Source organism: Panicum virgatum, chromosome 3K (genome assembly GCF_016808335.1).
Source record: "Panicum virgatum strain AP13 chromosome 3K, P.virgatum_v5, whole genome shotgun sequence".
In the NCBI taxonomy this organism is placed as follows: Eukaryota; Viridiplantae; Streptophyta; class Magnoliopsida; order Poales; family Poaceae; genus Panicum; species Panicum virgatum.
Window position 1 is genome coordinate 10,681,798 of NC_053138.1, and position 249,504 is coordinate 10,931,301.

The 249,504-nt window shown below is 45.6% G+C and overlaps 17 protein-coding genes, 2 long non-coding RNA genes, 1 other non-coding gene and 1 pseudogene across 35 annotated transcripts; 8 read left to right on the forward strand and 13 right to left on the reverse strand.

Moving 5' to 3' along the window:
• Positions 1 to 37,963: 37,963 nt before the first annotated feature.
• Positions 37,964 to 45,784, reverse strand: LOC120697491 (scarecrow-like protein 9). Its single transcript, XM_039980744.1, has 2 exons — positions 44,566 to 45,784; positions 37,964 to 44,232 (listed from the first exon to the last, which is right to left on the reverse strand). Exon 2 carries the CDS (start codon positions 40,031 to 40,033, stop codon positions 38,312 to 38,314), a length of 1,722 nt encoding a protein of 573 aa, XP_039836678.1. The 5' UTR covers positions 40,034 to 44,232; positions 44,566 to 45,784; the 3' UTR covers positions 37,964 to 38,311.
• Positions 40,763 to 41,623, forward strand: LOC120700591. The gene has a single exon (XM_039984841.1). It carries the CDS (start codon positions 40,763 to 40,765, stop codon positions 41,621 to 41,623), a length of 861 nt encoding a protein of 286 aa, XP_039840775.1.
• A 1,302-nt stretch (positions 45,785 to 47,086) lies between the features above and the next one.
• LOC120697492 lies at positions 47,087 to 50,677 on the reverse strand. Its single transcript, XR_005684507.1, has 3 exons — positions 49,428 to 50,677; positions 48,191 to 49,318; positions 47,087 to 47,617 (listed from the first exon to the last, which is right to left on the reverse strand). It is a non-coding gene; the product is annotated as an uncharacterized LOC120697492 (long non-coding RNA).
• A 1,445-nt stretch (positions 50,678 to 52,122) lies between these two features.
• On the forward strand, positions 52,123 to 54,960 carry LOC120697494. Its single transcript, XM_039980745.1, has 3 exons — positions 52,123 to 52,315; positions 52,957 to 53,054; positions 54,144 to 54,960. Exons 1-3 carry the CDS (start codon positions 52,181 to 52,183, stop codon positions 54,778 to 54,780), a joined length of 870 nt encoding a protein of 289 aa, XP_039836679.1. The 5' UTR covers positions 52,123 to 52,180; the 3' UTR covers positions 54,781 to 54,960.
• Positions 54,961 to 55,294: 334 nt separating this feature from the next.
• LOC120697495 (protein disulfide isomerase-like 2-1) lies at positions 55,295 to 59,165 on the reverse strand. The gene is made up of 11 exons (XM_039980746.1): positions 58,845 to 59,165; positions 57,881 to 57,965; positions 57,599 to 57,696; positions 57,465 to 57,520; positions 56,915 to 57,032; positions 56,790 to 56,817; positions 56,604 to 56,695; positions 56,228 to 56,384; positions 56,021 to 56,145; positions 55,805 to 55,904; positions 55,295 to 55,716 (listed from the first exon to the last, which is right to left on the reverse strand). Exons 1-11 carry the CDS (start codon positions 59,009 to 59,011, stop codon positions 55,648 to 55,650), a joined length of 1,095 nt encoding a protein of 364 aa, XP_039836680.1. The 5' UTR covers positions 59,012 to 59,165; the 3' UTR covers positions 55,295 to 55,647.
• A 1,734-nt stretch (positions 59,166 to 60,899) lies between these two features.
• On the reverse strand, positions 60,900 to 60,973 carry TRNAN-GUU. Its single transcript has one exon. It is a non-coding gene; the product is annotated as a tRNA-Asn (tRNA).
• Positions 60,974 to 63,368: 2,395 nt separating this feature from the next.
• Positions 63,369 to 67,457, forward strand: LOC120697497 (dnaJ protein ERDJ3B). The gene is made up of 10 exons (XM_039980748.1): positions 63,369 to 63,658; positions 63,925 to 64,073; positions 64,153 to 64,279; positions 64,912 to 65,029; positions 65,236 to 65,352; positions 65,441 to 65,527; positions 66,287 to 66,346; positions 66,444 to 66,521; positions 66,826 to 66,897; positions 66,977 to 67,457. The coding sequence occupies exons 1-10, from the start codon at positions 63,576 to 63,578 to the stop codon at positions 67,133 to 67,135; spliced, it is 1,050 nt and encodes a 349-aa protein (XP_039836682.1). The 5' UTR covers positions 63,369 to 63,575; the 3' UTR covers positions 67,136 to 67,457.
• Positions 67,458 to 68,130: 673 nt separating this feature from the next.
• LOC120697496 (tubulin gamma-2 chain) lies at positions 68,131 to 72,436 on the reverse strand. The gene is made up of 12 exons (XM_039980747.1): positions 72,070 to 72,436; positions 71,251 to 71,451; positions 70,983 to 71,094; positions 70,377 to 70,777; positions 70,092 to 70,145; positions 69,907 to 70,011; positions 69,400 to 69,474; positions 69,280 to 69,324; positions 69,056 to 69,184; positions 68,770 to 68,874; positions 68,631 to 68,692; positions 68,131 to 68,431 (listed from the first exon to the last, which is right to left on the reverse strand). Exons 1-11 carry the CDS (start codon positions 72,196 to 72,198, stop codon positions 68,639 to 68,641), a joined length of 1,410 nt encoding a protein of 469 aa, XP_039836681.1. The 5' UTR covers positions 72,199 to 72,436; the 3' UTR covers positions 68,131 to 68,431; positions 68,631 to 68,638.
• An 822-nt stretch (positions 72,437 to 73,258) lies between these two features.
• Positions 73,259 to 80,257, reverse strand: LOC120697498 (dihydrolipoyl dehydrogenase 1, chloroplastic-like). Of its 2 annotated transcripts, none has more exons than XM_039980749.1 (15): positions 79,800 to 80,257; positions 78,969 to 79,115; positions 78,053 to 78,187; positions 77,409 to 77,526; positions 76,480 to 76,604; positions 75,795 to 75,920; positions 75,614 to 75,694; positions 75,070 to 75,132; positions 74,905 to 74,979; positions 74,731 to 74,809; positions 74,529 to 74,629; positions 74,181 to 74,294; positions 73,982 to 74,095; positions 73,790 to 73,861; positions 73,259 to 73,660 (listed from the first exon to the last, which is right to left on the reverse strand). In XM_039980749.1, exons 1-15 carry the CDS (start codon positions 80,094 to 80,096, stop codon positions 73,544 to 73,546), a joined length of 1,764 nt encoding a protein of 587 aa, XP_039836683.1. In that variant the 5' UTR covers positions 80,097 to 80,257; the 3' UTR covers positions 73,259 to 73,543. The 2 variants fall into 2 exon arrangements, with proteins under 2 accessions (XP_039836683.1, XP_039836684.1); XM_039980750.1 differs by having other exon boundaries at positions 73,285 to 73,697; positions 79,800 to 80,256.
• A 5,669-nt stretch (positions 80,258 to 85,926) lies between these two features.
• LOC120697499 lies at positions 85,927 to 87,647 on the forward strand (annotated as a pseudogene).
• Positions 87,648 to 94,096: 6,449 nt separating this feature from the next.
• LOC120697501 (pyrophosphate-energized vacuolar membrane proton pump 1-like) lies at positions 94,097 to 99,160 on the reverse strand. The gene is made up of 3 exons (XM_039980751.1): positions 98,279 to 99,160; positions 95,521 to 95,900; positions 94,097 to 95,404 (listed from the first exon to the last, which is right to left on the reverse strand). The coding sequence occupies exons 1-3, from the start codon at positions 99,098 to 99,100 to the stop codon at positions 94,309 to 94,311; spliced, it is 2,298 nt and encodes a 765-aa protein (XP_039836685.1). The 5' UTR covers positions 99,101 to 99,160; the 3' UTR covers positions 94,097 to 94,308.
• An 8,876-nt stretch (positions 99,161 to 108,036) lies between these two features.
• LOC120697503 (DNA-directed RNA polymerase V subunit 7-like) lies at positions 108,037 to 110,262 on the forward strand. Of its 3 annotated transcripts, none has more exons than XM_039980755.1 (2): positions 108,037 to 108,208; positions 109,514 to 110,262. In XM_039980755.1, exon 2 carries the CDS (start codon positions 109,524 to 109,526, stop codon positions 110,049 to 110,051), a length of 528 nt encoding a protein of 175 aa, XP_039836689.1. In that variant the 5' UTR covers positions 108,037 to 108,208; positions 109,514 to 109,523; the 3' UTR covers positions 110,052 to 110,262. The 3 variants fall into 3 exon arrangements, with proteins under 3 accessions (XP_039836689.1, XP_039836690.1, XP_039836691.1); XM_039980756.1 differs by having other exon boundaries at positions 108,054 to 108,202; positions 109,514 to 110,254; XM_039980757.1 differs by lacking the exon at positions 108,037 to 108,208 and adding an exon at positions 108,272 to 108,973 and having other exon boundaries at positions 109,514 to 110,254.
• Positions 110,263 to 119,318: 9,056 nt separating this feature from the next.
• LOC120697504 (universal stress protein PHOS34-like) lies at positions 119,319 to 121,449 on the reverse strand. Its single transcript, XM_039980758.1, has 4 exons — positions 121,057 to 121,449; positions 119,953 to 120,062; positions 119,745 to 119,863; positions 119,319 to 119,659 (listed from the first exon to the last, which is right to left on the reverse strand). The coding sequence occupies exons 1-4, from the start codon at positions 121,241 to 121,243 to the stop codon at positions 119,578 to 119,580; spliced, it is 498 nt and encodes a 165-aa protein (XP_039836692.1). The 5' UTR covers positions 121,244 to 121,449; the 3' UTR covers positions 119,319 to 119,577.
• Positions 121,450 to 121,952: 503 nt separating this feature from the next.
• On the reverse strand, positions 121,953 to 126,028 carry LOC120697502. Of its 3 annotated transcripts, none has more exons than XM_039980752.1 (12): positions 125,791 to 126,028; positions 125,434 to 125,482; positions 124,554 to 124,706; positions 124,213 to 124,346; positions 124,056 to 124,125; positions 123,783 to 123,873; positions 123,605 to 123,674; positions 123,379 to 123,474; positions 122,973 to 123,072; positions 122,795 to 122,881; positions 122,598 to 122,674; positions 121,953 to 122,405 (listed from the first exon to the last, which is right to left on the reverse strand). In XM_039980752.1, the coding sequence occupies exons 1-12, from the start codon at positions 125,965 to 125,967 to the stop codon at positions 122,256 to 122,258; spliced, it is 1,254 nt and encodes a 417-aa protein (XP_039836686.1). In that variant the 5' UTR covers positions 125,968 to 126,028; the 3' UTR covers positions 121,953 to 122,255. The 3 variants fall into 3 exon arrangements, 2 of the variants coding, with proteins under 2 accessions (XP_039836686.1, XP_039836687.1); XR_005684508.1 differs by having other exon boundaries at positions 121,975 to 122,405; positions 122,507 to 122,674; positions 125,791 to 126,026; XM_039980753.1 differs by lacking the exon at positions 123,379 to 123,474 and having other exon boundaries at positions 125,791 to 126,010.
• A 3,440-nt stretch (positions 126,029 to 129,468) lies between these two features.
• LOC120697505 (serine carboxypeptidase-like 26) lies at positions 129,469 to 144,525 on the reverse strand. 2 transcript variants are annotated; one of them, XM_039980760.1, is made up of 19 exons: positions 144,138 to 144,525; positions 143,671 to 143,778; positions 143,476 to 143,571; positions 143,206 to 143,298; positions 142,181 to 142,269; positions 141,611 to 141,883; positions 141,371 to 141,513; positions 141,196 to 141,291; positions 140,982 to 141,087; positions 140,761 to 140,881; positions 133,119 to 133,226; positions 132,918 to 133,013; positions 132,622 to 132,714; positions 131,452 to 131,540; positions 130,596 to 130,868; positions 130,368 to 130,510; positions 130,170 to 130,265; positions 129,876 to 129,970; positions 129,469 to 129,778 (listed from the first exon to the last, which is right to left on the reverse strand). In XM_039980760.1, exons 1-19 carry the CDS (start codon positions 144,391 to 144,393, stop codon positions 129,624 to 129,626), a joined length of 2,529 nt encoding a protein of 842 aa, XP_039836694.1. In that variant the 5' UTR covers positions 144,394 to 144,525; the 3' UTR covers positions 129,469 to 129,623. The 2 variants fall into 2 exon arrangements, with proteins under 2 accessions (XP_039836694.1, XP_039836693.1); XM_039980759.1 differs by having other exon boundaries at positions 129,477 to 129,778; positions 141,371 to 141,519; positions 144,138 to 144,521.
• Positions 144,526 to 152,326: 7,801 nt separating this feature from the next.
• Positions 152,327 to 157,130, forward strand: LOC120697506 (gibberellin 2-beta-dioxygenase 1-like). The gene is made up of 3 exons (XM_039980761.1): positions 152,327 to 152,846; positions 155,668 to 156,094; positions 156,595 to 157,130. The coding sequence occupies exons 1-3, from the start codon at positions 152,449 to 152,451 to the stop codon at positions 156,874 to 156,876; spliced, it is 1,107 nt and encodes a 368-aa protein (XP_039836695.1). The 5' UTR covers positions 152,327 to 152,448; the 3' UTR covers positions 156,877 to 157,130.
• Positions 154,709 to 160,223, reverse strand: LOC120697507. 2 transcript variants are annotated; one of them, XR_005684510.1, is made up of 4 exons: positions 160,014 to 160,212; positions 159,533 to 159,913; positions 158,040 to 159,462; positions 154,709 to 156,112 (listed from the first exon to the last, which is right to left on the reverse strand). It is a non-coding gene; the product is annotated as an uncharacterized LOC120697507 (long non-coding RNA). The 2 variants fall into 2 exon arrangements; XR_005684509.1 differs by having other exon boundaries at positions 154,709 to 159,462; positions 160,014 to 160,223.
• Positions 160,224 to 161,008: 785 nt separating this feature from the next.
• On the forward strand, positions 161,009 to 174,534 carry LOC120697509 (E3 ubiquitin-protein ligase UPL6-like). 6 transcript variants are annotated; one of them, XR_005684512.1, is made up of 28 exons: positions 161,009 to 161,166; positions 161,296 to 161,474; positions 162,619 to 162,716; positions 162,795 to 162,922; positions 163,481 to 163,592; positions 163,777 to 163,957; positions 164,398 to 164,580; positions 164,795 to 164,977; positions 165,881 to 165,950; positions 166,864 to 166,976; positions 167,074 to 167,378; positions 167,519 to 167,615; positions 167,822 to 167,959; positions 168,359 to 168,445; positions 168,523 to 168,609; positions 168,989 to 169,126; positions 169,210 to 169,335; positions 169,819 to 169,917; positions 171,021 to 171,088; positions 171,226 to 171,292; positions 171,376 to 171,546; positions 171,623 to 171,712; positions 171,852 to 171,932; positions 172,595 to 172,668; positions 173,376 to 173,447; positions 173,542 to 173,631; positions 173,743 to 174,100; positions 174,187 to 174,534. XR_005684512.1 is itself a non-coding variant. In XM_039980762.1 (27 exons), the coding sequence occupies exons 2-27, from the start codon at positions 161,316 to 161,318 to the stop codon at positions 173,807 to 173,809; spliced, it is 3,084 nt and encodes a 1,027-aa protein (XP_039836696.1). In that variant the 5' UTR covers positions 161,009 to 161,166; positions 161,296 to 161,315; the 3' UTR covers positions 173,810 to 174,523. The 6 variants fall into 6 exon arrangements, 4 of the variants coding, with proteins under 4 accessions (XP_039836696.1, XP_039836697.1, XP_039836698.1 ...); XR_005684511.1 differs by having other exon boundaries at positions 173,743 to 174,120; positions 174,187 to 174,430; XM_039980762.1 differs by having other exon boundaries at positions 173,743 to 174,523.
• A 2,027-nt stretch (positions 174,535 to 176,561) lies between these two features.
• Positions 176,562 to 180,665, forward strand: LOC120697510 (Golgi apparatus membrane protein-like protein ECHIDNA). 4 transcript variants are annotated; one of them, XR_005684513.1, is made up of 8 exons: positions 176,588 to 176,778; positions 177,186 to 177,242; positions 177,336 to 177,539; positions 177,626 to 177,685; positions 178,604 to 178,730; positions 179,242 to 179,363; positions 179,844 to 179,986; positions 180,092 to 180,665. XR_005684513.1 is itself a non-coding variant. In XM_039980768.1 (7 exons), the coding sequence occupies exons 1-6, from the start codon at positions 176,761 to 176,763 to the stop codon at positions 179,328 to 179,330; spliced, it is 555 nt and encodes a 184-aa protein (XP_039836702.1). In that variant the 5' UTR covers positions 176,588 to 176,760; the 3' UTR covers positions 179,331 to 179,363; positions 179,844 to 180,005. The 4 variants fall into 4 exon arrangements, 3 of the variants coding, with proteins under 3 accessions (XP_039836703.1, XP_039836702.1, XP_039836701.1); XM_039980768.1 differs by lacking the exon at positions 180,092 to 180,665 and having other exon boundaries at positions 179,844 to 180,005; XM_039980769.1 differs by lacking the exons at positions 179,844 to 179,986; positions 180,092 to 180,665 and having other exon boundaries at positions 176,562 to 176,775; positions 179,242 to 179,590.
• A 30,945-nt stretch (positions 180,666 to 211,610) lies between these two features.
• On the reverse strand, positions 211,611 to 215,863 carry LOC120697511 (GDSL esterase/lipase At1g09390-like). The gene is made up of 5 exons (XM_039980770.1): positions 215,298 to 215,863; positions 213,002 to 213,187; positions 212,733 to 212,887; positions 212,377 to 212,641; positions 211,611 to 212,224 (listed from the first exon to the last, which is right to left on the reverse strand). The coding sequence occupies exons 1-5, from the start codon at positions 215,743 to 215,745 to the stop codon at positions 211,977 to 211,979; spliced, it is 1,302 nt and encodes a 433-aa protein (XP_039836704.1). The 5' UTR covers positions 215,746 to 215,863; the 3' UTR covers positions 211,611 to 211,976.
• A 2,470-nt stretch (positions 215,864 to 218,333) lies between these two features.
• LOC120697512 (GDSL esterase/lipase At1g09390-like) lies at positions 218,334 to 224,509 on the reverse strand. The gene is made up of 5 exons (XM_039980771.1): positions 223,988 to 224,509; positions 219,818 to 220,003; positions 219,566 to 219,720; positions 219,113 to 219,383; positions 218,334 to 218,870 (listed from the first exon to the last, which is right to left on the reverse strand). Exons 1-5 carry the CDS (start codon positions 224,403 to 224,405, stop codon positions 218,623 to 218,625), a joined length of 1,278 nt encoding a protein of 425 aa, XP_039836705.1. The 5' UTR covers positions 224,406 to 224,509; the 3' UTR covers positions 218,334 to 218,622.
• Between the last annotated feature and the right edge of the window lie 24,995 nt (positions 224,510 to 249,504).

Sequence of the window (249,504 nt, forward strand, 5' to 3'; positions counted from 1 at the left end):
AGTTTCCGAGAATCGAAAAGTGTAATTTAACCTTGACACAAAGACAGAACTAGGAGGAAATCTTTCCTTTGCAATCTTGATGTACATGGCTTGCGCGATGGATGCCAGAGGCCGGGTTTACGAGGTCGGACCTCTACCGCTCTGAGTCGCGCGTTAGCCGCCAGTGCGATGGATGCCAGAGGTCGGGTTTACGAGGGTGGCCCTCAACCGCTCTGGGCCGCTCGCTAACTCTATCTTATTACAAAGGAAAAGTTTATTTCCCTGCTCTGCCTAGGTGTAAAACTTACGCAGATGCTCTATGTTCCATGGGTTGGGCAGCGGCACTCCATCTTCAGAGCATGCAGTCTCTCAACTGCTGCGACGGCAGTGGTGCGGTCGCCCTGCACGGTGAGGACTCCGGCAGGGGATGGCATCTTCAAGACCAAATACCCGTAATGAGCAATGGCCATGAAGCGGTAGAGTGCTGGTCGGCCAATGATGGCGTTGAACGGAAGGTTCACCTCCGCAACATCGAACAGAACGCTCTCTGTGCGGAAGTTCTCCTCGGTTCCGAACGTGACCGGCAATGTGATGCTCCCCAGAGGGAACACCGGGTGTGGGCCCACTCCTGAGAACGGGCGAGAGGGAGTCAGCTTGGACTTCGGAATCTGCAGCTGCTTGAACGCTGCATAGCTGATGATATTGAGGCCAGCCCCACCGTCAATCAGCACATGATAGAGCCTCACGTTGGATATGACAGGAGCGGTGACTAGAGGTAGTACACCAGCTCCAGCCATATTCTCCGGGCAGTCGGATGGCCCGAAAGAGATGGTGGTGTTCATCCACCTCTGGTGCGGCGCCGCCTTCGGGACCCCCGGTTTTACCAAAAGGACTCCCCGGCGAAGGGTCTTCACGTCCCGTCGGGAGACAAGCTCCCAGCTTCCGCCATACATTACGTACAGCTTCTTGCGGCGGTCGCCGTTGTCGGAATCGGAGTCGTCGTCGTGGTAGACGCCCTTTAACTCTCGAGCGGGGGATTGGTACCCCAGCTCCTTCTCTCCGGCTGCAGCCCCGCTGTCGGAGGCCTTCTCCTTGCCGGCCCGCTGGCGAGGAGGGGGTGAACCGTCCTTGGAGGACTGCTCACGCCGCCCACTGACCCGCTTTGCGAGCTTCTCGATCTCACGGCAGTCAGTGGCGCTATGGCGAGCGGTGGGATGCACTGGGCATGAACCTCCGCTCCCACCTTGCGGGCGAGGGCGTTTGCCGTGTGCATTCTGGCCCCCAGCTGCTGCCGCCGCAGCCGGTGTCGCCGCTGGCGCTGCCGCTGCAACGACTGGTCCGCCAGAATGCGGTCCCCCGCGACCCCGGTTCTTGTTCTTCTTCTTCTTGCCACCGCCCTGAGCGGTAGCACTGGAGCCACCAGCCTTGGCGTCTCCGTCTTAGGGGGCTGAGTGCCATGCACGGCCCTCAGCGGCCCTGGCACACTTGTCTGCCAGGGAGAAAAGCGTAGTGACGCTTTCCACCTCGTGCGTCGCCAGCTTCTCGAGCATCTTCTCATCTCGTACCCCCTGGCGGAAAGCAGTGATAATAGATGCATCTGAGATACGAGGAATGGTACCCCGTACCTTGGTGAAGCGCGAGATGAAGGCCCGGAGCGTTTCCCCGGGTTTTTGCCTCACGGCGTGAAGGTGTGCCTCCACACCATGCTGCTGGTATGCACTGGCGAAGTTCGCTGTGAACCTCGCACAGAGCTCTTCCCAGGACTGGATCGTCCCAGGTGTGAGGTTCATGAGCCAGGTCCGGGCTGGCCCAGACAAGGCTACATGAAAGTAGCTTGCCATAACGACGCCGTTACCACCAGCCGCTGTGATGGCGGTAACGTACACCTGCAGGAATTCCGACGGGTTAGTGGTACCGTCGTACTTTTCCGGCAGGTGGGGGCAGAACTTGGGCGGCCATGCCATGGCGCGGAGGTGCTCCGCAAGTGCAGCACAGCCCACCCCAGCCACCGGTGCGCCTGACTGTATCCGGGCGTTCACCGGAGGCCTGGGTGCCAGCGCGTCCAGATCAGCATTGAGGTTGCGACCCTCAATGTTGGGACGGCGCTCTCGCGCCCTCTCGACGGAGACGCGGGCATCCTCTCCTGCGCGCCGGCGGTTGAGCTCCGCCCGCAAGTCTTCTGTTAGTGCACCCCTCACGATAGGGGAGCGCACGGACGCCGACGCCCCGCCTTGACGCTGGCGGTAAGGTACCACCGCGTTGCCGGGCGGAGGTCGTTGCCCAGTCCTTGCAGAACTGGAGGGGGCCTGAGCCAGGTGGAGGAGACGGTCAACGTCGTCCCGCCACTGCTTCAGGGCGTCTGGCGAGACTGCCTCAGCCAGAGGGTTGCGAAGCAACTCCCTAGCCGCTGCCAGCGCTCCGCCGCTCGCAGCCTGCGAGGGGGCCCTTGATGGGCGCCCTGACTCTTGCCGGCGAGCGGCGCGCGCCGCCGCCAGCGGTGGCTGCTCCACAGGCACAATTGCCCCTGGAGCAGGAACGCGAGAGGCATGTGGCGTGAAGGACGCCACACCCTCCGTCATCTCCACGTCGTCCACGCGAACCATGGGGACGAAGAAGAGATGAACTGCGACCAGCTAAAGCTCCCCTACCTGGCGCGCCAAATGTCGTGGTGCTGCAAACCACAGCCGGGTGGCGGAAGGCACCCGCCCTAGCCCAGAGGGTGTGTACTCGGGGGGTTAGCTAGTCTTAGATCGATCTCCCTCGAGAACACGATGAACACCGCCAGATTTAGAGTGGTTCGGGCCGCCGGAGCGCAATACCCTACGTCCACTGTGTGTTGTATTGCCTTCCCACGAGAGTGTGAGAGTTGCGAGAACTTGTGTCTGTTTGGAGATGTCCTGTGCACAGCGAACGCCTCCCTTTTATTTCTCAAGGGGGTGCGTACACAGCTGTTGGGTCCCCGACAGGTGGGTCCAACGATGTAGTATAAAATAACGTACTGTTCATACATTATGGCGTCGCAGGCAAAGGAGATCTCTCTCTGGGCTCCCTTGCCTGGTCCCGGAGCCCTTCGTCCATCATGTCCTGGTGCTGTCTTGTCGGGACGGAACCTGGCGTAGCTAGTGGCGCCGCCTGCCACATAGCTTAAGCGGGCTTCGTAGCTTGCGGCGTAGGCGGCATGATGGAAAAGTGCCGTGCCGTCGTATCCATTTAATGCGGCAGACGGGCTCTGCGCGGGCGTGGCACAGGCGGCTGCACTGTGCACCTTGGTAATACGCGGTGCACAGCGAGGCCTGACAAAAGTTGTCTCGCATACTGCGGCGGCAGAGCACGCCTTGTCCACCTGCATTAAATGCAGTGGGCGCGCGAGTCTTCCAGCGGAGGGCTCGCGCTCGAGCCCGTGCCTTCGGGCCACGTGGCATCCCCGGACCCCTATGCGGGAGAAGGGGGGGTCCGGGCGGGCGCAGGAGATCCCGGACCCCTATGGGGGTCTGAGGTCCCGGCCGTCAGCTCGGGTCTTCCCTTGTTTAGAGGCACGTGGCGTCTCCAGACCCATCCCCAGGCGGCGAGCGGGTCCGGGGCCGTTGGCTTAGTGAGGGAAGAGCCTGGCCTGTGAGGCCTGGCTACTCTGTCCCTTCCACGCAGTTACGGATAACTACGCAGGTCCTACCTTGCTGCAGTAAGAGTAAGTATCCCTGCTACAGGGTACCGACACATTTAATAACACAATTTATTTTCCACTTTGTGCTTGGGACATCAAGGCCATGTCGTTTTCTCCACGGTCCTCCTCGTGACCATATCACGCAACGCCGGCAACTAGCCGGGCCAAGCAACTGGTGAAATGGCATAAATGTCCTCATCGATCGATAATGAGAACTTGTACTGAATGAATTTTTTTATAAAACTCACACTGAGAATAATGATCTAAAAGATTGTGCTAATTAAGAGAGCACAGCACATGTTGCAGCTACATGTATGCTGGTACTCAGGGCACCAAATCGCGTGCTTAGCCACACTGTACCTTCTCATGTTTGAACAACACGTGAAACAGATACCTCCAAAGCGATGAGGCCTAGTTGCGCTGTAAAGCCTAACCGGAGCACGAGATGTAGCCACACTCCCAATTTTTGGCGAGGTGATACACGAGGAGAAATTACCGCATTGGACGTAGTTCCAGATGCCTCTAATTCCTAGCACAGTACTTGTCCGTGCTGTTTCTCGAATTGGTCTTTCTGGCCCATACATCTAGCTACTTGCTTGTATGTATATTTTGTCCTACTTTGCTAGTTTGCAAGAGGATAGCTAGAACTAACGACATATATACAGAGCATCAGGTCACAGGAACAGAGGATGAGTGGACGACCACCCTTCAATCTTTCAATAAAAGGGGTTGGGGGTTATTTAGTTTGTGGGTGAATGCACTACTACACTTTGGTACTGGGTGAATCATTTTTTGTTTTTGAGAAACCGTGTGAGTCGATCGATGGTGAGTTCACAGGTACACAACTACAAGATGGTCTGATTATTGCATAATACTATTGTTGTTCCCATGGCATTCTCTTATATTAGATTTGGATCGTCATTCTTAGTATATAACTAAAAGATAGACTAAGAATGGTGATCCCAATCTTATATAGGATGCCATGAGAACAAGAATAATATTGTTCAATAATCAAACCATCTTGTAGTTAAGCACTGTATTCTGTCTCGCCGATGCCAAATCAAAAGCGCTGAAAACCGCGGTCACGTTGCGTGATATCTCGAAAGTGATATGTAACAACAGCCAACAGGATAATAAAACTTCTCTGAGTACCAATAACGAAGAAGTTTATTAACAAAAGCAATAAACTTCTATCTATCATGGAGAAATTAAGGGAAGACGAATTTTGCATTTTGGATAAAATATTCCTTGTTGCCTCCTAATAACTCTCATATTCGTATATGTCATGGGGGATTCTAATTTATGGGGATCTTCCCACCATCTTTCTTTTTTTGTTTTTAGTATTTTTTGTGGTTTTCTGACAACAATTTTCCAAAGAAAATTTTCAAACAAAATATTTTAGAGAGAGAAGGCGAAACTTTGATGAGAAATTTTTTTAAAAGAGAGTTTCAAGAAAAAATGAGAAAAAAATTGAAAGAGAACTTTTGCATCCAAATCAAAAATAAAAAAAAATTGGGAAAAAGTCACCTCCTCAATGCTTCCCATGGCCTGGTCACCTCCTCCTCAATGGCTTGGGTCTAAAGGAGCTACAACACACAACTCACAGCAGCCATCGAAACCAACACAACACAGAGTCAGTAGTCAGTACAAAAAGAAATCAACGGAGTTGATGAGAACCTACGCACCAGCTGAAAAGGACGGAGCTAGAGCACGAAGAACAAACACGCTGGGAGTAGGAGGCATCAGGGACATCATTTGCACTGTGGCACAGGGAAGAATCAGTAAGGAGCGGGCTGAGCTTGGTTCCAATCTATTAGAAACTCCAGCAGAGATCCTACTTGAGTCACTATTTTTAAAATAGAGACTCAGAGTTCAAAAATCAAAAGAAAAAACAGAATCCTTACTCAGATTTAAAGTGGGGAGGCACCCAAATTTCTCCTCGTAACCCCAACTCCCACGGGCTCGGCCCCTACTTGGGCTCCTGTGCGCCGGTGCCGCCCATGCTCTGATGCTCCTACGCGCCGTCGCGGGCCAGGCCTGCAGCTCCGTCCGGCTCCTTCACGCCGCCGCCGCCGTCTCCACTCCTCCGCGCCACGGACGCCAGCCGGGCTCGCCGCACCACCCTTCTCTGCGCCGCCGCCGGACCCGGGCCGCCCCTGCTCCTCTGTGCTGCCACCGGACCACCGCCGTCGAGTCGAATCCACCCTGCTCCTCCGCGCCGCCGCCGAACCAGCATCGCCCTGCTTCTCCGCGACGCTGCCGGACCAACGCCGTCGAGCCGAATCTGCCCCTGCTCCTCCACGACGCTGCCGGACCAGCGTCACCCCTGCTCCTGAGCGAGCTGCGCGGCCGCGGGAGGAAGGCGCCGCTGGCGCGTCGGGTTCTTGGGCTCGCCGCTGGGTTCTTGGGCTCGTCACTGCTGCTGGCACCCATGCTCGTCATGGCAGAGGACAGGCCCCTGTCCTTCCCTGCGGCAGGTATGCCGGCCATGGACACCGTGCTGGCCGCGGGCCGTCGGGCGGAGCAAGCATATGGGCAGCAGGAGGTGCAAGAGAGGACGCTTAGGAGGGGCAGCAACTTCTGGGCGCAGCTGCAGCAGCAACTCCACCACGGGGCTGGCACAAGAAGGATGGGTGCTCGGTGGTTGCGGGGAAGCATTGCGCCGCCGCCGCGACTGTTCCGGAGAGGATGGGGTGCGGAAAATAAAAATAGAAAAAAAGGGGGGGAAAGTAATGATAGATTGACATGTGGGTCCTAGGAAGTAGGGGCCCAGAAGTAAAGATTATTGCTGGAGTTGTAGGTAAATTTTGGAGCCTCTAAAAGTTGGAAGAGCTCCTACTTAGATAAGTAGGGACTTCAAGTAGAAGTTATTGCTGGAGATGCTATGATATCTTACAAGAGAATCGTCTAGCAAGAGCATGTGGAATTTGGTTAGCGCCGTACTCAGATGTAAGCTGGCTCAACAAGGCCATTTGGTACTTGCAGTGCATGCTCTTGCTAGACGAGTCCTGGCCTGGGTTCAAGTGATTCATGCTCACTGTGTTCGCTTGGAGTCATATAGGCCGTGATCGAAGACACGGTTGTGCTCGACTGTCCCTGATTGGGAGCGCCTGTACAGCAGGTCCGATCCCATGCGTACGTGTTCATGCAAGGGACCCGATCCCTTGCTGTTGCTGGACGCGGGGTCATGCATCTGACCGAACGATCGTCCTAGCGATTATTTTTAGACATGAGTTACGTCGAGTGAAACACTTGAACTATTTTTAGCTCTGTTTAGATCCTAATGAATGGAGCTGCAGCAGAGTAAGTACACATACCACACACAGACGGGTGCTCTTATATATATATATATATATATATATATATATATATATATATATATATATATATATATATATATATATATATATATATATATATATATATATAGTATAGAAGCCTCGAAGAAGATGGAAATATATTACGTGCAAACCAACTTCTCTGTGTAAATCGTGCAAACTTCAATCTTGACCACCGGATCAACATCCAAGGGGCATGAGAAATTAGAGGATTTTATAATTAACCGCTCGTCCTTCGATTGGATAATCACACTTTTATAAATTCCCCATCCTATTCCCCCGCGCCCCTCCTCTTGAATGTTGATTCAATGTCCCATATTAAAGTTTGCATGGTTTACACAGAATATTAGTTTGCACCTTATATGTTTCCTAAAAGATGCCCAGCATTTTCCTAGCATAGGAAAGACACATTGCCTTGCCTCTTGGTACGATAGAATCACTTCTTCCCATGGGGCTATGCCTACTCATCTACCCTATTCTACTCCTTTAAGATAACTTGCAAAATACATATCGAAACCAAGTCAAACAAAAATCATATAGCAATAGAAAGGATCAGCTTTTTTTTTTTGCGAAAGATAGAAAGGATCAATTTTGCGGAGAGGAAATGCCAGTGAGAGAAACTGTTGTGGTTTGGATCCGTTGTAGCTCTTGGTTAACCTTTTGAACCATCATACACACAGTTTGTGAAACAGAGCTACATCACTTCATCCAGCAATGCATATAACCGTGCAGAAGTGAGCAAGCTCTCACTGTTCTGCATTGCTACACGCTTTCAATCATATCATCAGTCACCGCTTGTTAAATTCAGATTTGAGGATTGTAAAATTCTAGACACAAAATCATATCCCTTCGATCATCCAGGGATGCAAGACTGAGCAGAAGTGAGTACTCTTCTTCCGATGAATGAATATATAGTGTCTTTGATATTGTGACTGACCCGCCGAGTTAAAGCGCTTAATTAAGTATAACCGCCATCATTTGAACACATCAGGCGCATTAACTTAATTAAGTGTAACTTGACAGACTGTTTCCAACCCACAGGCCGATCAAAACACACCAGAAGTCTCACACAAAGGCGAGTGCAGAAGGTACCAGCATGATAAAATCTTACAAAAATAGTAATTAAAACTAAGACTTTTACAAAATAGCTTTAAATTTAAAATTTATAAAAGAAATGACAGCACAGAAGAGAATCTAACTTACAGAGCATTTTTACTAGAGAATAAATAAAACAAACTAAATAATTCGAGAACTACCGAGACGTAAAGATAAGGCGCCACATCGAGCCTACCGATATGACACCTAGTTAGCTTCTAAACCTGAAATAGGGTAAACAACAAATCTGAGCAACTAATACTCAGCAAGACTTACCCGACCAGTGGGTATAAATTAGCACACATATCTAGACATGCAAGGCTTTCTGGCTGGTGGTTAATTTTGCAGAAAAAAAGCTTCTAAAATTAGTCCTTTTTCTATTTTTAGCTCTAAATTCTATATGCTAAAATCATCAACTAGTATTTGCACCGGCTAAGCAATCGTAACAAACATAGAGTAATAATTCATGATAATCATTTCCAAACATCACTTAAATTCTATATAGCATGACTACGATGCGGTCCTGCGATCAAGGTGCTCATATCCGAGAGCGACTGACGGCGAATCGATTCGATTTAACTTTGCAAGGTGAACCTAACCAACACGGCACGCGTATGCCCCGTCGGACCCAACGACATATGGTCAGCCGAGCTCAACGTGAGACCACCAAAAGTAAATATATGCATCCCCAATTCTCCGCGACTACTCGACCACCCCAGGAGTTGGGTGCGGGTTCCTGTACTTTCAAAGTAAGGCAGCACTCGGCTTATCGGTTTCGACTACCTCCTACTCCCGGCATGCGGCTAGTACAATTCAAACTCGATCACAGGGCCAGACAACGAACGGTCCTTAACCGACACAGACGGGGCTAGCCTTTCCCCGCCCGGTCTCCAATTTGTTTTCCTTCTCCAACCTATTCCAATATTCCATATACTCGAAATAACGAGATATCCTATATCTCGCGAGTGACCAGAAATCACTCGACTTCTACCGAGATCTTATTAACCATAACACTTCTATCGTCCTATACATACTAGTATAACTCCAGGGAACCTAGGGATCATGCAACTAGAGTTCCAAACAATTTCTAAACCTAATGCACAAGTAATAGAAATATATATATGTGTCATAAATTTGAAATAATAGGGCATGCATCGAGGCTTTCCTGGGGGTAACGCTAAGTTAGTGTTAATTCTACCAAGGCCTTGGGCCCTTCCGACCTTGGGCCGGGTCTTCGGTTGCTTCAGCGGGTCCTTCCATCTTCTGGATATGTCCACCGACACCGTCTTGTGGTTCGGCCTCAACACCGCGTGCTGCACGTCCACACGTTGTATATCTAGCATACATAAATAAGGTGCAATGATGCATATGTATGAATGCAGGGACGATGCAGTAAAAAGTGCAACAACACAAGTATAAGTTCACTATTGCCTAAACATGAACAACTACATAAGCAGAGGTTAAGTAAATCTTGCATGAGTCTAAATAAAGTTAAGCCAAATTGCTTTATATTTTTACCATTTTTCTAGCTCCAATTATGCATTTACAAGCTATTAAAAGTATTTTATCTAGCATAATTAAAACTATATAGTAAAAGTTGTCAAATAATATATTTTATAGTTCTATCCTACGGAGCACGAAAATATGAAGCTAACAAACTTAATTTTACATTTTTCCTATTTTTCTAACATTTCCTATGAAATTTACAAGTTTCAGCTGAAGTTGCGAACCTAACAAAACCGGTGATACCGGATTACAAAACCGGTGGTACCGGTTTCAGGTACCGGTTTCGGCCAGCGGCGCATAGATTGGCGCCCAGCGCTCGGAATGGAAGAAGGAAGGGCTCGAGAAAGTCGAGGGGGATGCCGTGATGCTTACCCGTTCTCAGTTTGTGCGAAGAAGGCCGGAGATGGGAGATCGACGTGTGAGGCAAATCTTCAAGCGGCCACGTCGATGGGGAAGCAATTTCGGCCGTGGAACGACTCAAATGAGCTCGGGGATGGGTGGAGGACGAGGCGAGGCAGGTGTGGGTGGAAGAAATCGACGCCCGGCGGTCAGAGATGGCCGGAGCGGCGGCGACGGCGGCTCAGCTCACTAGGGCACGGGAGGAGAGAGAGAAGGAGGAGGGGAAAGGAACAGGGCGCTAGGAGGGGATAAGTGAGGCGGGGATAAGGTGACATGGCGCATCCTCGGCGCAGCTCGCCGACGGCGACGCGTGGCACGCCAAGATGCGTGCTCTGCCCCTGACCAGCGGAAAAAACCGGTGGCACTGGTTTCCAAAAACCGGTGGCAGCGGTTTTGGTCCGGTCAGATAGAAAAATTCTTAGCTAATGGTTTTGGTCGCGTAAATTTAACTAATGTCCGTGACTAAGTTTAATTATAGGTGATTAACACCAGTGATGTTACAGATATACAACACTAATTACAAAGGTATCTTAAAATATTTTCTTGTATACTAATTAACTTATGAACAAAGGCAGACCGAACTCGGTCGGTGAGACTCCCATGATGGGAGCTCACCCGCCGAACCCGGGGGCGTGCACGCCTATTAAACCTCCTGTGAGGAGGGGAGCAGTCGCGAGCTCAAAAAGAAAACATAAGGAGGATATTTGAAGCATTGGCCACCACTACTATATAAAAGATTTTTAGGGGGGATAAAAACATATTTCTAGAAGCGGGTGCGGTTCCGCCCTCAGTTCTCGCAGCTAAAAATATTATTTTTAGGGATGAGTAACACATCCGCCCCTAAAAATGATTTTTAGGGGCAGCCGGCGTTGCAGCCAAATAGGGCCAGATCCACAATGTACCCTATCGGATCCGGCACCCCCTCCCCGGTTTTCCCTCCTCTGCATCTTGGGCTCGCCGGCAGCCATGGCCTTGATGGCGCGTTGGATCTGTGTGTTCCCTCGCCCCGACAACTGTGAGGGCCACAGAGCGCGGGCGCACGCACCCCAACCATGCGCGGATGTGGCACAGATCTTGCTCGGGCGCAGGGCTGCCATCAGGTTGCGACGTGCGGGGCTAAGGCTTCAAGACGCGGTACGTCCAGCTTGCAGGTGCAAGATGGCCACGTTTTCCATGGCCATCCCCGACTTAGATTGGCCATTGGGACTTTGGTGGCAGTCATATGGGCTTGGTTGCTCGCAATGGTGATGATATTTTCATGCAGGAGTTTAAGGCGAAAGCTCTACCCGACGTTGTGTCGGGCTAACACCGGCGACGCTATCTAGGCATCATTTTTTTTCTTTGAGACGTTGTTGTGATACTTTCTGCAAATGTCAGTAGTTCTCCAAGTGAAAACCTACTCCGACTTGTCGGATGGGTGACAACGGCGTTTACAATGTCGTGTTCTCCTTGGAGGTAAGGATGGCAATGAGTCGGGTGGAGTGTCTGGGCACTCGAAATCTAAACCCAAACTTAAAATCCGAACCCATCCCGAACACCGATTCATGTGAAAATCCATCCCCAAAACCGAACCCGCGGATACCTGAAACCCTATTGGATACCCGAAACCCGATTGGTCCCTCAACTATGAAAATATCTAATTTAGTCCATGAGCTATCCTAACCCGCAACTCCGATTGGTTGTAGACATTCACTTGTGAATGTTCAAGGTCAGAATTTTTGATAACCTAAAAAAATAATAGAACAGAGAAACCATTCATGCGCGCTATGCTGCTTGAACCATCCTCAACCTCTGCCCCTCGTTTATTACCATCTGTCCTCTAGCTAATAAAAGTCCACATCACTGCCTCTTGTTAATATAAGTATCTCTCAGTACATCATCCAAGTGTTGCATCTCTATAGTAATTAATAAGAGGCCGGGTAGTCTCCTTCCCATATGGCCTGGTAAGCACCTCGCGCCTCTATATCTTCAAGTCTAATGAGCTATCAGAACTATGCGCATCCAGCAGCCGCTCTCAAAAATCAAACACAACACACAGTCAGCACAAAGAGAAATCAACGGAGTTTGATGAGAACCTACCAGCTGAAATGGAGCTGGATCGGAGCACGAAGAACAAACACGCTGCTGGGAGTAAGAGGCATCAGGGACATCCTTTGCACTGTTGCGCAGGGAAGAATCAGCAATGAGCGGGCTGAGCTTGGCTCCACCGAGTTGGCATGCAAGGGAATCGTCTTGCAAGAGCAGACAGAATTTGGCTCTCGCTCGACGTGGATTCAGCTGGCTCGATGTGCATGGCCTTTCCGTACATACTGCAAATGTGCTGCATAGTTTTGGCACGGGTTCATGTGTTTCCTGCTCACTGTGTTCGCTGAGAGGCACAGTTTTTTTTTTTTTTTGCGGGTGAGCTGAGAGGCACAGTTGGCTAGTCTATGATCCAAGACATGACCGTGCTCGATTGTACCTGATTGTGGGAGCGCCTGTACAGGGGTCCGATCCCATCGTGTTCATTCAGGGATCCCTTGCTGGCCGCGGCGTACGTCCTGCATCCAGGGTTAACCGAACCGACCGGTCCGGTCAAACCGCCGCCCTCCAGTAGCGGTTTACCGGACCGGTTTGACCGGTAACCGGTGGAAACCGGTTGAATTCAAATTCAAATTCAAATAAATTCAAAAAATCACGTGCAACCGGTTCCGACCGGTTTACCGGCCGGTTTGACCGGTTTATCGGCCGGTTTTACCGGTTTACCGGTCGGTTTGACCGGTTTGAATTCAAATTCAAATTCAATAGCTCCCGTGCAACCGGTTTACCGGCCGGTTTGACCGGTGGGCTTTAATGGGCCGGACCATTTTTTCTTTTTTCTTTTTTGATTTAACTTTAAATCCCCGCAAACTATACTAAATGAATGAATTTTTGAGAAAATTTGACACTATTAGATTCATTGCACCTTGAAGTATTTTTAGGATTTTTTTTGGAATTTTTCATTTTTTGAATTTAAATTTAAATTTTGAATTTTGGCCGGTTGGGTACCGGACCAAACCGGAACCGGGCCGGACCGATTTGACCGGTAACCGGTCAAACCGGACCGGTTCCCACCGGTTTGGTGAACCTTGGCTGAAGTTATACCCATTCCTGAAGAGATTTTGCAAATATACTTTATTTAGCCCGCCATGCGTGCAAGATTCTTTTTCTAGAATAGACTGACTTTCAAACCAAACAGGCCCAGTATCCGCTCGAGTAATCAGCAGCGACGCCATAAGTCAAACAACCAAGGTCCAAATAGAATCAAAATCGACAAAACACATTGGCGGTGACAAAGAAGAAGAACTATCGAGCCCTCCGAAGCAACGCACCGGCAATCGCTATCCTGTGTAGAACAGAGGGGTGATACGAGGGAGATGAAAGAGCAGAGAAGAGTAATCCAGTCCGTCAGTGCCACGTGAAAGAGAACCAATTTTTTAAGATAAGAAAGGAAGACAACTAATGCATGTGCTGTCAACAAACTTTGCAACGTATTAGCACACCCATTACTACTACCAGAAATTAGCTGCTCAGATTCACGTTATGCGTAGTATAAAATCTTTTGTCATGAATTAAAAAAAAAACAGTGCAACAACCATTTCCTGGTTACTACCCCTGAACCTAAGCACGCTGCCATAAAATAGGAAGCCCCTCTGATCAGCAGCAGCAGATGCATTGAACATTAATAAAAAAAATATCCTAGCCTTCGGAAAGTACAAAATTTATACTACTTCTCTAACTATTTGTCTAATATAATCATTTTAGCCATCGAAACTGTCCACATTACTTACAATCTTCATTTCCTCACTACTAATTTTCTTTGGTTGTGTGCAGGGGAAAATATTAGGAAAATACAATAACTAGGACCTACTACCTACTGACCTACAGATATACATAGCCACAAATACATAATATAGTTCAATTTGCAAAATGTAAGTTGTAGTTCGGCTGCATAATTGATTCATCTTCTGCCACAATCAGTTCACCGGAGTTCAAGATCAAGGAAGGGGGCCCTCAGGTGCGGCAATGCCTTATTATTATTATTATTATTATTATTATTATTTGAGAAGAAGAGAGTGCACATGTTTGGTCTGCAGAGCACAGATGGCTCTTCCTTCACAAGGTGGAACAATATTTCTTTCAGAACAGCACATGAGAAGGTACAATATGAAATAAACGATACACAGAAAACTTGTTGGTGGTGTAAGTGTTCTTCACCTCTCATCTACCCTGAACTATTAGGATCGGCTCAATTTGGTCCCCTGAACTATGAAAACGTCCAATTTAGTCATTGAACTATCCTCGATCTAATTTCGTCCTTGAATGTGATATGGCATGCCACATAGGCTACTCCAGTCACCACTCAATCAGCTTGGGTGTGGAATACCCTTTTTCTCTCCATCCATAGAGCAGATTTAACACAGGCAGCTTCCAGCGTTAGTTTCTGGAATTTTATTGGCCTTGATGCAACCCCTTGAAAATGAACAGCTCTGGTTGGAGAATCCCCTTTAGGAATCAAACTCTAGGGTCAAAAGCACCGTTCTTTCATGCATTCTATATATGGAACGTATGGAAAAGAAATACGAAGGTTTTTCGCCATGAAGATGAAACAAATTTAATGATATCTAAACGCTGCAATGAGGATCTGATAGTTTGGTCAAATAGCTGTTCCTCTCCTTCCGATAAGATGAAAGTGGATATTTGGAGTAATTTCTTCCCAACTTAGTTAGATAGCTTTAGTCTTGCTTAGCTTTTCTTTCTCTTTCAGCTAGCTTGCTAGCTCCTTTGTAATCTCTACACACTTGTACATTGTTATTCTCTTTGTGCAATATAAAGTTCAGGCACCCTAAGGGGTGCCATAGTTACTTAAAAAAAATATTCGCATGAAAGTTTTTGTAATAATAAATTTGGCATCACCTATGCTACATGTGCACCAGGTCCGCATGTCATCGACACATCAATTCATATCAAGCTCGAGAATTTTCCCATGGTAAATAAAGAAATACAAAAAAAATTCCCCAAGGAAGGAGGCGGCAGATGGGAGATGAAGGAAGCATCTTTTGGGTTTATGTGCACGTGAAAAGAAAGGAAGAAATTAAGATAATCCTATTCTCACACATATGCCATAATCATCCTAGCTAGTTCAAGCTAAGCACCGTCCCCTCGTTTGAACAACACGTGAAACAAGCACCCCCAGAGCGATGAGGCCTAGCTGATGTTTGAAGCCTAACCGGGGCACGAGGCGTCGCCAAGCTTCGAATGGTTGATGACATGCTACATGAGGAGGCAATGCCGCATTGGATGAAGTTCCAGATGCCTCTAATTCCCAGCGCACTTGTCCGTGCTGTTTCTCGAGTTGGTCCTTCGGGCCCACACATCTAGCTACTTGTGTCTATATATGTATAAATTTTGGCCTACTACTTACTAGTTTGCGAAAGGCCAGATAGCTAGAACTAACGACATATATAGAGAGCGTGAGGTCACATAAACAAGACTGGGAAGATGATGTAATTAAGGACGAGTGGACGACCACCCTTCAACCTTTCAATAAAGAGGATTGGTGGTTATAATTTAGTTTGTGGGTGAATGCGGTACTGCACTCTGAATTCTGAAACCGAGTGAATTAATTCTCTCTTTTTTTTGGAGAAAAATCAAGTGAATCAATTTGATGGTGATGAGCTCACTGGCACACAGCTACAAGATGGCCTGATTATTGCACGATATTATTCTTATTCTAGGGTAACAGGAGTGGTGAAATGAGAGCAGATGGTCCTAAAAAGACCAATCTTTTCATGGAATACAAAAGTTGGCAGACTCATCAGAATCATGGCACGATGGCAAGATACACAAACACATAACGTCCTGTTTAGTTGGTGAAAAATTGTTGGTTTTGGTACTGTACCACATTCTGTTGTTACTTGACAAATAATATCCAATTATAGACTAATTAGGCTTAAAAGATTTATATCGTGCTAATCAGTTAGACTGTGTAATTAGTTATTTTTTCAACTGCATTTAATGCTCTATGCATGTGTCGAACATTTGATGTGACGGTTACTGCAGAAAATTTTTTGGAACTAAACATGGCCTTAGAATGAGTTGCAGATTACTGATATATAATGAGCTACGCGAGGCAGTGCACAAACTCCCACCGGCAGCCAGCTATGAGCTATATATCTCCCTCTGTTCCAAAATATAAGTCTGTTCACTTTCTTCCAAAGTCAATATTTTTAAAATTTGATCATCAAGTTTATAAAAGGGAAAAGTCTATTTTTGGACCTTGAACTCGTCCGGTCATCTGAAATTGAACCCCGAACTACGAAACCGGGTAATCAAGGTCCTCGAACTATCAAAACCGTCAGAAATACAACCAAAAGTACTGTAGCAAGCGGTTTTGTGACGTGGCATCATGGGGCCACATGGCAGTACACGTCATCACACCGTTCCACACTGCTAGGTGGGACCCACTCCCTCCTCCTTTCTGCCTGCCCCTCCGCCCGCTCCCTCCGCCGCCGCCCGCTCCGTCGCACCGCCGCCCGCTCCCTCCTCCGCCGCCGCTGCCGCTCGCTCCTACTGCCACCGCGGGCGGGAGGGAGAGGGCGCGGTCGAGGAACCCAGCTTGCAGAGCACCCGCGCCGCCCGCTCCTTGGCCGCCGCGCTCCCAGCGCCCGCGTCGAGGACGCGGACCACGGGCGCGATTACGCCGCCGACGGAGCGGGCGGCGGCGGCGGCGGAGGAAGCGGGTGGCGGTGGCGGCGGCGGGAGGTGGCTCCTTCCGCGTGGCGGCGCAACGCGCGGGAGGCGCGGCGGAGGGAGCGGGCAGTGGCGGTGGCGGAGGGAGCGGGCGGCGGCGGAGGTAGCGGGCGGCGGTGCGAGCGGGTGGCGGCGCAGCGATGCGATGGAGCGGGCGGCGGCGGAGGGAGCGGGTGGCTGTGCGAGCAGAGGGAGCGGGCGGCAGTGCGACGGAAGGAGCAGGCGTGAGGGAGACGAGGGAGGAGGCGGAGGCGGCGCGCGCGGGTGCCGCCGCTGGTGGAGAGGGAGAGGAGGCGACGGGCCCGCGTCGCTGGGGCGCGAGGTGCCGGGGCGAGGTGGCCGGGTGGGGCGGCGGGGTGAGCTCGGCCTACGCCTCCATGGCTGAGGAAGGGAGGGAGGAGGAGGTGGCAGTGGGACCCACTTGTCATTGAGAGGGAAGAAATGAGGGAGGTGCTGACGTGGACTGACTTGTGGGCCCCGCGTGCCACGTGTGCAAAACCACCTTCAAAACAGCTTGCTACAGTGCTCGAGGGGGTGATTCGGACGGTTTTGACAGTTCGAGGGCCTAGGTTACCCGGTTTCGTAGTATGAGGTCGAAAAACGGACTTCTGGACTAGTTCAAGGTTGTAAAATAGACTTATCCCTTTATAAAATACTGCCTGAGACAATATATGTGATGACATAGCTCTGCATTTGACAATGTTTGTAATGAGTGCTGCCTCCGCGATCTTTGATGAATGTGTTGTAGTACTACTGCCTATGCAAACCATGTGAAACCATATTTGTCCAGTCCAATCTGTTTGATAGAAATATTTTGTTTTCCAGTAGTGGTAGTAATCCTGTTTACCATTGGCTGGTTGACAACCGAGTGTGCAACAATTGTGCCGATGGGTATCAAGGTCCATTCGCCATCCACTTGTACAAATAAATAGCCATTTCTACATACGGGAACCCATAGTCAACTCTGAATCTAGATATAGAAAGGGTAAACCGGTGGTACATTGGTATACATGTTGGTTTTGTGCTCCTGCTATGTATCTATCTCGTTAGTGTTAGCTCCCCTTGTTCAAGCTAGTAGGTAGAGCAAATTAAACACAATAGAGTTTCTGAAAAGAGTACAAATAGTCCAAAACCAACTCAACGCAACGAACGGGAGAGAAGCAGCAAGCAAAGGCAATGGAAAACTACACCCATGGGTGTCATCGGAAGGTGCTTATTACACAACTACACAAGCAGTCAGTGTGCTGGGAATTAGAGTCATCTGGAACTGTGTCCAATGCAGCGGAGCGTGACCCTGTGCATGCCCACACATTGGAACGAAGGAAGCGACGCGTGCTCCGGCCATGCTCCGTAGTGCAGCTCAGGATGCAGCTTTCGGTGGGTCAATCCAATGACCCAATACCCAAATTATAAAGTGTAGCGTAAATTTCAGTAGGTGATGGTCATCGCATCCCTAATGTTCTTATATGGGCCTAGGCTACCCGACCAGCAGCCAGGGGGCAACACTCTGTTTGGTTGATTACTAAACCGCGCCACAGCAGCTTCCACTTCTGGCCAAGCACGGCAAGCCTTGGTTGGCAATGCGACTTAGGCACGCTAGAAGGAAATAGGAGTTGTAATTTAGAAATGGGAGGAACCTGGAACCGCGTCACCTCAAAGGACTACACACGAGCCGCGCTTGGGCAGTAGATTTGTGCGAGATTTAATTTGTGCAATTGGGAGCTGTGTTGGGCAGTAGATTTGTGCGAGAAAGGACGCTGTCGCTGCGATGCCCATGGCGACGTTTTCTTCTCAGCTCCTGCAAAACTCTGCTCTATGCCTTGTAGAACATATTACAGATATGCTCAATGCTCTCACCTCTGTGAACAAGAAAAAAATTCTTTTCTTTTTTGCGTCTCCTGAGCTCTAGTCTTTGCCTATTTGTTCGCTGCTGGATCCTAGAGGTACGGAAATGGGGCCTAGTTGATGACATCGCAATAGTGTGCGAGAGATCTTCAAAATCGTTGTCGTTGGTCACTCAACGAGCTAGCACACTGTTTTGTTAAGTCATTGCATCTATGCAGAACTTTGGTACGGTGTTGCAGATCTTATGATTTGTATAGCAGAGATAAACCGTATGATGTTACAACAGAGAGAAGAGCAGTGGCAGACCCAACCACAAATGTTGATTTCACAGATGCATTTACAAATTGGTTTTCCAGAGTCACCCTTGTTGCTTTCCATTAACAATGTTTCATATAACTGAGATGACCGGGTACAACCAAAGCTTCTCTAGTCTAGTTGGTTAGAGGAGCTGAGGTATGGTCGTCCCCACGAGGTCGCGAGCTCGAATCTCAGTTGGGACAAATTTCTGCCCGTGGGTAAAAAAATCCCCTCGCTGTGCTCGCCATAAGGCTTGGCCCTCACGGGCATGGGCCAGGGTTCGGGGATTTTTCCGCGACCGGGAGAAGCCGTGTTGCTTCCTCTTAATGAAAAACGGTGGGGTCCGTTCACCCCTCTGGCCGCGTTTTTTTTAGATGACCGGGTACAGAAAAAATCCTTGAATGGGACTGTGGAAGGGAGTAATGGAAAATCACATATTTCTGCATAGCTTTCACTTGAGGCTGGAAGAATGATGCTCTCACTGAATGCGTCCACTAGCAATAGGAGGTATCTGGAACTACTTCCCCTCTTGCATTTCACTGTATCCCACAATGATCGCTAACCAATGACGGAAACCGGCCCTGATGGAGTGAAAAGAACTGCCGTAGTCCTCCAATGTGTCGCGTTCACAGTTTCTGAGAAAAGTTGGCAACGCCGCTTAGGACAGAAACGCTATTGCCACTACGTGCAGGAAAGCTTCTGCTGCCTCTGAGTTGTTGACATGAACAGAGCCGAAGAAGGAATAAGTAATTTTACCAGTGTTAAATAAAGGATTTTCTTTTTGTTCATCAGGTAGCTGGAGCCTACAAGGAGTGGTGTGGGGATTTTGGTTAAGGATATCGCGAGATATACACTTGTGCAGGGTTCACAGTACTTGCCATATATGCATCAGCATGGCCGACCGCTGTCACATATATCAATACACGATTATTGTAGAAACCAGTCTATCAACCCATACTCTCGTACGGGCTAGTTAGAAATATTTAATAATTATCTATCTCACACTCTCTTTAACCAATTAAATATTCTAATCTAATAATGCAAAGATACATATTTACCATTATGTAATTGTAATAAATGTGATAGATTTAGTTACTAACAATTTTTTCTCACTTCGCATCACACCTCCATATATGTTTGATATGTGTTTAATTGAACACTCTGTTTGAGCTATGTGAACAACATGAAAATTGGTATTCTTATCTCTTCTCTTATACATGAATATATAGTGACAAACACATTATGGTCAGTATGTTTATATAAATAATAACAAAAATAATATACTAATAATGATAGGAATAGTAATATAGAATTTTATATTGATGTGTTTTAAGATTTTATTATAATAACATAATTTTGATTCAGATTTGGGGTCATTTTAACTTTTTATTATGTTATCATTGGATAATAAATATGAAAAATTAGGGGACTGTTTGATATTATTTTATAATGGCATAAGTGGGTAATTTATATGAAGATTAGGGGGTTACTTTAGATTATTTTTCATAATGGCAGAGGTTGGTAATTTAGATACATGTTTAGGGGTTACTTTAGTCTATTTTCATAATGGCAAAGGTGGGTAATTTATTAAAAAAAAAAGATAACAGATCCAATGGCTATTATGATTAGAATTGCCGAATTGATGGCCGGATGTTTCTGATTTTTGTGAGAATTTGTAGGTTTTCTCTATTTTTTAAAACTGTCCACCTAAGATCCTAGGTGGCTTCACCTGGAGACTTTAAAAGGAGCCTCCAATTAGTAATAGTAAGATTTTGCACTTCCACCTCCAGCCAATGCCAGATATTTAAGTCATTTTTTCTTAAATTTGATCACTGATAGCTAGAAATTATACTGATAGATTGACAATGAAGATAGATATTAATAGATTCATCATGCAACACTATCATAATATATGATTCTGCTTTCCATTTAAAATAATAGTTTGTTTATCTAGATATTGTTTGCCAGAGCGTGCTACGTTGAAACTATGAGTCGGTGGAGCAAGCAGGGCACATGTAGCAAGTGCAGAGGCAGCTACACTGCAGTCTATCTCCACCATTTCTCAAGACTTAAAAGTGATCATATATATATTGACACTACGTGAAAATCCAAAATAGATAACACGACATTGGTAACGGAAGCCTGCTACAAGCCATATCAACAGTAACGGATCTTGGTAACGGATCAACAGTAATGGAAAGCAAAGCAGCAGAGCACTAAGCCACTCACAAACCTCTGCTTGTTGATCGAGGGAGGGCTTAATAAAATGTGCATTGCCTTTTCTTATTTAGTATCTCTCATTCTCACAATGTCATCGATCCACCTGAATATATATGGGCGTAGATACCTAATAGACGAGATCCACCACAAGCACAAGTAGTGCATAACATCCAAGTTGTAGAGAGAACGACATAGCATGATAGCAACGGCAATGAGACTGATCATACCACATGGATGGAAGTTGAAAGCACATCATGCATAGTGCTTTGGGAGTGAGAGACATCCGGAAGACTGGGAATAAATTGTAGGGAAACGGGTAGGCTACGCTAGCATCACTACCGCATATACCCAAGATACTTGCGAGTAGAAGATCATAGATCGTTACCACTAGACGCGCAGCGCAGCGGAAGAAGTCGCGCGTCGATGTAGAGGAAGTAGTCGATCACGTCCCACGAACCGAGCTCCTCGTACTTGATCCCAACAGCCGATCAGCGCAGCAGTCGCAGCAGCGCCTCCACGGAGTCCACACGTACGGGGATGAAACGCCGGGCGTCGGTGTGCTAGCACCGCACGCACGGCATGGGTGGCGGCCGAGAGAGAGGGAGGGGCGGCGGCTCACCGGGGTCTCGCCCCCAGCCCCTCCCTCGTATATATAGAGCGTACTAATGGGCTTCTATCTCATAGGCTCATTAGTAACCCTAATCCCTCTTGGATCAATATCCTCTTGGGCCTTTAAACCGTATTGTGATGATGGGCTCTTGGGCATATCACCAACAATCTCCCACTTGCACTAGAGACAATCATACATGCAAGCTTTTCAACATTCCAAACCCCTTAAGTGTGTGACCCGTTAGGTTCATGTGTAGGTGGTCGTGATCAGAAATCATTTCCGAATCACAAGTCAATAGCGGCACCTAGCAGGGTATAGTGACTCACAAATACACATAAAGATCATATCGGCCGAACCTTAGATATACTCATACACCGATCCCTTTGCCACATGATACCAGTCAAGCTCAAAGCGAGATGCGTGCCACCTTTGTGATAGCTCGACCATTCTCTCGATCTAATAGTGGATTCCATTCATAACTAACCTTTAGTCATCATGATTAACTCTTTAATCACTTTGGCATGGCCATGCACTTTCAAATCCAACTATCTCGAGGGGCCTAGAGATATCTCTCATGTTATCTAGGAGGGGCAAATTCCATTTTGATCCGCTCACATCCCATTCCATGTTTCATGACACACATGTAAGCTACTTTTGTAACTACCCAGTCACGGAGTAGCGTTTAGCAGCCCCAAGATGCACCACTACATACAGTGAGAAACAATGACGATCTCAGGTCTAAGGATCTAGTAGGTATAACACTCAAGAACAACTGATGGCACATACAAAATAACAATCCCAACATTGTCTTGGAGTGGGTCAATCCAACACCATGTTCACCAACATGTGTCCACATCATTAATCCGATATCTCCATATCCATGATCCGTGAAACATGATCATCAATTAATGCATGTGCTAGTCTCAACGTCGTTGTTGTCCCACACAACGACATAAACTAGGGATAATTTAGAATCATATCATTGTCAACAAAGAGTTTCACGAACAAGTCACATACTTGATAATCAATGTAAAAAATAATCATCCATGGAACAAATAACAATTATTTATCATTACATAAACATACTCGTGACACAAAATCTCCCACGCACATTAGAATCACTGATGTAAGTATCTAATACCCATAGATCTCATGTGCGCCTCATGCTTTGGTTGTGGGAGAGGCTTTGTCAACGGATCAGCAACGTTTGAATCCGTGTGCACCTTGCAAACCTTCACATCACCTCTCTCAACAAAGTTACGGATGAGGTGATACTTCCGCAGTATATGTCTGGACTTTTTAGTTGTTCTAGGCTCCTTTGCTAGTGCAACGGCACCACTATTATCACAATAGAGGTCCACTGGACTGGACGCACTAGGAACAACACCCAAGTCAGAAACAAACTTTCTGATCCAAACAGCTTCTTTTGCAGCTTCGGAAGCTGCAATATACTCGGCCTCTGTCGTCGAATCAGCCACCGTATCTTGCTTGAAACTTTTCCAGCTCACTGCCCCACCATTGAGGCAGAAAACAAAACCGGATTGTGATTTGGAGTCATCTTTGTCTGTTTGAAAACTAGCATCGGTGTAACCCTTTACAAGGAGCTCATCTTCGCCTCCAAATATTAGGAACATATCCTTAGTTCTTCTCAAGTACTTAAGGATACTCTTTACAATTGTCCAGTGAGCTTCACCGAAATCTGACTGATACCTGCTCGTAACACTTAGAGCAAAGGAAACATCTGGGCGCGTGCAAAGCATAGCATACATGATCGACCCTATGGCTGAAGCATAAGGAATCGTACTCATCCTCTTTTGCTCATCAGGTGTCGTAGCACACTGACTCTTGCTTAGAGTAATGTCATGTGACATTGGCAAGAAACCTTTCTTGGAATCTTGCATGTTGAACCGATTCAATATCTTGTCAATGTACGTGTCTTGGCTTAATCCAATTAGCCTTTTTGATCTATCTCTATAGATCCTAATACCCAGAATATAAGCCGCCTCTCCTAAATCCTTCATCAAAAAACTCTTTTTTAATGAGGTTTTAACGGCTTCAAGCATTAGAATATTATTTCCGATCAGTAATATGTCATCTACATATAGGACCAGAAACACAAGTGCGCTGCCACTAGCCTTTTTGTAAACACAAGGCTCATCTTCATTCTTGATGAAGCCAAACCCTTTGACTACTTCATCAAAACGAATATTCCAACTCCGAGATGTTTGCTTGAATCCATAGATGGACCTCTGAAGTTTACATATCTTCCCAGCATTTTTAGGATTGACAAAACCTTCAGGCTGTGTCATATACACATCCTCACTTAGATGTCCATTAAGGAAAGCGGTTTTGACATCCATTTGCCATATCTCATAGTCATAATATGCGGCAATTGCTAGGAGAATCCGAACAGACTTTAGCATTGCGACGGGTGAAAAGGTTTCCTCATAGTCAACACCTTGAATTTGTCGGAAACCTTTCGCCACCAATCGTGCCTTATAGATGTGAACATTTCCATCCATGTCTAATTTTTTCTTAAAAATCCACTTACAGTCGACAGGTCTCACACTGTCAATTTGATCGACCAAGTTCCAAACTTGATTATCCTGCATGGATTTTAACTCGGATTCCATGGCTTCAAGCCATTTGTCGGAGTCGGGTCCCATCATTGCTTCTTTGTAGGTCAAGGGCTCATCATTTTCCATCAATAATACGTGGCGCTCCTCCGTAATCAGGAGGTTGAGCTTGTTAGTAGCGCGACGTGCCCTTATAGACCTTCGTGGGGCTGGTGCCTCAACTACGGGTTGTGCAACATCTTGCACATCTCGTGGATCTTCAGTGGGTGCTGAAACAGTTTCGGGTGTTTCCTGAATTTCTTCAAGTTGCACCTTGCTCCCACTAAATCCTTTTGAGAGAAACTCCTTTTCTAAGAAAACACCATTGCGAGCGACAAACATTTTACCTTCCGCCTTATTCTAAAAATAATATCCTTTGGTTTCCCTAGGATACCCCACAAAGAAGCATTTGTCTGACTTTGGAGTGAGCTTATCTGACATCAAACGTTTGACATAAGCCTCACACCCCCAAACTTTGAGAAAAGATAATCCGGGACACTTCCCAGTCCATATCTCATATGGTGTTTTCTCAACAGACTTACTTGGAACCCTATTCAGTGTGAACGCAGCAGTTTCAAGAGCATAACCCCAAAATGACAATAGAAGATCGGCTTGGCTCATCATGGACCTAACCATGTCCAACAAGATTCGGTTCCTCCGTTCGGATACCCCATTCCATTGAGGCGTTCCGGGCGGAGTTAGCTGCGGAATAATTCCACATTACTTCAAATGATCACCAAATTCAAGGCTCAAATATTCTCCTCCACGATCAGATCACAGAAATTTAATTGTCTTGCCTAATTGATTTTGTACTTCATTCTGAAATTCTTTGAACTTTTCAAATGATTCAGACTTGTGCCTCATTAAGTAGATATAGCCATATCTACTAAAGTCACCAGTGAAAGTAATGAAGTACTGAAAACCACCTCTGGCTATTGAGCTCATTGGTCCACATACATCGGTATGTACAAGTCCCAACAAGTCACTCGCCCTCTCACTATGACCAGTGAAAGGCGCTTTGGTCATCTTTGCAAGCAAACAAGACTCACATGTGTCAAATGATTCAAAATCAAATGAGCTTAACAATCCATCTTTATGGAGTTGTTCAATGCGCTTCTCATTTATATGACCTAAGCGACAATGCCAAATAAAAGTGGGATTCAAATCATTTGGTCTAAGCCTCTTAGTATTAATGTTACAGACAGATTTATCATCAAGATCAAGAACATATAATCCATTCACCAATGGACAATGAGCATAAAAAATACCATTGCAAAAAATAGAACAACATTTGTTCTCTATTACAATCTTAAAATCATTAACTTCTTCCAAACATGAAGAAGAAATAATGTTTTTGCTCAAAGCAGGAAGGCAATAACAATTATTTAATTCCAAAACTAATCCGGAGGGTAGAGACAAGTGGTAGGTGCCGACCGCCAACACCGCAACCTTTGCGCCATGGCCGACACGAACGTCCAACTCGCCTCTTGCAAATCTTCTAGTCTCACTTAGACCCTACAACAATTTGCAAGTGTGAATCATCAATCCAGTATCAAATACCCATGATTCACTGGAAGATAATGCAATATTAATTTCTATAACATTTATACCTGAAGTGGAAGTCTCACTTCCCTTCTTCTTCTTCTTTTCTTCCAAGTACTTCTTGCAGTTCCTAGACCAATGTCCCTTTTCATGACAGTGAAAGCATTCATCCTCAGAAGTAGGGCCAGATTTGGCCTTAGGTGCTGGCTTTAGCTTAGAGCCCGAGGACTCACCACTGGAACTATTTTCCTTGCCTTTACCTTTGGGATTAGGAGGCGTCCAATGCTTCCTCCTTTTGTTCCCCTTCTGAATCATCATCACATGATTGGGATTCTTCTTAATGCTCTCCTCTGCTGTCTTTAGCATTCCATGCAACTCACTCAATGTTTTATCCAAGCCATTCATCTGAAAGTTCATGATAAAAGGCTCATAACTCGCCGGGAGCGACTGGAGAATAACATCAGTAGCCAAGTCTTGGTGAAGTTCAAAACCAAGTCTGTCCAAAATCTCAATGTAACCAATCATTTTGATCACATGAGGACTGACTGGGTTACCTTCTGGCAGCTTGCACGCAAACAAAGGACTTTGAGATATTGAACCTCTCAGTCCTGGCTTGGTTCTGAAACATCCCACGCAGCCCCTCGATCATGGTGTGAGCATCCACATGCTCATACTGCTTCTGCAGATCAGGGGACATGGTGGCGAGCATCAGACAGCTGACATCAAGTGAGTCATTGCAGTGCTTCTCATAAGCTCTGCGATCAGCAGCAGTTGCATTGTCAGGGAGATCATTAGGATATGGCTGCTCAAGAACATACTCCTTTTTCTCTTGCCTGAGAACAATTCTCAGGTTGCGGTACCAATCAATAAAGTTTGTTCCATTCAAATTTTCTTTCTCAAGAATAGAACGCAAATTGAAAGCGGAATTGGTACTGGCAGACATGATCTACAACATTAAAGTAAAGCAAGATTTCAGCACTAAGTTTATGTAAAGACTTTCATTAACTGATTTAATAAAAGACAACCTACTATATCAAAGTCATCTTCCCTCTAATGACATATAGTGGTTCAAGATCCATAATCACTAAAATCCTAGTGAGCTTTAGCATCACGGCTAGAAAAGTAGTGATACAGGTAAGCAACAAATTGCTAATCACATCTCTATGCGACTCTTGTTTGTTGGGTGGCATCCAAAGCCCCGGCCCCAACCCTATGCCTTAAAGCCCAAAAATGTTTTAATAGCTTTGCTGAGTAAATCAATACTATGCTTGTGAATGTCCGACATCCACCCTATACAAAAGTGATAGCTGAGGGTACTCTACTTTGGTAAACCTACCACACAACGATCAAAATTTATAGGTGCAGCTATTGGTAAAAGGCATCAAAAACTCAACCTTTTCTGAGGGAAGCTATTCTATCATGATTAAAGCATCCACCATATGTAAAATCATGAAAGAATAGTATGACAGGAAAATAAACATCACAGGCATATAATTATATTATATTGTGAATAGTATGGCCTTTTGCATCACAATGGGCTCCATCGCCATGGCTCCAAGGTGACCTCCATTGCCATCCGTCCTGTCTTGTGGTGATCATCATCGCCATCATGATTGAAATCTCCATGAAAAGATACTAAGCTACTACATCTAATAGCTAGTGAAATAATTACATGAGGATTCAAACATCACAAGTCGACACGCAGGTCGTTATACAATAATGGTGCAACCTCAACCCAGTTGTGTTAACTTGCGACACGCAGGCCGCACAAATCATCACATACATCATCACATGACATTGAGGCCATACCATTCACATCACACCCTGCAAAAACAAGTTAGGCGTACGACGTGTTCTACCAAAGTAGCGCTTAGGAAGCCGCTATAGCGAGAAAGCAACGACGGTCAGCGGGCGGGAGGTCGAGGGGGAGCCGCCCCCCGCGGGTCTCAGGGCAGCGCCCTGAAAACCTCACAGAATTACACAGATCGCATCTATGGAATCCCTATGAAAATCTCATCAGAGTGATCGCATCACCTCAAATCCGAGCCATTCATAATGCCTCAATTTTCACTAGGTCAATCACATTGACCGTCAAACTTTGCACTTGAGAAGACTGCATCTACACATAACCTCGATCTGTTGGTTCAATCTGCTGACTATGTACACAGTTAGTCCCGATGGTGATTCCAGCCGGTAGGGACATGTCGTATGCATAACAGAAAAAGAACACAAACTAATCTTTTGTCACATGCCGCACAATCAACTCGCTCCAGTTTTAACCCCTTATGACCAATTGATCTAATCAAACCGTGCAAAAGTAATAGATCTAATCTACTACAACAACATATCACCTATATGCAAAAGATCCAGACCAAAGACTACGCAAGATGGCTCTGATACCACTGTAGGGAAACGGGTAGGCTACGCTAGCATCACTACCGCATATACCCAAGATACTTGCGAGTAGAAGATCATAGATCGTTACCATTAGACGCGCAGCGCAGCGGAAGAAGTCGCGCGTCGATGTAGAGGAAATAGTCGATCACGTCCCACGAACCGAGCTCCTCGTACTTGATCCCAGCAGCCGATCAGCGCAGCAATCGCAGCAGCGCCTCCACGGAGTCCACACGTACGGGGATGAAACGCCGGGTGTCGGTGTGCTAGCACCGCACGCACGGCATGGGCGGCGGCCGAGAGAGAGGGAGGGGCGGCGGCTAGGAGGTGGCGCGGCTCACCGGGGTCTCGCCCCCTAGCCCCTCCCTCGTATATATAGAGCGTACTAATGGGCTTCTATCTCATAGGCCCATTAGTAACCATAATCCCTCTTGGATCAATATCATTTTGGGCCTTTAAACCGTATTGTGATGATGGGCTCTTGGGCATATCACCAACATAAATGTTCTACAAGTGCTACAGCAAGAACTAGTAGAACAATCATCAAGCTAAGAAATGCGGCCACATTTCACCTCCCTCAAGCGATGGGTTGACATGGAGAAGAATTTGACAATTCGGCTGAAGCTCAGCTACATCGTGTTCCCTAGCTCCTCCCGCTTCTGGCAGCACAACAGAAATGTTAGAAGGATCCACAAGCTGGTGGATCTTGCATTGGTGCGTGCGTGTCTGGACTCTGGAGATGCGTCCTGCGAATATACCTCTGCATGTATGCAACGTGGACTGCATCACCGAGCAAATTGAACAGGTCCGATCCCCTACAAGCACTGGGTTCGACAGTTCTCTATTCTAGTCAATCATGTCAAAGGGATATATACAGTTACAATTCAGTAGACATTGAATACGATCATTTGACAGACATTTTTTCTAATTACTATATAGCCAGTAAGGTTTATTTGTCTGCTCGATCGGTTTATACATTTGGTATTGTACACGTGGCTTGTATATTTTCGAATGAGTTTACTGAAATCTCACGTACAAACATTATGAATTAGTTTATTTTGCCCAATGTTTAAGTTTTCATTTTGCAGCAGTTTAACTTTTGCATGCAGTTGTATTATGCAAATACCATCCCAAACAACCTTGGAGACCCATATATTATTAATCCACTTGCCATGGAAACTGGGGGCTAGCTTATTGAGACCTAACAGCCTGGGTGCAACTCAATCTGTGATCGATGCTGCGCACTGTATGAACCATGAAGCTCCGAGCCTCTGATCGAGGAACTCATGGAACGAATCACACTGTTGATCGAGACAAATATTCATATCATTTGAGGATACGAATACCAAATATCTTTAGCAGTACACATTTTTGCCGGATATAGATGGATCATCAAGGTTCAATTGATGGACTACAGGCACTGCAGCACCCCCAACAACCTCCCCCTTGTTTAAACCACCATGCACTGCATCCCTTCTTCTAAAGAAAACACCGCTTCAATTATTTCCTCCTTTCTTTTCACTTTCACTTTCACATCTCACCATATCATCCATCATTTAATGATTTAAATGCTACTATATGCCATAAGTACAGAGCCCGTGATGACTAGCTTGTTCCCGTGACTTTTCCTCCTATATATCCTCAGTTCCTGGCATGCGAAATGCGATGCGATCAAACTAGCAGCTAGTTACCCAACACCCCGTCAAAACCAAGGCGCACCAAGCCTGTCGGAACAAGGAAAAGAGAATGCAATGGCATGCAACACTAGAAAAGCTATACTGAGAATCTGAGATGAAAGAAGACATGGTACCATTTGGAGTTGGAGGCATCCGGAACGGTCCCAGAACCGGAAGTTATCACCGGCCGAAGAAACACTAAACAGCTAGGCGGAGCTCGACTTGCACTTCCCTATCTGACCAGAGCTGTCGATTAGCAACTGCAATGTGGGTGGCTGCACGGCGACCCGTCCTGCAGGGCACCCATCTGCCAGCAAGCCTATTTTAACAAGTTTATCCCTGTAATTATGTTACCACTGTTAGCAGCTAGATTCATCTCGCTCCCACTGCGGCAAGCAATGTTTCCCTTATTAAATTACAAATAAATAGATGATCGTCCCCTAACTACTGGTCATATCTCATTACTGCTTGATCCATCAGCCAAGTAATGCATGTGCATATATGTAGCCCAACTGAAAGAGAGACCATGCATAAAGCTACCGCATCGAAGCATGATGATGCAATGTTTGCATTTGTTAGGAATAATGTGAGGAATCTGGAACCACGTCCTTTCATGGTGCGAAGATCTCTTGAGTTTGTGGAGGGCAACAAGAACAGGAAGCTTAAGCACGCTGAAGCAGATGGTGATGGCAAGTTCTCTGAAACTGAAGGTCCTGAAACTGATGGATTCAGAATAAAAATCTGACAAGTAAAGCAGCAGCGGGCCTGGATCGGGAGCCCCCAACGCATGCTTTACTATGGGCCGGAATAGGTGAACTAGCTGTAGGCCCAATAGTACCTAACCTGCATACTTAGGGAGCCCCCAACGCATGCTACTATGGACTCAATGCAGTCTAGGGCTGCTTTGAGACTAACGAGAGGAAGAAGACGCCCGGCGTGAGGCCGTGAGCGGCGCTACCGTGAAGCCGCGGCCGATCGAGGACAGGAGATCGGAATCCATTTTTTGCAAATGCACTTCTGGATTGGCTCCTGATTATTTATCGTGATCTGAATATTTTTAAAATGTCCTCCATTTATTTATATATAGCCTCCTAATTTGGGTCGCTATTATTAATCGCGATCCAAATATTTGCAATTTACCCTCTATGTTTTTACAATATATAACCCGACTCTCTTATTTGGATCGCGGTTACTAGTCATGATCCGAATATTTGCAAATTTCTTCATGCATGTTTCATATAGCTCCTAGGTCGTCTTCTCCTTCCGGGCTCCGGCTCCCACCCGCCCAGCGCTGCCTGCAGCCGCCACCACCGCCGTCCTCCGCCCCTGCCGGAAGTGCATCTATAAGAGCATCTTCAAGAGTGTCTAAAAATTGAAGTCCTAAAAAACTAGTTTTTAGACCTTGCCAAAAATTATTGGGATGAAAAAAGACCCTCTCTTCCAACAATTCCCAAAATTTACTTCCAAAATAATTTAGTTGCCGCCACATCATCCACTTATCTCCCACCCCTTCGTTCCTAGCAAGCCTCCAATGCCCCTCTCCTCAAGCTCAGTCGACCCCCCCCCCCCCCCCCCCCTCCCTTTTGTCTCTACCGAAGCACCCACTCGTCAGCTAGCACCCTTCATTCCTCATCCCAATCCGAGCTCCACAGCCATCAAGGTCAAGCATGCCTGCTCCTCCTGCTTGCTCCCCATCGATCTCTGCTCCTCCATGCGCTACTTCCAAACCCAACATTCACTAGTCATTCCTCCACCTGCAAGCTATGGCGGCCTGACTAGAGCTGCACGGCATCACCTATGGAGGTTATCCGTTGCGTATTGTGGGAGGACAGATGAGGCGGAGGAAAACTGGCGTCCAGGGAGAAGAAATCGTGCAGGATCTGCTCAACTTCAGCGATTGGGAGTGCAACCGAGTGGGGCAAAAATGGCTTCGATTTCCGTCAGGATTGGACGTGCGGGAATATTGGACATCAGTTTAAGGAACTGTTGGAGCTGATATTTTCGTGTTTATTTCCAAAACTACTTTTTGGGAGTGTATATTAGGCACTCTTAGAGATACTCTAACCTGCCAACCACCGGTACACAAAACGAACCCTACTCATAGTCTCTCATGGCCATATCCGATCAGACATGCTCCAGGCGGACCGAGACGTGTTCGCAGAGATGCCACACTCGCTCAGCCTCTGGTATCTGCGCCGGCCTAGGGCCCGAGAAGGTAGAGGGCCTATCAGTAAAAAAGCACAAACTTGCCTGACTTCCGCCCGCGTACGCCGCCCAGGGATCGGAACCATCGCACGAAGCTACGAACACGCCTGCCGCCTCCGACACCGTCTGGCCTCCCACACCGGCGGCGCTGCACTCCAGGTCTTCAGCAATCCGGCGTCCGTTGCCTCGGCAGTCGGCACCCTCGCTGGCCCCTGCCGCCTGCCGGTTGCCGCCTCTGCCGGACTGCCGACTTGTTAAGTACTCCGAGTGCCAAGGCCGCGCGGCTGCCATGGCTCCGCAAGACGAAAGATCAACAGATCAAGTGACCAACAGGTAATCTTCTATTCTTCTCTAATCTAGATTCTGGGTGTCTAAATTTCTTTGTAAAAAACTGAAGAAGGACGAGTTTGGTTTTTATTTGAGGTAATCATAATTCATACCATTGTAATATTAGTTTAATTATCCAGTTCTCTTAGGGCGTCCGTAATGGTAACAGCTTTTCTCTCATAGATTCTTGAAATACGTGAAATAGATTAGTCATTTGCCCATCGCTAGTGACTACTCTATCTTCTATTTTTCTATTGTCACATCAGATCTAGCTAGCTAAATAGCTAGTCATTGCGGACGCCCTTAGTTTGTAATATTCACATTATTCTTTATGAAATATGCATATTATTAGAAATTTTTAACTCTTTATAATTACCGTCATAAATTAAAAATAGTTGACCTAAAGAGCTCATAGTCTCTCGTTCGCCCTAGGGCCTCTCAAAACATAGAGCCGGCCAGGCAAGAAGCTTTGTATGCGCAGCAATCCGTACTGCGATGGAGGCGGAGAACTCGGGCACGTCCGCTGGGCGCGGAGAAGAAAAAAAAAAGCATCGAGCGGACGAGCACGGGGCGTCCCTTCCGTCGTTGCCAGTCGCTTCCGGCGAGCGGTCAGCGGCGGCCGGCCGCCCCACTGCCTGGGTTACGAGTGGGCTGAGATAATTGGGCCGTCTCTCAGCCCACCCGTTTCGCACTTGGTTAGCTCCAGTTTAACATAATCTCAAAAAAAAAGCTCCAGTTTAACAACCGTCCATTTTCGATTGGACGTCCAGGATGATCTCGACCCCGGACAGTAAATGGATTACCGTCTACCCCCGAGTAGTTGCACAAACTCTCACCGGCAACCATATATGAGCTATCTCCCTCGGTTCCAAAATACAATTTTGTTTAGTTTAGTCTAAATAAATATTTTAAAAAAACGATCAAGTTTATAGAGAAAATACTGTGTGAGATGATATTTTGTGATGACATAACATTGTATCTGATGATATTATATTTGTGATGAATGTTGCCTCCCATCTGTGATGAATGTGTTGTAGTAATGTCCGCGCAAACCATGTGAAATCATATTTGTCCAGTCTGTTTGACTGTAGTAATACTGTTTGTACCATTTGGCTGGTTGACAACCGAATGTGCAAATGGGTATCAAGGTCTATTTTTCACCTACCATCCACTTGTACAAATAAATAGCCATTTCTACATATACGGAAACCCATGGTCGACTTGGAATCTACATATAGAAAGGGTTCTAAACCGGCGGTACACATTGGTATGCTGGTTCTCTGCTAGTTCTATATATATCTCCTTAGTGTTAGCTATCCACATGAAAACTACTAGGTACACCAAATTAACACATAGAGTTTCTCAAAAGAGTACAAAAAGCCCGAGAGAGAAATAGCAAGCAAAGGCAATGGGAAACTACACCCACGAGTGCCATAGTAAAGGTACTTACACAAGCAGTCAGTGTGCTGGGAATGAGAGTCGTCTGGAACTATGTCGAATGCAGGGGTGCGTGTACATGTACCAGATCATCACATAGTAGAACAAGTAGAACGAGGGGTGTGTCGCGTGGTCCGCCCATGCTTTGTACAACAGCCGAATGCCGTTGTCTCCGTGGTATTGCCTGCACGCGGTGTTCGTCGGAGGGATGACCGTCCTCAGTGCAACCCCATTCTGGACCCGGAGGTAATTTGAACACCGAAGCTGCGGTGCCATTCGGCTGCTCAGAGGGCAAAGCACAGTAAGAACAAGAATGGCTTCCACACCAAAGGAATGTGATTTGAGTTTACAGATCTTAATTTGAGAACCGGACATCAGGTGGAACTTTGCTGCCTTGTAAACAAAGTACACGCACAAAAGATAGCTCCCTAGCTGGTGTTATGCCTTGTTCTAGGAATGTATTCCTGAATATTTTGGAACCCCAAACTCTACAAAATGCTAGGAATGGATACCATTGCTTCATAATCACTATAGGCCTCCAGCCCTCCTGTACCAATGTATTTGCTAAAGAAGACCAAATTCAAACAGACATCCAATTTCTGAAACCAGCATCTTCTGAATGTTGTTCGGCCATTTTGGCTGTTGAACTGAAAAAGCTCAGCATCGTTATCCAAGACCGATAAGGGACAGACACAGAGACCGAGCCTACATTTTCGAGCTCGCTTTCGCCGGCGGCGTCGCAGTCTCGCAGAGCTTGGGCTTCTCCTCCGGCGGCGGCGGCGGCAACCCGGCGGCAACGGCATGTCGGCATCGAACGCGGCCAGCCCCAAGGCAGACGGGTTGCGAGTGGGCTGAGATAATTGGGCCGCCTCTCAGCCCACCCGTTTCGCACTTGGTTAGCTCCGGTCTAACACACACTCAAAAAAAAAACTCTGGTCTAACAGCCGTCCATTTTGGATTGGACGCTCAGGATGATCTCGACCCCGGACGGTAAATGGAATACCGTCCTCCCCCTGGACGGGGAGCGAAGCCCCGGCGCCATGGCCGTCGCGCTCGCGAGTTCTCCGTCCGGCTGGACGCCTGGGAGTTTGCATAAAGAATGCCCGGTCATTCCGCCGCACGGATCGTTCCTCCTCGTCGGCGTACTACCGCGGCTGCTCTCCACCCCGGGCCTCGCCCTGCGGCGCGGAGATGGCGATGGTGGTCTCTCAAGGTTGAGGCCGGGCCGCGTCGCGTCGCGTTACCGGCGCGCACACTCCCTTGGGCCTCCTTCGCGCAACAGCTCCGGTCGTCTTCGTCGGGGATTGGGGCCACGGCCGCCGGGTTTTCTCCCTCCGGTGTGACGCGTGCGAGTCGCCTTTGATAGAATGCCAGGCCATCGCGCCACCACCGCCGTCCTCCGCCCCTGCCGAAAGTGCAAAGGTTCATCTAACCTGCCAACCACCGGTACACAAAACGATCCCTACTCATACTCTCTCGTGCCCATATCCGATCAGACATGCTCCAAGCGGACCGAGACGTGTTCGCGGAGATGCCATGCCACACTCGATCGGCCTCTGGTGTCGCCTGGAGGCAAGAAGCTCTGAAGCTGCTCGGCGAGAGTCATGTATGTGCAGCAATCCGTACTGCGATGGAGGCGGAGAACTCGGGCACATCCGCCGGGCGCGGAGAAGAAGACCTCGCCGAGCGGACGAGCGCGGGGGCATCCCTTCCGTTCCGTCGTTGCCAGTCGCCGCCGGCGAGCGGCGGCCGGCCGCTCGTCCTCTCTCACTGCCTGGGTCACGAGTGGGCTGAGATAATTGGGCCGCCTCTCGGCCCACCTGTTTCGCACTTGGTTATTAGCTCCATTTTGGATTGGATGCCCAGGATCATCTCCACCCCAGACGGTGAATGGAATACCGTCCACACTCCGGACGGTAATGCGAACACCGTCCTCCCCCGGACGGGGAGCGAAGCCCCGGCGCCATGGCCGCCGCGCTTTCTCCCTCCGGCTGGACGCATGGGAGTTTGCATAAAGATGCTTATGGCTGTCCGTTGCGTCGGTCCGCACGGAAGGCTTCTCCTCATCGACCGCGCGCAGCTAGCTTGGACCTCGCCCTCGCACGGTCGCACCGGCCGGTGCTCCCAGGTCGCTCGCCGGACGGCCGACGGCCTGGCCGCGTCGGCGCGGGCACCGCCTCCCGCGCCGCCTTTGTCACACGCTGCCGACGGCGCAGTGGCGCAGGCGGCCCCGGCCCGCCTGACGGTCGAGGGTTCTCTCTTCTGCGATACTGCGTACCATTTTGCGGTAATCCATCCCTCTCATGGTTAGCTGCCGAGCTCACATGGTGGAGAAGCTCTGAAACACAGACACCAATCCCATACTGAAAAACTGGGCAAGGGAACGAACTGACTACTGCACTGCATCTCTGATTCTCTGCTCGGCCAATTGACACGGAGGATTTTCACTTTTTTTTTTGAAGGGAAGGATTGTCACATATTACTGTACCTTAAGTGACTTTCCAAGATACATTCAACTATGTTGCTGTGTATCGAACAAAAATACATGCACAGGAATTGCAGCCGGGAAAAACAATGTACAGTATAGGTTGCTCTTGCTGTGTACTAAAAAAAGGTGACTGACTCAGCAGGATGTTTTCACTCATCATCAAGACCCGGTATGTATAGTAAGTTGACGTCGAATACAATTTATCAGAACTTGGATTTCAAATAAATCAACTTATGATATTCATTGGATCACTCACTCCAATTATTACACCACACTCCTGGACGATGCTATTAATCAAGTAGAGATTTGATGCCTTGTGAAAAGAAATACAGATAAAAGACATCCCTAGCTGAATGTTGGACATCGAATGTCCAAATCTCACCTGTCGAATATCTGCCCATTTGGCACCATAGCAACATGGTTTGCAGCAAACCTACGTGGCAACAAGCGAAATTATCTGTGAGTATGTGGCTAGTGCACGTATGGTACATGGATTATGCATGGCAAAGACCCGTAGGGTTAGCCTGTCCCTTCTCGTGAAGCATATATATTTTGTCAGCATGTATCCGTTCCCGATGATCCCGTCAGACTCTAGCTTGGAGCCTTTGTTAATCTCGTCTAGTCGTCAAAATGATGGGCGGTGTTGGCGCGCTGCACAGCCTGCACTGCGATTCTCTTTGCTGTCTTGTCAGATTCATGTTGATTTGATAATTTGCTTGGGCTACCTTACTACTTCCAGTTATAGGAGCCAGTTTTCCTTTCTTCTTTGGGAAAATTTTTGCAGGTAATCCTCTGCATTTTCCCTGCATCCTGGGAGATCATTCGCCACGGTGGTACTTCTTCACCCGCTGTCCTTGAGTTCCTTAGCGTGAAATCTTTGGTTTTAGTGGCAACTGCTATAGACCTTTCCATTTTGATGTTTGTCTTTGGTCATCTCATCACAATTGTCTTCATGTGAGAGCTAGATGTGTGGTATCTTCCAGTGAGGACTAGAGCCGTATTTTTTTATATATATTGGTATTTTGGCATGAAGCCAGGGGCTCGATGAATCCAACATTAGGCTAGCCAATCAGAATACAGAACACACATCAGAAACAGAAGGGGGAGAAGGAAGGAATTTTGAAGCTTGCCAAATTTTGAGCACAATGTCCTAGTTTTGCAGCTAAAAAAAATGAACTTCAGGAGAATGCTGATTCTATTTTCTTTTTCTCATATCATGTTTGGTATCGTTTAGGCAGCTTGAAAACTGAAAAGCTCGTAATAAGAGAACAGATGTGTGCACTTGCATTTGCAGAGGCGGGAGTTGCCACCATTTTTTAAGGAAGAAAAATCATGTTTGATTCCCTATTTCTACCTTATTTCACACATCCGACAGTTGAATACTGCTAGCAAGCAAACAAGCTGCACTGTGGTGCCATCGGTTTGTGATCAGAAAGATATATAGTGGACAAAGTAGGGGTTCAAATAGACATCTAGCTTCCATTTCTCGGTGACCGCATTATTTTGTTCTCATTTCTAAATGGGAAACTTTGAGGAGAAAACGAAAACAAAGCATATGGAACATGCAGAGCTTCAAGGAACAAATTCATCAACTCTGAATAGTCATGATCATTTTCTTTCTTTTTCAGTGTTCACGACCAGATCTGAACCTCCTAACATGTACACGAGGAATTGGTAGCTAAAACATATGTGATAGTCCACAGGACGAGAGATATTACATCACTAAACAACTCATCTTCCTTCTGAGCTAGACATCGTGTGAATTCATCAAAATCACGACCAATAAGCGACTGATATAACATAGTCTTTTTCATTGGGACCATACCTCCAGCCCTGAGTACTTCTTGAGGGAGCTAAGAATCATGGCCATGGTATGATTCTGTACCAAAGAGCAACAGCTTAATTCCTAAGAGGCGTCTTCAGCTACCCATGCCGACTGGGCACAGAGGATGCGTCCCATCCACCCTTGCAGCAGCCATTGGCCATCTTCACAAAACAAAAAGTCCTTGTGGTGGCACCTCATCGCCTTGTCCTTCAGTACATTAACAATGGCTGGTTTCAGTGGCAGCTGCCTCAGGCCCGCTCTCTGGTTTCTCGCCTGCCACTGTTTATACTTCTCAGGGCGCTCCATCAGGTCCGCGCCCTCACAGGCGATAATATTCAGTGCAAAACGTCCAAAAATATCCTGCTCCAGCACCACTCGCGATTTACTCTCCCGCGGGATGATTGCATCAAATATGTCAAACATTGCCGTGTAATAGGACAATGCCTCCCGAAATCGTGACAAGTAGGAGGAACCATATGAACTATTCAAAATGCTCTGGATGAAGACATCTGGCCTCATCTTCCTGATGTTCTGCAGAACGGTATCCTTGGGGCTTGGGTCATCAAAGAATATGCTTTCGTCCATCAAGGTGTTGAAACTAAAGTGGTCATTCACGATGAGCACATCTTCCACATCTTTGTCCAAGTTCTCAATGCGAACTTCCTCCCACTTCTTTCTAATGGCATGGAAATTGAATGGCACACCAAACTCATGGGCACACTTGCTGAGACGGCGCCCTGTCTCCTCAATCTGCTCTATCGGACATGGCCTCAGATGCGGGTAGCCTATGGCGGTGATCTTCACCTTTGGTGGTCCACCTTCCCTTCTTGCCATCAAGCGGAGCAACTCTGCCCAATGGAACCCGCAATGCATACCATAGTCAACAATATGTAGTCTTCTCTTACCCACCATGGCCTGCAAGATGGTCATTGTGGAAAAAAGGAGCATCACCTTGTTGAAGCTGCAGGCTGCCATGCAGAGGTTGTGTGCCTTGAGGATCTCTACAATTGAGAGGCGCTCTGCCATGCGCAGCTGCCAAACCTTGCTCCCCATGCCTACTAGCCGTGCCTCTAGCCCCTTGGCAAAACATTGAGCGAGCCGCTGTGTGGCATCCCCTGTTTCTGATGCATGTTTCTTGATCTGCTTCAGTAGCTCGCCCGCTCTCATGTGATCGTTTGCTGCCACCGCCTGCGCACAATGGATCAAGATTGTGTGTATGTCCACCACATTCGCTACCACCTTTCTACTATCCTTCCTGCTGTTCTTCTCCACCTTATTGGCCATGGCACTGCGCAGCTGCTCCATGCCTCTGACGATGTATGTCTCATAGCTATTTGACATAATATCATCCCACATCTCATATGCACAAATATCCTTAGGCTCCTTGATCATCATCATAGGTTTGCTGGTCCTTCTTACCTCCTCTAGATGGTCATCGCTGGCATACCTCTTCTTGGCCCTAATATGGCTGTTGCTTTCCCTGACCATTTGATTCACCAGTTCACCCCTTCCGAAACCATTCCCTCTGGGCAGGAGCATATGGGCCTCTTTCACGCCCTCCAAGAACGCCCAAACTGCATGTGTACCCTTCGATAAGGCCTGGTTGAGTGTCCTTTCATCACCACCGCCATCTTGCAACAAATCCTTGCTGGCCTTCCCTGTGTCACCATTATCGGAGCCAAAGCATGAGGAGGAGAGGATTTGAGCAAAGGGCTGCTGCACCTGGAGTAGCGCAGGGTGATCAGAGAGTGTATCGTCAATGTCATCCTCCATGAGCATTTGCGAGATGTAATGGAGCATCATGTCACTAGGGACACAGTGATTGCCCTCAATTCTACCATCGGGCTTTGAAGAAAAACTATTAAGGAAGACAGATAACTGTGGTGACTGCTGTTGGAAATAATCTTGTCATAAGAAATGTGTAGATGCATCTACATGCATCTATGGGCATAAGTTGTCAAAGTCAAAATGAAATTGACAGCTAGTAGTTTCTAGTGTTAGCTAGAGCATAGCTGTATCTAGAGGTAATCAACTTGAGGTTTACTACTGCAAGGATCAAGAACATGCAGTGAATGCATGGAAGCAAAGGAAAGGCAAAGTTGGTTTTGATCATGAGCTGGAAAAAACAGTGAACCAGCTAGTACTTAGCTAGCAATGAGCTGTAGGTTTGTATGACGGTTTATAAGTCCTATAAAAGGACATGTACCCCTCATGTGTTGAGTATGTGTGATATAGAACATGAGATATAGAGCTTGATTGTGAAGATCAAGCTAGAGTGTGGTAGTGCTTGGTTGTGAAGATCAAGCAAGTTGTTCTAGGTTGTGACAATCTAGTGTGTTTCATTGTGTGTAAGCTTGTAGTGTGAGGCTACAAGATTAATATAGTTTTTTTGAGTGATCTCTCATTCTTCTTGTGTGTGTTCAAGATAGTTAAGAGAGTAAGGAAGGAATTGAGTGATTTGATTCTGACAAATTAGCGTGATAGTGCGATTCTGCCCAACATTTGGTATTCAGAGCCAGGTTGATGAAGACGATGTCGCGCGAAGATTCGTCGTCAGGCAAAGCCATCGTGAGCAGTGGCTTGGGCAACTCGATGGCGACGACGACAACGACGGGGAGGCTCCCATTCCCGATGCTGACAAGGACGAACTACGCGGTGTGGGCAATAAGGATGAAGTACATCTTGCGCACCAATGGCGCATGGGGTGCTGTTGATCCTGAGAAGGCATCCGGGGGTGTTGAACAGAGCAAGGACGAGCTGGCCTTGGCGATCATCTCCCAGTCGATCGACGGCGAGACGCTGCTGCGAGTCGCAGAGAAGGGGACCGCCGCTGATGTGTGGGCGGCGCTGCGATCCATGCATGTGGGTGTGGAGCGTCTCCGGGAGGCAAGGATTCAATCCTTGAAGTCAGATTTTGATAACCTTAAGATGAGTGAAGCAGAGTCTGTGGATGAGTTTGCGGAGAAGTTCATGATGATAGTTGGGCGCATTCGTGAGCTCGGAGATGCGATGGATGAAAAGTATGTTGTGAAGAAGCTGATGCGAGCAGTCTCCACCAAATTCATCAATATTGCTTCGTCAATGGTGTTGTTCAACGACATCAACAAGATGACCATGGAAGAGGCCATTGGGTCATTGAAAGCACATGAAGAGCTACTCAAGGGACGGGAGGTCCAAATAGAAGAGCAACTTCTCATGGCAAGAGCACAGAACTCGTCGCGAGGACGAGGGCGTGACCGTGGAGGTGGCGAAGGGCGCAAAGACAAAAGCAAGGTGAAATGCTACAACTGTCAAGATTTTGGACATTATGCTTGGGAATGTCCTAAGAAAGGAAAGGAGGAGAAGGCTTTGATTGCTGAAGGCTATGCCAGCGACGAACCTACTCTTCTCTGATGCTACTAGTAAGTGAGGGTGGTGTGATGCTACCAGAAGACGATGGCGGTGTGATGCTGCTAGCAAGTGAATGTGGTGTGATGCTGCTTAATAGATGACAGCGGTGTGATATCGCTAGGAGGAGATGATAGTGTGAAACTACTAAGAAGATTGTGGTATGAAGCCATGATGGAGTGATAGTGGTGTGAGGCTGCTAGGATGAGATGTGGGTGATCCACATCGAAGAATTGATATGACAAGATTAGGGGGTGAATGTTGGAAATAATCTTGTCATAAGAAATGTGTAGATGCATCTACATGCATCTATGGGCATAAGTTGTCAAAGTCAAAATGAAATTGACAGCTAGTAGTTTCTAGTGTTAGCTAGAGCATAGCTGTATCTAGAGGTAATCAACTTGAGGTTTACTACTGCAAGGATCAAGAACATGCAGTGAATGCATGGAAGCAAAGGAAAGGCAAAGTTGGTTTTGACCATGAGCTGGAAAAAATAGTGAACCAGCTAGTACTTAGCTAGCAATGAACTGTAGGTTTGTATGACGGTTTGTAAGTCCTATAAAAGGACATGTACCCCTCATGTGTTGAGTATGTGTGATATAGAACATGAGATATAGAGCATATAGAGCTTGATTGTGAAGATCAAGCTAGAGTGTGGTAGTGCTTGGTTGTGAAGATCAAGCAAGTTGTTCTAGGTTGTGACAATCTAGTGTGTTTCATTGTGTGTAAGCTTATAGTGTGAGGCTACAAGATTAATATAGTTTTTTTGAGTGATCTCTCATTCTTCTTGTGTGTGTTCAAGATAGTTACGAGAGTAAGGAAGGAATTGAGTGATTTGATTCCGACAAATTAGTGTGACAGTGCGATTCTGTCCAACAACTGCTCCATGACACCCTTCTCAAAGAATTTCTCTGGTGATAGCCGTTTTGATCAATGGTAGTGGTGTGATGCCATAGCTTTTGGTTGATGTATCAATAAAGAGAGCAGACTTTGTTAAGGTGTATTGCGTAATAAAAAAATGTGTATGCAAGTGCCATATGATTCAAAAGGTGATGTCTAACTGTAACTCCAATGCTGCTTGGATAATGGAGACAATGGCTGGCTAGATTTCCAATGTTCCTTGGATAATGGCTGCAAAAGCTAGCTTCTGCACACAGCACACAAACATCCATATGATTCAAGAGGTGATGTCTACCTGTAACTCCAATGCTGCTTGGATAATGGAGACAATGGCTGGCTAGATTTCCAATGTTCCTTGGATAATGGCTGCAAGAGCTAGCTTCTGCACACAACACACAAAGATAATAATTTCTTCTTATCATTTCCAAAGATCATTGATACAAACTCCATTTGCCTATTGAAAATGACAAACAAAGAAGATACTGTTGTGTGATGTGCAATATATTTAAATAGGCCTCTCAGGCTAATATAAAATATTAATGATCAGAAACACAGAGAACAAAGCAAAGTTTCTAAGCAACAAGTAAGCATCTCATTCTTACGCACAGATAGGCATTTAGCTCAATTACTGAAATGTGCGTGCAAACGTGTAAATGAAGCATGTGGAGCCATGCACAGCTTGTGGTCCATGTCATCATCTGGGGGCGAGCTGGCCTCCAGTGTCTATGAGCTCCACGAGGCACTCAAGAAAGAATTCCTCTGGGATGGTATCCATAGTGAAAATTGTGGTCCTATAGTTGTGCAGTAGATTTTGGATAATGGATAATATACAAACATCGGGAGAACTGCCTTTCAGTGTATATATATACAAGTACTAAGCTGATTCCAGCAGCCTATGAGCCTATGATGAGTAAAGGTGTTCGGTGATAACAATGTTATTTGCTCGATAACAGAGACGATGGCTATTTACAATTCCTATGCTGCTTTGGCAATGAAGGCGATGGGTATCTAACTAGGTAATGCACAGATCAAACAAATTTTCCTTTACCTATTGAAAATGACAAGACAAGGACATTCTGTCATGCAATATAAAACATATTTAAGCTTTACAGGATAATATAAAAATACTAGTGGTCAGAAATACTGAAAAAGAAACAGAGTCCCCGGGGGGTGAACTCAGAACTTCTAGTGAGAAGTAAGAACAAAGGGACAGGGCAAATACTAATTATGAGCTCTCCAGAAACTAGAATTATATATTCAGACCATTGACCCAGACACTATGACACCCAAAGTTGCACGCTTTTCAGATATTCAAACTCAATTCTGCATACATGAGCTGTGTTGCAAACGTCCTGTGCCGCTTTCAGTTCCTTCGCACAAGTTTGTTGCTTTCCTTATTATGCAAAAAATAGAACAACGTATGCGAACATTAAGTAAACAACTGCAGTAGGATCATGGGTAACTTGTGTTTAGAAACAAGCTGCATTTCAACAAATCCATACCAACAAACCAAATAAGCAGCAGCACTAAATGTCTCATTGTTTTTTAAGGAAAACTTTGCAACTAGCTCTCAATAAATCTTGCAAACTTCTTGCACTTCTAATCAAACTGAAAGCACACATTACTTATGTTGGAGAAAAGGAGGATTCAGTGTCGCCTCTTCTCTGCCTAGCCATTGTCGGCTTGACGCCTTCCTTCTACTATTTTTCCTACACCTGCTTGAATGAAGAAATAAGCATAGTTCTTCATGTTAACAGTAACTGGCAGTTCTGTGTTCACTGCCCTTATGGTGCAGTTGCTTTTCTAATGCTGCACAATGACTAGGAGATCAAAATCTAACTAGTAGTTGCTAGCTGCTTTGCGAATGAACAATCAGCATATATCACCAATCGGAAACTGAGAGACTACATAACCAATTCTAAGCAGAATCATGGGAAGAACACAATCTGATTGTGAGCATCCAAAACAAGATCAGATTTTGTGGCTGGCAGTGCGCATTTTTTATTGAAACAGCAGCAATATTTATGCAGATAGTTAGGGACATATACCTGCTTCACATCTTCCGGCCAATATACAGGAGGCCTCAATATACAGCCATGAGCAGCCATATCCCATATTGTTGATGTGATCAATGTATATCTCCCAGTCAAAGTTATGGAGATCAACACACTCACACTCTTCATCAGTCCAGTCTGCGAGCCCGTTAGGGGTGGCTACACAAGCTTCTCGCTTTGATCCGTTAGCCTTGTCAGCACTCATTGCAGTCACCTTAAACACCTCATAGCGGCGAGCCTTCTCCTCCTCAGTCCGGTATGACCGACCTTGCTCCACCATCCAGTCCTGAAACCTGGCTTTCATGGTTGCCTACTTGCCTCGTGGACCTCCGCATCTTCCTGCCTCGCAGCTTCCCTGTCACTCATCACCTCCTTAACAGACACCTCTTTGTTGTAAAGGGGCATCCCCTCATAATTTTTTTGAGTTAACTTCGCCATCTGTGCCCACGAACCCTCCCTTGATGGCTGCCCCCCGACTCAGGTAGGCCTCCTTGACGACCTCCCTGTCAGGCACCTCCTTCCTGGCCTCCTTGCCACCTGCACATACAACAACAGGGAGTGGTTCATGGCTAGTGGGTCACATGAAACAGAGCAGAGGATGAGAAAACCTGAAGGGGAGCGATCGAGCGACGGTGCGGAGAGAGTGCGCAGGCGGCAGGACTCCCCGCCGCCGACGATGGGCCCACCTGGGTGACGATCCCCGACGAGGGCGAGGACCCCGCTTGTGACAACCGTCCAATTTGCACTCGGTTTAAGTGAAAATTATTAATTAATCTATTAAGATGAGAGTTAACACGTGTCCGTCTCTCGACATGCCACGTGTTAATCCACATCTTAGAGGCACTTAATCAACACAATTCACCTAAAACGGCACTTAATCAACACAATTCACCTAAAACGACCACAAATCCGGTAGTCCCGGTACGTGTTTACCACATGCCCAGGATTAAGCACATGTACCGTTATACAAACACGTACATTGCCGATGATCCACAAGAGCAGTTTTACATATTTAATATTACAAGTTCGACATAGAAAGGTTCAAACTAATCTCCATTACAAGCTTTGGGATCACGAAAGCCATATTATTCAGAAACTTAAAGATTATTATATTTACATGCTCTCACGCAGTTCGATTACGATAAAAACATACTAAGATAATGATGCCTTACTCAAATATATCATTACAGCCACAACGACCTACTCCTCCCCAGGGTTAACCGAACCGACCGGTCCGGTCAAACCGCCGCCCTCCGGTAGCAGTTTACCGGACCGGTTTGACCGGTAACCGGTGGAAACCGGTTGAATTCAAATCCAAATTCAAATAAATTCAAAAAATCCCGTGCAACCGGTTCCGACCGGTTTACCGGCCGGTTTAACCGGTTTACCGGCCGGTTTTACCGGTTTACCGGCCGGTTTGACCGGTTTGAATTCAAATTCAAATTCAAAAGCTCCCGTGCAACCGGTTAACCGGCCGGTTTTACCGGTTTACCGACCGGTTTGACTGGTTTACCGACCGGTTTGACCGGTTTGACCGGTGGGCTTTAATGGGCCGGCCCATTTTTTCTTTTTTCTTTTTTGATTTAACATTAAATCCCCGCAAACTATACTAAATGAACGAATTTTTGAGAAAATCTGACACTATTAGATTCATTGCACCTTGAAGTATTTTTAGGAATTTTTTGGGAATTTTTCATTTTTTGAATTTAAATTTAAATTTTGAATTTTGGCCGGTTGGGTACCGGACCAAACCGGCACCGGGCCGGACCGGTTTGACCGGTAACCGGTCAAACCGGACCGGTTCCCACCGGTTTGGTGAACCTTGCTCCTCCCCCACATTTGGATCAGCGGGGTAGAAGTGGCCGAACACCACTTCCGGCTCACCTACAACTAGGTTTAGAAGCAACCTGAGTACAAAAGGTACTCCGCAAGACTTACGCGATTAAATAAGCAAGGATCATGCAAAGACTCAAGTAAAGGCTTTAGGGTTAAGCAATTATTGCATAAGCAGGAGCTGTCTAGACTATCACCTAGCAAACTTAATTAATCTTGCCCAACCCCAGAATATTTTAGTTGATTAAGAGAGTAACATACTAAACGTAAGGTCATCATTATGACATGAATCCAAAGCCAACAACACCGAAACTCTCTATGAAGAATTCGACGAACCAAGAGCTTGCTCATATCCGAGAGCGCGGCAATTCGAATTGATTATAATCTTGCAAGGGTGTACTACTTTACCCACACGATGCGAGGATCATGCGACTCACCCAACCGATCACGTCGGGCAAGGGAGTGCTCACGTCAACCATTCCCAACAAGGCTCAACCGTTGAGGGTACGCCCAGCTTGCGTGTGGAGACTTAGTTCCACCGAGGACATCTCTAAATTTCCTACACATAGTTCCACTCGGAGACCCGCTAAGCCTCCCTGCATAGCCCTTGGCCACGTATCTGGGACCGGGCCCCAATGGTTAAGTCAAAGAAGGTAATTGGATCATCCGTACCATTATATTGGATATGTGGTAGCACGGAAAGGTGCTCAAGGCCGATGGCATCCACTCGGTCCTTAATCGATCCAAACAGACTATGCCCATGTGACTTCATTCTCTAGGTCCTACCATTCCGCTCGAATCTCGGTACTACCACTTCACTAACAACCAAACCCAACTAGTGCAATCAAGGGTAACCGGTAAGTGTCATACTCCAAACTATCCTTTTTAGTAAGCGAAAAGATTATTCTAAGCATAGATCAGCATCTAGCCAAGTTAAGTGATTATCTGACTAACATGTGGCAAGGATATGGTTGAACAATTCAAGGAAGAATAGTGCATCAAAGTAGGTACAAGAATGCAATACATACATAATATATATATAACCCAACATTATCCAAGTGAGATAACTAAGCTAGTCAAATTAGATAGGTGCAAGAAATTATGCTTAGCTGCTTGTCTTGATTAGCTTCAGGCTCAACCACGAACTGGACTCCAGGCTCGCGCTCAACGGACTCGGTGGGCTCCACGGGTTCGTTCTCCGACGATTCAGTCACTATAATGCACGAATGCAATGCAAGAATTAACTCGATGCCAAGATTGTGCATTAAATAAAATGTATGAAATGATATGCACGAAATGGTACGCCTGAATGGATATTTTCAGCGGAATTGAACATCGGCAAAGTTGCACAAATAGGCTACACCGGTCAGACCGGTCACTGGCGGTCTGTCCGCTCCAAAGAGCCGGACCGTCCGCAGTTCAGCATGATCAGACACCCGGACCTACTGCACTAAGTTAGATCACTGGCGGACCATCCGCGGAATAGCTGGCGGACCGTCCGCAGTGCAGAAATTCGACACGGCGCGGGCAGGCGGCGTATGGTTCAGCCAGCGGCGGCATGGCCGTGTTCCGGCGGTGGAGCTCGCCGCCCGGCGATGAGAACTAGCCCAACATGATCTATAAGATGACGCGCACAAAGCTACGGGTGATGTGCGCGAAGAAATCAAGCCGAGCATAGCCGGCGGCGTAGAGGTGGCGCCGACCGGCGGCAAGGCGTAAAAACGAGCGTGGAAAGTTAGTGAACGTGATGGAACGTGGAGAGCATCAGCTTAAGGAGGTTGCTTACAGTCGATTTGAGCCGTTGGGTGGTGAAAACGGTGCCCGTACGATGAAGTTCCACGGTGAGGTCGAGTCCGGGCGGAACTTGAACTGGCAGCTGCGAGATCTGCGATTCCCGGCGAGATGGTGGTCGGAGCTCGAGTTTGAGGGGCCGTGGAGGGGGCTAGGGAGGTGGAGAGTCCCTGGGTGTGGTGGATTTGGACACCATGGGGTGGAGCTCATGGATTTTTGGATCGATGGATGGTGTTCTTGCGGTTGGAGGTGGAGCTGAGCGAGAGAGAACGAGAGATAGCGCAGCTCAAGGGATGGAGTCGTGGACAAATTGACGACGTAAGAGAGTTAAGCGGCGCGGCGTGGTGGTGCTTGGCTATTGGCTGCGGCTTCCCCCGGCACGCGCTTATCGAGGATGCCCGGCGCGCGGCGAAGACCTCGCTCGACACGCAGCACGCCAAAACAGGGGAACTGGCAGACTGTCCGGGCAGGAAACCGGACTATCCGGGCAGAGCTAGAATTTTTGGGGTCGTGACACCGCCTGCGCCTGCGCGCGGGGCGAGAACCTCAGGGTGCGAAGGGAACCGAGGGACCGGACGGACACTATCTCGGTCTCTCGCTCCACTCCTCCGCCGCCTCGATTTCCCCATCGACGCTCTCCTCCTCCGTCGCAGCCGGTTTCTGAATTCTGAACGAAGCCGCGGCCGACGTGGGAATCGGACGGCTTGAAACTAGCCAGCTCTTAAGCCGAACCATCGTGAGCTCGCAGCCGAGCTGAGCCGCTATCTCCAACGAGCCGGACCGAGCCAAGCACTGGAGCTGGCTTGCTGCGGCGGCGCTCGGGCTCACGGCTCGAGAAGCTCCGTCTTCTCCTCCTATGGTGTCGCTCGAGAATCTCCCTCTCCCACCACACCGGAACACCGAGCTGCGAAATGGCGGGCGGAAGCGGCGAGGCGGCAATGTCCTGTAGTATGACCGACCGTGCTCCACCATCCAGTCCTGAAACCTGGCCTTCATCTTCCTGCCTCGCAGCTTCCCTGTCACTCATCACCTCCTTAACGGACACCTCTTTTAAAGAGGCACCCACCCAGCACCTCCTTAACGACCTCCCTTTCAGGCACCTCTTTCTTGGCCTCCTTGCCAGCTGCAGATACAACAACAGTTAGGTAGTGGGTCATGGCTAGTGGGTCACACGAAACAGAGCTGAGGATGAGGAAATCTGAAGGGAGCGATCGGTTTCTGCTCATACGTACCCGACTGGCCCACTAATCTGCATCTTTCCTGAAGTACAGAACTCCAACCAATCCAGCCAACGCACCCGCGGCACCAACGGAGATGGGCAAGGGTGCGGAGAGATAGCGCTGGCCTCTCCGATGGCGATGGGCCCAGCTGATGATCCCGGCGAGGCCGAGAACCTCGCCTGCGCCTGCGCGCGGGGCGAGAACCTCCGGGTGAGGAGGGAACCGAGGGAGCGGAGGGACATTACCTCAGTCGCTCGCTTCCACTCCTCCGCCGCCTCAATTTCCCCGTCGACGCTCTCCTCCTCCTCCGCCGCCGCCGCCGGTTTCTGGATTCTGAAGAACGAAGCCGTAGCCGACGTGGGGACCAGTGCTTGTGAATCGGACGGCTTGAAGCTAGCCAGCTCTCGAGCCGAACCACTGTGAGCTCGCAGCCGAGCCGAGCCGCTATCTCTAACGAGCCGAACGGAGCCGAGCACTGGAGCTGGCTCACTGCTGCGCTCGTCAGCGTCACCGGCTCACGGCTCGAGAAGCTCCCTCCTGTGGTGTCGCTTTCCCTTCCACTCGGGTTTTTTACATATTTACCATTATTACGGAGACCACACACTCGTTTAGCACTTTTATAATGACTCATACAAATTTAACATTTCTGTAGCTGCAACTCTTACATTTTTACCACTTTAGCTAACGTGGCACGCCACAATGGCTTGACACAGTGGCACTGAGTCAGCAAGCTCATGCGAAATGTCCTCAATGTCCCTCCTCTCTTCCTCTCTTCTCCCTCTCCGACATCTGGGTCCCGCAGCTTCTCTCGCTGTCAGTTGGGCTCCACTCGTCAGATTCATCTTCCACCTCTGGCGCCCTTGCCCACGAATACGACAGCTCTGCTCCCCCTGGCGCCGCCAGCGGCGGTGGCGGCCACGGCCGCGGCCGACCCGGACGTGCCGCCCCTCGGGGTCTGCCTTCTCCCCGCCGCCGGCCTTGAGCCCCTCGCGGGCGCTACCCCTCACTAGCAGATTGGTGGCTCCTTATGCGCCGCAGCCGTGTGCACCGAGAGCGCGCGCCCGTGCCATCCCCGCGCTGGCGCTGGCCGTGGCGGCCGCGCCCACGACGGCCGCGGAGTCCGCGCTGCGGCTGCTGGCGGAGGCCTCTCGCTGACCTTGGATCTTGGGATAGGGTGGTGGACTTGTGATGGCAGGCCGGAGCAGCGTGAGAGGGGTCATGCGATTTTTCACCCATATTGTTTATTTCTCATCTATCATATCCAAGGTTCACCAAACCGGTGGGAACCGGTTACCGGCCAAACCGGTCCGGCCCGGTTCCGGTTTGGTCCGGTACCCAACCGGCCAAAATTCAAAATTTAAATTTAAATTCAAAAAATGAAAAATTCCTAAAAATACTTCAAGGTGCAATGAATCTAATAGTGTCAAATTTTCTCAAAAATTCGTTCATTTAGTATAGTTTACGGGGATTTAAAGTTAAATCAAAAAAGAAAAAAGAAAAAATGGGCCGGCCCATTAAAGCCCACCGGTCAAACCGGTCGGTAAACAGGTAAAACCGGCCGGTAAACCGGTTGCACGGGAGCTTTTGAATTTGAATTTGAATTCAAACCGGTCAAACCGACCGGTAAACTGGTAAAACCGGCAGGTAAACCGGTCGGAACCGGTTGCACGGGATTTTTTGAATTTATTTGAATTTGGATTTGAATTCAACCGGTTTCCACCGGTTACCAGTCAAACCGGTCCGGTAAACCGCTACTGGAGGGCGGCGGTTTGACCGGACCGATCGGTTCGGTTAACCCTGATCATATCCATTTAGGTTTGGGTTTGGAGACCGGAATTGATACGCAAGTTGTCATGCTGTGCGGGCGCCGGGGAGCGGCAGATGCGGAAGGCCATGGCGTCCGCGCCCGAGGCCGGATGGCAGCAAGCTGCTGCGGGTGGTGCGGCTGGAGCAGGAAGGCAAGGTGGAAGACGAATCTGACGAGTGGAGCCCATCTAAGAGTGAAAGAAGCTGCGGGACCTAGCTGTCGAAGAGGGAGAAGAGAGGAAGAGGTCAGAGATAGCGAGGACATTTCGTATGAGGTCGCTGAATGAGCGCCACCGTGTCAAGTCGTCGTGGTGTGCCACATCAGCTAAAGTGATAAAAATGTAAGAGCTACAGCTACAGAAATACTAAATTTGTAGAAGTCATTATAAGGCTAGCTCCAACGGTGCCCCCATCCCTCCCCCACCCCATATCGGGGGAGCTATAGGGGGAAATCCGATCCAATGGTTCCCCCTATAGCTCCCCCTATATACGGGGGAGTTTCATTGAAACTCCCCCCAACATATAGGGTGAGTTCCAACTCAGGGTGAGTTCCAACTCCTCCTATATCTCTAATCACACCGTTTCTTCGCGATATTAATTCCGTTTGAGCCCCGTAATATGATGATAATGCGTATTATGACAGTACAAATACTGTATGATTTTTTTAAATTCAAAAACGTTAAATAAATAGTTAGTTAATGAGTGATAGTATATAGGGGGAATAGATATGGGGGAAATGGTTGGAGAGAAGGAGTTATAGGGGGATGAATCTTTTGGAGTGAGGTAGTAAAATATAGTAAATAGTATGTTTGGGGGGAGTTGGATGGGGGAATAGTTGGAGATAGTCTAAGAATGCTAAACAACTGAGTGCCCTCTGTAATAATGGTAAATATGTAAAAGACCCCTTCCACCCCCCATCTTCCTCTCTCCACCACACCGGCGGAACACTGCGCTGCGAAATGGCGGGCGGAAGCGGCGAGGCGGCAATGTCGCCGCCGTCCTCCGGCGGGAGCGGCGGCGGGAAGCGCGGCCGGGACCCGGAGGAAGGCGTGTACGTCGACAACCTCCACTCCCACAAGCGGTACCTCAGCGAGGTCGGTCGTCTCGCCGACGCCCTTCTCTCCATCCGGGCCCACATCGCCACCGTGCTCGTCCTTGGTTCGATCCGGGCGGTTCGCGGGTCGGGCACGAACAAGGCGCGCGGGCTCCGGGTGGTACTGTTGGTTAATTACTCAATTCCTCCCTCGGATAGAGCGGGTTCTCGGTCCCAATGTGTTGCGCCGTCTGGGTTAGGGGGTTAATTCCTCGAATTCGGATGGTTCCTGGGTCGGGGTTAGTTGGATCGCGGCATGTCCCATGCAGTGCTTGATTAGTCTTCTGTTTTGTTTCGATTTTTGCTCCTTTGGCCCCCAACCTTGGTCGGCCTTAAAACCTAGCGTTGTCCTCAATTGTGGAATGCCATTTTGTTCTTCAGCGCCTGCTCTGTAAAATCGGTGCTGCTTCTCTCCCCGATTCCTTTGGGACAGTGGGTGGTTTCGTAGCTCCGAGTCTGCACTGTATACTTATTTTGTTCTCCTCGAATCAGGAGGTGTTTGTTGCTCTGTGTCCATCCTTTCTCCTCTCCAAATCAGAATTACTTCAAAAAAAATCAGATTTTTCTAAGGAATTTGTCCCTATGTTTTGATTTATTTATCATTTCCCAGTGGATTGTTCCTTAATCTGCCAATATTTGCAGATAATGGCGTCCAGCCTGAATGGACTGTCTGTTGGGGATTCACTCTCTGACAACATCATGGTGTCCCCTGCAAGGTCGGAGACTGCTTCGAGCTTCAGGTTTGTGTGCTCTCATCTCGTATACATTAATTACAGAACTTTGCTTATGACTGTTTATGTATGCATACTCCATTATGTATTGGCGCAGAGTAAAAAGGGTAGACTTTAAAATGAGAAGATGGGAAGAAATTCTCACAATATTACCCAACAAAATTATGTCTCAAAAAATAAATCTACCAAAATATATGGTTCGCCTTAGTTGTGAGATGAGACAGACAGTGTTAGTGTTTCATTTAACTTTTAAGTTGCTAATCCATCATCCCCTAAAATGCATGATCCTTCATTCGCATCTAATTTCCGTAGCGCGCATTTGTAAATTTTAAGGCCCCAATTCCTCTAATTATTAACTGGGAGAAAGCCTTCGGGAAAGTCTGTTTATTAAATGAAAATTTAGGTAACAAGAAATATTTGTGCAAGTGAGAAAATCTGGCTTTTCTTTTTAATACAATTACCAAACAACAAAGCTTTGTTCTTAGATGAAGGCTTTAGTGCAATTGCTGCTGGATATTGAGCGGCCTCTGTAGCATGGATGCTATTGTGTTGTCAGAATCAATTGCCGTTTCCATCCATTTCTGCCTCAAATTAACCGACACTTATTTTTGCAATGTTGCCCAGCGCACCCCTACAACTTAGAATTCTGTGAGATGAATAGTTTATTCTTCATAATTCTTAGCACTGTGATGAAACATCTATGTACGGTTTGCGCTATGCATGTATACCAGAAAATAGTTTGTTTCTATGCTCTGGAGACAGTATGATCACTTCCACATAATTGATTCAGTGGTTGCAGCCACATCAATTTTGAAGCATAATATGTCTGTCATGTTCCAGAACATGTCAAGTTATCATATGACTATGTTATTACTTGAATGGTGCATGTGACTGAACATGGATGCCTGTGGCAGTGTTGTTAGTTGGTTAACCATGTGGGAACTGTTGTCAGGGAGCACTAAAGATACACTTGGAAGCATCATCTTGTTTTTTGTGGCCTTTATTTGTGCTGAATTGATACTTTTACTTCTCGGCAATTATATCTGACTGCACATGATATGAATTTCATAATCAATGGTCGTACTTGCCTCCATTCAGGGATGAGATATTATCCCAATACTCACCAATGTCGGAAGATTCAGATGACTACCGGTGCTATGACACTCAATTAAACCCTGGTGTGAGTCAACCTGATGTGATGATCAGCCCTTCAACTAGTCCAATGTCATCTCCTCACCATCACCAGAAGCCACAATGTCCTTTGTTACCTTCAAACGTGTACTCTCTCCCGAGCTGCTCCCTCTCATCAGTAGTCTGCTCTCATGCTCGACGTGGCTCCGACAATGAAGGCCGGTTCCCATCCTCGCCGAACGACATGTGCCATGGGGCAGATCTGAGGCGAACAGCACTACTGAGGTCAGTGCAAATGAGGGTGCAAGGACCCCATGCATATGATCTGCCATTCGGCATCAGACAAGAACATGTTCACGACCATGAAGATGGACATGAGCATGAGCATCTAGAGGGTTTGGAAGGGCCGGAAAGATCATCCTCTTGCAGTAAATCAATTGATGATGAAGTTGGGTACCAGAGGCCGGATCATGATTTTGGGAGACCAGAACATGAGATAGATTACATCGGCAACTGCACATCAGTTGACTGCCCGAATGACCCAAAATTTAAGCAAGACAAGAGACATTGTGAATTTGATACCAGTATGGATAAAAATAGATAGCACAGAGAACATACTGTGCCGTGTTCATGTTAACGTTTGGGGATTATAACTCTGCTTAATTTTGTTACAGTTTTGATGTTTCTAAATCTACTATTGTCTGGTTTTGAGCATCAGCATTCCAAATACTGATATGTATTGTAATATTTGAATGAAATTAACCATTGGAGTGTTGCAATGCCATCTTATTATATGTATTTTCACCGTCAAACTTGTTTAAACCGGTACTTAGCCCCTGGCATTGCTCAGGATGTGCAACTCAAGTGCCAAGATTGAGGGCGTGTCTAGAAGGCAGGAATTTTGTTCTTATAGGAACAGTTCAGCTACTGCAGGAACCGGTGAAAGAAAAAAGAATTTAAATGCGGCCTGAAGCTTGCAGTATTGTGATTTTCGAATCAGCACGTTGAGTTTATTACCTATAGTTTGATATCAACCGGCATGATAACAGAGCGGCAATGCATGTCATCCCCATGTTGCCAGCTAACAGAGCGACCAATCAAAATAAGATGCATATAGATTACCTTTCACCAGATTATATTAGACCAAAAGTAACTACCAGAAGCCGAATAACCAACTTATTGGATTAAGCACAAAGTATGGGGTGTCATCTCGGGATGGCTACATAAACCTCTTCCGTCTGAAGTAAACTGTGAGTACTAAGTCAATTCCTGTAACCAGAAAAGGACATGCATTGACGTGCAGCTGGGTACAAGTTCGTAAGAAACAAAAATCCACCTCTGCCACTACTGGACTTTTTACTACCACCTTTCTTAGATATCATCCCATTTCTTCTATTTTCCTTTCCTGACAAGTGGCGGTTGTGCTATTGGTCCTAGCTCACTAGCAGAACAGGGCCGTGGGTCATCAAATTCAAGAAGAGAATGTCAAAAGAATGTTCTTCTTGATGATGAATTCATCGGCTTTGGAAGGACTGATATACTGCAAAGATGAAATATGGAAATTAGCTTCTAAAACTTATTAATAGCATTCACCTATTAAATGAGGGATGAAAACTTTTGTTCCACACCTTCTCCAGCATCCGATGAAGCCTCTCGGTCTCCTTCTTCGTATAGCCTGAGCCCTTGTCCATGATCTTCTTTGCAGCTGTCACGTAGATCTTTCCGTGCCTGGTTTAGAGGCAAATGAGTTACTAATTGTAATTTGACAATGTTATTACCTATATAAAAATGCTAGACCAATCCAGTAGCCTTAAACATAGTGAGGCAAAGGTAGAAGCTAGTACTTGGCAGCAGAACCGCTGAGCTTAGCAACATCCTCTTCAATTTTGGAAAGGACTTCTTTCCGCTTGTCATCTGCAGCACTGATAAACTCCTTCACAAGAGGATTCAAACTTGCCACAAGCCCAGCCTACAGAAGCAATGAACAGAATGCATCAGTTTACATGTTCATCCAACCTAATACCAAAATGCATTTGCTAAGTTTTACAAACCTCTGAAGTAAGTTGTCCCTTTGAATCCCGGCTGGTGCCACACTTCTCGTTCATGAACTTGACAAAGTCATCCAAGTCCCGGCCACCATCATAATCTTCACCAGCTTTGTTTCCCTTAGGGAAGAACTTCAATGTGGGGAAACCAGAAACACCATACCTGAAAAGGTGAGATATATTATTAAAATCCTTCCGTGATCATGGGATAGCCAAACGTATCACGAATGTAAGAATAGTTTGTGCCAGTTCTAGCAGTCTGTAAAACTATGTTCCTCAGGAAAACATGCCATCAGGATGTAAAATGATGCTGAAATAACGCTAAACTAAATAAAGCTAATGTATATGACAACCACTGAAATAGACAATTCATAATCCATACTTTTCAGCCAAGTCAGTGTGTTTGTCAGCATCAAGATTGGCAATCACAACACCCTCATCCTGCTTGAAAACTGAAGCCAGCTTATCATAAACCTAAAACAAGTACAAGTTTGTGTTATATTCCAATAAAAAAATGAAGATCTGCTGCTATAATTTGGAAACTTTCAAGTTAACACTATCTACTAACCGGAGCAAGATGCTTGCAGTGACCACACCTGTAGACAGAAGGGACATCAATGGAATTAAATTCCACTACAATAGTGTGGTGAAAAGGATTTAGGTGGACAGTATAAGTTGAACATGATAACCAACCATGGGGCGTAGAACTCAACAAGGACATCTTTGGTTTCATCAAGCACAATTGAGTCAAAGGTCTCTGGAGTCAGAACCACGACACTTGAAGGAACTGCAGCTATCTTTACATTGGTGCCAGGAAGAGGATACATTAGTTGTTAATTATCGATTCTTCAACAAGTAGCAACTCCATATGACTAATCAAAATAAAGATGCCAATATATGCATAAAATAGCACCACATAATTAACAAGAAGAACTCTTGCATCATAACAACGGGCTTATCCAAGATTGAAGTGATAAACTTCCCAGATCGACAAAACATATAAGAATGTTACCAACAGAATCTATAAGTAACAAAGGGGCCAAAGGATGGCTGTAAATAGCTCACGTTGCTAATTTCAGTTGGTGTTCATTGCTCAAGATTTAGTGCTTCTATAGTGACAGACTCATAAAGTAATACCAGCCCTACTGTGGTAAATGTAATTATATTTTTCATATTCCACTAATTTGGTACTTAAACAAGAAAGCATGGTTGAAAACTATTCTTGGCAACTGGCGAGGTCCACCTGCTTCGCTGTTAACAAATTCTGCGAGGGCTTCCACAGAACGTTGACCCTCATACCTGCACAAGTGTAGATTTAATGTATATCACAGTTAAAAAAAATAGCAAAGTATGAAACAAAAAGTTATGCGGTCTCACTTCTTTGGCTCCAAAGAACCTTTGGGGAACCATTGAATTGTGGGGTATCCAGAAACTCCATACTTGCTGCATATACTCTTGTGCTCGTCACAGTCAACCTAGATAGTGGATATGAAGAACGGAGTCAATTCACAGCCAAGAAATGTAATTAGAGATTTGAAACAAGTCTTGGTAACATAGAAAATCGTGGGATGTAAATGGAAAGAATTGTTGCAAAATCAACATACAAGCAGGAGACTAAACAAGGTGGTAAATGCTAAATTCCACAAGGATGAGATGTACCTTTGCGATCAATACAGATTTAGCCTTCTTGAAACTTGCACCAAGTTTTTCATACTCAGGGGCAAGCTTCTTGCAGTGGCCGCACCTAAAAAAAGAAGAAGATAATTAGAAGGGGGGAAAAAAGAACCAGACAACAAGGTTACTAAAAGACAAATGTTCAGATAAAAGTTTGCAGACATGTGAGCAATCACAAAAGCAGGCAAGATTCGAAGTAATCATTCTACAAATTATGGCATACTGGCATACTCTCCTATATTATATTTCAAACAAACTGAAACACTCAATACGATTCTCAACACTATCACTTGGTGGAAGCTTTTTTCAGCAAATGGAATGCAGACAATAGAGTTCCGAAAGCAATACCCAGGCATAGCAGAATTTAAGTTTATCCTGACTCCTGAGCTCCTAAAAGGAATTTAAATGCCCCATATCACTCAGTACATTTATCAGAATACTTAACAGTTTAAGATCATGATTTATTCATTAATTCAATATTTCAATGAACATCAAAACATACAGTGCTTCATGAACTGCCTGCAAATAAGATCACCAGCACACCAAACAGAAGATTTTGCTCATTTATTTCTACCAGAAAGTAGTTGCTAAGACCATTAACAGTAAAACTTCCCCCGCCTTCATGAGAAACTAGAACAATACAAACCACTAGGCATGCTACAACCAACGAGAAAAACAATCAAACAGCACAAATTTGTTAGCAACGAGGATCAGATCCCACACTTTTTCTTTGTAATATAAGGCTCGCCCATATGTTGTACTAGGGAGACTCTCGGGATCTCATAAGGCAAGAAGGATCCATGACTGCTACAACTCGTAGCCTGCCACGAGAAACACAGACACACGCAGCAGAAGGATCCAGACTGGTTGACTCAATTCCCAACTCGCAACAGACTCATCAGGTCCAGATCCGGCGCGGTAACGAGAAAGGGGTGAGAGAGTGGCGAACCATGGCGCGTAGAACTCGACGAGGGCGCCGCGGTCCTGGCCGACCTCCTTCTCGAAGTCGGCCTCCGTCAGGGCCACCACATCGTCGGCGGCGGCCGGCGAAACGGCAGCGGCGGCCAGGAGAAGCAGGAGGCCGAGGGTTTTGCGGGAGATCTGAGGGGGCGCCATGATGGAATAGAACGCGACTTGGAGCTCGCGTGAGAAATCAGGAGAGGAGTGGAGTGAAGCCAATTGCCGAGGGGGATTAATACTGGTTAAAGGTTAATTTTGAAGCCAACTGTGGGGCCAGGGCACGTGAAACGCATTGCCTGGCGGATGAACGGGAGGGAGCCAGGGAGGAGGAGATGAAGGAAGAAGACAGGGGCAAATTAGTAAAAAGAAATGTTTGAGAAATGCATTTAACGGGTAGGTAATGGAAGATAATACCGCATAATTGCAAAATTATAACGGTACAATTGTGAATTGTTGTGTAGTAATAGCATATCTTCGAAATACTGAAATGGACATGATAGGTATCAAATCAACATCTAATAATTTTGTTTGAAAGAAATTGACGTCTAATAAAGTCTTAGCAAAGTCGAAAACTTGTGAATAGCCTGTTCAAAGTTAAATGAAGGGAAGTAAAAGGTCCAACAAAAAGGGAGGAAATCAAACGAAAATCAGAATAAAGTCTTAGCTTCTATAAAGTCAGTCACCAGTTTCATTTTTTATTTAATTTTTTAAAACACGTTTATGTCGCACGTGTACTCTACTAGTCATACTTTAAAGACAGAGGTAAAAATAAAGTCCTCCGATACAAAACTATCCTAAAACTTATAAAAAAAATCAGAACTTTTAGGTAGGCCGAATGTGTGGCGATGTTGGGAAATACATGAACCTCACTCACTATGTTTGCCATTGCGAAAACATCTTCCATCATAGAGTGGCATGCAGGGTTTTATTTCCCAACCGGTTTCCGGTAACCGCCGGGCTCCGGTTCCGGTTTACCGGACCGGTTTGACCGGTTACCGGTCGGAACCGGTTGAATTCAAATCCAAATTCAAATAAATTCAAAAGCTACCGTTCAACCGGTTTACCGGCCGGTTTGACCGGTTTACCGGCCGGTTTTACCGGTTTACCGGTCGGTTTGACCGGTTTGAATTCAAATCCAAATTCAAAAGCTCCCGTGCGACCGGTTTACCGGTCGGTTTGACCGGTTTACCGACCGGTTTGACCGGTTTACCGGCCGGTTTGATCGGTTTGACTGGTGGGCCTTAATGGGCCGGCCCATTTTTTTCTTTTTCTTTTTTGATTTAACTTTAAATCCCCGCAAACTATACTAAATGAACGAATTTTTGAGAAAATTTGATACCATTAGATTCATCGCAACTTAAAGTATTTTTAGGAATTTTTTTGAGAATTTTTCATTTTTTGAATTTAAATTTAAATTTTGAATTTTGGCCGGTTGGGTACCGGTCGAAACCGGAACCGGTCCGGACCGGTTTGACCGGTTACCGATCAAACCGGACCGGTTCCCACCGGTAAGATTAACCCTGGTGGCATGTCGAACAAAGAGGTCGCCAGTAAATGAAAGAAGAAAATAGGACATGCTTGTTTTGAATCAAAAGGAAAATAACAAAAATATATAGTTCCAATAAAGAAAGGAGATCAAAAGGAAACGGGCAACAAATAATAAATATAACTCGTTTAGATAATTAAAGAAGAAAATAAAATGTACTTGTGAATCTAATCCAAAGGAAATAAGGAATCAAAAAAGAAAATAAAACTCATTTGGAAATCAAAGAAGAGAGTAAAACATACTTGTTGAATCAAATCAAAAGAAAATCAAAATCAAAATCAAAAGAGAAAATATTAAAGAAAGGAAATCAATAGAACTCAGGAATAAAAAAAGAAAATAAAACTCGTTTGGAAATCAAAGAAGAAAATTAATCATGCTTGTTGGATCAAATCAAAAGAAAATAAAAATAAAAAAATCAAAAGAGAAAATATTAAAGAAAGGAAATCAATAGAACTCGTTTACATCCAATCCAAAGGATATAATAAAATTAAAAAAAAACGCTAGAGGGAGGGCTTGAACCTCCGACCTTGTGGTTAACAGCCACACGCTCTAACCAACTGAGCTACTCCAGCTAATGCGGCCATTTTAAACTAGTATGTGATTTAGACTTAATCATGGCTCCTGCAATAAATATTCAAAACTTGAATGGCTAGTTTTTCACGAAAATTATACATGTTCCGCTGCAATGTTTGCTCAACTTTTCCGTCCTACAGCTTTCATCAATGTTTTTTTTTGGCGGGTGAAAGATAGCTTTGTTGATTAGATAGAAGGTTTACAATCGTTCTGGTATGCCAGTTGGACCAGATTGGTGAGTGATATTGTTGTGTACTGATCAAGTTTTCCATAGCAACAGTTTAGCCAGGTGCCCAGGTCTCTCTCCTCGGCTGTGCACTGGTTAAGTAGCAGCAAAAGCCAATCCAGGCCTGTGTATCTGAATTTGGCTTCATCACTCATCAGGCAGCTGCCAATGCTCCCGCATGGACATGCGCAAGCGCAAGCCCAAGCCCAAGGCCCGTGGGCATGTGTTACAGTAGCATGGCAGGCCGATTCTGCCTCCCGGGCTGTGTTTAGATGGAGGGAAAATAGATGCGAAAAATCACATCGGACACCGTAGTACACTATAGCACTTTTCGTTTGTTTGTGGTAAATATTGTCCTACCATGACCTAACTAGGCTCAAAAGATTCGTCTCGCAACGTACATCAAAACTATACAATTAGTTTTTTTATTTACCTACATTTAATACTCCATGCATATGTCATTTGCTATATTTAATGTTTCGATGTGATGGAAATGTGATGGAAAATTTGGATTTTGGGAGGGGGTTGGGACATCTAAACACACCCCCGGTCACAAAGAAAGAGTAGGGCATATATATGTATATATATGTATGTATGTATATATATGTATGTATATATATATATGTATGTATATATATGTATGTATGTATGTATGTATGTATATATATATGTCACTTGGCTCCAACCTGGTAGGTAGGATTTTTTTTAAAAGAAAGCAGGAGCACCGCAAGGTAGAGTACAGTAGCTAGGATATCCCTAGCCAGCTTCAAGGTGAACGCATTGACTTTGGCCGTGTTTGGATCGTGCTAGCCCATTCTAGAGCGTGCTTTTCGAGTTGCAAAATTTCTTTAAAGATGGATGTAACTTTTCGCGACCAATCTAATAACGGTAATTAATTGATGATTGACTATAATGATGCTACAATAATCATTCTCCAATCACGCGATCAAATATCCCATTAGATTCTTCACAGTTCCTTGTGCAGGAGTTCTGTGATTGATTTTGCAAACTGATTTTATTTAATAATTCTAATTAGCGCGAACCAAAGAGGGCCTTTGGAAGGAGTATGCCCCTGCCACATGTGACCACATCGTCGCACCGTCCGGCGGGGAGCTAGCAGCTTGGCTCTCCAAGCCTCGCTTGAGCCTAAGAGTCATTATGTGTGCTCTTTAGGCCAGTCTCGATGGAAATTTTATGTAGAATTTTCTGATATTAAATATTATCAATTTTGCTAACATGCTAAGGAGAGAGAATGATGAAGTTTCATGGAATGTGAGAAGAGTTTCATCACCATAAAACTCATCTGGCACGGTTATTTAGTTCTCAGTCTAGACATCTGTGCCCATAAAACTCCCACTGATACTAGTTTTATAGGTGCCTGTGCTTTTTATTTGGACAATTACATTTTGGTGACACACCTTTTTTTTTTCATGGCCTTTTCTTTTGTACTGGTGTCGTATTCTCACTGCAACTAGGCCTATCACCCTTTTTGAGAGTTGTATAGCTTTTTAGATTTTTTTTAACTTTGCAAAATATAATTATTGGCCTAATTAAGCTTTATTTTTCGTAAAGCAGGAAAGAAAAAAAGAGCATCTTGATCAAACACCCACAGTGTACTATCGGGTCTTAAGCACGCAGCTTTTTCTTTTTTATTGTGCATCCCTTCTTGCACTTTTGCTTGAGGTTGAGATGATGACGACATTCTTATTCCTAGCTTGCTACATGATCTTGCTACATTCTTATTTTCTCATGGATGCTGTCTTCCTGAGCTTGATGAATGATGTAAAATCTTCTGTAATCTATCCATGGCCTGATTAACCCAGGCAGTAATTAGCTTTCTTCCAAGTCACACGAGTTTACTTTTACCACCGTCCGTCCCGTTCCACACACGGCAGCGAAGCCCGCAGCGTGCGATTCGTGGCAAGGCGTTGACCATAAAGCCACGTCAACCCCCGGGCCCCATCGGCCCGCCGCTGACGTGCGCGCTGCCCGGGGGCACCTAGCGATTCGCCCTGACCGCAAAAGCGGGGGCCGAGTCCACGTGGACCCTCCCCATTCGCTCCGGAGCCCAACACCCGGGCTCCCATTGGTCCACGTCACGCGCTCCACGTCCCCCGCCCCCTTCTCCCCCCGATTCCTTCTAGAAAGTTTTAAACCGCGGGGAGCCACTGAGGAGGTGGGCGGAAAGGGGAGGCGACGCCGGCGGCGACGAGGAGGGCGACGAGGCACAGACAACCGCGGCAGGCGCGAGCGCGCGCACGCACGTACGCCTCCTTTACTCTCCCCGCGCGGGAGCTCGCGGCCGCCGGGTGGCCGGAGGAGTGCGTGTGTGAGGAGCAAGGGAGTGCCTCGAGGGGGCGGGAGCGGGATCGGGGATGGCGGCAACGGGAAAGGGAGGGGCGGCGCGGGTCGCCGCCGGCTTCCTCTTCCTCCTGCATCTCGTTGCGGCGATCGCCGGGTAAGGGTTTGTGGCGCAGATCAGCTGTCAATTTTCGCGCCGTTTCTTCGAGATCCCATCGCTTTTATTCCCTGACTGATTAGGCGCATAGAGACACGTTTTCTGCTGGTTTGATCCGGTTTCTTCGAATTCACAGGGTTTTTCATGTTGATTTTGTAAGCATTTTATCTGCTGGTACATCGGGTTGAGATCTGTGTGCTCGACGCCGCTCCCGTTTAATGGAGAATGCTTTCGATTTGACTGAAATTTTGACGGCGGTGGCGCAGGAAGAGCTACTACGACGTGCTGCAAGTGCCCAAGGGCGCGTCGGAGGATCAGATCAAGAGGTCGTACCGCAAGCTTGCCCTCAAGTACCACCCCGACAAGAACCCCGACAATGAAGAGGCCAACAAGCGCTTCGCGGAGATCAACAACGGTAACAGTCGCCTGGTACTGTTTGAACGGAATGGATAGACCAATTGCGCTGGAGGTTTGACAGACGTGTTGCCTTGCAGCGTATGAGGTGCTCACGGACCAGGAGAAGAGGAAGATCTATGACCGGTACGGCGAGGAGGGGCTGAAGCAGTTCCAAGGCCGGGGAGGTGGCGGTGGTGGAATGAACATTCAGGACATCTTTAGCAGGTGAGGCGAATCCTACCAAGCATCTGCTGTTGTCATTCCGATTGTGGCATATCGGTAGATAGTGAGGCTCAGGGCTAACTCATCTAAGCTATCAAAAATTTAATACAAATGATGTTGTGCAGACTTGGAGTGATCTTTGAAAAATAATGAAGTACAGGCTTCAGCGGGTCACTAGAAGTCTTGTGTTGCCCACTTGACCCTAGGTTGGTGTGGCAGTGTATGTGTGTGTCAGCATGGGTTTTGCATTAAATGGTTCTCTAGCATAGAGATGATATATAAAATTGTCAGACTTTAGATGGGCAAAGTTTAGATGCTTTGGATTACAGAAAATTCTCTAGCACGTATCGATGGGCAAAGTTTAGATGGTTGGATTGCAGCAATCCAAGATGACACTTCCTTTTGGATGGTTGGAGTATATAAATCATTTTGAAGCTGTGGCAAGAAATTACTTGGTTGCATGCCTTTTTTTGCATATCAACATAACAACATAGCTCTTGGACTAACATTAGGTAGATGCACCTCAATTGCAAATCCTAATAATTTTTCTATTCTTACTGCTGCCCAAATGGTTGAGCATTCTTTCATTATTTAGTGTGCACTTTGCTGATCTTTTCTTTTACAAATTTCTTTAGCTTTTTTGGTGGTGGTGGTGGAGCGGAAGAGGAGGAAGAACAGATCTTAAAAGGTGATGAAGTGGTTGTTGAACTGGAGGCTTCACTAGAGGATTTGTACATGGGCGGTTCCTTAAAGGTAACAGATTTGTCTAGCTGACAGACAAGTATAGATAAGTTTTCACCTTGCATTTATCATTTTTGCCCTGTCAGAATTCCAGACATGCTTTGAAGAATGCTCCCTCTGGATATTATTCCTAGTATTTTTTAATTAGGCAGTACTGTGTCATGCATAGTTGCATACAGGAAAAGGAGTATTTATCTTTTTATTTTCACATGTGATAGGTTTGGAGAGAGAAAAATGTCATAAAACCAGCACCAGGAAAGAGGAAATGCAACTGTAGGAATGAAGTTTACCATCGCCAAATTGGTCCTGGAATGTATCAACAGATGACTGAGCAGGTGCTTTTCTAGTTACATTATGCATAGTGTATATTTTAATCCATTCATAGTTTCTCTGTACTGAGGACGTTTGCCCTTTTTTTTTAAGGTCTGCGATCAATGTCCAAATGTGAAATTTGTACGAGAAGGTGAATTTTTGACTGTTGATATTGAGAAGGGAATGCAAGATGGACAGGTGTGAATCAGCTGTTCTCTGTCCTCCAATTGCTAAATCTGGCTGTATTTTGCCATATTGACAGATTGTTGTGTGTCCTCCAATTGTTCATCCTATACTATATCAATATTAACTATATCATATTTCCTTTATCACGTACAAACGTAGGTATATGACACAGCTGCTTATCATGTATTTGATTACAAAGCTGCACTAAATGTGTGAAACTACTGCTCTAAGAAAGCCATTTGATTTTGATCATTAGTTGCTTACAATTTTTGAAAACTGGATTATTTGGGCAAACTGACTGGTATGCTTGGTAGTGTCCACCAGTGTTGCTTGTGACCTGGTAGGTTTGGAATTGCTAGCAGTCATTGCGACCTTGGGCTCACATAGAAACATAATAAATATGTCACCACTCCTCCTGTATGTTTGAGTTTCCTTAAAGAGAATCCTGCAGACAAGATGTCATGTTTCTGGTTTGTAACACACTAACACTACAAGGGTAATATCTTTGTCTGATTTCGTGGGGAGCTAATTTGAGGGTTATCATCTGAATGTTTTCCATTTGCCCTCTGAGGCCATTTTTTGTCGTGTTCTGCCTGAACTCTGTTTTGAACATCTGATACATCCAAGGCATCAATTTTTGTGGAATGTTAACAAGCCATAGTCTGCCACTTTGTAAGGAACAATGGGTTGGTCAAGTGAATGTTTTGTTGTTAGGTTCTTTGCACTTCTATATTTCTATGGTAGCTTCATCCGTTTCTTTTTTTTTTTCAGGAGGTTTTATTTTTTGAGGAAGGTGAACCTAAGATTGATGGCGAACCTGGTGATTTGAAGGTTTGGTTTGCCCCTGTCTCCGTTTGATTATAATTTCTTTAGGGGTACCACCACATTTTACTAATTCTGGCCTTCTGTTAAATAACCTTACAAGCAGTTTAGGATCCGAACAGCACCACATGGGCGTTTCAGAAGAGAAGGCAATGATCTGCATGCAACAGTTACAATTTCCCTGGTACTGCCCTTCTCCTGTCCTGTGCATTAGCGCATGTTCTACATATTTATGGAAAAGCATGGTTATCTCAGATGGACCAAAGAAATTTTTTGTTAATGCTGACTGAATGAGTTCAATAAAAGCCACGTTTGTAATTTGGCCACTTACTACTTCATCTTGAACTTGCCCTCTGAAAGAACCAATATAGAACATCTTTGTACTCCTGAATCCAACTTGTGGCAGTCCAACAATTCTCTCTAGTTTTCCCTGCAAGACGTGTTATCAGTTCCTCCCCTCCCCCTCTAATCGCATGTTGTTGTTGCAGCTGCAATCTCTGGTTGGTTTTGAGAAGACTATCAAGCATCTTGACAACCATCTGGTGGAAATCGGCACCAAGGTAAAGACATAGCCACCCAGCAGCAATAATATTGTTGTATGCCACAACAGCTCATTTCAATTTTGTCACGGATTCACAGGGTATCACTAAGCCTAAGGAGATAAGGAAATTCAAAGGCGAAGGCATGCCGCTGTACCAAAGCAACAAGAAAGGCGACCTGTACGTCACATTCGAGGTGTTGTTCCCGAAAACGCTAACGGACGACCAGAAGGCCAAGCTGAAGGACATTCTGGTGTAGACCATTTTTTCGCTCGTATGCTACAGATAGTTCGGGGGCAGTTGCCTCAAGGAAATTTTCCATATAGCTTGCACTGTTGCACAGAAAGGAGCAGCAGCTGCGTTTCTGGGTGTGATTTTGCGTTGCTAATGCTAGTGGCTCAGTTTTCGTTTCTCTTTCCCTTGTTTTGCCATGTCCTTAACAGCTCAGTGTAGTTTTAGAAAGCGCAACAAAAGTGTACCAGAGTATCTGTGCCCTTCTGAATTCAGAATACATTGATTACAGAACTGTACTAGCGTGTAAAAAAATTCCCAAATCCCTATTCTACTTGCAAATCGTCGAAGAATCTACCTTTTGCTCTGTTTATATTACATAGCAGATCCCGTCTTCAGCGGAATAGGGATCGGTTGTGCAAGCCATAGGTGGCAGCCGGAATCGGTTGCTCTGTTCCAGCTGTTCCTCGGCCGGCGTTGACGGCGAGGCGAGCCCGCGGCCCGCGGGGCTCCTCCAGCTCTTCACCGGCCGGCTTAGGCCGAGGATGCGCCGGCGACGAAATTTACCCCAGACGTGGACACGGAAATACACGGGGAGGTGCTCCCTTCGGCCCCGCCGAAGCCGGCCAGGCCGTGGCCTTGGCCGCGTTCGGCGATCACGCACCAAGGAGCAGGAGAGGAGAGACTGCGGTGGCACACAGACGGGTGGGCATTTTTGTCTCTTTCTCTTTTATGTTAGGGGTTTGTATGTCCCCTAAGAGGCTAAGAGGGGCCATGCCCTAGCGCATATAAGCTGGATTACAAGAGGGTGTTTGAACGTGCTAAATCAGGAGTGCTAAAATTCAGCTCTACATGTGCCAATGGAGCTAAACATGAGCTAATAAGAGGGCTAATGGATTCTAATAACTAATTAGCCATCATCTATGTAATTAGATCAACAATTAGCACATATTTACTCCTATTTGACATGTAAATAAGTGGGCTAAAGTTTAGCCCCTTAGATCCAAACACACAGGACGGGCAGGCGCTCCAAACTATATGAACCTAGCTATCAGCGATAGAACAGAATATGCCAATATGGAATGCATCGCCACCAAAGATGGGCAGCTAGAACAAGACCATGGAACAGCACAGATCAGAGGAAGTGGGTTTCGACATGTACATAGCCACACACACACAAGAAAAAAAAGGAAGCGAACTTCAAGATTGCAAAGAAGAGCGTGACCCGCTCTGGTAGCACTCCGATTAGATCTAGATGAGCAGGCAGCATCGAACTGATAACTACCGGACAGCTACAGTTGAATCTTTGGGTAACCAGCAGGACCTGCATGTACGAAGCTCTTTCAGCTGTGTGAATTGCAATAATGGCGCGGTTTCCAGAACAATAATAAAGACCATCACATCATGCAGTATATGATGCATAACTGAAACCAAATTGTATCAAGTATTAACAGCTTTTACATGCTGGTGCACCGTGCATCAAGCTATTTCAGTGTTAACAGTGTTTAATGTGGAGAGATTACCTTGATATTTACACCACTAACTTAGAATCCAGTGCGGCCGCGACATTTGCCTCTCCAGTATCCTGTTATAACATAGATTCGCTCAGCATGTCATATGAAGTTAACTACGTACAAGATTTTGAAATTGCTGCAAACTGACCTCCATTCCCCATTTAATGTAATCTGGTGATTCACAAGCCTTGTACTCATCAACTAGACTCTCTATTATTTCTCGAGATTCATCGAATTCAGAGAGATCATTGTCCTGCATTAAGATGTCACATAGATCAGTTCATTGGGCAAAAGAAAGGAAATGTTGGAGTTGGTGTCAGACACCAGGAGAAGATTATGTAAAAGTGAGAAACATGCATAAACCTCGCACATCAGGTAATTCAGAACAACTTATATGGTAGCAGAATTCAAAAATGGTAGAAATGTGTTCTTACCGCAAACATAGGAAACTTCCGGTAGTTGTCAAGAAAGGCTTGCTTTTTCCTTAGCTTCTCATATTGTCCCAGGCATTTGCTGAATAAGTGACGTATACTAGTATGATTTGCTAACATCAAACCACTAACCTGTAGATACCGATAGTTAGTTGAGCACTACACAATTTTCCTTTTAAGGAAAGAGCAGAGATGGAGTGGATGATAGCGGAGAGATAATCATTTACCCTGTGTGTTGTTTGAACATACGGGGATTTTCTTGACAAGGCAACCTGCCACAGTTGAAATGCTGATGAATAAAATGCAAGAGAAAAGCAAGCTAAAAATTATTCTAGTTGTGTGATAACCTGAATGCTTGCGGGGGCCCAATCTATGAAGTTAACAAGTTTCCTTTCACGTATCCTTTGCAGACTCTCATGGACCTAAACAATTCCACAATACACAGAAGGGTTAGAAATCTAAGCCGAGGAAAAACATCATTCAAATAACAAACATGAGACTCATGCTTGTATATTGTGGAGCGAAAGTCCAAGCTATTTTCAGCCAGTACAGACAACACGAAGGAGTACAGGAAAAAGGTAGGTACAAAGTACACTTGTGCTTATTTTCAACATATTGATAAATGACACATCTGAAACTGTTTCATATGTCTGAAGCAGCTTTGTACATTAAGTTTGACAGAGAATGTCACAAGTGCATGGTGTTTATTGTGATTTTTTTACTCAGAAGTTGACCAACTTACCACACATCTGCACCTCCTGTATCATCATATTTAAGTAGTTGGCAACCTTATGTCCTATTCAATTCACTTAGATAAAACCATAATGCAATAAAAAATTCATTCAAGACTGTACCTGTGTAGGGTCCACCTCTCCTTGAATGATATTAAGTATGGAAATGTATTTAGCCTGGCTGGCTTCCTTTGTTCGAGCATATGATGACACCATTATATTCTTTGTCTGCAATATACCATAGATAAAGCTTAAAACTTCATAAAGAAAAGAGAGTTATGCACCGATCCTAAAGAGATAAGTAATACCTGCAGAAGTCTTCTCATAACATCTAGTACCGTCGTTTTGCGTATCATGTTAACCTGACATTGACAAAGCATAGATCCAATAATTATGAAATGAACACTTTAGCATCGTGACCCCAAAAGGCACAAATGTACTAGTTTCCCTAATTCTTTTGATGAAGTATCCCAAATTGTAGTCAACACTCAACAGTTAAACACAACTAACTAGAGTGCATAAAATGCTACAAAATGTGGAAAAACATGCCAGATGAACCAATGTAACAGCTGAGGAAGAGGTTGTCAAATTACCTGCCGTTCAACGGTCAATGGAGTGTAACCTGTCATCAGAAAATGACACCTTGGTGTGGGGATCAAGGAGGCAAGAAGACCAACCAGGTCATTGTTCATATATCCAGGGTACCTCAAAGTAGTTGTGCTTGCAGACATAACTGTGGAGACCAAAGAGTTTGTCTGTGCAAAAGTAGGATTTGATAGATGAAGACGCTCCACGGCAATCCTATTAAGAGCCGTATTGTCAAGAACAACCACACAGTCGGCATTCAGTGTCAGCCGCTTCAAAGTCAAGAGCGAGTTGTACGGTTGGACGACAACATCACTTGTTTCCATCTGATTTGGGAAGACACTATATGTCTGCACAAGCTTTTTACTGTATCGATCATTCAATGTCTCCAACAGATAAGAACCCATACCTGAATTAACATGGGCAACAGGGATCAAATTACAAAAATGCTAGCAGAATAACTGTTAATGTTTCATGATAATAAGGCAGCATCCAAATGTACAGTGAGTCAAAGAAATACTCCGATTACAACATGCAATCATCAACTGAAAAGAGGCAGGTGAATAGCAAAATACTAAGGAACCTAATCGAATTATGATAGCCATTTAACCAACCTGAACCAGTTCCACCAGCAATAGAGTGACAAAGGACAAAACCCTCAAGGCTATCACTTCCATCTGCTTCTCTATCAACCATGTCCATGATATCATCAACAACTTGTTCACCCTATGAGAATATGAAAGCACAATTAAGTATTTGTTTCTAAAGGGCAAAAGGGTGGAATTGGCCTAGTTACACAACATATATATATCTACAAAGCCTACAATATAAGTTCAACCACTGGAAACCTTAGGTGAAAACAGAAATGCGGCGCAGCTGTACCTGATGATACCCACTGGCCCAGTTGTTCCCAGCACCACCACCGTGCTCAGCGACAAATATGTTCTCATGGTTGTACAGGTTCCTATACTCACTGTTCTGAATTCCATTGATCACTCTTGGCTCCAAGTCAATAAGAAGAGACCTGGGTATGAAGTGCTGATCATCAGCCTGGTAAAAGAAGACATCCTTCCTGTCACCACCCTGCAGGTAAATTTTAGAAATCAGAGCTGGCTCTAGTTTAATCCCACCACCACCATATCCAAGATCAATGGGAACAGCAGATACTACTGATGAAACACAATTTGATTGCAGGTGCACTTTCCAGTATAACGAAGCACATGGAGCATGGGTGTTACATAATACATACATCAAACTGTTTATTCAATTTCTTGTATGCAGTTCTCGTTTATTCCAGCAAATCTAGCACTATACTCCTATATCAAAAGCCACTTAAACACAAATCCCTATTGATTGATAAAGGACACTTCGAACTTAAAGACAAGCTAAATAGCTAACCCCAGTACCGAACCGCCAATATCAATTGAAAGCTCCAACATTCTCTCATGGGCCTTGAGCTGTGGATCATGACCTATCGAAATTCTAGCTCCAACGGAGGTCCAGACTCCAGAGACAAGCCACCAAACCTCGCCTCAGTAAACCCTGAAACCTAAATAAAACCCCGAGCCATGTCCATGAACCGCACAGATCAGGCCACTGGCGGCGCTAATCTCGAGCGGTCCACCCGCAGAAACGTCAACCGCCGGGCACACCGCAGCCAGCGCGTGACGAGAGGAGGGATGGGGCGCGCGACGCACGCACCTGGGTGGCGAAGTCCTCGAGGAGGCCGTCCTTGCCGATGCCGTGCTCGAGGCAGAGCTGCTTCCAGAACTCCATCCCGATCTGGTTCCCGCATTGCCCCACCTGGATCGTGATGATCTCGCGCGGCATTTTGCCCCCCTGCTCCGGCGGCAGCGGCGGGTAGGGTTAGGGTTGCTGCGAGGCTAGGGTAGGCCGGGACGGGACCAGAGGGAGCCCCGCCGGCAGCGGCGGCGGCAGGCTAGGGTTTTGGGTTTGCTTGGTTTGGACGCGAGCGCGTACCAAGCCACCAACTGGGAGTGAGATTTGTGGGGGTGGGCGCGGGAGAGGTGACGAGGCGAGCGAGACGGAGGAATGAAATGGGCGGAATTTTTCGAAACTCCAGGGGTTTTAGGGGGGCACCGCAAGCAAAGTCTTTTTTTTTAGAAGCACCGCAAGCAAAGTCATTTCTGCACTTTCGCGCTTCAGCAATATTCGCGCGTTTTATCTCAGCATAAAAGCCTTCTTTTGAAGAAGACACAAATTTTTATAATTTTTATTTTTAGACGATTCGAAGGGAACCAACATTTGGATGGTTAGTAGGAGGGCTCATCTAGTTAATCTATGGTGAGTTATATCATATATGTTCGGTAGGCCAAGCAGCATTTCCAATCTATTCTCACTCTATTCGGCTTTTTGTGGTTGGTGGCTCGTGCTGATTTGTTGTAAGAGAAAAGTATTGCTGATTGATGCTGATTTGGTATAAGAGAAAAACACTGTTATTGATTGACAGCAGAACAACCCGAGAATATCCTGCTATTTAAGGTGCATTTTTCATCTATTATGCGTACAAGACAATTTTCATGGTCACTATGTTGGTTAATGACATGATTAAACGAAATGGGCATGCAAAATTGCAAATATCTATTTATGAAGCAATAACACAAGAAATCTGTTGTGCTTGTCGATGAAAAAGACTTGCATAGCCAGTCGTTTCTCAGCAGTAAAATCGACGGCTTTCAGGCTTGCAACTCATTCGTTATTATACAGTATACTACTATACTATCAGCCCCGTTCGTTTCAGCTTCTAGTCAAGGATTCTCGATTCTAGAAGTCATCAGACTTTTGCCTTTCTCAAAATCGAGCCTTCAAAATTGGCCATGAGCTGAAACAAACAGGGCTATCATCATAGCAGTAAAAACGCCTCGCCTTAGTCAGGTCAACACGAATCCACCACAATAAATCGACGTTTTGGATCGTGGTACACCCGAGTGGAAATCGATTATTTCAAACAAGCTGATTAGTCTCGGCACTTGCAGCATACAGGACAACCAACAAAGAATGAAGCCAACAAAAAGCCACCCCGCTAGCACGAGACTCTTCACATATATCGGACTACCAAAAATATGCTTATGCATTTCAGACCCTGATGAAGATGGAGTTTCTTTCCTCAAATGTATAGCCAGCAGATGTTAAGGTACAACACTTGTTGAACGAACTACCGTTGTTGATCTCGTTTCGGGGAAGATAGCAGGGCCGTGATGAAGCTGAGGACCTTCAGCAGTGGTTGGGGTGGCTGGCTCGGCTTGCTGTCCGGAACTTCTCTAGGCTGCAACTGGTTCATTTACAGAATGAGAAACACCTGAATTAACCTGTTGGAAAAAGAAGCCAATGCTAGCAGTTGTTCAGATTCAGGGGGAAAGAAATACAAATGTACAAATAAGTGACGCATTGATGTGCATACCTTGGCTGCTTTGAAGAGTTCATCCAGGACCTCGGACAATGTGGGGTGCGCATGAACAGCAAACTTGATGTCCTGCGGGATGGAAACGATTATGAGCTGATACAAGCTAATTGCTGGTAGCTCTATACATGATGTTATCAGACAAAGGAAGATGCTAGGTTATAACAAGAATAAATTGTCAAAAACACTGACTTGGACACGAGTTCCTAGGGCGATGGCATTTGACGCCTCGTGGATGAGATCAGCAGCATGCAAACCCAAAATGTGAACCCCAAGAATTTCGCCCGTGTCAGATCGGTAAATCAACTGCAGAGAGTAGCACATGTTGTCTAATACAAACTATGTGGCACAATTGCAAACTCTCAAGGAATGATGTAGCAAACAGAATTACCTTGGCAATTCCATCACCCTCATTTTCTGCCAAAGCTTTAGTGTTAGCCTTGAAGCTGGTTTTAACCACACTTACCTCAAATCCCTCTTTGTCGGCTTTTTCTCTGGCTTGAGGCTGAGAAAGTTTCAAAAACAGTCTGTTAAGCAAGTTTTAAGATTTCGTTCATTTATATATTGTGAGAAGCAATGCTCAAATATTAACAGCTAAATTAGCATATTTCAACCATTGAGTAAACAATGTCAAAATATTCAGCTGTTGAAATTTGTATGCATTAATTAAAGGGAGTGCATGAAATAGGCAAGATTAATAAATAATAACCGAAATAAGAAGATAAAAAACTTGACTTACCTCTGTCAGTCCAACCATACTGATCTCTGGATGAGTGAAACAAGCAGCTGGGATGCTTAAATGATTTAAGATGTGGTCCCTTCCAGAGATTTGCTCAACAACTACATTCGAATAGGAATTCAACATCAAGGGAGTACACCACTACACCATAAGCTTGCTCCAAGCAACAAAACAAGAAAACGGATTGAAAATTCTCAAGTACCTGAAATTCCTTGTGCACTGGCAGCATGGGCAAGCATGAGCTTGCCATTTGCATCTCCAATGCAGTATAAATTGGGCACCTATATATAATATTATGATATGTTAATTACATAGAAGTCTTGGAGAGTCACTTGTTCTCAAGAAAGAAAGTATCACAACAAATTTTGCAACATACCACATTGCCATCTGCATCCATGACTCGCATCCGTTCATCAACAGGTACAAAACCACGCTGTGTAACAACATTGATCTGAAGAAAAGGTAAATAAGCTTCACCATTCTTACATTAAACTGTACTGTATGATCTGGTAGAAAATAGATTGAAGTTTTGGACACTCACATTTTCCAAGCCAAGCCCTTTGGTGAATGGCGCCCTTCCTGTGGCAATAAGGGCAGCATCCACCTATGCACACGAATTTCAAACCTCCATGATAAGCCATTGTATTTTGCTTACAAAGAATCAAATCGCAACTTTGAAACTAGCAGAAATGTTGTTTATGTGCACTCCAATCAGATTGAGACTCTGCACTGCTTAGCACATTGTTGTTTTGACGACTAAATGTAAGACCATATTTACCAAGTGATTATTGTGAGAACATTAACTAAAGTATCAATATGAGATAAATATTTTTAACTACTTAATTACAAAACTGGTAGTAAGTAACTGTTACAATACTCTGTGCTGAATACATGTGGTGGGTATAGGACCTACAGGAAGCATTCGCTCAGTAAAGCCATGCAGCTCTAGATAATGAGATAATAAAAGAGTGTGTATTTTACTGTTGTACCACAACAAAGGCAGGGCTCAAAAACACAAATTCCAAAACAATACAGGAGAACAAAGAACAAAACAAGGTGTCAAAGATGTTAAAAATGTAACTTACTTCAAGGGTTTCTTTGTGCTCCTTTGTCTTGGCATCAATGAGCTCGATGAGCACAGGTTTTCCATCCTTTGCTGGAGTAATCTAGAGAAAAATCCACAGAACATTTGACGTATATATTATTCAACCAAGTCATAAGAATCTTCAATACTTTGAGAAGGCAATATTAAAAGGTGAAACTAACCTTGCTTGCAAAAACACCAGTGTGATAGTCGATTTTCCGAGGATTAATAAGAACTCTCTGTGCTAATTTTGCAATTTCTGGATCAAATCCTGGCATCAGCTGGTCAAGAGCTTCAACAAAAGTAACCTGCCCAATATTCAATTGAGTAAATTCAGGTGACAAAACAATTGATTACAACCACATCAACAGGAGCTGCAGATTATTCGTCAGGAGCGTTATAGAATCCGTTCAGTTTATTTGAATCCTTGAGCATTTACTCCCTCCGTTCCAAATTAAAGTTCGTTTGACTTTTTTTACCTCAAATTTGACCACTCGTCTTATTCAAAATTTTGTGCAAAATATCACTTCTTTTGTTGTGGCTTGCTTAATCAATACAAGTTCTTCAAAAATGACTTAAATTTGACTATATTTGCACAATTTTTTTGAATAAGACGAGTGGTCAAACTTGGGGTCAAACAGTCAAATGAACTATAATTTGGAATGGAGGGAGTACTTTAGAATGTTAGAGTCATATTTTGCATGACAGTCAAACAATTTGTGCAGACAACATGAAATTCAGAGAGAATGACAGCAGGTATTTAGGGCACCAGTACTCTGGGGCTGGGCACTGTTTGCTATTTATCAACATGATCTAAAAAATAATTTCATGCCCCAAATATATCTAGGGCAACAACTTCTAACATACCTCACTTCCTAGAGCTGTGTATACATCACTGAACTCAAGTCCAATGTAACCACTTCCAACAATAGCTATCCAGTCTGGAACTGACTCAAGCTTAAGGGCGTGATCACTAGTAAATACAGTTTTCCCTGCACAAAATCACCCCAACAGACTTTTGTGAGAACAAAAAAAATATGTAAAGTAAAAAAAAAGGCAGCTAATACACTGCACCTGCAACGGAGAATGCAACAGATTGCTCCATCACTAATGTGGTAATTATTTTCTAGGCTTGTTTGTGATGTGAAAAAGGTAGTATGAGTGACAAACAGCATGGCCACAGATTAGATATCTTACGATAGATACTCTCAAAATCTCTCAGTTCAACAAATGAAAATCTCTACAAACTGGCATATCCATATGGACATTCAAGCCATAACAAATAGCACTTCTTTGCTTTTGTCTCCGGTGATTCCAGATCTCACCTGATACGATTCTCGTGCTGAAGTTGACATGATAGTTTGGTTCTAACAGTGATGTTACACAATGGCTATACTTGAACTAAACTAACAGACAAGGAAAACATGATTACACATAATTCTTAATAACATTTGCATCAACATGAGCTACCTGAAAGTTCTGAAAGCAGAGTAGTGCCTAAAGTCACAAGGTGAATGAAAAATGGTCATCACACTACACCTTATAAGTATATCTTCAGAAGAGTAGTGCCTAAAGTCACACGGTGAATGAAAAATGGTCATCACACTACACCTTATAAGTATATCTAGCATATGAATGTTCCCTGTGAGTATTGAAGTTTAACATAACTGAAAAGTGAAAACAATAAAAGATGCGATATAAATAATCTCCAGCGTGAACTGTTAATTTTCTGAAGCCTTTTAAGCTTTCAAATTTCAACTAGAAGCATGATTCACCCAGAGAAAATGAGTAGTTACCATCAATTTCAATGCCTTTGGGGACAAAAGGAGTTGATCCAGTGGCAATTATGATGTTCCTGGCAGTAATTTCTTTATCAGGGAAACCAACTTTTCCATATCGTACCTTTTGCTTTCCCTGATCAAGGCATCAATGGAAATAGGTATGTTACTACACACTTTATGTGCAAGTACAAAGAGTTCATTTCCATGTCTGAGCATGCCATGCACATTTCCTATCACTGGACATAACTGATGTCATAATATGTATCGAAAATATTATGATTGTTTCATTTCTGGCCAGACCATGCAGTTCAATTTTATAGCCCCATGCCTAACTAATGCTCAATCTGCTCTTAGATATGCAACTTTCCTTAATCCTTAAGAACATGCATATGAGGTGAAATTAACATAATTTAGAAACCAAAATGCAGGGACGAACATTTTCTTAACAAATTTGAAAACCCTTTATTGGATGTTCAGCACAAATAATTTTCCTAGTGTTGACTGATGTCAACAGTACACAGCACAGTTTTAGATAGGGATGCATGCAGCTCAGCTCTGAATTATCAACCTCACTTCCTGCCAAAGGAGTGGGGATATAATTCTCACATACATAACTATTGGTTCCATGCCAATCAAGTAAAGGACTATAGGTGACTTACCACAATAGTACCAACACCTGTCAATATATCCACGCCCAGAGCTTTCATGGAGTTCGTCAAGTTGCTACGGATTTTGGAGGCAAGATTGTTTGCATGATCGGCAACAGCTTGTCTATCATATCCAGTAGAGGAAACCTATAGCCAATATACCCAACAATTCAGCATCAATCAGGATAAAAGAAATAACATGTTCGGATAAAACTGCTAGTACCCAAAGGTAATGGTTGGAACCTTCATGACTCCTAAGAACAAGTGGATTGCTTAAATGAAAAATGTTCAATTTTGGATGGAGGAAAACTCATCTAATGAAGAGAGACATACAATTGATGCTAAACTTACACAGGGTCACAGAAGATTTAGGAGTGTTGTTTTATCTTCGCTCAGGACTTTGTACAGCTTCTCCCTGACTCTTTAGTTTTATTATTTCTCTTATTCTTGCATTTTTTGTGGTTTCTGGCACCTCTTTATATTTAATGTGAATACCAGAGTAGGGGGCTCTACTGTTTTCCCCTCAAAATAGACATAAAGCCCAAAAGCTTTGCACCCATAGCTTTAATGCACACAGCTAATTCAATATTAGTTCTTAAGGTTTTACACTTCTAAATGATAACCAGGGGACACGAACCTTGCACTATATGTTCTTCCCTTGTCTAGTGTAGCATTATTTCGCCAATTCAAAAGGGCTCTTAAAAGCACACAGAAAGATTTGGCTCTCAAGCAAGAAACTAGAATGGACATATCAAGTGACATTGTACTGACTGGGATAAACATGTATACAACTAAGTGTTACAAAAGAGAAAACGACGATTAAAAGCACCTAAACTAAATGCTACTTTTGTCAATCCTGCACTATACAGATGAGCCAGTTTGAAAGAGCAAATCAGGACTCCCCAACTTATCCGAACGATCCTATTACCTGTAGACCCAAAGATTTCATATGATGTTCATCATGAAGCTCCCGCATCCGACCACTGACAGCAAGGAGTGCTTTCGATGGGACGCAACCTCTGTTTACACACGTCCCACCCACAACATCCCCCTCAATTATGGCAGTTTTCAAACCCTGCATAAGTTAGAGCAAGATGAAAAGATCAATATAGCAGCAGTAGCAACTCTAGAAATTTGATATATGGTTAATGTACATGATCATTCTTCTTTTCTGGTCTCTGATAAAGCATGAGCTTAGAAAATTCTGTTGTTTCATGGAATTATCACTGATTAGTAGATCAACTAACAACTAACCAACTACAATGGAAAGCAGGGCACCAACATCCCTAATTGCATCAAGTGATCCGTATCTAGGCCCTGACAGAGCACGAATTTGAAACTGTTTGGGGGAATAGGTATAGGTTGCAAATTGCTTACTCCATGAGCCATCATGGAAATTAGTGAAAATTTCAAGTGTTCAAGCAAGAAAGAGTCTCCTGTTTGAAAATACAGGCACACGTCTGGGACTTCCACCAACCACCACCTAAGTTTCTAAAATCCTCAGCAAATACACAAAATCGACGATCACCACATTCAAGCAAATTTTCCATCTCCAGAACCAAGTTACCAATCAGAGCTCATGTTGTACCATGCCTGGTCAGCACTAAAGCATCTCATAGTCGTCCAACTTCGCAGCTCCATTTTACCCAGGTTACTCGTCAGCTTAAGCTCACTAGTCATTCCACATCCCAACAAACCCGCGAGAACACCGTGCCTATGCTACATCGAGGACTAAACACAGGACGCAGTACGCACAGACCTCCTCGACGGCGTGCAGCGCGGCGCCGTGGCCCCCGACGCCCGCGCCGATGATGACGAGGTCGTAGTCGAACCCGCCGCTCCCCGCCACCGTGCCGTTCGTGGCCGCCGCCGCCGTGGCCCTCGCCACCGCCAGCCTCGCTGGCGCCTGCGAGATCCGCAACGAGGGGCGCGCGAGGGCCTCGCCGCGGAGCCCGCAGACCCGAAGCCCGCCGGGCCGCCGCGCCGCCTCGGATCTGGCGCCGCCGGCGGAGGCGATTGCCGAGGCAGAGACGGACGCGGCCGCGGTGGACTGCATCGCGAGCGGAATGCGACAAGAGGGTGGGGTTTCGCGCGCGGTGGGGCTGCGAGGGAGGCGTATAAGCTGAGGATGGAGGGAGGCCGCGGCGGAGGAGGCGAGGAGGGGTTTATACGACGGGGCGGAGGTTTCGAAGCTAGCAGAGGGAAGGAAGCAGAAGAAGGCGCTGTGTCTGTAGGACCCACACGTCAGTGCACGAGGCTGATGAGTGGGCGTCAGGTCAGCAGTCAGCACAATGCTTCTTCCCGTTCTTCCAGACGGCAAAGTGCGAAGGTTGAGGTTGAGCCGTTGAGGCTTTCGTTTTCAGGGCTCGTTTGGATGGCGCCCTGGCCTGAGCTTGCCTGCCAGGCAATCAGGGGCTGTTTGGATGCTGCTTGCCAGGCAGCTCCGACGCCATGCAGCACTCTTTCGATCCCTTGGGACTGAGATCGAGGGCTCATTTGGATGGCGTTCTAGTCTGAGGTTGCCTGCCAAACAATGGCCTTCTTTGGATGCGCGCTAGAATCCTAGCGCTAGAATTCCGCATGAAGGACTGAATGAAATCTATTTGCAAAATTTTTTTAGGGATGAGTGTAATTTTTCGCGACGAATCTAATGACGGTAATTAATCGATGATTTGCTACAGTGATACTACAATACCATCCTCTAATCGCGCGGTCAAATGCCTCATTAGATTCTTCAGGGTCACTAACGCGAGGTTCTGGAGTTGGTTTTGTAAACTGACTTTATTTGACACTGTAATAATTAGTCAAAGTGTCACTATTCCCTAGCGCACTAAAAAACCAAACGGGGCCAATCAATCTCAGCCCTAGGCGACTGAAATCCGATGACTAGGGTGCTGCCTGGCGTCGGAGCTGCCTGCAGGCAGCATCCAAACAGCCCCTCAGTTTCAAAAGAAAGGGTAGTAGCCGCGAAATAGTCCGTAGTCTACTGGTTATGGTTATAAGAGGTCGCGAAATAGTCCGTAGCCTACTGGTTATAGTTATAAGAGGTTATGAATTCGATTCCTCGTGAAAGCGAATTTGTTAGAATTTAACGGTTTTGTACTTTCAGTGGTAGTCGACGTTCTTGTCGACAGCGAGACGCCTGTGACGCCTGTGGTGATTTCATTAATTTCGAAAATTTGCTCATAAGAGTAGAGGTTTGCGTACGTGCATTCATAGATGTATGAACGATAGCGAGACGTCTGTGGTGACTTCGTCAATTTTGAGAATAATCATAGGAGTAGAGGTTTGCTTACGTCATTCATAGAGATATGAATAGGTATAAGTGTACGTGCGTTGTGAGTGTTTGTTATGTAGCTTTTGGCCTTGTTTAGATGCATAAAGTTTTGGATGTAAATCACTGTATCACTTTCATTTGTATTTAGTAATTATTATTTCGTCATGAATTAACTAGGTTCAAAAAATTCGTCTCGTAAATTATAAACAAACTGTTTAATTAGTTATTTTATTTAGCTACATTTAATACTTCATGTATGTGTTAAAAAATTCAATGTGATAAAAAATCTTGTAAAATTTTAAAATTTTGAAGGAAACTAAACAATACCTCCGCACTCAAACGATTCGATAAGCTATAATTAAAAAAACGATATCGATATGCTGCGAATGCAACGCACGGGGCGCAGCGGGGTCTCCAAACTCTAGTGCGAACTCTTCCGTTCCCGGCGCCAAGCTTCCGGCACGAGCCCTCGTCCACTCCCAAGGCCACTTCCCCGTGTGGTGTGCTTTCCCGCTCATACAGCTGCAGCTACCATCCGCATCCAGAATTATTGAGAATTAGGGAGTGCTTTTTCGATTTAACTAAAAATGTGGTGTGCTTTTTCGATTTAACTAAAAATGTCCCAAACTATACTTATTGAGCGAATTTTTGAGAAAGTTTAAAACCATTAGATTCGTCACACCTTGAAGTATTTTTAGAAATTTTTTGGGAATTTTTCATTTTTTTATTTCAAATTTGAATTTTAAATTTTGGCCGGTTTCATGCCGGTCGGAACCGGACCGGTTCCCACCGGTTCGGGTAACCTTGATCCAGATAGGGGTGGTAAAGAGCTCTAGATTTTGAACTACAAAATCTAAGGGCCAGGCGGGCTAGGCTCTAACCTTATTTAATTTTAAGATAAAAAAATTTAACGGCCATATTAGACTATGAAGAGGCTACTAGAGTCATGACCCATTACCACCCCCTACCTCCAGAGTTGTTGCACCAGCATTAGGGAAAAAGCTAACGCCAGACGCGCACGCCGGCTATTTGCCTAGCATCTCCATGAGACTAGTCAAATTAGATTAGTCAAATCTCATTTAGCCAGCTATTTAGCTAACTATTTAACTTTTCAAAAGGTGAGAGAACCAACAATTTAGTTAAATTTTAGTCTTCTTGTCCAACTCTTCTCTCTCATCTCCTCTCTCATCTCCTCTCTCCAACTCACTTACACGTGGGCCCCACAACGTTATCCACTCCCCTCCTCCTCCCATACATGGCCTCCTACTCTGTCTGATCTTCTCCATCGGAGGAGGCGCAACTTGGCGCGGCGGCACCAGTCAAGAGCCTCTCCGGAACGCGGCCCGGCGGCCATGGTGGGCTCCTGGCGGCCATCGGCGCCGCGCCACTTTCCTCGATTGATGCTGCCAGGTCGCCGTGCACCCGTGCCCCTTCTCCGGTGGATGAGCAGCGCGCCGTCGAGCGGCGCATCCTCTCGGGCTCCTGGCGAGGCTTGTCCCGGTGCGGCGCGCACGGCGCACTAGATGCGCCGCCAGGACTGGAGGCGATCAGGAGCGGCTCGGGCATGGGATTGGCGATTGAGGCACCCCTCGCAGTCACCGAGCTTGGTGGAGGGCAACACGCGCGCTCCGCGGAGTGTCCTACTCATAGTCTCCTATAGCAGCGCGGTCGCCGCGAGATCCATGCGCCGCCTGAGTGCTCCGCCGCGCCGGGGAGCCGCGGCCTGAGGCAGCGCGGGCGCGGAGTTGGAACCCAAGGGTGGACGGTGTTTCAAATACCGTCCACCCCCTGGGTGCCTGCGCACCGTCGGATTGGGATTCGGCGGCCCAGATTAGGCGTATCGTAGAGTTGTCTTCCTCGTCAGGCGCCGCACGCGCGTTCCTCGCTTTTGCCAGCGACAGAGGCCAGGCCAGCCGTGGCGCGAGCGGGACCAGGCGTCTTTGCGGGAGCACCACGCCCTCTCGGGCATCCGGGATCCGCCGAGGCTTTCTCCCAGCGCCGCCTAGATGGATTGATGGCGACGAGCCGGCGAGAAGGTTTCTCGCGAGTGGAATCGGCACGTCAGGAGCAAGGCCGACGAGCCGACGGCCGAACGAATTGGCGCCGGCACTAGCCGAGAGGAATCAACTCAGGCTGGCACCTTTTCTTCCCTTCTTCCCGATGAGAACCCACGAGAGAGTCCTCGTAGATCGACCATGACTCATGACATCGACCTCGCCGCGCTCTGGCCTCCCTCCCTGTGCGTTCACGCCGCCGCCGTCACAGACAGACCGACCCCCCTGGACGACCGCGCCGGCCATCCGGCGTAAGCTGCGCGCTTGCTTGGTGGAGGCAACATGCGGCGTGCTGCGAAACGGAGAAACGGCGAGACTTCCGGCGCCGGAAAGGTAGGAACGGCGGCCTGGGTGCTCTGCCGCTCCGGCGAGCCGCGGCGCGGGCGCGGATTTGGATCCCAAGGGTGGACGGTATTTCAAATACCGTCCACCCCCTGGGTGCCTGCAGACCGTCCGATCTCAAATCAATAGCCCAGATTAGGCGAATCGCAGCGGCTTCTCCCCGTCTTCCTCGTTAGGCGCCGCGCGCGTTCGCTTTTGCCAGCGAGGGAGGCGGCCAGCCGTGGCGCGAGCAGGAGCAGACGTGTATGCGGAAGCGCCGCGCCCGCTTGGCCATCCGGCGCCGGCGTGAAACTGCTCCGCCGCGCCGAGGCTTGTCCCGGCGCCGGCTTGACTGCTCGCCGGTCACCGCTGGCGACCAGAAAGATGCTCGCACGTGGACGTGGGATCGGCGGCAGGCACGCGCTGCACCAACTGCAAGGACCGAACGAACTTGGCGCGGCGGCATCAGTCAACAACCTCTCCGGAACGCGTCCCGGCGGCCATGGTGGGCTGCCGGCCTGCCGCACGCCTCAGAAGAGTACTCTTCTTCCTGCTGCCTAGCCACCAATCTGAGATGGACGCGACCTGTGGGCCCGGTAGTAACAAGGCCGTGGAGACCAGCCGGGGCGAACAACTCGAACCACACCATCCTGCTGAACGAGCAGCCAACGATCAAGTGATCAACGGTTTCTGTTTCCTGATCACAAAGGGCGCAACACGCATGGTCTTGCAGAGGTTGACGATGTCCTCTGCTTGGCTTGTGTTCTATTTGCCGATCTTTCCTCCTCAACTTCATTGGACCTTCCATTTTTCTTTCATTCTGTTTTTTGTGGTGATACAGGGGTCACAACAAACACAAGGAAGAAATAAACTCAAAAAACAAGCGAAGTCGCCGAGTCAATGGAGTGCCAACCACCAATTTACGTACATGAACAGCACCCCAAAGCTAGGTTCCAAAAGGTTCACAAGTATCCAATTTAGGATTCAATAAGGAAAACTACTACTACCAGCTATCTAGCAGAGAATTCAATAAAAGCGAGAGAAAAATCATTAATACAAATACATAGTTGGCATTTTTACCCGTTTCATATGATTTTGTATGGGTATGTTGCAGAATTGGAGAGAGCTTTGCCTGAAAGAGTTGGAAAACTTCGCTGGAGAATTACTGAAGAAGGTGAAGTAACCCATCAGGCAATACAACGCCGGTGCTGCTGCCTGCTACCCTGCATACTTCGGAAGCACACACAAGCGCGATGAGCGCTCAAGATTCAGGAGAGGATGGAAGAAAAATCAATAGTTGGGCATGTGTCAAAGTGTGGTAGCAGGTTCCTCGCAAAAAAAAAAGTGTGGTAGCAGGTCTTAGCATGGTCCATGACCATGAGGCAACTTGGAATTGATGGAACAACTGGGCAGACATTGGGTTACTCTCATGCTACAGATGGACACTGGATGGAGTCCTAAGAGTTGGTATCACTGAGAAGACAAGCATATGCAACCTCCAGAATCAGTCAAGGAGGGGCATGATCCATTAGCTGTGTTTGAGGATTGAGGAATGGTCCAGGGGCAGTAATAATCCAGAATCAGTCAAGGAGGGGCATGATCTCATACTAATTGATTTTCCTCATATTTAAGCTACAACCGCTCCTTTCCACTTGCAGAATGAACCATCTGTTACTTCCGTAGCTCTAAACCTTCAAGTCTGAACTTGAAGGTGCTTTAATGGCTTCCTCATGTGACGGCTTCCGATGACTTTTGCCATCTGAACGAGGACCTGACCTTCAAGCCATTTTCAATCTATCGTGAGGCTTCCATTTTGCTACACCATAGTTAAGACTCAACCACCACCAAATTAGATAGAGATGTAAAACTAGGGGCTTAAACCCAAATAAAGGGTAACAGCCAAGCAAGCAAGCAGTGACTCACAAAACGAACCAAAAAAAAAAAGCACATCGTCAATTACAAACGAGTTGAGAGGCATTGATAGAAAAAAAATTAGTTCATTTTCCACTTGAATGAATGTTCTTCACATGCATTGAGTGAGAACAGTTTTTTTTTCTAGTCGATAGAAATTATGACCTACCAAAACACAAGTCAATACGATGAAAGAAAAACAAGCCCAGAGAAAACTCACCCTATTTTCGGCGAATATTCAGACTTCAGTGCCTGTTTCCACTGTGACAAAAACTGCCCCTCATTTTTCTACTGCAGGCATGCCAGAATTTCTATTCCAGCGCGCTATAAACACCCCTCGTGCGATACACAGTCATGCTGCATTCAGAAAAGCAGCAGCAGGACGAGGAGCTCTGTAGTCTGTAGCCATGACTAAGCGCTGCTGCCTACGCTTGGGCACGCTCCTGGCGGCGCTGCTCTCGGCCACTGCCTGCCTCGACTTGGGCTTCTACGACATGCCCCTCCGCCGAGACCATCGTGCAGCAGACCGTCGCCGCCGCGTTCAGGAACGACTCCGGCGTCGCTCCGGCGATCATCCGCATGCACTTCCACGACTGCTTCGTCAAAGTAACAAGCGCATGCAGCACAACGAAATAGAAGTTTTTTCATTGACAGATCCAGATATATGATATGATTTCCATGCATGTCATAAATCTTACTAAGATAGTTCAAGAATCTGTACATATTCTAGAACGACGTCGACTTCACCGGAGTGACGAACGCTTGAACCTCCGTGCAGGGCTGCGATGGCTCGGTCCTGATCGACTCGACGCCCAACAACACGGCGGAGAAGGACGCCATCGCCAACAATCCCAGCCTCCGGTTCTTCGAGGTGGTCGACCGCGCCAAGGCGGCCCTGGAGGCGCGGTGCCCCGGCGTGGTCTCCTGCGCCGACATCCTCGCCTTCGCGGCCCGGGACAGCGTCGTGCTCGCCGGCGGCGCCGGCTACCGGGTGCCGGCCGGGCGCCGCGACGGCAGGAGATCCCTCGCCAACGAGACGGGCGACCTGCCGTCGCCGTTCTTCAACGCCACGGAGCTGGTGGACAGCTTCGCCAGGAAGAACCTCACCCTGGAGGACATGGTCGTCCTCTCCGGCGCCCACTCCATCGGCGTCTCCCACTGCAGCAGCTTCGCCGGCATCCCCAACAACCCCGCCAACCGGCTCTACAACTTCAGCGGCTCAGCTGACGGTGTAAGCAAAACATACTAGTTTCCTCTCCAGAAACTAGGATGCTGAATATTCTTCTGGATTAATTTTTCACCAAACATACTATCTTGTCAGTGCTTTGAGTACGATTATATTTTACGGTTAATCACCTGCCGTTCTGCACACTACAGATTGATCCGCTGCTGAGCAAGGCCTACGCATTTCTGCTCAAGAGCATCTGCCCGCCCAGCAGCAACCAGACCTTCCCGACGACCACGCCGTTCATGGACCTCATCACGCCGACCAAGCTCGACAACAGGTACTACGTCGGCCTGCAGAACAACCTGGGCCTCTTCACGTCGGACGCGGCGCTGATGACCAACGCGACGACGAAGGCGCTCGTCGACTCCTTCGTGCGCAGCGAGGCGATGTGGAAGGCCAAGTTCGCCAGGTCCATGCTCAAGATGGGGCAGATCGAGGTGCTGACCGGGGCGCAGGGCGAGATCAGGCGCAACTGCAGGGTCATCAACCCCGCTAGGACCGCCGGCGTTCATCCTGTTGTCGCCGGATCGTCAGGATCCATTGGAGTAGCTGCAAGCTAATGGAAGATGGGTGTGCAGTGTGCAAAGTGATTGTCTTGTTTGGATGTGATGCTGCAGTAAGTAATGAGCAGATTATAGCTAGATAACTTGCTTGTTACATGATCAGGGAGAGCACGCGATCTAGAAAACTCTGAAGAAAAGGGGATGAGAAGTGAGCAGAGTCTGTTGTACGTTAACCGATGTTCATTTGTCTATCTGTGGAGTTTGATTGTGAGGATGAAATAAATATTTGAAAAATATTGTTGTTTGCGGCAAACATGTACGGTCATCTGATTAGTGAGGCAAAAAGTTGATTGATCATGTGTTTTGGCCAACGAATTGTACATACAGGCAATGCGAATCATTTGACAAAATCCTGGCAAACTGTCAATAGCAAGCCAGGGACCAGCCCACATAGTCAGATTCATGGGGCCTTCATCAGTTACCATCCAAGATGGCAAGAGCCGAGAAAAAAAAATGCATTTAGGAGCATGTTGGCTGCATGATTGTGCCCAGTTGCAATGCCCTACATGATACTAGTAAGTGAGCCCGTGCTAACGCCATATGGAAAACAAATGGAGCAATGACTAATAGTTTGCTCATATGGCCTTGCAAATTAAATAGCCATTAAGTACTCCTTTATGGTAATCAAGAATAGAATAAGATCGTGTCTAGGTGTAGCTTAGCTTTGTGGCAATATTGCATATAGATCATATCTACATAAGAAAACATAGCATACCTTAAAATTCTCAAGGCAAGACCAAATTACGTTTGTTACAATTCTTGTTTAGGAGCCGTTATAGCTATGACAGAAATGCTGAAGGCTGCAACACATGAGAACATTAGAATCAGAAAAGGAAAAAAATACAGGTTTAATTGTTTTGTTAGGGACACAACACATGATCCCAATCCATGATTGAATCTGAATTAAGAAAAGATATAGTACCTTCACACCTGAAATTTTTCCATAAGGGCCAATTAGATTCCACAAGACCTAAACATTTCCAACATCCCTACAATCTTCCATGCAATTACATGAATTTTATATTATTTTGACTAATTTACTTTACAATCTCACATTGTTCCATAGTCTATATGCAATCATCCAGCTTCAAGTCTTCAGCCGTAATGCTTCAGTAGGATGACACTACAAGAAAGAAAAATAATAAGAGCATGAACAGAACCAAATACCAGCAAGCTAACTTTATCCTTCACATAAGCAAATACCAGTATGCTAAGCAATGTGCGAGTGTACTTGATCAAGGAAGAGAATTAAACTAATGTGCATGCAAAAGTCATGTACGTAATTACTGCAGCAACCACCAGATGAACAAACAGTCATTATTTAATTTAATAAACAAAAAAGACTGAGCAAAGATTACTAATTCGAAATCTGCTAATTACTGTAAGAAGTAGCAAGGGCAAGTATGCAGATCAGATATGAAAGATACTAAATTAAATAGCAGCTGGCTACTACTTAAAACATTAAAAATGAAAGGTTGCCATACTATGGTAAGTCTGGAATAGCACAGTTATAAACTCGATGGCCTGTGAGCAATAATTGATTAATTTAACCATACATCAGATGATCATCAGAATACAAAATAAAGATAGAACACACAATATCAACCATTATTTTTCTAAATAAAAATGTCAAACATATTTATGCGGTCCATTACTTGTGAACTTAAATTGCAATAATTAGTAACATATCTTGTTGGATGCCTTCGCTTGGGTACAGGAAATCCAACTCTACAACCTGACAGTTGCAGAAAGAAAATACTTTGTAAATATTCACGCAACAGTTAATGGAAAGCATATGGAACAAAAAAATGCATATGGCCAAGCAATCGTTATAACAGTAAGAGCGCCCCACCTAGCCAACCCGACCATAAAACTCATGTGTTATAGTGGGAGGGGTGATGACTTTTATCCATAGTCCATCATTCCCCCCTACGGCGTGCGAGCCCGGCGTAGCCCGCAGCAGGTTCTAGTGCCCGGCGTAGCCCGCAGCAGGTCTCAGCATACGAGAGGCGCACGGGAAATCGCACAGTGGAAATGCGTGGCCGGGTGGGTTCAAACCCGGGACCTCGGCTCTGATACCATGTTAGCGCGCCCCACCTAGCCAACCCGACCACACATTTCCGCTGCGAGTTGAAGGATGGGACAGAAACAGAAGAGCCGTCCGTCCTCCACCATAGTGCCTGGGCCTTGGTGATGGTGAGCGGCACCTCCTCCTCGGACTTGGCGAGCAGCGCGATGGGCACGGACTCCCCGTCCCCGGCGTGGATTCCTCGGATCGGCGCGGACCTCCGGCGGGGACGAAGACTCACCGGCGCGGACTCCCAGCGAGGACGAGGACTGCCTGGCCACGATCGGCCGGCGCAGACGACGAGACTGCGGCCAGGACCGGCGCGGACTCCCCGGCAGGAAGTCGACGAGGGCGGAGGAGTCCGCGCAATCGCCGGAGGGGCGAGACCACGCAGGGTAGCGAGTGGATCGCCAAAGGCAAAAATAGCCATACCGAACCGGCCGGATAGCTGAGCGCGGCAGATAGATAGTCTATTGGATGGCATTATTTACTGCATTTTTCTATTTTTACCTAATCAAATACATTTAGCTAGTTGGAGATGCTCATCCGGACTGCCAAGCGTGCGCTGGTGCGGCTCGCACCGGCTGGGCATGGGCCAGCGAAAAAAAATTGCGTGTAGGAGGGCTGGGCATGGTGCAGCCCATGCCTGGATGTGCACCACGTGGATAGCCAGGCAATCCGACGCCTGCTGGTTGCTCGGTTCCCACGCGGAGCGCTCGGCTCCAACTCGCTGCACTCGGATTGCATACGCAGGAAAGACTCAACGAGTATGCATCGGCTCCAGGAGCATTGAATTGACCGACCCCAAGGTGAAGAACCAGGTGCATGCACCGCCCCTCATCAAGCTCTGTAACTGTAAACATAATCCCGTTATAAGCACAGGATTTCTTCGTTCCATTTGCGACATCGCTGTCGTTCCTCTCACCTGACATGAGAACTGAAGTGGCTAGCTTGCATGATTACTGGTGTGTTGATTGCGACATGGATGGAATGGATGCAGGAGAAAGGCGGGATCTTCTTCTTCTACCGGCCCAAGGTGGACAAGGACGAGGCGCGCGGCCCCGACGACGTCCTGCGCATGGCCGCGCCGTCGAGGAGAAGCAGGCACCATACTCTGGCAAGGAGGGCCGCAAGCACCGGCCTTCAGGGAGAGCGGCAACAGTGGGGCCGGTCAGGACGAGGACGACGCGGGCACACGGTGGTGCCTGCGGTGAAGATGGAGGGCCGGCCGCGGCTGAGGAAAGAGCAGCTTGTCTCCTGCATCCGAGCGATCGAGCCGAGCTGCTATTGGAGCGAGCCTTATCTGAGCCGAGCGTCATCAGAATAGCTCGTGTATCCGATTCTTGAAATGTCCACGTGGCACACATCCAGGCAGGGACTGCACGGAGAGCGGTTTTGTAACAGACCCGCCGAGTTAAAACGTTTAATTATGCGTAACCGCCATCGTCTGGCGCATTAACTTAATTAAGTGTAACTCAACAGGCTGTTTCCAACCCACAGGCCGATCGAAACACACCAGAAGTCTCGCACGAATGCGAGCGCAGAAGGTACCAGCACGATAAAATCTTACAAAATAGTAAATAATATTAAGACTTTTACAAAGTAGCTTAAATTTAAAATTTACGAATGAAATGATAGCAGTGGACGAGAATCTAACTTACAGAGTATTTTTACACGAAAATAAATAAAACGAACTAAATAAGCTGAGGACTACCGAGACGGGAGGACGAGGCGCCACATCGAGCCCACCGATGTGAGACCTAGTTAGCTTCTATGCCTGAAACAGGGTAAACAACAAACCCTGAGTATACTAATACTCAGCAAGACTTACCCGACCAGTGGGTATAACTTAGCCCACATACCTAGACATGCAAGGCATTTGGCTGGTGGTTATTTTGTAGAAAAAGCAACTAAAGTAATTCCTTACTTTCATTATTTTAGCTTCAGGTTCTATATAAATTAACTCTCACCTAATATTTGCATAGACCCACTTTAGCAATCATGGTGATGCAAGCAAAATAATTCAATGAGCTCAATATTTTATATAAACATACCTAACTCACATTCTACATTTTTGCTACGGTGTGACAAAGAGACCAAGGCCCTCATAACCGCGAGACACGGCGAATCGATCCGATTTAACCTTGCAAGGTGGACCTAACCAACACGGCATGCAAAGGCCCCGTCGAGCCCCACGCACCAACCTTTCCCCTCCCCGTCTCGAACTACAGAACCGCCCCACCTACATATAGTCAGTCGAGCTCAACGTGAGACCACCAAAAGTAAACATATGCATCCCATTTCTCCGCGACTACTCGACTCGCCCTAAGGGGTGGTAATGAAGTTCTGTACTTTCGAAGCAAAGCAGTACTCGGCTTACCGGTTTCGACTACCTCCTACTCCCGGTATGCGGTTAGTACAATTCAATCCCCGGTCAGCACTGCCACAACCACCGGTCCTTAATCGACACAGACGGGGCTAAGACACCAAGGAACCCTGTCCTGCTGCCAAACCTAATACCAACATCCCCGCCCGGTCTCACATCTCCATAACCATTTCAAACCACTTCAACAATACTGATGTACAAAGATAATAATGCATCTCGCGAGTAACCGGCAATTACTCGGCTTACCAAAGTTTTCCTGTGTCTCGCGAGTGACACTAAGCCACCCGACTTCTACCGGACTTATTTAGCCTAGCACCGCTATCGACCTAGACTTACTAGTAAACTCAAGGAAATCTAGGAATTATGCAGCTAGGGTTCCAATAAATCCCTAATACGTAATGCACAAGTAATAGATAAAACATATACATAGTGAGTCATAATTTAAAATAATAGGACATGCACCGGGGCTTGCCTGAGGGTAACACTAAGTTAGTGTTAAAGCTATCAAGGCCTTGGGCCCTTCCGACCTTGGGCCGGGTCTTCGGTTGCTTCTTACGGCCATTCCTTCTTCTGGAGATATCCGCCAAACACCGTCTTGTGGTTCGACTCCGCACCGCGTGCTTCACGTCCACACGTCGTACATCTAGCGTACCTAAATGAGGTGCAACGATGCATATGTATGAATGCATGAATAATGCAATAAAAGTGGAGCGATACAAGCACAAGGTCGATATTGTCTAACTATAAACAACTACACCGGCGGAGGTTAATTAAACCTTACATGAGTCTACGTGAAGTTAGCCCAACTTGTTTTGTATTTTTAGAATTCTCCTAACTCCACTATGCATTTATAAACTATTAAAACATTTTATCTAGCACCATTAAAAATTACATGTAAAATTTGTCAAATAACACACTTTATAGTTCTATCCTATCGAGCATGAAAATATAAAGCTAATAAACCTAATTTTACATTCACCACCGTTTAGATTCGAGACCAAAAATCCGGAGTATCCGGGCACCTTCTCGGAGTATCCGGACTCCCAAATCCGGAGTTTCCGGGCCTATACCCGGAGTTTCGCCCGGAGTGTTCAAAACCCGGAGTTTCCGGGCTTATACCCGGAGTTTCCCCCGGAGTTTTCAAAACCCGGAGTTTCCGGGCTTATACCCGGAGTCTCCGGGCTTGACAGCATTTTCGCCCCAAAAACTGAAATCTTGATTTTGACAAAACCAACCCACCAAAATCAAAACCCTTTTAGATCCTAGTTGAGAGATGCATATAGAGTTGATTGACCAAAAAAAATCACTTAGAACCTCCTAGAAACATAGATCGGGGCGGCACAAGTTAAATACCTAAGATGAGCTTTTTTTTCTCAAAGAACTTGAAATCCAAGGTTCTCTTGGAAGGGGCTCATGGGGAGTAAGGTTATCCATGCCGATTGAAGCTTCCTCAGCCTTGAAATCAAGTTTAGATGGGGGATTTGCACCTTAGGGCCTCATGGAGGGGGAGAGCTTGTGAGGGAGAGGGAGAGCTCAAGAGGGAGAGGGAGAGAGTGCACGTGAGGGAGAGAGAGGTCACGGGAGAGAGTGAGAGTGAGTGAGAGAGAGTGTGATATATTCTATTTAAATGGTTGTGGGTCCAGATGACTAAATTATGGAAATAAAAACTTCACTCCCGGAGTCTCCGGGCCAATGGCCGGAGTATCCGGGGTGTTACAGGTTTACAGCCCTGCTGCACTGAATTATTTTCCGCCGCATGGCGTCCATGGTCCGAACTCTTCTTCCCCGTAATGTGCACATCCATGAACGCGAGGCAGTTTAATATAGAAGAAAACGGTTCCAAGTTACATTCTGTGTCACTACTTCATGCGTTGGCCCACCTTTTGCTAGATTGCATAATAAGAATCCGGACCAAAAGACACAACACAAAAAACGACTAGTTGCAGGTGCGGCAATGGCGAGTAATCGTCTGCGATTGCGCGACGCTGATGAGCGTGTTCTCCGACCTCGAGTTCTTCAGATTCAGATTTTCTCTAGTTCTTCGGATTCAGATCTCACACCCAGTTTTTATCCGATGAAAATCTGCATACGGACATTCATCGATCTCCTTCAAACTGCCTGTCAAGTGTCAACACGCGCGTGTGCGCATGAGCGTCAATTGCAGCACACCCTTTGTGCAAGGCTCCAGCAGACAAGCATTCGCACATCGCGTCAATACGCAGGAGCAAGAGGGACATACAGACAGATATGATCACATAAACAAGCAGTTTGCAAGTCTGGTAGTCTGGGATTACCGGAACTAGGCACCAACGCCATTAACTTAGCTTGTTACATGCAAGGTTGCAAGCTACACGACGATTCTTTTATTATTGCCATCGACCACCGCAAGGCCAAGCTAGCGGCAGCTTCGCCGTCCAAAGACAGCGGCATTTTCTGAACTGTCTGATCTGACTGGTCAGATCAGAGGTGGTTGAAGATGATGCCGCCGTGCGCGGCGAAGAAGGGCGCGAAGACGAGCGACTCCACGGCCATGAGCTTGATGAGGATGTTGAGGGACGGGCCCGAGGTGTCCTTGAGCGGGTCGCCGATGGTGTCGCCGATCACCGCCGCCTTGTGCGCCTCCGACCCCTTGGGCCCCAGCGACCGAGCCTCCTCCGACACGCCGGCCTCGATGTACTTCTTGGCGTTGTCCCACGCGCCGCCGCTGTTGGAGGCGGAGATGGCCACCTGGACGCCGGAGACGAGCGCGCCGGCGAGGAGCCCCGCGAGCGTCTCCACCCCGAAGAGCGTGCCGGCGACGAGCGGGCTGAGCATGACGAGCGCGCCGGGCGCCATCATCTTGCGGATCGAGGCGTCGGTGGAGATCCTGACGCAGGTGGCGTAGTCCGGCGTCGCGAGGCCCTCGGCGAGGCCCGGGATGGCGTCGAACTGCCGCCGGACCTCCTCCACCATCCGCAGCGCGGCGCTGCCCACGCTCTGCATCGTCATCGCCGAGAACCAGTAGGGGAGCATGGCGCCGGCGAGGAGCCCCACGAACACGCGCGGGCTCAGCACGTCCACCGCCGTGATCCCGGCGCGGCTCACGAACGCGCCGAACAGCGCCAGCGACACCAGCGCGGCGGACCCGATCGCGAACCCCTTGCCGATGGCCGCCGTGGTGTTCCCGGCGGCGTCAAGCGCGTCGGTCCGTTCGCGGACGCTGTGCGGCATGCCGGACATCTCCGCGATGCCGCCGGCGTTGTCGCTGATGGGCCCGTAGGCGTCGATGGCGAGCCCCGTCGCGATGGTGCTCAGCATCCCCAGCGCCGCCAGCGCGATGCCGTACATGGCCGCCAGCCGGAAGCCGGCGTAGATGGCCGCTGCGATCGCCAGGATGGGCACGATCACAGACTTGTACCCCACCGCCAGCCCGAAGATGACGTTCGTCGCCGCGCCCGTCCGGCACGACCGCGCCACCGCCCGCACTGGCCCATAGGCGTTGCTGGTGAAGTACTCGGTCACGTAGCCGATGACAAGGCCAGCCCACAGGCCGGTCGACACGCAGATGAACAGGTGCCTGCATCCATTATTTGCAAATTCGATTAGCATTTGCATTGAATTTACAAAACATCTTCAAATTTCCGAGTCAAAGCCGCCAATACTTTGTACAGCGTGAGTTCGATCGACACGTACCAGTTCTTGACGTGCTTGTCGTTGCCGAAGTCGAAGAGGGTGAACCGGGCCGGCAGGGCGAGGAAGGTCACGGCCGCGACGCCGCCGGTCATGAGCACGGTGGAGATGAGGATCTGCTGCTTGAGCGTCGGCCCGATCTCGTTGGTGCACTCAATCGTGGTGGCATCGGTGGCGACGAGCGTGGTGACCGCGCACACCAGCAGGCCCACGGCGCTGATGAGCAGCGGGTACATCATCGCCGCGAAGTTGTGCTCGGTGCCGAACGACGAGATGGACGCCACGAACAGCGCCGCGCACGACGACTCCGCGTACGACCCGAACAGGTCCGACCCCATGCCGGCGATGTCGCCGACGTTGTCTCCCACGTTGTCGGCGATCACCTGCATCACACATATGACATGGTCAGCACGGGTGGAAGAACACATGAACACCATGGAGAGTAGTTGCTTATCAATTTTAATTTGATCTCTCATCTATAACAAAGCTCTTGTCATTCTTTCAAGAAAAACGTAGTCATTACTTCCATTTTATTAGATTCTATCATGAGTTCATGACCGACCTCGCAATTCTAACTATTTTATGTAGTTCTAGTGTTCGACACACTCTCGATTTGAATCTTACATGCGGAGTGGTGTTCACATTGTGAACGACCACGTTCACATGTAGTATGTCGTATCGTATGTGTAAAGCCATGGACAAACACCGACTGCCAGTTACTAGAAAAGGTTATAGATTTATCGGAGCTACCGCGATTTTATGAGTACATTTCGTTTCTGTTTGGATTTTAAGTAGCTATTCAATAGTGTGCACTCCGTTGTGTATGGTATGGTGTGTATGTGCTATACACTACTACAGAATAACATATCGATTATGTGCATTTGTCTCGGCTACATTTGGACCCGGGACTAATGCCTAATCCCGGGACTAATGCCTAGGGGTGGGAGAGATCTTCCTTAGTCCTGGAGGCATCTTTAGTCCCATTGGAGTATTCAACGGGAACTAAAAGTCACTGCTGATCCGAACTAAAGAGTTACAATTTAGATCCGGTTGGTGTTATCAACTAGGACTAAATGGTCCTCCATATGTTACTTTAAAAGAAAAATATCAAATGTAGAGTCACGTAGGTAGGATGTAAGAAAATTGTGTTGTGCTTTGTAATAAAATCAATAAGGTCGAAAGGAAACCATCCCACGTGTGCTTATGCCAATTATACTTGCCCTGCAGACTCTTTTCATTTAGGAGAGAAGGTGAGGCACCCGCTCCGCCCAGCGCTCGAACGCGGGTGGGCTGCCCGAGCCCCAACTGGGGAAAGCCAACTGAGCCCCAACTCGGTTCTCCATGGAAGTACTTTGAGATACGTCAAGTACAAACACCAGATGCCAGCTACTAGTGAGGTCATAGATTTATCGGAGCTCCGTGATTTTACCAGAATGTTTCTACTGGGGCTGTCCATATCACATTCCAGACATTTTAAGTAGCTATTCAATAGTGTGCACTCCGATGTGTATAGTATAGTGTGTATGCGCTATACACTACTACAAAATACCATATCGATTATGTGCATTTGGCTCAGATACATTTGGACCCCGAGACTAATGGCTAGTCTCGGGTCCAACGGCTAGGGGCGAGAGAGATCTCCCTTAGTCCTGGAGGCATTTTAGTCCCGGACTCCCAGTTGGAACATTCAACAGAAACTAAAAGTCACCGCCGATCCGAACTAAAAGGTCACCATTTAGTTCTAGTTGGTGTTATCAACCGGTACTAAATGGTCCTCCACTTGTTACTTTAAAAAGAAAAATATTTTATTTAGAGTCACATGCTTTGTAAAATCAATAAGGCCAAAAGGAAAGTATCCTACGTGTGCTTATGCCAATTATACTTTTGCCTTGCAGATTCTTTTCATTTATGAGAGAAGTTGAGGCACCCGCGCCGACCGGCGCTCGAACACGGGTGGGCTACGCGAGATCCATCTAGGGAAAGCCAACTGCGCCCCAACTCGGTTCTCCATGGAAGTGCTTTGAGATACGTGTCGGACATCAACTTGGATCAGGCATGCGGAGAGCGTGACTGTGGCGTGCGTACCCTCGTGGGGTTGCGAGGGTCATCCTCGGGGAATTTGCCAGGAGCACTGACCCATCATTTATGAGAGAAGGTGAGGCACCCGCGCCGACCGAGTGCTCGAACGCGGGTGGGCTACGCCAGACCCATCTGGGGAAAGCCAACTGCGCTCCTGCTCGGTTCTCCATGGAAGTGCTTTGAGATACGGACATCAACTTGGATTTGGCATGCGGAGAGCGTGACCATGATGTGCGTACCCTCTCAGGGTTTGCGAGGGTCATCCTCAGGGATTTCCCCAGGAGCACAGGCCCAACATTTATGAGAGAAGGTGAGGCACCCGCGCCGCCCGGCGCTCGAACACGGGTGGGCTGCCCCAGCCCCAACTGGGCAAGCCAACCGAGCCCCAACTCAATTCTCCATGGAAGTACTTTGAGATATGTCAAGTACAAACACCGAATGCCAGCTACTAGCGAGGTCATAGATTTGTCGGAGCTCCGCGATTTTACGGGTACGTTTCTACTGTGGCTGTCCATATCACACTCCCGGCATTTTAAGTAACTATTCAACAGTGTGCACTTGGGTGTGTAGTATGTGGTGCATGCACTGTATCCTCTTTCCAATCTCTACTGGAAAAACAAGAGACAGTGTGGATAATCAACTTGGATCTCGCATGCAGAGAGCGTGACAGTGACGTGCGTACCGCGGGGTTGCGAGGGTCGTCCTCGGGGATGTTGCGCTCGACCTTGCCAACGAGGTCGGCGCCGACGTCAGCGGCCTTGGTGTAGATGCCGCCGCCCACGCGGCCGAAGAGCGCGACGGAGGAGCCGCCGAGCCCGTAGCCGGTGATGGACTCGTAGAGCCCGCCCCAGTCGTCGCCGTAGTAGAGCCCGAAGAGGTTGACGGCGGCGTAGAGCACGAGCAGCGCGCTGGAGGCGAGGAGGAACCCCATGGCGGCGCCGGACCGGAACGCGACGGCGAAGGCGCGGTCGATGCCGCGGCGGGCCTCCAGCGCCGTGCGCGCGTTGGCGAACGTCGCCACGCGCATGCCGAGGTACCCGGACAGCACGGAGGTGAGCGCCCCCAGCAGGAACGCCACCGCGCTGAACGCCGCGTTCGCCAGCGCCGGCCGGCACGCCCGCGCCGGGTCGTGCGCGCACGGCTCCGGCCGCGCGCTGAACCGCCGCGCCGAGCCCAGGAACAGGAAGATCACCGCCGCGAACGCCACCATGAACACGGCCAGGTACTTGTACTCCGTGAGGAGGAACGACGTGGCGCCGACGGAGATGGCCTGCTGGATCTCGGCGCACCGGGCCTCCACGGCCAGGCGGTCCACGCCGTACTCCTCCTCGTCGTCTTCCTCCAGCACGTCGCTTCCCCTGCCCTTGCCTCCGGCGCCCCCGCCGGCGTCAGAAATCACGGCCACCCTGGCAACCACATACCACTGGACCACCGCGAACGCGATGCCAATCAACGCCGCCACCGGGATGAACACCTCGACAGCCACGGTGCCGAGGACAGCCATGGCTGCACGCCCTCAAGCTCACAAGCTTTTTCTCTTCCTTTGAGCTCCGATGGATGGAGTTCTTCTTGGGAAGATTTGTTGTGTAGAGCAGCGACGGGCAAAGCCGGGTTTAAAACAAGAAGAAGGTCGGATGCGGTAACAACTTGTGCCTGCACCCCTTGATTCAAAGTTTATCACAAATCGGTCCTCTGATAAGGCACCCGGAAGGTGTATGTGATAATATCCCACATATCCAATGGTTTCAGTGAGAAAAGAAGTCACGTTTAGCGTGACCAGTGACCACCGGGTACCGGCAGTCGCCAGCCACGCCGGCCGTTTGTTGGAGACGCAGTAACAGCTGGTTTTCCAGGACACTGTGCTCTCAGTTTTGTTGCTTATGCAACTTATTTTGTCACCACCGCATGCTTTCTGGGGAAAAAAAGTAGCCTAAAGTGCTTGCGAAATACACTGGCCTAGAATTCTCTACTGTAAGTTCAGACAGTGTGCATGAATGTGAGATCGATGTAAGGGACGATGTCACCAGGAGTTCAAAGCTTTTTAGACACTGAAACCTCCCTACTCATGTGATTTGCAACCTTTTTTTCACCATTCTTGCGTGGTTGTGGTATGGAAATGTATCCTATCTTTTTCACCGAAAAGGTGAGGGAAAATGAACTGCCAAGTAACATTGTCTAGATTTATGCACCAATTTAAATTTCTCTATATAGCCTGGAGTTGTCGTCTCCCAAAGTGGGACCTCGGCGTTAGCAATATTTGGTGTAGTGCTTTCTCTTCGGCAATGTAAAACTTAAAATGCTGTAAAACTTTACATCTGGCCGTTAGGGGCCACTCTGATGAATGAACCAGGTGGGGATCCTCTCCCCCCCGTTGAACCTTCAAAAAAAAAAAAAAATGTACTTGGTACGTGAACAAAAAGTGTGGCACGCATAATATTTGAGCGGTGTGGGATGCAGTCACGAGGAAAAAAGACGCAGGCGTCCGGAGAAAAGCATTGGATGCGACAGAAATTCCACCTACTTTTCTTTTAACGCTCATCTTTTTATTATACAGCTCATTGTAGCCATCCTTACATATGCGTTTCGCATTTTTTCGGGGTCAGATGTGTTCCGTGGACTACTTTCCTTCTCCGCGCTCTGTTCGGAGTACTCAAGAGTTTCTCGTGAGTTACAGTCTAGTTAACAAAACAATATAATTGTTCTTGAATTTTTTATCACCATTTTAAGCATATAATAATGTTTCTATTCATCATATGACTCCTAAAGTCGGAGGAGTTTATCTGTACCTTGGAGGCCTGCGGAACACCTCTGATTAGCCTCATTATATCTCTGTCCTTGGCGCTTTAGTGTCCAGCAAGATGTAATCTACTCGTAATCTCCTAAAGTAGGGAGCAACCGAAGCAAACAAAAATTGTTTCACTTGAATACAGAACCATCGTACTAGAAGTTGTTGTTGGCACATATTGTCTTATGATCCAAGTGTTAAAACTATTGGATCGACTAAGGCGTAGATCGAGATGTTACTTTCTTTATCTAGAGCCACCACAGGTTCGTCGGTGAAGTTCCGCGCAGGGGCGGCGGCGGTTGGGGCAGTGGAGTGGCGATGCTGTGGTGACGGCGCTCCGGCGATGGCATGGTGGCGCTTCCCGCCGCTGCAGCCTCCCTCTCTGATCGGGTTAGGGTTTTGAGGTGGGGAATTGCGGCAACAGGCGAACCTCCTGTCTAGAGCCGTCAGTCCCCAACTCCTCTTTATAGGCTGCGCGACGGGGGCCCACCAGCCTCGTCTTGGGCTGGGCCCCCGATCAGGGCGCAAGGTCAAGGGGCCAGTTGGCCGTTGGGCCAACTGGTGGAGATCAATTCCAACATTCTCCCCCTTGATCTCCTCTTATACTTTCACCTTCATATCTTTTACTTCTTTTTATATTTCATCACAGATTAATGCATAGAGCAGTTTCATCGTCACAGTCGGTTGCCGATAGATTCAACAGCTACAATACATGTCTCTGTTCTGAAATAGATACTTTAACTTTGGGGCCCTTTATTGTCCGGAAAATATAGGCTACACCATAAACCCATGTCGACTGTGTGTTCTTTGTACACACTGGGCGGCAAGCCTTTAATAAGTGGATCCACAAACACATGTCTGTCATTCTTTTACTCAATGCATTTCAACATAATTCCAGACTTTCTCCTTTACAACGTATAACTTTGTGTCAATGTGTTTGGCACCACACTTGACTCGTTGTCATAGGAGCAAACTACTTAAATGGTTATCGCTATTGTCAACCATTATCAAAACTCCGGGTACATGTTCCTTTAACCATTTTTTGCCTGTCCCTCGGCCTCGTATCATGCTATACCATGTCTTTGCATCACATTGATGTTAATTGATTAATTTTGGAGATTTTCCACACAAAAACTCCAAGTGTGAAAGTTAGCGACAATTGTGGATTTCGCTATATATTTCACAAGCTCTACTTTTGTACTCACAACCCTTTGAGAGCACTAGTTATTTCTTTCTTAGCATGAGGCCGATATTCTCAATTTCATTCCAGTGATCTATATCTGGATTGAGCTTTTGCCAAAATAACCCGGATACATGAACTATGTCAGGGTAAATTCTTTACTTGCGCGCTCATAAAACTTCCAACAGCTAAAGCTTATGGAACCATTTCCGTCTCTCATTGGTTCCTAGAACACTAACATTTCCAAAACTATTACCCTTGACGATAGGAACAGGCGTAGGTTTACTCATATGCATACTTCATCTCTTTAGAATCTTTTCTAAGTATGCATTTGTTGTAACCACAATACCCCTTTCTTTTTATCTCAATGAGTTTCAATTCTTAGAACGAAAACCAACCACCGAGATCAAAACTTGAGGACAAGAATTCTTTATCTGAAATAGCATATTAACACCATTACTATTGGGTAGGGTGTTATCTTTAAGTTGTGGAAATAAAATTTCCCATTCTTTAACTTTCTTTAAAATTTTCCTTAAAACTATTGTCCTCCTCAATCTCTTTAAACCCAAATTTTCTTACTATTTCTATGAACTTTAGACACCACCATCTCAAGGCTTTAAATGGGTTTCTTATTGTGGTATCTCATATATTCTTTCTTTCCATGACAAAACGTCAAGTAGTGTCATGTAAACATTTCTTCTCTTTGTGTGAAACTTTTGTCACAAGCCTTACGTTATATCTTTCACCATTCCCTCTAGAGTCACATTTCTCTTTGTAGGTCCATTACAACCAACTGTGATGACTCTTTTAGGAATCATTTTCCTTTTCCATGGACTTAGCCCATAGAATTCTCGTGACTTCTTCAAATGAGGTGGAATCAACCTCCATTTCTTTTCTTGGCACATTGTTTTATGTATAGGGCTGTTGTTGCTCTTTGCCAAAAAGCAATGGACTCTATAGGCTCTTGCATAACAAGACCCTTCTTTACTTTATTCATTTTCTTTAAAAAAACTAACAACATGTGTTATATACAACATCAACAAGTATGAGAAACTTATTGCTCCTGAATCATCGAAGTGGACACACATTCCTACTTCTCTTCAAGGCTTAGGTCTCTACATACCATGCTCCCCCAGACTATTTCATCTTCTGTAAAGATGGCATATCAGTAAATCTCTTGTTTGGGTTCCATCTGTTAAAGACTTTATATATGCTCTGAAGCACCGTCTTACTATCTTTGAGGGTTATCCAGTATGAATACTAAAATTTAGCTTTTTCTTTATATAGGGGTATCAGTATAGTGACCGTTGCACTCCCCCTGACGGTCACATTCATTCTTTAATAGATCATCTCTTCCTTTCAATGCACATTACAGGGGAGTATCTGTATTAACTGACTCATATTTCTCCCCCTCGAAATGTGGCTTGAACTTTTCTGCCACAATTTCGAAAACTATTTACAACTTTTGTGAATGAGTAAATTTCAATTACTTACTTCATTCACATGATTACGTCATGTAGAACAAAGTAATTCTTAGTTCGTATGGGAGTACTTTTAACTCATTTCACTTTAAGAACTCAACATAGTCCTTTATTTCATATGACAGTTCTTTTTCCTCGTTTCACTTTAAGACCTTTTGCAAGTCACGCTCGCATATCACTCTTATCTTGAGGTTCGTATGTAACTTTTCATTCTTTTTAAACTCATTGAGTGCTTAATCACTGTGACACAATGGAAGTGCCCAATCAATTCTAGAATAGCAAAGCTACTCCTAACTTTTCTTCCAGTATGAAATAAACCAGCACATGAGTCATCACAACTTTCTCCTGCCATACAGGATTGGCACTATGCCAACTTTACCCCGTCATGCGGGTATTATTTCATACTTTTTCCAGACATAAATGTCAGAATTGGCTCATATCAAATTCAGAAATAAATCTGAATATTCCATAACACACATACTTAATCCGACGTTGGTCAAATTAAACATGTATGAGTTATCACAACTTTGAATAAACTCAAAATAAATCCTACTTGATAGAGAGTACATAAGAGATATTTCTCAATACGATCTCTTATTGCTCTATCTTCTTTTCTTGGATCAACATGTATAATTACTTTTCTTTTCAAGTCATTCTTTAAAAAGAATACACTTTCTCATGCGATGGCCTTCTTTCTTTTTGAGTCAAAGGTAATCAGTTCATGTTCTTTTATCCCTTCAAGAAGGACTACACGCAAAACTTTGACTGAAAAGACAATAATTAAAACTTTAAGTTCTATTCTATATCACCGTTGGGCAGAAATAGAATAAAACATCTTTCTTTTACATTAATTCCATATCACCGTTGGGCAGAAACAGAATTAATGAATGGAAAACTTAATAAACTTTAAAATCATATATCTGCACCTCAAAATTAAATTCTCCCATTGGTTCGAATTTAATTAGAAGATAATCAACTTTATTGCAGCAAAAACTTGGAGAATATGTTTCTCTAGTTTAAGAGCAGTTCTTTGTCTATTCTCTGAAAAATAGTCACTTTGATGAAACATCTACTAGAGACTTTAAACTTTTAAACTTTAGGCTATAACTCATGAAATTATAATATTGTTATCATCAACGTTGGTCAGAAAATAACAATACCATAATTAAATTTAATTTGTTCTTCTTTGAGAATTATCTTCGAGACATCAAATGGCATTAAAATGCCAAAACTCAGCTTTGACTTTAAACAGCGGAAAGATTTCTATCTTTTACCCACAGAAAAAAACTTATTTAAGACTATTCTTCCAATTAAATCTTCTCGTTGGTTCCGACTTAATTGAAAGATAGCAACAGTATAACACCGGAAATCTTTTTCTTTCTTTATGGCAGCGGGAAACTTTTATTTCTTTTCAGAAATAGTACTTTGTACTCATTTTCTCCCTAAACAATTTATCTCGTTGGTTCAAAATTGAATAGAGATAAAACTGTACAAAACTTACTCAAAGTAAGCTCTTTAATCATGCTCTTAAAATTTAATTGTCCCGTTGGTTCTAATTAAATTAAAGAGCAACAATATAAACTTTGCAGCGGAAACATGAAGGAATTTCTATTTTCAGAAGCAATACTGTGAACTTTTATCTCTAAACAATATACACGTTGGTGCAAAATTGAATAGGGATCAAATTATAAACAAAATTCTATAAAGAAATGCTTCTGAAAAGGATAAAAACTGAGTTCCTTTCTTTACTGTCTTTGTGGTCCAAACGAGGAAATAGCCCATGGTCCAAAACTCAGCATTCGGCCCAGCAGTGCTACAGCGTGCCAAAATCGTGTTGGCTCGGCCTGTTCGCTCCTGCGCAGCTCGGGCTCGGCTCTCCTCTTTCTTCTGCGCGCACGCAGCCCAGGCCACGCTCGCGGTCCACTCGGCTTGCTCACGCGTGCGTGCCCTGCAGCGGTGCGCAGCCCAGAAAACTAGCTCGGCTCGGCGCGGCGCCCCTGCCTGCTGGGCTGATTTCGGCCCAAACGGCGCCCGCGGTGGCCCGACGGTGGCCGGCGGCCCGTTTTTCTCTGCGGCGTGATCTGTGCCGTCTGTTCGCATCCAACGGCTGGCCGTGCTTTTCGGTGGGATAAAACTCCCGGCCGGTTCGGGCTCCCCAAAACCCTAGGACCATTTACTCTTCCCTTTCTCTTTCTTCAAGCCACCGAGCGGCGGCGCCGCCGCCGGCAGCTCACGCCGGCGTCGAGAGCTCCAGTCGCCGGCCCCATATCCCGCAATTCCGAGCTTCCTTTCTTTACTTTCTTTCATCCTCCTTCCCCTTTCTTTTCTTTGTTTCACAGCGCACCGAGTGGTGCCCGTCCTTTGGGGACTCGTCCGAGGAAGATGAGGGCCGCCATGGCGTCCAGGGATGAAGATGGAGGTGCCGCCGCCGGTCCCCTTGCCGGCGCGCGTGCTCGCCCTCGGCTGAGTACGCCTCCGTCAAGCGGACTGGGCGACGGTGCCCTGAGCCCCGAGACCACGGATGCGACTGAATCCCGGTGAGCGGCGGTCCGAGCTGGCTTTTCCGCGCGGCGTCGTTGGACAGCCGGCGGTGGTGCGAGCGGGTGAGTTCCGTCACTCTGTGCATCGCCTCTAGGGTTATACTGTTGTTCTCCCGATTCGAATCGAATCGAAATCTTTTGTTTTTGTGCTCTTTGATTCGAGATCGAATCCGCTCTTTTGGTCTCTATTTCTTTCGATTCATGTCCGAATCCAAACCATCTCAATCTACACACTAGATCGAGGCTCTGATACCAATGTTAAAACTATTGGATCGACTAAGGCGTAGATCGAGAGGTTACTTTCTTTATCTAGAGCCACCACAGGTTCGTCGGTGAAGTTCCGCGCAGGGGCGGCGGCGGTTGGGGCAGTGGAGTGGCGATGCTGTGGTGACGGCGCTCCGGCGATGGCATGGTGGCGCTTCCCGCCGCTGCAGCCTCCCTCTCTGATCGGGTTAGGGTTTTGAGGTGGGGAATTGCGGCAACAGGCGAACCTCCTGTCTAGAGCCGTCAGTCCCCAACTCCTCTTTATAGGCTGCGCGACGGGGGCCCACCAGCCTCGTCTTGGGCTGGGCCCCCGATCAGGGCGCAAGGTCAAGGGGGCCAGTTGGCCGTTGGGCCAACTGGTGGAGATCAATTCCAACACCAAGTGCTTCTCAGTTACCAACATGATTTAAAAGGTACACCAACACCACAATGGGATAAGCACAAGCTTGCTAAGCCACCAAGTGTGGAAAAAGGATACTGTCACGAGTCATAACAAAATTTCACTTATCACTACTGATATGGGACTCGCAATATTCCATTTTTATGTTACTAAAAAAACTCGACCGGAGCGTTATGACAGCCCCGCTGTATTTCATTAAGAGGAAGCGATTTTGGCTTCTCAGAGGGGAATTTTTTTAATCTGAACCTGAAACTCGCTCCCACCGGAAGTCGAATCGAACCCAGGACCCACCAGAAGTGTGGGATGCAGTTATGAGGAAAAAGACAGCATCCAAAGAAAAGCATTGGATGCGACAGAAATACCACCTACTTTTCTTTTAACGCTCATCTTTTTATTATACAGCTCATTGTAGCAATCCTTACGTATGCGTTTCGCATTTTTTCGAGGTCAGAGGTGTTCCGTGGACTACTTTCCTTCTTGGCGCTATGTTCGGAGTACTCGGAGAGTTTCTCGTGAGTTATAGTCTAGTTAACAAATCAATATAATTGTTCTTGGAATTTTTCTATCATCATTAAGCATATAATAATGTTTCTATTCATCAGATGACTCGTAATCTCCCAAAGTAGGGAGCAACCGAAGCAAACAAAAATTGTTTCACTTGAATACAGAACCACCAGAAGTTGTTGTAGGCACATACTGTCTCCAACAGAATTGGCATAGCAAGATCCATACCCAAAAATGGGTGACGCACACTGTAAAACAACCTCCAATAGGGTAGGCAAACACAGCACCCATTTTGCATTGGAGGCGATGCCGAACCCAAAAATGCATCGTCCCTGTAGCACGAGACCCACCAACCACGAGGAAAGGGGATAACCGAAGCTGGCAACGCGGCGGCCGTGCGGCTGCTCCCAGCCAACATCGAGGGGGGGGGGGGGGGGGAGGGCTCCGCCTCGCCACCCTAGATCCGTGCCGCGACCCCACCGCCGCCCTGGATCTCCGCCTGTTGATGCTTGGCCCCCGCCTCAGCTTGAGCAGACGCCGGGGATGGGGAGGGAGCCGCCGTAATAAAGGACGCCATCGGAGATGGGGTGGCGAGCTCGGTCGTCGGAGGAGGCCTGCCCGCGGCGAGCTAGGTCCGCGGTGGGGCCAAGCGGCTCCGCGACACCTTCACGTGCATCACATGCAGATTCAACGACATCCTCGATAACATTAGTCACTGATATGTGGGACCTACGCCTTCCGGGTCCCACATATCAGTGACTCCATGTCACCGCATGGGCGCGGCAGCATAGGGCCGGAGGAGGACGCGGACTTCGACGGGGCGAGAAGGGGATTTGCATTCTCCTGATTCCCTTCATTGTTGAAGGGTAAATTTTGGGTGAGAACACTTTCACTCTGCATGACCCTAAAGTGTTGGATTTGCGTCCTTATTGTCGGAGACAGTCTTATGATCCAAGTGCTTCTTAGTTACCAACATGATTTAAAAGGCACACCAACACCACAAAGGGATAAACACAACCTTGCTAAGCCACCAAGTGTGGAGAAAAGGATACTATCATGAGTCATAACCAACATTCACTTATCACTACTGACACGGGATTCGTAATGTTTCATTTTGTGCTACAACAAAGTTTTGGGTTTCCTTGCACATAAATTATCTTCTATTGGATGGATGTTATGTTAGTCTAGTTGCTGCTGTTTTGGTCTAGAGGGGACAACCACTTCGGTCAAACACAGAAAAACGTAGTTACACTATAAAACCAGGAAGGTCCTCCCGCTCCCGGTGCGTTTGTGGGCTTCTTGGGCCTCCTGACGCGCCGCACGGAAGTCCTCTCTCTCCCTCTCTGTCTCTCGGCTGCCTTCTTTCCAAGAGGCGGAGACAGCCAGACAGGGAGGGAGTGCCGCAGCCCTTGCCTTGCCAGGTCTTCGTCGGGCGCTTCGCCGGCCGACAGGGTAAGGGTATGTCCGCCCTTTCCCTTCCCTTCCTCTCCTGCTGTGCGAAATCGAACACCCAAACCCCCTAACGTGTGCGAAATCGAACACCCATGTCCTATACTGGGTCCGTCGCAATGTTGAGTACGCGTACGGCGTACGCCCCTGGTCCACTGAATGACGATGCGGTGTTGGGTTGGGGTCATGGAGGCAGGGTTCAGGAAGCAATGCATTGCCGGGAAACTAAGACTAGCATTCGGATCTTTACTGAATCCGGTTTGCTGTTACTTTGATTGGTTTTTTAGTGATCCCCCCTCCCCCTCCGCTTACAGAAGCAAACAGACATTGTGCAACTACAATTGAATCTCAAAATGATAACATACTCATGCCGCTGAATTTTTCCATATTGATTTTTTCAGTTGTTTTATTAGAATGTGGTTGTTTGTACTCCAGGTATTGTTGTAGAGGTCATGTTGGTAGAACTGGTTGATGGGATGTTCGAAAATCCTTGGGTAGCAGTTGGGGTCTTGGACTTCAGAGTAACCATCCCTTACCCCTAGTCCTTCCCTGCTGCTGCCACATATTAGTTATGCACTACTGCAATAGATAGATGCTTAAAATTCTGCAGCACTATGTTTTTTTAATTTTTATTGATATACGGGAAGTGTGAAATAAGAACCTCACTTACTATAACTCCATCCCACATAATTTAACTGTCAATACCTTTCTTTATTTTGAACTTATTTTTTTCACGAGAACTTCTCAAGGACACAGTGCAGGGTGGGCTGTGAGGTAAAATCATTTTTGTTAGTTATTTACATGCTTGTTTAGATTCTATAATGCCCAGGTTCCACCATCATTCTTTTGATTCCAGTAGTTAGTTTCACTATAACGTCCAGGTTCCATCATTGTTTTGATTCCGGTAGTTAGTTATTTACATGCATGTTTAGATTCTATAATGTCCAGGTTCCATCATTCTTTTGATTCCAGTAGTTAGTTTCACTAAGCTGTTATTCAGATAAGTCCTCTACATAACCTTAAGGAGGAGAATTGTATTAGATAATACGCTATGAAGTAGTAGAAAACCTTCCTATCTCGTACCTCAAATTCTTGCCATGATGATATGGGAACCAGAATCATGCTCATAAGACCATAACGATGTCTTGACATTCAAATTTGAGTTAATGTTATCTGTAACATAGTTTTGTTTTATATTCTTTTAACCTGTTGTGTGATGATACTGCAAGCACAATTGCATGTCTTCCATGAATCAATGGGTCACTCTATTTTACCCAGAAATATGGTAACCGAGCATGTCCTATATTTTGGCAGGTACTCAGCCATGGTTTTTCTTGAGGCAGAGATGTCATGGAATGTGTTGATCTCACCTAGGGAGCTGGACCGCAAGGGCCTCCTGCTCCGCAAGGCTATAATTGCGCGTCTTCTGGAGGATGTTACCAACAGGAGGGCTTCCAAGGAGCATGGGTACTACATTGCCGTCAATCAGCTGAAGGCAATATCTGAAGGGAAAGTGCGTGAGCTCACTGGAGATGTTCTGTTCCCAGTCACATTCACCTGCGTCGCGCACAAGCCTATGAAGGGTGAAGTCATGGTTGGATACGTGGATAGGATCCTCAAGCACGGGGTGTTTCTCAAATCTGGACCCATCGAGAGCATCTTCATGGCTGAGAAGTCGATGAATGACTACAAGTACATTGGCGGGGAGAACCCAATGTTCATGAACGACCACTCAAAGCTGGAGAAGGACACCACAGTGCGTTTCAAGGTCATGGGGTTCCGCTGGATGGAAGCTGACCGCCAGTTCCAGCTCCTTGCCACGATCGCTGGAGACTTTCTTGGGCCTCTGTGAACTGGTTCCACAGATTAGACGTGGCTCTGATGTACATTTCTCGTTAGACGGTTGATGGATGGGCGGGCGGTTGTGATGTGCTAGATTTAACTTTGCAGTCAGTAGTTTGCTCTGTAGCGCCAGGACATGGCCGATGTATGCTTACGGCTGATGCCGGGCCATTTGGCACCGTGGTTTAACATGTACTATGATGGTGTCGCCAATTGGTGTTTGTCGGTACCTCAGGACTAGGATACCCCTCTTGCTATGTCAAGACTTGCGTAGTTATCTGTAACTACACCCTAAGGGGCTGAGCAGCCAGACCCCTGGGGTCCGGCTCCATCTCACCATACCAACGGTCCCGGACCTGCTTCCTGCTCGGGGACGGGTCCGGTGTCACCACGTGTTCTAGAGGTGTTGCAATCTCTAGGCAAGAGTCTCGTAGTTATCCTTGACTACGCGCTGACGGCCTAAGCAGCCAGGCCCTCGCGGTTCGAGGCCCTTCTCACCTGGTCAGCCTTCTCACCTGGTCAGCGGCCCCAGACCCGTCCCTTGTCAGGGAAGGGTTCGGTGACGCCACGTGTCCCGGAGAAGCGAGCGCTCAGCCAAAACAGCCGGGGGCCCGAACCCCTTGCGGGGTCCCGGACCCCCATATACTATCCGGACCCCTCAGCGGGGAGGGAACAGACACCCCGCCTGGGGGGTCCGGAGCCGCCACGTATTTGTAGGCGCAGGCACGCGCGCGGCTGCGAGGCTTCCTCGGGAAGACTCACCCATCTACCGCATTCAATGCGGAAGGCGTTAAGTGCTGTAACACCTCCGGTGTTTAACACTATATAAAACAGGCAATTCACATGCGATGACACGTTAAACCCTCCCCCAACTTCTCAATTACTGCAAAGCCGAAATTCAGGTTAAACACGCCAAAAAGTCAACCCTCACACTTTTGCTCAAATGAACTCTTGCCCAAAACGAAAGTCGTAGAGTTGGACAAAACAAACAACTTTCGTGTTCAAAGTTTTTCAAGTTCTAGCATGAAAATTTGAATTAACCCCGAAAAACAAGCGGGACCATTAAACTTGAATTCAAATTTTGAACTTCCAAACCATCGCTCAAATGAAGTTTTGCCTGAAAGGAAAGTTGTAGGAAATTTAATTTTGAACAACTTTCGTGTTCAAAATTTTTCGAGTTTCAATTGAAAATTTCGAGTTTTTGCTAAGTCAAACAGTGGACTTTCTTTTTTTTTCTCTCTCCACTCTCTTTCTCTCTCTCCCCTCTCTCTTCCCCGCTGACTCCCCTCTCTGCTCTGCGCGCGCGCAGGCACTTGAGCGCGCGTGCGCTTGCTGCCTCGCTGCGCCGCTGCCGCGAAGCCGCTGCCCCGCACTGCCTCGCCGCGCCGCTGACCCCCGCCCCACTCGAGTGCGCACGCTCCCGGACGCCGCCCGCTGCCGCGCCCTGCCGTTGACGCGCGCGCCGCGCCAAGCGCTCGGCGACGCGCCGCCATCGTCGCCAAGGTGCCCAAACAGGCCGGCCGTGCCCTGCCGAGCCGCGGACCACGGCCAGCCTTCATTGCCGCTCGCTACCCACGCCACCGGCCCGCTTGCTGCGCCCTGACCCGCCTTGAAGGCCGCCTGGCGAGCACGCCACCGCCAGGCCGCGCGCACCGCCGCCGCTGCCCTCTTCTGCGCCCAGCCCCTCCTCACGCCCTCACTCCCCCTTTTAGCTCGCGCCGCGTGTGTGCCCGCTCGCCCGCACCCCATTCCCCACGCCCACGTCCCACCCCTTCGCCCAGAACGGCCAGCGCCGCCGTGCCACTGCGCAGCGCCGCCGCGCCCCCATTCCCGCCCGCCGAGCCACGGCTCCCGTGGAGGGCCCAGCTCAGCGCCCCTCCACCCCCACCGAGCACGCAGCGAGCTCTATTTCACCCCCAGGCAGCTCCCAGGCCCGCCCAATTTCCCCCGGAGCCTCCCAGCGCCGCGGAACACCGCCGCCGCCGTCGTGAACACCGCCGGCCGCCCGCCCGCCGCGGACCTCCCTACTCCGCCCCTCCCCGCCTCCAGTCGAGCCCCGAGCTAGCTTCCTCAGGGCGAAGTGAAGCTCCCCGGCCTGCTCTTGCCCCTCCTCCCGCATCGGAGCGCCGCCGCTCGCTGCAGCCGCCGCCGCCGCTCCCTGGACGCCGCCGCCGACCCTGCTCCGGCCGTTCCCGTCGACCACATCACCCACCCCTAGGTAGATCTCGGCGAGCTCTTGCCCTAGGACCCCCTCCCCGTCGCCGGCAAGCCCCTCCTCGCCGGGAAACGGGCCGCCGCCGCATCCCCTGTCTCCTACCTCCGGCCAGGGACCCCAGCACAATTTGTTTTAGGTTTCCAGGGGGTTAAGTGAAAGATCCAGGGGCCCCTTTGCAATCTGTGTTTTTGTATTTTCTAGATTTTCCAGTGAACTTGTAAATTCGTTTAAAAATCGTAGAAAAATCGGAAAAATGCAAACTCAACTGTTATGGAATCCTAGAAAAGATATCTACAACTTTTGTTACATGCACTTTTTCATTTGCTCAATAGTTTTTATTTCATTTAAAATGCAAAGGAAATGTGGTTTATATTAGATCCCAAGTTACAAGCATGTGTTGTTAGCCATTTTTGGTCAGTGGGGTACATGTTAGATGTATAACATTGTGTAAAAGTTTCATAAACTTTTGACATGCCTAGCTATCGGTTTAATTAAATCTTGCCTTATGCCTTGTTTAAATTAGTTTGTTTGTACATACTGTTTAACTTGGTTTAATGAGCTCAAACTTTTACAATGACTTTATATTGATATTTAGTTACTGTACAAAAATTTTGAGAAATTTTAGGTAGATGGAACCAGTCCAACTAATTAATAGTATAGATATTTACACTAAATCAAGAAAAATAGTTTCTGTACATGAAAAATTCTAATAATTTTTCTAGGGGTTAACCTTGAGTTTATCACCATACTGATAAGATATGAGGCTCTGGAACTTAGTATAACAGCCTATGGAATTTAATTTCGATCCATGCAGCATTACTTTGTGCTATTTTTTCATGCCCTGTAAAATGCTTATTTAATTGTGAAAAATTTATGGCAGGCTTATCTTTAGGTATAAAACCTTCAGTTAAAATTTCATTACCAGTACTTGCATAGTTTGACCTGTAAAATTCATTTTTGTTTCCAGCAGTAGCTGTTTGTTTTATTTTTCGTGGTAAATAGGCTGCATAAAATGGGCTGAAAATTTCACAGTAGGCAAGTTATTTAGATATGTATCATACATAAAAATTTCAAACCCAGAATCTCTGTTTAACATTATTTATGATAAGGACATGCTTAACCTAGCATTAAATAAGAAAAATCTTTCTTTTGCTGCATAGGGATAAAAGAGACAACCCATCCGAGTTACTTTGTGGAGTCAGTATAATGGTTATTACTCTATAAATGGTTGCCCAAACAATATAACAGAATATTTTATAAATCATCTTGAGTTGCGTTGAATTACAACTCTATAGTAAGGAATTGATTAATTCGTATTACTAATATAACTCACGCATATGCATTTCATATAGATTCGACTACTCTCCCTGACGGTACGTACGAGTTGGTGCCGGAGTCCGAGAGTGAGCAGCGTGAAGCTCAAGTGAATCTAACTGAAGCCACTGAAGACCTGAACCAGAGTTCAGAAGAGCCCAAGGCTAGCTCCGCTCAGGAAGGCAAGCCCCGGATCATGTTCTACCTATTTGAAATTATGCAACTATGTATATTCCTGTTTATCTGTGCATTTAAGTTGCAGGAATTGTTTGGAACCTTAGTTGCATGATCCTAGGCACCTATGCTTGAACACTAGTATGTGTAGGTCGCTAGTTGGCTATGCTAATGGTTCGGTAGAAGTCGAGTGATTGCCTGTCACTCGCGAGCTCATAGGAGTTGAATGCTTACTACACACTGCAATATAAGGTTTACGGGCGGGGTTGTTGTACTTGTGATACCCCGTCTGTTTAGTCAAAATGGATAAGGCCGCGGTGTGTGGTAGTGGTGGTTAAGCGTTTGAACGTACTACCCACATGCCGAGAATATGGTAATCGGTAAGCTTAAGTACCTGATGGAACCGGCCGTGGAACATACTCCCCACTGTCTGGTCTATGGTCACGCACGGGTGCAGGGCACCCTAGGACGGTGGGCCTGTTTCATGCCCGGGGAAAAAGGGGAAAAGTCGCGTGGGTGATTGCATTCCCCATGCGTGTGTTTAGGTCTGCCTGGCCAGGTGAACAAATTCGATTCGAATCGTCCGTCTCTCACGGATATTGAGACTGCTTAACCCTTTTGCCACATAGAGTAAGAAGTGGAACAATGATGATGAGAAATTTGGTTGATTGATGAAAAATAATTGCTTTCCACCATGTATGCTTTAGGATAGATGCTAATGTAGAATGGTTAATCATAATAGAACTTGAAAGCTAAAATCGGAAAATAAGGACTCCCTGCTATTCGGCAAAGACAAACCCCTCAAGCCAAAAGCCTTGCATGTCTAGTTAGAGGGTTAGTTATATCCTAGTCGGGTAAGCCTTGCGGAGTATTAGTATACTCAGCCTTGCTTGTGGCTCAATTTTTGTTTCAGGTAATACTTTTGAGGACATGATTGCTAGCTTGACTTGGCCGTGTACCTTACCCCCTGGTTGGTCGGTGGAGTGGGATACGACTCCGGCCAACGATGGCAATGCCGAGTGATGTCATGTACGGGCTTCATCATGACATCATGTATCGTCGTTTAGAACTCGTTTTATTTCCGCTGCAATGAACTCTGAACTACTTTCATTTCGAATTTCAAGTACCTTTCAAAGACTTCGAACTTGGTTTGTAATGATTAAGTTAAGACCCTGTAATGTAATATATTTGTGAAATGTTGTACTCTCTGGACCCACCTTCGTGTGGGTTACATGTAAGCTTTGGGTTCGATCGACGCTTAGGTGGATTCTTCGGGACTTTACCCGACAGCACTGCCGAATTACTCCGTTTGAAGTGCGTGTTAGCCGGGATTGTCTTTAAGATGATGGTTAGCGCACTTGAGCCGGATTAATTAGGGCGGTACTGCCACAAGTGCGCTCTGCCACAGCAGAGCCCGAGGGGACTTTTGCCAGGTTGTACTGTTGATCGCGCGTTACCGAGGCGCACAGTGCAGCTGCTGGCGCCACCCACGCCACACGCGTCAGTCTGCAACGCCAGTTAGACACAACAACTCGGCGACGGAGTATCATAATGCCTACGCGGTAGACCCAACAGTCTATGCCGCAACCTACACCGCCTCAACGGGCACCTCGCCGATGGGACAGGTGAAGACCCCCCTCGGTTAGAGAGTCTACAGGGCGATGAAGCGTATCCGGCAAGAGATTCACAAAGCACTGTTAATGTCTTTTTCGTGGTATACTATACATCCTCATTGGGCCCACCTGTCGGGGTCCAACATCTGTGTACGCGCCTCCCTTGCGCTATAAAAGGGAGACGCCCGTTAGAGAAGGACTCAAGTCCAAAAAAAGACTTGGAGGCAGAGGATAGACTCATCCACAGACACGAGAGCAATACAACTCTCAGTGGACGTAGGGTATTACGCTCCGGCGGCCCGAACCACTCAAAATCCTCGAGTGTTCTTCTGTTCTTGCTTCATGAGAAGATCTGAGTAATCACTTGCACTTCCCCGAGTAACCATCCTCTGGGATTAGGCGGGTGCACTACGCCACCCGGCTGTGGCCCTCTTTCTAGAACCACGACATCTGGCGCCGTCCGTGGGGAACGCGTAAGCGTTGGCCAGATCTTCGCTCACCTCCTGGCTTCTGAGGTTGAGCTCATCCTCTGCGACGACGACGAGAAGATGAAGAGTGGCACGGCGTCACCTACGCCGCATGCCCTGGCACCGAGGCAGCAGTGTCCTCGGTGCGGTGGCGCACGGAAGCGGCGCCTGCTGTGCGTCGCCACGGCGACACCTCAGAGCCGGCACGGTGGCGCGCAGGGGCGACGCCTGCTGCGCATCACCCTGTGACACCTTAGCGTCGGCTCAAGGTTTTCTCTCAAGCAACCACCGGGGGTCCCCTGCGGCGGCACGGCGTCGGCTCAAGGTTTCCTCTCAAGATGGAGCCTGGAGCCGACGGCTGTGGCTCGGGAAGGATGTCTGTCGCCTTCTCCCTCGCCTGGCTCAAGCTTCCTTTGGAGCTGCTGCAGACAGGCGTCGCCCTCCACCGCAAGGCGCGGGGGCCCTGTGCCAGCACCAAGGTGGAGCCGGCGAACGACCGCCCTTCTCCACACTCCGTGCTCGTCCAAACAAGCACCCGTCCATCCGCTGCGCCAGGGTGTCAAGCTGGCTTCAGCTCACTATGAGCGGCCATCGGGCTGGCTTCCGACGGCAGCTGGCAACGGCAGGGCCACTCCCATTCAAAGCCAAAGAATATGTTCACATGCTGTCTGAGCGTGGGACAATTCTTGAGCTGGGAAGAGCCCTGCAAGCTCCCGAGGTGATGCTGGATGATGCTGTATAGGCACGTCCAGGGCGCCTTCGCCCCCAACGACTGAGAAGAACCTCCAAGGTGGCAGTTCCACTCTGGCCAGGAACGTGCATGCCTTACGAGGCGACGGCTGTAGGTTACCTCTAGACAGGATTGAGTGTGTTTCTCCTTTGTAATGATGTGGTGCCTACGTGTGGTCTAGAGCGGTAAAGGTTCGCCCTTGTAAACCCGACCTCTGACTTCATCGCACAAACAGGCAACACCAGCAAGTGGTCTAGAGCGGTAGAGGTCCGCATTCGTAATTCCGACCTCTGATGTACACCACGAATCAAGTAATAAAGGAGATTTGCTTTCTCAGTCTTATCTTTACATTAACTTAATTACACTTGTCCATTCAGCTTGCATGTTTTCCTTCTTCCGTACAGAGTCTTTTTTTTGTCGCTAACAATCCAAGTTGAGTTGCTGGCTTATGTACAGGTTGGGACACCCCTTCTAGCTGGGAGGCGGTCCAAACTCCTAGGGACCTACACCGGAGAAGTAGTGCTTGTACCCTGGGGTGGAGAAGTTCTGCGTAGCCGCTTAGCCTGGTAATGTACCCTAAGCCTACGCACTTCACTACCCTGTTACGAGTGCCCTAATATCCGAGGCTGCTGTACCTAGGGGGTTCGGACTCCTTTCTAGTATAAGGCATGGTTTACTATGCCTTGCCACGAGGCCCGGTGACGTATCTCGTTGATCATTGGCGACAACTCAAGTCCACTCCGGTGGCCCGCTCCGGCGGAAACCGCTCGCCACGGTCGCCCAAGTCCACTCCGGTGGCCCGCTCCGGCGGAGACCGCTCGCCACGGTCGCCCAAGTCCACTCCGGTGGCCCGCTCCGGCGGAGACCGCTCGCCACGGTCGCCCAAGTCCACTCCGGTGGCCCGCTCCGGCGGAGACCACTCGCCACGGTCGCCTGGGGCCGGGTTCGGGGAAGTGGTGCTCGCTCCCTGGGCGGATCGAGGTTCGTGCAGCCGCTTAGCCTGGTTCCGTATTCTAAACCTGCACCTTCGCCGCCCTGCGGAGAGCGCTCTAGTACCTGAACCTGGCAACAAGTGCTACGGCCTTGAGGAGGTCCGGAGCACACACTCTCAACATGAGCACGACAACGCAATCAGGATTGCGTCACGATAATGGCCCCACCTGCGGGTTCGTACCTCCCCCATGGTGGGTCCGGGGGCCACTGTCGGTACCTCTGGACTAGGGTAGTTATCTGTAACTACGCCGTAAGGGGCTGAGCAGCCAGACCCCTGGGGTCCGGCTCCATCTCACCAGACCAACGGTCCCGGATCCGCTTCCCGCTCGGGGACGGATCCGATGTCACCACGTGTCCTAGAGGTGTTGCAATCTCTAGGCAAGAGTCTCGTAGTTATCCTTGACTAAGCGCTGACGGCCTAAGCAGCCAGGCCCTCGCGGTCCGAGGCCCTTCTCACCTGGTCAGCGGCCCCAGACCTGTCCCTTGCTAGGGAAGGGTCCGGTGACGCCACGTGTCCCGGAGAAACGAGCGCTCAGCCAAAACAGCCGGGGGCCCGAACCCCCCGCGGGGTCCCGGACCCCCATATACTATCCGGACCCCTCAGCGGGGAGGGAACAGACACCCCACCTGGGGGGTCCGGAGCCGCCACGTATTCGTAGGCGCAGGCACGCGCGCGGCTGCGAGGCTTCCTCGGGAAGACTCACCCACCTACCGCATTCAATGCGGGAGGCGTTAAGTGCGCTCTGCCACAGCAGAGCCCGATGGGACTTTTGCCAGGTTGAACTATTGATCGCGCGTCACCGAGGCGCACAGTGCAGCCGCTGGCGCCACCCACGCCACGCGCGTCAGTCTGCAACGCCAGTTAGACACGACAACTCGGCGACGGAGTATCATAACGCCTACGCTGTAGACCCAACAGTCTACGCCGCAACCTACACCGCCTCAACGGGCACCTCGCCGATGGGACAGGTGAAGACCCCCCTCGGTTAGAGAGTCTACAGGGCGATGAAGCGTATCCGACAAGAGATTCACAAAGCACTGTTAATGTCTTTTTCGTGGTATACTATACATCCTCGTTGGGCCCACCTATCGGGGTCCAACACCTGTGTACGTGCCTCCCTTGCGCTATAAAAGGGAGACGCCCGTTAGAGAAGGACTCAAGTCCAAAAAAAGACTTGGAGGCAGAGGATAGACTCATCCACAGACACGAGAGCAATACAACTCTCAGTGAGCGTAGGGTATTACGCTCCGGCGGCCCGAACCACTCAAAATCCTCGAGTGTTCTTGTGTTCTTGCTTCATGAGAAGATCTGAGTAATCGCTTGCACTTCCCCGAGTAACCATCCTCTGGGATTAGGCGGGTGCACTACGCCACCCGGTCGTGGCCCTCCTTCTAGAACCACGACAGTGTTCCTTCCTATGCTTGCTTGCAAGTATATGTTACATAGGAGTAAAACCACCTTTGGATGTTGAAGGTAAAAAGTACCTCCTTTTACCCCTTTGACCCCTCCATCCAAACAGGCCCGTGGTGTTTCCTGATCTGATCAGTTGTTGAATTTGCATTTATATGGCTTTATGATTTGCATGGCATGTTGATACATTCATAGTGGCATTTACCCAAACACCTGTCATATATGTTACTCAGCTGAGAAGCTTCTGTCTTGTATGTTCCTCAATCTTATTTGAAGTACACGGTACTTAGACTTTCTGAACCAAAATATAATATGTATGATGTTCAAGCATAGACATCGCATAGCACAGCAGAAACACAGTAGGATAATGACCCAATTTTTCAAACCTTCGAAGCTATAAACATCACTCATACAGAAACAAGTGCATGGTTCAGGCGTTCAGTTAATCAGGAAAACAGAACTATTACTTGTCCATGTCCTTCAAAAGGTCATTTGCCTATTATTACAATAAAACTGCCTGGTTCAACATGTTTCAGCTAGCTGGAAACTAGTGCATGTTCTTCAACAGGCCAATCATCCCCTTATTACAGCAGCACATTCTGTCATTTTGGTGATAAGATCAGCCGTCATTGGGCTTGACGACCGTGACAGGGCAGGTCGCGTTGTTCACAATGTAGTCACTGACGCTTCCCAGGAGCACCCTGAAGCAAGATATCAGAAGATTAGCACTGGTATGAGGAAGATAACATGCTCATTAAGAACATTCTAGAGGCAGCTTGGTGCAACCTCTTAAGCTTTCCCAAGCCTCTGCTTCCTATGACCAAGCAGCTCAAGGGCATGTCATTGATAGCCTGGGATAGCTTCTCCCGGGGATCTCCCCAGAGGACTTTGACAACCACCATAACCTGTTTGCCAAAAGGAACTTGAAACCTCAGTAAACCAAACATTGGTAAGTGGATGATAAGAGAAAACAAGCAAAGATTTGAGTGATCACCTCCTTCTCCCTGGCAACGGTGTTGAGGAGATCCAAGGTTTCAGCATCGGGCTTTGCCCCATATTTCTTGGCAGTAATAGGATTAGAGAACTCCGAGAGGGGAATCAACGCTACAACAATTAACAAACCAAAGCAATGAGAATATTGAGCAGCCAGCCGACCACACTATAACATGATGTTCAGAGTGAAAAAGTAATGCATTCATGCCACACAACATCAACAGTATACTACACATGAAAGCATGGGCGGTCCCAGGGCCTGGCGACCCTGGGCACCGGCCCAGGCTCCGGCGTCGATGTTACAATGGGAGCTAGGCATTCGAACATGATCTCGTGCACACGTAATGCACTCTTGTGCCGGAGATAGGAAGAGATTGCCCGGGCTCTAATCTATCCCTAGGTCCGCCACTGCATGAAAGTGAACCCTCCATGTTGCTGTAACGGATCATGATGTTCAGAGTAAAGAATCTGAATTTCAATTTCTGTAATCAGGAAGAATCTGAAAAGTTGACAGGTAATAGACTATGTGGCATCATCTTTATTAAAATGAAGTAGTGGCATAGTGCTGTCCTATGCCACCCTAACCCCTAACGAACATTGGCCTGAATGGTCCACCAGTAGTAGTTGCAACGTTTATTGGCGAATAATTCAGCCGAGCATAGGTTAGTGATGAATTTCGCTTTGGTTCAGAAAACAATCGATCAATTTGGCTGCACAAACGGCGAACAATTAAACTGATGACGGAATCGCCGCAACTTGTAGTATATGACCTGTCCTAGACACACCCGCTTTCCCTTGTATCTTTGGGCCTTTCCCTGTTTCGCCCCGATTCCAGCTCCCCGAAGAACACGAGCTCCCAAATCCATAGTTGAGAGAGCAGAGTAATTGGCAGGACGGTCGATCCGTCTTATTCTATACGCGCAGCGCGGGGTATGGACCATCGAAACCCGTGAAAGATCCGACCTTTGCTCGGCTAAAAATTCCCAATTTCGCGCGGCAAGCAACAAAAGACCAAGAACAGCTAGCTCGCTGGCAGGCAAAGCAAGGGCGGGTCGGAGGAGGAGATGGGGTCATGGGGGGGGGGGGGGGGGTGGAGGAAGCGTACGGGATCCGGTGGATTCCCAGAGGATGGCCTCGCTCTGCTCGTAGTCGGCCTCCTTGATGACGTGCAGCAGCACCAGCTGGTCGCCGGCGCGCAGCAGGTTGTCCGCCGCCCACCGCAGCGCGGCGCGGCTCCCCTCGGAGAAGTCCGTCGCCAGCCCCACCCACCTCTCGCCCCCGGCGTCGGCCATCTCCTCAACTCCTCCTTCTCCTCCTCCCTCTCCTACAGCTTCCCGGCTCGTTGTGCGGTGGTGCTCTGCTGGAGGACTGTGTGAGGGGGGCAGGGGGCGGTGGCTAGGTGGAGGACGCTGTTTGGACTGCGAAAGGCGGCGGCGGGCTGTCGGTCAGGACAGGACTCGAGGCCAATTTGACGGATGCCGAAGGACACTTGTTGCATCCACATGTGCATGTGTCATCGTCAGTGATGCATTTGCAGCTTTGTTTGTTTGTGTGGTTTGGTCTAATGGTCTGTCTATTCCATTTCAGTTTTTATTAGAGCATATAGCTTTAATATCCAATAAATACATGTGACTATAAAAGTATTTTTAGAGACAAATTCATGGTGAAGATTTTTATGGCTTGAAACTAAATATTCAGAAGTTATTGGCAGTCAAGTTTCAAAAGTATGACTAGACTTTGATGAAAATGGAAAAGTATTTGTGACGATGATGAGTTAGAGCAGTAACAATGGAGGTATTTTGATATACCGTGTGACGATGGTATTGGTTGGCTGGTTACCAACTTGCTATATTTGCTGAGCTGTTACGATACTTTTCAAATGAAAAGCATTTCCATTGGCAATTAGACAGCAATATCTGCCGCCCTACCTGAAAATGACGGAGCGGCCGAGCGGCTGCTGCTACAGTTTGTCAACTGCGGTTCAATTTTGCAGACCGTGTCTGGAAAACTAAAACGCTGGTCAGCTGGTCAACTCGTACTATTTTTTCTATATTTATTTACAAGGGCAAAAGGAGATGTCCGCAGCACCACGGCACCAAAGATTCAACGGCAGCACCAAGGGACCATCCGCCACCACATGGATTCCTCGTCCAATTATCAGCATGTTGACATCATACAGGTATCCAGATGGTGCTGAAACACGCAGCATTTCATCTTCTTCACCTTCTAGATGGCGGCAATCTACACTCTAAACCGGGTTCAAAGGTATAGCTATCTACTTCCTATTGTCAGTCTACTCCTCTTTCATGATAGGCTTGAAAGGGCTGGATAACCCTTCACAGGACCTACTAATGACAGGGCTTCTTGTAATGCCTCCAGTAGATGTTCTGGATGATCCTCGATTCGTACACAGCCAAACTGTGCCGGTACTTTCCGTAGAGTTCTTCCAATGATCTGTAACACAGAAGAAAATATGAGGAAAACATATCTACAAGCACATGAGAGAACCATGGGTTCAGTAGTAACTAGATCAATCTTAAAAGCCATGTCCCTACTTCTGTTTGAGTAAGGATCGAGCTTAAAAGCCATGTCACCAGTTCCGTTTCAGTAAGGATCAAGCTTAAAAGCCATGCCACTAGTTCAAACCTTGCGAGCATAGCCGCCATAAGCAATCCCTCCGATTAAAGTTTGCTGAGAACCGATCATTTCAGAAGTTGCTGTCCCTGAATTCAATTAGATAAAGAGGATTCTCAGACGGACATTTTCTTCCCCTCAAAAGATAAATTCAGTAAGCAAGTGGAGCTACATATTGGACAAGAAAAGGCATGTAAGGAACAAATTACCAGGAAAAGTCGTAGACCGGAAAAGACCAGCTTTCTTTAAGCAATCGACAGTGTATGAGTTGGTGCCACCGGCCAGCTGATAGAAGCCTTTGAAACCATAGCAACAGCAAATACTTAACAACTGTAGGGATAAGAAAGCCACATAAGGCAGAAAATATTCCGGGGTTAGCCTGTTTACCAGGTGGTCTTTCTGACACTGAAGCCATATGAACAGCAAAAGAAACTGTTTCCCTTGTTGCACCACGACCAATGTCACCACTCATGGGTCGGCCATCCAACTGATCACAAAAGAAAGTATTTTTCAAAGAAAATCCTGGAAGAAACTACAATATGTTTGACCAAAAGTAGTACCATAAATCACATGCATACACAGGTTCCTACCACATCAAGAGGATTAGCAAAGTGATGCTAGCATTTACAGAAAATCTTATTAAAAGCATAAAAATTGTTTACAGTTTCGTGTATTGTAAAGAAGTACAAAACTGTTAATAAAGTCATGAACAATGCTATATTTGACAGTATACCCCCCCCCCCCATATTACAAAGTTGCAATTGAATAGTCCATCATTTTCTTGTGAACTAACCTGCCAAAGATTGTACCCTTGTATATGAGGCTCCATTATTGCGTATAGCGCATTCATGAAATCAACAGTTGATTCACCAATATCAGGCATGCTAACCTAAAACATGAAAATTTTCGCATCAATCATGGCGGAAGAATGAAGGAATTTATTTTTGTAAATGTTAAGGAACATGGTGACATTTTCAGCATCAGAACTAGTGCATCAGAAAATTAAGAGCGCAACTTACTGCTACCAGCTTCACATTACTGATTGACTCCCTCAAGCTGTTCCAGAGGGTATTGAATGTATCAGTTCCCCTACAGTGATGGAATATATCAGATCAAATACCCTCTAAGTAATGCCAATAGTGAAAAGGTAAACGTCAGTTAATCTTAATCCATGTTCTCAAAGAAAGGGAAACATACTTTCCAGTGGTATGTATCTCTATTGCATCAACATCATTCCTTTTCAACAGTTCAGAAGTGGTGGTTGGATCTCGAACATAGGACACGGCTCCTGAAATGGTTTCAAGCAAAGCTTCCATCATTTATAAGATACACAAGGGTGCAGGAGGGAACAGATTTAAGAATACTGTGAAGTTCGACATATGCATGTTATGAAGGCAATTTGCACAAAAGTATAACTAACTTATTCTGATGATGATAAAATAACTTGGATGGAATATAAACAGTGCTCACTTATTCTGTCATAGGGACAAACTGGCAAGCATCGTCCGCATCCATAGCACCGCTCTGTAAGAACACCACCCTGCACAAGGCAGAACTCATGTAAAAAAACTGAAGCTCGTGAAGAGAATAAAAAGACACAGAAGAAAATAATCAAACCAATTGATACCTTAAATTTACCATGTAAGGGATCAGATTGTGTGTGTTCTCCAACCATGACACTCTCAAGTGATATTGCATCAGCAGGACAAACTTTCTCACATGGCTTTGAGCAATCCGGTGGGCAATCCTCAGGATCAAATTCTGGAGAGTAGACAAGTTTTATTCAGATGCGCAAAAGTTTCAGTAGATATCAGGCGTATCCTAATTAGTAAGTATGAGGAAAATACTTGTGAAAGCGGGAAACTAATTGCAATTCTCAAAAGATAACAACCAAAACAAGGCAAAAAAAAAATTGAAGTGGCATGAATGGTATCTCAATAGATAATTTTCATTGCAGCATGTCATTACCAGCTTTACGGAAATGAAGGTCTCTGCAATCATCATTAACACTAACCATCACCCATGGCCTTTGAACAGCTGGTATGATTGAGGCTGCTACATCAATACCCTCATTGACTGCACCCACCACAGATGCATCTGCTGCACAATCAATGCAATCCACTGCATCCACAAAACTGCGCATTATTCGCAAGTGTATACAATGAGGTTTTGTTTGTTAAAACGGTGAAATCACTGGAGTGCACATTTTCTTTTAAGAAAAGCATTTACCTAGAAGAAATACGCTTCCAACACAACAATTTGTTGGTTATCTAACCACTCTATCAAATCAGCCTTTCTTAGCATATTCATATAAAATTTGTGTGAATCATCCGGCTGATTAACCATTAACTTTACTTCCACAAAGCCTTGAAGTCATGGATTTACAGAAGCTCCTCCAATCAAAATTTCATCACAAGATAAAGACTAAGAGCTACACATTTTTTTTTCCAATCTCAATAGGTTTAGCTTTTGTGTAGTACTTCTTTTCCTTTTGGTGTTAACATGCACTGTATCTCTATTAACCCAGCTTTACATAATAAGGAGAAAAAGAATAAATGTGAAGATTGATAACAGTCATCTTGGATCAAATATCCTTTTTGATCCATAACAAATAAGCTTGCCCTTGTGTGCCCTGATGGCAGATTTTTCTTTCCTTTTTTTTTCATTTTGTTTCTGCTTGTTCAATAAAAGGTCAAACTACAACACAAGTAATTCAAATCTCAATTCTTGACAGTCTGAAAGTAAAAGAAAAACCCTGAGTTACTATGAGTACTGTCATGGCGTCATGAAATGCTACTTGTTACATATAAACTCCAAATGAATATTTCAGTTGAATCAACATGGATACCTCCAGCAAGCGTGTAGACAAGGGAGAGGTTCCTGACATCAGCAGCATCCTGCATAAGCAATGCACATCTAAGCAACATGAGAATCATACTGCCGTCCGTCAGCAATTCTTCTCTCTATTTACATATACATTATGGCCACTGCTGATCTCATTGTGCTAGCGCCTCTCTAGGCTAACACCAAAAGTCCAGCACAAGCGCATGACCCTTCCCGTCAGCCTTTCACCACCAGTTGGAGATGGAGCACTCGCTGCTCTTCCAGTCCATTCCACCCTACTGTGCATACGCTCTCTAGTCCCTGGAGCCCAATCTAGGTAGGGGTGAACCAGCGAGGACGCGAGGTGGAAAGCGCACGGTACCTCGAAGCTGGCGCCGCAGATGAGCTTGACCCAGTCGCCGCGCAGGAGTGCCGCGACCTGCGGCGGTTGGTCGCCAGCGCGGCGGGCGCGGCGGGAGCGGCATACGGCTGATGCCGCGGCGCGGACGGCCGCGTGGGAGGCGAGGAGAGGCGGCGGCGGGAGCGGGACGGCGGCCATGGCTTCTCCCTCGGCCACTTCCCCACTGTCGAAGTGGGAACGGGAAATTGGAAATATCTGGTTCCACAAGCCCGTTCCGTTCCGTTCCCGGGGATGAAGAAACAATCCACGTCCGTCGATCCCTTGATCAACGGTGGCCACCGGGTTTAGCAGTGATTCTGAGGATTCTGAGACCGTTCGAGTCATCCGGGCGGCTTCGCGCCGTTGTCACTTGTCAAGCATCTCGAATTCTGGATGTAGCACAGAAATATCCAACTTAAAAATCATTTTCTCAAAAAAAAAAACATTCTGCGCGTACGGTACCGAGGAAACGACACAGCCAGATCAAATCAAAGACTTAGACGCAAATTCAGCAAGTCAATTTCACTCCTACCTAATTCAACAAATGCCTCCTGGCTGATCGAGACGACCTTTGTTCAAGCAGGGTAGCTAGGCTTAATCCGTTATCTGCTACTGGCAGACGGTCCAATCAGTTACTAAACCTAATTAGTCTCTAACCACATGTCTAGCTCACTAACAAACCAACACCTGGCTGCTCGTCAACTGCCGTCGCTCGCACATGAGCGCATCCACAAACATGATCAGATCAACTAACTGAATACACAAGGGTTTGTGTCCCTCCGGGGATCTTCACGGAAATTGCCCGATTTGCGCGTGCCAACCACTAATCTTACACCGCCGATCACGGCGCAGGCTGATGATCGACGGCCGCCGCATTGGACAAGCCGGCACATCCGCGGCGGCCGAGGATAAGGATGCTCCCGTTGACATATGTCACGAACAGGGAGAGAGGGGGAACATGGGGCTGCAAATCAAGGAACCCTAAAATCATGGAGATTTACATGTGCAGCGCATCCCATTAGTCTATCTATTATTTGGTGAAGCGTTCTAGTTGAGTTGCGCCTATCATCATGACCAGCTGTCCAGCTCCCCGCCGGGGAACATGCATGCTGGCGCATTACAGCCTAATCTGCACCGTCTATCCTAATGCGTCCTTGTATAACACTCCTAATTAGTCCTAACCAACATACCAGTGGGAACAGTGAGCACATGCTGCTGCAGGAGACTTTTTTTTCCTCACACATGCATGAGCATGAGCAATTGAGCATGAGCTGAGGCCAGGCGACTTTTCACTCCTCGCTGCACTTTTGCTGAGGTGGCAGCCTGGCAGCTAGAGGAGTGGGCCCGGGGTGAGCGTGCGGGGCCCACGGCACGCCATGGTACATGGGAATCGCGCATGGCATGGGGGCGTAGTAGAGGCGGCGATGCTGACAGGCACATTACAGGGTGTTCTGACGAAGAGGAGGATTGAAAGGGGAGTAGTGATCGATCAAGAGATTCAGAGTGCACAGCTGAAAGGGGTAGTGCATGGTTGGTGGTTCGTGCGAGCTGAGAGGTGTCTGCGTGCGCTTGGATGGGAATTGGGATGGGGATGGTGGTGATGAGGCCGTTGGGTGTTTAAGGAATCATGTGGCGGCATGTGGCCTCGAGTTAGGAAGAACATGCTGCATGCCCTCGCCTTCAAGCAAGGCAATACGGCAATGCGATGCGCCCCAACATGCCTGCATGCACTGTCCCAATGCGTGTACCATATCGAATCCACATGCGCATATGATCTAGCTAGCTATGCTGCATATGCAAAGCTTTTTTGTTTGTTTGATTTTTTTTTATTTGATCACTGGAAAAGTTTGTTATTGTTCTTAATAACCCGGCTTTAGTTTGTCATGCCAATGCATGACACCTAGGCACCTAGCTAATCCACACACCCATCTCCTCTTCCAGCCTGGCTTCCGGCCATCTCTCTCTATATAAACACCTCTTGCCCCTTCTCTCCCTCTTGCATATACTTAGCTGCAGCCTGCAGGGCATCACCATTTCATCTCTTGTTGGATAGATACGCTATACATTTCTCGATCCCCCTCATTGTGTTTCTCTATAGATAGCCACTGCGATTTGCAGCAAAGATTGGCCATGGGTGCTCACACCGGCAGCCGTCGATGCGACTCTTCAGCAACACCGACGGCGAGGTGGATGAGGACGAGGCCGCCGGCGTCCTCGTCTGCCGCCGCCGTGGCTCCCAGGACGCCTTCGCCGCCGCCGACGAACAACGACGCCGCGTGCGCGGGCAAGGCGAGGAAGGCCACCAGGCGACGCGATGCGGAGGTGAGGAGGAAGATGGAGGCGCTGAGGCGCCTCGTGCCGAGCGGCGGCGGCGACGAGGCCGACGAGCTCCTCCTCCGCGCCGCCGGGTACATCGCGCGGCTGCAGGCGCAGGTGACGGTGATGCAGCTCATGGTCGACGTGCTGGAGCACACCAAGGATTGATCGTCCCGGCCGTCACTAGCTTTGTCGATCAGTCTTGCTTTTGATGCATGATTAGGCTCTTGAGAGCCGAGACACATACATGATACATACATGTACACAGAACACGCCAACAATCATATATACAATCAATGATGCATTTTTTTTTTGGTAACGGACCGGCGCGGACTTCCGTTCATGTGCTTCTTGGTGTCTTTCGTTTGATGATGAGATTTGCATTAGGTGAACACTGGCTGTGCCTTTATCTTGTTTGAGTAACCATGGGCGTCCATGGCTATAGCGCCGAAAATGGTACATGATGTGGTGCGTTCCATACAGGTCTGATCAGCTTTTGCATGGGAACTGTGACATCCAGCTGTTGAACTGTAACATGCTATTGGAATGGTCATGCTTCCAAATCCAGCTTACACACTCGAACTATCACAAAAGTTCAATTTTCAACTTTCAACTACAAAATTAGATAACAGAGGTTATCCAACTTTCAAAACCGAGCAGGTTTGGCATTTAGGGTGGTTACGAAGGTGATTTTCATTAAAAACATTCGAATTTAAAGTAAAAAATTCATAAGTAATTTGTTTAAAATTAGAAAAATATGAAACTAGTAACATTTTTTTTCTAAAATGTAACCTATTTATTCACACTCTATTTCTCAGTTATTTAGATCCAACTTTTTTGTATTCCTAATATTATTTGCTTATAATTATACCTATTATTTTTTTAAAAAAATAAGATTTAATCAAATCGATAATGGATAGGTTTAAGTTTTAGAAAAAATGGTAGTTCATATTGTCTTATTTAAAATGAGTTAGTTATTATTTTTTATATCTAAATTAGAATTTTTATCTTTTTCAAAAAAAAAATACAAAACCACCTTCAAAACTATTAAAGGCTAAACTTGTCCAATTCAACGGCTGGATGGCTCCCGTTATCCAATTTCTTGGAAAGGTTGAAAATTAGACTTTTGTGATAGTTTGAGAGTTTAAAGTGGACTTCTCCCTAAAAACATGGGCACTATAAGGAACTGATGATCTACTACAATAGCTGCTTTTAGTACTTTCTTTCCATATATTTGACATAGCACGGTTCAGGAACGCATTAGATTTTTCTCTTCATTTTTGTGTGCGTGTGATGCTGGTTTGGAATAGCAGAGGCGTTCAGGAAGTTTCTGGAATTGCCACACCATCTGTGGGCTATGGCACGACCTATTATTCCAAAAAAATATCAAACTTTGTACACCAAGTATCGGCCAACAATGATAAACAAGTCCCAAATTCAAACTTCTAGCAGATACGCTAACTTGTTGAGCCAATGCAAGAGTCCAAGTTGCAAGTCCATCAACGGTGTGTTGGAAGCTGTTCACCACGGAGGAACGCGTTGATCAGCGTCAGCGCTTCAGCAGGCTTGTTGAGGGGCACCAGGTGGCCTGCGCCCCGGACCGTCACCATGCTCAAGCCATGGTACTCCACAAACCTCCCAGGCTCCCAGCAACCTGCATTCCATGTTTTTCCCCTCATTTCGGCATCGATAGCTACTGAATACTGATATGTTCAATGCACGAGATGTTCAGATAAGCTGCTGGTTCAGACCTGTTTGTCGAGGTACCAGGGTTGCCACTGGGTCTTGATCGGCAGGCCAAGTGCTTCTACGCAGTACCGGGAGCCGATCACTGGGACCCAACCATCTGCATCACCGATGCATTGACAAAGAAAAAAAAAACAGAGGCATTTTAGACAGAGTGATTCGTGGGTTTTAAGAATTTTCTTGAGCACGCACTTGTCATCAGGTCTCAGAGAAGGTACACATGGAAAGGTAACAAGTGACGCCTAACATGCATAGATGCAGAATTTGTATGACTTCTCAGTGTGGTCGAAGAACCAGACCTGTAGAGCCACACTCTCAGTCCTGCTTTGATGAGCTTAGAGTATATGGGTAGGACCGAGAATACCGAAAAGTTGTAGGAGTTCTGGATGAGATCACTGCAAAAGAGATGGATGAGTTCATGTTCTTTTTGTTCCAGAAGAATTCAATGGCTGGTACTTGAATATATCCAAGTGAACGGTTATGTGGCGCCGATCCACCTGCAGGCATGCCATTTCCCCGGAAGCAATCCACTGAAATTCGCATGAAATGCTTTCTGCACTTCCTGCTTGTTGAAGTAGACCTCAGGATAGGATGAGTAACAGGGATCATAGCCAGAGAGCATCCGTATCCTTCCCCTGAACTGCTCACGGCGTCCCGAATATAAGCATAATTTTGAGAAAGACCTCTGGCCTGGAACTGTCTGCATTGATGCAAGGGTACTTTACCTGATCATTCACGAAGAATGCACGGTTTGCAGATGATGCTGAACTCTGATTTAGAAGGCATTTGGGGGCATATATGTTGTACATGTCGATCTCTTGGTACTGACCATACACAATGTCCATGGCGGCGTTGCAATCATCAGACCAATTAGAAATTTTAAAGTCACAGTGCTTCTTAATGCGGCTGTATACTTCATCCGACACAACTGCGTGGCTCCAGGCATACTCAGCTAGACCTTTCGAATCATAGTAATCGTCAGTGACAGGATTGCCAACCTGCAATAAGTCCATTGCGAATTTGTTACGTTCCTGTAAGAATTAATTTCTTACACGCCAAACATGAATATAACTCTTGTTTCCATTCTTTCACAGTTCATGTGCCCAATGTAAATTTATCAAAAGTCTACCAAAAACTTCAGAAGTATCCCAAAAGGCTTTTCTTATGTGCAGTGGCGGAGCTGGGATTTAAATTGAGGGGGGGCTCATTTTCCTTTCTTCTTCCTCCCTCCTTCCTTTTTTTTCTTCTTCCTCCTCCTTTCTTCTTCCTCTTCTTCACTCATGCTTGAAAAATGTTGGGGGGGCTCCATGGGTTCCATGGGAGTAGGGGGCTGGAGCACCCCCTGGCTCCGCCACTGCTTATGTGTGTTCTTCTGTTTTCTGAATTTTGTCTTGATTTATATTTCATTTGTTATTGAGAAGACTTGTAACCAGAAATGTATTTTTTTAAAAAAAATATTATCATGCAATATAAATATTCAGATAACAAGACATCTTGTTCGCATGTCATATCTTCTTAGCCATGAAACAATTTATTTAAAAGGACAATTCCAGCACCATGAAATCAAATTCGGATCCTTACAATGAACCCCTTGATGTTGATATATGTTTTGCCCTTCTTCTCCTTGTTCCTCTCAGAAACAAGATCAACAAGTTGTGGCACATAATGACCTGTGGCACAGGGAAGTTTATATCTCTTTTCTTTTCTCAAATATACAGAATTTATGCTTATCGTTCCATTAAGAAGAAGAAAGTATTGAAATAAAACACAACCATACACAAGCCACCCAAATTGTTTCTAGGAGAGCCCTAGACTACTAAGGAAAGCATGATTTTCCCTAAGCTTCTGAAATCTCACGCTAGGAAAAGATATCTTCCCTATGGTACTCCAAATTTTCCTAGGAAAACAGAAAACCCATAGGAAAACATTCTTTTCAGGGAGGTGTATTTAACTATTTGGAGACCCAATAAACCATTAAAAAGTAACCCGATTAATTCAGCTCGGTTTCAATGCGTACGCAGAAATGAATTTCTGTACTAGGTTTCAAGCAAAGTAGGCCAATTAATTCAGATTAGATAGCATTCGTGTTCTCAAATTCATAAATCCAAGAAAAAAGGAACATTTTCAACTCAAATTTTCTTCTCTGTTCTGAAGAATTGGATGACAGCCAGCATATTGTGCACTGTGAAAACGAAGGCTGAAAATGATGCCATTATTCTTTTAAAGTGCTGCTTTCTGAACCCACATTTTCCAGTTTGCGTGATATAATCTATTAGTTGCTCAGGAGAGGGTGAACTATGGGTTGTCACAATCGCAGACCCTGTCGAAAGAGTAGCTGTCACCCTATTCTAGAAAGTAACAGGTGATTTTTTCTGAATTCCAGATGAGATGGTGACGTTATTTTGTCAGGCATACTTGGTATATTGAGACATCCAAGCAAGAACAGGAATACTTGGCATGATGAGCAATCCAGGAAAGAATAGAAGGTTGGTGAAAATCTGTGTTACTACTTCCATTTGTAGCGTTCAAGATTCCTTCAAGCACATTGTCTATCTCAAAAGAAATCCAAGCAAGAATAGAATGTGGAAAGGAAGCATATAAAGCTTCATTCGCATGCTTCATGCCAGATTTTGTGTGTTCTAGATACCTTGTAGCACATTGTCTACGTTTCTCAACAGAAGTAAAGAATTCTAAACCATGCCCACAAGTCCAAACCAAGGCTAGACCTTTGGTGTTACCAGTCAAAATTACCTGCATAGCTCTCTCCTGCAATGTAGAACTCTCTGTCCTTGTACTCCGGAAATCGCTGTAGCCAGTTCACTATGAAGCTATAAGCGTCTTCAGCTAAAAACAGAAAAAAAGGAGAAAAATATTACACAAAATCTCATTTGTTAATATTTAGAGTTCCAACCCATTAAATCAATAACCACATAACAATCGAAATCCAACAGCAATGCAAAATTTAATATTTAGAAGAAATTGAGTTTTGGGGCCATTTTTTTAAGTGATAGAGAGTCAAGCAAAACTTTGTTTTATGATCAATTTACCTACAAAGTCATCATTCAGTTTGTCAAGGTCAGAGGATGTGTTGGTGTAGGAGAAGCCAGCCCCAACAGGAGACTCCAAGAATAGTAGGTTAGCCTCTGGCATGCACAAAAAACAAGTAGCATTGTTCTTCAATCAAATGTAACTAACTTACCAGAAAACTCAGGAAGCATGCACGTAAATATGTAATGTAAGCAGAGCACCTTTGTTCCAGGCGTATTCATTGAACTTCAGGGCTGCTCCTTGTCTGGTAATTCTGAGAGGCCCCAGCTCAGATGCAGCTCCATAGCCAATCGAGAAGCAACCGGGTCCTGAAGTGGTAATCAATAGTTAAAACTTTTGAAAACAAAAGCGCAAAAAGAAGCAACAGAACGAAGTGCTACCATGATCACAAATACCAAGAACTGAGACTATATTTTCATAACTTTTAAGTTAAACATACAAAACTCATAATTAAATTAGAAAAACTTTTGCCTCACATATCTAAAACTTTCGACATCCAAAATTTTAATTCATATATTAAAAACTTTATAACCAAATGCCAGAAACTTTCAATTCATGAAATCTAAAACTTTCAGCATCCAAACTTTTAATTCACATATTAAAAACTTCATAACCGAATTTCAGAAACTTTCAATTCATCAAATCTGGAGGAAACGATGGACGGAGAGGTTGGCAAGCCACTCGTTCCCCTTCTCACCTTGGTGTCGAAGATGATGAATTGATAGTCAGCAAGCGCCTCGGTCGATTGATTCGACTCCGCCCTTACTAGAAATCAGACATCGAGGATTGCTGACGAGTGCAACGAAATTGGTGTCAAACCAGGAAATGGGAACGAGATGAATGGAATCAAATGGGGAAAGCCTCCGCCTCCACATGCTCGCGCACTACCCTTGCGCCATGTGTCCGATCGCCGCTATATGAGTGGGACGCTCGCGCGTCAAATAAGAATTTTAACATTGAAGACAATATGCTTGAAATTTTTCTAACTTTGCACTGATGCAACCCGGCCCAAGACTTTGTATTTGTAGCTCAAAAACTTCACTTTACACCACCTTGTATTTGATTATAAACAACTTTATAATAAAATAGCAAAAACTTATGACTCCTTTATAGATTCCTAAAGTCTTAATCTTTGAACGTACTTCATATTAGTGCTTTTGAAAACTTATGAACCTCATCCACAAATCTTTATTTTTTTAGTTCAAAATATTATAAGTACATGACTAAAATTTATATGTCCTTCAATTTCAATTTCTATACATATATACACATGACTTTATAATAGGATTAAAAAACTTCTTAACCATACATGCAAAACTTTGTAGAATGCCCGATTTGAATGTTTAGATTCAAAAACTTCATATTTGTGTTCACAAGAACTTATGAACTATACATATAAAAAGTTTATGTTCATAGTTCAAAATTTTCGAAAATGCATGATTAAAAAATATATAAACTTGATTTTTATATTCTTTACATAACACTTTCTAATAGGATATGAAACACTTTTTGAGTGCTACATACAAAACTTTATCGACTCTCTAACTTTGAAGTACATATCTTCATAGTATTTTGAAAAAAATTACAAATTATGTCTATTAAACTTTATATATATAGTTTGAAAAATTCCAACTGCATGATTAAAATGATTTTTGTCCTTGAGTTTTAAATTATGTACACATGTCTTTATATAAGAATGTGAAAAACTCTTGATTAATATATGAAAAACTTTGTAGAATTCATAACATCAAATATTTTGAAAATCTTCGTATTTTTGCAAAAGCTTATGAATCACATGTGCAAAAGCTTACTATTTATAGTTCACAAAATTTAACTGCATGGTTACAAAATCTATATATACACTCCACTTTCAAGTTCTATACACAACCCATTATAATAGAATACAAGAAACTTTTTACTACTATATTCAAAACTTTACGGGAAATTTATCCTTTTGTGACATTGCAAAAATCAGATTTTGTGTACTAGAACACATCATCATAGTCAATTTTATCTTCATCACACCAGGAAAGCATGACTTTTATCTACAACATTCAAAATTGAGTAAAACTAATCATTTGTGGCTGACAGGTTAGGTAAAACTACCATTTTGCTCATTGGGGAGCCTACTTGTTACCATCTTCTTCATCTCTACCCCCTTCCATCTTCTCTCTCTCCACAGTGGAATTCTAGGTGTGGATGGTCAGCTCTGGCGGCCGAAGTTGCAGGCAGCTCGTACATGAGCTGGCGACGCATCTCCTGCAGCAATGAGAACGGAGCTCGTGCGGGTGGCGTCAGCGTAGCTCATGGCGAGGCATGGGCAAGCAGCGGTGCGCGGGAAGCTCAAGAGGTGCAACTCGCGGTGGCCGGTGGCGGGGAGTTTGGGCGGCACGGCTCGCGATCGACGGTTGTGGCGGGAAGCACCAGCGTCGTGGCCATGTGAAGGAGCTGCGTAGGGAGCATAGCTTTTCATGAAGTCGGAAAGAGAGGGGTGAAGGAGAAATGGAGAAGAAAGATGAGGATAGAAATAAAGCACCGCTTATCGGCCTAATAAATATTTTAACAACATCTTTAACGCAATACGGAGGTGAGGCATAAGACGGAGGCGCTGTGCGGAGCTGCTGTGGCGGCGAACATTATTTGTATTATTTTTATAATGGTATAGGTGAGTAATTTATACGAAGATAAATGGGTCACTTTAGATTTTTTTTATAATGGCATAGGTGAGTAATTTAGATACATGTTTATGTGGTTACTTTAGTCTATTTTCATAATGGTGAGTAATTTAGATACATGTTTAGGTGGTTACTTTAGTCTATTTTTATAATTGCAGAGGTGGGTAATTTATTAGAAAATATAACAGATCCAACGACTATTATGATTAGAGTTGTTGGATTGATGGCCGAATGTTTCTAATTTCTGTGAGAATTTCTCTATTTTTCAGAGAATCCACCTAGGATCCTAGGTGGCTTCATGTGGAGGCTTTAAAGGAGTCTCCAATTAGTAATAGTAAAATATCATTATTAAAAGTTAAAGTAATTCCTAAATTTGAATCTAAATTATATAATTATAACAAAATATTAAAGTACACCAATATAAAATTCTAAACTATTATTGCTATCATTAATAATATATTATTTGTGTTATTTTTTATATAAAAATACTACCATGTCCATGTGTCACCATATATTCATGATGTATGATGGAAGAGATAAGAGTACCAATTGACTAATAAATGGCTCAATTAAATATATATACCAAACAGACATGGAGGCCAGTGTAATGCAAAATGAAATCTATTACAACCGGATAATGATAAATATGTATTTTAGAGTATGGATTAGAATATTTAATACATGAAATAGGATGGAAGATAAATAATTATAATTATTAGTTCTAAGCCTTATTTTTATATTAATTCTAATTAATCCGTGCGGGAGCATAGGCTGATAGGCTAGTGACAATTAACCCCGATGCAATTTTCGGCACCTCGATGTTCATTGTTCAGAGCACAGGAATGTTTCAGTTACTGCTTTGGCTGTCTGGAATTCCTACGGAGCAAACGGCATGAAGGAAGAGTGCAAGTTCCAGCGGATCCAGGATCCCTGTGAAAGATCTTTCAAAAAAGGATCCCTGTGAAAAATCGTATAAGAACCGAAGAAGCCTTAGCAGAGACGCTTCCTGATTTCAAAACACGCGGAATGGAATCTCAGGTTCTGCACACATTTGGGGAAGACGATTTTCTTGATTTGTTCGTTGAAAAAACAGTACAGGGTAGACACCACGTGAATACATGAACACGCATAACACCATGTTTTTGGATTTTCCTAGTGTCTTCCGCCGGGATACCTATTAGACTCTGACTGACTGACTGACTGTGATATCATGACGCGCGCAGGCACGCAGCGCAAATACAGGGGAAAGATACATTGCAGGGTGCCTCCTGCCGTAGAGAGCTCTGTATCTTCAGTTAGCCTTCCTCTTGGCCTTCATCCTTCTCCACATGTCCTTGCAAAAGTGCGTGGTCATGCGGAGAAGATGGGCGAGGTGGAACCCGGCGTGAACAGTGTGCTGGTGATTCCTTGCCTGCTGCGCCACCGAGTTCATCTTCTGTACAAGGGACGGTATCTTCAGGAGATGATGAACCGCCATCTCGCCAGACACCCCTAGTGGAGAACTGCCGCCCAAATGACCAGCCAACACTCAAAACTAGTTCCTACAGACAGGTATACAGTGTGTGTGTGGGTGGCTGGGTGTGTGCAAGCAGCAAGCGCACTGCAGCAGGGCTAATTTTATAGGCCTTCATCATTTACAGATTGAGGACGCCCCAGTCGTCATTGCTCAGTACTGGCCGGGGAGTGTGGACGGGTTCCCAATTCAATCCGACCTGTTGTGAGGTGACCTAGAAGGCTCCAGAGATTTCGAGAAAGAAAACAAGGGCTGAAGTTTCCTCTGCTATATTGGTAGCGACACAAGCACCGTATCTTCCTCAGTTCGCGGTCCGTTTGCGTGGTGCCTGCCAGTGCCCGTGGTCGGCAAGAGGGCGACGGCGATGACGGCATGCCACTAGACTTTGACTGCAGGAAACATCCGGGCAGCTCTGGCTGTACAAGGATGGACGACGACCTGGCGTAGCTCGGTCGTCCCCGTCGACCTCCGTATGGAGGACCTGCGGGACGCGGCGGGGTCAATATACACGTCAGGGCGGGTCGGGCAGGGCAGAACGTTCTATCGTATCCGTCGATCGTCGTCGGAAGAATAGGAGTATTACTAGAAAGATTGGCGCGGCACCTGTAGCCTAGCGATCGGTAGGAAGGCTTGAAATGTTTTTCACATAATTTTAGGCTACAGATTAATTTATAGAAACTTTAGTATACTATTATTTAGTTAGAATGTAGGGGCCGTGGCTTGATCGTCATGAATCTGATGGGCCTTTTCTGCAAAGTTTCGGGCTGTGGGTACATTTTGAGGAAGTTTAGAGTTTTTTTTCATAAAAGTTTGTGGAGCGTGTGTTAATTGTTGTAGAGATTGGGTTTGTAAAAAATGCATGGATCACGGGTTGGTTGTCGTAAAATTACCTGAGAGGTGGCTGAATCGAAAGGGTTGTCGTAAAATTGTTGGAGAGGTGGCTTGAATAAATGGTATTTATGAAAAACTCGGGAGGGGGGAGGGTTTCAGTAAATTGTCGGATGAGTGGTTGGACTATAGTTTAATTTCAATAAAGTTTGGGGGAATTTTATAAAATTGGCAGCCTTGCTGGCATTCGTTCAAAATTAGCGGTGGTTTTCATAAAACTGCCTGAGAGTTGACTGGATTAAAATTGTATTTATATGAAGCTCGAGGGGGGTTGCCGTAAAACTGTTTGAGAGGTGGCTTGAGCAAATACTATTTCAGTGCAGCTCAAGGGGGTTACTTATAAAATTAACTGAGTGTGGGCTGGACTACATATTAATTTTAATTAAGTTCAAGGGGTTTTTTATAAAATTGGCGAGCCTCATGGATAATCCTAGCCATCCATGTGCGATCCGACGGCCGAGAAATTCCGAATGACGTGGCTCAAATTGTATTTCTATAAAGCTCGAGGGGGTTGCTGTAAAACTATTTGCGAGGTGGCTCGAGCAAATGCTATTTCTGCAAAGTTCAAGGGGTTTCTATAAAACTGAGTGTGGGCTGGACTATATATTATTTTTAATAAAGTTTGAGGGGTTTTTTATAAAATTGCCGAGCCTTCCAAATAATCTGAGCCATCCACACGTGATCCGACGGCCGAGATATTCCGGATGACGTGCCTCAATAGGGGGCAACCCCCTCCCCGTTTTATGTCTTTTAAAGATTCCTCCGCCACCAATTCAAACACCCAGTACTAACAAACATGCCGACTTGCTAGTCTTACTATTACTAATTGTAGGCTCCTTTTGAAGCCTCCAAGTGAAGCCACCTAGGATCCTAGGTAGATAGCAAAAAAAAAAGAGAAATCCTATAAATTCTCATAAAAATCAGAAATATCCGGACATCAATTCGGCAACTCTATTCATAATAGCCATTGGATCTATTATATTTTTTAATAAATTACCCATATTTGCCATTATGAAAATAGGCTAAAGTAACCCCCTAAACATGTATCTAAATTACCCACCTCTGCTATTATAAAAATAATTTAAAGTAACACCTTAATCTTCATGTAAATTACCCACTTATGTCATTTTATAAATTTTCATATATGTTATCCAATGATAACATAATAAAAAGTTATAATGAACCCCAAATCTAAATCAAAATTCTGTTATTATAATAAAATCTTAAAGTGCATTAATATAAAATTCTAAATTACTATTTCTATCATTATTAATATATTATTTATGCTATTATTTGTATAAAGATACTAACCATAATGTGTTTGTCATCATATATTAATGTATAAGAGAAGAGATAAGAATACCAATTTTCATGTTGTTCACATAGGTTAAACAAAGTGTTCAATTAAACATATATCAAATATATATGGAGGTGTGATGCGAAGTGAGAAAAAATTATTAGTAACTAAATCTATCACATTTATTACAATTACATAATAATAAATATGTATCTTTGCAGTATTGGATTAGAATATTTAATTGATTAAATAGAGTGTGAGATAGATAATTATTAGATATCACTAACTAGCCCGTGCGGGAGCACGGGTTGGTAGACTAGTTGCTACTAATTGATACGCAGAGGAGCAATTGGCCTTGTTTAGTTCGCGGAAATTTTTGAGTTTTGGTACTGTAGCACTTTCGTTGTTATTTGGCAATTAATGTCTAACTATTACTGATTGGAGGCTCCTTTTGAAGCTTCCAGGTGAAGCCACCTAGGATCATAGGTGGACAGTATAACAAAATAGAGAAATTCTACAAATTCTCACAAAAATCAAAAACATCCAGCCATCAATTCAGCAACTCTAATCATAATAATCATTGAATTTGTTATCTTTTTCTAATAAATTACCCATCTTTGCCATTATAAAAATAGACTAAACTAACCCCTAAATATGTATCTAAATTACCCACCTCTGTCATTATAAAAAATAATCTAAAATAACCCCTAATCTTCATATAAATTATCCAATTATGCCATTGTAAAATAATATCAAATAACCCCTTAAATTTTCATATATATTATCAAATGATATCATAACAAAAAGTTAAAATAAACCCCAAATCTAAATCTAAATTATATTTTTACAATAAATCTTAAAGTGCATCAATATAAAATTCTAAATTACTATTATTATAATTATTAATATATTATTTATATTATTACTTATATAAAAATAATAACCATAATGTGTGTATCACCAACTCAGTATATATTCATGTATAAGAGATAAGAATATCAATTTTCATGTTGTTCATATAGCTCAAACAAAGTGTTCAATTAAATACATATGAAACATATATGGAGGTGTGATGCAAAGTGAAAAAAAATTGTTAGTAACTAAATTTATCACATTTATTATAATCACATAATGATAAATATGTATATTTATAGTACTAGATTAGAATACTTAATTGGTTAAAGAGAGCTAGATAATTATTAGATATCTCTAACTAGCCCGTGCGGCAGCACGAGTTGATAGGCTAGTTATAGACTAATTAGGTTTAAAAAATTCGTCTCGTTAAACTGTGTAATTAGTTATTTTTTAACTGCATTTAATGTTCTATATATATGTTCGAAGATTCGATGTGATGGGTACTGTAGAAAAGAATTTTAGGAACTAAACAAAATATTTATCGCAGCTATTCCCCCAAAATCTTGCAGTATCCAGCTGAACCATCCATCACCGGTGTGCCGGAAGCTGCTCACCGCGAAGGAATGCGTTGATCAGCGTCAGCCCTTCGGCAGGCTTGTTGAGGGGCACCAGGTGGCCTGCACCCCTGACCGTCACCATGCTCATGCCGTGGTACTCCACGAACCTCCCGGCAACCTGCATTCCATGATTCGCTCCTCATTTCAGGCTCTTCAGCTATCACTGACGACGACTGCACATACGTTCCGGTTCAGTGAACAAGAAGTTCAGTTCAGACCTGTTTATCAAGGTACCAGGGTTGCCACTGGGTCTTGATCGGCAGGTCGAGTGCTTCCACACAGTACCGGGAGCCAATGACAGGAACCCTAACATCTGCGTCACCACTGCAAGATAAAAACAAATAAAATTTAGACTTTGGATATGGAGAGTGATGCATGGATGTTAAGCACGTACGAAAATTTGCCTCCTAAGAGTTCAAAAATGATCTGCACCTGTAGAGCCAAACTCTGTGCCCTGCTTTGATGAGCTTCGAATATATTGGTAGGACCGAAAATACCGAGAAATTGTAGGAATTCAGGATAGGGTCACTGCATACGAAATGAGCTCTCAGATTTTTTTTCCCGAGTCGAAGAATCGTGAACAGCTTCAATGCAATCTAGAATCTACCTGCAGACTTGCCATTTCCCTGAAAGCAACCCACTGACATTTGCATGGAATGCTCTCTGCACTTCCCCCTTGTTGAAGTAATTCTCGGCGTAGGATGAATAGCATGGATCATAGCCAGAGAACATTCGTATCCTTCTCCTGAACTGGTCCTGGCATTCCACAGATTAGCATCATTTTCAGAAGGATCTCTGACCTCGAACTGTCTAAAACTCTGAATTAATTAATGTCTAAGCTGCTTACATGATCATTCTCGAAGAATGCTCGAGTTGTGGAAGATGCAGAAGTCTGATTTAGAAGGCACTTGGGGGCATAGATGTTGTATTTGTCGATCTCTCGGTACTGGCTATAGATGACGTCCATGGCGGTACTGCAATCATCAGACCAATTGGAGTTCTTGAAGTCACAGTACTTTTTTATGCGGCTGTATACTTCATCTGGTACAACTGCGTGGCTCCAGGCATACTCAGCGAGCCCTTTCGAGTCATGGTAATCATTAGTGATAGGGTTGCCGACCTGCATTAGGACCATTCTGAATTTTATGTTCCTGCAAGAATTGACTTTTAAGCCCAAAACCTTAATCTAACTCCTATTTCCGTTCTTTCATGGATCGTTACCGTTTTTGAATTCTACCAAAAAGTAATTTAAGGTGTGTCTGTGCATGCGCGCTTCTTGTTCACTGAATATTTTAGTTGCATAGTATTTCCTTTTTTGCATGGTCGAGAAAACTTCTAATAAAAAAACAATTTTTTTCAAATATTATACACTATAAAAGGAAAATTGTGCATCGTAAAATCTAATTCAAATCCTTACAATGAACCCCTTGAGGTTGATGTATGATTTTTCCTTCTTGTCCTTGTTCCTTTCATAAACAAGTTCAGCAAGTTGTGGCACATAATGACCTGCAGCATATGTAAGTTCAAGTTTCTTCTTCAGTGATGTGCAGATGACGAAGTTCTGCAGGCATTTCTCCACACATGTTGCTGTCTACTAAGCCAATATGAGTATGTGACCCTGACCCATGCACCTACCACGCTAGTTCTTTGACCATTCTTTTTAGGGATTAATCCCTGGAGATCCAATGAACCACTAAAAAAATCTAAACTGTATGCACATACACATACATTAATTTTTGCACTTGGTTTCAAGAAAAGTAGGAAGATTAATTCAGTATGGGTACCATTTATGCTCTCAAATTATTTAGAAATCCAAGCAAAAAAAATTTTAAGCCAGATTTTCTTCTCTGTTCTAAAGAATTGGATGATAGTCAGCATACTGTGCATCATCGAAGGGAAGGCTGAAAATGATGCCTGGGTACTTTTTCAAAAAGAGAGAGAGAAAGTGATGCCTAGATTCCTTCAAAATGCTTCTTTCTGATAAGACTTTTCTCCAATTTGTATGATCTATTATTCTCTAAGGGATGGTGAACAGTGGGCTGTAATAATCGCCAACCCAGTGGAAAACCAAGCTGTCAACCTATTCTAGAAAATAGCCTGCGATTTTTCAGTGGAAATTCTAGTTTCCGATAAGATGGTGACATTACTCTGTAAGTCATACTTTGCATATTGAGAAATCCAAGCAAGAACAGAAACACTTGTCATATTGAGAAATCCAAGCAAGAGTAGAAGGTTGGTGAAAGTCTGACTTGCTGCCTTCCATTTGGAATGTGGAAAAGGAGGCATAAAAAGCTACACACATGCTTCACACCAGATTTTGTTTTCTGGATTCCTTCTAGCACACTGTCTATATTTCTCAACAAACGTCCAGAATTCTGAACCATGTCCAAAACTGCAAGCCTCAAGGCTGAAAACCTTTCATGGTTTCAAGTCAAAAAATACCTGCATAGCTCTCCCCAGCGATGTAGAACTCTCTGTCCTTGTACTCCGGAAATTGCTGTAGCCAGTTCACTAGGAAGCTATAAGAATCTTCAGCTAAAAAAACAGAAAAGAGAACAGGATTAGAAAAAGTATCACATTTGCTAATCAGAAACCACACAATAACCAAAAATCAACAGCAAAGCAAAATTTGATCTTTAGAAGAAATGGGGTTTTTAGGGCCTCTTTCTGAAGTAGTAGAGGGTCAGGCAAAGCGTTTTTAGATCGCTTTACCTACAAAGACATCATTAAGATTGTCAAGGTCAGAGGATTTGTTGGTGTAGGAGAAGCCAACCCCGACAGGAGACTCCAAGAACAGCAGGTTAGCCTCTGGCAAGCACAAAAAAAGACTTAGCATCGTTCTTCAAACAAATGTAACTAACCTTGAGCATGAAAAAAACCACAAATTCAGGAAGCATGCATGCACACCTTTATTCCATCCATATTCATTGAACTTCAGCTCTGCTCCTTGACTGTCAACTCTGAGAGGCCCCAGCTCCGATGCAGCTCCATAGCCAATTGACGAGCAGCCAGGTCCTGAAGTGGTGAACTGGTGATCAAAAGTTAATCTTCTCGAAAACAAAAGCTCGAAAAGAAGCTAGAGCACAAGTGCTAACATACGAAAAGGAAACATCACAGAAATTATCATTAATAAATATAAGTACAATTTATTACAAATACCAAGAAGATGAATCGACACAGAGAAGGACAGAGCAAGAACAAATGTACTAGTAGTAACCAATTTTGCAAGCCATCACTGCTCAACAACTAAAGAAGCCAAGAACAGATGGTAGCAGCAGTACAGTACATTCAGGATCCCAAGGAGTAAAGCTCACTAATTTCCAGTGAAAATCAACACTTAAATTTTTAACTGCTAAAGGTAGTAGTAAAGCGACCTCCGTTGAGCCAGAGGAGGAGCGGCTTCTCCTCCGGCGTCGTCTGCGCCTCGAAGAACCAGTAGAAGAGCGCCCTCCCGTGCCGCTCGTTCACCGTGACGTAGCCGGCAAACTGCGACACGCTCGGGCTCTCCGGCTGGCCGGGGAGGCGCGCCACCCTGTCGGCGTCCCGCTGGTTGCTAGCCAGCGACAACGAGCACGAAGAGAAGGCTAGAGCGGAGACGAGGCAGAGGCAGAGCAGACCTGCAGCTGCCATCGTCACGGCCTCACGCTCACGGGTGACGCCCTGTTGGGTGGTGGGAGGAGAGGAGATGGTTTGGGCGCCTCAGCGCCTGGGAATGCGCAACTGTAGCTGGGTAGTAGAGTTGAGGCCTTCATGTTCAGGGGGTGGGCCTCTTGATCTTCCTCTGTCCCCACACAACAACAATCTGTACACGGCCTGTTAAATGGCACATTGGCTAGAGAGTTTAAGGGTGAATTGTTGGCGAATTAAGGATGCCTAATTATAAAACTAATTGCAGAATCCTGGTGCTAAACTACGAGACGAATCTAATGAGGTATACTAATTTATAATTAGTTGATGGTTATTGTAACATCACTATAGTAAATTATAGATTAATTAGGCTCATTAGATTCATCTCCCGAATTAGCACTCATCTTTCAAAAAAAATTATAAATAGATTTTATTTGATACTTTTAAATAGTAAGATTTTTTTAATGTGACAAGGGCTAAAAAAAAGTTTTAGGAAACAAACAGCCCCTAAAGCTCAGGTAAGAAGGGGACTGCTCGGGATCTCCCGCGTGACCCCGAGCATCGCAGAAGCTGCGGGGCTGCTGCTGGGCCAAAAATCTTCTTGGACCGCCGGCCCACAACTCCTCCTGACTGAAAAAAATATTTCACTGACACAAATTATTAACTTTTCGTTAAAAAATTCAAATAAAAAATAAAATTTGTTCAATTGGATCCAAATCTTACCTTTAAAAACAAAAAATGTTCCACTACAACAAAAAAAAGTTTCGTTAGAACTTCAAAGGAAAAAAAGGCAAACTGGGCCGTGCGGACCACCAGTGGGTCTTAAGACTGAACTCACCAGCATACATATCCCACCTCCCATCCCGCCTCCTATTTCAAACTCCACACTGCAAACAGTACATTCTACAATGCAAAACAGTGAAAAGAACGTCCACGTCAGCATCCCTCCACACTCCCTCCGTATGCTGGTGAGTTCAGTCTTAGAAAAACCACCAGTAGGCGGGCGGACGAGGCTTCTGCGACGGTTCGGCAGCCCCCCCCCCCCGGTATTCGCGGGTAAGAACGAGTCCTTGAACATTGATAATTTAGTGCAAAATACAATATCTAGTGCGAGGTAATAAGCCGTGTTGCTACTTGAAGGTCAAAATGCTCTAGCCTTATATGAAAGCCTGTCTCGAACTGATGAAATTAAAATTCACCATAACAAAATAAAATTTCCTTAACAACATCTAAGATTTTTTTTTTGATTCGGATGTACTTCCTCCGTTCCAAATTATAAGACATCTCAAAAATCTTAGAGAGTCAAAACAATTTCAAGTTTGATCAAAATTATAGAGAGAAATATAAAAATATATGATATCAAATTGATGTACTATGAAAATATAACTAATAAAGAATCTAATGATACTTAATTTATATAATAAATATCATTATTTTATTATATAAATTTGGTTAAATATAAAACATTTTGACTCTTCAAAATTATTAAAATATTTTATAATTTGAAACGGATGGAGTATCTAAAAATATTGTGGGCCTCGATCGCGAGAGAGAGGCAATTATGAACTGACCATGGAACTGACATACATGTCGCCGGTGACTGTCTATTATATCTGACGACCACATTATGCCTCTAGACGACATGCAAACGCAGGCGCCGAACGTGTTTGCGGCCTAATGCATGCATGGAATGCGAATAATCGACCACTCTGACTTTGTTCGCTGCATCTTCGTTGTATCCAGGCAACAGTGTTTCTCTCTCACATAAAACCAGCACCAACCAGCTAATAGTATTTTTCTCTCACAAAAAATCAGCACCAGCCAGCCGAACACAGTCTGTCTTAATCTAAATCCTATCACTCGCCCCGTTAGACGCGCGCCGCGCTGACAACGTCGCTCACGCTCTCACGCTCTCTCTCCCCATCGGCGTTCGCTTTCTAGTGGGGAAAGAAATTCTTTAAAAAGCCGTCTTCTGCGTAGGATAAACGTATTTGGTGGCCATGTTCCGGAAAGGCGACGGGGTAGCTGGTACACGTATGCAGGCCGTGCGTGTTACTTTGTGCCGAGACAAAAGCAGTGTGTATGCATTCTCAGCTCTCTCGACAAGGAAAGAGGAGATAAACAAAATAAAACAAGGACAAAAAAATATTATGTAACACATCTCCTCTTAAATACTCATGTTTACACCTTTGATGAGAGCATCTATCAACACGTCATCAACAAGCCAGCAACACACTTTAAGCAAAGTGTTAGGGGTATTTGAATCCAAGTTCTAATGTCTAAAAGTGCTAAAATTTAGCACTAATCTATTTAAATGGGAGTGCTAATATAATAGGATGAGCTAAACTTTAGTCAAGATTAAAAAAAACAGCAAATGTACAAGTGCTAATACATGCCAAAGTTTATCACTCAACTTTAGCCTACCCAATGAGACACTTAGCTTTTTAACTAATTAAATGCTGCCGCTGGCCGGCCTCTCTTTAATTTGACCTGAAAATGGACTAAAGAGACAGTCAAAACAACATTTTCATATATACTGATTATTTGTCGCATGAAACCGATACTAATATAAATTTCGTCAAATTGCTTTGCTGTCTTCGCAGCAGTTTCACTATTGCCAGCCCAGAAATACTTAGTCACCACACGTATTTCAAATAAGACCGTGTTCTTGATGATTTTCGCATCAAGGCCGCCAGCCGGTAAATTGGATGGATGTAATAAGTGCCACGTTTAGCGATCATGCATCACTTAATTAATAATAAATAGACTAAAATAGAGAGCTCAAGTGCACAAGCTAAGTCATAAGCTATAACAGCTATTTGTTATCTCCAACTAGCTAGGCTGCACCCCAATTATCCCACAAAGGATATATATATTATAGGTTAGATGCATAGATATGCTGCTGTAACCAGAAACCAAGACCACAGTAACCACACGAACACACTAGTCAGAAAAGGCTATAGCATGCCTAGGTTTTTATTTTAGTTTGCCAAATTCGCTATAGATGCTACAAAGATTGGAAGCTAAGGTTAGTTAATAATAACATAGTATATAGCAACGTGTACAGGAATTAAGAGCAGGCTCAGCTTTTATAAAGACAGCGAGACAGGAGACAAAAAGAGGGGCTAAACTATATGATAGCACTGCTCAAATCCTTTTTGTCTAATAAAGTTGGTGCCATCTGACCTTAATCAACTTCTCTCTACACCTCCTCTTCTCCATCCATCCATGCGTACGTACGTGCAGGCATCCGCCTGCCGGGATGTTCTTGTCAGCTGACGACATTTGTTCCGAAGAATCTAACAGATAAATTATGCATCATATATTTTAAACTAACACCTTGATCTTTTATATGTGCCTTTGGATTAAACTAACCCGACCTACTTATTAATCTGTGACATTGTTCAATCATGACGACGGCGCCGAACGGAACTGGGTCCTGTCTGCCAATAATTTGGTGCTCTCTGACGTACTGACGACGAATTGAATTTCATTTGACTGCTGATGAACTAGTAGTTTATAAAAGATCAGGTGAGTGAGCAAGTGATAGCAAACTAGTATTTGCTGAAACATTGCATCTAGCTATCATATCATCCATCCGGCCCGTTTGAGAGGATAAGCCAGCTAGTTTAATGTCAGAGTATGAGATGATTAGGCTGCAGGTCATCAGATGCTCAGAAGCCTGATCAAACTATGTATGTGCTAATACTGATTCATGCACGTAGGTACAATCACACACCACATACATGAAGCAGCAAAAGCATGGATGCATTATTGACGGTTCATGCATGGAGCAGTGCACCTGAACAATGTCTCGCCGCCGGCCGGCCGGCCCCCAATTATATATCTAATTGAGTTTGTTTTGATAGTTAGGGGATTAGCCAGTAGCTAAGGGAGCATAATATGGTGTGTCAGCTAGCTAGTGATGTGCTTGCATTAGAGTACTCGATCACGCTAAATTAAAGACTGTTGGGGAATCTGTTGGTGCATGTGTGTGTGCTTCTCTATATATCTAACACGTAGGGTTAGATGCCTTGCATTGTAGCTCTCTACAACCAAAAAGGCGGAGGCTTGCGGCCTTTTTTATCTGCTCTCTAGTTTTCTTTGAGGAACTTTGTGCTTCTACTTTGAGTAAATTTCTAAGTTTCATATGCTCCATTGGTCAAGGCCTTGCACCAGGCAAGTTATTCGTGAGTTGACATTATGTGCGATCTCAAATTCACAATAGAGAAGCCACATAAGAAACTAACAGGGATGCTCTCTTGCATGTTCTCGAAAAAAATGTAAGGGATGGAGTTCGCCAGTTCGTGTACGGTTCACTTTATGGGTAGGAACAAAGAACCGGATCGGAGATCAGCAGTAAACATGATGTATTGAAAATGTTGGATGTTAGAAAAAACTAAAAAAATATAATTAAACAAAACTACCGGCGAAGACGGTATAATTTTTTCTACCGGCCGGTTACCTCCTTTAGGTAATTAAAACCGAAATGTTGGTCGTCAGTGACATAGCAGTATTTACAAAAGGAATAGCTAAAAACAAATGAACCAAATTATTAGACTTCCATATGCTTTAGTTAAGCCGGCTGGAAAAAAAGAGAACAATTTGCCGACCATGAATTTTCTTGCCCACTGAATCCCGGATCCCCTGCACCATCATATCTGGCTCTATCCCTATGCATCTACTTGTGCTTGTTATTAATCGATCTTATGGGAAAAGTCAAACATGTTATCAACCACTGCCCTCAACTATAATTACCTTGGCATCCATGAAAGAATTTGCTTAGCGGCCAAAATGAAACCGCCAAAGAAAAATGAAGTTTCCTTAGCAATGTTAGTAAATAAGCAAGGAAATGCAAATTTCTTGGTGGATGATGAGACCCCCCAAGAAAATTGCGTATTTCCTTACGTATAATACATTTATGTGGATCAACTATATGTGGCTGATATATGACATGATCTGCTAGCTTATGTATACAGCTGGAAATGAAACAAAATGTCTCTGTATGCATTATTATTGTGTCTCAGAAAATACAAACACTAAATAAATATATACCTACGTACACTCTAGTTTGTTGCCTCTTTGGTTATCACTTATACGTGCGTATTAATGGCTTTAGGCAAGTAGGCACACAACCGGGTGTGCCACGTACGTAACCAAATAATTCTCCATCCATTCAAAAATATATAGGTCACCATTAATATTGTACGTGTCAAATGTGGTAAAACACAGACACAATATTTACCCTTTTAGAATAAATATAAATCTATTTGTTTCAAAAAAGAAAAAAATCTAATAACTGTATAATTTATGTAAGCTAAATATATTCATAATTTGCTAGTGAAAATCTACGTACACAATTTGACATATCCAAAAAAATACATATTGTATTCTTGTAACAGATGAAGTTTTTTTCTTACCATAAGAAATGCATGCTCCATCAGATCATATAAGCAATTTAGGACACTGATGACATGGTCTTATTTGATACTTAACTATACTTTATTAAAAATATAATGTTTCAAATGAGGAGAATTAAAAATAGTGAAAAGTAATTTCATGATAAACTACTACCATAAATAGACATAAATTTACTTAGTTCCCCGCATGTTAGTGGCCAGAACTAAAAATGTTTGCTCAAAAGAATTCTGAAAATGACATACATTTTTTTTTGAGATTACACAGTGCAACTCAGACACTCACAACGCACGCATACTCACCCCTATGAACACTTGTACGCAAATCCTATCCCTAAGAGTATCCTCAAATACCGAGCTAGCAAATCCTTGATATTATTAACGAAGTCACCACAGACGTCTCGCTGTCGAAGGGAACGTCGCCTATCACTGAAAGCACAGTGTCGTTAAATCCTAGAATACATTTTGGATTGTAGGGCATATGATTTTGTTTGATCGAGCCAACTCGTTTGATTTATTTTACCAACTAACTGCCATGAATAACATATCGAGTAATATTCCGTACTTAATTGTTTCGTGTGCACGTCATCCATCAACATTGATATTGTGAATTGACTGTTTGCCAATTGCCATCGACAAAGGACGTTGAATTCTCGTCAAGCCATGACCTGTTGGTTTCATAGGTTGCTCTATCATTCTATTGCACTGGACCCCAAGGGCTGGTGAACGGTGACTGCTATCCGAACGATCTGGGGGTTAGACATTGACAGTGGGGAGTTAATTGGATATTTAGTGGGCGAATAGGTTATTGAGTATGAGTAGGACACTGAAATGATGTAGAGTCAAGCCTTATTAATGTGTTGATGAAATCTGGTTCCCTTCTCCCTCATCCTATTGATCGATGAGCAAGTGTTTTTGCTTGTTTTTGTGCCCTTAAGTACTTGTTTTGATGTAGTATTTTCCAAAAATACAAAATTGATATATTTCTTTAATTTTAACTACCTGCTAATCGGTAAACTTAATGGAGAGCGTTTCACGTCCTCCAGAGAAGGGAAACAAAGCCATATACACAGGATATATAATATCTTTGGTTTATTACTTGTAAGGGCATAATGAGATGCACAAACTCATGAGAGAATGAGTACAGTATAAATATTGGAAACTTAGTTTATTTTCTTATCCTCACCAATTCATTTTGTCCGCTTAATCTCACAAATAAAATTTAGGTTTAATTTATTTCCTTGAACTACTGCAGTTTATCCAATCTACCTCCTAATAAGTTTTTTATTTCTCCAAATGCATGTTAAATTTTAATTTCAAATTTTGCAATGTGACTTTTTGTTATGATGCTCTATATTAAAAAATAGTTAAGAAAAATTTCCATGATTATCTTTAGAATCAATTTCGTATTACATGTTACTAACATATTAAATAACCACAAAATAATTTAATATATTTTTCTATAGAATTTTTACAATGATTGAAAAAATAAGATCTATTAGTCCGACAGAATTGTACGGTGGTCAAGGTAGGAAGTACGTGGAAGCACCTATACTAAATTACCTGGTAGTACAAAAATGTGGGATCAAATACCAAAAAGTAGGACTGAATACTAATTTAATTTAATTTTCTAAATATCTTCCATTGATCAATGGTTAGAAAAAAATTAAGGCAAAAGTATTTGAAAGTAATTATTAGTACTTTACAATCATTGTGACAAAACTCATTTTTCAAACATAAATCTACGGATGGCGGGAGGGGCATATGTGCACACGAGATGGAGAGAGCTTAGAAATGATAGATGGAGAGACAAAAGCTGGTGAAACTTGGAATATACTGAGATCCAACTATCGTCCATTCGAGTTCTTGCCAAATTGACTCTCAACTTCTGTTTTAATTTTCCCAGAAACTGGTGGCAATACATTAGTATGGGTTTAAGATGAACAGACAGTGATAGGCCGGCCGTGATCCTTAATTTTGAGCTAGTGGCCGTACACGATCTTTTTCGAACCCCACAACAATGTACCTTACTTTGAAATCATCTAGAACTTTGAATGCATTAGATCGATGGAGATGTGCAACCAATGCAAGCAGTCCTAAGACTCAAATGTGTGAAAGGTTTGACGAGATTTCTACCTTCAGCTGCACTGGAGTTGTGGTGTGTGTTCCCCTGCAGCAGCAGTCATTTCAATGGCCTCAATTGTTTAAGAGCCGGCCTTGTGCAACTAGAAAGAGATAACAATATGTAGAGCAGAGATGGCGTTGATCTGTCGTCGTTGAGAGATCTCTTAGTGTTAAATTAACTGAACTAGTAGCCTAAACTAAACACGAGGTTATGGTCACACACCAGTTCAAGTCAAAAAGATCAACAGGCCAGGCCCACGGGTCAGCATTTCAATAGGAATCTCTCTCTCTCTCTCTCTCTCTCTCTCTCTCTCTCTCTCTCTCTCTCTCTCTCTCTCTCTCTCTCTCTCCAGAGAGGTCCATATAAGCAGCAGCACCCTCCCCTCGCTCCCACGGCCCCTACACTACGCACATCTCACTCATAGCTAGTGTGCATCCCTCTCTCCTCTCCCCTGTCACATTTCGCACATTGCACCGTCCAAGCTTTGCACGTACGACGCCAACCCCAAGCCGCGCCATGGTGGTTCCTTCGACGACGCCGGCGGTGTGCCAAGGGGCGGCGGCGTCCCACGGCGGCGGCATACCGACGGTGGACATGTCCGCGCCGGGCGGCCGCGGCGCGCTGTCGCGGCAGGTGGCGCGCGCGTGCGCGGAGCACGGCTTCTTCCGGGCCGTGGGCCACGGCGTGCCGCCGGGCCCCGCCGCGCGGCTGGACGCCGCCACCGCGGCGTTCTTCGCGCTGGCGCCGCACGACAAGCAGCGCGCCGGCCCGCCGAGCCCGCTCGGCTACGGCTGCCGCAGCATCGGCTTCAACGGCGACGCCGGGGAGCTCGAGTACCTGCTCCTCCACGCCAGCCCGGCCGCCGTCGCGCACAGAGCCAGGTCCATCGACACCGATGACCCCTCGCGCTTCAGGTATACGATACCCGACCACGTCTACTCCCCTACGCTATGCATGCACATACACGTGGCATTCACATTTGTAAAAAATATTGAGAAATATTATCTAAAGTTTTAGCGACAAACATACTCGTTAAATATTTCCTTATAAATGACAAACCACATTTAGATATTAATTAATAATTATCAAAGGACACAGCATATTTTTGCCACTAGAGATTTATTTATATTAAAGCTTAAGCTCTTAAAAAATAAAAAGGCACACACCAAGGAACAAATAGCTAGGTGGTGTGAGGTGTTAATGTTGATGGCACCTGGAGTGTCATGGTCCTCTGCACTGTCACCGCGGTGCTCCTTAACCAACATGCTATTCTGATGACAGTAGTGTGATGTGTCAGAATGCCACACACATAGATGCTGAGTTTTCAGCAGCTGAGTAGAGTAGTATGGGTAGGTTTATTGCTACGGTTTAATTTTTTATCTTTAATTAATTTTGTGCCTTGAGACGGTCATGCAAGCATTATTTGATATTAATCTTTGATGCATATTATAGTTGTTGGGAGGCATGATGTGCACATGCATGCAGCATATATATATATATAGTATAGGTTTGGTTTGAGCAAAAGGGTGCTATCTGCTCCTTTAAAATATTGGTACTTCGTGTTTAGAAGTCAAGAGAACTTGGGCGTAGCTTTCAAACTGTCCATATGCTTTTTATTTGACAATCTCTAGTAGTATATATATGTATGTACTAATACATGTCAACATAGATTCTTTCAAATGCTAAAAGATATAATAAAAAATGTTTACTTTCCCCTATAAAGCATCATTTAATAATTGATAGGGCAAGCTTTTTCAGAAAAAAATAGTTTCAAAACATGTGTGAAGCACCATATTGATTCGAATATCTCACCAAAGTTCAAGAAAGAAAGACATTTCATTCAAGAAACTGTTACATGTTGTTTTTACCTGTTCTGATTTTTAGTTATATGATTTTATCCATGTGAATGTTAGCATTTACGGGGTGTTCCTATATGGTTCATGGTAGAACTAATATAATATGTTGTCATTGTCAGAAAGGCCCCCATCAAATAAATTGTGCAAACGCATGACAACATAGTTTTCAAAACAATAATTATCACAATAATGGCACAATTGATGCCGCAATAGGCAGAGCAATGATATGTTAGTTCCAACAATTCAAGAGCATTCATAGCTAGTTTCTAAAGCAAAAGAAAAGGCACAAATTGATGGGACACAACAAACTTGACAACTCCACAGAATGGGCTTAAAAGTTTTTCTGATGAAAATTAAGCATAAGTGCCTTGCCAAAAGAACATTCGAAAACAGAAAGGATTACAATCGTGACGCTGAAAAATTGGTTGTACATTTTGCTTGTGATAGGGAGAGCCCTTGCCTATGCTGGGAGAACTTAAACGCCTAACAATTGACTGAACATAACAGATGAGATACCTTTTACTATTTTTGTGCATTCTGAATGAGAAATATCTCTCATCTATACGACACTAGGAGATAGAGAGCACACACCAGTCTCACACACAACACAGGCCAGGTAGTGGCCTAATTCATCAGAGTTGGTTGAGAGCAAATAAGATGAAAGGGACAGGAAAACCCTCTAAGGTAGTTAGAAAACCCCTCAGTGTCAGGTCCCTCTCCAACAAACTATTTGCATTTGCATGTCAATCGGTCCTTACATACATGTAGTGCAGGGAAACAAATCCTCTGCAGTAACCGCAGAGGCACTGTGCCACTGCCATGTGGACCCAATTGCAATCAGGGTCTTCAATTAATGGCAATACCCAACCACCAACTGGTGCAGCTAGCAACAGAATGAGTACTTGAAACACCCATAGCCATTGGATAGCTCAAACAGCTTATTCAGCAAAGCATATAGAAAATGATGTGTTTAGGTGGCCACATGATATACATCGTATATAAATATTGAAATGAATTCCCTTTGTTCTATATCAACTAGGCATGCATCATTAATATATTGTCAATATTCCAAGTTCATGATATGGCAGCTAGAAAGCAGTAGAACATTTTAACTGCCCTGATCACACCAGAATCTAATCTTAGGCGCAGCAGTTGGAAACAATTGTATTTGAATTGATTCCTTAACCACCTGAACTAGTGTAAGAATGCTATCTGCAAGAATAGGATAGATATGGCATCAGAATCTTCGCAGTAACCATATTGCATGGAACACAGGTAATAGCAAGTAGGGCCCCACAGAGAAGTACAGAAACTTGATATGAATAAAAATGATCCCCAGGCCTCCTAAAGAGCATATCCATGCTATCTATATAAAGCCAAGCAAAGGAAAGGAGGCACACATGCAAAGGCTCCTCTTTATGGCAAGACGAACGAGATGTCCCAGGGGGTGTGTAGTGTCAGGGCAGTGATGTGTGATACCAAGCACTGATAGGTCTATCCATGGAGCAGTGGAAAAAAGCATGCCCAATCCTGTCGAAAACCCATTTGCCCATTGGAAAATTGGTCACCCAAAGTTTGTACTTCTGATCCAGAGCTATGCATGCATCACAAGAACCGAATATGTATAGCATCTGACTGGATTCTGGTTCTGCTGCACAGCCCAGATACATCCGTAGCATCAAGCTACCGTCTTTTCAAGGCTGCAGCTTTTGAGTTGCTGCATCTTCACACATCAATCAGTCAAAATCATCTCATCTTTCTTCAGTCTCCTTTTTCTCTGTCATGGCACACACCCAATTGATCTTCGAGATAACTGCATTCTTTTGGTCAAATTAATCCTGTGCACATTTTAGCTCACATGCTGATGATGTCATTGCAGTACTGTGGTGAACGATTATGTGGGAGCAGTGAGGCAGCTTGCATGTGAGATCCTGGACCTGTTAGGAGAGGGGCTAGGGCCCAAGGACCCCAGATCCTTCAGCAAGCTCATCACGGACACTGACAGTGACTCACTCCTGAGGATAAACCACTACCCTCCAGCGTGCACCATTCACAAGCTTGACCATGACGACCAGTGCAAGATGAAGAGCATTGTCAGGACCAAGAATGGCAATGGTCTGAACCCGTCAGCAGGTGCTCGGATTGGGTTCGGTGAGCACTCTGACCCGCAGATCATTAGCTTGCTCCGAGCAAACGACGTCAATGGCCTGCAGGTGCTTCTACCAAACAGCGACGGCAAGGAGGTGTGGGTTCAGGTGCCAGCCGACCCATCAGCATTCTTCGTCAATGTTGGTGACCTCCTCCAGGTAAAGGCACGAATTTACCTTAAAAACAAACAGTATGAGATCAATTAACTTAAAGAAAACTGCTTTTATGAACTATTTCGAAAATTAAATTAGCAGGCACTAAAACAAGCAAAGAGATAAGGCCCTGCTCAGTCAGCACCCAATCATTAGTACTCACATATAAAATTACAATATGCAACTTCTGTTTCAGTGTTTCATAAAAATAGATTCTTTAGTTACTGAAAAGCATGGAAAGGAAATTCATCTTTATTTGATTCAGGTTTAGACACCATGTTAGCTATTGCCTCTTTTATGAAAGATGAGCTGACACTGATATTTCTGGCCATATTTTGTTGGAGTGCATCAAATACATCTTACCAGCTGACAAGAGTTTCTGTTTTCATCTTTTTATTACATCTAAATCTAATAATGACAATTACTAATCCATAGCGCAGCAGTACAATATTGCATCTCTGAAACTTGTTTTGAATTCATCTCTCCTTTGTCTTTCTTGTTCCCAGGCTCTGACAAATGGGAAGTTGGTAAGTGTCCGGCATAGGGTAATTGCAAACGCTTGCAGGCCAAGGCTGTCCACGATCTACTTTGCAGCACCACCATTGCATGCACGAATTTTGGCCCTCCCAGAGATGATCACAGCCGACTCACCATGCCAGTACCGACCCTTCACCTGGGCCGAGTACAAGAAGACAATGTACTCGCTCCGCCTGAGCCACAGCCGCCTTGATCTATTCCAAGTCGGCGATGATGACAACAGCAATGTGGGCAAAGGAGAACAAGAATAGGGAGCACTTGCTGAACTGCAGGCAGTCTGTATGATGGGGACTAGGTACGTAGAATTGTCCCCAAAATTTTGGCTCTCTGGCTTCCATTGCCAGATACCTCGGTGTTATGAAGGTGTAGGGTTGCGAGTCTGCGAATGTGTAATAGTAATTAGCATCGTACAGAAGTCCTAGTTGTATGGTACTGATGTACTGTTCCCTGTTTCAGCAGTTTGTTGTCCCCTCCTGACTTTTATTTTACTCTATCTTCCTCCCTCCTTTCTAGTGTTGCCTTTGCTTAAAGAAACAGCTACTTTGCAAGAAAGTAAAGCCTAACTCAGACTCCAAGTGACAATTTTAGTACACATTATCTTTTTATGTTCTTCCTTTTATAAGAGATCTAAAACTTTCAGGCTAAAAAGACTTTAGAAGTTCCCACAAACTAGAAGCAAATTCAGTTTGAGGGACTGCAAAATATTGTTATACTCGTTGGCTATAACTAACTTTGTAAACCCACGCCACCACAAATTAGTTCCCACTCTTTATTATTTTCATATTGCAATATTGTCAAACTGAATTTTGTTATTATTTGTGATAAATAATGAGTGCATTATGTAACAGAATGGATATAACTACAGGGCATTAATTTTTTGATGGAATACAAGACACTTATTCATTACTGAAAAGTACAACAATCCAATTTCAAATGATAGACAATCCTTAAGAAAAATATAAAAAAGTTTAGGTGACATTCGCTATCATTACCACTCCATTTCTATCACGGGCAATCACGGCATCAGAATTCAAAACAAGTCCAGATTCAAACAAAAGAATAAGACAATGTGTAGAGCTTGATAGGAATGGGTGAATTTACAAAAGCAAGTGCTCTTTCTCAATGATATCTCAATGCAAGTTGGTTTTGCTGTCCTCGACTGCCTCTACTACTTATGGAAGCACAGCATGATCATGATTTGAGTAAATCAGTGTATTGGCCCCTCACTACCTCTCATATGGTCACACACACCTACAATTCTTTGCACTGCTATACTATGGTCCTGTTTGGAGAAGTAGCCAAGGGATATTTTTTGGGCTATTGTTTAGTCCAAGTAAATAGCCCTCCAATCATCCAATGAAATAACCCTTGAGCTGTTTGGATCCAAGAGCTATTTGGCCTTTATTGCACTTACCCAATCTTGGAGCCCCATTACCTCTCTCTTGCTGCTGGATCTAGGATGCTTGCTGCGCAGTTGCCCTTTGTGTGGTCGCGTCTGTGGGCGCCCTACACTGCTCCGCCACCCTCCATCAAGCCTACAAATCCAGCCCGAAGTTCAGTTGGCGGCCGTGTAGTGCACCTCGAGCCGGCCAGCCCGCCCTCCTCTGGCACATTGGTTCGGCACTCCCAGAGAGCGCTGTGCGCGAGGGAGACAGAGACCAGAGCCCCGGCCGTGGCCAGTGCCTTCCTCGCCGTCGCCCTGGAGGTAGGCGTCGTAGTCTTGCAGATGAGGGAACTCCCCGGCCGGCGGCGCCTGTGAGTTGAGGTCCAAGGGCTCCATGCGGGCGGATGACATGGGCTCCTAGGAGAAGAAATCGTAGCCGCCACCATCCATGGACACGAAATCGAAGTCCGATCGAGTCCTCCGGCAGGAAGCAGCGCGGATGGGAGCCGGATCTGCGGAAGGGAGGCGGCGGCGTAGGTGGGGGCAGGCAGCGGCGCTGGCGGGTGGGCGAGGTGGCGGCGCGGGTGGGGGAGAGAGAGTATTAACTTTTCCAGTGGGCCCACCCAAATAGCCCAAATATCGCCCTTGAGTGGATAGTTTTTTTGGTGTGGGCTATTTGCAAATATCCTTAGAATAGCCGCCATGTTTGGATTCCTTTAGGCTATTTGGAGCTAAAAAGTGGGGAGATAAAAAATATCCCATGGATCCAAACAGGGCCTATGTAAACTTCTCCGATTGAGAAATCAATAGTGGATATAAGATGGAAAGAAAAGGAGATCCAGTAGTTTAACCTAAAGATGTCAAATTTTAGGTGCAGGGCGTGCACTGACAATTCTTTTAAGAGTTACCTAACCAGTCTTCAGGCAGCTCTTATTGTGTAAATTCAGTGATTTAACCTAAAGATGTCACATTAAATGGAGCATAGTCGAAAGCTCTGCTGCTAACTAGAAACTAAAGAAGAAATAGGATGTTTCATAGTATCTGCATTCAAAAGAATCCCTGTATGTTTCCAGCTCTAGCAATCATAGAAAAGAAAACGTCACAAATATCAGCAGAACTGCTCAAACTATTTGCAGGTATGCTCAAGATTGGAAATACAAACTCTATCAACTAAAAGGCAACTAAGTGGCCAAACAAATGGCAATAGAACACTTGTAGTCGCTTTACTACTACAACTGAGTTATTTCCTCCAGCCTCAACAATTCCATTTTTGGGATTATATGGTACAGGGTCCTTGAACGAGGATCCAAGAAGAAATTTCAATTACCAAGGCATGCCTACATGAACACTTCATTCAGACTTGAGATTTTCAGTTTGATTTACTCCATCTTGGGTATGGACCTGCCCAAATTCCTACCATCGGCAGCCTAATCCCGCCCCTAAGGTCCTAATCCTGCTCACGGCAGCCAATCAGCGTATGAGAACAAGATGTTGTTGCTTATGGTAATGGGTTGTGCTTCTACCTTGACTTGCTCACTGTGCTGCCTAGTTCCACCGGGCAGGGCTGGATAACGAGCGGGGTCGGTGCAGCTCATTAGCATAACGAGTTGGCTCGTTTATGCTAACGAGCTAAATGTTCGGCTCGGCTCGCGAGCTAGCACGTTTAGCTCGATCTGGCTCGGCGCCGTCAGACCGCGGACGCGGCACGCGGGGGCGTCCGGCGTCCTCCTCTCCCCGCGCCGCCGCAGCCTCCTTGGCGAAGGCGATGCATCGGCCCCACCAGGCCACCACGCTGCGGCGGGCAGCCTCCTTCGCCTCCGGCAGCCCGTCGTCCAGCAGCTCGGCACTCGGCAGCCACCTGGAGAAAGCACCGACAATCCCGACAACTTCTCAGCATCAATGTCCTGCGGAAGCACCCAGAATCACACAGATGAAAATTTTGATTTCTCTTTCGATTTGCAAGGAATTGCTCAGATCGACGAATCAATAGAGTTCCCCGCGTACCATCCTGGCGGCACAGATGCATGGATCCCGGGGGGGGGGGGGTTGCTGCTTCGCGCTGGATGCCTGAATCCATCTTGGTGGCAGGGCTGGCGGCTCTGCGAGGGCGCCGGCGGACGGCCGGCCGGGCAAGAGCTAGAGTGTGAGACCTCGAGAGCGAGCGGTGAAGCTGAAGCGCGCGTCTTGACAGCTTGAGATCTGAGACGAGGCAGCGACTCGACGGCGTTAGGGTGATCCCGTGACCTCGTGTTGGGCCTGGGCTTCATCATTCGCTGCTGGGCTTCACTGCTGCCCTGCCCTGCAGATTGAGTTAGAAAGCGAAAAGCCTAGAGGTAGCAAGCGAAAATAAAATTCCCTAAAAAAAAGCAAGCGGAAATAAAACTAACTAAAACGTGCAAGTGCAACATGTGCAAGTTGTCATGAAAGGATAATAGAGACTGATACTAAAATCTAAATGGTTTAATGAGACTAGGAGAGAGAAATTATAGTTGATATAAGAGACAAGGGACCAAATTCGCTAGAACTGAGATACCAAATTCAATTTTTTCCTTAGAATAATTTATAAGACAGTAACTCTATACATCACAATAAAGTAGCATTACAAACGTGTAACTATGATGCTAACGTGGATGCGCGACGCAATTGTAATTGTAATAATGTAACCGTAAAAATTTTCTAATGCAAAAAGTGGACAAAAGCGGCAAATCGTGGCCTCGGCCGCTCCGAACCGAATACACAACGGTTGACTACGTTGACCCTGTCTCGCCATACGATCGCGACCCGCCTGTTCCCGATCCCGTCGTTCCTGCTCGCACGAACTGCCGCAGGCCCGGCCACGTCAGCGCGCATCACCCCACGTCACTGCCTGCGTCCAGGCGCAGCCGCGCAGGCAGAGCCCCCCGCATACGCGCAGTGGCCAACGCGGGGCAAACCCGTCAATTTACCCGCCCTTCTCCCCGTCTTCCCAAATCCCAAGCCTCGCCCCCGCACCCGCCCCCACCGTCTCGACTCCTCTTTCCCCTCCCAAGTCCGTGCGCGCGGCTCGTCTCGTGCCGGCGCCGCCCCCCCCCCCCCCCTCGCTTTGCCCCCCTCCCGAAGTCTCCCCGCGCTCCCCAAACCCTAGCGCCTCCCCGATCGCGCCCCGAGCCTCATTCCGGTACCGATCCGATCGCCCGCGCTTTTCTCCTTCTCCGCGAACTCTGTTTGATTTTCTGCGATTTTTCTGCTGATTTTTTTTCTTTTTCGGTGGCCGGTGGGGGCCCCGGGCTTGGGCGCGTGGGTGCAGGCAGGTTGGGGGAGCCGGCGATGTTCTTCTCCGGTGACCCGTCGGCGCGGAGGCGGGTGGACCTCGGCGGGCGGAGCAGCAAGGAGCGCGACCGCAAGGTGCTGCTCGAGCAGACGCGCGAGGAGCGGCGCCGCCGGCAGGGCCTCCGCCTCCAGAACTCATCCGCCACCAAGATACAGGTCTGTTCACGACTCGCGCCGGTGCCCGTGGTGTGGCTAGGGGCTAGGTATTGCAGCAGCGCGATCGGGTGGGGGTGTAGCTAGCTAGCTAGCTAGCTAGCTCTGTAGTGTGATGGGCATTGAGATCCGGCTATGGGCTTGTCGGCGTTGTCAAATGGTGATGGTTCAACTTGTTTAGTTTTGGTGGAGACGGGATTCTGTGTTAGGATAGAGCTGTATGCGTCTGGGCATAAAGGCGGGCCTCTAGCTTGAGCAACCGTAGCAACTATGTGATTACATTGGCTCGTTTCCTTTTCTGTTTTTGTGATGAGATTGGCCTGAGGGGAATGAACATTGTGTGGGTCCACACTGCCTGTCAACACAAGATATGGATATCTGTTGTGATTGCATTTGAAGAAATTTTATCTCTTTTGCATTATTGGGTGGGAACATGGGAAATCAGGGGTGTGATACCTGCTCGACAAATTGTGGCAGTTTCCTGTTGGTTTGTTGGGTGTGATGAGGCAAGTTGACAATGGGGGAGGTTCATGCATGTGTTCGCCTTGTCATTTCATGTGGGTTAATAGTATGTCCTGGCTTTTGGTTTTTCGGATGTTACAATATGAGGGGAAGTCCTCTATTTTGCCTCTGTGGATTAGGCTATGTGCGACACCATGAGTTGACAAGGAGCTTATCACTAGTCACCTGTTTTTGTTTACAATAGCGGACTCATGGGAGGGCATGGGTGCTCTTGAGTGGCATCACCGCTTGAGAAGGTGTTTGGTACTTCAAGGGATCCTGTAGAGTTGGGTGCTACTAATCAGCATAAAAGAAAATTGTAAGAGAAGATTGTGTGCATTGTGGAAATTGATGCTTAAATAGTCTCTTATTTTGTTAACTATCTAAGCACACATGTTAAACTTCTCCCGTTGGAAGTTAGGGCTCTTCTGTATGCACTTCATGATACAGCCAATATTCTCTCTCTTTAAGCGCCTATGTAAGCATCTTTGCATTTTATCATATTGAACCATCATTGGCTGTCTTTTAGAGAAGAGCCGCTCTGCTACATTTTCCTTACATGCCCCTGGATATGATCATTATAGTCTGCTTAAGTACAGATACTTGAGTTCACAAAATATGGAAGTTGACTAATTATAAGCTGCAGAAATTCTTCAGAGGTAAGAAGGCTTTGGAACTGGCACGTTCAGAAATTCGGAAGAACTTTTGCTCTACTTTCGGGGAGCATTGTGAGAAGATTGACTGGTATGCATTACCTAACCTGAATGATACATCCTACCCTGTTCATCTTCAAGCTCTCTGATTACCTTGCTGCTAAAACAGGAACATCTTTGGCACTAATTCTGACTTTCTTCGTCAATTGCTGTTTTTCTTCAATGCAAATGAAGACAATGATGTTTCTATACTTTGTCAAGTCTGCAATTTGCTGCTACAATATGTTAAACGTGGTGGTAAGTATCATAATACTATTTCAAATTGTTCCTTTTTTTCCACTGTATGCAAATATTCTATTGTTATTTCTTAGAGCTTAGGTTGCCCTGTGCCAAAATTGAAAATTTTGAGTTGCATCTTGTTTATACTGCAACCTAAAAAAATTTTAGTAGACCTACTTTAGGAGTAAGATTCTAATTAAGAAACAGTAAAGGAAAATAGAATCAAGGCATTCAGGTGTACTCTTTGTTCTGGTTTTGTTTTACTCCTACTTAATTCTACTCCTCACAAATCATGAGAGGTAGTACAACGAATGTTGATTTGGATGAGGATGCATCTAAACTGATGTTGATTTACATGATGGATAGTATAATGATTTTTAATTTGGAAGAGCTAATTTGAATAGATTGTTAGTGTTTTATTGCATTTTTGAACTCTTTGGGATCTTTCTGGTTCTTATAATATTTGTTATGACCTGCATTTAACTTGCGCACAATCTTCTCATCATGATATCTGTATTTGTTTTCCCTGTTCCTGTACCATTGTCTGTAATTGTTTATTCTCCATTTTTTTTGCAGGAGATACTGTAACTCTCTTTGCTGGTGTAAATGACTCCTCACAGCAACCACTTGTTGCTCACAGAGTAAAAAAACTTGCACTCATCTGTGTGCAAGCAGTCTATCAAAAGAGGCAAGTTCAATTACGCAAAACTGGTTTTGGGGATATTCTTCTTTAGCTTTAATTAATTGTTTGCGACCACATGTGAAAGTATCTTCTTTTGTCTCTGACGGGAGACTCCCCGCTGTACATGTGCAAGCTTGTCTGCAGCAAAAATTAGCATCAGCACATGTGACTTGGTTTTATGTTTTGGCAGGCATGATTGGGGTAGCCAACTTTTGACAGCACCTGTAAGCACATCAGTGCCTTCTGTCTCGTTACTAGAAACTGTAGCTTGCTTAATAAATCCTAAACTTCCATGGAACTGCAAAGTAGTTGGGTATCTTCAGCGGAGAAAGATCTATTGCTTATTCCGGGGCATTATTATATCTGTACCGGTAAGTTCTGTCTCTATTTCTGTGCAATGGTCTTCTATTTATTCTATACCATTGTCTGGAAGATATATTAATCCAGAAACAAGTGATAATTGCACTTACTCAAGGGCAAACGGCTCTATTTCCTTTATTTGATATAATTGGTGGTTTCAATTTTAAGAAACAACCCCCTTTATGATTAAACATGAAACTGTGGTGTTTTGTTCTGTAACACCTTAGGCATGTTGCACTCATGTAACTGTGAGAAACCAACCGAAACATGCGTACCAACCAGGCTTACCTTTTTAGGCAAACCTTGTTCTGTCATTCATTTTTCTGGTAGGTTTGAGGGGGAAAACACCATTTGTCTAGTGGAAATGGAGTTGGCTGTAATAACCGTACCATACTTCAATACTCAATAGTTTGTTCTGTGATTTTCTCTGATGGATACGATCATGATTCAGCAAAAGGACAGAAATTTTGGGCAATTTGATAGTGCATCTGCGCTGGAACAAGTTCTCATGCTTGTTGCTTCACATGTTGGCCATCATCCTTGTTGTTGTCCAGTAGTTGATCCAAGGTGGAGTTTCTCCTCTCAGCTTCTGTCCATCCCATTTCTATGGCATCGTTTGCCGCAACTCAAGAAGGTCAGCATTTCCCTTATTTTCTTGTTTGGCCATTCCTGTTTGGAATATTTCCTATGACTGATACACATTGTTGTGGAGTCTCAAGTCTTACTATAATATTAATCTCTAATATGAACGATATCCCTGTAAAAAGTTTAGTTTCTTTGAGGAATTAAATGCCTTGATCAATTATTTCATCGGTAATATATCTCACATGCTTGCTTTTATACTCCAGGTTTTCACAGTTAATGGAATCAGCAAATATTATATCCATCAAATAGCCTGCTTTTTGCCCAGTCTTGCTGATGTTCTTCCAAATGATATATCAGTTAATCATCCAGGATATGCGTGTGTCCTTGCAAATGTTCTTGAAGCTTCAACCTCGACTTTGTCCGATGCAAATTTTGCTTCTGACACAGTAGGTGTTCTACTTCTACCTTTTGTGTTTTCACTGCATTTTATTTAAGGTCAAAATTCACCAAAATCAGCGTTGTGCTGGGAAAATGAGTAGGTCCCTATCCTAGACTTAGCTTTTAAGGCTTCACTCTTTCAGATAAGCATTTTTGGGTCCAGACATATATTAATTTAATATCCTTGAGTGCTCAATTATCTATGGCGATTAGCAAGTTGTTTGTTACTGGTTACTGCTGCTTTGTTTCACCACTTAGGCTGCATGATCATATTATGCTAGTTGCAATGTAGATGTTTCATCTGTTATTTTCTTCTGTGAAAAGATTATAAATCTGAGTTCAATACTTGCTTCCACTTTTGCTCATTCAGAGTATAGTTTACCGGTACCCCATTAGCCTCTTTACAGGTCTGATCTCTTTAGCGGTCTACATTCTTGACACACGATCATGATATTTTAAAACATTTTTCATTTTCTTGTGGAGTTGGTCTAATTGTTTGGGCATATGGTAAACTAGATTTTATTTGGTAATGCTGACGTTATATATTGCGGCTAGCCGGCTAGTTGATTGGTTTATTCAATTGACAAGAAATGTTCTGTTATGGATGTGAGGAAGACTTCTACTAAAATCTTTCCACAACATAGGGACTTCTAGTTTCAGATGCCCGACTCTAGTGTATAATCTAATTTTGATAGTTAGTCAATGACATTTATTCATTTTCTATGTTGGTTATATGAGTTATACTGTCTTTAGAACTTAGCAGGGTCTATTTATTCCTCTCTACTTAATGGTTCCTAATAAAAGTAATCTTTTCTTCTTGTGATGGCTAAAATGGGTATTGGTTTGTTGTTTTCCACATCTGTAATGTTTTGGTTTATAAATATTTTCCATGTATGCTCTTTCCAAACCAGGCAGCTGACATCATCGCCGTTTCTACGTCATTGTTAGACACGTTGCCAGCAGTCACGTCACCTACGGAAAGTAAGTTACATGCCATCGAATTATAAGAACCTAGTGTTGGTGTGATGGTTTAGTAATCTATGTGTTTACATAGCAGTATTGGCACCATTCAGTTTTATTGGGGGTCCTTGTGAGCTGTGATTGGGAGAAAACATGCAGTGCACTTCATTTACTTTTACATGAAACATAGGTTTTGTGATGAACCCTTTGTGCATTTATACTTATGGATTATTCATTGAACTGGCCGATTCAGGATTAGGACAAATCAGACGCAGCTTGAACCTACCTTGCAAAGTGATAGAGTATTTATCCCACATGACCACAGCTCCAGAATTCAAATGCCTTGGGCCCTGATCGACATGGATATGATGAGCCTGATTGGTTCGCTTCCAAAATGTTGGCATGCCAAAATATGGGCAAGCTTACAAATTTTGACACTCATTTGGTTGAAGGCCAAAAAAGCAGCCCACCTAGCCAAATGCTATTCTAAACTTGCCAAGGTTTTGGCAAAAAATAATTGGCACGCCCACGTTTTGGCATGCTGATATTTTGGCATCCAACCAAGCAGGCCTGATATTCTGATCTTAGAAGAAAATAATTCAGTTTGAGGAGCTATTCAACTATCTGAGAGGAAATGATAACTATTCAAAGGTACTTGGGGCTTAATTTGGATGATGTATTAGGATTCAAATAGTTAGGGTTAGATTGAAACCCAAAAGTATATCCTTTTCTAAACAGGCTGTAACTCCTTTTCATCCGTGCATAGTCATGTACCTTGCCAATAATCATCCCTGTTAAGCCAATTACTAGGCTATTTACTAGGACTACGCTCCCTGTGGGATCTGATTATTGCAAAAAGATCAGATTAATTGGTTAAGCTGTGTTGAGTTAAGTTCTAAACTTCTAATATGAGTTTTTCTTAAAATACGTACAGGGGCAGATGATGATGATGAGATGCCTATGGATGTCGATGTTAAAAATGGTCTTGATGTTGATTTGGAAAGACAGATAACTACAGCAATTGATTCAAAGCTACTTCAACATTTGGTATGAATCCTAAACAACTGCTGATGTTCTTGGCCTTATTAACCATTGGGCTCCATATTCTCTTATCCAGTTTGACCAGAGGTTGTGTAATGCATAGGTGAATGCACTCTTCAGAGGTAGATTAAGCACAGACCATTCTGATCTTTCTGCACCGTCAGATGCTGAAGTGGATGCTGTAGGATCTATTTGTGCTTTTCTTCATGTCACATTCAACACATTCCCTCTAGAGCGGATTATGACTGTGCTGGCGTACCGGACTGAAATTGTTCCTGCACTATGGAATTTTATAAAACGATGCCATGAAAACCGAAGATGGCCATATTTTTCCAAGTTTGCATCTTCATTACCTGCAGATGCTCCTGGTTGGCTCCTGCCCATGTCTGTATTCTGTCCCATATACAAGTAAGGCAGTTTTTCATGTATTGAAAACTCTTGCTCTTTTTTTTTCTAATAGCATATATTGTCAAGCTATTGGAATGTAGTAGAAGTGCATTGTATTTCCTCATATGCTTATGATGCTTTGTCTTTGCACCTTGTACCAGGCACATGTTGAAGATCATTGATAATGGGGAGTTCTATGAACAGGAGAAACCTCTTTCACTTAATGATTTGAAGTCCCTGGTTCTCATTTTAAAACAGGTAGAATAATGCAATAGTATTGCTACATTGTGTTGCCAGGAAGCATTTACTTGCTGTGTTGAATACACAATCTTTTGAAACATCATAGTTGTAGCAAACTTACACAATCTTTGCTGTTCTGTAATATTGGTAACATTTGACTTGCATATGTTACATTGCACCTTTTGTGTTGTTGGTGTCAATTGAATAATGCATTAAGTCTGCAGGCATTATGGCAACTTCTGTGGGTTATTCCTTCCTCTTCTACTCTGAAAGTGGCACCCAACCCTTCAGGCCTCAAAAAATTGTCAGTGGAGAATGTCAAAACCAGAGCTAGGGTTGGGTTATCTGAACTACTCACACAGGTTGGCACTCTTGTCTGCATACCCTGTTGTTTCCTTTTATAGGATTGTTTGAACTCTCATTTTTTTTGCAGGTTTTGTTTCTTTTTTTGTAGTACTTTGAATCATACTTCTTATGTTGAGTCTTGACAAAATTACAATGATACTGTAGTTTCAATTTTCTTTTTGTTTCATACTGGTCCGTCTTAGGGATGTGCACACATGATTCTGTGTCCTGAATTTCGAATTTTCCCTGGGCCATTTGATGGTTCTTCATTTACAAGATGTTTGAGCTTTTTTTTTGTTTACACTTATTTTTGTTTTCCTTCTTAGTGATTAATATGAATTTTGTCTTCGTGTGAGCTCTTTCCATTGACTGTATAGCTGTCCATTAGGTTAATTAAAATTGCAACCTAATTGCAGTTGCAAGACTGGAACAGCCGACTCCCGTTCACTTCTGCAAGTGATTTCTATTCTCAAGAAGCAACAAGTGAAAATTTTGTGTCTCAGGTAGTGAACACCTATGCTGTTTTATTAATTGAACTGTCTTTCAAGTGTTCTACTAAGGCTGTGCATATGTGTCTCAGGCAATACTTGGCAATACTCGAGCATCAGAGATTATAAAGCTTGCTCCTTTCTTGGCGCCATTTACTAGTAGAGTCAAAATATTCACTGTAAGTTACTGCAAATTTATCATGTAAATGGTGCTGAATAAGACAGGCACATATTGGTTGAAAACAGCTTAATTGTTGCAAATTGCTCAAAAACATAGCTAGAAGCTTTGACGAAATTCGGAGGAAAAAAGGTGCTGTTACGTTGGACAGTTTCAGCTGGAATTGCACAAAATGACCAAAGCACTGTTTACACGGATTGATTTGCTCTTGAATTTTAACATGGGTCTGAACAAAGACCCACCAATAGGCTAAAGATGTGCATTGTTTCCGTTGTGGAGCAATTTGTAATAATTATGCTGTTCCCAGCTGATATGCTCCTGATAAGACTGGCACATCTTTTAGGATAATGTCTTAAAAGATTGTTTTTTTCTACATGTAGTCCCAATTGTCAAGTTCTAGACAATCGGCATCACATTCTGCATTGACAAGACATCGGTTCAAAATAAGAAGAAATCGACTTCTGGAAGATGCTTTTGATCAGCTAAGTTTGCTTTCTGAAGAAGATCTCAAAGGACCGGTATGATTGACAATGATCTGCTAAATATCATATGAAACAGTTACATTTTCGTAATGACACTTAAATATTCTTGATGTATGTAGATTCGAGTGTCATTTATTAATGAGCATGGTGAGGAAGAGGCTGGAATTGATGGTGGTGGAATTTTCAAAGATTTCATGGAGAATATCACTCGAGCTGCTTTTGATGTACAGTATGGTCTCTTCAAGGTATCCGCTCTTTTTTCTCAAACACGCAGGAGAGGTGTGAGAGGTGTGCATCATTTCATTAAGAATAGTAGTAGTAGTAGTAGTAGTAGTAGTAGTAGTAGTAGTAGTACAAAGGGCAGGGCAAAGAAGATCCCTACCCTAGACACACACCCTCTACTAGAGACTAGCACAGAGCCACAGACTCGCTACAAAATAGAAAAATGCGACCAACATTCTCGCATGGACAAGGCTAGTTGTTCATAGAAAGCTTCTGTAGGAGCAGCTCACGTAGATACCGCCAAGGCATCTTTTTTTAGATGACTTCGTTCATCCAATGTGACCTGTTGCATATTATTAAGTTTACTTGTAGATTCCTGTTTCACAAATATATTTATCTTTTTGTGTCACAAACACAGGTGCTCTGCAATTATATGCATTTATTGGTTTACAGTTTGGAAAAGACCTCACAGGCTTCTGTTGGAATTTTTGGTTTTCCTTTCTTAGGAGACAGCTGATCATCTTCTGTACCCAAACCCCGCATCAGGATTGGTTCATGAACTACACCTGCAATATTTCCATTTTCTTGGAAGTCTCCTTGGAAAGGTATTTTGATCATGCCCCCCTTTTCCCATTGCTAAGCTGGTACTAGACCTAGCTCCTAGATTCCTGCAGGAGTTTGTGGTCTAAAATAAAGTGCTTTTAAGTCTTTATTTTAGTCTAAAGGGGAATCAACCTTCAGTTTATCCCCAGCTCCAGCTCTTGGAACTCAGGGAGCTAGGGATACTCAGATCCATGAATGTGCTATTGCAAATACAGTACTCCTTCCTTTGTTTTTGTAAGGCGTATTAGGTTTGGGCATGGTGGTTAAAGGAGCCCATGAAACCAAGAAATTGCTTGAAAAAATGACTGATGTGTTGGTGTTAAATGTCTTGAGAATACGAGAGAATGGTTTATAGAAGTTTACTCATAAATTGTTAATAGTGACTAGTGAGGGAAGGTTAGTGTGGAGAGCAAGTTAACATCCTAAAATTTTGATATATGCCTTATGTTTTGACAAAAGGATATAAAAAACTAGTATATGTTTTGTATAATGAAAAGATGGGAGTATCTATTAGTCTCTTGGGTGCTTATGTAGTTCCATGCAGAAGTTTTGTGAAGGAATGTCCGTGCAAGAGTTAATAATATGATTTTCAACTTTGGGTGCTGTGTGATGCTATCTCTTATATACTTATCAATATTGGTTCCAAATTTCTCCAATTGCACATTTGACTGCTATGCATCTTCTTAATTTAGTTCTCATGATTTGGTGGATCCCTAAAAGTTCTCATGATTTGGGCTATGATCTACTCCCTCCGTCCCACAAAGACTGTTCATTTAGAAAATTTTAGACATATTACTAGCGGTGGAAAATGACCATGTTACCCCTAATTAACTATAGCAATTGTGATTGAAGACCGTGCTACTTATTTGGTTCCCTAGATCCTCAATAAATGCGAATGCATTGGAACCAGAAAAGTAACATCTACTTGAACATTTGATTGGCTCCATGCCCTTCTCAATGCAATTATTTCTTGGTATTTGATATTGCTTTAATTAGATGGACTTTACTACAATCTAAATGAACAGTCTTTGTGGGACAAAATTTAAAAGCTAAACAAATAGTCTTTGCCGGACGGAGGGAGTATGTCTGATTCATGTTTTTCCAGGCAATGTATGAGGGCATACTTGTGGACTTGCCATTTGCGACGTTCTTCTTGAGCAAGTTGAAACAAAAGTACTCCCTCTCCCTCCCTCTCTTCTGGGTGTGTGTGTGTGGGTGTGTCATATGTTTTCATTTTATTATGTTGTTTGTGTTATACATTTTTTTTGTTGATGTTAGCTTGTGTATATGATCTTCTACTCATCTATCAGGTACAATTTTTTAAATGATCTTCCTTCATTGGATCCAGAATTATATCGACATATTCTATTTTTAAAGGTATAAAATACATTGACATAGTTTCTGTCAATCTAATGTTCAAAAATGCCTCCTCCTGATATTTCTTTTTCCCCCCTGCTCAGCATTACAACGGTGATATCTCAGAGCTGGAACTGTATTTTGTCATTGTGAATAATGAATATGGTGAACAGTGTGAAGAAGAACTTCTCCCTGGTGGGAGAGACATGCGTGTTACTAATGATAATGTTATTACTTTTATCCATCTTGTTGCCAATCATCGGTTAAACTACCAGGTAAAAATATTGTTGGTATGCTATTTTCTTGCATGGGAATGCTTTGCTCAATAATTTGCTTTGATTTCAATCATAGATTCGTGCACAAAGTACACACTTCTTGCGAGGTTTTCAACAGCTTATACCAAAAGACTGGATTGATATGTTCAATGAACATGAAATTCAGGTAATTCAACAGTAACCTTAACACTACATTGCTTAATTCTCTGTCTCTGGTGATTAAAATGGTAATTTTTTTCTGACATCACTATAGTATATATTCCTACCTTGTTTACTTATCTATGTTACTAAGTTGTCTCCTGCAGGTTCTCATATCTGGCTCTTTGGAAAGCTTGGATATTGATGACTTGCGGTCAAACACCAACTATTCTGCAGGATATCATCCGGTATGTGTTGCTTTCTTATGTAGCAAGGGCCATCTTTTTGTTACTCAAATGTATCCTAGCAACCGTACTGAATTACATGACATGTAAATCTGCAACCCTATTGATTTACAGACAGCCCATTTTTAGCTTCAAACTAGCTGACAGCATGAGTTACGGGCAAAATTTCGTGAAGCAGGGATTAGGTTGATTGGAGAAAAAATGGAGGAAGGAGTGGGTGAACGGCTCCACTAGGGCTAGCTGGCCCTACGAGGGGAGGGAGTAGGAGGCAACAGGCTGCTGCTGGCATGGCGCTGGTGGGCAGCAACATCATGGTAGTGAGTGAGTGGGAGGGAGGGAGATTAACCCCTTAATTCTCTTGCCTCTAATAGCTACAGCTCCCGTTATGTTTATAGAGATGACTACATGACTTGACCCCTAAGCAGCCTATTAGAAGACTCCAGACAGTTTAATGGGCAAGTAATCACCCTCTAGAGGGTGCACTTGCTGTTTAACACGTGCTACATTGTGCGTGGGCCTTAATGGTCCCCCTGTTGGGCCTACCCGCTTCAGGACTGTAACAATATGTGTCCAGAATTATCATTATTTTTGTACTGCTAGGTGGGTTTCTTGAGGTTCACATTCAAAGGTCATATTTTTTTAATTCCTATCTAACATTCTTTCAGGACCACGAGGTCATTGAGATGTTTTGGGAAGTCCTGAAGAGCTTCAGTTCAGACAATCAGAAAAAATTTCTCAAGTTGGTGCCTAATCTACTCGGTTTAATTTTTCCTTCCTGTGATGGTTATCCTTTTCCTGTTTTTGAAGAAATTATCCTCTGTAAATTTAGTTGATAGACTTAGACTACCCCCTCTAGCCACTCCGACCCTAAAACCCAGGTGTTAGAGTGGGGGAGAGGGGGGGCTTTATCACTGGACCAACATTCCCCCTACGGCGAGCGAGCCGCGCCGCGCTGCGCCGCGCTTGTGGCTGCTGGTCTCAGCGAACCCCGCAGGGGAAATCGCGCAGTGGAAGAAATGCGTGGCCGGTGGGTTTCGAACCCGGGACCTGGCTCTGATACCAACTTAGACCACCCCCTCTAGCCACTCCGACCCTAAAACCCAGGTGTTAGAGTGGGGGAGAGGGGGGGCTTTATCACTGGACCAACAGATAGAGCTAAAGATGTTAACGATTATTCTAGTTGTGGTTTTCTATGCTAATGAGGATTACTTATGTTGTCAAGTTCGCTTTTGCATTAGCACCTGTTTGTTTCTCATGTGCCTCTGTTTTTTATAGACATCTCTTTGAATTCCGGCATGTAAGGTAGCACATGTTCACTATGACTGCATGTCATGAGCTGTTGAATACTTGAATGTTGACTAGTGGAAGTATACTAATGACATTTTTATTTAAAATCAAGGCTCGCCTTTAGAAAGATGTTTTATGTTGATGCAAATAAATGGACAGGTTTGTGACCGGATGTTCTCGTGGTCCACTCCTTGGATTCCAGTACCTCGAACCAAAATTTTGCATTCATAGGTTTGCTACATCTACCTGTTTATGTTCCATCCATTGAGATGGGATTTGCATAATGCTCTCCTAACTTCATTTTTTTGTCTCCCCTTGAATGCAGAGCTGGTGTTCCAGGCATGGAGGAGCATGCTGACCGCCTGCCTACATCGGCTACTTGCATGAACCTCCTGAAGCTTCCCCCCTATAAAACGTTAGTAGACTTAAACTAACCGCAGTAGTACATCTTGATGGGCCATGTATTTTGTGCATGCCATTAGATGTTGATCCATTCCAACTAACGGCTGTTTCGGTTCTTGAACAGCAAGGAGCAGTTGCAGATGAAGCTGCTGTACGCCATAAATTCAGAAGCTGGTTTTGATCTTAGTTGATCGGGATCGGGATTCAATATTGTGCAGTGTAGATAGTCGCTAGAGAACAGCTTGAAGGAACCCAGGGCCAAAGCACCGACCATCGGCCCCTTTGGAAGCCCCATAATAGAAAAAAATGCAGATGTTTCTCAGAAAGCAGTTGTTTCTGAGAGTAGGTGGATGTCTGGAGACTGGAGGGAAGTTGCAATAGCTGGCTGCTAACTAGGCTCCCAACACAAATAGGCAGATGCTGTTTGAATCAGCCATGAAGATGTACATATGTATTTTATACAGAAACTCCTCTCCACGCTGGTTTGTAACTAGTGGCAATGGTACAGTACAAGTGCTCTTGCCTTTTTCTGCCTGCTGGTACGTAATTTCAAATGGCATCCCTGTAGGTCTTGAAGGCCCGTTCTAGCCATCTCCACAGCGCAACACCCTGCATAAGATCTATTGTTCTGAAGGAACTGGAATGGAGAATCGGATTTGCACAAATTACTGAGGAAGCCTATTTATTGCAACTAGGGGTGCCGAAGGATCTCAAAATTTAGCCGTATTGGGCTAGCTGTGCCCATATTTCATATATTTTTAAGCTAAGAATGATTAAGAATTGAGTTGGGCTGTGAAGGGGTATTAATGCCATGATCTGTTACTGCCCCTAATTACACTGAGCAAGTCATAACTCATAACCACATATTCACGCTTGCAAATAATTGTCTGAAATGCTGGTTGATATCCTCCTTGTAGCATAATACATGGCTAATATGATCTTGCAGTTTCCAGCCCGTCACGGCGTTGTTGTGGTGCTCGCGGCCGGTGGATTTAGGCAAAAGCATGTTCTTGGCACAGGCTCGTCAGGCCGGTAAAGAATTTCGCAGCCTGTAAGAGCCTGAGTGGATTCCTACCTCCCGTACGGATGCCATCTAACTCATTCGTCTATTTTTATGACCCCCAAAAGAATAAACAAAAGGGCGTTATTTCATCCATTTTTATGAGCCCCAAAACAATAAACAAAAAGGCATTACTTCAGTCAAAATAATCGTTCCCAAACAGAGGATGCAACCCATATTGTAGGCAAACGAGAGAATTTTTTTTAACATCAGTCTGAAATTCGCTTTCACCGAAAGTCGAACCTAGGACCTGAAGAGTGATACTGAGCTCATCTAACCAATTTGGTTCTCTAAAACACAAATACCTAGACAAATATGAGGCCACCTGGTTAGGCACCCGTTCGCACAGGGATGCATCACAACTCAACAATATTTCGGACGCCTAACACGTTGTCAACATCACGCCACAAGCCAAATATGAGCCAACGGTCTCTAAAATACAACTTTAACAATTACTTTTGTTATAAATATTCCTATAAAGTATGCTGTTATAACACCATACATGTCTAGATTATCTACTCATACCATTTTCAAATATCAAAGCACAACGCATCAAAAGTAACATACAACCCCAAGTTTAAACTGCCTAATTTAGATGACCATGAACGTCATTTATTTATGATCAGAGGAAGTAGCACAAAATTATAATCCACACCCACCGTGCTTATGTCCGCACGTATCAGCAGGTGCATACTTCCAACGTCCGAAAATAAATGTAGTTTTAGAATTCAAAAAGTCCCAAAATAAAATAAATATAGTTCTCGCTTTTCAATACAACTCTATCTTCATCTCTTTTCTTTTTTACCCTCCTCGTTTCATGCGCACTCTACTATTTTACTTCTTAATTTTCGTGCCCAACTCATAAAACTACACTTATTTTGGGACGCAGGGAATACAGCCAAGCATTTAAACTAATTACTCTCTCCATCCTAAAATAATTGCATATCTAGAGTTCGAAATTTGTCCCACAAAATATTGCTACTTTGACCCAACTACCATAAAAGATAAGTGTATCCGGAGTCTTCTCGCAAAAAGAACGAGACAGTGTCTGGATCCTTCTCACAAGAGACAGGGGATATTCTTGTAATTTCATATCATGCATTGGTTTGTGTGTTCGGTCTTAGAATTGTATTTATTTTGGGACGGAGAAAGTACATGTTTAATACTCACTCCATCCTTAAATAAATACAATTCTAGGACCGAGCACGCAAACCAATACTATATGTAAAATTACAAAAATACTCCTTATCTTTTGTGATGACTGGATGTGGTGTTAATTGTCCTTTGTCAGAATGCTCCGAAAATTATTTTGTCTTTTGTGGTAGGTAGGTCAAAATTAGCATTTTTTGTGGGATAAATTTTAAAGTTACAATTATTTTGAGACGAAGAGAGTATATAGCAATAGAAACACACTTTACCGCCGAATGGACCAGTACGTTTCTTGTCAATATACCGTGGTAATAGCTTCAATTTTTGCAGAAGAAGAAGAAGAGAAGCTTAGTTTACCTTACCTATAAAAAAAAAAGTCTTGGCTTATCTCCTTGCAGAAGGCAAAGGCTTGAAAAACAATTCAGCTTTAAGGAACTCCAAAAAATTCTATATATCCATCACAATTGTTAGGAATAGAGATTTTGATGAAAACATATTTTTAAAGAGCTTCTCTAAGTGGTTATCCAAATATAGCCATCATCTATTCCGAATTTCTCGCTAGCCAAAGATAGATAGCGAAAATGGCTCTCTAGAATGTAAACAAGATATATAAAAGCTGTTGGAGAGTGAAAATATATAGAAAACGATTTTTATGTAGATGACTCTCTAAATAATGATTTCAAGAGTGAAATTTAGTGGAGATGTTTTTATATTTTTTTTTCATTTTTGATGACCATTCTCAGTTGAGTTCACCTCTTGGCTGTTGGATCTCGGGAGAGGGACATCCCGGCCCCCAGAGGCCCAGACAGGGCGCGACTGCGTGGGCACGAGACAGCATCCATCTTCCAAAGCTCGCGCGTTCGTGGCTTCCGACGGAGTGGGGGAGCGAGAGCGCGAGGCGGTGGCCGCGGAGGGGAAGGAGGGCCGAGCACCATGGATCAGCGCCAGGTGGTAGCCCCATTTCCTGCCCCCCGGTTTTTCCTATCTCCATCCACTTGCGAATTTGGGATCCGAGCTATGTCCTGCGTTCCCGTTCTTCCTCGGATCTGATCTCGCCCGGGAACTTTGCCGCGGATCTGGTGCTGGTTATTGGGTTACGGCTTCCGAGTTCTGGCTTGGATTCGGATCCATTTAGTTGTTTTCCTTGGCAATTTCTGAATCTCAGTTATGCGAGGGGATTGGTGTGGCATCTGGCATGGGATCTGAGCTAGTCAACCAAGGTTTAGTTTCTGGGATAGATTGATGCAGTTGTATTAGTTTGTAGGAACGGATTCGTCTGTCGGTGCTCTTTCGCTTAAACTTCTGCCCAGTTGAGATCTGATATGTTCGAACAAATAATGAAATGGACATTGTTTCAGGTGGTCAGCGAGAATTATGCCAACCCCATTACATGCTTCTTCCATGTGCTTTTCAAGGTAACCCGCTTGCCGTCTCATACATCTTACATTGTGATATGCTGAATTATGACGTGTGTTTTAACACTCGTTAGCTCTTATGTTGGTTCCAAGGCGGCGGCGCTAGCCTTCTACATCCTGTTCTCGCTCTTTGTGAAGAGCTTCGTCATCATCTTTGTGATCACCGTGCTCCTTGCGGCGCTTGACTTCTGGGTGGTGAAGAATGTGAGCGGCAGGATTTTGGTCGGGCTGCGGTGGTGGAATGAGATTGATGATGAGGGAAACAGCGTGTGGAAGTTTGAGTGCCTCGATGGGGAGGTCCGAGCTTGCGGTTGTCTGTGATGTTATTCCTGTGTTTTTATGTGTGAAATTATTGTAAGCTGTAACTTGAATGTTCCTTGCAGTCTCTCGCTCGGATGAACAAGAAGGATTCATGGCTGTTCTGGTGGACTCTTTACTTGACTGTAAGTGATCTTGTTATCTGTGATAGAGATTCTCATGGTCTATATAGTAGACTACCCACATTTTGATATATATAGATACCATGATGTCTGATATTATTTAATTAGCTGTTTGTGATCATTTTTTACAAACCAATCAACTACAACTTAAGATTACTTAATTAGGAGAGGGAAAGGCTACCATACTTACATTTCTCAGCTATATGTGCTTGGTAATTTTATTTGTCTTTGTTCTTTAGCTGTGTATGGCTATTTTTCTATCAGTGATGAGTAAGATAGTCCTAGTTTCAGTTTTAATTTGACAAAGGTTAATAAAAGCACCTAACCATTGGGGAATTGGAATAAGTCTGGTTAGCAACTTAATATAAGTGGAGCATTTAATATTTGATTATATATGTGGAGGCTGGATTGTTCTCTGCTTCTTATCACTTCATTCTTTCTCACGTTTTTCATGGGCTAAAAACTTGAAACTTCGTAACTGCTGCATCCTGCATGAATAAGAGGTTGCACTTATAGTGGATTCTAGCTTCCCTCTTGAAGCCATCCCTTCTTGTCACGCACATATTTAGGATCCATAACAAAATTGATCCTCCTGCATACAGGTTTTGCACTAGCTATCCCTCTTTTAATTGTTCTTTCTCTCCATGCTACAATATACCATGATATGCACTTAGTTAGGGTTTCTGTGATAGTATCCTTATCTCAACAAATCTAGCTGATCAATTTTTTCTCTGGAGAAGGTAGAAGTCTTATCTTAAGTCCGAATACTGTAGATGACAGCAGAGGACAGTCTCGCACCATTATTGAGGGCAATTCTTTAAAGAATTTTTTTTCTCTTTTGCTTTTAGTACCAACTACTGTGATAAGTAGTATGTATTAGAAACTTAGAATATATATAAAGGAACCTCTCAATGTTTTCAGGCTGCTGCATGGATTGTTCTCGGTATATTTTCACTCATAAGACTTGAGGCTGATTACCTTCTCGTTGTCGGAGTTTGCTTGAGTCTAAGCATTGCAAACATTGTTGGCTTCACCAAGTGCAACAAAGGTATTTCTTAACTGAGAACTTCATTTTCTAGTGAAGATTTCTTGGTTGAGTTAATTTGGTCTGAACTGATTGACCTCTCAGAAACTGATGATTGATTCAGATAGATAGTTTTCTATCAAAACTAAGTATAATAGCTCTGAAGATAATGGTTTTAAGTTTACATGATTTCATTTTGTTCAATAATGTTCTAGGGAGTCAGCTTCTTGGTATTTATAAAAAGTTGCCTACTTGCCTTAGAAGTTTGGCATGCTACTACAGGAGCATAATTTCATCAGCTATTATGCTTGTTCTAGATCATCTCTTTGAACCTCCGCTATAGCTATTTTTTGTTATTTCTAATCAAAGATTTACATTGTAAAGCACTACTTTACTTTTCATGTCGTATATGTCCCTGTTGTTGTGGATATAGAATTTTTAGCCTGAAAGCTTGCGACAACTTTGTGCAGTCGTGCAGAGCATGACTTGCACCAAGCAAAATCTAACAGACACCATTGCTATTATTATTTTGCAGATGCCAAGAAGAACATCCAGGCTTTCGCTCAAAATGCTCTCGCTTCCCGCGTCACATCATCGCTGCAATCAGCATTTGGTGTCATCTGAAATCCCACTTGAAGGTGATGATGTTTCACACAGCAGTGTACGATTTGTCAAAAAGGACGAGCTTGCATTCTATGCTACTGCATTTCCTCTGATTGCAAGAATGTAACTCCACCGGCGTAGATAGCATATTGTACTGCCCCATTTTCATACGGTTTTTTGACTCATCATAACAAATAGTTTGGTGTAACAGAAAACAACTTTGGTTAATGCTCTTGGATGATTTGTCCATGAAGCTTTCATACACTTGTCTGATTGTCTCCTGCACAGCTGCACTGAAAGCATTATCTGCATCATGTTGTACTTCTTTTGCCATGGAGATGAAAACTACTGCAGGGAGCATTATACAGTCTGAACCTAGTATCCAATACAGAAGTGCTTTGTTGCATAAACTTGTGATAATATGGTATCATGAATTTTTTTCTCCTCTTAGAGCTGCTAATGAAGATAGTGATGAGAGGCCTAACTACTGTACAGGCTGTACTGAAGATAGTGCTGAGAGGCCTAACTGCTGCACAGTGTACTGAAGATAGTGATGAGAGGCCAAACATGCTTCATTGCTTTCAATTTCTTTTCAAATTAGAAGGGAATAACAACGCACAACATATTTCCTTCGGGAGCTTGTAACTATTATAAATAGTCTATGCACGTACATCAAGGTACAAAATCTTTAAACTCTGCACTGCACCACAAATTCCAGAAAAAGGCACCCAATTTTGCTTGTAACTGAGCATCTCATTGCTACTTTACCTTCTGTGTACAAGGAGTCCATCGACGTCTAGAGACAGTCTGAAGCAGCATCTCCAACCACAATGGCCTTCATCTCCAGTTCTTCGCCATCACTACATGGCTCACTCTAGGCATGGAGGCGCATCGAGAGTCTGATGTTTTCTTGGAACCGTCATGGATCAAGCTTGCCAGCTTCACTCTGGGCTTGGAGTATTCACCACTCATCGCGAGCTTGGCCGCAAGCCCGCTGCCGAAATGTGTGAAATGCACGCCATCCCAGCTGATCACCTTCGCCTTCGGCGGACATAGGTCGCGGCAGCCGGGCTTCCCCGCCTTGAAGCTGTACGGAGGCCTCAGGCCTGCCGTTGCCGCAGCACACCAATACACCATGAACGGCCACTCAATCCCTGAAGAACAACTAAAACATAAGCCAACTCTGACGCAATGTCGAGAACTGAAACGGCTTTTCTGAATGCCTGAGTCAGCAGAATTTCTGTATCTCCAGTGGGCGGAGACGTTGGCCTGCGTGCTCTGAAGTCTGAAGGCTGGAGCCACCTGAAGGACATATGGACAAGCCATGTAGGTCATGCATGATGCATCTTTCTACTCTTTACTGGTAGACCATGCAACCAGATCCTCTGCGTGAGGAGGATCTCCAACCTTCGCACCACACGACACTCCAGTGTTGAGATGCAGCAGCAGCAATACCATTGCACACACATTTTATAGGATGTAAACAAAACAGCCAGTACTGAAATAGGCCCGTAGGCAGTCAACCATTCAAAGTTCAATATTACATTGACTCAGAGAGTAAAATAGCAGCATCACACTACACGGATGAAACTCTGGAAGGCATTATAACAAGAAACAAATTACATAGCTTTTATTGTGATGAGCAGCAAGAACAATAGGACTAGCTAGGGAGAACCGGAGAAGCATGCCAACAAGCGAGCGTCCGCAACAATCAGTAAAGAGTCTTGTATGGGAAAGTAGCTGAACAAAAGAATCACGAACATGTTGAATTTGAAATAGCCTTCACGGGCGCTACCTGCTAAGGCATGTCGATGCAAATCTCGTCAGTGGATGGAGACGCGCTGGAGTGATGGACCAGGGAAGTTGATGGAGCCGCACGAGCACGAGCGTGGATCACGGAAGTGGATGAAGCACTGCCTTTGCGGGAGGCAGAAGCCGGCGGAGCGGCGGCGGCGCTGCTGCTGTTTCCTTCCTGGCGTCTTGGAAGCTCCTCCCTCTGCAGCCTCTCCGTGAGGGTCTCCATCCCCATGTATGACATGAGGAGCCAGACATAGGAGAGATACTCCCCGCCTGAGCTCAAAGCCTTGGCGTGCAGGTAGCCTCTGCATCTGCTGGCGGAGAAGCAGAGCATCTCCACCCAGACGCCCTGGATCACTTCCCACATCTTGTCGTCGTCACCCAAGTCCAATAACCCTTGGGCAAGAGCCCAGGCATCGTGGACGAAACTGTCTTTAGAACCTCCAGTTGGTTCTTCTTCAGAACTTGGTTTCGACTCCTCTTCAGAAGGTTTCTTTGGCTTGCCCCGCATGATACTGATTACTCTCTGCATAATAAGCCCTTCCTCTTCCATAGTTGCAGGATCGTTGTCCCTGAGGATGTCTTTGAGCTCATCATAGGCGGTTGTGAAGAGGTTCCGCCTAGTCCCAGGCAATAGCATCTCAGGATTAACAAACAGCAGGTACGTCATGTAGTTGGACATCTGCCTGCATCGGACAGCTTTGCAGGCTGTCAATTCTCCACATTCAGACCTAGTTCCCTGATCTAGATGGGCATCCCTTCTCCACTTGAGGACCAAGTAGGTCCATTTTGATGGAATCTCATTAGCATAGGCACATTTATGCTCTGAAACCGGGCTCAAGAAGAAGCAGAAATCCGTGGCCATGTGCCAGAGGACACTCTCATCGAATGGCCCCTTTATGCTCCAGCCCAGGAGGTCTTGATTGCCCTCAAGCGCCCAGTGGCCCCTGTTGTCGTTGAAACTACGGTAGCTGGCAGCGTCTTGTATTTTCTTGTCCCATCCATCTTTGAGATATCCAAGAACCAACTCTGTAATTCTCCTGGACGAGCACGAGGACACGCGTTGGGCGAGGAAATCCTCGCATCCAAACAAATCTACAACCTGCATCATCCAGCTATGCTTTCTGCTGCTGGCAAAGTATCCTAGGAGGCTATATTGAGCGAGAGCGACCATCTCTGGCGACCGTTCCAAGATATATGGAATGAAGGAATAAGCTTCTAGCAGAGCAGAAGAGCAGAATATGGCATATGTGATCTTGACATCAATATCATTGTAAGCTTCTCTGTGACTCTGGTGGAAGAGCCCGATGGCTGCCCACGGCAGCGCCGTACGTGAAATTGATATCGCTGGAGGTATTATTATCCAACGCTCATCATGAAAGGGTGAGGTCTTTATTTTGGTGTAAAGTAGGAGGAACGCGCTAGCGATCCCTTCTCGCACGGAGCGATGTGCTTGCCCTGCTTTCTCTTGGCTAAGCACCCAGAAATATTTGACGATATGGAGCCGACGAGGGTACGGAGATGAAAGATCTACAAATAGCTTGTACGCCTCACCGTTCAGTATCTTCTGTCTCTGCAGTATAGTTCGGCCTTGGAAGGTCTGGAAATCGGCCTCTTGTTGGGAGTTTGGATGATCACCGGCCTCCACAGGAGCCCTTGCTCTTTCCACGTACTCCTCGAGCAGATCCATATCGTCACGTTTAGTTTGATTTGCTGTCCGTCAAGCAAAGTTAGGAAATATATATTAGCCGACAGCAATATACGGCAATGCTATTCCACACACTAGGTGTGGAATTGAGTACATATACTAAGCGCCCAAGAATCGGCGCAACGCCGTGCGTCGTGGCCCCACGCGGGGTCCGTTCACTGTTCATGTGGGGTCCATGCACTGTTCATGCGGGTCCCGCATACTATTCACGTGGGGCCCCACATACTATTCAGGCGGGGCCCATGTGGGACCCACGTACTATTCAGGTGGGACCCACGTGGGACCCATGTACTATTCAGGCGGGACCCACGTGGGGCCCACGATTCTATTAAGTTAGTCTCTTTATCTTAAAAAAAATATTTTCCTTCCATTATTTGACAATACAAAATATATTTAACTACTTCCTACATACAAAAATAAAAACTAAATTTTGTATACTACATTTACACGTGGTAGTTGTACTACTTCTTGGATTTTGATTTCCATCCGTAAACCCACAAAATATAATTAAACTGTTCATTCATTTCTAATCTTATTTTTTTCCTACTAAAGTAATTAAACTATACCTACTGACAAAAAAATCCTAAGGAAAAATTACCTGTACCTCTATACTACAATGTTTGAGATTTGCGCGCTCTCAGACACAAAACTACTATGCCGCTTTACTGTAATTTTTAGATCTAACTCAATACATCAATACGATGTTGCTTCGAATATAATAACAGATAATATCTTTCTATTAATATTTTAGGTCCACGTTTTTTGTATAGGCGCGCATAGCGCGCCAACCTGACTAGTGTTATTCTACACCCACACCTTCTATTACTAGCAAAATAATCGTCAAAATACTTAACTGAATTTACCAAGTAACTAATGTTCAGTACTAGCTCACCGATTAATGAACTACTGAAATTTGTTCAGTAACTAGTCTATCAACCCGTGCTCCTGCACGGGCTAGTTAGAGATATCTAATAATTATCAATCTCACGCTCTCTTTAACCAATTAAATAATCTAATCCAGTACTGCAAAGATACATATTTATCATTATGTAATTGTAATAAATATGATAGATTTAGTTACTAATAATTTTTTCTCTCACTTTGCATCACACCTCCATATATGTTTGATATGTGTTTAATTAAACACTTTGTTTGAGCTATGTGAACAACATAAAAATTAGTATTCTTATTTCTTCTCTTATACATAAATATATGGACCCAGATTGGTTGGCTACAAAATTTTTGGCACCCCAATGTTTTGGCTAGGCAAAATTTGCCAATTTTTTTGGCCAGCACTTGGTTTGCTACCTAAGCTGCCAACATCTCACATTTAGCTTACCAAAATGGTGGCAAGTTTTTCATCTATATTTTGGCTTGCTAAAAGTTTGGCATGCCAAAATTTGGGTAGCAAACCAATCAGGCTCATGGTGACAAACACATTATGGTTAGTATGTTTATATAAATAATAATATTAATAATATATTAATAATGATAGAAATAGTAATTTAGAATTTTATATTGATACGCTTTAAGATTTTATTACAATAACATAATTTTGATTCAGATTTGCGGTTCATTTTAACTTTTTATTATGTTATCATTGGATAATATATATGAAAATTTAGGGAGTTATTTGATATTATTTTATAATGGCATAAGTGGGTAATTTACTTGAAGATTAGGGGGTTACTTTAAATTATTTTTATAATGACAGAGGTGGGTAATTTAGATACATGTTTAGGGGTTACTTTAGTCTATTTTTATAATGGCAAAAGTGGATAATTTATTAAAAAGATAACAAATATAGTGACTATTATTATTAGAGTTGCCGAATTGATGGTCCGATGTTTCTGATTTTTGTGAGAATTTGTAGGATTTCTCTTTTTTTTTAAGACTGACCACCTAGGATCAAAGCACTACAAGAAACCATTTATTCTATGACGGAACATTTTCATCATAGATCGTTGAAAATTCATCATAAAAAATTGTTAGTGACGATTTCAGACAACGTCATGTATTGAGCGTCACAGATTAAATCAGGTGATGTTTTCTTTAAAATCGTCACAAATCAGCACAATCTATGACGTTTTCTAACCGTCGTAAAATGCCCTTAGGCCTGTGCAACCAAATCCAAGTCCAGCCCAAGCCCAACATTCGTGACGAAATTTAACGTCACAAATGTTTGCCACGTCAACCAACAGGACTAGTGAGGTGGATAATGATGATGACACATGTACAATGACATGGCTCGTGACGTGGATGATGACGTCATTGATGACGTGGCTGGTGACATCACTAATGATGTGGAGAATGACAGCCCATTTTAGAACTGAGCCAGTCAGTTGGGCCATTTTTTTATCCACTATCAAATCAAAGCTCACTAAACAAGTCCACTAAAATTGAGCCCATTAAATTCAATCCAATTTGTCATACATTCACCAAAATAGTCATTACAGCCCAAATGACATAGTAAGTTTTCGGCCCATTTATCAGAATTACAGCATATTAGGTCCAGTATATCATAATCTCAAAAAACAAGAGATTCAACATCTCAGGTTACATTCAGAAGCACATCACAATAGCTGATTACACTTGTTCTCTGAAATATCAGTTGAAGTCAGATTAACACATACTCCCTTGCTTGCTGCAACCATTTTTTATAGAAGTGTACCATCTTTTGGGTCGTGATGCTCAGTCCCTCGCATCCTTCCTTGCTTGCTGCAACCAGCAAATAAAAAAACAATACAAAAAACTATTAGCAGGTAGTGTAGTTATTATATTTTGAATGTCCTTAAACATAACAAATCTGCAGTACAACTAACATATGTACAAACAGATTTTAGCATTTGGTTGCAATAACAAATCTTAAGCACATCCTACTGTATGAATGCTCATCCTAGTCAGGTAGCTAAAACCCTAAGTTCTAGATAAAAACAAGTGCATAATAGAAGAAAGACATCTATCTATTCTTCAAACATATACTAAGTTATCTCTAGTAAAATACTACTATACAGTACTAATCGATATTAGGTAGCTACTACCACAAGCACCGAGGAACAAAACTAGTATCATTTAGCAGAGACAACGCAGGCAAAAGGACATGCTAAAAAAGTTCATGCAATAGACATTCAGAGCTGAACAGATGCATGTAGCAAAACAGAACCCTACATTATTTTGATGCATGTAGCAAATAGATCAACTATATTATCCTAATAGTATTCTTATAACAGAAGCAATCCGGGGCAGTTGTCATCTTTCATAAGTCGAAGTAACAACCAATTATTCACTCAACAGGCAAGTGCATAACTATCAGATATCTCTTGTAAATTACACATGCACATTATTCAATCAACATGCAATGATAAAGTGAAGAACATTCATGACATTAGACATCAACTAAGATCAATTCAGGTAAGTTTATTTATTTGTGAGTCCAAGTCAATATTAGCACCATCCTCTTCAGCTTCGTCCTCAGGGTTCATTTTCAAAATCTGAAACAGTTGAGAAAATATATAAGAAGAATTCTAAGCATGTTAGATTAACTTTCTACATTTGGCTTCAAACATTACAAACCTCATATACCTTCGGCTCGTTACATGCTTAACTGATACAAGTGCCAAGCTTCAGTAGGAGACCATCAGATCAAACTGAGAGAAGTCCAGCTGCAACTGTTGCACAGTCGACGAGAAAAGACCTCAGTTGTTGTTGTCCCTGCACAAATAGACTGAAAGTATATTGTTGCTTGTGATGAAACACATTCAGAACCAATGCTCCTAGTTGTCCACATCGGAGGGAGGACAGCTTACCTTGGGCCTGCGCATCGCCACGGCCGCCGGCGAGGAGCTCCAGCCTCAGGACCATGGGGAGTGGAAGCATCAGCATAGCAACACAGCAGTTAGCACCAAGCATACATCAAGGGCACAGTGTAGATATTTAATAATCATTACAGCAGATGATAAATAGAAAAGATAGAACAATGAAGAGATGTGCTCAAGCATTTGCTTTTCAAGAGACTTAAGTAAAAACACATCCATAGTTACGGTAGAGAGGCATAATAGATGTTGAGCATTAAGGCATTTAATCAAACATGTTATGTGCATGCCCCATCTGCTCTCTTCTATTACTTTGCTACCCTTATTGTAGTAGTACTGGTTGTAGGATGGTTAAAAGGGATCGGAGCAAAATTTGCACAAGCAAGAACACCTATGCAAGAAAAAGAGAGGAGAAACACTACTATGTTGCTATAGTGTGTTACCGTGCAGGATTTAGCCTACAGTCCCCACCTGGATCTCGCCACAGTGCCGTCTCCACTGTTTTGGGAAAGGAAGATGCGGAGGTGGCGATTGGAAGGGGGGCTCCGCCCAGAACATCGCCCCAGGAGCCGCGGCGAAGAAGGGCCACGACGCCCAGGCTGCCATGGCGGAATGGTGGAGGAGTTTGTGGATCCACTGCACCCGTCGCTGCTGCAGGGTGAGTTGTGGAGGGCGGAGATGGATCTGAGAAGAGGATCCTCCATGGCGACGGCGGCCTCCTGTCTACAGTGGTGGGTGGAGGGGAGGACACGACGGCTGGGCCCGACTCCATGGGTCATGCTGCCTGCACCGGAGCCACACGAGTCGGGGCCCCCCGGGAGCCACGCGGAGCAGCCGTGCCCCATTCGAGCAGCAGGAGGCGCCGGGAAGAGCGGGAACTGCCCTCCCGGGCCGGCAGGGGACGGATCCGGCAGGGGGAGCCCGGGATCCGGGCGTACGGTGGTGGATCTGCCGGCAGCCGGGGTAGGGCTGTCCACGACGGCAGGAGGCGAGGATGGAGGAGGGAGGAGGTGACGACGGATCTGGCGCACCGACGGCCGGTCGCTGCCTGTCGTCGCGGGGTCGAGCATCCGGCAGGTGGTTGAAGTATAAGGCGCGGCGGTGGTGGTTGGGGAGGGGTGGGCGTGACGGCATTGGGAGGAGAGGGAGAGGGAGGAGGGTGGCGGTGGGGAGGCAGAGGGAGAAGGGTGGCAGTGGGTTCAGCTAGGGGAAGGTTTTTACGTCTCTGAAATTTCAAACACCCGCGCCCGTTCATTGGAAAATTTCGCACGCGGGCGAGTTGCGCGTGGTGGGGCAGCTAAAATATCTCGTGTGACTAACATGTGGGGCCAAATGGGAGGTGGGCTCGCCAGGCCGAATTTGATGTTACTTTGAGCCCAATACTATTTATTGTTTTTACATGTAATTAAAAATATCACCCTTGCAAAATAACTTATAAAATAATTTATCTTATATACCTCAATACAATTTTTTACATTTAATAGATCAATACTTAGCCTCATATGTTCCATTATAACCCATATTCTCGAGATAGATCAATAATTCAATTGTTTCCTATAAATAATTCATACTTCTATCTCACTAAGATGCCATAGAATAATTATAATAATATCTAAATTTGGTCTGAAAATTCTACAAATTGGAATGACAACATATTTTTGGTCGTTTAGCTTCCCATAAAAAATCAAGTAGTTCTAATAGTATGTCACTATACATTGTTCACAAATGGATACCTCTCTCACATAGTTTCATATATCTCAAGTCAAACTTTGAGATTTGAATACCTCATAAGTCATAACATGTTCGAACTTGTATGCACCTCAAATTTAGACACCACCTTATGTTGACCATAACATTGAAAAATATCAAGTTACATTACCAATTGTTATGCAAAAACGTGTTTTTCAATTCTCTATTTAATTGGAATAAAACATGTATTACGAAAACAATCAAGATATAGTAATTAACGTACAAACAAAAGCCACTAAATAAAAGATCCTGATTTTACAAAAATTCAGAAAAAAGAACCATCAAATTTGGAGTTCATATGAGGAAGAAATACTAATTAAAAAAATTTAATTCCGGATCAAAAAGAAAAAGATGAATCACACATCAGTCCTTCATTGTTGGGCCACGTCACAACACTAGTATATAAAATAATTATTATCCAACGTCACCACAAACAAAGGCTGGGCTCATTGGTAGGGCACTCGGGTCTTATCGCCATGCCCCGGGTTCGAATCCCCGCTGCTCTCTGCGCCTCTTTTTTCTCCAAATTATTAAAACATGAGATACTACTATACTAGTCTATAAATAGGATAATACCATTCATCATCATAATCAAAGGTGTAGAGCAGTTGGTAGGGCTTGCGCTTCTTATCTTGAAGATTAGAGTTCAATGCCCTATTAGCTCACATTTTTTTATTTTTCTAAATTAAAGCATGTATATTAGTATATAAAGGATAATACCAAACTTTTTCACAAATGAAGGTGTAGAACAGTGTTATGGTGCGGCGGCCTGGTCTTGGAGGCCATGGTTCGAATGCTCCATTCTCTCTTTTTTTTTCCAATTTTTTATCGTTATTTTTTTTTGGTGAGCAGCTCTTTGTTTTTCTTATCACCAATTCTACGGGAGAATTTTTTTCTTCCATCACAAGCAAATAAAGGCAACTTATTTTGTGATGATTTTAATTTTCAATCCATGACGGTTATCAAAGGTTTGTCATAGAAACTGGGCCCGAATTGGAGCCCAAATGGGCCATTTGCAAATCTGTGACGATCTCTGAAAATGTTACAAAAATTTCGTCAGAATTCGTCACAGATTAAATGGTTTCTTGTAGTGTAAATGGCTTCACCTGGAAGCTTCAAAAGGAGTCTCCAATTAGTAATAGTAAGATTCTGCTTATTTTTAGCCTGTTCGGATGGCTGTGACTTAATACTGTAGCAGCTGGTTCAATAGTATTTTGTGAGAGGATTATGGTACCGTAGGGGCTGCAAGTGGGTAGTTACTGTAGCAGCTGGTTACTTTAGCAGGCGTTAGCTATATGGAGTCACGTACCTATAATTCATCAATAGGTATAGGTAACTATAGCTGCTGAGGTACTGTAGCTACAATACCTAAGCCAACCATCGGATCAGGCGGTTTAGCTATTTGTCGTGGTGTGCAAACCCACAGCCGGTTGGTGTAGTGCACCCGCCTAAACCCAGACGGTGAGCACTCGGGGGTTAGCTAGGATTAGCCCAATCTCGGTGGAAGAACACGATGAACACAGTAGGTTTAGAGTGGTTCGGGCCGCCGGAGCATAATACCCTACGTTCACTGTGTGTTGTATTGCTTGTGCTCTCAAGAGGTTGAGAGCGGGATTGCTCGGAGTGAATCCGAGCTTGTGTTGTGTCCGGCTTCGTGTCTGTGTGAACCTGTGTTCTAGCAGACGTGCTCTCCCTTTTATATGTCCAAGGGGAGCACGTACACTGAGCGGGGCCCCGACAGGTGGGCCCGGTGATGTATTATAAACTACACTTTGGCCTTCAATGCTTCAGATCCGGAGATCTTGTCGTCGGCTTTCGTGCGTAGCTTCTGACCAGGGATGGTCTTGAGCTGTCCTGTCGGAGTAGAGTCTAGCCTCTGCAGCCGCGCGTCGAGGTCATGATGAAGCGCAGAACTACTGACTCAGTCCACTGTAGCAGCGTGCACTGTTGCTCCAGTCAGTAGCTGGTCATCATGACTCGTCGCCCATGCGCGCGGCGCTGAGTATTTAATGCTTGCCTTGGTATCTGATGAGCCGCCTCGGTAACTGGCGACCCATAGTGTGAACAGACAAAAGCTGCCCCGTGCCCAGCGGCAGCAGAGCACGCCTCAACCACTCGCACTTAATGCGGGTGGGTGAGGGAGCTTCCAGCGGAAGGCTTGCGCCCGCGCCCGCGTCTGCGTGACACGTGGCAGCTCCGGACCCCTCCCGAGCAGCTAGCTGAGCCGAGAGCTCACGGGAGTCCGGATAGGCACGTGGAGGTCCCGGACCCATCTGCGGGAGTCCGGATGGCACGTGGAGGTCCCGAACCCACCTGCGGGGGTCCGGGTCCGCGGCCACAGGTGCTGAGCATTTCCATCTCTGGGACACGTGGTGACACCGGACCCGTCCCCGAGCGGGAAGCGGGTCTGGGACCGTTGGTCCGGTGAGATGGAGTCGGACCCTAGGGGTCCGGCTGCTCAGCTCCTTAGGGCGTAGTTACGGATAACTACGCGAGTCTCGGCACAGTAGGAGTGGGTACCCCAGTTGCAGGGTACTGACAGAGGCCCCCGGGCCCGCCTCGGGAGAGGCAACGAACACGCAGGTGGGGCCACTACTGTGAGCAACTTGGCTGCTTCTGGCGCCCAGCGGTGCGCGCCGCAAGGGTCTTGTCCTGCGTCGTCCATCCTTTGGGTCACCTACTGCATCATCACGTTTGGACCTGCACATGACTCAAGGTAGATGCTTAGTAGCGTGTTGTGGCAGCCCCGCCCAAATTAATCCGGCTTAAGCGCGCTAACCGTCATCAAAACGACAATCAGGGTTAACACGCACTTAAAACGGAGCAATCCGGCAGTGCTGTCGGGTCTCCCTCAGCTGACTGAGTATACTTTACTCCCAATATAATCAACTGATAGTTGGTATATTGGCAGCACCTCAAGTATGCCATTGCTTGAGGGCAACGTTCGGCTCGCATCACCGACGGAAAGGTCAGACTCTCTCAGCTGACTGAGGATCCTTACCTCCTTACCTTAGCGTAGGTGCGTTGTTACAGAATTCAAGGGTTGATTGTGCACAAAAGTAAGGTTTGACAGAAAAGTAAAGTGCTGGAAGTCAGGTATATAAAGACATAAAATAGATAGCCACCTAGTAACTTCCCATAGTTTCCCCTAGGGCTTTACGAACTAGGCACTATCCTTAACGAACCAACGTATTTTGCAAACACAATTGTTACGGTCAAAATTTTAATAAAAACCCTCAAACTCGCCACTAACTCTGGTGCACGCTTTGTTCGGCTCTGATACCAGCTGTGGCAGCCCCGCCCAAATTAATCCGGCTTAAGCGCACTAACCGTCATCAAAACGACAATCAGGGTTAACACGCACTTAAAACGGAGCAATCCGGCAGTGCTGTCGGGTAAAATCCCGATAAAACCACTTGAACCTGGATCGAACAAAGCAGCATAACTCACACGAAGGCGAGTCCAGAGATTACCACATCTCACAAAATATTACACCACAGAGTTTAACATACAAACAGAATTACAAACCAAGTTCCAAATTTAACAAAGTACTTTTCAAACCCACGTAACAGAAGTTCATCAGAGTCCTTTATTTTAGTGGAAAGTAAACACGAGAACTAACGACGATACGGATGTCTCGAGAAAGCCCGATACAAGACATCACTCGTTCTTGTCATCATTGGCCGGGGACGCATCCCACTCCACGGACCAACCAGGCGGAAGAGTGCAAGGCCAGGTCAAACTGGCAAACATATCCTCAAAGGTTTCACCTGAAACAAAACATAGCCACAAGCAAGGCTGAGTATTCTAATACTCAGCAAGGCTTACCCGACTGAGGGTATACTTACCCCTTTACCTAGACATGCAAGGCTTTTGGCTTGAGGTGTTTGTTTTGCCGAAAAGCAATAAAAATGGATCCTTAATTGGGGGTTTTAACTTTCAGGTTCTAGTTCAATTAACCATTCTAGGTGAGCATCTATCCAATAGCATGCATGGTGATAACATTTATCTTTTATTATCCAATCAACCATATTCATCATTCTCATCTTTCACTTCTTACTCTATGTGGCAAAAGAGTTAAGCAGTCCCATTATCCGTGAGAGGCGGACGATTCGAATCGAATTTGTTAACCTTGCAAGGCAGACCTAAACACACGTCACGTGGTTACTCGCAGAGTCACACGTGCAACATTTCCCCTTTCTTTCCGGGTTATGGATCAGGGTCACCGTCCTCGACTACAGAGTACGACGACTCTGCACCCGCATGTGCGCGCATGAGAAACGACGTTCAAAGAAGGTGAGGGAAAAGTCCACTCGCCGGGCCAATCAGGTACTTAAGCTTACTGATTACCATATTCTCGGCATGTGTTTAGTACGTTCAAACGCTTAACTACCACTACCACACACTGCGGCCTTATCACATTTCACTAAACAGACGGGACATCCCAAGTACCACAGTCCCGCCCGTAGGCCTTATAGTTGCAGCAGGTAGTAAACATCCAACTCCTATAATTCTCGCGAGTGACAGGAAATCACTCGACTTCTACCGAAATATTGGCATAGCCAACTAGCGACCTACACATACTAGTGTTCAAACATCGGTACCAAGGATTATGCAACTATGGTTCCAGTCAACTCCTGTAAACTTAAATGCACAAATAGATAGGAACAATAATAAGTTGCATAAATTTAAAATAGTAGGACATGCTCCGGGGCTTGCCTTCCTGGGCGTAACTGGATCGGGGCTCCTCCGAAATCGGGTTCGGGTCTCGCGCAGCTTCAGTTAGATTAACTTGAGCTTCGCGCTGCTCACTCTCGGACTCGGGCACCAGTTCGTAAGTTCCGTCAGCGAGAGTAGTAGTATCTATATGAGATGCACATAGGTGAGTTGCTGTGATGGTATGAATTATTTCACAATAACGGTGTAATGCAAACAAAACCCGAAGTTAAGTGAAACACTTTCATTCATATTTTACTGGGCAATCGTTTATAGAGTAGTAACTCAACACACATACAGTAATAAACTCAACAAAAATTACCTCAAACAGAAGGTAAACAGTACTAGCTATCCTGCAAAACTCATCCTAAATCTTGTAGCCAATTAACCAGACAAATCATGTAATCAGACAACTCCTAGAACAATATTGAATTATACAGATTAGACCAGAGTATAAAACAATCTCAAACTTTAACAGTAGGTCTAAAAAGGGATTAATTAGCTACTGTGAATTTTTCAGGATTTATTATGCACAGAAATAAATAGTAGAAAATAAACAAAACATACATCAGCTTAACAAGATGAATTTTTAGATCCTGTTATAATCATGAACTAGGGCTCAAACTCCATGGATAAGCTATACTATGCTAAAGGAACACTCAAAAATATTTTCATGATTTATTATCAACATAAACTATTTATCATAATTAAAGTCTACTAAACAAGCATTAAAACAAAGAAATAGCTACACAAATCTATAAATAATGAAATTTGGACAGTAGTGTTCATCTACTATTGTAAATACACAGAAAAAAGTTTCATACATATATCTCAGTCAGAACATCCAGAAATAAAAAGCAAAGTGTTTTACTAGATCTAGCCAAGACTAGGGTTTCATCTAGTTACAAAGGTCAACTGGTGTTCAAATTTTTACACAACACTAATCATAGCATGGATTAGCTACCAACCAAAAATCACCTATAGATTCTAAGTAGAACTCATAGAACAATTATAGCCTAGGAAATCTAATCTTTTTCCTAGATTAAAATACAGACAGAAAATAAACATGTGCATGTAAAGAAAGTTGTAGATCTTGTTGCAAGGATTCCAAAACAATTGGATTTGCATTTTTCCGATTTTTCTACGAATTTCTAGGAATTTTCAAAGTTTGCTGTTTTTGAAAACAAAAGAAAAGGAAAAGGAAAACTTGCATCTAGGCCCCTGGACTTCTTTCTTCTTCTCACCGCGGGTCCCTGGCGGGTTTGAGAAACAGAGGAGGGGCGGGCGGCGGGATTCCGGTGTGGGGGCTCACCGGGGGCGTGGGTAAAATGGGGGAAAAGGTTCACGTCGCCGAGAGGAACCCAAGGGTGGGCTCGGTTGGGCGCGGGATGGCCGGGAGGGGCTCCTCCGCGGAGAGCAGCGGCCGGCGGCAGCATTTGGCGGCGGCGGCGGCGGTCCGGTGGCCCGGGGCGGCGTCGAGCAGGTCGGGAAGTACCAGTGGAGGGCGAGGAAGGTGGCTGTGGGGGTTGTTGGGCACGAGGAAGGGCGGAGGAGGGGGCTCGGCGGCGAGCTAGGGGGCGGCGGCACTGATGGCGGCGGCGGCGGCCGTTCCAGGCGGGAAAAGGGCGCACGGAGCTGGCTCTCGTGCTCAGGTAGGAAGGAGAGAGGGGTGAGGGCGTTGTGGAGCTCGCGGGATGGTTCTAGGCGAGTCAAGGCGCGAGAATGGGCGTGGCGCGGTCGGCCGGGCCTTCACAGCATCGCCGTGGCGCCTCGGCGGCAGACCTCGGCGTGCGCGCACGGGGTGGCGCCGCGTGGCGAGGCCGAGCGGGTTGCGGTGGCCGGTTTGGGCGAACCAGGTGGCGGGGAGGCTGCCTGGCCGGGCGGGCGACGCGCGGCGTGAGGCCAGCGGCCTCTGGTCGGCCGGGCGCGAGACAGGGGAGGGGAGAGAGAGAGCAGAGAGGGTAGAGAGAAAGAGAGAAATTAAGTTTGATTCAAAATTTGAATTTTTCTCAAGAATTCCTTTTGAAACATGAAAAACTCTAAATACAAAAGTTGTAAAGAAATTTAAAACCTACAACTTTTACTTCAGGAGAAAGTTCAACCGAACAATGGTTTAAAATTTATTTTAAATTTTCCAAAACTACCTAACAAAACACTTATCATTTCATGTAATTTTTGTCACTTTTACCCCTAAGATTCAACTAGACATTGATTCATCTTTTCATGGTGAACATGTCTATTCATTTTCATAAGCTTATTTGTATTGGTTTGAAAGTTATTTGAGGTTCCTGACCTAGGCACACATACACATATACACATGCAATTGTTTCGATGTTTCTTGGTTAAGGTACAAGATGTGGTACTAATGACTCTGGTTTAGCTAATGAAACACCCGAGGTGTTACAGCCTACCCCCCTTAAAAAGAATCTCGACCCGAGATTCAAGTAATTAGGCTAAGTGTGGAAGGTGTGTGTACCTTGGAGGGAAGCAAGAAAACCACGGTAATGTTCATTCAGATAGGTTTCGGTCTCCCAAGTGGCTTCTTCTTCAGTATGATGACTCCGCTGGATTTTGTACATTTTAACTACTTTTCTTCTTGTTACCCTTTCTTTCTGATCCAGAACTTTGATAGGATATTCCACATAGGAAAGGTCCGGTTCAACCCGTATATCCTCTTGTTCGACAATCTCTGTGGGAACTCGGACACATTTCTTAAGCTGAGAAACATGGAAGATATCGTGTATGGTGGATAGTTGTGGAGGAAGTTTCACTCTATAGGCCACGGGTCCACAAATTTCGATGATTTCATAGGGACCAACGTATCTGGGAGCCAGTTTTCCTTTCACTCCAAATCTTTGTACACCCCTGGTTGGAGAAACCCGAAGGTATACATGATTTCCAACTTCGAATTGCAAGGGATCTCTTCTTTTGTCAAAATAGCTCTTTTGCCTAGATTGTGCCGCTTTAATATTTGCTTGGATTACCTTCACTTTTTCTTCTGTCTCGGTTACAAGATCAGGTCCGAATACCACTCGTTCTCCAACTTGCGACCAGTTTAAAGGAGTACGACACCTTCGACCATACAAGGCCTCAAAAGGTGCCATTTTCAAACTTTCTTGATAGCTATTGTTGTATGAAAATTCTGCTAGAGATAAATACTTATCCCAACTCTTGTCAAAGTGAATGACACAAGCCCTCAACATGTCTTCTAGGATTTGGTTTACTCTTTCTGTTTGTCCATCGGTTTGAGGATGATAAGCTGAGCTTCGAATCAGTTTGGTACCAAGTGAAGCTTGCAATTGTTCCCAAAAGCGTGCTGTGAATTGAGTACCACGATCAGAAATGATCGTTTTGGGTACGCCATATAGGCAAACAATGCGATCGAGATAAATTTCGGCATATTTCTTGGCAGTATAGGTAGTGTGCACTGGAATAAAATGCGCCGTCTTCGTGAGCCTATCCACGATAACCCAAATAGAGTCATGCTGCTGGGATGTGTTTGGCAATCCTACAATGAAATCCAAACTTATGTCTTCCCATTTCCATGATGGGATAGACAAAGGTTGGAGAGGGCCGGCTACTTTCAAGTGGCTGGCTTTCACTCGCCGACAGGTATCACATTCCGAAACATACTTAGCAATTTCCCTTTTCATCCTAGTCCACCAGAAGTTTTGTTTAAGATCTTGATACATCTTGTTACTGCCTGGATGAATGGAAAACTTGGAAAGGTGTGCTTCATCGAGGATTTGCTTTCGGAGCTCATGATTCTTTGGAACGACTATGCGGCTTTCGAACCATAGAATTCCATTGTGGTCTTGGCGGAAACATTTATAATTTTCTTCCCCTTGGGAGAGTTTCTGCTTGATGATGTTAATGCCTTCGTCATGTAGTTGCGCCATGATAATTTGATCGTGGAGGGTTGGTTCAATGGAAATGTGGTTTAAAGTGCCTTGGGGAATCATTTCCAAATTAAGTCTTCTCATTTCCGAGCACAGTGTCTGGTCATAAGATTCCATAGCTAGGCAATTACAATGAGTTTTGCGGCTTAGTGCATCCGCGACAACATTGGCCTTGCCCGGATGGTAGTGCACCTCGAGATCGTAGTCTTTGATTAATTCCAACCATCTTCTTTGTCTCATATTTAGATCGGCTTGGGTGAAGATATATTTGAGACTCTTATGGTCTGTGTAGATATTGCAATGAGTGCCCATAAGATAATGTCTCCAAATTTTCAGAGCATGGATGACGGCTGCTAACTCGAGGTCATGAGTGGGATAGTTCTGCTCATGAGGCCGAAGAAATCGTGAAGCATAGGCAATGACTCTATTGTCTTGCATGAGCACACAACCAAGACCCGTACCAGACGCGTCACAATACACGTCAAAGGGCTTGGCATTATCAGGTTGAGCTAAGACGGGGGCCTTAGTCAGCAACTCCCTTAAAGTGTGGAAAGCTTTCTCACATCTTTCATCCCAGACAAATTTGATTCCTTTCTTCAACAGTTCGGTCATAGGCTTATCAATTTTTGAGAAGTCCGGAATGAATCGACGATAATATCCAGCTAGACCAAGAAAACTGCGAATCTGATGAACGGAAGCAGGAGATTTCCAGTCCATCACTTCTTGCACCTTACTAGGATCAACGGCTATGCCTTCACTAGATATAGTATGACCCAAAAATTTCACCCTGTCTAACCAAAATTCACATTTGGAAAACTTAGCATATAACTGATGATCTCTAAGACGTTGAAGAACGATGCACAAATGTTTGGCATGGTCCTCCTCATTCTTGGAATAAACAAGGATGTCGTCAATGAAGACCACGACAAACTTGTCAAGATCAGGCATGAACACCAAATTCATAAGGTACATGAAATAGGCAGGTGCATTTGTGAGGCCAAAGGACATGACTAAATATTCATATAGTCCATATCTTGTAGAGAAGGCTGTTTTAGGAATATCACAGGGTCGGATTTTAATCTGATGATATCCAGAACGAAGATCCAACTTTGAAAACACCCTAGCTCCAGCCAACTGATCAAATAAAACATCAATGCGGGGAAGGGGATATTTATTTTTGATTGTCACCGCATTGAGGGGCCGGTAGTCCACACACAATCTCAAACTATCATCCTTTTTCTTCACAAATAAGGCCGGACAACCCCAAGGTGATGCACTAGGGCGAATGAAACCTTTGTCAAGAAGTTCTTGCAGTTGAATTTTTAATTCGGCCAATTCCTTAGGTGGCATTCTATAGGACCTCTTTGAGATAGGTGCAGTGCCTGGCTGCAACTCAATAATAAACTCGATGTCCCTATCCGGTGGCATTCCTGGCAAGTCATCCGGAAAAACATTGACAAACTCGCATACCACTGGGATTTCTTCTATTCTGGATTCACTCGTGGCATATGCGCAAGAATTGGTGCACTCTTGGGAGGGCAAATAAAGAGTAGTGGCTCCATGGGTTGAGGAATTGATTTCCACAACTCGGGAAGGAATATCTAAGACTACTCCATGTCGCGTCATCCAATCCATCCCCAAAATGATATCTATGCCTTCAAGTGCCAAAAGGATCAGTTCAGTTCTGATAATTTTACTACCCAGCTTAAGGGGTACGTTTCTTATAATCTGATTGGAAGCAATTTTTCCACCCGGTGTTGATATCATATAAGACCCTTTTGTGTGACAGAAATCCAAACCCACTTTTGCACCAAATTTTGCATTAATGAAACTATGGGATGCACCGGAATCAAATAGTATAACTGCAGGCTTGTTGTGGATAGAAAAGGTACCCGTCATCACTGGTGCACCCTCAGGAAGTTCTGCAAGAGTGGCGAAGTTGACTCGCCCTTGCCTAACCTGAACAGTCTGCCTTCTTCCCTTGTTCTGGTTGTTCTGAGTAGAACCTTGACCCTGATTTTGTTTCTTAGGCTGAGGACACTCTCGAGCAAAATGAGATGAACTCCCACAGTTGAAGCAACGATTTTTATCGCCTGGACGGGCTGGTGTTGGGGTAAAAGGTCTGGGACCAGTTAACTGAGGAACAGGGGGTCGCATTCCACCCTGCTGCTGTGGCGGCCTAATCACCCAACGCCCTGGCTGAGGGGCCTTCTGAGGAATTGTAGGAGAAACATTCTGCACGAAACGATACCTCGGTGACTGAGCACTCGAGGGTCCAGGTGGAGTCTTTCGCTTCTTCTCAGCACGATGAGCCACAATGCAATCTTCTTGTGTAATTGCCAGATTAACCAACTCATTATATGTGTCAACCCTAATGGGATTCAGACGTTCCTTGAGCTTGGTATTGAGTCCTCTGCGAAAGCGGTCACGTTTCTTAACATCTGTGTCAGCATGATAACCCGCGTACTGACAGAGACCATTAAAAGCTTGGGCATACTGGATAACTGTACGAGTCCCTTGAGTGAGAGCCAGGAACTCATTCAGTTTCCTTTCCATAAGACCCTCTGGAATATGGTGGTCCCTAAAAGCATTTTTGAATTCATTCCAAGTAACAACATGATCGGCCGGAAGCATGCCATGGTAGTTGTCCCACCAAAGACGAGCAGAACCGCGAAGCTGTTGTGCGGCAAAGAGAGTCTTATTTTCCTCCGAACATGGCACCGGAAGTAGTGCAAACTTGGACTCGATTGTGCGAATCCAAGCATCTGCATCCAGTGGTTCTTCTGTCTTGTGGAACAGAGGAGGCTGGGTTGCAAAGAAATCCTGATAACCAGCAGCTTGAGGTTGATGGGCGTGGTGTCCACCTCGCTGCTGCCCTTGGACAAGTTGGCGAAGCAACTCAGTCTGGGCGGCCAGGACTTCCGCAATGCCTGATGGTGGGGGGTGGCGGCTGCTGTGATCCGCTACCACTCGCGTTCACGAAACCCTCCGGATTACCACGCGTTGATCCCACCATCTGGAATAAGAAAAATTCCTTCGTAAGCAAGTGGGATGCAAAGTCCCAAAAATACAAAAGAATAGGTGCAGATCAATGAAACTTGTATGATTTATATAACAACATGGACAAAAGGTTGTTCGTTTCTAGAACAACGCTTGACAGCAGAGGGGTATATTAACATTCTACACCTTTGTATTCTACTCAAGCACTTCGGCAAATAAAGTCATTTGCTGAGTTCGGTAACTTCCTATATTCAAACACAGCAAACAGAGCAGAGTCTAGATAGACCTTAATCGTGAAAAATAACACGTGCTCAGGTGCAAACCTCAGTATTTTCCTATGACCACATGTACTTTTATTGATTTCCAGATTAAGATCATGATGCATGCACGACCTATTCGTCCTCACAAAACAAACAACTGCCAAATAGCTTTGGACTTACGGGGTTAGCGCCGGTAGCATAGCACAAAATTACGTCTCTCCCTATATATGTCTAGCCGAATTCTAACCGTTCTTAACTTAACGTAATCGCGGTTAGTGTACCTGCAAAAGATGCATAGAATGTATATATATGAATATCCACGACTGGACCCTTCGTGCCAGCACTCACGAACGGCCCCCATGTGTCCTACGCCACATGGGTAACGCATATGCAGTTGCCCACATATTCACCCATACATTGCCATTCACTATAGAAACGGCAGCCATACAATTTTTCCGCCGTATGGCCAACGTTAACATACGCTACTCAGTGGCGTATTCACAAATTCCTTTACTCCCAATATAATCGACCGAGGTCGGTATATTGGTAGCAGCTCAAGTAGACCACTGCTTGAGCACAGCGTTCGGTTCGCATCACCGACGGGAAGGTCAGTCTCCCTCAGCTGACTGAGTATACTTTACTCCCAATATAATCAACTGATAGTTGGTATATTGGCAGCACCTCAAGTATGCCATTGCTTGAGGGCAACGTTCGGCTCGCATCACCGACGGAAAGGTCAGACTCTCTCAGCTGACTGAGGATCCTTACCTCCTTACCTTAGCGTAGGTGCGTTGTTACAGAATTCAAGGGTTGATTGTGCACAAAAGTAAGGTTTGACAGAAAAGTAAAGTGCTGGAAGTCAGGTATATAAAGACATAAAATAGATAGCCACCTAGTAACTTCCCATAGTTTCCCCTAGGGCTTTACGAACTAGGCACTATCCTTAACGAACCAACGTATTTTGCAAACACAATTGTTACGGTCAAAATTTTAATAAAAACCCTCAAACTCGCCACTAACTCTGGTGCACGCTTTGTTCGGCTCTGATACCAGCTGTGGCAGCCCCGCCCAAATTAATCCGGCTTAAGCGCACTAACCGTCATCAAAACGACAATCAGGGTTAACACGCACTTAAAACGGAGCAATCCGGCAGTGCTGTCGGGTAAAATCCCGATAAAACCACTTGAACCTGGATCGAACAAAGCAGCATAACTCACACGAAGGCGAGTCCAGAGATTACCACATCTCACAAAATATTACACCACAGAGTTTAACATAAAAACAGAATTACAAACCAAGTTCCAAATTTAACAAAGTACTTTTCAAACCCACGTAACAGAAGTTCATCAGAGTCCTTTATTTTAGTGGAAAGTAAACACGAGAACTAACGACGATACGGATGTCTCGAGAAAGCCCGATACAAGACATCACTCGTTCTTGTCATCATTGGCCGGGGACGCATCCCACTCCACGGACCAACCAGGCGGAAGAGTGCAAGGCCAGGTCAAACTGGCAAACATATCCTCAAAGGTTTCACCTGAAACAAAACATAGCCACAAGCAAGGCTGAGTATTCTAATACTCAGCAAGGCTTACCCGACTGAGGGTATACTTACCCCTTTACCTAGACATGCAAGGCTTTTGGCTTGAGGTGTTTGTTTTGCCGAAAAGCAATAAAAATGGATCCTTAATTGGGGGTTTTAACTTTCAGGTTCTAGTTCAATTAACCATTCTAGGTGAGCATCTATCCAATAGCATGCATGGTGATAACATTTATCTTTTATTATCCAATCAACCATATTCATCATTCTCATCTTTCACTTCTTACTCTATGTGGCAAAAGAGTTAAGCAGTCCCATTATCCGTGAGAGGCGGACGATTCGAATCGAATTTGTTAACCTTGCAAGGCAGACCTAAACACACGTCACGTGGTTACTCGCAGAGTCACACGTGCAACATTTCCCCTTTCTTTCCGGGTTATGGATCAGGGTCACCGTCCTCGACTACAGAGTACGACGACTCTGCACCCGCATGTGCGCGCATGAGAAACGACGTTCAAAGAAGGTGAGGGAAAAGTCCACTCGCCGGGCCAATCAGGTACTTAAGCTTACTGATTACCATATTCTCGGCATGTGTTTAGTACGTTCAAACGCTTAACTACCACTACCACACACTGCGGCCTTATCACATTTCACTAAACAGACGGGACATCCCAAGTACCACAGTCCCGCCCGTAGGCCTTATAGTTGCAGCAGGTAGTAAACATCCAACTCCTATAATTCTCGCGAGTGACAGGAAATCACTCGACTTCTACCGAAATATTGGCATAGCCAACTAGCGACCTACACATACTAGTGTTCAAACATCGGTACCAAGGATTATGCAACTATGGTTCCAGTCAACTCCTGTAAACTTAAATGCACAAATAGATAGGAACAATAATAAGTTGCATAAATTTAAAATAGTAGGACATGCTCCGGGGCTTGCCTTCCTGGGCGTAACTGGATCGGGGCTCCTCCGAAATCGGGTTCGGGTCTCGCGCAGCTTCAGTTAGATTAACTTGAGCTTCGCGCTGCTCACTCTCGGACTCGGGCACCAGTTCGTAAGTTCCGTCAGCGAGAGTAGTAGTATCTATATGAGATGCACATAGGTGAGTTGCTGTGATGGTATGAATTATTTCACAATAACGGTGTAATGCAAACAAAACCCGAAGTTAAGTGAAACACTTTCATTCATATTTTACTGGGCAATCGTTTATAGAGTAGTAACTCAACACACATACAGTAATAAACTCAACAAAAATTACCTCAAACAGAAGGTAAACAGTACTAGCTATCCTGCAAAACTCATCCTAAATCTTGTAGCCAATTAACCAGACAAATCATGTAATCAGACAACTCCTAGAACAATATTGAATTATACAGATTAGACCAGAGTATAAAACAATCTCAAACTTTAACAGTAGGTCTAAAAAGGGATTAATTAGCTACTGTGAATTTTTCAGGATTTATTATGCACAGAAATAAATAGTAGAAAATAAACAAAACATACATCAGCTTAACAAGATGAATTTTTAGATCCTGTTATAATCATGAACTAGGGCTCAAACTCCATGGATAAGCTATACTATGCTAAAGGAACACTCAAAAATATTTTCATGATTTATTATCAACATAAACTATTTATCATAATTAAAGTCTACTAAACAAGCATTAAAACAAAGAAATAGCTACACAAATCTATAAATAATGAAATTTGGACAGTAGTGTTCATCTACTATTGTAAATACACAGAAAAAAGTTTCATACATATATCTCAGTCAGAACATCCAGAAATAAAAAGCAAAGTGTTTTACTAGATCTAGCCAAGACTAGGGTTTCATCTAGTTACAAAGGTCAACTGGTGTTAAAATTTTTACACAACACTAATCATAGCATGGATTAGCTACCAACCAAAAATCACCTATAGATTCTAAGTAGAACTCATAGAACAATTATAGCCTAGGAAATCTAATCTTTTTCCTAGATTAAAATACAGACAGAAAATAAACATGTGCATGTAAAGAAAGTTGTAGATCTTGTTGCAAGGATTCCAAAACAATTGGATTTGCATTTTTCCGATTTTTCTACGAATTTCTAGGAATTTTCAAAGTTTGCTGTTTTTGAAAACAAAAGAAAAGGAAAAGGAAAACTTGCATCTAGGCCCCTGGACTTCTTTCTTCTTCTCACCGCGGGTCCCTGGCGGGTTTGAGAAACAGAGGAGGGGCGGGCGGCGGGATTCCGGTGTGGGGGCTCACCGGGGGCGTGGGTAAAATGGGGGAAAAGGTTCACGTCGCCGAGAGGAACCCAAGGGTGGGCTCGGTTGGGCGCGGGATGGCCGGGAGGGGCTCCTCCGCGGAGAGCAGCGGCCGGCGGCAGCATTTGGCGGCGGCGGCGGCGGTCCGGTGGCCCGGGGCGGCGTCGAGCAGGTCGGGAAGTACCAGTGGAGGGCGAGGAAGGTGGCTGTGGGGGTTGTTGGGCACGAGGAAGGGCGGAGGAGGGGGCTCGGCGGCGAGCTAGGGGGCGGCGGCACTGATGGCGGCGGCGGCGGCCGTTCCAGGCGGGAAAAGGGCGCACGGAGCTGGCTCTCGTGCTCAGGTAGGAAGGAGAGAGGGGTGAGGGCGTTGTGGAGCTCGCGGGATGGTTCTAGGCGAGTCAAGGCGCGAGAATGGGCGTGGCGCGGTCGGCCGGGCCTTCACGGCATTGCCGTGGCGCCTCGGCGGCAGACCTCGGTGTGCGCGCACGGGGTGGCGCCGCGTGGCGAGGCCGAGCGGGTTGCGGTGGCCGGTTTGGGCGAACCAGGTGGCGGGGAGGCTGCCTGGCCGGGCGGGCGACGCGCGGCGTGAGGCCGGCGGCCTCTGGTCGGCCGGGCGCGAGACAGGGGAGGGGAGAGAGAGAGCAGAGAGGGTAGAGAGAAAGAGAGAAATTAAGTTTGATTCAAAATTTGAATTTTTCTCAAGAATTCCTTTTGAAACATGAAAAACTCTAAATACAAAAGTTGTAAAGAAATTTAAAACCTACAACTTTTACTTCAGGAGAAAGTTCAACCGAACAATGGTTTAAAATTTATTTTAAATTTTCCAAAACTACCTAACAAAACACTTATCATTTCATGTAATTTTTGTCACTTTTACCCCTAAGATTCAACTAGACATTGATTCATCTTTTCATGGTGAACATGTCTATTCATTTTCATAAGCTTATTTGCATTGGTTTGAAAGTTATTTGAGGTTCCTGACCTAGGCACACATACACATATACACATGCAATTGTTTCGATGTTTCTTGGTTAAGGTACAAGATTTGGTACTAATGACTCTGGTTTAGCTAATGAAACACCCGAGGTGTTACACGTGCCCACGGGTCCCATATCCTGTTGGCTATAATACTTTGAGATAGACAGCTAGGTTCAGTGAACGGAGCTCAAGGGGCCGGCCTTTAGGTTATGAGAAAGTCCAGACCTCCAGATTCCCAGTCCTAGATATTACGGCACTCATTCACAGGAGGTGGTGCATGCAGGCTTAGGGTACGGAACCAGGCTAAGCGGCTACACGGCTCCGGACCTCCCCGGAGAATGAGTGCGCTTCCCTGAACCTGCAGGTTCCCAGGGGTCCGAACCCCTCTCTTCCATGAGGGGTCTCGAGCTAAGTCACTAACTAGCCAACTCAATTCGGACCACAATCACCGCACAAGAGTAAGAAGCCACGTGGGGGTTAGCGCAAACAGAATGCGTAAATTGAAATTAGAATGTAACATATTTAGAGGTGAACTGAGAATAAACGTTTCCTTTATAACTAGATGTACATGAGATATGCGATGTAAGCCAGAACACGGGTTTATGAGGCCGGAGCTGTCCGGACCTCCGGGCCCCCAGTCTTAGGTAATACGGTACTCGCCCTAGGGAGGTAGAGCATGTAGGCTTAGAGTACGGAACCAGGCTAAGCGGCTACACGGCTCCGGACCTTCCCGAAGGGTGAGTACGCTTCCCTGAACCTGGTTCGCAGAGGTCCGGACCCCTCCACGGGAGAGGCTCACCGGACTGGACCACACATAAGTACTACCTAATTACAAAGGAAAATGTTTTATTCCCTGCTGGGCCTCTAAGGATAGGACTTACAGAGATGTATAGTCGGGGGTGCGAGCAGAGTCGGCTTAATGTCGGAGAGAGCCACCAGAGTCGGCTTAGTGCGACTGGAGTGGGCTTTCCGCCGGAGCGGGCTTGGTGCGTCCGGAGTCGGCTTTCCGCCGGAGCGGGTTTGTTGCGACTGGAGTCGGCTTTCCGCCGGAGCGGGCTTGGTGCGACCGGAGTCGGCTTTCCGCCGGAGCAGCTTGTGAGGGGGCCCTTGACGGGCACCCTGACTCTCGCCGACGTGTAGCGCGCGCCGCTGCCGACGGTGGTTCCTCCACGGGCACGGTTGCCCCTGGCACAGGAAGGCGAGAGGCGCGTGGCGCGGATGACGCCACACCCTCCGTCATCTCCACGTCGTCGTCGTGGTGGGAGTACTCAACCAGCCTAACCATGGAGATGAGCAAGAGATGAACTAAAACTAGCTAAAGCTTCCCCTACCCGGCGAGCCAAAATGTCGTGGTATGCAAACCCACAGCCGGGTGAGCTTCCCCTACCTGGCGCGACAAAATGTCGTGGTGTGCAAACCCACAGCCGGGTGGCGGAATGCACCCACCTAATCCTAAGTGTAGGATGTGCTTGGGGCAGTCAAGTAGTGCTCGATCTAGAGGCGTAAGAACACGATGAACACAGCAGGTTTAGAGTGGTTCGGATCGCCGGAGCGTAATACCCTACGTCCACTGTGTGTTGTATTGCTTGTGCTCTCAAGAGGTTGAGAGCGGGATTGCTCGGAGTGAATCTGAGCTTGTGTTGTGTCTGGCTTCGTGTCTGTGTGAACCTGTGTTCTAGCGGGCGTGCTCTCCCTTTTATATGTCCAAGGGGAGCACGTACACTGAGCGGGGCCTCGACAGGTGGGCCAGGCGATGTATTATAAACTACACTTTGGCCTTCAATGCCTCAGATCCGGAGATCTTGTCATTGGCTTTCGTGCGGAGCTTCTGACAAGGGATGGTCTTGAGCTGTCCTGTCGGAGTAGAGTCTAGCCTCTGCAGCCGCGCGTCTCGGTCATGATGAAGCGCTGAACTACTGACTCAGTCCACTGTAGCAGCGTGCATTGTTGCTCCAGTCAGTAGCTGATCATCATGACTCGTCGCCCATGCGCGCGGCGTTGAGTCTTTAATGCTTGCCTTGGTATCTGACGAGCCGCCTCGGTAACTGGCGACCCACAGTGTGGACCGACAAAAGCTGCCCCGTGCCCCGTGCCCAGCGGGTGGGTGAAGGAGCTTCCAGCGGAAGGCTTGCGCCCACGCCCTCTTCTGCGTGACACGTGGCTGCTCCGGACCCCTCCCGAGCAGCTAGCTGAGCCGAGAGCTCACTGGGGTCCGGATAGGCACGTGGAGGTCCCGGACCTATCTGCGGGAGTCCGGATGACACGTGGAGGTCCCGGACCCACCTGCGGGGGTCCGGGTCCGCGGCCACAGGTGCTGAGCATTTCCACCTCTGGGACACGTGGTGACACCGGACCCGTCCCCGAGCGGGAAGCGGGTCTGGGACCGTTGGTCCGGTGAGATGGAGTCGGACCCCAGTGGTCCGGCTGCTCAGCTCATTAGAGCATAGTTACGGATAACTACGCGAGTCTCGGCACAGTAGGAGTGGGTACCCCAGTTGCAGGGTACCGACACTATTGGTGTAGAATAAACTGCTAAATCTAAGATGTAGAATAGCACATGAGTTTATATATATAAACAGACACACACAGATGGAGATGTAAGGTCTACAGTTAGGCTTTGTAGGGCTTACCATTCAGCGCAGCAGTATGCGCATCCCTTTCCATTTGTCTTCTTTGAATGTATTTAGTAATCCAGCTGCAGCTGCATCGTGATGGAGAATGATCGCCGTCCTCCACAGGAGCTGCCCTTGCTTCTTCTTGCTGCACCTCAACTTCATCCTCCCTTTGTTCTGACAAAAGCCTTCGCTTGTTTCACGTACTCCTCCAGCGGACACATCTGGCCTTCATCTTGTTTTGCTGTCCTCTCAGCACCAGATGACGAGACGAGGCTATTTATGCTCGCACTCTTGAGAGCCAATGGCTTGGCGAAGCATTTCAGAACCCCAGGGACGAACAGCAAGATTGTTGCCAGCAACAGCCTCTCGTCGCCGCCAGGCCATGATTTGCAGAACACGTAGATGGCCACCGTGACCTGAGACAGCGCGGTGACGAGGTGCCGGCTCCACAGCTCGTTGTCTTCGATGTTGTAGGCGGTGATGCCGTCGTGCTCGCCAAGGTGCAGCAGGAGGACGGGCGCCCAGACCAGCTCCAAGATCCTGCCGCCGCCTCCACGATCTTTCTTGTGGCGGTTGAAGAGCGTGGCGAGGGCGTATATCGCCAGGGCATCGCCGGCGAGGTATGCCAGCCACATGATGAATCTGATCCACCTACGGATGGCGAACCTACGCGCAATGGAGAAGATTAAGAGAAGGAATTGGATGAGCAGGCTGCCGAGGACGAGCACGCGCATCTGCGACTCCTCCCACCAGCGCACGGCATCCGTGACACTACCCATCTCGATCTCTCTCGCACAAACATACGCCCACGCCAAGCAGTGAGTGAGTGAGTGAGCGACACAGGTAATGACTCAGTGATATATATACCAACAGGATTACATGCCGCATGACCGAAAAGCAGGAGGGGGTCCAACGTACAAGGAATGCATTCCTTTCTTGGATACTACTCCAAATAAAACTTTTTACTAACCTGATCTCTCAACAAATCTGCCGGCCGATCAGTCCGCTCTCTGGAGAAGATGGAAGTCTTATCTTAAATCTTAACACTGTAGATGGTCTCTTTTTTTCCCTTGAAATTTAGGCAGGAGCACTGCCGCCGCATTTAAGAAGGAAGCGAGTTCAACAACAGTTAACGTTACACAGAAACTTTAAAACTCCTCCAAACATGGGAACTAGCTTAAGACACCATGGGTGTGCCACAAGCCACCGTCCTCAAGTTAACTTCCTCCTTGATCATCTAGATGTCTTGATGCGGCTGCAAGCATTTTATCAAAAATTCTCCTGTTCCATTCCTTCAGCATGTGCATGCCAGATAGCATGGGCATCAAAAGTGCAGAAGGTTCCCTTGAATTGAGCAAGCATACTTTGAAGACCATCTCCAAACTATCTCATCAGGTCTATTTGGTATTACGAAGTTATTTTTTTGTAATTTTCATGGAGTACAAAGTTACTTTCTTAACACGGGATTGTAAAATTATTTTTAAGATACAAATGACAACTTTTCTTTTTCGAAAATCTGGTGGGATGGAGAGGCCTCTCCATTTAGATTTTTCCTAATTATATATGTGTTGATTTGGCTTTCTAGCTAGGTACATGTCTTCTTTTTTATGGCCTTTCTAGGTACATGTCAACATTGGGGTGCAAGGCTATTTTCAAGGAGTCTGCTGCTGTTGTTTATTTTTATTTTTTTGAAAAGGAGTCTGCTGTTGTTACATAGAGCAAAGAAGTATTTCCCTGAAATTGATTTATGGCTAGAAGCCCTGTAATCTTCAGCCTGATTTTCTTTATTTCCTTCTTCCTTTCCTACCTCCTCCCTAAACACCTTTTTATTATTAATTTTATTAACCAGTAGGGTGGATCCCTCCTGATTCATCAAAAACAAATAGTTCGATTTGATGTGAGTACCCAGAAACCAACTTTGTTAATGCTCTTGGATGATTTGTCCATGAAGCTTTCATACACTCGTCTCCTGCAAGGAAGCATCCTCGGCATCATATTTTAGTAGACTTTTACTGCCTTCTTTTGCCATGCAGATGAAATTTATTACTCTAATGAGAATTGTACATGGTTGAATCTGGTACCCGAGCAGTGGTGAGGAATCTGCCTGGTTCAAGGCCCGCGAGGCAGAAACATGTGCAGAGGGGTCCATGTCCTAGTATCTATACCTATTTCTAAAGCACGGAAGCAATCCTTCATATGTTCTGCCTTTGGTTCGTCTGCCTTTGGTTCGTCTGCCTTTGGTTCGTCCGTCTCGTGGTTCTGACTTTAGTTCGTCCATTCCCGTGGGCACCGATAGGATCCCGCGCGCCATAAGGCAAATCGAGCCGGACTCGAACACCGCCCACATGGATATAAAACGAGTCCACGCTTCCCTGCCTCACCTTAATGAATCACCATCGCTGCCCATAGTAATCGCTGCCATCATCAATCGATGCCCTCTCCTTTAAGAAGTTGACGCTAAGCTCTAATTGAGGTGACAAAGCTTCCCATCCAGCCCCATCTTCTCTCTCGCTCTGCTTCCACACGGCACAGACCAGCGACGAGCTCACCGGCCGCAACCGAAAAACAGTTTGATGCTGTCGGTGAGTGAGGATGCCGTCTTCGTGGAGGGATCAAGGTTTCAGGCTTTTAGCTCTACTCACCAGGGCAGTTGGCTAGAGACTAGAGAGGCGCCTCCTACTCCGGATCATGTCAAATAAAAAATGAGCTAACCAGCCTCCTCTGCGTCATCATCGATTCATTTGCTCATCAATCGCTACTCGCAAGCACCACCGCGGTCTTTGCCGCCATCATGCCGTGTCACTCCATGCCTAGATCCACGTGTGGCCTGCAAAGCTGTGCAAGCTGCCGGGCGCAACGCCATGCCCCTCGTTGCCATGTCGTTCTCCTTTTGCTGCGTGTGCCTCTTCACATCGTCCGCTAGAAAAAAGGAGACCAAAGAGAGAGGAAAGATCCAGATCGATACGAGAGAAATCACGCACGGGAGAAGCCTGTCAGAGTAATAGGAGATATTTTTTCATTGGCATTTTTATAGCCCCAGCCTTTCCCAAAGATATTTTTCACAAAAGGTCCTTTCAGGAGGCAATAAGGATGTGAAATAAAATACAAAATTACAATGCAGTCATTCCGATAGGGTTATACTCTATACACAATGTACCTTTCTGAAAAAAGCTCAAAATAGCATACAAAGATTAAATTTGTGATTAATCCATGCGTATTTTTATATGTGCTTGGTTTAATCTAAAAGTCCTGCCAATAAGATAGCTTCTTATTTGTATTTTTCATCCATCGGTTCACATATTGGGTCCCTATATGGAATTTCCAAATAACTTTGCGACATGAATCTATTCACACTTTTGTGGTGCATCCTTGGGTATCTCATTTCATTATCACATCTAAATTTGAACTAGAACCGACACATATTTCTTGCAGATGGCTTCTTCGAACGGATATGAGAAACACACTCAAATGAATGACCAAAGCACCACCACCAACACAAGTAATATTAATCAATTATCTTCTATAAATGTTTATTCCACCTCATATTGCAACTAAAAATGAATAATACTATTTTTCAGATGACGACAATATTAACAATGATAGTGGGCCCATGATATCCGGTGACCAACCATCACTCACAGATCCTAAAGAACTAAGAGAAAGCGAGAAAGAGATCGGTACGCAAAACTATCTGACCATGAAACAAAAAGTTAATAGTATTATATAGGTATATTATATTATTATCCGTTGCAACGCACGGGCACTATGCTAGTAGTAATAAAATACAGAGAAAGAGCTCGCACGAATCTCGAAGTTGCAGTATCGAACGGTGCAAAAGTTGCCTGCCCGGGCCGGCACCGGCGGAAAACAAATCTCCGATTCGTTGCCATCATGTTTTTTTTTCTCTTCTCGTAATCGAGGGATAATAGGCCTAACTACCTGTACAGAGTACAGTCTGTGCTGAAGATAGTGATGAGAGGCCAAACATGCTCATTGCTTTCTATTTCTTTTCAAATTAAAAGGAAATAACAAGGCACGCCAAATTTCCTTTAGGAGCTATGGGAAATCGTAATAACTATCATAAATGTAGTCTATACACGTACACCAAGGTACAAAATCTTTATACTCTGCACGACTGCACCACAAATCAAGGCACCCGACTTTTGCTTGTAACTGAGCATCTCCATTGCTACTTTGCCTTCTGTGTACAAGGAGTCAATCGAAGTCAAGAAACAGTCCGAAGCATCATCTCCAACCACAACGGCCTTCATCCCCTGTTCTTCCCCATTACCCCATCTACAGTTGATGGATTCAAAGGTCGTGAACTCATTGATCCGCATCAAGAATCTGACGCTTTCTTGGAGCCGCCATGGATCAAGCTTGCCAGCTTCACTCTGGGCTTGGAGTACTCGCCACTCATCGCGAGCTTGGCCGCAAGCCCGCTGCCGAAATCTGTGAAGTGCACGCCGTCCCAGCTGACCACCTTCGCCTCCGGCGGACATAGGTCGCCGCATCCGGGCTTCCCCGGCTTGAAGTTGTACGGAGGCCCGCCGTTGCCGCAGCACACCATGAACGGCCACTCAATCCCTGAAGATCAACCAAGAACATAAGCCAACTCTGACACAATGTCAAGAACTAAAAATGGCCCCACTTTTTTTTTCCTGAATGCCTGAATCGACAAAATTTCTGGTTCTGACGGGCCAAAACTGAAGAGGGTAAGCCATTGCTGCCGTCCATACCGTATTTGGTGTGGTTGGCGACGAAGTCGTACTTGATGGCGAACATGTCGGTGTACACGATGGTGGCGTCCTTGAGGTGGAACCGCAGGTCGTCGCAGAGCTGGCTGAGCTTCTTGTTGTACGCCTTGGCGGCCCCGTTGACGCCGGCGAGGCAGCCGTGCGCGTCGTGCTCGCCCTTCTCCTCTTGCACCACCAATGCCGGCAGGCACCCCAGGGCGCCGGTGCCGTGGATCCAGAACTTCCTTGCGCCATTGTCGTAGAGAATCTGAAATTGTCCCCCAAAAATGCTTCTGTGTCAGTGTAAACTGACTGAATTTTGCCAAACTGAGGTTTTTGAAAGGGATGGTTTGACTTACCGAAATCGCCTTTCTGACCTCGCCGACGATATCGGTGATCTTCTTGTCCCAGTTATCGGATGGTGTGTGCGCCACGCCAACCATGTCATTGTGACCAATGTCCATCATGTACAGAGCGTTCTCAAACCCCTCCTTGCTCACCGGGCCTTTCAGTCCTGAAAGCAGATAATGTTCAGCTATCGCTCAGGTTCAGAATTCAGATTTGTCTTCAATGTTTTAGCGAAAATTGTGAGTACAAATGTGATGGTGTAGAGATGCTGTTGACGAACCTCGTTTGAACATCTCGAGGGATCTGTGCCTGAAGTAGACGAACTGGTCGATCTGGACGTTCAAGGAGTAGGTAGAGACACCGTGACTCGCTGTCGAGCCAGCCATGGCGAAGTTGACGCCGTTGCTGTAGTCTGAACCAATTCCCTTGAGATATGGATTCAGCTCATGGGTGCCCAGGCTCTCACCTGAAAAGATGACCTTAAGCCATGAGTAAAATTAAGAGAAAATTAACACTTGGACTTTCAAATAACATGGTAAGAATAGTTTGCCATGTGTTAATCCTCTACACAGACAAGTGCAGTGCTTTGGAAATTTTGCACGGATGTTCAGACCCTGGATAGCTAGTAATCACTATAGTCATCACTTTCTATACCAGCCATCTGAAAAGACAAATCTATAACTGTTCTTGCTATTTACAAATTTACTATTTGGATTCGACAGCTTAACGCTAAACCTTGGCCCAGACATAACCGTGACAATGATTTGCTGCACTAATTTGAGCCATCTCACAAGGAACAATAGGCATGCAGAGTGGTGCCAGAGCTACATTTCAGAACATGAACAGATAATGCACAATTGCCCCCACCATGTGCATCTCAGATCTCAACCATATATTCAGATGCCATGTTTGTACTTGAGAAGATCATTTGAAGATTAAAGCTTTCAAGACCACGTACTGGAAGTACAGGACTACAGGTGCAGCCTGTCCTGATGAAGCATCCGTGGACCATTATAAAATGGCTTTTGTTCTCCCAGTTTACCCTTACCGAGGTAAATAAAAATTGTGCATTTTTTCAAAATAATTAAAAACTGTTTAAAACGTGAAATGTGACAACCATGAACTATCACATGATTGCATGTACGTGGTTGGATCATGGTAGGGAAACTATTATTTTTAAAGTGAAATAAACAAAATAATCAAGGGGTCCGTGTACTGTTAGTGTGAGTGGGTGACTGATTTATTTTTTTAAGAAATTAAAATCCTTTAAATTTAAAATAACACAGCAATACGAAGAGTTGACCATTTCTTATGACAGCAAGGAAGCAATAAAAACAATTAAAATAATATTTTCTAAATTATCCATCCCGGTGACAATCTGGATAAGCAGAGTTTGACCAGGCAAATACAAATAACATGAATACTACTATTATTAACATGTCACTAAATGATTCTCTGCCCACCCTGAACTCCTAATATTTTGTAAAAGCACTATCGTTCACAGATCAGACAAGAAACCCATGTGATTGTTTAAAAAAAAAAGAAACCCATGTGATTGCTGATTGGTAGGTTTACCGCTTCACCTGTCATTGCCATGCTCGGATCACGGCATTAGTTACAGCGTTCCGGTGTCAACTGTTGATCCAGCAACGAGCTCCTCGGAACAGGTAACCATCATCTCGTGTTGTGATTGGACTGTACTGACATTCTAGTATTCTAGTCCGATCTCCTCTGATGCACATCGAACTATAACCTATGGACATTACATTGAAATGTGTTTCGTACTCGGATGGGTGCCGGAAAACAGGGCATGTTTGGTTGGTTCCTAAATCATGACGTGTCGCGCTAGAATTTGCCAAGACACACTATTTGAGAAGAAGAACGCATCAAACGAACTGGTCCAAAAATCTCTGCCCTTTTCCATTCTTTGCCTATTTCTCCCATCATCACCTTGTCTGCACACAGAAAGAGGCAGGAAAGCTGAGGAACCAGTCTCCCCAGTGCCCATAGACAAGCAAGGGCAATTTTTCACTCTCAGCCCTGCAGCTAACATTATTCAACAGGCCAGCAATGACCAGCTACAAGCCTACAACTAGCAAAGTAGCAGGTCAAGCCAGGAATTGGATGGGGGAAGAACCAAAGACTGAAGAGAAAGGCATTGTCAGGCACATGAGGCTACTGCTCCAACCACCGAATCGTGCCAATTTTTAATCCCTCTTCCACATCGGAACATGGCCTTGACCTCGTGCAACTTGTTAGCGGCCATCCACCAACCATCTTGCGGCTGTAGCTCTCCTTGATCTTGTTTGGCAGCCCAAATTGAAATCGAGCATGTTTGAAACGCCGGAATTTTTCGATAGGAGGAATTTTCGCAGGAACTTTACACGAAACGGCTCTGAACGAGGAATCTACTGTGCAATTGGCGAGCTAGCATTTCCAAATTATAGCAAAGCACGCCAACAAGCTATCCCCTTTTGTGTGCAATTAAGTCCTCGGCTGATTGGCTAATTGCAGAGAGCTAACAGAGCGGCGAAATGACTTATCAATGGAGGAAGTGGTCAATTAATGGAACTCACAGAAGAAGTCGATGATGACGCGGCCGTCGGAGAGCCGCCCGGTGGGGCGGCGGAAGTAGGTGCGGCCCTCCGGCGGCATGATCCGGATGCCTCCGGCCGCCGCCACGCCGCCGGTGTCCGAGTTCGAGTCGCCGAAGTTGAACAGCACCACCGGCGGCTGCTGCGCCTGCTCCTTCTCCTTCCGGGGCACCTGCGGTGCTCGCGCAGCCAGGCCCGCGCCTCCCGCTCTGGCGGCGCTGCTGTTGCTGCTGCTCCCGGCGGAGGCGGTCGCCACGGAGCCGAGGTTCGGGCGGACGGCCACCATGGCCGCCGGCGACATGAAGGCCAGCGACAGCACCATCACGGCCACCACGACCGCCGCCAGCACGCAGAAGTACTGCAGCGGCAGGCTGATCACCTTCCCGCCGCCGTTCCCGCCGTTACCTCCGCCGTTGGTAGCGCCTGCCATGGCGGTCGTCTCGCTTCCCCGGCCCTACGAGCTCTCGCCTCCTCGACGGATATTTGTCTCTCTCAACTCTCAAGATTCAACGACGGTGGAAAAGTATACGCGTTCACATATATACAGTTTGCAAGATTCCAAATTTCATCTTGTTCTTTTTTATTGTTATTTTGAACTGCAGAGATGTCATGTTTAAGGGGCATAGTTGTAATTTTTTAGGGGGTTGGTGTGTGCAGGTAGTGATTAGTGAGTGGACATGGATCTTGCTAGCTCATTTGCTCATGGCATGGAGGTGGTTGATGAGATGTATTTTCAAAGAATATGTGAAGTTATGGTTGACTCAAAACAAAGTAAACAATGTAAAGCCTATTTGAGAATGGAGTTTATAGGAATTTCACGTGAAGAAGTTTAATTCACATGAAAAACTGAAAATTTCGAATGAGGTTTTGTAAAGCCCAGCAATAGAGAAAGCATATGGTAGAACTCGATAAAACACAAGGAGAAATTCATCTATTTTGAAGTTCTTGAAATTTGGTTGTGGCCCTTAGCTATATGACAATTGACACCTATACTACACTATTTTAGGCATAGATCTTTTGGGTTATGGAAATTATTTGATAGTTGTTGAGGTCGTGTGTTAGCTGTAAACAAAATTTTTAGATGAGGCCGAGGGGATGTTGACGAAGCCGGAGTGATGGTGGCTAAATGGCTTGGATCTAGACTTGTTCAAAGGAGGAGACAGGGTGGCCATGTCATATGGTTTCAATTTTCTCCTTACCCAGTCACACATACATGGGCAGACTCGTACGGACTTCATTTTTTTTATTTTAATGTAGTGACATATGAACTTGCATGTTCTTTGTTAGATAATATCTGGTAGATTAGGATATGTAATTCCGGACTGTCATATGTATTGGGGAGGTGCCTTGCCCCCCAAGTCTCTGTATTCTATATATACTGCCCAAGGGGCTCAATGCAATAAATCGATCGCATTATACGCATCCTACCTTTCCTACATTCTCATTTTCTGTATGGTCCAATTCTTCAGTGACGGTTTTGGCCATCTGTTTGTTGTTTCCACCAGGTACAGCATGTACTGTTGCGAACGAGCCGTAGCTCGAGCGGCGCCCGCCTGCGTTCGATTCCCATCGGGAGCAACGCGGGTGTCACACTGGGACCGGGCATGTGGTGTGCGTGAGTGGGTGGGTGGGTGGGTGTGCGTGAGTTTGTTCGGTAGGCGCGTTTCGAGACTACTCGGGCAGTCTAGTCTGCGTTAAATTCGGTTAGCGTGGGCGCCCAACCTCTTACATGACTCCCCAGTGCTCCTGGGTGCTTTAAAAAAACAGCATATACTGTTCCCTTCTCTGCTGTAGCAGAAAATGCATATAAAATTTTTATTTTAGATAAATGAGGAAAATCAAAAGTAAAGAAACGACAGACAGAAATTTCCACTGTCGGTCCATTGTGTGAAGTTGCAGTACACCAACCAAATTGAAGTGTATGGCATCATTGTATGCGACAGCTACAGGCATGATAGTGACTGATGTAATACGAGACCAGCTGTTAACCTTGAACAGGTTTCCAAGCTTCAGAGCTCGTGTCATACTGTCATCTGACCACGTCCTGCTCTGTGAATACCAGGTTGTTGTATTCAGAATTTCAGCATGGTAGCAAGCCTAACTTACCTTTCTTGTCCAAACCGTAGCAATGTTTCCCACCACACGTAACAATTGGCGCTTCAGGGTGGAAACCTCTGCAGCGCCACTTTTATATTTAACATGTTCAGAAAGAAGTCATGCCAAGAAAAAAAGTTTGATGGTTATGTGTTCCGTACCTTGGAAAGGTTGCAATTTGTTCACTACCTAGTAGGCTAGTACCCACTTGGCTTTATTCTGATCATGGAGGCGGAACCAGAGAGTTCTTCACTGCAAACGTGGAAAGACATGGCCAGGCCAGGTTCAAACTCCCAAAACGGCATACATGGGATCACGCTTGGATGCATCTTCATTCAAGTTTGGTCATTGCACCAATTAATTGCAAGTCTCCATTATGGTTGTTCACTATGCCTAATACTCCACTACCTTAATGCTTTGAATGTACAGTACTAAGTACATCTTCAGTGCACTTTCTTTTATCTGTCCTTTTTTTTTTGCCTTTCCCTTTTGGGAGTCACACTTATGAGAATGAGAGTTGCAAAGGAAAAGCATGAAAACAGAAAACTAGAAAGCTGAAATTTGAAGGAACTTAGGAGAAATATTGAGTTGTGTGCTAAGTTCACCAAGAGTAATGCCAGACTGCATATAGACATCACATTTGGATGCGTCTTCCTTAGGTTTTGGTCACTACACCAACTAATTGTATGTATCGATTGGTGTCCTTGAGCATTTCTAGTGATTTGAATATATATTTGCTTCACTTTTTTTTCTTTTTGTCCTTTTGTTTTCCCCTTTTGGATGTGTCATGCTGACGACAGATTGGCAGTTCCAAAGGAGAAGCATGAAAGTGTCGTATATTCTATTTGTGTGACGTTGATAAAATGATACATGTGTCAACATGTCAGAATTCAGATATCAATATCCCTATTTATCCAGCAAATTCACAAAAACATGTTAAATATTCATCTCTATTTATTGATCCAAAATTCAGAAAAAAGAAATCATACATGGTACAGAGACACCAGCATGACCATGTATTGACCCCTAGGCTATACATTCGACCCAATTATACAAAAAAGGAGAAGAAAAAGAAAAGAAAATCTTTGTCGACGATGGCTCTAATGTTACCTCAAAATAATTAAATTTGGGGTGGTTAGTTTTGTTAGTGGTTCCATCTTCATCGTCCTTGTGAGAAACCAAAGGAAGGGCCAATTAGAATGCCATATCGCCATTAATCGTCAGATTTTGAAGTGCTGACGAGGCTGGCCAGCTTGACCCTGGGAATGGAGTACTCGCCACTGAGCACCTTGGAAGCCACAATGCCGTTTGCAGCATCAGTGAAGTGAACACCATCCCAGCTTATGAACTTTTCACCAAGCTTGCACAGGTATTCGTCCGAAGTCATGCAGCTCTTCTTGGGGTCGTAGTTGTAAGGGGGGCCTCCATGGCCGCAACATGTCATCAACGGCTTCTCAATCCCTGGAAAACAACGTGAAGAACTGTGTTAAAATGCATGGATGAGAATGGCATGCAAATTTGATCTGAGAGCTAAAACCAACAATATTATCTGATTTCACTAGTAGTTTTCAGTATGACTCAGGTTCTAAAAAAAAAGTTTTCAGCATGACAGAGTTCCTGTGTTTGGCTGATAGTTCCTGTGTTAAAGAATGACTTACTGTTAAGTACTGACAAATGGAACGAATAGTGAAAGATTAACTTACCGTATTTCTTGTGATTGGCAACAAGATCATACTTGATAGCAAACATATCGACAAAGACAATTGCCGACTTTTTCAGGGTCAAGCGCAGCTCATCCAAGGCTTCACTCAGCAAAGAATTGAATTTCTTGCAAACATTGTTTATGCTTGCGATGCATCCATGCTCATCGAGACCACTGTCATCGTCCCTCGGCATAGCAAGCTTCTGAGGCATGCAACCAAGCGCGCCCGTCCCGTGTATCCAGAACTTCCTGGCCCCATTCTTATGCAACCTCTGCAGTTTCACAAGGACTTGATGATCATTTTACGAATAAATAGTGCCTGAGAAGATTCTTAATCGGAAATAGTGGGAGTTCAGAGAAATGCTATCCTGCTTACTGACAATGTTCTCTTTATTTTTTAGATCATCGGATGCAAAAGTAATGTATGTATATATGATTTCTGAGTAACCGTTACCTTGATGGCTTTCTTGATTTCAGTAATTACAGGGGGAAGACTGGCAAGCATTTCATCATAGGGCATGTGGAGAACGCCATTGATATCGTTGTGCCCGATGTCCATGGTGTATAAAGCAGTTTGGAACCCCATCTCATCAACTGGGGCACTCTCACCTGGGTGAAGATGGACAGGTTTCCATTCACTGGTAAATAAGCTGTATGATTCACAAAAGAGAAAAAAAAAACTTGTAACCAGAAGCAATGAGCAAACCTCTCTCTATGGCATCAAGGCATCTCTCCTTGAAGAAGATGAACTGGTCCACCTGCACATCCAGCGAGAATGTGGTGACTCCTGGCATGGCTGTGGACCCTGCGATGGCGAAGTTCACGCCGTTGGTGAAGTTGGAGTCCAGCGGCTTCATGAACGGGCTCAGATGGTGCGTGCCCAGGCTCTCACCTGGATTGAAACGTCAGAGCAAAAAACTCAATCAGAAAAAATTTCCAGTCATCCAGAAAGCCAAGTTCTGCAATGCTTCAGCAGCATCACTAAAAAAGACCAAAAAGCGAGACGGCACATGCATGGGGCGTTTTTTTTAAGACAAAGGAACAACAATATCCCCCCCTTGCACATGGCAGCACAATCGTGTTCTTGCATCAGATCCCAAAGGCGCTTTGCACAAAGACTCGTGCTTAAATACGAAGCTGTCGACCTTTTGTCACAGAAACAAAAGAAGTGGCCATGGGGAAACAAGATCCCAATGCAGTGCTGCTGCCGGTGTTGGCTAATGTGGTGAGCTGCAATAAGGTGCATTTCGCTGGGAGAGGACTCTTTGGCTGAAGAGTAGAGTCCACTGCAAGTACTACTACATTGTACTGGTTGGTGGTTGCTTATGGTTACAAGCGCGCGAGATCCTTGGGTTCCCACTAATAAAATGCCAATGGGCAAGCTGACTAACCCAAGCTTTGGAACCCAAATGGATGCCCCCAGGCGGGTTGCATTGAACAGAAGCCAAAGGATATCGATACTACAGGATTGAATGAGCCAGCCGCCCGTCCGGACCCGAGAAAACCGGGATGGCGCATGACCTACCGTCGAGGAGGACTCGAGGTGGCCAGTGGGCCCCAATAATGTTGACTGAACATTCAACTGCTTGTTTAACTGTTTGGTTGTGGTGACATCTACCAGCAGAAGGAGGTTTGGCTGTGGTGAGGTGACATCTACCAGCAGGAGGTTTGGCCGTGTCCGGTATCCCTTCTCTGGTTGTCGTGGCTAATAAGTTGAAGTGGAAAGTGCCATTGTGCCTGATCTGGGGCCCGGGCCCAGCCAGCAGCACGAAGGCAGACAGCCTGGAGTACGCGCGCGGAGGCTTAGGATACTCGCAAATTGGCCACGTGCGGGACGTGGCCAAGGAGAGAGGACGCGTAGAGGAAGGGAAACCATCAGCAGCAACGGCCACGCCAACCAGCGAGTCTTGCTGGTTTGTTCTTGCTGATGACGAGACAGACGAACAAGCCGCGGCGGAACGGACGGACGGGGCGCCGAGCCGAGCCGGGCCAGACGCCCAGACCAAACAAAGCCGGCAGAGGAGAGACGGGCGCCAGGGGCGGGCCTACATTGTATCAAAGGTATTCAAGTGAATACCCATTATTTTTTGGCAAAACCTTTTATATATATAGAGTGTAGCATATGTATATGAATTAAAACTATGAATACTGGACAATATAACTGGCTTCCAAACTTCTAGTTTCTGTTTGGTGCTGAAAATCGTAGCACCCCACGTCCCACTAGGGGCGGGCCTGCATTGTATCAAAGGTATTCAAGTGAATACCCATTATTTTTTGGCAAAACCTTTTATATATATAGAGTGTAGCATATGTATATGAATTAAAACTATGAATACTGGACAATATAACTGGCTTCCAAACTTCTAGTTTCTGTTTGGTGCTGAAAATCGTAGCACCCCACGTCCCACCCCTCCCCACCCAACGGCCCACTGGCCCATTAGCGATCAGGCAGCCAGTCAGCCAGTTTGACCGACAAGCCAAGCGCCTGTGTGTCCTCTCGGTCCCTCGATTCCCCAATGCCCAGCTGCAAGAGCGGAACTCTAGCTCCTCAAGTTGGCGATCTTGGCAGCAAGGGCGCAATCGATGAGGGCCGGACGAATAGACATGCAGGGACTTGTCGGCCGCGAGGATGGACATCGGTAGGGGCTCTATGGCTGGGTAAATGATCAGCGCCATGGGCGTGGTAGCTGGGCGGGAGACGAGATACGAGTAGTGGCTAGGCCAGCTCCGCATCCAGGCAGGAGCGCAGGACTCTGTTGGCGCCTACCAGCGTCACCACCGGGAAGCAGCGATGACACCCGCAGACGCCAATTGGGATTGCAGGTATTTCATGAACCACGAATAAATCTGCAAGCGCACGGAATACCATTGTAGCATTTTACCTAGGAGTATACCGGAGTGTCATTTATATTTCCGCAGGGAAGGCGGTGAATAAAAAGATATAGACTAGTTGATAAACTTTATCTAGATTGGATATTCAAATGCATAAACAGGGGTAAGATAAATAACATGGTAGGAGGTAGTGTGACACACACAAGTACTCTCAAGATAAATAAAAGAAAAGAAGATGGTATAGGCCGGGAGCAAGACAGAAGTTAGAGCTCGAGTCAACTGTGCTAGGCTAGCTATATCTATGCCATCTTATGGTTAGATCGTCAGCGATTAAACTACACAACAGAGAGACTGCTATCGAAGTAACGAGAGAAGCATGTATACCCTGGCGGCTTTATGCACCTCCTACCCCCCATATTGAACGTCGAGGATTACTAGGGCTCAAACAGGGCTGTCACCACCTGCCGGCTACCTCTACAAACCGTGGACATAGTAGACAACCCGCAACACTTAGCTAATCTAGACACCATGTCTACACTAGTAAGCGATACTCTGCTAGCATCCCACGTGGAGCCCCCACCCTCCAGATGGACAGACATCACACTAGAGCAAACATACAAATACTGGAGTAGTTGATAGAGTTCTAAGGTTGATATGTTAACCATCGCAAGCACAGGGTGATCATGCAATGCAAGCATCGAATGATAACGCAACCAGATCAAGAAGCATATATCCGATAACTCAGAACATACTTCGAGTAGATATCGATAACTATAGTCAAATTCTATTACAAATTGTGCCCATGTCTTGGGGCTGCCGCTTTGCGCAGTGTGGTAGGGCCTCCACTGCTCCGCCGCTCCAACAATTGTGCCCATGTCTTGGGCAAGCAAGTAAAAGCAGGTCTGAGTGAAATTAATCCTGAGCACAAGGTGAACTGACTGTGATAAATTTGATCTTTATTTTGAAACTTAACATTGTAATTTATAAATTTGGAGCTGTTAAAAAATTACACTTTTTGAAATTTTGAATACCCAGCTCTCAAATCCTGGGCCCGCCCCTGACGGGCGCGCTGCCCGCGTCGTGTGATCCAGCGCGTGCTCCATCCCGTACGTTCCCCACCAGCACCAGCAGCAGCCTCCGCAAACACAACCACCCCGACCCCCTTGCTTTGCTTAGCACCAACGCCAAACAACTTTTTTTCTTTCTCGCCGCCCCAGGCCGCCGGGTGGCGATGCTTGCGAGACGGAGATGGCCGTCGGATCCTCGGCTCGGCTGGTTCCTCTCCGCGCCCAGACAGACCGCTGGACTTGCCTGTTGCATTGCTGCTTCCTGCCTGCTGCCATGGCCGGCGGCGGCGGCGGGCCTCGCCTGCCACGCTGCCAGCACAAGCCAGCAGTTGCACGGAATCGACGGGGTGGATGTTCGGTTTGCCTTGGCTGCCGGCGTGCGCCTTGTTTATTAACCTCGAGAACGCCTTCCGCCCCTGCTTCTCCCCGAGTCAAAGTGTTGTGTTCCGGGCCGCGCCACCTTTGTAATAGCTTGTACTGCCCCTAATCTATCCGCATGACCCCACATGTCATACACACGTCATCTCCCCCACCAAATCCACGTAGTAGACTAAAAAAAAATTCCGAAGACCAAGTAAGCGTATCCGCACGCGTACGTGGCACAGGATTACATTATCCGCCAGAAAATTCTGCAAGGTCACACTTGGCCCCGAGTGCGAGGGGTTGTATTTGTGCTAGATCTAAACGAACTGGAGCCACTCAATTGGCCCCGAGTTTGCGGCTTAAACTAACTCATTTCGCGCCTGAGAAGCAGAGTCCGTTTAGCAGCGGCGCGCCCCGCGCACGGACGCCGCTGTTCGGCCGGGCAGTTAACCTGCTACTAATCCTCCTTGACCGGCAGTAATTCATCCTTGACCGGCAGTAAACAGAGGAATGTTCCCGTCCGTGCGCGCGCATCGGCCGGGAGCACAGGAGAGCGGGGGAATTGGCCATTGGGAGGAGGAGGGAGATGGGGGATTGGAGCAGGGGGCACTCACAGATGAAGTCGAGGATGACGCGGCCGTCGGAGAGCCGCCCCGTGGGGTGGTGGAAGTAGGCCCGCCCCTCCGGCGGCGCGATGCGGATCCCCATCACCGCCGCCACGCCGCCCGTGTCGCTGTTGGAGTCGCCGAAGTTGAACAGCACCACGCCGTCCCCCTTCCTCTTCCTCTTCCTCTTCTCACTCTCCCCCTCCGCATCCTCCGCCTCCGCCTCGGCGCCGGGGGCCGCCGCCGCGGCGGAGGCGCCCGGCCGGACCACGCTGCTGGCCACGGCGGCGGGGCCCGGCATGTAGCGCAGCGTGGCCAGCACCACGGCTGCCGCCACCGCGCCCATCACGATGTAGTACTGCAGCCGCAGCGGGCCCATCCGCTTCAGCGCCCCGCCGCCGCCGCCGCCGTTCATCGCGCTCGCCATGGCCGAGCTCGCTCGCCCGCCTGCGCCTGCGCCCCCGCTGCCCAGCCAGCCACTGGATACCGCGTGCGTTTCCCCTCTGGAATTAATGACGGGTGCGAGCGTGTCAGCGCGCGTGCTCCGAGCTAAACATGTGTGTTTATATAGACACCGCACTGTGCAGCAGCACTCCAGAGGGAGGCTAGGCTATCTCCGGAGCAGAGCAGCACGAGGATTTTCGCTTGTGTCGGCTGGTATCCGCCTGTTTTTATTTCCTAGGGATACGGATTTTTTTTTTAAAAAAAAAGATGATAGGGATTTTTATAGTCCAAAAAAAAATGCAGGTAACGCGAGGCTTAAGCGTGTAAACTTCAGTAAATTTTGCGTTCCCGTGTTCTGAGAATCCTGCGTTCCAAAGACACCCTAGTGTCGGAATTGCAAAATGCTCCGTTTACTTGCGACATAGAAAAAACAACTCCAGCTCATTGAAGAATAACATCTGTAATATCGAATATGTCGTTTGAAAACAATCGAAAATTTCATTCAAATGAAATATATACACGAGGCGTGAATAAGAAATTAAAACTTAAAAGGCGCATTGCATCAAACATGTGGGGGTGGGGAGTCGGTGGCGTCTGCTCTGTTTATTATAGGCACCCTCCTTTTCGTTTATCTAGTCACTAATCCATTGCTTTCTGGAAAGAAAGAAAAAAAAAAGGTGATGGGATGTGAACGGGGATGCCATAAGCGCTCGGCTGATCAAGTGATCATGGGGTATCGATGGATTGATTTCGGTGCTCGAGAGCACGAGGATCGGTTAGTAATGGCGCTAGACTCGCGCCAAAAAGGGGTGCTTTGGTGGGGTGGTGTCGTTGACGAATGCGGGGGGTGTCGGGTGGGACGTTGATTTCGCCGGGGGCTTCCTTGGCGAGGCTGCAATCTCCGGCCGGGGCCGGGCCGGGACGGACGCGAACCGCCGCAACGGCGACGGCGCATCGGCCGGCAGGTCGGCCGGACAGACCATGCTTGGGAAGCGATCGACGCGTCTCGTACGTGTAGTCCTCCATCCGACGCGACGCCACGCCACCACCATACTCATCGGCACGGCGAGAGCCTGCCGGTGAGTCCGAGCTTAATACGGGGCCTTCCTCAAGTGTTGGTTACGCCGGTGGGCCTCGCTCGCTCGCGCCAACATCATGCCAGCCACTGTGCCAAGTCCAGGCTGCGAAGCAACGTCGCTGTGGCTGCCTGCCGTTGCCGGCCGGATCCGTTCTGAGCCCTGTTTAGTAGCAAAATTTAAAATTCCAAATCTATCACATCGAATGAAAATTTTACATGCATGAAGTACTAAATCTAGACGAAACAAAAAACTAATTACATAGTTTGCTTGTAAATTTCGAGACGAATCTAATGAGACTAATTAGGCAATGATTAAATACTAAATTGCTACAATAATTGCTAGAGTACCCATACTCTAATGATGAATTAATTAGGCTCATTAGATTTTTCTCGTAGTTTACAGACGAGTTCTGTAATTAGTTTCACGATTAGTCTATATTTAACACTTCAAATACGAAAAGATTCTATTTCAAAAATTTTACGCAGACAACTAAACAAGGCCCTAGCTAGCTGGTCACTATTTTTTATAACGAAATAATAAAAAATCATGCATGCTGCCGCCGGGCTAGTTAGCACCGTGGAACTGGTGGCGCCCGGTGGTGGCGATCGTTGATCGATCCAACTCTCGCTCGTTGGCGCGCGCACGACAATGGGGCTGGTGGTTAGCGCCTCAATCCTCACCTAACGAGCGAGAGGCCGGAGTGGTTGTTGGTTAGCTTATTAAAGTAGCATCACCAGATGATTCACTAGCAGCTACCCCCAGTATATAATACGCGCGCTACGAGCGAGGAAGCAAACCTGCCCGCACCTGCTCCGCCGCGGCGCAGAGTCAGGCAGCAGCTTGCTTGGACTCGATCGGGCAAGTACCAGGTAGCCAATCAGCGTCGTCGTCCCACTCCCCACGGCCAAGCAGTCAGCAAGTACCAGCATGTATACAAATACAAGGGTATACAAGCTACAGCTAGTATCCATACGACATACCAGACCGCCGGTGCCTACCTACTCGCATCACATGGCGCCAGAGCAACCACAACGGACGAGACGACGGTGGCTAGCTGCTTCCTTGGACGGGCCAAGAAAAAAAAACAATCAGGTATAGTAATCACTACTCAGGTCGCGTCGTTGTTGGCACTATCGTATTGTGCAGGCGGTATTGATCGGGATAGTATTGCCGGAACCCAGGAGAGCTAGCAGAGCCTAGCTTGGGTCTTCCTTCGTCTTTACTTATATAAATGTACCAAACGCGCCACCAAACCCTCCATTTTGTACACCGGATCGGAGTCGCTGTGTCTGTCGTCGGCTCCATGCATGGTGATGGGGACATGAGGAAATGTTCGCTTGTTCAGCTCCACGCCACGCAGGGTCATCAGGACTGCTCTGTAAAATAATAAAAAGGTTTCGCGCAGTCTCTCGTACGGGCTCCCTGCAATTTGGCCCGTAGGTACTTTACGGGAGTCATCATCAACGACGGACTGGGTGGGCTAAACGCCAGAAGCAGCCTGTGAGGCTCGCATCACGATTTGGGCCTCAACTCAACTGGGCCAACTTCCTACTCCTTCAAGGCTTCCGGTGCGTATGCAGGTGGGTGGTCAACTGGTGACGGCCGCCATTCTTCTATCCCTTTTGCCAGATGAAAGGAGTGATATTGTTTATGGGAAAGGAAAGCCTTTCAGATATGAACTTATGTGGGAGACAAATGAGAAACTCTGTTCCCTTATTCAACGAATCTAGAAGGATGGCAACCATTGCAACTCAGTTAAGGACCTGAAGGACAAACTGTTTCATCTTGGGGAAGAGCTCAGGTGTAAGGATCGATGGACCAAGAGGGGGTGAATTGGGCCTTTTTCAATTTCTAAAATAAAGTAAAGCAACCTTAACCTATGCAATGCTAGTAAGGCACCAATTCACCAACCGGATAACTAAGCTACCTACACAAGCTAAGAGAGATAAAAAGAGAAGTAAAGCCTAGCAAGGTAGAGCTAAGTTATGATCTCTAAGTCAAGCACATGAATAAATTGCATGAAAGAAAATGCTTGAATAAAGAGAGTGGACAAGAGACAACCGGATTTTTTCCCGTGGTATCGATGTGTTGGCACACACCCCTAATCCACGTTGTGACACTCACAAAGAGTCTTGTCACCTCCCAAGTCACCGAGACGAGGGCGCTCACTAAGAGTCTCCGTTCACCATCCCGGCGTGGTGGAGATCAAGCCACGTACAATCTTCTTCTCCGGGCTCCCACAATCCTTGGCAAGCTCCGCGAGAAACACCTCGATCACCAAGATCGCCTAGGTGATGCCAATCACCAAGAGTAACAAGCTAAGGCCTTCACTTGAGCAAGAATCGATCACCAAGAACGGATGCACACAAGCTTCTCTCTACTCAAGTCCTTAATCTTGCTTCTTGATTGATTGAATGAACAAGTATGTGAAAGATGAAGCTCAAGGTGGCTCTTGACTATAGTATGAGTGTTTGGATGTTGCCTGGTGTCAAGAGTAGCAAAATGACCCATTGGAGGGGTATATATAGGCAGCTCACACGAATAGAGCCGTTGGAGAAAAGCTGCCAGAAAACTGCGTAGCGCCGGTTAATCCGACGTACCTCCAATAGTCATCGTCGGTTTAACCGATGAATGTAAACTGCCCCTTCTGAAAACTAGCCGTTACAACTTGGGCAGATTAACCGACGTATCATCGGTTTAACCGGTGAGTGTAGTTGTCCACTGATCAACTGAAAAACCAAGTCTCTGGACAACTGCACCGACGTTAACTCAAACCTAGAGTCGGTTTAACCGGTGAGTACAACTTCTGAAGTCCTTGGAAAAACCATCTCACTGGTCAATTGCACCGACGTCCCATTTCAAACACCGTCGGTTTAACCGGTGTATAGAACTTGAAATACCCTGGAAAAACCAACTCTGGACTAATGCACCGACGTTAAATTCAAACACGTCGGTTTAACCGGTGTATTGACTTGTCCAGACTCTGCTGACTTCGTTTAACCGACGTATAGAAAATTGAGGTCGTCGGTTAAACCGGTGTTAAAGACTTTGTCTGATTTTGACTTTTCTGATTTGAGTCTTGAATGAAATCCAAATATTCTTGAGATATAAGTTGAGAACCACTTATTTGAACTTCTAGAAACCTGAGTGACCATAGTGTGCATCCATTTTCAAATGACCATGTCCATGCTCAAGTTACTTAGCCTTAACCCCTCTTAATAGTGCGATCACTATAAAACTAAAAAACCTATACTAACCTAAGTGTCCTTCTCAACCTTATGACACTTAGGACTAGAAAGATCCTTAGTCTTGATATAATCTTGAGTTGAATACCGAGATCGCCTTTTTGAATAACCGAAATTGAGGGGCCTCTTTTGACATATGACCAAATGAGCGATAATGATCTATTAAGCTGCACAAACTCATTAGTCACAATAATGGTTGTCATTAATCACCGAAACATACCTTGAGGGCCTAGATGCTTACATCAGGTCATGGGGAGCGAAGACATTTGGTGCTGTGAGGAGAGAATTACGAGCACAAAAGAAAAGGCTGCAGCAACTGAGAGCTGATGCAACAAGAAATATGGTGTCAGAAGAGGAACAAAAGGTAGTTGAACATATAACTTTGCTGAATTACCAAGAAGAGGTTATGTGGAAACAACGGTCACCCATTACTTGGCTCGATGAGGGAGATAGCAACACCAACTTTTTTCATCAAAGAGCAAACAAAAGAAGAGCTAGAAATAGAATTATCAAGCTGAATCGATCGGATGGCTCAGAATGCACGGATGTTGATGAGATGCATGGGATGGCAATGGATTACTATCGTAAGTTATTTGAATCAGGGGGTACTTCCAACATGCATCTAGTACTTGACCATGTTCATCGCAAGGTAACTGATGAAATGAACTATTTTTTATGTGCTCCGTTTGATGAAACTGAAGTAAAGAATGCTCTTTTCCAAATGTTTCCAACCAAATCGCCTGGCCCTGATGGCTTTCCTGCACATTTTTTCCAGCGTAACTGGGATGTTTGTGGTGAGGATCTAACAAGAATGGTGCTAAGGGTTCTCAACGGAGATGAGCAACCAACAAAAATTAATGGTACGTTCATCGTTTTAATCCCGAAAGTGCATAATCCATTATCATTGAACCAATTTTGACCAATAAGCCTTTGCAATGTGGTATATAAAATTATATCCAAAGCGTTGGCAAACCGGTTGAAAATGGTTCTTCCGGATATCATTTCCGAAGAGCAATCAACTTTCGTTTTTGGTAGAATCATTACTGATAATGTCCTAGTGGCTTATAAATGTTTGCACTATATGCGCACAAATCGATCAAAGAATAATGCTTATTGTGCTTTAAAGCTAAATATGGAAAAGGCATATGATAGAGTAGAATGGAATTATTTGGAAGCAATAATGCTAAAATTAGGATTTGGTCGTCTATGGGTGGATAAAGTTATGAAGTGTGTCACATCAGTCTCCTTCTCGATCCCATTTAATGGAGAAAAGTTACAAGAATCTAAACCATCTCGAGGAATTAAACAAGGTGGTCCCATTTCTCCATATTTGTTCTTGCTCTGTGCAGAAAGATTGTCCAGCATGCTCAAAGAAGAAGGTGCAGATGTCGGTGTTCAAGGAATTCAAATCTCCCGTACAGCTCCAAAGATCAATCACCTCTTGTTTGCTGATGACAGTATCCTATTTTTTAAAGCTGCAGCAACAAATGCACGAGCAGTATAGGAATCCCTGAGCAAATATTATGAAGCCTCCAGTCAAAAGGTGAACCTGGCGAAGTCATCAATATTTTTCAGCAAAGGATGTAGGCAGACTATTCAGGATAAAATTAAATCTATAACACATGTTGAGAATGAGTCTTTGAATGAAAGGTATTTGGGGCTGCCTACAGAAGTTAGCAGAACAACAAATGGAGCTTTCAAGTATCTTAAGGATAGAGTTTGGAACAAAGTTCAAGGGTGGATAGAACAAACTTTATCTGCTGGAGGGAAGGAGGTTTTAATTAAATCTGTTGCTCAAGCAATTCCTACCTATACCATGTGATGCTTCAGACTACCTAGAGGGTTGTGTGACCATATAAATTCGTTGTTAAGGAAATTCTGGTGGGGTAGCAAGAGAGGTGAAAGGAAGACAAGTTGGGTTGCTTGGGGGAAGATAGTCCAGCCGAAATACATGGGTGGACTTGGTTTTAGAGATATAGAGATGTTCAATCTAGCTTTGCTTGCAAGGCAGGCATGGCGTCTTCTCACTAGGCCACAATCAATTTGTTCACAATTACTGAAGGCAGTTTACTTCCCCTCTAGTGAACTACTCAACGCATCAGTTGGGAACAATCCATTCAAAACTTGGAGGGCAATCTGTGATGGGATAGATGTGTTGAAACAAGGGCTCGTCAAATGAATTGGAGATGGTGAAAGCACACAAATTTGGGGCTACAACTGGATTCCAAGAACAGGCATGTACAAACCTTTGAGCTCAAAAGCACCTAACCCGCCAACTCGAGTATGTCAACTGATTGACCATACTTCTATGACATAGAAATTTGACATAGTGAGGCACTATTTTTCTCCTATGGATAGTGAAGCAATCCTTCAAATACCACTAAGCTTGAGAAAACAGGAAGATTGTTGGGTCTGGCATCATGAGAAAAATGGTCTTTTTTCTGTACGCTCTGCTTACAAAATGTTAATCCAAGCAAAAAAGAGTAGAGAGGATTATTTTGAAGGTCGGGCTAGTTGTTCTGATATTGAAACAAGGCAGAAAGAGTGGAAATATTTATGGGGCATGCAGCTACCTTCAAAAATTAAAGTGTTTTGCTGGCGACTTGCTCTGAATTCAATACCTACCGGTGAGGTGCTCAAAAGTAGAAATCTAGCAATTTCAGTTGAATGCAAAATTTGTGGTGCAGGGGAGGATTTGTGGGAGCATGCATTGTTACACTGCACAATGTCAAGATGTGTCTGGGCTTTGGTGGAGGAGGAGATAACGGAGCTGCTAGCCACTCTACGTATTTCAGACCCAAAATATTGGGTTCTGTTCATGTGCTACAATATCCCTCAGGTTGAGGGCATAATAATCCTTATTACCTGTTGGGCTATATGGCATGCCAGGAGGAAGGTTATTCATGAGGGTGTTTTCCAAAGCCCTCTCTCCATAATGGCAAAAGTCAATCAGTTAATACAAGAATTGGAGACCATCAAAGGGATTAAACCAAAAGGAATGAAGAAGTATCAAACAAAGCAAAAATCTCAGAGGTGGATAGCACCCGAGCAAGGTCTGTGCAAGATAAATACGGATGCAGCTGTTGATAGGTTGGGATCCAAAGGTGCAATTGCTGCCGTTTGTCGAGGGAATCAAGGAGAATTCATTGCAGCAAGTACTATGATTATACCCAACATAACTGAATCTGAAACACTGGAAGCAATGGCTTGTTTGGAAGCACTTGCTCTTGCTCAGGACTTTGCCATCCGAAGGATAAAAGTGGCATTAGACTGTTTAGGTGTTGTCAAAAATATTATGGAGATGAATCGATGTGCCTATATGATGATCCTTCAGGATATTCATCAGAGATCAAAGACTTTTGATTGTGTGAGATTCGCACATGAAGGTAGGGATTTCAATAGAGAGGCCCATTATCTTGCTAAGCATGCTTGTCAATTTGGAGCAGGCCGACATATGTGGCTAGGCTCCCCTCCTATATTCATGGATGTAAACGTTTTACATTAAAGAAATAAAATCCTTATCTTCCTCTAAAAAAAACTGGTGACGGCCGAGGTGGCCGCGGAGGCGCGTTGCCGTTGGGGAGGGTGCGGAGAATCGCGCACTTATCTATACCCGTATCCAAGATTCAGTGGCGGAGGTAGGATGGGGGACAAGGGGGGCTTAATCAATGGAGTTGTTAATTTGTATGAAAATTTAATGTTTTTGCTACAGTATTTTAAGTGTGATTAGTTGCTTTAGGGGGGCTGGAGCCCCCCCCCCCCCCCTGCATCAGTCGCTGCCAAGATTCAATTGCCCATTCCATACCCTCTCCAAATTTATCCACATCCAATTATCCATACCCATTAGATAACGGATGATTATTTGGATAAAACTAAAGAACTAGAGCTAGCATCCGAGGCATCCTATGTCGTTGGTGTGGCGACGGCCGCCAAGGTACCGCGATGCGCCGCACTTCACCAACTCGGCGGCGGCGCCGTGCCCGCTGCTGCTCCCTCCGTTGGACAAGGACGGGGTGTCCTCGCCGCTCGCGTTGTCTCCGTCGGAAGTTGGGCTCGCCGCCGCAGTTCCTGCTCGTTTTCGCCGGCGCCGTCAGCGTGCTGCACTGGCTGACGGACGTGGTGTGCTCGCCGCTTCGTTGTCTCCGTCAGAAGCTGGGCTCGCTGCAGCCGTTCCTGCTTGTCTTCGCCGGCGCCGTCAGCCTGCTGCACTGGAGCGGCAAGGGGGAGCTCTGGCACCGGATGGACGCCGGGCGGCCGTGCCCACTCCGACGCCGTCGGGGCCAAGTACGACCTGCTCCGCCCGGCCGCCGGCATCGAGAGCTCCGACTCATGGATCCTGAGCACCCGTGAGCTCGTTAATAGTTCCGCTTCAAAAAATCCTCTTCAAAAAAAAGCTCGTCAATGGTTCATTGCTCTCGCATCTTCTGCTATTTGCTTGCTCTTATGAGTGCCGTCTAGGTATCCTAGCTTCGCCTAAGATCCATAGTGTGGCAAGCAGGCAAGGTATTGCCTGTTTTGCACAGGCATGTGAAGATTGGACGCATGGCGAGCGACGCAGTGGATATTGGACGAGCACAGAAGAGGCGATGAAGATAGGCAAGCTCTCGCCCACACGAGCCCCAAACTGACGACTTGGGAGCAACGGGTAGAGATGGGGATACCCTCGCCGTATCATTTCGGCAACGGGGATACCCATACCCTACCCTTCTATAAATGGGTACAATATATTGTGTCTATACCCTACCCGTTTCATCGGATGTGGATTTGGAGAATGGGTAAGGATACCCAACGCCAACATGCGCGGAGCTAGACAGTGATCCTGGGGGTGGAGCAGGACGGCAACCGCTTGGAGTTTTTCCCGCATGGGAAAAAAATTTGGGGCAGCCCGGCTGCACATCGCTCCCGGTGCAGCCCAGCACGGCAGGTGGCAGGGGACACGGTTGGATATCGCCCAAGGCAACAAAATCCACCGCCGTCACCAGAACAAAATTACACGAGGTAGTGCAAGATGGCCCTTTTTTCATTTTTATATTAAAAAAACAAAATTTCAAAAATATATATCGAATAGGAAAATTTTCAAAAATGGGTGTCTGTCGCCCATCCAGTGGGCGATAGGACCTAAATGTTAAAAAAATTATATTTAGATCCTGGCGCCCAGGGCGCATTACACAGTAAACTTGTAAAATCGATATAAAATCGTACAAAAATCGGAAAAATACAAACTCAACTGTTCTGAATTCTATGAAATAATATCTACAACTTTTGTTACATAAAATTTTTCATTTTATCAATGTATCTAAATCAAGAAAAATAGTTCTTGTACCTAGAAAAATCTGAAATAATTCATTTGGTCTAGTTGTGCTTATCTAAAATTTACCAAACTTTTTTTATAGCTCTAAGGAAATAAAATAATGGTACTGTAAAAGTTATGGCTTCTAATACTTAATATAGCAGCATGGATAAATAACTCATTTAAACTAGACATATTGCAAGATCTAATTTAAAAACTTATTCTAGAAATGTTTTCTGAGCCTACCAATTTTTTCAAAGCCTATGCTCACCATATGCAACACTCTGGCCAAAGATTACATACATCCAAAGGATGGATCTTGAGATTTAAATAAAAGTGCATTAAACCGGTATTTAAAATAGAGCAAGATACATTGATCAAATGAAAAACTTTATGTAACAAAAGTTGTAGATCTTGTTTCATAGAATTCAGAACAGTTGAGTTTGTATTTTTTTCTACAATTTTATATCAATTTTACAAGTTCACTGTTTAATGCGCCCTGGGCGACAGCACCTAAATGTAATTTTTTTTACATTTAGGTCATGTCGCCTCCTATTTTTGAAAATTTTTCTATTCGACATATATTTTTGAAATTTTGTTTTTTTTAAATATAAAAATAAAAAAAGCCCGTGCAAGATGGGCCGGCCCAATTCATCGGACCGCGCGCTATAGGAATAGAATCTACTCACGTCGGCTGAAGCTGGCGCCGCCGTTGCATTTTTTTCGCGGAGCAGGGCCAAAAGTATCTCGAGTTATTGGACCGTTTCCTGGGCTGTTTCAAACGGGTCGTTACCCATGGTCCACGAGTCCTTTAATTGTTGTCAAAATTGTTTCGTGCATCGGCCAACCAAGTACCTGTTTGGGAAGTGGGCTTATTTTAAGCTAATATAATCCACTCATGATGAGTTTAAAATAAGCCTCAGATCTTATTGAAACTGTATGTTTAAAATAAGCACCTATATTTTTTTCTGCCAGTTTTTATCCCTAACTAATGTTGCAAATCACATTCTTAATTCATCCTGGTGTAATATATGTTGTGTCTCCATACGACCAGGCCTCACTCAGACCATTTCAGCCATTTCCACAGATCTAGAACAACAGGATGGAGGCAAAATTATCTTCAGATGTCCACAAGATCCTCATGGTTGCGGTAACCACGATTGTTCTCTTGTTTCCCACTGGTGAGTTGTCTTCCTCTGCCTAAGTCTGCCAAGAAGCTAAATAGGTATGTTTCAAAATCAATTCCATTCTTGGTACAAGGAATAAAGTGGTCTCTCTTTGGACTGGCGGTGACGCCATGGATGGTGCTTGCAGGGGAGGCTGTGAAATACGGGATGTGCCAGACGCAGTGCCTGCAGATTCAACCCGACTGCAACGCGTGGTGCAAGAGGATCGGATACCCCGAGGGAGGTGAGTGTATTGAGCCGCATAATATCGGCTGTTGCTGTTGGGAGGTACCACCATCTGAGAAACTGAACAGAACCGGTGTCACTGAATCATCCTTGCTACTGTTGCATATGTGATTGTACTAGTTACCAAAATACTGAAATAAAAAGGGTATTAATAGTAGAGCTCTTACAATGATTGTAAAAGTACCAATAGGTACTTTCAGGTAATTTAACCTTCATTTTTTTAGCCGTTGATCTATGAAAAATATTTATAAAAATAAATTAAATTAAATTAATATTCGGTCCCACTTTTTGGTACTTGGTTCCATATTTTGGAAGTATATCTTAGGTATTTCTAGATACTTCCTATCTTCACCATATAGAATTTTATCAGTTCGACGACTCTTATTTTTTTCAATCATTGTAAAATTTCTCTTAATATTAAAGATATAATATATTGGCTACAGTGGCCATGCCCCCTCTGATTTTGCATTTTATTTAAATTCATCCTTACACCATTGAACATGACAAAAAGAAGACTGTTTTTTCATAGGTAACAATATAGAAACTAGCATAGTATAGATGAAGACGATTACACATATGCACACAACCACATGTACATATACTCACACATACCAATGCATGTGGCAAATTGAAAGAGGTTATCACAAACACCTTACCATGGCATATGCCAAACCAACTGAGCTACGCCAGCTCTAAAGTCTACTACCTCACTAACTCGAGCTTCAATTCCATCGTCGTGCCTAGTATTAATGGGGGACAATTTCTGCATCCCTCAAAAAATCCCATAGCTCCATATTGTCCTCAATATAGTGCACACAATTCGAATAAAAAATCCAAATTTACTAGCTAGCGTAGCAGTAGACTGCAGTTTCTTCATCAATGAGATAATCTAAAAGCGAGTGATCAGTAAAAAAATCAGGTTAGAGCACAGGAAACATAATGCGAGATCGTATGGGTCTTAGCTACTAAGCAGCAGATAAACAACAGAGGACAAAGACCGTACCTTAGAGTAGCACATGAGCAATGCAACATTGGGGTTAGTTTCCTCCAACATCCCAAACGAGTGGTGACGAGTGAGTCCCAATAAAAAATCACGTCTCTCTTTCTTGTGGACTGATCCAGTCATTGTTTTCGTTAATAGCTGCGCTATTTGAGTTTAGGTGCCATTGTGTGTATATATAGAACAGCCCGGCCGTAGAACCCACATTTAAACCTCCGGCACTCCTGCGCTATTTGCATGTTACACACCACTTCACCAGTCACCACATATCCATGAAGCAGGAGAGCAATCCTTGATGCATGCATGATTATGATGTGTGATTTGCGTGAGCTTCAGAAATTTTGCAATGCCTGACAGTGACAGCATACGTACCATCCACGAATCGCGATGCAGATGCCCTGCAAATCTCACAGCGAAAACCACATGTCATAGTACATTGAAAAAATATTTAATCAGCAAACTAAATTGTACCGCTTCTAGGTATGGAGCAGGTTCAATGGATGGCATTTGATTTGCCGTACAGTTTCGTGTACAATCACAGAATGATATTGTACCTAAAGAAGAACATAGCTAGAGGTGTTTTCTGTTTTAATTTCAAAATGAAAGATATGCATGCATGTCAGTTCGCAGGAGCTCGTCGCCTGCAACAACACCAGGAATTGGCGTCGCCCGTCGGCCTGACGGGCATGGCGGCTGCCGAGATTGCGATTGCGGTTATAATGGGTGATCATCCGCCGCCGCCCAAGCAAGCGAGAGCTCCAGCGATACATGATGATCGAAACGATTGTTCAGAGAGGAGGATTCAGACAATTGCGCCGGCCACCGAGCGCTTGCCGAGCGCCTGGCCGCGGCCGCCTTTCTCCCAGGCTCCGATCCGTCGTCCTTGCAGGATGTCCGTGGCCATGGCCATGGCCAGCGCAGTGCAAGCTGGTGTGGCCACTGGAGGAGGGGTCCTGGACAGCGAGGGAAACACCGACCATGGGGTGGACGGTATTTGAAACACCGTCCACCCCTGGGGCCCTTCCGTCCGTTAGATCCAGCACGAGCGTCCCAGATCGGGCGCCGACTGCGTCAACGCACGACTCGGTCGTCCTCCACCTCCTCAGCTCACTCCTAATTAAGGCAGGCGCGGGAAGAGAGCTAGCTTAACACGGCGTTGCTCGGTCCGCCAGCCCGCCATGCCGCTGCCGTCATGCTCCGGCCGTCCGCCGCCGCCACCGCCGTCGTCCCTCCCTGCTTGGACTCGTCGCCGTCCTCGCCTGATGATGCAGCGGAGCGCGGCAGCAGGTCGGCCGTCAGAGACCCCTGCACAGTAGCCCGCGCCGCCCGTCTCTCCGATCCCTACGCGCGCGGCACGGGTCTCCTGCTGAACTCCGCTCCTTTGCCCGCTGCCGTGGCCATGGAAGAAGATGCGATCCTTGCCTGGACGGAAGGGGCGGACGGCTGACGGAAACACCGTCCTGGGGGTCCTTGGGGGCCGTCGGATCAGACGAGAGCGGCCCAGATCGAGCATGGAGCGCAAGTCAGCGTCTCGGTCGTCCTCGTCAGGCAGGGCGCGGGGCGTCGCTCGGGCTCGCCGGCAGTGTCTGCTGCTCGTCGGCCGTCGAGGACGCAGGTTACCAAGCCCGTCCATCGTTCTGGGCAAAAGCGTCCGTCGCCACAGGCAAGAAAGACGTCCGGCAGTCCGGCTCCGGTAGACGTGCGCGCGCGGCCGCAAGCTCCTCCTCGAACCTCGTCGCCGTCTTCGCCGCCGCCACCGCCAGGCTTTCTGAGACTGCCATTGAGTTCTCCTTCTGCTGGTTTCAGGCTTTGATTGGCCTGCCTCACACTTTGTGTTGCCAGGCAAACACAGAGAACTGGTTACCTGCGACGCTTACACCGTTCCGGCATCCCCTGAAACTGAATAAATTGTAAATTGTAAATATGGAGGAAAACTTCATTTTGAATAAAATAAGTAAATATCGTATCATATTATGATTTTATCATCACTGTATTTACCCACAAGAAGAAAAGTTGCTAAAACTATGAAAAAGCAAACAATGCTACCACTGATTCAAAGATGGCAGAGATTTGAACGTTTTATGTTTTATTTTAGCGACAAAACATTGTGATTAGCTGGCATGACACATCGTTTTACCCTACATCCTGCTGCAACCATGGCAAGAAAGAAATAATTCTGTGGCCTCCTAGTGATCTGATCCCCATCAGCGCTACTGTGTTCATGCATGGGTACCGGCACGGCAGCGCGCACCTCGCCGATGACTGGTCAAAGCATCGATGTCAATGAGCTCAGCAGGCAGCAATCACTAACAGATTTCCTGATTTTTTCGATCAAGATTTTCTGAATTCTGACGAGATACGGGTAAGCTCTGTGTGCGAAGCAAACTCCGCTGGCGGCCAGGGCACCTGATCGCGCTTGCTCGCGGCTCTTCTTCCCTCGATTCCAGCACTCTAGATTCTGACCTTTCGATATCTCTAGCACCGCTGGGCCTAGAAACTCGTTCTTTATTATGGAAAGACTACGGATGAAACCACGAAGGATTGGTAACGACGCTGCAACTGCACACATATCTGGGTTCAGGGCTTAAGGTATAGTGCCATGTTATGCCACAAGACATTGTTGACACCTACCCCGGACCAACCATTACTTTCGTTGCTGATTGACCCCAACATCTTCTCCACGGATATGTCCTTACACTTGCTTCCGTTTTCTCTAATGACTCAAGCTAGTTCTGAAAATAAAGGAGGAGTTTATCAATTTCATTGCATAAGAACGAGGATCCTAACATATTAGCTTTAAACATGCAACGATTAGAAACTTTCTTTGAGTCATTATTGAAAACATACCATCGAAAGGCTGCACGGAAGTCATAGCCATTACCAATGCTTGTCGAGCAGCTGGCCATATATTTAATATGATTTACTCTAATATCTCAAACTACCAAAATGAGAACCAAATAAGATTTTTTTTTGCGGGATGGTAACAACCGAATACAATGCATCCCAAATGCACTCTCAATCCCCTGAAAAAAGTGTATGACTGTATCGAGCTGCATGCCCGTATCAGGACATTGAGCCACACAAATCTTGATGTAAAACACTGGATATACTTCGTCCTCTGAACAGATCAGCACAACAAATAAGATGGGATGAGTAGATGGCCATTGGCCGACATGCCGCCGTCTTCGGTCTCTGCTCTTAGCTCTGCTATCCTCATACTCCTACATTTAGTTTGCATGGTCAGTTGCAATATATCACCAACAAGCTATGAAGTGCTCGGGTCTACTACTAGTCAGTCACAAATTAATTTCTAAGTGTTAGAACAGGTTGGCAACTTAATTAACAACCTCTTTGGTCAGTGAAATGCTCTCAATTGATCAGTAAAATCCTCTCAACTGGCCAGTGAAATCCTCTCAAAGTATCATGTTACACTCTAGTACTCCACAGGAGGCCCTAGCATGATGTTAATATTATTATATATAACTGAATGGGGGTTGGTGTCCGCTCAGCTATTTCACAATGTGTTTGACACAATAGCATCTATCCCTGCCTGCCGCTGAACAGTGCATCGGTCGAGCCGAAGCGGGCCGTCGCCCGTCGGCCTGACGGGCATATATGGTGGCGAGCTGCAGCAGCACCTGGGCGGACGTCGGCCGGACGAGCGCGCAGCCGCGTCGTGGCCTGGGTGGGCGCTCGGTGGCGGGAGCGCGGCGAGCACGAAGACGGGCCGACGGTGAGCCGGCGCCCGGCGGGCCACGCGTACGTGTCGACGGCCGTCCAGCGGCGCATCAGCCTTTCACGACGGAGAGCGTTTCTTCTGAAGCCACAGGTGTTGTCCCCCGTCAGGCTCGGGGACGGAGGGCAGGAACGCCGCGCCACCAGAGGTCGATGGATCGCGGATGGCCGGCGAGAGCGCGAGTGTTTCCGTTCTGGGCAGAAGCGTCCGTCGCCACGGGCAAGGCGGCAGAGACGTCCGGCCGTACGGGACTGCGGGTCCGGCTCCGGCTGCGGCATAGGCGCGTGTCGACGGCCGTCCAGCGGCGCATCAGAGTTCCACGATGGAGAGCATGGTAAGCGCCAACGGAGACGGCGAGGAGGAAGTTGGTGGCCACCGACCACGCCCTGAGGCTCTCGCCGCCGTCCTAGCCTGTCGTGCTCGGCGGAGCACGACAGCAAAGTCGCCCATCATCCCGGCACAACAGGCCGCGCCGCCGCCGCGCATATCGCCCTTCGCTCGCGGACAGTTGCGCCGGCGGCCACGCGCGGCCGTGCACGGTGCCTGCCGCGGCCGCCTCCCAGCCTCCGAGGGGTGGACGGCGAGCGAAATGCTGGCCAGGGGGTGGACGGTATTTGAAACACCGTCCACCCCTGGAGGCCCTTCCGTCCGTCAGATGAAGCACGAGCGGCCGCAGATCGATCGTGGACTACGTCAACGACTCGGTCGTCCTCCTCAGCTCACCCCTAGGACCTAAGGGCTAAGGCAGGCGCGGGAGCGGCGTTGCTCGGGCTGCCACCGCCGGCGTCCTCCGCCCGTCCGTTGCCACCGCCGGCGTCGTCTCTTCCTTCTTGGACTCATCGCCGTCCTCCCTTCACGGTAGTGGATCGGAGCGCGGCAGCAGGTAGGCCGTCGTCCCTTCACCGTAGCCCGCGGCTCGTGCTGCCCGTCTCCTCCGATCCCTGCGTGCGGGGGTCTCCTGCTGATCTCCGGCCCTAGCTCCATTCCTTTACTCCTTGCCTGCTGCCGTGGCCATGGAAGAAGGTGCCATCCTTGCTTGCGGAGGCGGACGGGCCGACGGAACACCGACCTGGGGGTGGACGGTATTTGAGATACCGTCCATCCTGGGTCCCTGGAAGCCGTCAGATCAAAAGCGTGCGGCCCAGATCGAGCGTGGAGCGCTGGTCAGCGTCTCGGTCGTCCTCGTTAGGCGAGTGCCCGGCAGGCGGCTGCCCGCCGGCCGTCGAGGACGCGGGATACCTCGTACAACCGCCGTCGTCCTTCACGGCTCAATGCCTGGCAACCATCTTGCACCGTTCTCACGCTACCAGCGACGCCTCGTCGGCGAGTGCCCGCCACCCCGGAAACCTCGCCGGTTCATCGTTCAAGACTAGCTGACCAGACAAGCGCTCGCGATCCGTTGTGGTAGAAGCGTCCGTGGCCTCGGGAAAGGAGACGGCCGGACGGTGGCTGCGCGCGGCCGCAAGCTGGTACCTCAGCCGTCGTACGTCCTTCTTTGGAAGCCACTGAATGTACAGCCAGCACACATGTGCCTGCATATTCTTCACAGACAAGTGGTTGTCCATCCATCCCTTCTCACCGGCTAGCAGCTACCTCTCTGAATCCTGAGACTGCCATTGGGCATGATATGAACAGCTAGTACCTTTCTAGGCACTGATCGTGCAGATGACGCAACGCAACCTGTTGGTTTCTGGCTTTTGATGTGTGCCTGCCTGACACTTTGTGTGTTACCAGGCAGAAGCGAGATCTGGTTATTATCTATAACTCTAACTGAAAATGAAACCGAGAGCTTCATGAGCTTGTGATGCAATGAACCGCCTCTGATCTGTGCGTGTGAGGCCTTTGGTCCACTGCAGCATACCATTTGAGCTCAGTATGTACACACTGTCAGGATAGTGATGGTAACATCAGAATACAATAATGCATCTCAGATTGTGCTGTGATCTCCTAAAAAAGAGAATAACTGTGTATCAAGCTGCCTGCGAACGTAAAACTGTAAAAGCATAGAGCTACACAAATCTTGATGTAAAACCGTAAATGAGAGGAGAGACGGATAGGGTGGTGGACGCCTCTGCATCTCCTCCTCAGAACAGAGCAGCACACGAAATAAGATCAGATCAGTAGATGTCCGCATACGGACCTGATGCCCGTCTTCGGTCTCTGGCTTTGACGGCCTAACTCTCTCCTTGCATCATATCATATGGAGCAAAGCTTCGCTTTGAATAAAGCAGTAAATATTATCGTATCATATTATGATTTTATCATCAATAAATTTATCCACAAGAAGAAAAAAAATGCTAACACTATTTACGCAAATGGAGCTTAGGTCCTGGAATTTGGAATGGGCAGAGCCTTGTTATGGATCGAATAGTGGACTTATAATTGGGGTATTTAGATTTTCAAATTTCACCACTTTAGTTCTTTTCAAGTGTCTAGTTGTTTTAATTTGTTCATCTGTTTCAAGCTTTATAACGTCCTCGCAAATTGAAAAAAGTTCAATCTTTATAATAAAAGTTCCTTTATGCTCCTGTAAAATCGTAGTTTGTTTTGGTTTATTTTAGTTATTACAACCTTTAAATACATTTTAATTCAATATCTATTTCATGCTCCAAGATTTTGGCAATATTAGGAAGGGCATCTGTTCTATTATAAGTTGAAATTAAACTTAAGTACTTCTAGCGAACAATACTCAAACTACTTCTCTTGCTTCAACATTTCTTGGTACTTTGAAGGGTCTTCCCTGAACTTGCACGGATCTTAATGATCCATCCTCAAGCCCTTCCAAATGTCCATGCTTCTCCCTTTCTAGGTATAGTGCCACACAATGTCACAAGACATTGTTGACACCTCCCGTGGACTAACCGTTAGTTTCATTGCTGATAGAACCCAACATCTTGTCCATGCAAATGTCTCTCCACTCGCGTCAGTTTTCTCTAATGTCTTAAGTTAGTTCTAAAAGAAAGTTGGAGTTTATCAATTTCCTTGCGGAAGGATGGAGGATCCTAACATGTTAGCTTTACCTATACAAGATTAGAAACTTTCTTGAAGTCATTATTGAAAACATACCTTGGAAAAGCTGCACGGCCATTACCAATGCTTGTCGAGCAGCTGGTCTGATCTATTCTAATATCTCAAACTATCAAAACTGAGAACCAAAGAAGAATTTACAAAGTAATGCATATATAACACTAGCAGCAGTGTTGGGAGACCTGTTATGGGGTCTTATATATATATATATATACATGTAGCCAAGAGAGAGGATCAAGTTTATGCATGGTGGCTCTGTTTGGTATTCATGGAGGTCTCTAGAGCGCTACATGCATGGCTGCACTGCTTCGTTTGTGTGAACTTCCTCATGTGCATGGTGTATCAGGCACTCAGGTTCCCATCATTCTCATCCTAATTGATCATCACACTGCTGGCATGCTTAGTAGATGATGCTTCACATGTGCTCTGGCGACTCAGTTACTTATTCATGCATGACCAGTATCAGAAACATGGAGTTTTGCATCAGGGAGCTGCTTGTATGGAGCAGCAATAACCATGCTAATTTAACCTTTTTTGACGATAAAACAACATCAAACATGCTCTGTCCACAACCAGAAATGTTATCCGCCGCCACCTTTCACAGTATCACCAAAGCAAGCAAGCGAGAACTCCAAGGATATATCTTCAGTATTTTGTCGAAGAACTGCATAGATGCTGCGAACTGCTGCGAGAGGAGCTGACCTTGAACTCTTGTTCAGCGCCGAGGCCGGGGAGCCGTGTCGCGCTCGCCGGAGTTTGTGGCCACCATCGCCGGAGCACGACGCAGCAGCGCGCCGGGGTTAATTTAGTCTCGACGGACGACGGCCGTACGAGCGCGCAGCCGCGTGGTGGGCGCACGGAGGCGGGAGCGCGGCGAACACGAAGACGGGCCGGCGGGCCGCGCGTGTCGACGGCCGTCCAGCGGCGCGTTTCAGGATGGAGAACATGGTAAGCGCCAACGGAGACGGCGAGGAGGAAATTGGTGGCCACGGACCACGCCCGGAGGCTCTCGTCGCCGTGCTCGCCTGTGGCCGCGGCGCAACACGACCAAGTCGCCCATCATTGTGACGAGACCGCCAAATTAAAAATCTCAATTAATAAGTAATGTCCATCATTTGAACACATTGGGCGTATTATCTTAATGGTTTAATCTGACAGTCCTTTCTCAGCCCACGTCCCGATCGAAACAACACCGATAGTCTCACAGAAGGTGAGCGCAGCACGACAAATACTTGAAAATACAACGATATACACATGACTCTACCATAAGTTTTACAAACCAAATTTGAATACATACATAATTTATAACTTTACCTTGACGAAACTAAGATTCGCATAGAGGAAAAAGGCCTACAACTACCACAAGTGGACACCGAGGAGCCACCTAACTAAGTGTCTGACTCCACAACCTCCCATCCCTCTACGTCCCGACGGATGAACTTAACGCAGCAGGGACAGAAGTCTAAGTCTGTGTGTCCTGAAATAATATTACAACAAAAGCCCTGAGCAACTAATACTCAGCAAGACTTACCCGTCTATGGGTATACTTAGCCCACATATTTAGACATGCAAAGCTTTCTGGCTAGTGGCTCATTTTGCAGAAAAGCATCTAAGAGTGAATTCTTGTTTGCGATGTTTTAGCTCAAGATTCTCTTTAGCCTACCCATCAGCTAATGTTTGCATAATAACTAGAGCAAAACATGCTGACGCATTTAATAACAATCCAAAATCATAATCATCACATATCATTAATGTTCCAACTCCTCACTTCGATGCGACAAAAAGATCGAGGCCCTCATATCCGCGAGACACGGCGAATCGATTCGATTTAACCTGGACCTAACCAACACGGCACGCATTTGCCCCGTCGGACGATACGAGCCAACCATTCCCCTCCCCGCCTCGAACTACAAGACCGCCCCACCAGCGTATAGTCAGCCGAGCCCTACGAGAGACCACCAAAAGTAAATACATACATCCCAATTCTCCGCGGCCACTCGACTACCCTAAGGGGTGGGAAGGAGTCATGTACTTTCGAAGAAAGGCAGTACTAGGCTTACCGGTTTCGATTACCTCCTACTCCCGGCATACGGTTTGTACAATTCCATCCCCGATCAGCACTGCCGACAACGGATCGGTCCTTAATCGACACAGACGGACTAAACATTTTCTGCCTGGTCTCCACTTTCATTTCCTCTCATTCTTGGATTCAGTAGAACATATTGCTAGAATATAAAGACATCCTATATCTCGCGAGTAACAGAAAATTACTCGACTTCTACCGAGTCCTAATTAGCATAGCAGGGCTGTCGACCTACACATACTAGTAGAACACTCATAGAACCTAAGGATTATGCATCTAAGGTTTCAAGCAATACTTGAACGTAATGCACAAGTACTAAATATAATTAAGGTTTCATAATTTAAAATATTGGGTTGTGCACCGGGGCTTGCCTTCGGGCTGTTGCTCAGAGCTAAGGTCAGACGGGCCTTGGGCTTGGTTCTCACGCCTCTCCCCTGGGCTTGCTCCGGCTGCTCCTGCGGTGCCGCAATCACCTCATACACGACGTCCTCAACTGCGGATGCTACATGAATGCATATGAAATAATTGAGTGCAGCTTAATTATATAATTACTATACTTCAAACTGAAATACCCTGCGGACTATCCGCACCCAAGTGGCGTACCGTCCGCGATTCCACTCGGCAGACCCACCAGAACCACCAATGTTTCTGGAGAATTTCTAGACTGACTGGCGGACTGTCCGCTCACTCTTAGCGGACCGTCCGCAATACATCTTCGCCAAACCACCAGAGACAACAACGTCTCTAGACAAATTTCTAATCCAACCGGCGGACCGTCCGGCCCTCCTTGGCGGACCGTCCGCATTTCAACTCTGCGAACCCACCAGAGACAACATCATCTCTGGACAATTTCTCAAACTCTACGGCGGACTGTCCGGTCCCCAATAGCGGACCGTCCGCAGTTCAACTCTGCGAAACCCACCAGAGACATATCTTCTATGGACAAATTTTCGAACACTACGGCAGACTGTCCGGTCCTTAATAGCGGACCGACCGCAGTTCAATTTTGCGAAACCATCAGAGACAACAACGTCTCTGGACAACTTCTAACCTGACTTGCGGAGTGTCCGGCCCTCATAGGCGGACCGTCCGCGATTCCCGACCGACGGGAAGGCTAGCACTACACCATATACTGGACGAGGCGCACACGGGCATGGGTGATGCACGTGAAGAAATCAAGCCTAACCTAGTCGGCGACGTGCGGCCCGTGGCGGTCAAAAACGACTTTGTTGAGAACGTGCGTGGAAACCACTAGAACGTGGAGGAACAAGGGGAGCACAAGCATTAGCGGCTTACTTACAGTCGATTCAAGCTCTTGGACGGAAGAAATGGTGGCCGGGCGATGGAGTTCCACGGTGATGTCAAATTTGGGCGAAACTCCAACCGGCGGCCGGGGAATCCGAGATTCCCGGCGAGGTGGGGGTCGTGGCTATGGTTTAAGGGGTCGAGGAGGAAGCTAGGGAGGTGGTTGAGCTTTGGGTGCGGTGGATTTGAAATACATGGAGGGAAGCACGCAGATTCGGTCGGCGAACGGGAGTCGCTCAAGCATCGTCCATGGCATCGGGAGGGAGGGGGAGTGAACCGAGAGAGAGAGAGCGAGAGAGTAGGCGCGGGTGGGTGGAGGGGAGGTGCTCGCCTTCAATGCGGCGTACGGGGGTGGCCAGGGACGAGCTCGACGGTCGGCACGTGGCGGCGACCGACGAACCTCGGTCTCGGAGTGGTTGAAACAGGGCCGTCGCGGACCGTCCGCCGCCCCAAACGGACTGTCCGAGAGGCAGGGTGTTACAATCCTTCCCCCTAAAAGAAATCTTGTCCCGAGATTTAGAGTGAAGTGGCTAATTAAAACGGGAGCGAAAAGTTATGTACCTCGATAAGTTTGCAGCAACTCAGGACACTTGGATTGAACATATTCTTCCATCTCCCAAGTAGCTTCCCGCTCAGAGTGATTACTCCATTGCATCTTATAAAAATTGTTGGTTTGAATTTGAGTGAACCGTGTCTTGTGATCGACAATTTTTATGGGATGCTCTAAATAGACAAGATTGGCTCCACTTGTAGCTTCTCTATGTCAATCACTTTACTTGGAACACGGAGGCATTTCCTGAGCTGGGAGATGGAATATATTATGGACCGCGGATAATTGGGTAGGAAGTTCCAGGCGGTATGCTACCGGACCACACCGCTCAATGATAGGAAAAGGCCCAACATAGTGAGGGGCGAGCTTTCCCTTCACACCAAACCGTTGGACCCCTTTCATTGGAGATACCCACAAATAGGCATGATCTCCCACTTGAAATGAGACTGATTGATGTTTCTTGTCCGCATAACTTTTCTGTCGAGTTTGGGCTATTTTCAAATTCTCGGGTATAAACCGGACTTGTTCTTCCGCCTCACTAACCATATCAGGCCCGAAGAAATTTCTTTCACCAACTTCTGATCAGTTCAATGGGGTTCTACACCTTCGCCCATATAGCGCCTCAAAAGGAGCCATCCTGATGCTCTCTTGATAGCTATTGTTATAAACGAACTCAGCTAAGGGTAGAGATTCATCCCACTTTTGACTGTAGGTGAGTGCACACGCTCTGAGCATATCCTCCAGAATCTGATTAATTCTCTCTGTCTGACCATCTGTCTGAGGATGATAGGTCGAACTACGGATCAGTTGAGTACCCAGGGCGGCATGAAAGTGCTCCCAGAATCGGGCAATGAATTGGGCACCACGGTCTGAAATAATGGTCCTTGGAATTCCATGAAGACTTACGATGCGATCCATATACAATTGAGCATATTGTTTTGCCGTGTGCGTTGTTTTTACCGGTAGAAAATGAGCCGATTTAGTGAGACGATCCACAATAACCAATATCGAATCATACCCCTTTGAAGTTTTGGGTAGGCCGACAATGAAATCCATACTGATATCCTCACACTTCCATGAAGGGATATTCAATGGTTGCAGAGGACCGGCTGACCTCAAGTGACTTGCTTTAACCCTTCTGCATGTGTCACACTCAGACACATATTTAGCAATTTTCCACTTCATCCTTGTCCACCAAAATTATTGTTTTAAATCTTGGTACATTTTATTGTTGCCCGGGTGAATGGAATATCTGGAGAGATGGGCCTCATCCAAAATTTGTTTCCGGAGCTCAAAGTCCTTAGGTATCACCATTCGATTTCTGAACCATAACACCCCCTTATTATCCTGATGAAAACATTGGACCCTTGGATCATCTTCACCGAACCTTTGTCTAATCTTGTCCATGCCCACATCATTTTTCTGAGCAGTAAAAATCCGATCCCGGAGTGTTGGAGTGAGAGTAAGGTTGGTAAGTGTACCCTCAGCTACAATGGTCAAATTCAACTTCTCCATTTCTTGGCATAAGGGTGCATGCACCCCTGTGGCTGAGATGCAACTGCAACTGACTTTGCGACTCAGCGCATCGGCTACAACATTAGCCTTGCCCGGGTGATAATGGATTTTCAGGTCATAATCCTTAATTAACTCTAACCACCGCCTCTGGCGCAAATTCAGCTCGCTCTGGGTGAAAATATATTTGAGACTCTTGTGGTCTAAATATATATGAATCAGATTACCCAGAAGATAATGTCGCCAGATTTTCAATGCATGGACCACAGCTGCTAGCTCCAAGTCATGAGTAGCATGATTCTCCTCATGTCGCCTGAGAGCTCTGGAAGCATAAGCAATCACTCGCTGATCTTGCATAAGGACGCAGCCGAGACCCGTACCTAATGCATTACACAAAAATGTCAAGACCAGAGCAATATCTGGCTAAGCCAAAGGCAGGAATGAGAACGCGGCCAAGACTCGTACCTGATGCATCACAATAAACATCAAAAGGCCGAGTAATGTCCGGCTGAGCCAAAACAGGGGCCGACATCAATAACTTTCTCGAAGTCTAGAAAGCATGTTCACATTTGTCGTCCCTAACAAAGTTTACCCCTTACTTAAGCAATTCCGTCATGAGTCTAGCAATTTTGGAGAAGTCCGGTACAAACCGGCGATAATAACCTGCTAGCCCAAGAAAACTCCGGATCTCTGGAACGGAGGTAGGAGCCTTCCAATTCAGGACATCCTGAATCTTGCCAGGATCAACAGAGATTCCATCTTTTGAAATGATATGGCCCAAGAATTGGACCTCCGTGAGCCTGAAATCACATTTATTGAATTTTGCACACAACTTGTGCTCCC

Excerpts from the sequence above, each read along its gene's own strand:
- LOC120697491 (XM_039980744.1), bottom strand. The coding sequence starts at position 40,033 with ATGATGCTCCATTACATCTCGCAAATGCTCATGGAGGATGACATTGAC.
- LOC120700591 (XM_039984841.1), top strand. The coding sequence starts at position 40,763 with ATGTCGCGCGAAGATTCGTCGTCAGGCAAAGCCATCGTGAGCAGTGGC.
- LOC120697494 (XM_039980745.1), top strand. The coding sequence starts at position 52,181 with ATGGCGGGCGGAAGCGGCGAGGCGGCAATGTCGCCGCCGTCCTCCGGC. Across the intron at positions 52,316-52,956 it reads ACAAGCGGTACCTCAGCGAG|ATAATGGCGTCCAGCCTGAA; the intron begins GTCGGTCGTCTC and ends CAATATTTGCAG. Across the intron at positions 53,055-54,143 it reads GAGACTGCTTCGAGCTTCAG|GGATGAGATATTATCCCAAT; the intron begins GTTTGTGTGCTC and ends GCCTCCATTCAG.
- LOC120697495 (XM_039980746.1), bottom strand. The coding sequence starts at position 59,011 with ATGGCGCCCCCTCAGATCTCCCGCAAAACCCTCGGCCTCCTGCTTCTC. Across the intron at positions 57,521-57,598 it reads GGTTCTTTGGAGCCAAAGAA|GTATGAGGGTCAACGTTCTG; the intron begins GTGAGACCGCAT and ends ACACTTGTGCAG. Across the intron at positions 56,696-56,789 it reads ACTGCAAGCATCTTGCTCCG|GTTTATGATAAGCTGGCTTC; the intron begins GTTAGTAGATAG and ends TACTTGTTTTAG.
- LOC120697497 (XM_039980748.1), top strand. The coding sequence starts at position 63,576 with ATGGCGGCAACGGGAAAGGGAGGGGCGGCGCGGGTCGCCGCCGGCTTC. Across the intron at positions 63,659-63,924 it reads CTCGTTGCGGCGATCGCCGG|GAAGAGCTACTACGACGTGC; the intron begins GTAAGGGTTTGT and ends GCGGTGGCGCAG. Across the intron at positions 66,522-66,825 it reads CAACAGTTACAATTTCCCTG|CTGCAATCTCTGGTTGGTTT; the intron begins GTACTGCCCTTC and ends TTGTTGTTGCAG.
- LOC120697496 (XM_039980747.1), bottom strand. The coding sequence starts at position 72,198 with ATGCCGCGCGAGATCATCACGATCCAGGTGGGGCAATGCGGGAACCAG. Across the intron at positions 69,475-69,906 it reads GAGAGGTGGACCCTACACAG|GTCCATGAGAGTCTGCAAAG; the intron begins GTACAGTCTTGA and ends GGAATTGTTTAG. Across the intron at positions 69,325-69,399 it reads GGGCCCCCGCAAGCATTCAG|GTTGCCTTGTCAAGAAAATC; the intron begins GTTATCACACAA and ends CAACTGTGGCAG.
- LOC120697498 (XM_039980749.1), bottom strand. The coding sequence starts at position 80,096 with ATGCAGTCCACCGCGGCCGCGTCCGTCTCTGCCTCGGCAATCGCCTCC. Across the intron at positions 74,096-74,180 it reads AGGGTGATGGAATTGCCAAG|TTGATTTACCGATCTGACAC; the intron begins GTAATTCTGTTT and ends TACTCTCTGCAG. Across the intron at positions 73,661-73,789 it reads AACTCTTCAAAGCAGCCAAG|TTGCAGCCTAGAGAAGTTCC; the intron begins GTATGCACATCA and ends TAAATGAACCAG.
- LOC120697501 (XM_039980751.1), bottom strand. The coding sequence starts at position 99,100 with ATGGCTGTCCTCGGCACCGTGGCTGTCGAGGTGTTCATCCCGGTGGCG. Across the intron at positions 95,901-98,278 it reads ACGACCCTCGCAACCCCGCG|GTGATCGCCGACAACGTGGG; the intron begins GTACGCACGTCA and ends TGTGTGATGCAG. Across the intron at positions 95,405-95,520 it reads GACAAGCACGTCAAGAACTG|GCACCTGTTCATCTGCGTGT; the intron begins GTACGTGTCGAT and ends TAATGGATGCAG.
- LOC120697503 (XM_039980755.1), top strand. The coding sequence starts at position 109,524 with ATGGTTTTTCTTGAGGCAGAGATGTCATGGAATGTGTTGATCTCACCT.
- LOC120697504 (XM_039980758.1), bottom strand. The coding sequence starts at position 121,243 with ATGGCCGACGCCGGGGGCGAGAGGTGGGTGGGGCTGGCGACGGACTTC. Across the intron at positions 119,864-119,952 it reads CCGTTGCCAGGGAGAAGGAG|GTTATGGTGGTTGTCAAAGT; the intron begins GTGATCACTCAA and ends TTTGGCAAACAG. Across the intron at positions 119,660-119,744 it reads GGCTTGGGAAAGCTTAAGAG|GGTGCTCCTGGGAAGCGTCA; the intron begins GTTGCACCAAGC and ends ATCTTGCTTCAG.
- LOC120697502 (XM_039980752.1), bottom strand. The coding sequence starts at position 125,967 with ATGGCCGCCGTCCCGCTCCCGCCGCCGCCTCTCCTCGCCTCCCACGCG. Across the intron at positions 123,874-124,055 it reads TTGTCCCTATGACAGAATAA|GAGCCGTGTCCTATGTTCGA; the intron begins GTGAGCACTGTT and ends AAACCATTTCAG. Across the intron at positions 123,675-123,782 it reads GAGATACATACCACTGGAAA|GGGAACTGATACATTCAATA; the intron begins GTATGTTTCCCT and ends CCATCACTGTAG.
- LOC120697505 (XM_039980759.1), bottom strand. The coding sequence starts at position 144,393 with ATGGCAGCTGCAGGTCTGCTCTGCCTCTGCCTCGTCTCCGCTCTAGCC. Across the intron at positions 140,882-140,981 it reads CCTGGTACCTTGATAAACAG|GTTGCCGGGAGGTTCGTGGA; the intron begins GTCTGAACTGAA and ends CATGGAATGCAG. Across the intron at positions 130,869-131,451 it reads TCAACATCAAGGGGTTCATT|GTTGGCAATCCTGTCACTGA; the intron begins GTAAGGATCCGA and ends GACTTATTGCAG.
- LOC120697506 (XM_039980761.1), top strand. The coding sequence starts at position 152,449 with ATGGTGGTTCCTTCGACGACGCCGGCGGTGTGCCAAGGGGCGGCGGCG. Across the intron at positions 152,847-155,667 it reads GATGACCCCTCGCGCTTCAG|TACTGTGGTGAACGATTATG; the intron begins GTATACGATACC and ends ATGTCATTGCAG. Across the intron at positions 156,095-156,594 it reads ATGTTGGTGACCTCCTCCAG|GCTCTGACAAATGGGAAGTT; the intron begins GTAAAGGCACGA and ends TCTTGTTCCCAG.
- LOC120697509 (XM_039980762.1), top strand. The coding sequence starts at position 161,316 with ATGTTCTTCTCCGGTGACCCGTCGGCGCGGAGGCGGGTGGACCTCGGC. Across the intron at positions 171,293-171,375 it reads GACATATTCTATTTTTAAAG|CATTACAACGGTGATATCTC; the intron begins GTATAAAATACA and ends CCCCCTGCTCAG. Across the intron at positions 173,448-173,541 it reads CCAAAATTTTGCATTCATAG|AGCTGGTGTTCCAGGCATGG; the intron begins GTTTGCTACATC and ends CCTTGAATGCAG.
- LOC120697510 (XM_039980768.1), top strand. Across the intron at positions 177,243-177,335 it reads TCTTCCATGTGCTTTTCAAG|GCGGCGGCGCTAGCCTTCTA; the intron begins GTAACCCGCTTG and ends GTTGGTTCCAAG. Across the intron at positions 177,540-177,625 it reads TTGAGTGCCTCGATGGGGAG|TCTCTCGCTCGGATGAACAA; the intron begins GTCCGAGCTTGC and ends TGTTCCTTGCAG.
- LOC120697511 (XM_039980770.1), bottom strand. The coding sequence starts at position 215,745 with ATGGCAGGCGCTACCAACGGCGGAGGTAACGGCGGGAACGGCGGCGGG. Across the intron at positions 213,188-215,297 it reads CGTCATCATCGACTTCTTCT|GTGAGAGCCTGGGCACCCAT; the intron begins GTGAGTTCCATT and ends TCATCTTTTCAG. Across the intron at positions 212,888-213,001 it reads CCTCGAGATGTTCAAACGAG|GACTGAAAGGCCCGGTGAGC; the intron begins GTTCGTCAACAG and ends ATCTGCTTTCAG.
- LOC120697512 (XM_039980771.1), bottom strand. The coding sequence starts at position 224,405 with ATGGCGAGCGCGATGAACGGCGGCGGCGGCGGCGGGGCGCTGAAGCGG. Across the intron at positions 220,004-223,987 it reads CGTCATCCTCGACTTCATCT|GTGAGAGCCTGGGCACGCAC; the intron begins GTGAGTGCCCCC and ends GTTTCAATCCAG. Across the intron at positions 219,384-219,565 it reads AAATCAAGAAAGCCATCAAG|AGGTTGCATAAGAATGGGGC; the intron begins GTAACGGTTACT and ends GTGAAACTGCAG.